At 35.6% G+C, this 288,358-nt stretch overlaps 1 protein-coding gene, 1 long non-coding RNA gene and 1 other non-coding gene across 7 annotated transcripts, besides 13 other annotated features; 1 reads left to right on the forward strand and 2 right to left on the reverse strand.

The window, feature by feature from the left end:
- Positions 7,389-8,588: an enhancer, noted in NCBI's record as "MED14-independent group 3 enhancer chr5:100112471-100113670 (GRCh37/hg19 assembly coordinates)". NCBI's record gives its function as "activates an origin of replication core promoter dependent on BRD2, BRD4, P300/CBP and CDK7 cofactors, and independent of MED14, by STARR-seq in HCT116 cells {active_cell/tissue: HCT116}" and the evidence as "EXISTENCE:reporter gene assay evidence [ECO:0000049][PMID:35650434]".
- Positions 8,360-8,429: an enhancer, noted in NCBI's record as "active region_22844". NCBI's record gives its function as "activates an Ori minimal core promoter by ATAC-STARR-seq in GM12878 lymphoblastoid cells {active_cell/tissue: GM12878}" and the evidence as "EXISTENCE:reporter gene assay evidence [ECO:0000049][PMID:35858748]".
- Positions 16,592-17,122: an enhancer, noted in NCBI's record as "NANOG hESC enhancer chr5:100121674-100122204 (GRCh37/hg19 assembly coordinates)". NCBI's record gives its function as "activates a minimal SCP1, AML or CMV promoter by ChIP-STARR-seq in naive H9 embryonic stem cells {active_cell/tissue: H9 hESC(naive)}" and the evidence as "EXISTENCE:reporter gene assay evidence [ECO:0000049][PMID:30033119]".
- On the reverse strand, positions 37,555-133,904 carry ST8SIA4 (ST8 alpha-N-acetyl-neuraminide alpha-2,8-sialyltransferase 4). Of its 4 annotated transcripts, none has more exons than NM_005668.6 (5): positions 133,465-133,904; positions 126,276-126,407; positions 116,965-117,222; positions 86,725-87,018; positions 37,555-42,751 (listed from the first exon to the last, which is right to left on the reverse strand). In NM_005668.6, exons 1-5 carry the CDS (start codon positions 133,575-133,577, stop codon positions 42,469-42,471), a joined length of 1,080 nt encoding a protein of 359 aa, NP_005659.1. In that variant the 5' UTR covers positions 133,578-133,904; the 3' UTR covers positions 37,555-42,468. The 4 variants fall into 4 exon arrangements, with proteins under 4 accessions (NP_005659.1, XP_011541932.1, XP_005272135.1 ...); XM_005272078.4 differs by lacking the exon at positions 37,555-42,751 and adding an exon at positions 79,682-80,079; XM_011543630.3 differs by lacking the exon at positions 86,725-87,018.
- On the reverse strand, positions 47,104-47,187 carry MIR548P (microRNA 548p). The gene has a single exon (NR_031686.1). It is a non-coding gene; the product is annotated as a microRNA 548p (primary transcript).
- Positions 58,196-58,245: an enhancer, noted in NCBI's record as "active region_22845". NCBI's record gives its function as "activates an Ori minimal core promoter by ATAC-STARR-seq in GM12878 lymphoblastoid cells {active_cell/tissue: GM12878}" and the evidence as "EXISTENCE:reporter gene assay evidence [ECO:0000049][PMID:35858748]".
- Positions 71,039-71,288: an enhancer, noted in NCBI's record as "active region_22846". NCBI's record gives its function as "activates an Ori minimal core promoter by ATAC-STARR-seq in GM12878 lymphoblastoid cells {active_cell/tissue: GM12878}" and the evidence as "EXISTENCE:reporter gene assay evidence [ECO:0000049][PMID:35858748]".
- Positions 72,203-72,422: an enhancer, noted in NCBI's record as "active region_22847". NCBI's record gives its function as "activates an Ori minimal core promoter by ATAC-STARR-seq in GM12878 lymphoblastoid cells {active_cell/tissue: GM12878}" and the evidence as "EXISTENCE:reporter gene assay evidence [ECO:0000049][PMID:35858748]".
- Positions 83,968-84,087: an enhancer, noted in NCBI's record as "active region_22848". NCBI's record gives its function as "activates an Ori minimal core promoter by ATAC-STARR-seq in GM12878 lymphoblastoid cells {active_cell/tissue: GM12878}" and the evidence as "EXISTENCE:reporter gene assay evidence [ECO:0000049][PMID:35858748]".
- Positions 103,076-103,305: an enhancer, noted in NCBI's record as "active region_22849". NCBI's record gives its function as "activates an Ori minimal core promoter by ATAC-STARR-seq in GM12878 lymphoblastoid cells {active_cell/tissue: GM12878}" and the evidence as "EXISTENCE:reporter gene assay evidence [ECO:0000049][PMID:35858748]".
- Positions 131,027-131,246: an enhancer, noted in NCBI's record as "active region_22850". NCBI's record gives its function as "activates an Ori minimal core promoter by ATAC-STARR-seq in GM12878 lymphoblastoid cells {active_cell/tissue: GM12878}" and the evidence as "EXISTENCE:reporter gene assay evidence [ECO:0000049][PMID:35858748]".
- Positions 131,353-131,854: an enhancer, noted in NCBI's record as "H3K4me1 hESC enhancer chr5:100236435-100236936 (GRCh37/hg19 assembly coordinates)". NCBI's record gives its function as "activates a minimal SCP1, AML or CMV promoter by ChIP-STARR-seq in primed H9 embryonic stem cells {active_cell/tissue: H9 hESC(primed)}" and the evidence as "EXISTENCE:reporter gene assay evidence [ECO:0000049][PMID:30033119]".
- Positions 132,992-133,561: an enhancer, noted in NCBI's record as "OCT4-NANOG hESC enhancer chr5:100238074-100238643 (GRCh37/hg19 assembly coordinates)". NCBI's record gives its function as "activates a minimal SCP1, AML or CMV promoter by ChIP-STARR-seq in primed H9 embryonic stem cells {active_cell/tissue: H9 hESC(primed)}" and the evidence as "EXISTENCE:reporter gene assay evidence [ECO:0000049][PMID:30033119]".
- On the forward strand, positions 134,030-175,155 carry LOC107986437 (uncharacterized). 2 transcript variants are annotated; one of them, XR_001742825.3, is made up of 2 exons: positions 134,030-136,291; positions 170,588-175,155. It is a non-coding gene; the product is annotated as an uncharacterized LOC107986437 (long non-coding RNA). The 2 variants fall into 2 exon arrangements; XR_001742826.3 differs by lacking the exon at positions 170,588-175,155 and adding an exon at positions 144,838-150,193.
- Positions 134,047-134,286: an enhancer, noted in NCBI's record as "active region_22851". NCBI's record gives its function as "activates an Ori minimal core promoter by ATAC-STARR-seq in GM12878 lymphoblastoid cells {active_cell/tissue: GM12878}" and the evidence as "EXISTENCE:reporter gene assay evidence [ECO:0000049][PMID:35858748]".
- Positions 135,067-135,306: an enhancer, noted in NCBI's record as "active region_22852". NCBI's record gives its function as "activates an Ori minimal core promoter by ATAC-STARR-seq in GM12878 lymphoblastoid cells {active_cell/tissue: GM12878}" and the evidence as "EXISTENCE:reporter gene assay evidence [ECO:0000049][PMID:35858748]".
- Positions 175,156-288,358: the final 113,203 nt, after the last annotated feature.

Consider the following 288,358-nt stretch of genomic DNA (forward strand, 5'->3'; position numbering starts at 1 on the left):
TTTGATTTGATTTGCTTGTGTGTTCCTTTTTAAGTTCCCCAAGTGATGTGAAAATGTAGCCAGGTTGGAAACGTCTAAAATAATCTATATCCTTTAATTTGAAGATTATCCTGAAATTCAGTGAGATTTTGATATCTTTGAGAGGTTTTCATTTCTTGACATGTTATGCTTCTAGTTCTTCTCCAATATTTCTGACTTCCTTTCCTCTTTCTCTAGCCGCTCTTTTCACACATTTGTCCAATGAGTCCAATCAGTGAAGTGACAGGTATGGCTAGCCATATGTAGAAAGCTGAAACTGGATCCCTTCCTTACACCTTATACAAAAATTAATTCAAGATGGATTAAAGACTTAAACGTTAGACCTAAAACCATAAAAACCCTAGAAGAAAACCTAGGCATTACCATTCAGGACATAGGCATGGGCAAGGACTTCATGTCTAAAACACCAAAAACAATGGCAACAAAAGCCAAAATTGACAAATGGGATCTAATTAAACTAAAGAGTTTCTGCACAGCAAAAGAAACTACCATCAGAGTGAACAGGCAACCTACAAAATGGGAGAAAATTTTCACAACCTACTCATCTGACAAAGGGCTAATATCCAGAATCTACAATGAACTCAAACAAATTTACAAGAAAAAAACAAACAACCCCATCAGAAAGTGGGCAAAGGACATGAACAGACACTTCTCAAAAGAAGACATTTATGCAGCCAAAAAACACATGAAAAAATGCTCACCATCACTGGCCATCAGAGAAATGCAAATCAAAACCACAATGTGATACCATCTCACGCCAGTTAGAATGGCGATCATTAAAAAGTCAGGAAACAACAGGTGCTGGAGAGGATGTGGAGAAATAGGAACACTTTTACACTGTTGGTGGGACTGTAAACTAGTTCAACCATTGTGGAAGTCAGTGTGGCGATTCCTCAGGGATCTAGAACTGGAAATACCATTTGACCCAGCCAGCCATCCCATTACTGGGTATATACCCAAAGGACTATAAATCATGCTGCTATAAAGACACATGCACACGTATGTTTATTGCAGCATTATTCACAATAGCAAAGACTTGGAATCAACCCAAATGTCCAACAATGATAGACTGGATTAAGAAAACGTGGCACATATACACCATGGAATACTATGCAGCCATAAAAAATGATGAGTTCATGTCCTTTGTAGGGACATGGATGAAATTGGAAATCATCATTCTCAGTAAACTATTGCAAGGACAAAAAAACAAACACCGCATGTTCTCACTCATAGGTGGGAATTGAACAATGAGAACACATGGACACAGGAAGGGGAACATCACACTCTGGGGACTGTTGTGGGGTGGGGGGAGGGGGGAGAGATAGCATTAGGAGATAGACCTAATGCTAAATGATGAGTTAATGGGTGCAGCACACCAGCATGGCACATGTATACATATGTAACTAACCTGCACATTGTGCACGTGTACCCTAAAACTTAAAGTGTAATAATAATAAAATAAAAATAAAAAATAAAAATTAAAAAAAATTTAAAAAAGAACATTACGGAAGGAATAAATGAAAGTAATTTTAAAAAAAGAAATTAGGAATACAATAGTAACTGGAACATGACTGCTGCTTATATTAAGTGCCTTTTCAGTTATCATTTTTCATGACTTTAACCATAATCTTTATGCTTAACTCTTAAAATGATGTCCCTAGTCTGGCTCTCTCTGCTAATTCCCAGTACCACATTTCAACTTGCTTCTTTGATATTTTATCCTGGAGGAGTTGCTGTCATACAAACTCAGTATTTCTAAATTAAAACTTACCTTTCTTCCAAAATTCATCACTAGTTCTACAAATACAAAAGGGACACCTAACATACATCTTCTTCATGCAAAATCATTCATCTTGTTATTCCCATTTAAATGAATTTGACTCATCTCTGCTTGTCACCTCTGATGTGAAACTCTCTCCTAGGCTATCTGTGGTCCCAAGCACAACACAAGTCTATTAGCAATTAATTATCGCTTTCATTTTTCTGAGGAAGCAATAGTCTCAACTCAGGACCACTTTCATCTTTTTTCCCCTTTAGCTTTATTTCTTACTCATCACGTAAGCACAGATATCTAAAGTGGGAGAATTTTCCTTTAGCCAGGGGTTGGGGTTAGAAGGTGGGAGATGGGAAGGCATTTTCCTTCTTTTAAATTTTGATATTTTTTCTCTCCCTAAAAGTCACTATTTCTATTGTAATATTTGCCTCAAACACTGTATTAATAAATTTAGGCATGGGGCATGCAAAAGCCAGAGACTGGCTATTTCTTTACTAAAATCTCATCCTAAAACAGTGATGAATATACTGCTTGGTTTGGAAAATTAAGGTGGAAATAACAGGAGAAAAAACGTCTGCTAATAATACAGTATTGTTTTCAGCTGTATTTTAACCTCTTTGTGCTTTACTTCTTCAATAATAAAATAAAGATAACTGTACCCATCTTTCATAGTTATAAAGATTAAATAATACAACACTCGTTAAGTATTCTCATTTTTATCTTATCTGAATGTCATAGACTTCACCTTTAACATCAAATCAACTAATTGCTGTTTGTCACAAAAAGAATCAAGCAGAGAATACGCATGTTTAGGAAGAAAAATATCAGTTATGAGTAGAGTTGCCACAGGATTATCGTCCAGATGCGTTTTCTGCAATATTAGTGAAACATTACTCTCTTAGGGGCTGTGGAAGGGTTGCAGGTGATGCTGGGAAGCTAGATGTTCTAAAGCAATCCTAGAGTACTTGTCAGATGTCTTGATTAATTGCTGTTTTTGAAGCAGAAGTAAGAGCATCATATAACCGTGAACAAACACCAGACATCCAAATAAGCTCCCATCCAGTACAGCTCCACACCAGCCAAGGTACTCAGCTGTAAACTAGAGGTACTTGCTTGCCTTCTAAAGTCATCAATGAGCTTAGCCAACCAGCAAATGATAACAATAAACAACTATCCATGCATGAAACAAGAAATCAGAATTTTATACTTGTGTGCATGCTTAAGCTAGGAGAGATGCCAGTCATTGAGCTTTTTTAAAAAAAGAAAGTCTGTGGAAAAAACAAGATGGCTATTTAGAATCCCCTTCAAGACCCTGGGAAATGTACCCAGTGTCTTCCTAGCTCCACCAGTTTCTGCATATAGTGGAAAGAAGCTGTGGCTCCTGGAAGCCCCAGGAAATAAGCTACCTGCAATATGCAGAACAATTAACCTAAAGCAGATTCTGGCTGGTAAATGTGGGAGATGTGCCTTTGTTTGGTCAGGCAGAGACTTCCCTGATGTGCTCCTGTTAAGATTTTTCACACACATTTGAATTGCCTGCATTCAGCTGCTCCCCTGGCAGAAGTATTCTAAAGGCCTCACTTCTGTCACCCTGAATGAGTAGCTGGGTTGAGAGGACTGAGAGGATTTGAGAGGATTTATGTGGAGTGGCAATGAAGAGATACCCCCACCTGGGGAGTGGGGATAGGGTGTGTCTCTTCGTAGCTCCTCCACATTCTGCAGTTTGCTCGCAGTTCAATTATTTACTGAAAGTGAGTAACAAAATCATGTGTTTAGGCCTTTGATTAAAGAGAGGATAATGTTTTGTTAGATAAGTCAGCTGCAGAAATTCAGTCTGAATGTGGCTGCTGCCGCAGCTGAAAGGTTTTGATTTGGCTAATCACAGAGGTCTTTCTCAAACACTAACTAAGGACTCCAAGCAGAACAAATTCATTCCTGATGAAGTCTTGAAACCGACAACATGGAATAATTTGAATCACAGACCTGTAAAATTTGATCAGGATGGAATTAAACAACTCTCCTGAAGTGATTTGGCAGCCTATTTTAACCAAGGCACTACAGTGACACTGGGTAGCCAATGGAGGGTCATTTTTATCTGTAATCTTGCTCGGATTTCTGCTTCCAAAAGGAATTCTGAGGCTCATACCATGGAGGTTGTATTTGCTTGCCTGAAATCAAACTTGAAGATATGGCACAATACTCACTCGCATGCTCTATTCACTACCATTTATGGCTTCATCATTTTCAAAAGTGTCCAGACCTCTCTGGGATCCACTTATGTTAGGACCATATCTTGGGGGGTGATGGTACATATATATGTATTACCATCTGTGTGCAAAATAATTTCTTTTTATTTCTCCTACACTTTACATCTCATACATTTTAAAGGATTTAAAGTACACATAGATGGAGAGAAAATAGGAAATTAGCATAAGATCATCAGCCCAACCTTGAACTACACTGGCCCCAAGGTAGAAATTCTCTTTGAGTGGAATCTTTTTTCTTTTTTTTTGAGACGGAGTCTTGCTCTGTCACCCAGGCTGGAGTGCAGTGGCGCGATCTCAGCTTACTGCAAGCTCTGCCTCCCAGGTTCACGCCTCAGCCTCCGGAGTAGCTGGGACTACAGGCGCCCGCCACCACACCCAGCTAATTTTTTGTATTTTTAGTAGAGATGGGTTTTCACCGTGTTAGCCAGAATAGTCTTGATCTCATGACCTCGTGATCTGCCCGCCTCGGCCTCCAAAAGTGCTGGGATTACAGGCGTGAGCCACCGCACCCAGCCCTTTGAGTGGAATCTTAATGAAATATATTGACTCATTCACTTTTGTTTTCATAGTTTACTGGTCAGGCAATATTAGCTGGGCCTTCCGGGGACAGGGTAGATGAGAGGATAGAGTCTAAGTGGGAAGAGAGATTCCTCGAGTCCTACTCTAGATGCTGTAAATTCTGTTCTTGAATATAAGCAATTTGTACATTGTGATAAAAGACTCTCCTTTATCTTTGCAAGAAAATGTTAAAAATCATTATTAAACCATTTTACCACAAAAAGGTGCAACATCGAAAAAACATATTTTTAAATATTATGATCTACTTTCTTAGATATAGGTGTAATGAAGGAAACTTTCTGAGGATGGTACATAGGACAGAGCTCATCAAATTTTAGAAGGTGTATGTGGTGGTGGGATGAAGGGTCAAAATGGCAGCCGATTACAAAAGAAAAGAAGATCTAAAAAAATCAATATCCAAAATGGACAATAAAAAATAAAATTACTGAATTTCAAAGAAGGAAAGTGAGTAGGAGGTTTAAGAGAATGATAAAATGAAGATGATCCAAAAATGTGGTATAAAAATTGTGCATTTTTGAAGCAAACATCATATTATATTTTATTGATAGACCTTACATGTTACTGATGCTTGGTGACAAGAGAAATGTTATTGCTAGAGCAAGGAGTCTGTGGGTGGCAAGCCACCCAGGCGCCGAGGCAAGAGACCAAGGACATGAGCTGTTCCAGTATAATAAAATATAAAACAAGAATAGTTATACCAGATATAGAGCTTAGATATGATTATATATGAATATCATTAATCATTAGTTGGTAGTAATTACTCTTTATCCCAATATTATAATAATCCTCGCTCTATAATCATAACCTAGGAAAAACCAGGCCACACAGAGATAGGAGCTGAGGGGACATAGTGAGGTGTGACCAGAAGACAAGAGTGAGAGCTTTCTGTTATGCCCGGACAGGGCCACCAGAGGGCTCCTTGGTCTGGCGGTGACGCCAGCATCTGGGAAGACCCCCATTGTCAGGCGGACCGTGGTCTAGCGGTAGCGAAAAGTGTCAAGGAAAACCATCCGCTACTTAGCAGACCGGGAAAGGGAGTCTCCTTTTCCCTGGGGGAGTTTAGAGAAGACTCTGTTCCTTCACCTTTTGTGGAGGGCCTGACATCAGTTAGGCTTGCCGGCAGTTATCCGGAAGCCTAACCGTCTCCCTGTGATGCTGTGCTTCAGTGGTCACACTCCTAGTCCACCTTCATGTTCCATCCTGTACACCTGGCTCTGTCTTCTAGATAGCAGTAGAAAATTAGTGAAAGTACTAAAAGTCTCTGATATGCAGAAATATGGCATAAGCTGTCTTTCTCTTTGTCTCCTCTCTCTCTCTGCCTTGGCTGCCAGGCAGGGAAGGGCCCCCTGTCCAGTGGACACGTGAACCACGTGACCTTACCTATCATTGGAGATGACTCACACTCTTTACCCTGCCCCTTTTGCTTTGTATCCAATAAATAACAGCGCAGCCAGACATTCGGGGCCACTACTGGTCTCCGCGCGTTGGTGGTAGTGGTCCCCCAGGCCCAGCTGTCTTTTCTTTTATCTCTTTGTCTTGTGTCTTTATTTCTACACTCTCTCATCGTCGCACACGGGGAGAGACCCATGGACCCTGTAGGGCTGGTCCCTGCAGGAGTCAAACAAATCGCTGGCTTCTCACAGCAATGAACAGGGTCTCTCACTTCAAGTTATTTATCCAGTGGCATTACTTCTTTGTGTTTTCTGAGGCATGCAGAGTGACATTGTGGGTAGAGGCCAGAGGGTGCTAAAGCCTGAAAGTGTGACATTTGCCTACAAATGCATATAAAAATGCACGTGCTCAATGTTTAAAACAGCTTTTAAATTCAAAGGAAATTCTTTTTAAACTAAGCTTTGCTCTTCAAAATGTTGTAAAAATTCCCAGGGTAGAAGGAGGTCCCCTTTTTAAAAATTTTCATTAAGCAATAATCCATTCCGATAATAAGCATCAAGAAAAGGAAATTAGGTCTACTAACGTGACACATTTCCTTTAATATATATAACTTAGTTCCTTTTTTTTTTTTTTTTGAAGATGCAGTGGCACAGGTAAAGAAATACAAACTTTTCCCTACCACAACTCTACCCTAAAGCTTAAAATATTTTTAAATGTCTCTGATGCATTTACTCAAAAATATATATTATTTATATTTTAAGCTACCCAGTCTATGGTATTCTGTAACGGCAGCCTAAACTAAGACATGATTATTCTTAACAAATCACAATGTTTCTTTGCCATAATTATATATATTATATACACTTCTTTCACAAACCATTGTTTGTGAAATATAAGGCTCATACAAGAGAGGCTGATTGAAGAAGTATGTATTGCTGAGTCACAACAGCAGAATACAAAAAAAATTTGGTCTCCTTTAGTGAATTCTAATGTCAACATTAATTTAAAGGAGAGAAGAATGCTCTTAATAAGTTTGGAAGCATTTATTTATTTGTGGTTTGTTGTGGCTTAAATGTTTGTATCACCGCCAAATTTATATGTTAAAATCCTAACCCACAATGTGATGTAATTAGGAGATGAAGCCTTTGGAAGGTGATTGGGCCATAAGGGTGGAGCCCTAATAAATGGGACTTGTGCCCTTATAGAAGAGACCTTGAGTGCTCACTCCCTCTCTCTTCACTATGTGAGGATACTGCAGGAAATCAGTCATCTGAAAATCAGGAAGAAGGCCTTCACTAGACACTGAATTTGCTAGCACCTTGATCTTGGACCTCCCAGCCTCTGGATGGTGAGAAATAAATGTTTGTTGTTTGGCAGGGTGCAGTGGCTCACGCCTGTAATCACAGCACTTTGGGAGGCCAAGGCAGGTGGATCACGAGGTCAGGAGTTCAAGACCAGCCTGGCCAACATAGTGAAACCCCGTCTCTACTCAAAATACAAAAATTAGCTGGGCATGGTGGCACGCACCTGTAATCAGCTACTCAGGAGGCTGAGGCAGGAGAATGGCTTGAATCTGGGAGGCGGAGGTTGTGGTGAGCTGAGATCACACCACTGCACTCCAACCTGGATAATAGAGGAAGACTCCATCTCAAAAACAAAACAAAACAAAACAAAACAAAAAAAAAACAGTTTGTTGTTTAAGCCACCCAGTCTTTGGTATTCTGTTATATTAGCCTGAATTAAGTCCTGATTATTCTTAATAAATCACAATTTTCCCTTGCTATAAATTATTTTAAAATAAATTATATAAAAATGCACAGAAAATGAAGACCTTAATTAAAATAAATTGGAAGGCATTCCAAGTGCTATTAACATTAAGTGATAGGCCCATTTTCTCTGATTTACCAGAACAAAAGGCAAGTCATTTGACATTTCCTTGGCCTTAAAATATCCACCTGGAAATGGAGATGCTAATTTTAATGTAATTCAGATAACTGGTAACATGTATAACTAATATAAATGCTTATAACGTATTGTCCTGCATATACATTATTATGACAAATGTTAAAAGAGAATATTTTGTTTTTCTGATATTCTCATGTTGATTCCAGAGATAAAGACATACTGTTTAAAAGGAAGAATTTGGATCCTTGGGAAAACAACCAGTAAAGATTTTGACAAATATCTATAGACTTCCCACATTACTTACAAGTTGACTATAGACTCCATCACTGCCTTCAAGTATGATAAAATTGCTAATTTCATGGGGTATGTCTAAGCTCTTTTCTTTGGTTTCTCTGAGGTACTTTTTAAATGTTTATTGGGGCTATCTTAAAACTATCTTCCTTTGATTCTTCTGAAGTTGCATTTTAAAGTTTTGCTTCCCAGTGACTCATGCTTTCTTCATTTCCTGTTTCAGCTTCTCTTCTGCCGTCTGCTCCATAAATGGGGCCCTCTGCCAAGTTTCTGTTCCCTTTCTATGTTTTCTCTCTTATACATTGTATATACCTCTATGGCTTTAAATGTTGCTACTAAGTTAAAGATTTCTCAATTCATTTATTTGGCAGCATATCTCTCTTGGTTCCAGTTAAAATTTCAGCTCCCCATCCGTAAGCTTTACATGTGCATCCTATGTAATATTTCTGGCTTCCAGCCTGTTCTGATCATGTTGCACTTGGAGAATACCTTTTCCTTGGTGAATTTGCTTCCTGATTCTCCCCGCTGAATAGCAACCACATCTCTAATTCAAACCTCTCGGCTCCAGATCAGTACATTCAATATTCAACTGGTTCTTTAATAATTACACATTAACACAAAAAAGTTACAGCAGTTCAACTTACCATACACAGGGTTCTTGATTTACCACTCTTCAATCTGATTCTTTTCTGGTGTCCTTTGCCTCAGTGAATTATATCACTCTCTATATTGTTTCACAAATTAGAAACATGGGCGTTATCTTTGACTTATCCACATGTGCAATACAATACAACCATCACCACTGATTTAATCAAAGCTACCTTAATGTTTCCCCCATATTATCAGAAAGCTTAACAATTCTCTTCATATAAGCACTTATTTTCTTCTCTCCTCTGCTTTCTTTACTGCAACTACACTCAGTTTCCATTTCCTTTCTCTTCATTTATCTGAAATTCTACTCATTCTTAAAATCTCAGTTTATGGTCCAATTCTTCAAAAGTTTCCATGATTTCTACTGGCCGTCAAATTTTATTTTAATTTATAAAGTAGCAATATCTTGGAAAGCTAATGTGCTTTCATTTAGACCCATTTCACAGATGAGAAATTTAAGGCTCAAAAGGAGATGTCATATGCCTGAAGTCCCCTAGCTACTCAGTAACAGAGCAGGGGTTTGAAAACAAGTTTATGTCACTTAAAATTCAGCCTGGTCTGCAATATTACCTCCCACAATGTTCAATCTTGTCTCTAATGTTTTAGTGTTATTACTATGGTACTGTTTTTGTGTTTCCATTGTTTCATATTCTCATCCGGAGTAGAAACTCCCAGAGAGAGGAACCATTGCTTCATTTGATCATTTAACAAATGCTTTTGTCTATTATATACCTGACATTACACTAGGACCTAGGAATACAGAGCTAACATGTCAAATTTAACAATAACTAATTGTCTCCATGATAAAAGATACTGTTTGGCAGGTCTAAATAATTACTAATAAACCCCTAATATTCTCTATTTTAATGTTGACTATTAAAAATCTGCATCAGATATAGCTTTTTATAAAGCCAGTTATAGAAATCTTGAAAAAGTGTTTTGGGATATAATTCTGATTTGGAAGATATAAATAAATTCTTTTTAAAAATATCCTGATGAAATACTCAGAGGTACAGTCAATTTTTATATACCATTTAAGGTATTATGTAAGGTTCAACATAGATGACATGTTTAACAGTACATATTATAGAAATTCACAGACTGAGTTCAGAAGTGATTAAATAGATATCAATATTTGTGACATAGGCATAGCTTTCTTGTGATTAATAGGTGGGTAGTGGGTTCAATGACTGAAATGTTCAATAAAAACCACTACTGTTAAATCTAGTAAAACCATGAAGGTGTAATATGGCCTGCTGGGAATTCTGAATGACCTAAGCGCCTCCTCCTTAACTCATTGCCCACAGGATACTGGGACAGAACAGATGGAGTCGATCTAAGTATTAGGATGCAGTAAGGGCTGTAAATGAGTCCAGACTAGTTGATATTTCTGGGACTGTGAATATGCCTGGGAATTTCAGTGTATTCTCAATGGCCAAATCATCCATATTTCGTGAATTTTCATTATGTTAAAAAAGTAGTCAGTACATTCAGAGGCGTTAGCGTTTCTATGCTGTTGCTCTGTCATTAGTGGGCAGCCTATCTAGGGGCGATCTGCCTGTCTAGGACACAACTGTTAATTGATTGTGCCATATGTGTTAGACCATAATGTATATATACCTAAATTAGTCAGGGTGTTTGGGAGATGTTTTGCCTGGAGTTATCAGTAAGTACTGGCTTGGCCTGGTGTTGTTTATGCCTTTGTATTTTGTTGTTGTTGGGAGAGGTAGCTCAAGAGAGGCCATTTCCTTATTGAAAGTGCATGTCAGGATGGAGGTGAGGGTGAGTGCACTTGCTGGTGTCTACTAGGGATCCACTTTTGCCACATAAGCAATGTCCCTTACATTGCGCCACTCTGGTCATGTTGAGAAATTGCTCAATTTCTGTGACGAAAAAGGGATCTGCACGCTTACAGCCAGTCTCTATCCCAGAATATCTGAAGGTAAAAATGAGAGGTGAGGGCCACCTCAGGGATTAGCTACCATGGAAGTTCTCTCAGGCTGAATTCACTCTGAGCTGTTGGTGATCTACTGAGTGGGGGGTTCATCTTCACTGTCTTCTTTGTTATTTTCACAGACTCCCAACTTCCTACAACTCCTCCTTTTTCTGAGTGACTCCTGACTTTTGCGATCACAACTATTCTCTCCTATCTTTGTGCTATTTTGTAGACAGACTGTGAGTGAGCACAGCTAACTTGTGAGCCTAGTGTAACCTTAGGAATCAAACTTCCTGCCTTTAAGTTCCTGTTTCACTTTTCACTAATGTAGCTTCAGATCTTTCAGAAGTAAAATGAGATGATACGTGCTGTAAGGACTAATTAAAGTGCATGCAAAGCACTTAGCATTACACATAGAAGAAAGTTAGCTTCCAGTCATTGAAAGAAATTATGGTTTCTTTTTTGTTATTTAGAAGAAATCTTTAAGGTGATTTGAAAGTATGATTTGGGTACGATTTTCACACAAAAAGGGGAATTCGTGATCATTTCCTGTCCATCATCTAGGTAAAAAACACCCTAGAGGTTTACAAAGTACTCTAGGAGGGAATGGAATGTATCACAATGAGAGTGATATTTAGACTGAGTCTTGGGTGATGAACAAGTGTATGTCAAATTAAAGAGATAGGGCAGGAACATAGAAAAATAATAAATAGTATTAAGAGATAAGGCAGAAACAAAGAAAAATAATAATTAGTATGTGGAGGTAAGAGTGAATTTTGTTCTGTCTAGGAACTAAATCTTAGAAATGTAGAAATAGATTTATGAATGAAAAAACAAACAGATAGGAAAGATATTGCCCCATCTCAGTTGGGAGTCAGATAATGGAGGATTTGTCAAGGCAAATCAAGTAGGGCTGAATTTTTCAGAAGGTTGATGGTTGTTAAAAGCAAAGCATAGGTATAATCAGCTTTGTCTTTGTATCTGCCTTTATGCGAGAATAGATTGTGGGGTCAGGAAGACCATCATAAAAAATCTTGTCATTATTCAGGTGAAAAATTATAGCATCATGAACTATAACAGTGGCAAAGTGACTAGAGAAAAATCTATATGTTTAGGAGGTATTAAAAGTTTTAGTGAATGGTATTTCATTATTTGTAAAGATTGAAGAAAATAGATGGCTCTCAATTTTGGATGGGTGGATGAGTATGCCATTTAAGATAGAAACATTAAAAGAAGGAAAGGGATAGAAATGGGGTAAAATATTTAGCTTTGAATATGTTGCATTTGCCAATAGGCAGTCATTTCTATGTGTCTTGAAGTGAGGAGACTGGTCTGCACTGAACGATCAGATTATAAAGATATAGGTATAAAGAGGCCACCACTAAAACCATACAAATGGAAGAGATTGCCCATAGAGAATATATAGCATGAGAAGAGGTGAAAGAGAGTAGCTTACCTGGATTTAGTGCCCAGCAGTGAACCCTGTATGTGGTTGATATTCATCAAGTCCAAAAATAAACTTTGATAAAAAATGAATAAATCTGTTCGATTTTAGGGGTCTTCTCAGAGCAAGATGGAGTTTTGTATATTAAAATGTTTAGTTTGGTGTCAGCGTCTGATCTGATTTGGTCTATCTCTGCAATGTAGAAATTGGCTCATGATGGCCTGTCTCCTTGCGATGGCTTTAAGGGAAGGGCACTGTGACACTTTCCTTGTAAATTGGGCCACAAGATTCCAACAACAGATACCACTAGAAGTTGTCATTCAGAGAAAAAAATGACCTGTTAAAAATATAGATTTACCTTGGAGATGTTGCAGGTTTGACTTCAAATCACCACAATAAAGTGAGTCACACAAATTTTCTGGTTTTCTAGTGCATATAAAAGTTATGTGTACACTACTTTTACTTAATAGACTATCCTGTGGTCTGGGGGTCCCCAACCCCTAGGCCTCGGACTGGTACCAGTCAGTGGCCTGTTAGGAACTGGGCTGCACATCAGGAGGTGAGCAGCAGACAAGCAAGCATTACCATCTGGGCTCTGCCTCCTGTCAGATCAGTAATGGCATTGGATTCTCATAGGAGCATAAACCTATTGTGAACTGTGCATTCGAGGGATCTAGGTTGTGCACTCCTTATGATAATCTAATGCCTCATATTCTGAGGTGAAACAGTTTCATCACCACCCTACCATCCACCACTCCCCACCCCTGTCCATGAAAAAAACTGTCTTCCCTGAAACTAGTCCCTGATGCCAAAAAGGTTAGAGACCACTGCTGTAGTCTATTACGTGTGAAATAGCATTATGTCTTTAAAAATGTGTATACCTTAATTTAAAAATACTGTGCTGAAAATGCTAATGATTATCTGAGCCTTCTGTGAGTCCTAATTTTTTACTTGGTGTGGGGGCCAGGGGAGGTCTTTACTCTGTGTTAATGACTTCTGATTCATCAGGGTGGTGGGTCCTGAAGGTTGGTTGTGGCTGTGGCAATTTCTTAAAATAAGGTAACAATAAATTTTGCCACATTTGACTCTTCCTTTCATGAACTATTTCTCATTAGCATGTGATGTAGCTTGGTAGCATTTTACCCAACAGTAGAACTTCTAAATTTAAAATTCAGAGTCAATCCTCTCTAAACCTGCCACTGCTTTATTGGCTAAATTTAAATAATAATCCAAATCCTTTGTTGTCATTTCAACAATGTTCCCAGTATCTTCACCGGGAGTAGACTGCATATTTGCTTTCTTTGCTCATCCATAAGAAGCAACTTCTCTTCTGTTAAAATATTATCAGGAGATTGTAGCAATTCAGTCACATCTTCAGGCCCCACTTTTAATTCTATTTCTTTTGCTATTTTCACCACATTTGCACTTACTTCCTCCATTCAAGTCTTGAACCCCTCAAAATCATTCATGAAAGTTTAAATCAACTTCTTTCAAACCCCTGTTAATGCTGATAATTTGACCTCCTATGAATCATGAATGTTCTTAATGACATCTAGAATGGTGAATCCTTTCCAGAAAGTTTTCAATTTGCTTTGCCCAAAGCCATCAGAGGAATCACTGTCTATGGAAGTTATAGGTTTACAAAATGTATTTCTTAACTAATAAAACTTGAAAGTCAAAATTACTGTTTGATTCACAGACTGTGGAATAGCTGTTGTGTTAGCAGCATAAAAACATTAATCTTGTACATCTCCATCAGAGCTCTTTGGTGACAAGACGAATTGTTAATGAGCAGTAATATGTATGACTTTTGAGACAAGGTCTTGTTCTGCTGCCCAGGTTGGAATACAATGACAAGATCACAACTCACTGCAGCCTCAAACTCCTGAGCTCAACCCATCGTCCTGTCTCATCCTGCCAAGTAGTTGGGACTACAGGCATGTGTCACTATGCCTGGCTAATTTTTAAAATTTTTCTTCTAGGGAAGGAGTCTCATTATGTTGCTCAGGCTGATCTTGAACTCCTTGGCTCAAATGATCCTCCCATGTCAGCCTCCTAAAATGCTATGATTATAGGTGTCAGCAGTAATATTTTGAAAGAATTTTTCACCCCTGAGCAGTAGTTCTCAATAGTGGGCTAAAAAATACTAGGAATCAAATCCAGCAGCATATCAAAAAGCTTATCCAACATGATCAAGTTGGCTTCATCCCAGGGATGCAAGGCTGGTTCCACATACACAAATCAATAAACGTAATCCATCACATAAACATAACCAATGACAAAAACCACATGATTATCTCCATAGTTGCAGAAAAGGCCTTCAACAAAATTCAACACCCCTTCATGCTAAAAACTCTCAATAAACTAGGTATTGATGGAAAATAATAAGAGCTATTTATGACAAACCCACAGCCAATATCATACTGAATGGGCAAAAACTGGAAACATTCCCTTTGAAAACTGGCACAAGACAAGGATGCCCTCTCTCACCACTCATATTCAACGTAGTATTGGAAGTTCTGGCCAGGGCAATCAAGCAAGAGAAAGAAATAAAAGGTATTCAAATAGGAAGAGAGGAAGTCCAATTGTTTCTGTTTGCAGATGACATGATTGTATATTTAGAAAACCCCATCGTCTCAGCCCAAAATCTCCTTAAGCTGATAAGAAACTTCAGCAAAGTCTCAGGATACAAAATCAATGTGCAAAAATCACAAGTATTCCTATACACCAATAATAGAGAGCCAAATCATGAGTGAACTCCCATTCACAATTACTACAAAGAGAATAAAATACCTAGGAATCCAACTTACAAGGGATGTGAAGGACCTCTTCGAGGAGAACTACAAAGCACTGCTCAAGGAAATAAGAGAGGGCACAAACAAATGGAAAAACATTCCAGGCTCATGGATAGGAAGAATCAATATCGTGAAAATGGCCATACTGCCCAAAGTAATTTATAGATTCAATGGTATCCCTATCAAGATACCATTGACTTTCTTCACAGAATTAGAAAAAACTTCTTTAAATTTCATATGGAACCAAAAAAGAGCCTGCATTGCCAAGACAATCCTAAGCCAAAAGAACAAAGCTGGATGCATCACACCACCTGACTTCAAACTATGCTACAAGGCTACAGTAACCAAAAGAGGATGGTACTGGTACCAAAACAGATATATAGACCAATGTAACGGAACAGAGGCTTCAGAAATAACACCACACGTCTGCAACCATCTGATCTTTGACAAACCTGGCAAAAACAAGAAATGGGGAAAGGATTCCCTGTTTAAAAAATGGAGTTGGGAAAACTGGCTAGCCATATGCAGAAAACTGAAACTGGACCCCTTCCTTACACCTTATGTAAAAATTAACTCAAGATGGATTACAGACTTAAACATAAGACCTAAAACCATAAAATCCCTAGAAGAAAACCTAGGCAACCAACCTACCTTCCTTCCTTCCTTCCCCTTCCTTCCTTCCTTCCTCTTCCTTCCTTCCTTCCTTCCTTCCTTCCTTCCTTCCTTCCTTCCTTCCTTCCGACGGTCTCCCTCTGTTGCTGAGGCTGGACAGTACTGCTGTGATCTTGGCTCGCTGCAACCTCCCTGCCTCGGGCTCCCATGATTCTCCTGCCTCTGCCTGCCGAGTGCCTGGGATTGCAGGCACGCGCCGCCATGCCTGACTGGTTTTTGTATTTTTGGTGGAGACGGGATTTCGCTGTGTTGGCCGGGCTGGTCTCCAGCTCCTGACCTGGAGTGATCTGCCTGCCTCGGCCTCCCAAGGTGCCAGGATTGCAGACAGAGTCTCGCTCACTTAGTGCTCAATGTTGCCCAGGCTGGAGTGCAGTGGCATGATCTCAGCTCGCTACAACCTCTACCTCCCAGCCGCCTGCCTTGGCCTCCCAAAGTGCTAAGATTATAGCCTCTGCCCGGCCGCCACCCTGTCTAGGAAGTGAGGAGCGTCTCTGCCTGGCTGCCCATCGTCTGGGATGTGAGGAGCCCCTCTGCCCGGCTGCCCCATCTGGGAAGTGAGGAGCACCTCTGCCCGGCCGCCACCCCATCTGGGAACTGAGGAGCGCCTCTGCCCGGCTGCCCCGTCTGAGAAGTGAGGAGCACCTCTGCCTGGCAGCCGCCCCATCTGGGAAGTGAGGAGCGCCTCTGCCCGGCCGCTCCGTCTGGGAGGTGAGGAGAGCCTCTGCCTGGCCGCTGTGCAATCTTCCAAGTGTGAAGTGACAGCCTTTCTGCAGGTGTACCCAACAGCTCCGAAGAGACAGCAACCATCGAGAACGGGCCATGATGACGATGGCGGTTTTGTCGAAAAGAAAAGAGGGAAGCGTGGGGAAAAGAAAGAGAGATCAGATTGTTACTGTGTCTGTGTAGAAAGAAGTAGACATAGGAGACTCCCTTTTGTTCTGTACTAAGAAAAATTCTTCTGCCTTGGGATGCTGTTAATCTATAACCTTACCCCCAACCCCATGCTCTCTGAAACATGTGCTGTGTCAACTCAGGGTTAAATGGATTAAGGGCAGTGCAAGATGTGCTTTGTTAAACAGATGCTTGAAGGCAGCATGCTCGTTAAGAGTCATCACCACTCCCTAATCTCAAGTACCCAGGGACACAAACACTGTGGAAGGCTGCAGGGACCTCTGCCTAGGAAAACCAGAGACCTTTGTTCATGTGTTTATCTGCTGACCTTCTCTCCACTATTATCCTATGAGCCTGCCACATCCCCCTCCTCTCCGAGAAACACCCAAGAATGATCAATAAATACTAAAAAAAAGAAAAAAAAGAAAAAAAAGAAAACCTAGGCAATACCATTCATGACATAGACATGGCCAAAGACATCATGATTAAAACACCATAAGCAATGGTAACAAAAGCCAAAATTGACAAATGGGATCTAATTAAACTAAAGAGCTTCTGCACAACAAAAGAAATTATCATCAGAGTGAACAGGCAACTTACAGAATGGGAGAAAATTTTTGCAATCTATCCATCTGACAAAGGGCTAATAACCAGAATCTACAAGGAACTTAAACAAATTTACAAGAAAAAAACAACCCCATCAAAAAGTGGGTGAAGGATATGAACAGACACTTCTCAAAAGAAGACGTTTATGTGGCCAACAAACATATGAAAAAGGCTCATCATCACTGGTCATTAGAGAAATGCAAATTAAAGCCACAATGAGATACCTTCTGATGCCAGTTAGAATGGCGATCATGAAAAAGTCAGGAAACAACAGATGCTGGAGAGGATGTGGAGAAATAGGAACACTTTTACACTGTTGGTGGGAGTGTAAATTAGTTCAACCATTGTGGAAGTCAGTGTGGTGATTCCTCAAGGATCTAGAACCAGAAATACCATTTGACCCAGCAATGCCATTACTGGGTATATACCCAAAGGATTATAAATCATTCTGCTATAAAGACACATGCACATGTATGTTTACTGTGGCACTGTTCACAATAGCAAAGACTTGGAACCAACTCAAATGCCCATTAATGATAGAGTGGATAAAGAAAATATGCCACATGTACACCATGGAGTACTATGCAGCCGTAAAAAAAGGATGTGTTCATGTCCTTTGCAGGGAGATGGATGAAGCTGGAAACCATCATTCTCAGGAAACACAAGAATAGAAAACCAAACACTCCATGTTCTCACTCATAAGTGGGAGTTTAACAATGAGAACCCATGGACACAGGGAGGTGAACATCACACACCAGGGCCACTTGGAGGGTTGGGGTCTCAGGGAGGGATAGCATTAGGAGAAATACCTAATGTAGATGACAGGTTGATGGGTGCAGCAAACCACCATGGCACGTGTATATCTATATAACAAACCTACACGTTCTGCACATGTATCCCAGAAGTTAAAGTATAATTTAAAAAAAATTAAAAAAAATATTTAGCAAACTGGCTGGGCACAGTGGCTCATACCTGTAATCCCAGCACTTTGGAAGAAGGTCGAGGCCAGCAGATTGCTGGAGCCCAGGAGTTCGAGCCTGGGCAAAACGGTAAAACCTCATCTCTACAAAAAAATACAAAAATTAGCTGAGTATGGTGATATGTGCCTGTAGTCTGAGCTACTCTGAAGGCTGAGGTAGGAGGATTACAGAGGTAGCAGTGAGCCAAGATCACACCACTACACTCTAGCCTGGGCAACAGAGCAAGACCTAGTTTCAAAAAAATAAAGAAAGAAAGAAATTAGTGAACCATGCTGTAAACAGATGTGCTGTAAGCAGATGTTCTGGCAACCAGACTTTGGTGCTCCATTTATAGAGCACAGGCAGAGTAGATGTAGCATCATTCTCAAGGGCCATAGGATTTTTAGAATGGTAAATGAGCACTGGCTTCAACTTTAAGTTACCAGCTGCATTTGATCCTAACAAGAAAGCCTGTTTTTTCAAACTTTGAAGCCAGGCATTGATTTCTCCTCTCTAACGATTAAAGTCCTGGATAGCACTTCTATCAATAGAATACTATTATATCTACACTGTAAAGCTGTTGTTTAGTATAGCTACCTTCATCAATTATTTTAGTAGGAGCTTCTGGATAACTTGCTGCAGCTTGTGTATCTGTACTTGTTACTTCATCTTGCACTTGTGTATTATAGAGATGGCTCTTTTCCTAAACCAACCTCTGCTATCTTCCATCTTTCCTTTGGCAGCTTCCTCACCTCTTTTATAGAGTTGAAAAGAGTTAGGGCCTTGTGTTGGATTAGGCTTTGACTTAAGGGAATGTTGTGGCTGGTTTGATCTTCTGTCCAGACCACACACACTTTCTCCCTATACTCAATAAAGCTGTTTTGCTTTCTTATCATTTATGTGTTCACTGAAGTAGCACTTTTAATTTCCTTCAGTAAATTTTCCTTTGCATTCATAACTTGGCTAATTGTTTGGTGCGTGAGACCTAGCTTTCAGCTTATCTTGGCTTTTGACATGCCTTCCTCATGCAGTTTAATCATTTGTAGCTTTTGATTTAGAGTGAAACACCTGAAACTCTTCTTTTCACTTCCACACTCAGAAGTCATTGTAGGGTTATTAACTGGCCTAATTTCAATATTGTTGTGGATCAGGGAATAGTGAAGCCAGAGTAGAGGAACAAAAGCTGGGGAACAACCGGTAAGTGGAGCAGTAAGAATATATACCACATCACAACATTTATCAACTAAGCTTGCTCTCTTACATGGTGCAGTTTTTGGTGCCTCAAAACAATTAGAATAGTTACATCAATGATCACTGATTACAAATCACCATAACAAATATAATGATAAGTTTGAAATATTGCAAGAATTGCCAAAATTTGATATAGAAACATGAAGTGAGTATATATTATTGGAAAAATGGTGCCCACAGGTTTATTCCATACAGGGTTGTCACCCACCTTCAGTTTGAAAAATAATTCAGTATCTCACAATGCAATAAAATGGAGTGGAACAAAATCAGATATACCTGTAATAAGCTTATAATTGACTTATTATAAACCTTTATAGGAGCTTAAGGAATACATGGATGCATGAGAAAATTTTTTTTTTTTTGAATACGGAATTGGTATGGAAAAAAAGTAGAGAGAAGAAATAATTCAAAAATTCATGAAAAGAGAAGAAAATTAAATGATGTGAGACAGAGACGAAAAGGTAAATAGGTCCCTTAGACCTGAAATAAATATTAATGATTGCATTTGAGGCTATTCGTCTTCTAGTTTTATTGATACCATTATCATAACAACAAATCTTTCTTTAGTTCAAATCCAGTGCTTTATTATACATTAATTTTAATCACAATTTGTATTTCCTACAGATTAAAGTATTTTAAAATATTAGAAATTAATTCATTTTAAAATGCTGTCAGGTTTTATATGTCATTCCAGGAAATATGTGGCCTCTTGGTTACCCCACCAGGGATAATCACACCCTTCCTATATGAGTGTTTGTTTTCTGACTTGACTCCATGCAGCAGAAGACCTTCTGCAAGGAACAGTCTAACCCTAAAGCATGGATAAGCAGTGTGTTCTAAGACATGTTGCCCACTGAAGGTAGGTTTTTCTCACTAAAATGACCTACTCAGGATCTCTCAGACTCTCAGGTGCTCTGAAGTATAGTTTTGAAATAGTAGGTGACATGCTGCTGCTCATTGTGTTTTCACACAATGCAGCCCTCGATCATGTTGTCACCTCACACTAACAGACTCAGATGGAGAGTACAATGACTTTTGCTGTGTTCTCAGAAATGAACAAAGACAATCACTCTGGGAGAGTCAGATCTTGAATTTTCTAACCTGATTGAGCAATATTTCACCCGGCTGCAAAGCTACCACATGCTACACACTTTCCAACTGCCTTTAGACTTGCTAAACGCATTTATAGAGTAGATCGAGCAGTAGAAAAAATATGGTAGATGAAACGAAGTCTTTTTTACACTGACCTTTTATTATTGTGTTATAAAAAACCCAGTCTCAAAATAGATTGAGGTAGATTTATCTTTTAATGAAAATCGCCAGGAGGTTTGAAGTCAAATATTCTTATCTTATTCTCATGCTCCAGTGCAGGACTCCTGTGCAGAGCTGACCTTGCAGTGCCATCCTAGAGGGAGCTATAATGATTACTGTGGACTGACTTACTTCATTTCAAAAGGGACACTTAAAAGAGACAATGAAGTCAGCATGCCTCCTTTAAGGTTCCATTGTCCAAGGTTGTGCCTGTCAGCTTTTCCGGAGAGGAAAGGACAGAAAAGTTCGGGGAGATTGGCTGCAGCAGAAAAGAGCAAGCTCTCAGGACATTATTAGAAAGGTGAACTTAACTGCTCCAGGGGCCACCTGTAGCACTGAGGTGGTGGCTTCAGTGGTTATGTTAACTGAAGGTGAGAGGTTGGGCTGGTCTGTCTGTATCTGAGACCTCAGACCACATTCCAGCTGCCAGGACACTGAACAGAACCCTGATGCCGCAGCTGCCAGGGCTCAGTACTACAGAGCACTGCAAATGCTTCTTCCTGCTGTCACTGCAGCCTCGCCACACCTGAAATGGGCTCTCAGAAACCTATTTAGTATGAGAATAATTTTACCAATTGCTTCTTGTCTTTGTTTTTCTTTTTACAGAAACCAGTGGGGAAATAATAATTTTGTGCTTCTTTTTGTTTTTGGTTCTTTCCTACAGAAATTTCAAAGGTCATAACAGAAAAGAGGGTGGAGTTAGTGTTGGGAGGAATGAACATCGAGATAAGAAAGAAAAGTAGACAAGGGAATAGTATTTAAGAAAAGATTGTTGTCAGTCAGCATTTCCACAAATATCTGTAAAAAGATCACACAAGGGAAATACAATAATGAGAATTTAATGTCAAAATAATTGTAATTTTATGCCTAAATGAGTCAACATGACAGAAGATTCTCTTAATCTTAATTAGAAATAGGTGGGGGCATTTCAGTTTTTTCCCACAAGCTGCATAGCTCCTGGCATAATCACTTTCCAAAACAATAGATAATAGAAAGACATGACTGCCGCATCATATGTTGTGGAGAACATAAACAGCATTGTGCTGATTTCTTAACTCCCTGAACTGGAGCAGCATCTCAATCTAGCTGGTAGTAATTAAAATTTCATCTATTGGAATGGAAGGTTTTACTTTTTACGTGTGTCATTGTATAATCACCTTACTGTGAATGAATTCCATGTGCAAATGGAAAAGTAAGCTTAAAGAACTGTTTTGTGTAAGTGCTTTTTATCCATACTCTTAAGTAAAAGTCTTAATGAAATTGTATGCTGCTTAGCTTTTTAAAGATTTTTGTAAATTGGTGAAACAAATATATCTGCAATATAGATATGCTTATCTAGGACTGACTTATTATGCTGAAATCTACCCCCTATCTCTTCTGCTGCCTTACTTCTTTTAATGATTTACATAACCACTTAGAATCCAGCCAGGGATGCCTGAATACGCTTGATTAAATTTTAACTGTTCTTCACTCACCAGAAACTTTGTCAGACTCTCCCTCAAAACCTACTGGAGCCTCCCTGAAAATGAATCCTGTCTGAACAAAAAGTTTCTCAGAAAACATTAAAAATAAATTTTCATTTGTCTTTCTTACCTTTTATTTTTCCTTACTCCACGACACCACTCTAACTTAAATTCAGTTGTGCCATGGAGATTATGTTCATAACTGGACCTGATTGAAAATGTTTACATGTATCCATGTTACTTGAAAACACAGGGAGAGCTTTCATAGTAAAAACTTAAGAACCATAATAATATAATTAAAGTTAGAAAAGAAACCAGCCAAAACCATCAGTGTGGACACTGGCTTGTATACATGTGTAAGCTGTGAAACGCAGCACACTTTCTGCCAATCTGAGAAGCATACTTCTCTTCTATCCTTTAGTAGAACACCTGGTAAAAAAGTTAGAAGATTTCTATGTCGAAAAGGTCTTTAGAGAAGCATATCTGACATTATGAAAAAAGAGAAAATAGGCTGCGCTAAGATAACCAAAATTTATTTTGCCTTATTTGTGTGGTAAAGTTCTGGAACCTAAGACCAGAAATTCTGTATTTGCTATTTATTGTTTTGTTTGATAAGGTGACTCATGATAAGTCAAACTGACTAGTTGGTACCATGAGGCCATTATAACCCTACATTAAAAGAATGAACAAGTGAATAAATTAATGATTCTTTGAATTTAATTTATGGTTGTGATCACAGTGTCAGAAATTTTTGAAAATACCAAGGGTGAGTCCAACATTTTTTAATTGAAAGCCTTAGATACATTTGGAATGAATGTTACCCTGAATTTCAATGTATAAAATTAGTAAGTTTAGTCATGGAGAATGGGCTTGTTGAATTAGATATGTTTTCCACTTTAATCCCTTTATCAACTTTCAAAATTATGGACTTGAATATCGTGGTTGTCCTGAGTCTTAAAATGTTTTGAAAATTTTTCTTTCTCTCAAAAACTAGTTTTTGAGCACCTATTATATATCAGATAATGCTTAAAATGCCAAGGATAATGCAGAGACTAAGATCAAGACTTCCTGCCTTCTCAAAACTAACATTCTAGTAAAGGAAAATAGCCAATGAATAAGAAGTAAGTAATGTATAGATATCCAATAGTGATGAGTGTTAGGGGAAAAAATAAAGCAAGAAAGGGAGGTGTGTTTAACTTTAATATAATGTAGCTAGGAAAGCCCACTGAGAATGTGAAGTATGAGGGAGGAAGATGAAGAAGAAGTGAGCCCTGAGATATCCACGAGTAGAAGGAATACTGAGGAGAGAGTGCATCAGGACAAAGGCTCTGAGGCAGAACCGTGACTGACATGTCAGAACAGCAGGGAAACCAGTGGACTGGAGGGGAAGGAGAAGAGCAGCATGTGAGTGAGTCAGAGTGCTGCAAATTCTGTTGGACCAATCTAGGACTGAATTTATGTCTGGGTGAGGTGAGAAAGGGGATAATTTACCTTAAAAATTTTCACTACTTTGATATATACATTTTCTGTTAATATTAAGATTCATTTGACAGCTACTCTTTCGAGCATTTCAAAACAAGACTAATCCCAGAAGCTTCAGCTTCTTCCCTGAGCCAAGAACGAGGGGTTTTATTTGTCACATAACAGTCCATACTGTCAAAATGCATTGAAGAGTATGAACATTTCGTGAAGAGCATGGGAATGAAAACAATGATGTATGTGAGGTCTAAATTGGACTCAGAAGACCTAGATGTGTTTCTCATCTTGACAATCATTCTGAAAATTTCAAGGTGGGCTCATTTGTGCAGTAGGCTGATGACAAGAGTAGGGTAAAGAAGAGTGTGAAGCCCAATATCTATGTGACCATCTAGGTATTTTTTTTCCCACAGTCAGAACTGGGGTTTGCCAACTGGAGTCTGACTCTTGAGGAAAATCTAGAGACCAAGGAGAGGGAGTACTAGCTTAGCAGCAATAGCTCAGACAAGAAGACCAGTACTTCCTGCCCACTGAGCCTTAGAAGTCTAGATTTTATAACTATGCACTGGTGGGGCCCCTGTGTTCTGATGCAGCTACAAGGTCAGTATAGACAAGTGATGGTGGCCACCCATTAGGAGCAGCCAGTTGCAGCGGGGGAGTCACAGCCAGGGCTGTTTGCTCCATGGAGTCAATGGGGCAGGAGCCCCACCCCCTACTGAGTTGGTGGGGTGGGATTTCTACATTCCCTAGTGCAGCTGCAGCCACCCAGAGGCAACTCTGGACCCGGGCATCCCTGCACTTTTGGGGTCCTGGGAAGCCCTACTTCCCCAATAGTCTTGGAAGTGCCTGCTCCCACTCTTCCCTGCTCCTGCTCCAATTTCAGAGCAAAGCGGAGGCTGAGCCCAGGTGCTGTCACAACCCAGCCAGATGTGTACACATTCAGGGTGCCCTGACACTCCATGGCCCTGCTGCTTCAGCCTGCTTTGGACTTTGGGTGCCAATGAGCATGGAAGAGAGGCCAAAGGGACACTGAGGGCAGCTTGGCAGGGCCTGTAGGCACCCCTTAGCATGAACAGCCTGGGCACCATGGATGGCATGTTTATGGCAGCAGGAGAAAGACAGTATCCTGGGTTGAAAGGAACAGGTCCCTGGTGAAGCCCCATGGTCAAGCCAGGGAAGACTCGAAGCCTGGGGCCCAGGCTGCCAGTAGTGGGTGGAGTCCATGGCCCAGAGTGAGAACTTGTGGTGTTTTTCCAGGCCCACACATGGCTGCCCATGGAACAATCAGCAGGCACTTCCTCACTTCTGAGCCCATAAAAACCCCAGACTCAGCCAGACTCCAACAAATGGGACTACCAGCTGTGGGAAAAAGCTACCCACTTCAGGTCTCCTGGACTCATCAGGATGACCTGCCCTTAGAAAGGAGCTACCCGGTGTGGGTCTTCTGAGAGCTGTTCTGTCGCTCAATAAAGCTCCTCTCTACCTTGCTCATCCTGCAGGTGTCCACATACTTCATTCTTCCTGGACACAGGATAAGGATTCGGGACCCACTGAATGGTGGGACTGAAAGAGCTGTAACACAAACAGGGCTGAAACATCCCCTCAACCCTGATTTTCTATGCTTCAGGCAATGAGAAGGAGAGAAGTGCTGAGGCTTCTCTGGGAACCCAGAATTCTGGGATCCCCAACCTAAGTCTGTGACACCCTCTTTGGGGCTCTGCATTTCCTGGCATCTCTGAGTTTTCAGGCACCATTGTGTTCCCCTTGACCAGATGCTGGTGCCCACAACAGAAGCCTCTTGTGGTATGTCTACTCTACCTTCAGTCTCGCACAGAACCAACAGCTGTGCCAGCACCTGGAGCTGCCTGCCCTGCCACAGCCAGTGTGCCTGGCTGTGCGCAGTGGCCAGACCTTGCATTCGTTCACCCATCCCTTGCCACTCTGCACCTGGCTAGCCCTTGGCAGGTGTGGGATCCAGGCTGATAGTGCAAGCTGAGTGCAGCCTGCAAGACCAAGTGGGTGGGATGAGCCCAGTGGGCCTGAGCAAAACTTGGGCATAGGTGCCACTGGACACAGAGGTTTCCACCTGGAAAAGTGACACCCTAAGGATCCCGAGACATAAGCAGTACTCTGATTTCAGAGGTGTTAAAATATATGTGCTTTGAAATCAATTGAAACACAGTAATTAAATAATTCATTCATCTAATAGTATCAAGGACCTACTGTGTGCTAGGTACTGTGAGAGGCCTCTAGTAATAACAGGTTGAACTGATAAAATAAAACATGTCTCTATCATTTTGATAGTTTTATGAAATCAATAGACAATTAAACAAGTAGTAATAATAAAATTTGGATGGTGCTGTGATGGGGGAATGTAGATTGATGATTGAACTAAGACCCAAGTGATATAGATACTAACCAGATAATATGTAGTGAAAATGGGGTAGCATATACTCTAATTGAAAGAAATAAACCAGAGATAATAGAAAGAGGACAATGTACATAGGAAACTAACAAAATATAGTATGGCTAGAATATACCGTTTGGCCCTGATGGGGCCCAGGAAGTGCTACCCCAAAATATGTTATATTGGTATTTGACAATATAGAAGCAGAAGGAAGGTCACTCTCACCTTCCCCTTGAACTTCTTCCCTGAAGCTGACCACAAAATCCAGGAAGGCCATTCTCTGACTTTCTCTTACCATTTCCCCTGTGGCAGGTTATAAAACCTTTATTTAAAAGGTACCCTCCTATACCTAGAAATAAGGAACATTCTTATCTCTGAAGACACAGAAAAACACAGATAAGAATCCAAACAGTCCTTTCTAAGATTCCCCCAGTTTAACACTATTGGTTCATGCCCCATTTGTCCAATCATACTTCCCCATCACTGCCCACTCTTTATTAAACCTAAGCATAAAAACACATAGGTTTCCCTGTTTCTTTCTGGCTTCATTTTCTTATGAAGCCTCCTGTGTCATGTGAAACATATATTAAAGAAATTAATATGCTTTTCTCTTATTTATCTGCTTTTTGTTAAAGGGGTCTCAGCCATGACCTAATAATGGGTGAGAAAAATAATTCTTTCTTTTCCCTACAGCCTTTGAAGTTTAAGCATCAAGAAATGTGATTAAAGAGACACACAAAAAAGAAGTTCTTGAAGGGTTGATGAGCAAAGATTAACAGAAAAGTACATTTAGATCCATAAAAGCTGTCATTTAATACACTAAGAGTCCAAATCACCCTGAGTGCATCTTCTCCTTGAGATACCCTGCTTCCTTTGGAGAAAATGGAATTACGTGTTTGTGGTGAGAGAAAATGTTTACCTAGAGAATCAACCTGTAATTAACAGAACTTTTTGACTTGAGACATACAGGTGTGCACATGGAATGCATCTTGACACATGCAGAGAAACTGGCTTTACATCTGGAAAGCTGAGGGCAGGATATTATTGAAAGATTCTTTCATTTGAGTATCCCAACCAAAATAATTTTAAAATTTATATTCATAAAATGCAATACAAAATAGTAGTGAAAATGTATCAAATAGTGCTACATGTATCAACATCAATATGGCCTACAAACATCCACTTTTATTGAGCTTAAAGCCATGCAAAATGAACTACATATCATTTAATAATGTAAACATGTGGTAAAATTATTACAGAAAACCAAGGATTCTGTGTTCTATTTTGTTATGAATAAATGTTAATGTACATGTTAAGTTTTCTGTATTCTAGTTGTTATGAGAAACTAGTTCTTTTACACTATTCCCAATATCTAGTACACTCAGCACGTCACACAATTCTTCTCACTGCTAAGATTATTTTCTATTAATCATGGCATCTTATCATACCTAAGTGTCAGACTCTATGAAGGTATTATTACTCTCTCCAGTTAACAGATGACGAAAATCAGAAATTTCTCAGCAAATGAGTAAAGGAGCTAGGACCAGACCAGGCCTGTAGCCCTGGGGCTCTTTCCTGTATAGATGTAACCTGATTGTTGACTGTGACGGTCCCTCCACAATTTATCAAAGAAGGAATGTTTTGGGCTGTCCTGTCCAAGTCAATAGTCATTAGTCCTATGTTGCTCTTGAACACATTAAATGTGGCTCAGGAGAATCCAGGAATTCAATAAGTTGAGAAGCATCAGCTCATGTGTCAGACTCATATTTTTTTCCCAACCAGGGTCCTGATTTTGACATAACAAGCTCCCTTGGTTAACAGTTTTACCTTCTTTGGAGGTGGGCTACTCTGTCATTCTTATAATTAGGTTTTGGTCCTGGTCCTCCGCCATCTATGCCTTCCCACTGCAGAAGAAGAATGTGTTTGTGTGAGCTCTCAAAGAATCCTTTTATCGTTCCTATGACTTTTAAAATGCCTATTAATTGGAAGTATCTTTTCCTAGAGCATCAATTATTGTGCTTAACAAGAGTCATTCAATCCTATTGTTCTTATAATCACTATTTTCCCGTACCTGTTATATGACACCACTATAACATCTAAATTAGAGTTGTAACAATTAAACATCAATGCATGCAAGTAGATACCTGTGATTTACCTACCAACAGTGATGAAATGAATTCCTAATTTTCAACTAGGTGGTATCTTATTGCTTGATTTCTCTGCCACCTCTAACACCAATTGTCACAGGTTGAATTCTCACGGAGCAGACATTGAGATGGAGTTTTATAAGTTGTGTATTTATCAGGTATGAATATCTGTGAACTAGGGAGACAGAAAGAATGTTTTGGCAAAGGAAAAAGTCAAACTCTACTGCAGACCCTCAGACAGCCCCATAAGCATCGGGGCAGGGACTCTAGAATGTATAGAGTTCCTCATTGATTGTGTTTATTTTCATTGTCTGTTTCCTCAGACATAGAAAGAGGCATATTACTCAGAGGCATATTACTCAGAGGGACACTGGATTTTGAAGGCAGCATACAATGGACTTGGAAAAATTACTCTGACTCATATGACAGAAGACAGAGGATTCTGTGGCAGGTCTAGGCTGCAGTAGAAGCTGAACCTACCACTTTTGTCTTATGATCAGATAAGATGATGCTTGACATTTTTGTAGTAACTAAGTTTTCTTTGTCGATTTTCTGGAATACTCCAGTTGGAATGTCACACCATAAATCCCTAGTGTTTTGGAGTCAGAGTCATGTCTTCTTGGGGAGACAACTACATGCAGTTTGAGAAGCAACTCTGGAAATACTAATGGACTCTGGTAAAGACTGAATGGCTGTGCTTGGGACTTCAAGGGATTATGCAGCTAACACTGCCCACCTTGAGCTGGGGACTATCAGATACTCTGAGCAATAAGATTATACAACTGCAACCATATGTAGGAATGAAAACCAGGATAGAACCCCTGTTAGTCCATTTGGGCTGTTGTAACAAAATGCCATAAACTTGGTGCCTTATGAAAAAGAGAAATTTATTTCTCACAGTTCTGAGGCTCAGAAGTCCAAGATTAAGGTGCTAGTAAAATTGGTGTGGTAAGCGCCCACTTATTGGTTCACGGACAGCCTCTTTTTGCTATGTGCTCATAAGATGTGAACAAACCCTCTTTGGCTTCTTTTTTAAGGGCACTGATCCCATTCATGGGCATTGCCCTCATAACCCAAATACTTCCAAAATAGCCCACCTCATAATAACATCACCTGAAAGGTTAGAATTTTAAACTATGATTTTTGAGGAACATGTATACTCAGACTATAGCAGGACCTTATTTCATCTAGGTATATACCTAAGTTACACAAATAGGTGGCCTAGAATCCCACGTAAACTACTTATAGTGAACCATTGTTTATCTCTTAGTTCACTTCTATGGTCTTCTAGGGAGCTCCCTATGACCAAGTGGTAGAGATGGAAAATTTGGGTCTAGTTCTCAGATGGGTCAGCTCAATAGATGTTGTGACCTAAATATGTACTGCTGCTGTACTTAAGCCCATCCCAGGTGTGTTCCTATAGGACAGCAGTGAGGGGATATCCTCCCAGGGAGCAGAATTAGGAGTAATATCTTTGATCATTCACTTTGGTATCAAAATGGCAAATGATTTCTACTAGTTGAATTGGGACCTAAACAGACAAAAATTGGGAATAAAAGAAAGTTGGGAATATTATAAGCAGTTGATTATGGGGAGAGAGTTCAAAGTTTGTGAATTACTGTGTGTTTCATTGATGTCTAAAAGAGAGCTTCTATCACAGAGGAGAATCTCAACCAGTATGCGAATAGGATGGCTTGTCCTGCTGATGTCACTTGGCTTGTTTCTCAGCTGCCGTGGTGTTTGTACAATGGGCCATTTATGGTGGCAGAAATGGAACTATGTAGGGGCCCAACAGTATGAGTTCCTTCTCACTAAGGCTGATTAGCTACTGCCATTGCTAATTGGACAAATTGTCAAAGAGAGTAACCAGTGTGGACCCCTAAAATGTTATCAACTCAAGTTGAATAATTTGGAGGCATGCTGAAATGAGACAGGTGCAATTCTATTGGACTCTTTAAACCCTGGAGAAGGCAGTAATTTAATCTTATCAAATTGATATAATTAAGTCTGGATATGGATTTGCTTTCTTATGTACAGTACTTCTGCCAATCTTGTCATCCAGGCTCTTACAAAATCACTAATTCATTGGAATGGGATGCTGAACAATGTTGTTGTTGTAGTTGTTGTTGTTTTCAGACTAACAATTTCCTAGCAAACAAGGTGAGGTATTAAGTGCATAGAATCCACTTCTCTCAGTACATAGCTTATTACCACAAAGCGCCAACATAATACAGTGGAATGACCTGTTAACTGTTTTGCAGAATGACACATCAGGGGCAAGACACCATGCAGGTTTGGGAGGCTGTCCTTTAAAATGCGTTATAGACATTAAACTAATGGCTAATATATGATGCTGTGTCCCCAATATCTAGAATCCCAGTTCCATAACCAAGAGGTAAAAGTACAATTACTCCTATTAATCCACTTTGGAACTTTGGATTTCCCATATTCATAATTCAGGATGTGGTACATCAGAAGTCCTGGTTTCTAATGGAGGAATGCTTCTTCCAAGAAATTCAACTTGAAGCTAAAACAATTACTTTATTAAATTGGGCTCTTCATCACAGTGAACCAGGAGGCAAGGAAAAGAGTTACTATGCTGGCAGGAGTGATTGACATTGATTATGACAAAGAGTTAGAGTTTATGCTGTATAACACAGGTAAAGGAGAGTAAGTTTGGGACCCAAAAGAGTCATCAAGTGTCTTTTGGTGCTTCAATGCCCAGAAATAAATCTGAATGGACAATTTCAGCAATCAAGTTCACCATATAAAAGTCAATTAAGTGCACAGACTCCTTGGAGTAAAAGTTTGGGTCACCTCTTAGTTAACAAACCCACACTAGGTGAAGTGAGGGGGCCCTAAAATGAGTAATGGGAAGAGTTGATAAATATCAATCATCCTGGAATGATTTACAGATAGAGGGGCTATAGTTTCCAAACTAACCCTCTTATATACAGTCTTCCATAAATTTGGCAGCCTTCTAACAATTTGGAGAGTTGGCTATGAACTGGAATTAACGGAGTGCAGGAGCCTATGCAAGTGACACACTAGAAAGACTGTGTTAAACATCTAATACACTATCTCACTTCCTCTCGGCTTCACCCACGATTCCAGTCACTAATTCAGCAAACAATATTTTGCATACAGTGCCTCATGTTAAGCACTACCTCGCTTGATACTGCAAGTGCTTTTCTGGCATACGCTATGAGTAATTTGTGGGAGCTAGCTTAGAATTCACAAGCACAGCCCATAATTTCAGGGACTTAATGAGTCATAGGGAATCTCTGCTTAGGGGATGGGGTCTGATGGACAATTACTTCTTTCTTTCATCTCTTGAATCCTGAGACCCTTATCTTAAGGCCTCTCAGATAGTCCAAGTGGGATTGAGCTCCCATTATTCACAGAAAAGGGCAATTTGAAACATATCTTTATATAGGCTTTCACTCCTTTTCTGTCATACTTTTCTCGATTCTTCACTTCTGCTTCCTAGGAACATTTGCCCAATAAACTATTTGCATTAAAATTCCCTTGAGCCATGTTTTAAGGGGACCTAGACTAAGACATGCATATGCACATTGTTCTAAGACTAGATTCCTTGTTTTTATTATCTCCAGGGTGTCCCTACATCTTTCAAAAGCATCAGAATAGATTAGACCTCTAGAGGTGTGGAGATTTAAAAACAAGACTAAAATACCTTCCCCAAAACACAGTATTTTAGAGGAGGACATAATAGAGGAGCCTATGGAGGAGAGAGGACAAGCCATTGAGTGAAAAGTAATATTAGAGTTTCAAATCATATATCATGAAAATTTTGGCAGGTAGATTTTCAGATCCTGGGATCACTCAAAAATCAAACTTTAAAATTAGGATAATTTGAAAACATATATTAAAGTGACTAAAATCATTTTAATTCATTATTTGGAATCAAGTCTGAGACATTTTCTTTTATGATGCATTCATTCAAGCTGCAAACACAGAAAAAATATTGAGAGTAATATTTGCAAGTGAAGGTTTCATAAAATAAATAATTTCAGAAAGTCTGCAGTTACTTGGTATTGGTAGTAAGTGCATTCTTTATGGTATGCTTCAGTTTTATTTAAACTTGTAGTTCAACAGTTAACCTGGAGAATTATGATCAGGATGTGGGGAGCTCAGAGAATTTTATAACTTCCATATGCAGGTATTGTTAGGTATTTCTATTTTCTAGAACAATAGTTAGCTTCTATCAAACTCTATTGTTTAGATTACTAAAAACAAGCAAACAAGAAAAACAGCTGCCTTTTGTTATTTTGGGGTTCTGTCTTAAACGAATATTGTTTATCTTATTAATTAAATATCCCTTGTCTTGATTTTACCACTGACTACAAACCATGTCCAACTTCTCCCATGTCCCCTGCTCAGGACATTTCAAGTGTGCAGAGGATGTGCAAGGGCAATTTATTTAAAAAGAGTGGTGTTCTTCCACCAGGCTCCGTTCTTTCCTGAAATTCTTCTGCTCCGTGTCCTGCCTAATCAACTGCTGCACTCGTAGATTATCAGAGTTCCTGTGTTGCTTGTTGTATTAGTGTGTTCTCATACTGCTACAAGGACATACCTGAGACTGGGTAATTTATAAGGAGAGAGATTTGATTCATGGTTCAGCAAGGCCAGGGATGGGGAGGCCTCAGGAAACTTATAGTCACTGGTGGAAGGGGAAACAGACATGTCCTTCTTCACATGGCAGCAGCAAGGAGAAACATGGGAGCAGAGCAAAGGGGGAAGTTTCTTATAAAAGCATCATAACTTGTGAGAACGTAATCACTTTCATGAGAAGGGCATGGGGAAAACCACCCCCATGATTCAATTATCTCCAACCACGTCCCTCCCATGACACATGGGGATTTTCAGAACTACAATTCAAGATGAGATTTGGGTGGGGACACAGCCAAACCATATGACTTGTCATTCAGATAACTGAAATAAAGCTGCACAGATGCAAAAATTTCTAGCTCTTCATAGGTGCACATTGTCAACACTGAGTAACGGTTGTCAAACTGAATTAAAGATGTTCTTTAACACTCAGTTTAATAGCCACTGGTCAGTAGATGCTTTCTTGATGATCCATTTCTATAGGCCAAGATCAATGTCCCTAATCCACAAACCTCCTTGAGGCGCCCCTAACTCTTTGGGCACACTATGAGTAGAGTACTTGACAACAAATGATATCATTTATTTTCTTCTATGCTGATTCTATTTAAATATTGATAACCACGGAGAAAGCTATTCCTCCATGTTTCACAGAGTGACAAGTAGTTACTATTACTTTATAAATGCGGAATAAATGTAACCATTTTATACGATGAAGTATTTTGAGATTTTTATATGCCATCAAGATTTACAAATGCATACATATTAAATGAGTTCATAAACTCATATAAAAATGTACTTTCAAGATCTACAGTATTAAATAAAATTTACCACAATTGAATGCTGAGTATTTCAATAAAAAAGCAGGACTAGAGCTATTAATATAAATAAGGATTAGAACATCACAAGAGAACACTAAATTAAATTATACCAATGATCATAGAAAAGCAGAAAGGATGCTTATTTTTCTTTCTCTAAACTTTATATTTTATGGTTGAAGAGCTCAGTAAATGAGATATTAAAGTAAAATAAGTCGCATTTATATAAGAAGAAAAATCTTGACCCATTAGGAAGACTTTAACAACATTTCTACATATATGAACATGGTAAATATAAAACAGTTGAGCCTTAATCTACTGTGTTATTGCTCTATACCTGGGAGACAAATGATCTATTTGAACAGAATAGCCTTATATCCATCCATAAAGATCAGCTAACAGAATCCAAAGCAGAACAACTCCAGTGGTAGTGATCTTTCCTGGAAAACATCTGCTGCCAGCTGAGTGTGTTTACATTTTGGCAGCATTGGCAGATGTGCTCATAGTCAGCCCATCTGTGTGGTTCCCAGAGGCTGGAGCCAAGGAAGCTGGGCTGGACAGACAGCAGAGAATGAGCTTACTATAATATCCTGACTTGTTCTAGAAAATGCAAATTAGTGCCTCATAGCACTTTGTTTCTTCCTATGCTAAAAAAAGGCCTGAAAGTTAACTGATTTGTACGTATGGCCTAGAATGAGCAACAGCTTTTACTTGTCCGACTGCTCTTAGGAATGTAATCATGTAGGTGTGTGATCAATATTTTAGAAAAGAGAGTAATAATTTCTGTGAAAAATAATTTAAGAAATGTTTAGAGAATAAATAAGTATATCAATTTAAACTTTTTCATATTTGAAAATATTAAAAATATGTAGTAGGTGGGAAAACACTGAATAAGTATGAGGTTTTACATGTGAAACTCTTGTTTGTTCTCTCTTCTTGTATTGTTTATTACATTTGTTACCATTTGTTACATTCAGAAGTGTTATCCAAAGTATGTTCTTCAGAAAATAATTTCATAGCCAATAGAAGTACTTATAAAAGGATATATGGCTTTTAAAACAATAGAATTTCTATATTGCACGTTCTCAGCACTTTTATGATGTTAATTTATTTTCTCAATCTCCAAGTAGGGAATCTATGGAGTTGTCTTTTACTGAACATATTTTTGTGGAACACATTCTGTACTAGAATTCTTTTGTGTTTACTTGAGTAATTCTACTTTGGTAATTGAATCTGAAATCAGCAATCTGGAAGCAAAAAGTAAATAAATAAAGAGGTATTTTCATATTGGCATTCATTTTTTACATATTTTCTTTATTGAAATAAACAACTAAGTGACTGAAATATTTCATCTGTTAAAAATGGGTTAAACTAGTTTTATTCTTTTTGTTTGTTTGTTTGTTTTTTGAGATGGAGTCTCACTCTGTTGCCCAGGCTGGAGTGCGGTGGCGCGATCTCGGCTCACTGCAAGCTCCACCTCCTGGGTTCACGCCATTCTCCTGCCTCAGCCTCCCGAGTAACTGGGACTACAGGCACCCGCCACCATGCCCGGCTATTTTTTTTTTTTTTTGTATTTTTTAGTAGAGACGGGGTTTCACCGTGTTAGCCAGGATGGTCTCAATCTCCTGACTTTGTGATTAGCCCTCCTCGGCCTCCCAAAGTGCTGGGATTACAGGCATGAGCCACCGTGCCCGGCTGCTAGTTTTATTCTTATATCTGATATTATTTTTTTTCTTCTCATGGGATCATGCACAATGAAGCTAGTTTATAAAGCAAGTAATTGAGCTGCCACCTTAATTTGGAGATTAAGTTACTCCTATCCCCAGGAGGAGAGATAAATTAGTAACCAAACAAAACAAAACAAAAACAATATCAAATAGGTGAGTTTAGCTATCTGCAGAAGTTCAACTTTAAGAGATTTCTGTAAACAGTTGCTAATGGAGATGAATAAAACATTTAAATTCAATCAAAATGTTTACATAGGAAGTTCATATTTAGACTTTAAAATAACTGTAATGTAATAAATTCTGGGATACATAAAGTCAGATTTGAACATAAAGGTAATCCAGCTTGCATGTAAAAAATAAAACAAGAGTCAGAAGCAAGAATTTGCAGTTTTTATCCAGCACCATCCAGGGAAAAGACACTGACCTGGAAATCAAGATATTCTTATTATTGGAAATGATTGTCCTATTTGGGGGCAGGAATCAGTAATTAGACCTTCCCCAAGTCTAAATTATATATTATTTCTATATACTTACCTATATTTTTGATCTGTACTCATTAAATGGTCATCTATTTTGCAAACTGTTTCCCAAAGAACTTCTTGGCAGCTAAGAAAAGGCAGCATCAAAATGTGATGGCTAGGGAGGTGGACATTGAAGTCAGTGGTTTCAAGTCCTTGTTCTCTCATTTTTGAGCTGTGTAATCTTGAGCACATCACACGACCTCTCCCTTAATCTTATCTATGAAATTATAATATTTGCAGAATCCATTTCATAGACTTGTTATTAGGATTAAATCAGTTAATACACATAAAGTATTGAAAACTATGTTTGGCCCACAGTAAGGACAATTTAAGTCTTGATAACATATGAAAGGGGAGATTCAAAAGGCTGATACATTTTTGGGTTACTATGAGTGCATATTCAATCCATTTCACACTAACATTATAGGCCCTGGTGAATTGGATTGATTTGATTCAGTAATCAATAGCTAATAAAGCTTGTTCAAAAACTTAGAGGAATGTACATTTTAATAAACCATATGGAAAGGCCGTATGTAATCAAAATGTTCATCTTGACACTTGTATTTTAAATTGTAGCATATAATATAAGGAAAGGTGTGAATAAGGCAATCTGTATATCATAAATTGTGTAGAACATTATAGATAATTAATTATAAGGCAAATAAAAATGTATGCCCAGTTTTTAATTCTGGGAAAATGTTTGTAAAAAATAGTGTATTTTGGAATTTCTTAAAATAAGTATTAAATATGCAAAAATTTGATACATTTTGACATTCTTGGTTAGGAAAATTTAATTCATTTTCTTTATTTGGAGACTTCTCGGTTTGTAATATGCTACCACCTCTTATTAATTCCTGAGACCATTGTGGAATTATGTTAGAACATATCATTCCTTTGCAGAGCATGTTGAACAGCAATGTTTCCCAGAATACATTTTGAAAAGGACTGGGCTGTAATATAAAATAATAAGAGTAAAGAGAAGGATTATAGCAAATCTATCCACCATTTCAGGCAAAACCATACCTAAACCTATTTTTAAATAATAAGCATTTAAAATAATATTTGACAGTAGGAATAAATTATTTGTAAATACTGCCTTTTAAAAAATTGCTTCAGGCATCAAAACTCGTATTACAATCCTGAAAGCTCTTCCATAACATCAAAAATGGAGTTCCACATGATGAGATCTGATTATACCCCCCAAAGTAGCTAAGAATAACCTGTTGTATATGAATCTTTGAAAAAAAGGTAATTATGCAAATATAAATAACATCTATATGTATTAGTTATTGTCAGTGCTTCATTGGTGGTCTCCAGTAAATGTTTCAAAATTGCAGAATGCTACAGTTAAACATTTCTGCAGAAATCAATACAGAGTCTGAAAACAGACTTGCAAGTTATAGAAAGCCATGGAAGAAGATTTAAGCGTGTAGTTTTTCAGAATCATCTCTGGAAGGCAAATCACAAACAGTATTAAGTGGATCAAATAGCAGTCAAAATACTAAATCAAAAATCTGCCATAGAATGTGCAGTGTGTATGAAGTCATTGTAGCTAAAACAACCCACTAACATTAGTCAGTGGGAGTATAAAATGGATATAAATGACTGTCACTTGTGAAATACTTTATTCCCTCAACCGCAAACAGAATGTGCTACACAAAATATCGTTAAGGATTTCCTAATATTCATGGGGTTTTTGACATTGTTCATATTCCCATGTATACACTTAAAAATAAATGGTTTGCCTAATTGCCAACCACTAGGGCTAAGGGGAGTGGAAAAGCAAAGCACAAGCCAAAGCTTGTTAAAAATGATCACCTAACATTGACATACAAAGTATAACCAAGGGCTTGGATATATGAGATAAGAGAAACAGTGAAAAAAAGGGATTAATTTATTTTACAATTTTACAAATGATAAAACAATAATACCCGGTTGCTATACACAAACAATAAGAAAACAGTGTTGAACAGAATGAACTTGAACTTGACAGAATAAACCTCATCTTTCAGTTCCACAAATTCTATAAGAAATACTCAGTAGCAATTATTCTGTGCAGCAATGCTATCTCTGTAAACTCTTTTTTTTTCCTGCTATTTACATTTGAAACACTTGTGCTTTTGCCTACACAAAGAAACGGTTTTTATTAAAAGGTGCTACTTAAATGAGAAACACAAGGCCTGGAGCCACAATCTGAAAACTGTAATTCGAATACATTGCTAGCTTGAAGCCTTTACTTTTCTTCTTTATTATTAAGATTTGGACATACTAGACCCTTACTGTAACTCTACGTATGAACGACATAGAATTCAGTTATAAAGTAGATACCTCTTAAAGCACGTTAGTAACTGAAGTCTCAAAAGAACTTCTTTATTCTAAAGTGGACTTACTTATCTCCAGGGGAGTTCACAGTGCAGACCCTGAAGATGTTAGCATAACACAAATTTAGTGTATACATATTACAGACTCAGTGTGTATACAGACATATACACATATATAACATTGTATATATGCATCACACATGTCTATTTGTACTATATAGGTATATCTATAGCACATATATAATAAAATATCTATTTCTAGGTGGGCTTTATTTGGATTTTCTTTCATCAAATACAAATAATAACCCTCACTCAATTTTTAAAACATTGGTATATTGATAATGTTTGATGGGAAAACTTTCAAACTTGTAGAGATAACAACTAACTATACACAACTCTTCCCATACCCCTTCCACAATTATATATACTCCCTACAATAACCACATGAAAACAACTCTTTCATGAACCAAATATCACGTTATATGCATTATGTCTAACTGGCTCAATTAGAAATAAATTAATTTGTTCATCCTTTTTCTGTATAGTAGCTGAATAACTAATTGGTATGTACACTACCCCTAGCATTACTTAAATAAATTGCTTTTGTAAGCATATATGTAGAAATTCCCATTAGTAATTGATATACAATTCATATGATATACAATACATGAACACATTTGAATGCCCAGCACCTTCTTTCAGATAGAAAAACTTCCGCAGTAGTTTCAACAGTCCTGTGGGCTGAATCATTAGATTTGCCAAGAAAATCTATTACTTGCTCACTTTTTATTTCAGCAACTTAACATTAACTACAGCACAGGCTGAATAATAATGATGAAAATGTTTCCATGGTCTATTCATGTCAACAGCACAATAACAACCATGTTCTGTAAAGGACAAGAATATTTCACAATCAGCTGCCTGAGCATTGCCAAGTACAGGGTTAAATAGTAAAAAATAAATTAAAATATTAAAATTGTGAATATATATTTTCAAAAGAAAAAGCTCCACCTATTTCAAGTATGCTTTTATAATTTGATTTTGTCATGATCCTTTATGCTCCGCTATTGGTTAAATCTCAACTCTTTTTCTTATTCTTGCCATTAGCCTTCATTGATCTTGCTCTGTTTCCATAAAAAGGCCACAGTAGATAGTTAAAATGGGAGGGCAGATGGAAAGGTATACAACAAGGAATGAAATGGGCTTGTACAGTTTGTCTTCTTTGAACCCTAAATACCTTTAACTGAATTCATTCTTGACTATTGAAATCCCTGAGATGAACAAAAGCAATCTCAATCGACACTGAAGCCCTTTTTTTCATGCTGAACATTTTTGGAAGTGGGCAATGTATTTAGAGAACACAAAGGATATGGTGACAAAGTAATGTGAAAAAGCTAAAAAGGCACTACTCAATGCATCTATGAGATAAACATCAATGCACAGAACAATGAATGGCTGAGATATGTGTGCTGTGGCCTTAACATTGTTTAAATGTATTTACTGAAAATATACTAAAAATGGTCCGGCTGCGGTGGCTCACACCTGTAATCCCAGCACTTTGGGAGGCTGAGGTGGGTGGATAACCTGAGGTCAGGAAGTTCAAGACCAGCCTGGCCAACATGGTGAAACTTTGTCTCTACTAAAAACACAAAATTAGCCGAGTGTGGTGGTGGGCGCCTGTAACCCCAGCTACTTGGGAGGCTGAGGCACGAGAATCACTTGAACCCAGGAGGTGGAGGTTGCAGTGAGCTGAGATGGCATCACTGCATTCCAGCCTGTGTGACAGAGTGAGACTCCATCTCAAAAAAAAAAAAAAAAGAAAAAAGAAAAAGGAAGAAAATATGCTAAAAATGGCAAGGTACCTTGCTGCTGCTTTTTTAAGATATACTTTAAATGAGTGCCCAGATGGATTTTACCTTTAAGATATTTGCTTGTGACTTCTAGATTTCTGTTGGATTTAAACTAAAGGCTACTAGAATAGCTTATCATTTGCAAGTAGTCCAAATTTAGATTTTATAAATCACTTTCAATTTATTAAGTAAACCAGACTTTTCAACTTTACATTCAAAACATGTATCTATTCTCTTACAATTTCTGATAGATAAGAGGTTTAATTATAAAAGTACATTAATGTTCCATTCATTTTTAGCTATCAGTCTCCTATACGCATTAGATTTTACTTACTTAGAGACACATACATTCTCAAAAGATGTAATATTCTATATCCCAAGGTTTTACTATATTAAAAAAATATGACATCTAATTAAAAATATTGAGAACTGTACTACTGTGAATATCCTTTTCCATGGTAACACACACACACACACACGTACTTCATGCTTTTTATTCATTTCTCAGACTGTTTTCCCTAAGAAACAAAACATATATATTCCCCATGCCATTTCTTCTTTCCTCAAATTGCCTGCCCAAGAAATAAGAAATCAAAGTACAAGTGAGAATGCAGAGCTTCTGCCCAGTTTCTAAAGAAACAATCTACTATCATAAGTTACCAGAAAACTGGCCTATTGGTCAATTCTGTTATACATTAAAAATTTTTTAATTACTTTATTAATAATTTCATGTGTTTCTTGAAGAACATATGTGATATTGTGACTAAATTTAACTACAGAAAATATCGGTCAATTAAATTCATTTTAAATGCAAAATATTGACACAATTTCACTGTTAAACCTCTTGAAATTAATCATCTCTGTTTTGAAAACAATACTCTATTAATAATGTTATTTCTGCACTAAGAAATTTAACAGTAATATATAAAGCATTTCCATATTTCTATTTGAATAACAAGGGGAATATCAAAGAACTGGAAGTCACATTTCAGCTATATCAATCTAATATTTATTCTAAAGGGCAAAATGCTTCCACAAAATTATTATGTAATGCAAAAGGTGTGAAAAACATTTCAAATGAAAATAAAGTATGAGTTTGAAAATTAAAAAATATTTAGAGACAACTTTCACATTAATAGCAAAATAATATATTCATGTTAATAATATATTATTTTCATGAAAGAAAAATGGTTTGCTGTGTAGAAACACAAGTGTAATCTTTGGTACCAAAGATTTTTTTTTCCCGGCCTATTTTACCATCTCTGATGACATGGAACATCTTTCCTTTAGAATGGCCTAATATTACATAGTGGTTCACTTTAGCTGGTACCTTCTACACCACTGGAAAATAACATGGAGGTTTAGAGCCGTGCAAAATAAAACTTTTTTAAAAATGTCGGCCAGGCACGGTGGCTCACGCCTGTAATCCCAGCACTTTGGGAGGCCAAGGCGGGTGGATCACGAGGTCAGGAGATTGAGACCATCCTGGCTAACACGGTGAAAATCCGTCTCCACTAAAAATACAAAAAATTAGCCAGGCGTGGTGGCAGGCGCCTGCAGTCCCAGCTACTCCGGAGGCTGAGGCAGGAGAATGGAGTGAACTTGGGAGGCGGAGCTTGCAGTGAGCTGAGATCGCGCCACTGTACTCCAGCCTGGGCAACAGAGCGAGACAAAAAAAAAAAAAAAAGTCTTTGTGTGATAGCTTTTAAAAAGTATAAGAACTTTAAAAATAATTACTTAAAGTTTATTTCCTCACTCATATGCATCTCAGAAAGGATTTCTAAGCATCCCAATATCCAAACCAAAAGAGATTCCAGAAGACAAAAAAAAAACATAAATTAAAACATAAAATTCATGATCAGACTCAGAGTCCTGACTGAAGCATTTACTTGAGTTGTTTAATCTTACGGATTTCATTGCTCAAACTGCTTCCATCTTGGCTTCTGCTGACAAGGATGGTTTAATTTCCCAAGGTCTGAGTTGCGTTCCTGGGGTTCCTCTTCTAATATGCTTGGTGTTGCTGTGGGCAGCCTGACAGTGATGAACATATTTGCTTTGTTAACTAATGATGAGTGCACTGTTGGATCTTGTAAACACTACTGATTATACATTCAAACTGTATTCTTAGTGGAAGTGGCACTTACTAGGACCCTTAAAGTCAAAATATTTAATTTTTAGAGCACTTTGCAGGTATTTCATCAGCTGGTAGTCGATTTCTCATGAACGTCCTTTATTCACCTTTCAGTTCATTGGTGGATGCTGAAACCCAGCCGTGTTTTGGATCCTATTTTCAAATCTTCGGAAGCATCTTCAGAAAAGAAGTGCATATTGTTTGTTTCAAAATGTGCTTTATTGCTTTACACACTTTCCTGTTGTCAGTTTTAGAGCTCCTCTATTATGTAGCACATTTAATGTTTTGAATTCTAATGGCATTCTGTGAGGGCTTGCATTGGAAAAGTACCTATATTTTAAGTCATCATAATAATGATATTTGACCGCTTTTCCATTTAAATCCTTAGGGAAGGGCCAGAATCCATACAGGTGAATTTCATCACAGAATCTTGTGGCAAGTGTATACATGAGAAGACCTGTGCTGGGTCTTTTGATAGGAACTTTGTTGGTCAGCCAGTAACTGGAAAAACAAAAAACAAAATCAAGAAGAGAAGAATTTAGACACACATAGAGCATATCCTATAGCAAGTATATAATGCAGAAAACTTAAAAGGTATCTTTATGAATAATATTTTAAAGAATTACTGAAGAAATATTTTTAAGCATTTAGAAAATTTGATGCTTTTATTTTATTTCTTCTTTATCCTTTATTTTCTTTCTTATTCTTGAGGTCATATAAATACCCAAGGGACCTGGAATGTAGGTGAATATTACTCTAGAATCTCACCTTTGAAATGAATAATAGCAAACATTTATATAACATGCAGAGTAAAATTTTCTCAAAAAGGATTAAATACAACTGCAGAAGTCATGGTAATTGGGTAGAGATTAAGTAATCCTCCCAGAAAAAAAAGTTTGAAACTATGCCTATAGATTTTCAAAATGTAAGATATTGCAATTAAAAATCCAAAGAAATAAATGCTTTATCTATGTTATATCAACTGATTTATTCAGCTCCAATTTTCCAAGTCACAATTTACTAAAGCAAATTAGAAGCCTCACTTCCACTCACATAAGAACAACAATAAAAAAAAGTTGTAGAATAATTGATAGTTTTCCAGTTATGCAATTTAACATTTTGTTAGATAGATAAAATATATTTCAATGCTGATAAGTACTTTATAGGCAATAAAGTCCTTCAAAATGTTTAAATCCATCACTGCTGTCAAACATTGGTGTGAAAAGCACGCAAACTCACATCTCTGGAAGGAAGGAGACTTCCAATATTTCTTGGCATATTCATTTCCTTAAGGACAATGACCTTTTTTGAAAACAGCTGAAAGAGTGTGGATTTTTCTCTTACTTTCAAAGTTGTCCAATGATAAACACAAAAACTTAATAAGTTTAAAAATTATTTTGTTTTTCTATCGTCTTCTATTTGGAGAGATATGTGCTCTGCCATCCAAACGTAAGGGGAATATTATGTTAGATCCTGTTTGTTGCTGTATTTAATAAGCTTGCTTTAGATTTCGCATATTATTTTCTTTTTCTCTAAAACTTTTATAAAACTTTCCAGGGGAGATAAAATACATCTAGAGTACTGAGTATGAAAAAAACTTAAAGTGATATGTTACTTCATTTCCTTAAATAAATTTATACTTTCAAACTTCACTGGAAACATCCAAAACAGGGAAAATATACCTGGCCATCATAATTCTATATTTTGTCTTTCATTTTCTCCCTTCTCTGAATCAGGATTGGCCTCACACATATTCTATTTTTTCTCATTTAGTGAAGGCCATGGGCTAAATATTTTGAGCTGTATGAAATGTGTTATGAACTCTTTATTATCACAATTGTTTTGAGAACATCTGTTCTCAGTAAAGACGATTTTATAAGAAATTTTCAGAGAAGAACATCTAGGAATTTTCTCATAACTCAAAGTAACTGAATGAGCAAAACCATAACTCATACACTATAAACACAATGAAGAAAACATAGACAGTGATTCTATGCAAGGAGCATAGTCAAACTTCTTTGAAGGCTTTGAAGAAACTATGATGTGGCCTGAAGCTCTCTGGGCTCTGAGAAAACAAGTGTTTTTTAACATGAAATAATGATTATAAGAAAGTATTGTGAATGTGATTTATGTGAAAGTATTGTGAATATGTATGGTTGCAGAGGTTAGGTGATAGAGTTGGTTAGTTAAAAAAAAACTATCTATTTATAAATTTTTAAAGTAAGCCAAGCAAATTCAAAATCAGTCAAAAAGAAAACAGTATTTCCATTAGGCAAAGTCAATGATTAGGAACAATTTGGCAGTATGAAGGTCATGCTGAATTATTTCTAAAGTGAGAAAAATGCTGCTATATTACTTGTATGAAACTCCAGACTTCTTACTATCAACAAATGCTTTCCATTTCCTAATTCTGGAGAGGTTTCCTCGAGGTTCATGTAACTATGGTTGCTCATTGACAAATACCAAAGCAATTTCTACATGCAATACAAATAAGTAACTACAACGTTAGAAATGCTGAAAGCAAAATTATTGGCTTTAAAATGGTGTCAGAGACGTGAAATCACTCCAAATTTTTTGATACAGGACATCTTATGAGACACCACAAATAGAATATCACTGAAGTGTCTTGAAAATGAAACTGTGATTGCAAAGCATCTTATTTGAAAATAATGAGTAGAGTGACTTTAAAAACTTTTTGTGGTCTTGTTCTAAATAAATTAATCTATGCAGTTAAAATACTGAATTAATTTAGCTTTAGAAATGCTAACAGAAAAATAAATTTTGTGATATTTGATTTGCAACAGTTTGAATAATTTCAAAGAAAAATATACCGTCAATATTTCAGGACATTTTTGAAGAAACAACACAAAATAAATGCCACTTATCCTATTGATTTCTAAAAAGTGTCACAGAAAGATACACCTTAATAAATGGCATCAATATGTAACAGATAAGTTGAAAAATACCTTAAATCAGGTCACTAAGTAGGCAATAAGTAATAACTTTCTAAAAATTTAAAAACACAGAACTGATCAAATACAGTCAATAAGACTGTATTTTGTGTTTATTATCAACCTAATGTTGTGTTTGAAATTGTATAGGCCAATCTAAATTATTGCAATTCGGTATTAAACCAGTAACAAATTCCACATGTGAAAAGGACAAGAATAGATCTTCTTTTTAATTCTGTCAGCATAATTGGTTAGATAATATTTATCAGCATCAAAAGCTAGAGCCCAGACTACAATTTTGAAATCCATACCTGAATGTATCTACCTATACACAATTTGATATTTGAAAACTGCAAATTTTTATGGAGTCTATCAAAAATAGAATATTAACTTGTGTTTCATCCTCATTAGGAAAAATATTAAATTGAAAATAATGCATTGATAAAATAATGGAATATTCACACTGTTTCAGTATAACATGTTCCAGCTTTTATCCCAACTGTACATGTTATGGTTTAAAATTTAGCAAAATTTTACATTCAAACAATAATTTAGTTTATATACATGTATTTCTTTCTATGTAAATTGATTTTTTTGAGTTACCAAATCCATGTAAGCTCCTTGTAGAAAATTTGAAGGAAAAAAAATCTAAGAAAAACATTACCTATAATCCATCCACATAAGGATAATTACTGCTATAACATGCAACATCCTTTTGCTTCTCTGGCTGATTTGGATCTTAATATATGTTACATTCACATATAGACATATACAAATTATTTTTCATCAGAGAGGTTATGTTTTATTTTTAATATTATTAATTTCCTTTCATCCTTCCTTTCTTCCTTCCTTCCTTCCTTCCTTCCCTCCTTTCTTCCTTCTTTCCTTCCCTTTTGTTTTATTATTATACTTTCTTCTGTTGTATGAAACATTCACTCTGGACTTTATGTGTTAATAGAACATTTATAACTTTTTAATAAATTTGATAGCCTCTGTAGATCTCACTACTCTCTCACATACAAAACAGAGCATGAAAGCTCTGTTTTGGCTAAGTGAGGTGTCTTATATACTCTTGCTCCAAAATATTAGTTCAATTTCTTACTTCAAACAAACTGAAAATTTGGAATGTCTCTACCCACCAAATCAGTGTGCTATAGAAGGCTATATTTATAGTCAGAAGACACAGCTTTGTATCTGTGATATGTTTATAAGTACTTGAGAAAGCTGCTTCACTTCTTTGGAGCCCAGTTAACAATATTTAACAAGAAAGGTTGTAATGCTGTAAAAGAGACAGTAAAGGTAAAAGAACATAAAGCTTGACATATAATAAGCAATACTACTTGGCTCTCAACATATCCCAAAACAATCATTCTTCAGTCCCACTCACAAACCCACTTCTCTCTTGGAACCTTCTGTGACTACTTATTGGCTGGACAATTGTGGTAACGTCGTTTAACCTCAATGGACATGTTTCCTTAATTCTGAAACAAACATTTAATTCTATGGCTTTGGGGTTTCCTCTATAAAATTCAATTGCAGTTTCAAATCTTCTCTCTCCGTGAAATTGTGTGAAACACTCTTATTCCTTGTCTCCTTCCTCCTCACCATTTTGTTCCCTTTCCTTCCTTCAGGTTGTAACACATTGCAAAGAAAAGAAGGTACCTAATAAATGCTTATTGATTTTAAATCCTGTAATATTTTAGATTTTATCTCATAATAAAAGCAGATAATAATCACCCGATGAGTCAAAATACCTGATTATTTCAAGCAACCACAGTTTTAGGAACAAAAATGTTATATTTAACAACGTTGATACTAAGGAGAGCTCACATTCAATATATTGACAAACAAGGAATATTGGTTTGTGTTTATATTTAAATAAAGAAGTCTAAAAGTTTAGAAGTATTACATTGGTGCAAAAGTAACTGCAGTTTTTGCTATTGAAAGTAATGACAAAAACTGCAATTAATTTTATACCAACCTAATAATGATAGTTTTTTCTCTTAAAATGTTATTCTTCTTCCAAAAATCAAATGTGACAATTTCTAGAAGAATTTGAATATCAAGGATGGAATCTCACTGTGCCAACAGTTGTAATTTAATGTTATATTATAAGCAAAGTTTCCATTAATGAGCCCAGAAATTCTTCTATCTGGAATGTGAGATGAAGTGTATAACAAAATATACCTTTGTATTCTTAATTAAGGAGTCTCCTCTATTTCTCCTCTCATATTTGTCTTCCAGTAACTGAGATTTGTGCTGCATTCCACTGGAAGTCTATGTCAAGGGTTAAAAAAATGTCTTTTGGTTCTTCCAGTCTGCAGTAATTTGAGATATTATAAAATAATTGGCTTTTTTTCTTTTTTTTTTTTTGAGACAGAGTCTCACTCTGTCGCTGTGTCACCCAGGCTGGAGTGCAATGGCGCAATCTTGGCTCACTGCAATCTCTGCCTCCCGGGTTGAAACTATTCTCCTGCTTAAGCCTCCCAAGTAGCTGGGATTACAGGCGCCCACTACAACACCCAGCTAATTTTTTTTTTTTTTTTTTTTTTTTTTTTTTTGTATTTTTGGTAGAGACTGGGTTTCACCATGTTGGCCAGGCTGGTCTCAAACTCCTGATCTCGTGATCCACCTGCCTCTGCATCCCAAAGTGCTAGGATTACAGGCATGAGCCACCGTGCCCAGCCAGATAATTGGCTTTCTATTAGTAATCTTTGCAGGACATATCTGCACATTCTCAACTCTAGAGTCACCCCAGAAACCTAATAGAGACCATTTATGATGACCTTATTTTTCCCATCAAAAATCACAGTATGGAGCAATAAATAAATGTATGTTTTTTGAGATTCCATCATTCACATTTGTCAATATGTCCATTCATTCTTATGAGGAGTATATGTGTGTCAGCTACATAACATGAAACTTAAAGCAGTCATCCGTGGACATATTGAAATAGAATATCTGCTGTTTTCTTCCCTACTGTTAAAATAGTCCTTTCATTGTATTCTAGTCTGCAGTATATTACATAAAGCACAAACAAGTTAATTCTGTTTTGAAATTATTTTGGTACAGTTCATGATACCTTTTAAGATTATGAGATGGCTTGTGTTTGTCAGATAAAGCAGGGATGATAGTAAATTTCTTAAATAAAAGTGGAACTTCCAGCACTGAACTTGCTGAGAATAATTCACTCTGCCATGAAGTAATCCTTATAGTATGCCAGACAGACAATAAGTGATAGATCTTAAATCTTCTTCTAATGTGTGTAAATAAAGGGACAGACAGACATATTTAACATGATTTGGCAAGCTAAGAGTAAACCTAGGGATAAAAAGATAAGCGATTACTAAGAGGTAGCAATAAGAATAATTTATTGAGAGTATATAATGGGCCAGAGACAGTGTAAAGAGCTCTATATGTGGTGCTTTTTCATTTAATCCTCACCAAAAACCTGTGAGTAGATGTTATGTCATAGCTGAGGACACTGAGGCTTGGTGGTGATGGGAAAGAAAGGATAAATAATCAGTTGAAGGTCACAGAAATTGTAGGTGACAGGACCAAGATTTAAGCTCACATATATCTGGCTATAACTATTTTAATTTTAACTTTAAAAAATTGTATTCTTTAGCTACTTAAGAACATTCAGCTTGGAATAGCAAGTCCTTAGGATCATTTCCAACATGGAGTTAATAGGTGGAAAAAATAAATAATGATCTGTATGGTGTTATGGTGATTAACAGGCCAGTATCAATAGTGGTTTTTTTTCTATGTGTGAAGCTTTTTGGGAATTTTTTTCAAAGGTAAATAAGAGAGGACTAGTATAAAGGACCCACTTTTCTCATGTACACTCTCAAAAGTGCTTGAAGTCAGAAGACAATTTTGTACTTTCACTATATATTTTACTTAACCACATTGCAAATGACAAAGGCAATGACATTGTACCAAAGGGTATGAATTTCCATGCAGAATTGCATGATGCCTCTGAAGGTATTTTGAAGTATCATTAAAATGAAAGCAGAAGTCTGTAACTTTAAGAGGTCAATTGTTAATTTTTTTTTCTATGTGCCCTTTGTATTCAGAGGTCTGTGTCAAGTAGCTGAGAAAAAGAAAGTAGAAAATCTTTTCTACAGAAGCTCTTCATAGTATACATACAGACAATACTTTATCAAACTTTATAAGCTTAATTCATCAGAGGCATAAAGGACTCATGGCATGAAGAAAGGAATGGAGATACTACTTTATGCTCAATGATCACTAAATTCTATTCAGTACCGATGTATGTTATCTGACGTCTATCAGAGAAATAAGGCTTTGCTGTTAGCTCTGAATTTCACCCCTCTTCTTTTTATCTGTCTATGCACATTGTCACATCAAGTATGGATACAATGTTAAGAAATTCTAGATCTACATATATTATGTTGATTTTGCCAACTGTCTCATATTTAGTGAATACGTAACTCTCATTATTGTGATATTAATAATTTTACTCCATATAGTTTCAAACCACTTTCACATGATCCTCATAAAATATTATAATATACACAATAGAATATATTATCATCCCTACTTCATAGAGGATGCAGTTGTGGCTCAAGAAGTAAAATAGCTTATCCAGTTTTACTCAGCCAACAAGCTGTACATTGGTACGTTGGTGAATGTTTAAAGCAGACACTGGGTGTCGGGAGACAGTTCAATGATATATTAGCATTTGTCAATTTCTGTGGAAATTCTAAGTGGTTCCTAAAAGCATTCCCAGCAAGTATCATACTAATAGCATTTGGGAAGGTTAGTCAAATATAAATCTTTATTCTCTATTTTTATTCCTGCCATAAAGGGCAGATACTGTAGGAACTACCCATTTAGACAATTGCCTTGTCCCTGGCATAAATTGAACACTCAAAAAAAGGTAAATATTACCATCATGGCTGATTTCAAGCTACCAACCTGACATCAGTGAACACTGAATTGGGAAGAGATGGTGCAATGAGATCTTGCCAGCCAGTACAAGCAAGCTCCAGTATTCTTCAGACGCAGAAGAGACAGAAAATATTCCTCCTGGCCTGTAGCTTCATGAGTTTTGATCAAGAAAATCAATTTAAAAAATTACTTAGAAACATTTCCAGGTATTAGTTGTTTATTCCATTTGTGAAGAGAGAAAATGGAGTAAACCATTTATAAAGAGAGAAAGTGGAGTAAGGAAGCTGTCTTTGTAAAGATAGCTTCATTACATATTAATATAAATGTTTAACATTATCTAATAAAAATAGAAACAGAAGAGATAAATGATGGTTTTATTTTTAACTCATATTCAACACAATGCTGGATACACAGTAGGTACTTAATGCATGCTTATTTAATTTATTCTTGCTGGTATTTTAGAGATTTGTAGTGTTAATAAAACAGAGCATTCTCATGACTTGCTAATCCCTGAGTTACAATATTCAATAGTGGGAAAGTATTGGAAAAACTGAAGCCCAGCCTTGATTTACCTTTGTTAATGATGTGATCTTGGTCAAACCATTTAAACATATTAGGACCCAGTTTACCCACCAACAAAATGAGGATCTTAATATGGTTTCACTATGTCTAAAACATTCACTTCTATATGGTCAAAAGCAGTATGAATTCACAATAAGGAACACGGGAGTTCATCCAACTATAGCAGTAGTCTAATCTTTACATCTTGCTGGCAGATACTAACTACCCCTACTTTATCTGACATAACATGCAGCATTTCTCTTCAATCGCATTATAGAGCTATTTGGTAAGATCATCCCTACTGAAAAACTTACAATATAATTTCCACTTTCCTGTAACACTTGTAACTAGGGGTCATATAATCTTTTCTCCTAACAAATTCATAATTAATGTATTTTTTCAAATTTACTTATTCATTTTAATTGACATATAAAATTGTATATATTTATTATATAAAACATGATGTTTTGATAATGCTTGATAATCTGAAAGTCATAAAATGACCCCTTACAATTTCAAAGCTAAAGCTAATGTAAGAGAATGAAGTCACAGGAAAATGGAATCTTGCTGAAAACTGAGAAAAATTAAACAAAAATAACCAGAGAGAATACTCTAGACTTTATTTACCATGTCAGATTGTTGAATGGAACTAAAATAGATGACTCCCAAACTACATGAGTGATTTAAATAATCGTATGTGGGCTAGATTTTGGTGAAGAAGAATTTTAAAAATAAGCATCATATAATAGATGGATTATAACTGCATTTAGTAAAATATCTTTTGGGAGTTGTCAAAGAGAATGCTTAAAATCTTGAGCTGGCAAATTGGAGGTAGAGTAAAATATGAAACAGATGTCAAACCACAGATGTTAATGGCCTTTTCTTTTAATCCATTACTATTTTAATGACCTTCACGTTTAATCCTTCTGAGAAAAAACTGAAACTCGTAATCTAAACTTGCAGAATGAAGAAGTGGTGACATACAAAAAGTGAAATACTAGAAAAATAGAAAGGGATGGTCTTCTGAAGCATGATGAAGGAGTTAAATTAGGTTAACATTTAAGTGCTCTTATGAGATCAGATTACTTTTTGAAAATCAAAAACCATGGAAACTACATTTTTCTTACTAAGATTGAAAGGAAACAGTGCAATCATTTATCAGAGGACATGGAGTCCTACAAAGAAAAAAAAAGCATTAAAATACAAGGGGTGGTAGTGGTGTAGGTAATCCTAACGCTCAGTAAAAATGGGTTAGATAGGGAAGACGATAATGATCTAGGTGTTTATCCATGCAAATTTTTTATTTACATTAACAAGGAGTCCAAGGAGGCACTTAGAGAATATACTTTCATACTCCCCAGCCTATATGAGGTTAGTTTCCCAATAAAAGTTAATTTTACTATGACAATAAAATATAAACAACTCTTCTAATGGTCTGATGATCTTATTTTAGCTTGATCTGGACTCTTTACAAATGGATATGCTCAGTTTACATCAATAAATCAGGTTACATTAACCTCCCAGATAGTTGTGCTAAAATCAATTTCAAGAAAAGTAAGGAACAACAAATGTGATCTATATTCCATTGAATAATGTAACATTCTTGCTATCAAAGTACACTAACTAAACATCAGTCAAGGATCAGAGTTCTCAAATCCCAGCAAATGAATAGAATTAAGATAGCCATAAGCAAATTCTAAGTGGTTCCTAAAAGCATTCCCAGCAAGTATCAAACTAATAGCATTTGGGGGTTAGTCAAATATAAATCTTTATTCTCTATTTTTATTCCTGCCATAAAGGGCAGATACTGTAGGAACTGCCCATTTAGACAATTGCCTTGTCCCTGGCATAAATTGAACACTCAGACAAGGGCTTTCCATGAGCATATAAGAAAGGGAACTTCCCAGCTGAGGAAAACCTCCATGAAGGATAATGTTAAGACAATGACAAGGTGGCAGGCTTTGGGTTTTGAATTATATTACAAAGCCACTGTTTTAATTCTGCTCCACAAAATTAGAGAAAAACTTTCAACTTTTAGCCCTGAAACTTTAAAGGGCTATAAGACGCTATGAAATATTTTTCATTAGTCAAATATTAATAAATACCTGGATTGTTTTTTCCCTCCACATGTCAATCTCTATTTGGTGAAATTTCAGTCTATTCAAACCATCGCTAATTTTCCTCCCTTTACTTTTTGTTTGAATCAACGGTGATACCTTCAACACATTTTAGGCAGAATCACTTAATTTATAAACTGCATTTATAAAATGGTTGCCGAATCAAGAACATTAATATAGAGAAAGTTTCTAAAATAATGTTAATGTTCCTATTGAACAACTTCGGTACAGTGAAAAATCCTAGGACTTAGAATGGAGTCAGCCCTCAGAGTGTAAGCTCTAAGCCTTGGCTAGTCCTTGCAATGTCTGTGTTTCAGATTCCTGATCTCTAAATTTGGGTAAAAACATTTTCCCTTTAGGAATGCTAAAAGAATTGAATGATAACGTACAAATAATAGTTCACTGTAAATTACGAATCAATATGTAAATGAAATTTAATATATTATGTCGAAGAAATCACATTAACAAAATCAGGTCACAATACCTATGTACATGTGTCAGAGGCATTTGAAACAGAGCAACTCCATCTTGAATAGGCGCTGGGTAAAATAAGACTGAGACCTGCTGGGCTACATTCCAGACGATTAGGCATTCTAAGTCACAGGATGAGACAGAATGTCAACACAAGACACAGATCATAAAGACCTTGCTGATAAAACCGTTTGCAATAAAGAAACCAGGCGAAACTCACCAAAACCTGTAATCCCAGCACTTTGGGAGACCGAGGCGGGCGGATCACGAGGTCAGGAGATTGAGATCATCCTGGCTAACACGGTGAAACCCCGTCTCTACTAAAAATACAAAAAAGTAGCCGGGCGTGGTGGCGGGCGCCTGTAGTCCCAGCTACTCGGGGGGCTGAGGGGGGAGAATGGTGTGAACCCGGGAGGCAGAGGTTGCACTGAGCTGAGATGGCGCCACTGCACTCCAGCCTGGGAGACAGAGTGAGACTCCGTCTCATAAACAAACAAACAAACAAACAAACAAACAAAAAAACCCCACCAAAACCAAGACGGTGATGAGAGTGACCTCTGGTCATTCTCACTGCTACACTCCCACAAGGGCCATGGCAGTTTACAAATGCCATGGTGATGTCAGGAAGTTACCCTGTATGGTCTAAAAAGGGAAGGTATGAATAATCCACCCCTTGTTTAACATATAATCAAGAAATAAACATAAAAAAGGGCAACCAGCAGCCCTTGGGGCTGCTCTGTCTATGAAGTAGCCATTCTTATATTCCTTTACTTTCTTAATAAACTTTCTTTCCCTTTACGGACTTGCCGTGAATTCTTTCTTACGTGAGATCCAAGAACCCACTCTTGGGGTCTAGATGGGGTCTCCTTTCCAGTAATACCTGCTCATATAACACTCAACTCAACCAACAAATTTAAGTTCAGTTTCATTTAACTCTTATCTTTGTTTATAATTTAACGAACTAGTGCCTGAATTATACAACCAGGAATTTAAAATTATCCGGTAAAACAAAACAAATGAAGAAACAAAAAACTCCAATAGTTACTTTTTTTGGACTTGATACATTTTAGAAAGCAGTGAAAACTGATCATGTGGTGTCAATCTGGAATGTGGACTATACAATTCAACTCAATATAGCAATCATGAAATTCACTTAAATTTAGAGGCACTGCCTAAGACAAACATTTATTCCATACAATTTGTTTTCTTTCTATCGAACTGGTGTAATAGAAATTCAAGAATGAGAGTCACAAACTTTTTTACTGACAGTTTGAATAAGAATATAAGTTGATAGAGATAATTAACTCAGACTTTATAACAATAAACTTAAAGAGGGTGAAATATAACTTTCTTTAAAATGGAAATGTGATTGAAATGGCTTTTTGTTGTTGTTATTGTTCAAGAGGAATATTTCCATAATAAAGCCTCTCTAATCACTTGTTTGATGATTGGTTCTACTTGGGCAAAAAATCTGAAGAAAGGCAATCTGTGGGAGTTGGTTTACGAAGAAATGTACAGTATTATTGACCATCTGTTTCTATTTTAGTACATTCATGTAATATTGTTTTGTATGATGACTCAAATTTCATGTATAAACTGCTAAAATGCATGTAATACCTGTAGAGTGCAGAAGGCAAGAGAAGAATCTAGGGTATATAGAGGTTCAAAAAGAAACTATAGAGTGCTAGAGTATAAACTGCATTAAAATATTGGGGAAATATTAAGTTTAAAATATTAAGAAACCTCACATTGTATCTCTAATGGGGTTACTTAACTAAAAGACAACTGAAATAGCTCAGTTGCTATCTTAATTCTTTCTTTGGAAGAAGGCTATGAATCCATAAAATTTATGGGAACTCTTTAAGGGATATCCAGAGGATCCTACATTTTGAACATTCATGAAAAAAAAAGGCTTTTTATTTTTGGTCTAACAATTGTGTATCAAAGCAAACTCAGGAACTAAGGAACTCTGTTATATATCTCTAAGGAATTTTAAATTATAGCATCTGAAAAAAAAGGTGGAGGGGGGCAAGGTAAGCCATCCCATTCAGTTCCTTAATCAAATAAGAAAATACACCTAATGAGTTCCTCCAATGGCTGCCTACACAAAAGATTTAGTTAATAAGATCCTTAGGTCAGGCACAGTGGCTCATGCCTGCAATCCCATCACTTTGGGAGGTTGAGGTGGGAGGGTCCTGGAGGCCAAAGGTGTGAGACCAGCCTGGGCAACATAGCAAGACCCTGTCTTGACAAAAAAAAAAAAAAAATAGCCAGCAGTAGTGGCATACACCTGTAGTCTTAGTTATTGGAGAGGCAGAGGTGGGAGGATAACTTGAGCCCAGGAGTTTGGGGTTACAGTGAGCTATTATCATGCCACTGCACTCCAGCCTGGGTGACAGTATGAGACTATCTCTAAAAAAGTAATAAAAATAAGAGATTTTACCAGATTGTTAGAACCAATGATTATTCACTGTCAGAGAAACATACAGATTCCTAGAGTGGGATATAAGTAGAAGAAGTATAATAAATACAGTTGTTTTGATTGGGTTCAAATCATATTATTTAATTTATTTTGCAATTCTAAATATTGCTAAAGATAGACATGAGATTTCATGTGTATTTATTTATTTATTTAATTATTTATTTTTTGGAAGCAAGGGTTAAAGAAACTTTGAGGATGGTCTATGATTCTACTGAATTATATTTTATATATTAACATTAAACTTCCTATATCAGTGATGTTGAAATTAAGTAATGAGCACAGAAATAAGAAGTGCATTAGTGTCTGCCTAGGATAGTTGACATTTTTGTTATCAAATTCTGTCTGTAGCATATGAAGTTTTCAAATTTGCAAGTGTTCAATAATTAAGATTTATTCCAGACCAACTGCCAATTAGATTGTTCTCATAGACTTTAAAGAAAGCGAAGGATACTCAGTTTGATTGCTCTTTCCACTGCAAGAATTATCAGGTCAGAAACAGGCTCTGAAAGTGCAGGACCATAACTGAACTCTGGACATTAAGTGGCGTTTTAGGTCTGGCCACTGGCTATTGTAAGGAAAATATATATTATTTATGAATAGGCTATCGATATATAAATAAATGTACCTTTTCTAGCCATATAATTAAGGTCTGTCTTAGGTAGATATTTTTGTCATTATTTACCTAACCTGTAGCTTGTAGAGAGATTATTCACCTAATTTGTAGCTTGTAGAGAGCTTATCCTAACACCAAATTGTCAGTAATGCTTAATTTGACTTGCCTATATTAGGGTCAAAAAATACAATTATAATTTATATAATTACATAAAATACAATTCAGCAGAGCAAACACATCCTTGTCAAGGGGATAGCTCATTTCTTTCTCTTTTAACATTTCACCAGCTCTTACTGTATTTCCAGAATTCTAGTTCTTTTGAAGAATGTTCTTACTGGATAGAAACACAGGCAACCTGATGAACTTTTGGTTGGTTTGGAGCAACTTAATTTTTTTTTATTATTATGTGGTTCTATAGAATAAAGAAATTGGAACTATATGGCAATGCTAAATAATGATCTTCCAGTATTTCTTGCCACACACCCTGGCCAGTTCCCCTATTCGTTGTTTCTTCTCTATATTTAAGAGCTGACTACATATGCCAATGTGGGAAAACATTGCTCCTTTTCAAACAGAAGTTCTACTTAAGTTTCAATTTCCAGTTGATTCATCAAAACAAAGCTGGTTCAGAAAGGGGAAAAATTACAAATTGCTTACATCTGTTCAATGTAAAACATTATTCATAATCTGCCAGTGATGATGGCTAAGCCATCTGGGGAATATGATAGGTACTTGGGGCCAAAAAAAAATACGAAAACAAAAATCACAGTGCAATGAAGAAGTGACAAGTGTGAAGGTCTGAAGGTTATCCTGTAGTTCAGTTATGGCTTTCAGGTATTTGGGGATATGCAAGTTCTAAATTTATACGTGAACAAACTGGAAACACTTATATACTTAACATTTTCACATAACAAGCCTGAATATACTTGTTAAATTAATGAATTATTAAAATCAAGAGTTTCTGAGAAAAACAAGTGAAACAAATTGTTACAGGGTATCATTAGGTAATATATCATTTCATTCTAATTAATAAAGTAAATATCTATATGAGTGTCCTATTCAGAATAGTTATATAACATGTATAGTTATATGTTGTATATTATATTTACATAAACAATTATATATAATACATTAATACATCGAATCCTATCTGTAAATGTATATAACACATATGTAAATATATATATTCAGTTTTCTATTCAGATATATGTGTGTGTATATACACACACACACACACACACACACATCCCATAGGAAGGAAATTTCCTCCCCAAGTTTTTGTTACCACTTATTTGGGCACACTTGTAGGGTGATACACGTTAATTCCTTATTAGAAAAACACTTATAAAATCACTAATTATATTCACTGGGCTTCTCCTGACACTAATGGTACAAGTCAGAAGTTTTGAAGTTCTATTATAAATATGTTGCTAGCACTATACATTTGTCAGAGTGTTGAAGAGAATAAGTTCAATATCAAGAAATAAATATAAAATAACTTAAATCTACGTTGTGAAAACATCTCTTTTTCAGATGTGTCATGGATAATCTATAACAATTTTGTCTTCATTAAGGAAAAAGGACAACTGGATATCTTAACTCTGTATGGCTTACAAATGTTCCCTGCCCCTCTCACATGAAAACTAAGAAAATTATGCCTTCAGAAAATGCTCAGCAATCAGAGATGAGAAGAGGTACTGGGGTCACTTGCACACATCTGCATATTTAATATGGACCATCCTGCTGAAAAAACTCACATTCAAATATGACTAGAGCTGCTGTGCATTTGTATTCATTCCACCATGGAAACAGTTTGAATGCTTTTCTCTGGAGACTTATGTATCTCAGTGACAGCTGCATTGCCACAATATGCTGAAGTGCTCATCTTGACAGGTCATATCCTGGATTTTACATTCTGAATGGCAGCTGGGATGCCAGAGTGTTTTCTCACAGTGGGTGGGTCCTGTATTTAATCAGGCACTCCCTGGCTTCAGAGACAAACTGCACGTGTGGTCATAGGCAACTCTAAGAAATCCAGGATGTATCTTTGTCACTCTAGTTCCTCCCTAAATAGCACTGACATTCACAGCAACAATCTACGGCTCTACAAGAACAGGGCAAAGTGCATTTTAAGATCACAGATTTCCTATGTTTTATTGTAGCACTTTGCCCTGATGCCATGTGCAACATCAGTACTGTACACTGTTGATAAACACTGGTTAAGTAATTCAAATTTCAAACTGAAATCTATTTCTATATCCACTTAGCTATGCATATACAGAATGTATATACTGAAGCAAAAATAAAACACTCTAATTTACAGTTCTGGGACATCTCACTAATCAGAGCAAACCTGCGATTGCAACTACAAAAACATGAGTCCACTACCATTCACTGGAAAGTAAATTACCTGTCCTGGGAGAGCCTGGGGTTCTGGGGGAGTTTTCACTTCTCGGGTTCATTACACACTGGGGCCTGCATAAACCAACTACCGTGTAAAACCCTAATGAGCTGATGAGTAATAAATTGATACGTGCTGAAATAAGGAACATTTTTGTCAGCCTTTCAGAGTTCCTCTTTTGTGCCAGGCAAGCAGCTTTCCAAAACATTCACTCATAGCTCCCTGAGAAAGCAACTTTCCGGTACTCCTTAGGGTCAGTGTGCTTTTTGCAGGCTCCAAGCTCCACTTTTCCTTCTCTGAGACCTCAAAAAGCAATACCTCTTTGAAAATCCCTCAAAGTGGCTCATTATGGATCAAAAGCTTTTCTGTTAGACAGAAACATAGGTTGGATTTAAGATTTCTAATCACGTCTTTGCTAAAAGGCTCCTCTCAGGCCAAAAGTTGATTTTGCCCTGGATTTCCTCACTCATGGGACCCCATAGACATCTCTAGGGCTATTTCCCTTGCCTAAACCTGCACTTTGCCTCTAGAAAATTTAGGTAGAAAGGGCTTAGAATTCTAGAAGAGGATCAGAAGACTGTGTGGGATGTGGAAGATCCTTAGTCTTGAACAAGCATTGGTTCAAGTCAAAAGAGGTAAACTACTATTTTTTAATACTATTTTTAAGTAAGCAAGGGAAGAGTTCCGTTTTTTTTCAAAGGCCCATATTCCTGGGAAATTTTCTCAGCAGGTCTGAGACTGAGAAGAATTTTCATTAGCTTAATTATTGCAGCCAGGAAAAGAACAAAGACTTGTCAAATGACTCACTATGAAATAACGACGAATTCTGATGCAGGCAATATTTGAGCTCAAAACACAGCCCAGTGACCTATAAAAACAGTGTGGGAATAGTCATTTGTAGGTGTAGGAATATTCGCAAGTCACATATCTTTACCTATAAACTGCGAATATTCTGCGCATAGGAGCATCAGTGTGTATTCACGCTTGCTCTCACCTCACTGCCATGCTCTGCTCTCTTGGGCTAATTGCCAAGAGAATCCCAGCGAACAGTACCCAGTGAGCCCCTACAAAGCGGTGTGAGCTATGCAGTCTTCCCCAGCACTGTCTCTCTCTCCCCTCCAAATAGTTATCTATCGGTTTGATCACAAAAGATTCTTTGTCTTTTGGTCTCTCATGGATTAGAAATTTAAACTCAAACCTTTTTCAAATACAAGCACCTATATATTATTTGATCTATTTTTTCCCTTCACTCCTCCCAACTATTACCTAAATGCTTTGATAAATCTTTTCATTTACTTGAACTTTTTTCCTTTGCCTGAATTCTATTTTAGAGTAATAAAGATTGAAACAATAGGATATTGACAGTGATATATCTATAATAGGGGAAAGGAAAGTCATAAGTTACAGTAGACATAATAAAGTACTTGTTGTGTATAACCTCTAAAATTCTCGAACACATTCAGATCCTTTAGAATTACTACATGTCGGCCGGGCGCGATGGCTCACACCTGTAATCCCAGCACTTTGGGAGGCCGAAGCGGGTGGATCACGAGGTCAGGAGATCGAGACCATCCTGGCTAACACGGTGAAACCCCGTCTCTACTAAAAATACAAAAATTAGCCGGACGTGGTGGTGGGCGCCTGCAGTCCCAGCTACTCGGGAGGCTGAGGCAGGAGAATGGCGTGAACCCGGGAGGCGGAGCTTGCAGTGAGCCGAGATCGCGCCACTGCACTCCAACCTGGGCGACAGAGCGAGACTCCGTCTCAAAAAAAAAAAAAAAAGAATTACTACAACACTTCTATCTAGCAACATATTCTTCTGTAAGGAAAAATGATCTTTCCAAAGCATAATTAAACAACATAAAGAGATAAGTCTTTATTTATTATTTATGTTTCATTTTTAAGAGTATACTCATGTTATTTTTGCAATCTTTGGTCATAAATGTGCCACACTGAAGATAAAATACTTATGTGGCTCGCTCTAAGACTTTAGCAATCGCTTGCAAAACTGTTGAAGACCTGTTACAAGGGGCAAGTAAGTGAAAGGGAATAGAGTTTACAAGACATTCTGTGCAATAATTATGGGTGTAGACTCTGGAGCCAGACCGATGAGTTTCAAAGCCTAGTGTTACCACTTACTATGTGAGCTGGTATAAGATATTTGATTTCATTGTGCTTTATTTCATCGTCAATAAAATGGGAATATTATTTACCTTATAGAGTTGTTATGGAGACCAAATAAAGTAAAATTTGTAAAGTGCTTTAAGTAATGCCTAGCACATAATTAGTACTGTAGTATTTATCGTTGAATAAAACAGCCAGTAGTTTCCTATCTGGATTTCAAATTTTTAAAGCCTAATCCATTTCTAAGTTAGAAACTGTCATATGCAGCAGATATCCGTATACATCAAATATTTTATTCTTCCGAATTCAAGTTACCTCTATAAACCGTCAACAGACTTATTTTATGTGTTATAATATTTCTGGATGGTAATATATTGTAATAACTTCATGAGTTCAGGCAAGCAGTCAAGGACACACCATCAAGAATGGTATGGCAACTGATTATTGTATAACTTAGACAAAGATATTATTTCAAATGGTTGCATTATATTTGTCTATGTGTGTGCATAAATGTACAAATATGCAAGAAATATATGTGTGTAAGTACAACTAAAATTAATTTTTAAAGGATACAAGCAAATAATTTCTACAGGAGATTCAGTAATCATATCTATTTATGTAACTATACTTGCATATGACTTCAAATATAAATATTATGTTTTATTATGTTTACTTAGAATTGGTAAAGCACAGTATAACCAATGCATTCTTAAAATTAGACCTATAGCTTCTCAAAATAAAACCTATTACACATACATATAGGACTTATAATAAATGTCCAGTGACAACTCTCTTCAATAGTATTAATTGAAATTGAAATAGCTAGCTTGCCAGAGGTAATTAGTTACATTATATAATTATATTTGTCTACCTAAATTAACTTTTTGAATTATTTCTTTTCTCATTATTGCTTCTGTTCTCCATTGACCACTTAATTTTGAAGGAACTACTGTTCTCCAGGTACTTGGCTGGTGAACAGGCCCAGATGAGAAAAGACATAGTCCTTACCCTGGGGTGACTGACAGTCTCTATCCCATAACTAAGGCCCAGGTAGCTGTTTACTGAACCACAAAAGGACTGTATAAAATGCCTTGCAGGTGCCACATCAAGACAATCTCCAAAATGTAACTATAAAAAATACTAAAATTATACCTTGAGACATAAAACATTTATCAATTCTAAAACTTCCCACCTGGATTCTTAACCAGATTTTTTTTAATTCTTTTTGAGGCACAATTCTTTTCATCTTAAAAAAAGACTTATAAAACCTACTTATGATGATTCAATGATAAAATAAATGTTCAATAAATGGAATTATTATTACTACCATTGTTTTTCCTTCATGCAGAGACACAACTCTTCTTCAGCATATTTTCTCATCTCCATTGTGTTTCATGAAATTCATTTTTCTTTCATTCTCCACTATCTCTGCTCCACTGAAATTATTGTCCATCAGGCCCAATGCATAGAGCTAAAATGCTCCTATATGAGTTGGGTCTGATTATCTCTGAGGGTCAGGGGGCTCAAAAAATATATATTTTTTAAAAATTTTCTTTATCTAACTCGAACTAACTTTTCTACAATTGGTTTGTGTTATGGGGAGAGGGGCTGGAAAGGTGACACAGGAATTGAGAAATGATGGGAATCTACATATTGTATGCAAGTCAAAAATACTTGAGTATACTCCCAGAATCTAGAACCATAACTTTATTTAAAATATTGGTTCTAGGAAATATTTAGAAGGAAGGAACTTACCTATGAATTCTAAAGAGAATCTAGTTTAGTTTAAATGCTATTTTAATCTTTCTCTACATAGATACTAAATATCAATAACAAACACTCCATATTTGGATGGATTAAGTGTGTTCTGCTCATTGACATTTAAAGCAGAAGCTTTGATACAAATCAGTTCACACTTTAGGTTTTATTTAATTAATTATTTATATTTATTTTAGTTAAATCCATATGGGTTAGTTTTTCTTTTGGAGGCTCTATTGGGGCACCACAGTGTTTTCAATTATAACTAAGATGTGATACTGTATATCTGGGACATATGCCTAAGGGAAGCCTTCTCAATTTCTAAAAAAAAATGAAGATATTTTCGTATCGCAGATGTTTTGTTATTGAAGATATTTCAGTATCACAGATGTTTCATTTTCAAACATGCTTTGGACCACAGAAACTGCAATGATAAGAAGAGAAATTTGCTATGCCCATAAATGAAATGAAGGAGATTGTTCTTATTTTCAAAGTATGACTCTCTCTTTTTCAGTTAATGTAGGTTACTGCACTAAAATGTATTGCAGCATTCTAAAAACATAATCTTAATACATCCCTAACTAACTTCCACATATATCTCTTTCCTTCTCTTCTTTTTTTCATTAGTCTGCCTTAGATCACCATTAATTTGCACAAAGGGTAACAAATTAACCTCTAAAATGTTCTTATAGGCTCCTGTTACATCATTCGAGGCCATCTAGAAACTTACACCAACCCAACTCTTCAGGACATTCTCTCATTGTTCTTATTCAGTTCTAACTTTTCTACTCTATTGCTTTTGCTCCTCTTTCCCTCTATGTGTCAAGTTTCATCTACCTTACTACTCTACCACCTTCCGTTAAGAAAATCCAATCCACTCTTACAGGCCCTAAATGCCTCCTTTTAATGAAGTATCTCATGATTTACCCTGAGGAAAGTAATTCTTCCCTTTATAGCATGTTGCTGTGTTGATTCATTCATTCTATCTTTAGTCAGGTAATATACATCGTGCTATGCATTCAAAGGTGAGTCAGGCAAACTCTGTACCCTTATATCACACGTAGGTGTCTGCTTGGTTGTATTTGGCATAAGTTTTATAAATTCTTATTGGTTAACATATTATTTTGCAGGAAAAATTGTGAACTCTTTCAGGGAAGAGATTAAACTAACTGATCTTTACATCCCTGGTACCTAGCACAGAGTCTTGCATGTAGAGGAAGACAATAAATCTTTGTTAAAGTGAAGTAAATTCCTAGCCTTCTTGCTGAGTTGAAATTCATGATTGATGACACACAGGGTTTTTGTATTATTTAAACGTTTGTAAGTTGGTTTCTCAAATTATTTTACTCAATTGATTGGGCTGCAAAATGAATACCTAGCATAATAAATTAAATCTTCTGTGCATTTTTATTGTAAAAGGCAGTATGGAATTGAGAGGAAGTAGGAAACTTACAGATGATGGAACCAAGCTACTTGGATCCCAGCCTTGAATTTTACTGGTTATGTTAACTTGGGAAAGTTACTTAACTAATTCATTCCTCAGTTTTCTCAAGAGAAAAATAGGAGTAATAACAAACCTATGTCAAAAGGGTTGTTTACATAGTGTGAAAATCACTTGTAATAATGATTGGCATATAGTGTTACATGGGTGTTAACTAATATTATACAACAAAAAGGCCTCTGGTTTTACACATGTAATTTTCTCTGCCTGAAACGTATTTCCCTGTTCTTGGCATTAACTAGAATGTCAATTTCATCAGCAGGCCTTTTTCTTTTAATCAGTCCCCTAACTCAGTTTTGCTAGAAGGGATTCTCCAAGAGCATCCACTCCTCACTCATCTTGCACTTATCGTACGGTACTATAATTTCCTAATAACAATATAATTATCCAAGTGAGGTAAGAACTGTATCTAATTCAAATGTGCATCCCAGATATAGCAAAATGCCTGGCACCTAGAATATGTTCAATAAATATTTGTTGAATAAGTGAATGAAAGAATTAAAGGATATTGAAGAGATTAGGATATCATCTTAATCAAATGAGTGCTAATATAATAATCAAAAGACATTATTTCTATAAAATTCCATCTAAATATACATGCATTTATATATACACACACATATAATGTATATGGATATGTACTACTGAGGTCCATTTTTAATAGAATTAGACAGGTAGAAGAATAAAAGAATAATAAAACATAGAACGCTCTAGTGACAAAAGGAGCAATTGTTAGTTGTAGGGCATAGAGAGCAGAATGCTTAGAAATTAGAAATTAGCATTTAGTAAAACTTTAAATATTAAGCACAGTTATCTCATAACTATTTAACTGACATTAAAAAGAAATATTTTTATCTATGAAAATGCCTATAATTTGGTATCGAATGGGGACATTAAAATGTAATTGCTAAAAAGGTATTATTATGGTATTTATTTTATGTTGACAGTTTTGAGTTTCTAAAGCTTTAATATTGTTTCTCTTATTGTTTATTACTTTTTCTCTTTCTTAAGTTGTCACTACTGATCAAATTGATTCAGTGATATAATCTGGATCTATGTCCCTGGGAAATACCATGTTGAGATGTCAGCCTCAACATTGGATGTGGGGCCTTGTGAGAGGTGATTGGATCATGTGGGTGGATCCCTTATGGCTTGGTGCTGTCCTTGCGATAGTGAGTGGGTTCTCACAGGATATGATTGTTTAAAAGTGTGTACCATCTCCCAGCTCTTTCTCTTGACCCTGCTCTCACCATGTGAGAGCCTGTCCCACTTTGCCTTTTGTCATGATTGTAAGCTTGCTGACGCCTCCCCAGAAGCCAAGCAGATGCTGGTGCCATGATTCTTATACAGCCTGCAGAACCATGAACCAATTAAATCCCTTTTATTTATAAATTACCCAGCCTCAGTTATCTCTTTATAGCAACATAAAAATGGCCTAACACATCCGGCCTTCTTGGATTATTGTTTTTTTCAAAATGTAAAACATGGGTGAAATGAAAAACAAACAAGGAACTAGGGCTGAGATGTCTTCCAATTTACATTCTTGTTATTATAGATGTAGCATTTTTATATTCCAGAAAATATATTAATTTGTTCTTTTTCTGTTTGTACACAAAATTTTCAATCACAAATGCTAAAGCTACCCGTAAGTTCAGATCTATTAGTAAATGGCACATGATTAGCTATACAGTGACACTTCTCCCTTGAATTATCATATGGAGAGTTAATCAATTTTCCATGGAATTGTGAGATATTTTGACAGCCAGGAATGATTCTCTACTTATTTTGAAAGAGGTTGTCATTTTTTCCATCATAAACAAATTAAGTTATACTCACATGAAAGTAGGTAAATGAGTAGGAAAATGCATGGGAAAAACTACTAAATTTTTAAAAATCTTTTTTTTCAACCAAAGTAAATGTGGCTACTTGAAATTTGAAAATGTGTAATGCTATTAAAGATAAATATTGGAAAGTTAACTTCTTACAGTATTGCTATTACTGGTGGTTAAAATAAGGTTCTCCACTAATTCGTATTCATTCATACCAAATTTTTCATCTGAGATTGTACTTGTCACTCCTGTGAAAAGCTTAAGATGAAGTTTAAAATATAAAAACGTCATTATAGATGCTGTGGTTGCCAATTATTGTTTCGGAAGTAACATAGTGAAGTCCATAGATATTCACCAACAATTAATGTACAGCTATTTCAACTGCCAAGTTTGGAATGGACCTATCCCCACTTTGGGGGATACATTGGACATATTCATTCATTATTAATATTCACCAGAATAGAAAGATAACCATCAGTTGACTTCAATCTAAATTGAGAGAGATATAGAAGTAAAAAGGAAGATAAACTCAGATATTTTTAGTAGATTACTTTCTGAAATCAAGGTAAGGCATAATAAGATGTGATCTCTAGGTCTCCTATTTGTTTTTCTAACCAAAATTCATTTATGTATTTCAAGACACTTTATTAGAACAACTGTGATTAATTTAAATAAACCTGCAGAAAGGGAAGAGTTGTCTGGAAAGAGAGAAATACCTTGAGAGAGAAATGAGCTTTGCTTAATTACCCAAAGGAAAATTTACTGAATCTATTTTTCAGTGATGTATTAATTAGAGATAAGCCTTATTTAGCACTTATAATGTGCCAGGCACTGTTCTAAACGCTTTGCATATAACTCAAATGATTTCTCAGAGCCCTATGAGTAGACACTCTTAATAATCTTATTTTACAGATAAGGGATGATAATAACTAACTGGCACAAAGTCATGGAGCTAGTAAAATGTGGAACTGGGAATTACAAAGTAATCTGGCTCCAGAATCTGTGCCCCTAAAGACCACGTTGAGCTGGATCTCTAGTATTACTATTAATTTGGCCATGGTTGAATGCTGCATTCATTTTTTTTTGCATTGTTCTGAGATTTGTCATTAGGTACGGTAGACTACTAATGGATAAAAATACATAGAAAAGAAACCTAAGATTGAATGTAGAAAGGAAGGTTCACATGCTTTCTCAACTAAATATATGGTACTCCTTACTAAGTATAACCTAGAAATAAATAACTTTCACTTTTCTACAGCAAATGTTAAATCTCACGTTGACTTCTCCAACTTGGCAAATTAAAGATATCATTTCATAACTCCCAGGTGGACAAATAATTTTTTTTAAAGAAAACGAAATTTAAACAATCAACTTGAATTATTCATAATTTTTAAATTCTAAAAGCATTATCTCCAGATTCAATTTTTTACTTAGATTTGGTAGAAAACACTGACTGAAACTTGGAAAAAAATAAAATCCATCAGAGAAAATTGCTACTGTTCCGTACTGACGTTAAAATGTAATACTTTGGAGACTTACTTTCCAATTTCCAGGTTAAAATACTCCCACGTCACTTATCGCTATTGACTTTACACATAGGAACTCTAAAGGAAGTCTAGGGAATTTTCTCATTAGTGCTAAAACACACACACACACACACACACACACACACACACACCGTAATACCTGAGGGAAATAAGATACCATTCTGATCATTAGCTCTACTTTCCACTTGCAAAACCTGAGTCATCAGTAAGTGTCACAAGTGCTTTAGGGAGCCAGTGTTGAACTAGTTTCAAAAGCATTTAGCCAGTCCAAACTCAATAGGAGGATGAAGAATTTAAATACTTTTTCTTTGTCCAAAATATTTAGAGACTCCACTTTAGGGATTATTATATAAAGTATCCATTACACATGTTGATATTTGATTGGTGTAATAAACCAGAAGTGATGAAGTCTGTAAAAGCTATTGACTTTGTGTTTACAGATATCACTGTTGCCAGTGCAATTGCATTGGCCAATCTAAACTATGATGACAGCTAAAATTTAAAGAAAATATTCTAATACATGAGATAGACATTTCTGATTGAGGTGCCAGTGTGATAGAAATGATTTCATTTATTAAGCCTGAATGTTAATAGCTGCAGTTTTCTTCACCCAATTTACACAAGAATCTCCTTGAACCATATGTTTATTCTGATGTGCTAGAGCTGGCCCTTACTGATCCACAGAGCCACAGTGAATTTTTTCTTTTTTTGGAATTTTGTGAGCTGCTTGTCATCTCCTCATTAGTTTGAAATTGGGCATGGTGGGAGTATTTACATTATGAAAATCAGCAAATGCTATAAATCCACTTTGTTTTCCCAGAGAGTTAGTTGTGAAACATTTACTAGCACACACTGCCTGAAAGGAATCTCTACTGGTGAAATGTGGCCTACTTTTTTGCAACTGTTTCAAATTTGGTTTCTTAAACTCATGCCGAAAGATGTATATTTGATACCTAGCTATTGTATATGTTGTCTTAGTAAGTCACTTAATCTGCCCAAGAATGTCTTAATGTCATTATTTTTAAATGAGATATTCATTGGAAACTATGCAGTATTCTCCATTTCTGAGAGTGTCTGAATCAATTACCATATATGTTTATACTTCATTCTACTCTCATAAGGCAGAATAGTAAAACAAATGGTTAGAGAGCTGGATAAAACCAGAAAGTAGGATGAATGAATCAGGCTTGTTATCAGGATGTATGAGACAAAGCGGTACATGGGACTGTGAAGGACAGGATGTCAGTGCCTAGAGTATAGAAGACAGCACGATTTAGGTCTGCCTCACCATAATCATGAAGAAATAGAGATCTAGGACTGCCAGATATTCTGATCTTTAAAAGAATCACCAGATATTGAAATGTCTGTTGAAAAATCTCATGATACTTAGATGTTGACAGTTAATTTCATTTTTAAATATCTGTGTTATTAAGCAGGTCAGTAGGCCAAGTCAAACTGTGAGTCATGAGTCTGCTACCTCTCTTCTACAACCAGAAGAAGGAACAGAAATTACAGTATGGTGTTTCTATAAGATAAATGAAAGAAATCAGAGATTTTAATGAAGACCAATGTTACATTACTTAGACTGCTAACGAATACACATCAAATAACATAACCAAAATACATCTTGGCCAGAAGTAATATGTAAATTATGTATTTTTTTCATTCCAGTCAAAACATTAGTAACTGATTAAATTTGGAGCACTAGAGAAAAAAAAACCTGTTAAATTAAATATCAAATTAAAAGTCACTATATTACAAGTATTTATTTATCTATAAGAATGTAATTAATTTAATCTGAATTTATAATGAAAATGTTTCTGTGAATTCCAGAGACTCACTGTAAGTCATCAACACTGTAGATGCTTAGAAGCTATTCTCTGGCAGTTTCTTTTGCTATAGCTTCATGAATATTTGCTTTGAATAGACTAGCAAATATGTACAATAGAAAATAAAATTGCTACTGGGTAATTTCAGCAAATCATAAAATGGTGGCATTCAGTTTCCAACACTATGACATCCACATTATAAACTTCCTAGCAAAATGATTTAAACCATAGTGACAAAACTTGCACTTAAAAGAGAACATTAATTTTTTTTTCTTTTTTGTAGAGATGAGGGCTTGCTATGTTGAAAAGCCTGATTTCAAACTCCTGGCCTCAAGCAATCCTCCTACCTTGGCCTCCCAAAAAGTTGGAATTACAGGCATGAGCCACCACACCCACCCATTTAAAAATTTTTCTATAACCTTTTGCCAACTTAGAATATGCAAAAAAATTATATTTAATTATGATATGAATTTCACTTGTTTTCTGGGTAAATACATATTGCAAGGTTTCATATCTTGTTTCAAATTTCATTTAAATGAAAATATTTCAAATGTACATAGTTTGAGCCTTATAAATAATATGGCACACCATCAATCAATTTGCCAGAAAAGATCTTGATTTTGCTCTGCAGATGTCAGCTGAAAGCCTGAGCAGATAAATGAACTTAAATTTAATGAAATGCTTCAGAACTCAGCTATAGAATTTATGTTCTCTTTGTTAAATTGAAAAAATAACCATTGAAATCCTATTTTAGAATTATTTAAAAACTTGGGTCCAAAGTTTGAACTATAAATCCCTAGCTACAAAGGCAATTAATTTAGTTGTTTCCTCTTCTTGTCTATGAAAAATAATCTTCTCTTTATCTCTGGCCAGGAAACACAAGACAGAAACAGCTCAAGATCTGTGATAACTTATATAAATAGAAAGCACTCACTTTCTGAATATTATTTTGGCAATACATACAAGGGTCTCTAAATCAATAGGTTTTATTATATTGAAAAATCATACATCAAAAAGAAATGATAAAATGGCACAAATATTGCCATGCTATTATAAAGATACACTGTTCTATAGTGAGATTGGTCTAAAGAGAGCTGCTCCTGGAATCAGCAACTCTAACTGTGCCACTAACTGAGTGTCTATTTTTGAGCAGATGAGACTCTGGGCTGCAACAGTTTCCTTTATAAAATAAGAAATTTAACTGGATTATGTCAAAAAATCATGAAAATATTTTCCATATGTAAGCATTAGCTACATATAATATATACATATATTTAAATAAAAATATATACTTTTAATATTTTCAATTCATACGGAGTCTTTTTTAAACTGTTCCTGATCCCAAACTTTTATATCATGTCATATCTTATTTGGTCTTATCAGTGAGACACAGCAACATTGTCTAATACCTGAAATGAGAATTTTCAAATGTGTTTAGATTTCTCCAAGTTCTTATAAATTTCCTTTCACCCTTTTATTTTAACATTTTAGAGTATTTTCTACTTATTTTAACAAGATTGTAGTGCTATTTTAAAGAAATCCAAAGCAGAGAATACATACAGTTGTTTGATGAAATATTTATGTGTGTGTATGTGTGTCTATTTATATATATGTGTGTGTATATACATACATATGCACATGGCAATTTTAGAGTTTTTTTTTAGGGTACAAGTTGGGGAATTTTCAAGGATACCATGAAACTAGTTTTCAATGTGTTGCTCTAATGGACTAAAGAACAAGCTATGAAAATGTTCCCTAATATCATCATCAGCTTGGTTAGAAAATCCCCAATCATACCTAAATATGAAAAGGGTCAGAACATTGAGCGAGTTGCAAAATTCCCCCAAGCGGTTCATTTCATCATGACTCACAGTGCTTGAATAAGGCAAAGTCATTTCTTAACACACAAGTTACTGTAGAGGAAGATGAATGCCTATATTATCTCCTGACTAGCCCATAACATTTTTGGAGCTTTCTGTCTTCCTTAGGGTCTCTTTTCCAGTCAGCCTACATTCTTTCTTATAACATTCTTGTCTCTAGGTTACTTAAGAATATAAGAAAAAAAAAAAGTCCCCAAAGTTTTCTTATTACATATATTCCAAACAATAAAAACAAATGAAGATAGTTTGTTTTTTCAAAAAAGATTGTTTCTGTGTGTTTTATTCTCTAGTAAGTACCCCTTTCCCTGGCCCCCACCTAATCCATTTGCAATCACAGTATGCCTCCTCATTATCACACTCAGTGTCACAGTAAGACATTCAAAAACTTATTTCCTGTGCACACCAAGTTAAATGAGAAAGCCAAAATAAGGGAAATGCAAAACCTACTGTACATCATGATAAAGAAAGAAGAGAGGTTCATAAATCTATTTGGAACGTATTTTTGTTGTCATGTTGGTAATTTCTACACAGGTTACTGATTTCCATAGTTGCATAGCTGTTTACTCTTATTGCCTTCCATGCCCTTCTAGAATAAAGTTGAGTATGTAAAATTATGGTTGGGAACCTGATGCTTTTTGTAAACTGGGACTTTTGTAAATTGGGATCAACACAAATTTTTATTCAAGCCATAGGTATTGGAGTCATTATGCTTATTTCTTTAAAAAGAGGTCAATTATGCAGTATATTGCTGAGGCAGGAGGATAGGGTCTGGAGGCAGGGAACATAAGGCCAATTCACGCTGACTTCTTAGAACTAAATCAAATGGAAACACTTCAGCTATGACAAGAAATATCCTCTCCATTTACATAGGGCATACACCAAGTAACCAATGGAAACCTCTAGAGGGTATTTAAACACTAGAAAATTCTGTAGCGCAGTTATTGAGCTCCTATGCTTGGGCCCCCTCCCATCCTGTGGAGTGCACTTTCATTTTCAATAATTCACTGCTTTTGTTGCTTCATTCCTTCCTTGCTTTGTTTGTGTGTTTTGTCCAATTATTTGTTCAAGACACCAAAAACCTAGACACCCTCCACTGGTAACATAGTTCTGACACAATTTGTGGATAGGCATTACTGTAAATTCTTAGCCTATACTTTTAGCTGATCTTTAATACTGTTTGGAATCTCTTCTGTGAATCTCTAATCAGTGACAAATTACATGTCCCATCCACCAGAGGTATTACATGCATTTGCCAAATCCCTTGATCTAGCATTCCAAAACTACCTTGTCACTTCCCTATGTAATCTTGTTGGCTACCAAGCTGGTTTTGTTGCTTGAGGAAGCCCCTGCTTTGTTTTCTTCTTTGGAGCTTCAGACCTAGCGCAGTATAGCAATCTATACATGTTTATAGAAGGAATGAACGTGATACAGCAGGAACACTTCTATTCATATTTCAAAATGTGGAATTATGTGATTTCAAATATTTTACTACTTCAATAGAATTTTTTAATGAAAAATATCTGTATTTCACTTTTATTCAGTCTGATAGGAATTTGCAATTTGTACATTACTAAAATATTTGTATTTATATATTCTGTGTTATTTCTCATAAAATAATTAGCTTATTAATTTTGAAACTGACAGCAATTCTGGTGTATGCATCTGTTCCAGAGAAAACAGAAAGAGGAAATAATTGTGAGCTGAGCAAAGAACAAAATTTTAGCAACATTGATTCTTCCTGGTAGCGACGTTTATTAATGGAGACTTGCTGATGGATTATTTGATTATAGCACAGATGGATTCCACAAAGTATCAAGTTCCTTTTTTTAAAACAAAAACAAAAACAAAAGTTGACTATTAAGAAGCAAAAACAAAGCTGAAAATTTTGATAAACTGCCCACATCCCACCTCAACACTATCCCCAGTTTTTATTATTCTCAGATAGGGGCTATTAACATTTATAATGACTGTACAATTCTTTCAAGCAGTATTGAGAAACATATATTTTGGTATAAGGTTAGCTTGCCATATTGTAGATTTTATATGTGCCTATAAAATGGTTTTTGCAAAAAGCTCACTGAATTCTGTTGAGAGGAATATGATCATAATTTGAATAAAATGCAGAATCAGAACTTTAGCTGCAAGTAATGATTTTACTTTAATTAAGATTCACCAGTGAAAAGAAAAAAAAGTTAGTTTCTATTAGATCAAATTATCAAATATATTAATAGTGTAAAGTAGAATCTGTGCCATGCTAGATTATGTTATGATACATTCAGTCACATGATTCTTTTAGCTATTTAATTTCATCCAAGTTTGTAACTGATGCAAATATTGTTGAGTATCCAAAACAAGGAAGCTTTAAAGTTGAACTCAGTTGCTTGATGCTATAGCTTAATGAACACTGGTAAAGTTTGCTGAAATTTGTATAAAGGCCAAGGAAGCTCCTATTATAAAGGCCAATAATTTATTAAGGGAAATCCATATAAGCTATTTACCTAAGAATTCCTAATTACTTTATTATATCATCACTTTATCATTTTGTTTATTTTTTAAAGAAAGACAGTTTTCCACTGATTTTACTATCTCTAGAGTGACATCAAAAGGCAATATTTTCTTTAGGAGTGTACTTTAAATGACTAATTAGAGAATGGGAAAAGCAATATAGACCATACTTTCATTATGAAAACAATTTGATGTTGACAATAAAAGTTTATATTGTCTGAAACAAAATCAGTTTATTCTTAGTTAGAAATAAGGTAGCAACTGCCAGCACAATCTCCCTCTGCAACATATTCCATTCAGCTATCAACATGGTCACTGGAAGATGGTTTGGAGGATAAAAGTGGAAGCAGGTAAGAACTGAGTGTTTGTAACTGAGTTCTTAAGATGCTAGCATTCGACTTGTATTCTCACCAGGAAAACTTAACCAGAGGATATAGCTAAACAATATCATTGCTGAAGAAATGAAGTCTGGTGTTGAAAACTCATGTAAAAATAAAAAAAGCAGCAGGCATTTACACAATACAGAGCAATGATTTGTCACTTACAATTTTTTGTTACTGAGCTTAACTATGATGCCTAACCATGATCCATCTGAATGAAGATGCAATGTATGCGTTATCATGAGGAATGGAAGTCAGCCATACTGTTGCTCCAACATATTTTCCACTTCTTGCTCTGCAAATTCCCAAAACATGTTCATAGGGCCCTTATAAATCCCTTCTTTTAATCTCAACAACTTATTTGCCCCTAAGAATGAATTAGCTATCAGTTATTTACACCTTACTTGGTATTTACGCATTTTATTATCTCTCTCCAATATTTGAAGTTTAGGTGGTGCTCATTGAGACGTAAAGCCTTTCCAGTTATATTGAAGCAAGGTCTTAAGAGGGACAGAAATTCTTCACGGAATGTACAAAAATGGTACCATCTGGATGGCTCCCTAATTTGCCAACAAATAGGCACAATGTTATACTAGAGGGCCAGAGTTCCTAAGATATGATGGCAAGTATCCTTCCTTAAGAACTGAGCAAATACTTTATAATTTTGCTTTCACTTATGCTCCACAGGTGACAGCCCCAGCATAAGATCATCTGGATGAAACAGTTGTGTAAGAATTTGCATCGTATATAATGTGATTTGATTGATCTCAAAAGAAACTATTGAACAATATTTCCCACATATATCAACCACCATGTATTATGTTTAAATATGATCTTCAGAAAACCATACTCAATCATAAATGTACTATCTTGAAGGGAGAGTACAAGCACCTACTAACACATAAACAAGAAATCTCATCCAGCAGAATAGTGGGGAACATAGAATAACCCTGGCTATTTGGGACACACATTGATGAGGGGAGGCTGCCAGAGGTATCAGAATCAGGGCACTGCATTTTGATTTTACTTCCTGCACTGGATACTGGTCTTCACCAGGGCTCTATTTTGTGATTCTTCTCTTGTAGGTCTGAATATTCTTTTTGATTTATTTTATCCATGGAATGTGAAAAAGTAAATGGCTTATTTCTAAGAAGTCAGTCATAGGTGTTAGGCTCAAACTGGAAACTGTAAGAAACAAAACTTCCAGCTTGCCTCTGGTGAATGTGGCTCCAATACTTGCCTTTATGTAATCAAATAACTGAAAAAGATTGTTAAAGCCACTTTAAAAATAAGTTTATAGCTAAAGGCTTTAAACTTATTCTGCTACAATGTATTTACTCATCCAGGTTTTTAAATGATTTGGGGGGTAAGGTTTTAGAGCAAAGAGAAAAAGAAACAGAAATGACTCTTTCTTTGATCTCTTACCAATAGGAATCTGATATGGCACACTAGTCTCTGAAAAAGTTGGCAGAATGTATCAGTATCTTGTTTCCTACATGGCAATTCTAGTGGTCAAGCCCCAAGTCTTTTGCCTTATTCTCTAACTTACTTCTTGTATGTTGAGCTGGCTTGACAAATGGCGATAGCCATAATTTGGAAGTTGTGGCCTGAGGCTGTGATTATATGATCAACCACATGAGACACTAGAGTTAGTTAACTGACCATGATCAATCACATAGAAACAAAAGACCTAATCTAAACTATTACACTCAAGCTAAAGTACACTTGTATCATTTGAAGAAGATAAGGACCTGTAATGTTTTCAAAGATTTATGGGAATATTGATTAAATAACTTTTCTCCACAAACTCAGGAAGTAGCTAGTCATGTTCACTGTCTAAAAATTTATATTTGCATTTAACTTTAAACTCCCAACTATTTAATATTTAATAATTAGTTAAAATATATTAATTATTTTACTATATATAAGAAATCTCTGAATGCGTAATCGACCAGTCATCTTGACTTAAATTAGAATAACTTAATGCAAATTAACTCAGTATATATTTTGCATATTGATCAATGTTCTTTTCTCCTGAAAAGTCAAATAAACAAGGGAATTTCCGAGGTTACCTGTGCACCTTCTATCACTCATTAAAAGATTGAGCCTTGAAAGTAAAAGGTAATAGAACAAATTATTGAGCTTTCCCTGTAGTTCGTTAATATAGCAGTATAGCGCTTTGTTCTGATTATGAAATTTTAGTCTTAGAATTTATAAAATAATGACAATTAATTTATTTCCCCAGCTAAAATATTTTTAGTAACGATTTTTCCTCTATTGAACACCATGATAAATTAATATTAAAAAATAATGGATTGATTTCTTTATGCAGATTTTGAAAGATAACACCCAAGAGAAAACTGTTACTAAATTATAGATCTAGGGTACTTTTCTCAGGTGGCCAGGATGAATTTATAGATGGTCAAACTGGATGCTCCCATGCGTCATGCCTCATTATTATGATTCATCTACTTTTCTTATCAGAACTTGCTCTTTTATTTTTACCCTAGCAACACCACAGGCAGGTAAAATTTAGTAAGCATTAATTTCATAATTTAGTAGATTCAGGGCACAAGTTGATACATAGTTTGATTAATAATAAATTGCAGGAAAACAAACTATCCAGATTACATCCTCACTATTTAGAATTCAAGCCTTCCTTCTTGAAAGTTTCCCTCTTCTTCACAATACTGCCTAGTGAAAATAATTTCTAGTGCTACCCAGATCGATGAAAAAAACCTCTTCCTCAATTCTGCTTGGTTCCCTGCTTGTTTGAATTGCTCTAGAGAACTAACTGAACCAAATTGCAATGTCTAACTTCAGCACAACTTTGCCCATTTTTATTCCCCACCCCTTTGCACATGTGCCTCAACCTCCACCGTAACATATACTGGGAATTTATGCTTCTTATTAGTTATAGAGATGAATAAGTCAATCTTTGCTATGAAAAAATTTAAAATAAACCTACAGAGTTGAAAATAAACAATAGTCATACATTATGAAGAATGTTCCAAAAGGGAAATACATCCCTTGAGAAGAGAATACAGAGAGCAGAAACCCAGGTCAATCTCACCAAAAGGAAAAAGAGTGAGAAATGATGCCCAATTGAAACTTAACCTTTAAATTGAGACTTGAAGGAATAAAAAATGATCTATGTGAAGAAGAGAGAAAAATCCATACCAAGAAGGAAAGCCCAAATTTGCCAATGTTACAGGGGTGCTATGAAAGCTTAACTACTCTTCCAAAGAAATTCTAGATATTTCGCAAAGCCTTTTAGTCTCAGTGAGAGATAACCAGAACTGGGAAGCATATTGGTCAGGGGCAGAATGAAAGCTGTTTTCCATAGGTTCCAGTTTGAGCCACACACTTGGGAATATCTTCTCAGACATAAACTATTTATACTTCCACATTACACAATGCAATATGAATAACGGGATCTGCTAGGAAATAACATTGTGACTGAAGGGTAACCAGATTAAAATATCAGGAAACACTGAAGTTCCGGAAGTGTGCATATCAGAGTCTGCCAGTAAGGAAAGAAATATCCTTTCATGGAAATCTCCTTTGGTTTAAAATACCTAATACGCGGCATCTAGCTACTCAAAAACATTAAACTAGGACACATGTTTTATAAAGAAATATTACAGCTGTGTTGCTCATAGGTCAAAATAGAAACCATATGGAAATATTTTTAGCATAAGACTAATTTTAAAACAAGTAAGCCATTTTCAGAAAGCACTTGGAGTGAATATTCTCTTTTCAAAGTTGTTTTTTTAAAATTGCTTTTCCTTATGTGACTTGAGTTGATTGAATACTCCAAAACAATCCATTAGAGTGACTAATAAACTTGATTTCCTGAGGTCTATTGATGATGTATTTTAGCCTATAGTTTTGCTAAAGACTATTGGGAGCCTGGTCTGATTCAAATCCTTCTGCAAACCCATGACATTCACATGAAGTTATCCTGCAGAAGGTCATCTTCATTTTATATAGACTTTAACCTTTACTTTCATTTAAAATGAATTTTTACATCTGAAAGATGAGTGCAGCAACTAACATTTGAGAAATGATATTTTTGTTAGTCTTAATGCTGAAAAAAAGTTGATGGATGATGTGTGAAAATATAATCTGTTTATTTGTTAGAAACCATAAAAAATATTCTACCAAAGCAACTAATGTGTGCTTTCATTCTTTTAATAACCATTAAATATTTTTCAACAGAGTGAATACTACCCAGATGAGAAGTTAGCTAGATATGTCACTTGATATCCGTAAGACGTAATTTTTCCCTCTTACATTTAGCTAGGAATTATGGAATTGATCATTGTGGTGTAAAGTACGGGCACAGGTAGTTTAGAAAGGTATGCCAAAATAAAATATCAATGTTCTAGCAAAACTCTGGGAATCCTGGGCGGGTACATTAAGTGATATCCTCTTGTTCACTGTAATTTTATTTAATAAAAATAATGAAGCAAAAAAGATACTGCATATAAAGTATGTAAATCAATTAGACTATTATCTTATATTCTGAATGAGGAAATTTTTCAAAAGTTATTTAGTCACTTAAAGTAATAATGTAAAACAATATCTACTTGAAAACAAAAGATGAAATTACTACAAATAAATTCAAGATGGCATGTCAAACACCAACAACAGAAATATAAAAGGGGGGATATTTACTATACATTAAGCATGGAAAAACTGATTTCTGAAAATCCTAAGTGACCACAGTTGAATAAGATTCAGTAATGTACCATTATTACAAGAAAATCAATATATATTGGCACTATGTTTGACATACAAAACGTCTAACAAAGTAACTTGTATAGAATAATAAACATATATACTATGAGTATACTATTACATATTATATAATTATATAAAATACATATTTGTATATTTTATACTTTGTTAGTATGTGTAAATTATTTACAGTATATCTATATATGTGCAGTGTGTGTATATATACAAAGAATATACACATATATACACACAGAGTATATATACTCTGTATAGTATATATAGAGACAGAGAAACAGCAAGAGAATACATAGAATTGTATATAATATATTAATATATATGTTTTGTGTGTGTTTACAAAGAAAGTATATCGCGAGTATAGACTATATAAAGTCTGTACAGTGTGTGTGTATATATAACAGTAAATATGTATGTATACTAATTTTATTTTTCATATATATAACAAATAAATACTACTTCAGATATAGGTTTTCCACAATTGACATTTATCAAAAAAGTTACGCATTTTTAAAAAAATTAATAATTGCAGAAATCAAAGAAAGGGCAAATTCAGCAACAAACATGTCTGTCTATTCTTTTTATATAATATTTACCTAGGTATATATACATGCTTATATATATGAATGTGTAACTATGTGTGTCTATGTGTGTATATATATTTCTTATATATTTCAAATATATATATTTCTTATATATATTTCTTCTGCTGTCAAGTAAACATTTAGATGATGTTGGGTTAACTTAACTGTGGTGTTGAAACATGTAAAGAATAAATATCAAGAGAAAATGACTTTAAAGAAGAAATACTTTAGAAAGCTATCTTTATTATCATAATTACCAAAAATTTAATGAACCTGTTTAGGAAGTTACAGAGAATACATTCCTGAGGATGTTTAATTAAGGACAAGAGTTTTTTTGTGACAGTTTGAATATTCCCATGTGTAAGGACAAAGTTCAGAACCAGTGATTCTTAGAGCCCAAAGGAATCTATACGATTATATACATTGGTACGTATATTTTAATGGTTATAAATCTGACACTCAAGGATTTAAACAGTCTTGTCTAAAGTCAGAATAGGAAAGGTTTGTTTTCGTCTTCCTTGGAAATCAAATTTCTGCGTAATTCTTCAAAATTCTCTACGTCAGTGTTCTTAGTTAGAATTGTTCAAATCCTCTTTAAAATCAAGAAAATTTTCGCAGAACCTGCAAAATACATATGTGAGCTTGAATTTAAGAAACACTGCTGGCTGAGCGCGGTGGCTCACGCCTGTAATCCCCGCACTTTGGGAGGCTAAGGCGGATGGATCACCTGAGGTTGCAGTTCGAGAGCAGCCTGGCCAACATGGTGAAACCCCATCCCTTCCAAAAATAGAGAAAAAAAAAAAAATTAGCCGGGCGTGGCGCCTCATTCCTGTAGTCGCAGCTACTGGGGAGGCTGAGGCAGAAGAATCAATCGCTCGAACTCAGAAGGCGGAGGTTGCAGTGAGCCGATATTGCACCACCGCACTCCAGCCTGTGCGTCAGAGCGAGACTCTGTCTCAAAAAAGAAACCCAAAAAACAAAAATAAACAAAAAACAAACAAAAAAACACTGTTGTAGGGCATGAGATGTTTACCAAGTATTTCTAATAAAAACAAAAATTCTTAATTCCAGGCAAATCTAAGGCAGTTTATGTAGCCCATTTATCTTACACATATTCGTCCTTTGCAATCACTACAAAAGACTATATTTTTTTAAGTATACAGGTATCTTATGTATTCTCCACTGAAAGATAAATAACAAAAACAAAAACTATTAGGCTGGTGCAAAAGGAATCATAGTTTTTGCCATTACTTTCAATGGCAAAACCCACAACTACTTTTGCACCATATTACTACACATGGAATCAAAATTTTAAAAATCTATATGAAATATCTTTAAAAATTTTTTGAGAAAGATGTAAGTTTAAAAATGGTAAATAACTTTAGAATTATTTACTATGATGGTGACATCACAGAATATTATATACATTTATCAATGTCATCTGTGAGTACTCATTCCAAGTGTTTATCTTGATTAATACAAAGTAGAAGCTTATTAATTTAATGAGAGCATAACCTCCATTATATTAAAACAAATTACTACTTATAATGTAGTGACAAAATGGTACATATATATTACTTTTGTTATAGTAGAATTTAAAAAAGTAAAAATTAAAAAAAAAACTAAGGGGCCATAAAAATTTATACGATAATTGAGTTAAATATCTCATTTTGGGTTTAAATCTTTTAATAATAGTTCATAATAATTAGCAGGGGCCAAAGAATTAAAACGTAAATATTTTAACATTTTTTCCCAGACTCAAATATCAACAGATCAAAAGCTTAATGTTTAAAATTAAAATATCTGAATACAGATAATATTTTCAGAAGGGAACATATTATACAGTATTCAGTAGGTTTAAACCCATCCATACCTCTGTGTTTATTAAAATTCCCTTTTCTGTGGGAAAAAAACACATTCTAAATGAATCCATATTGTGTAGATGTGTATATATATATATATAACATGTGTGTGTATATATATGTATAAACAGACAAAAAGGATAGATGAATAAGAGTAAATATTAACTGTTGTTACTTCAGGATATTGTATTTGAAAAGGTAATATAAGACTAGTTTATATATAATTATTTGTTCAGAATTATTATTGTAACCATACTTTTTTTTTTTTTTTTTTTTTTTGAGATGGAATCTCATGCTGTTGCCCAGGGTGGAGTGCAGTGGCATGATCTCAACTCATTGCAACCTCTGCCCCCTGGGCTTAAGCGATTCTTCTGCCTCAGCTTCCCTAGTAGCTGGGATTACAGGCATGCGCCACCATGCCTGGCTAATTTTTGTATTTTTTATTAGAGACGGGGTTTCCCCATGTTGGCCAGGCTGGTCTCAAACTCCTGATCTCAAGTGATCCACCCGCCTCGGCCTCCCAAAGTGATGGGATTACAGGCATAAGCCACCATGCCCGGCCTATTGTAAGCTTTACATTAATTTTATATTTTAAAATATACTATTAGTTTATAAAATCAGCTAACCAGAATTGTATATTTACTTTCCTTTCCCTACCTCTCATTTTTCCTATAATTTAAAATATTTTTAATAACAAAATAAAATTATATACAACAAGAACAAATGAGAAGTACTACAAATGTCCATCAAACAAGATTGGTTAAATACATTATAGAAAAGTATATAATGGAATATACTTTCCTATTAAAAAAAACAAGCTGTATTTATGTGTTGTTGAGAAAATGTCATGTTAATTTAAAAAATAAAGTGCAAAAGAGTACATATGATTCGAGTTGTAGAGCTACTACAATAAAAACATATTTAGGTTTGTGCATATAAAACATAATTTTAAAATATGCTTCTCTATCTATCTGTCTATCTATAGGTTTTTTGGAAGGATTCTTAAGAAATTCTCGTCATAGTTTGATATTGAAACTGAGGATACACTTTCTGTAATGTTTGTTTTTTTCCCATATTAAAAGTAAGAAAATTAAGTATAATCATCCCACCAAAGTAAAAACAACACTTGGTTATTACTAGTCAAATTAAAGTAACTGTAAAATAAGAATTTTTACCTAACTCTAAGTATTTTATAAAAATGTATTTGAGCTATGTCTTAGATAATAATTTAAAATATTATATAAAACTGTCATTAATTTAAACAGGTTATTAAGATATTAAGTTGTATATTAATAATTTTCTTAGAACTGTATAAATAAGAAGCTTTTATTTTACATTTTGTAGCCAAATTTTTAAATGACTTTGAAGTCCCCAAATCCCCTCTTCATGCTTACTATCTTATTTGCTCCACTCTTCTTTTTTTTTTTTTTTTTTTTTTTTGAGACGGAGTATCACTGTGTCATCCAGGCTGGAGTGCAGTAGCATGAGCTCGGCTCACTGCAACCTCTCCCTCCCTGGGTTCAAGTGATTCTCCTGCCTCAGCCTGCCAAGTAGCGGGGACTACAGGTGTGTGCCACCACATCTGGCTCTTTTTCGTATTTTTAGTAGAGGCGGGGTTTCGCCATGTTGGCCAGGCTCGTCTCAAACTCCTGACCTCAGGTAATCCACGCACCTTGGCCTCCCAAAGTGTTGGGATCACAGGCATGAGCCACTGCACTGGGCCCAAAATTGCTCCATTCTTTATTAAAAAAAAAAAATACAAAATGTTAATTTGAAAAATGCAGCCCATGTGTGGGGCTTCTGAAGAAATACCAGTAAAAAAGTGGCAATCCCACACCAATTTTATGCTTTCATACATTCTCTTAAACTTGCAATTTATATATCTGATTTGTCCCCATTAGATTACTCTCTTACTATTTTTCAAGATTCTTTTTAAATTATGAATCTACCTATATATCTTTTCCTTCTGTTTTACTGAATATGGTTTCAAAAGAATGACAATATATTACAACAATACCTAAGAGTATCTGAATTTTGTGACTGATGGTTTCATCTTTAGAGCTTTTAGAAAAATCTAAAATTAAATAGGTTTTTAAAGTTAGTAAGGAATCACAGTTTTTGGAGGGCAAAATGTTTAAGTAATGATGTCTGACCATATGAAAACTATCTAAATGATCCTCACTGTGTTCAGGAATCTTGTTTTACAAATCACTGAAACTTTTTATTTTAATTGCAGTACTTGGAAGAGCCTTCACATTTTAACATTATGATTATACACACCCTAAATTCTGTGTCTTGGGTGCTTTAATTGCTCATGAGAGGCAACCAACTCCAGTAATCAACAGAGGATATGAAACTTCTTATTTTGCTGAACTGTATTAACCACAGGGTTTCAGAGAGGTAAGTCAAAGGAGATGTAAAACAGTTACTTAAAGAATAGTTCTTTGGGGAGTTTGCCTTTGCTTTCATATCACAAAAATCATTTTTGTTTCATCAGCGCTCACACTTCCTTATTTTCATTTACAGTTCCAGCAGCAAGTACACACATTAGGTCAAAACGCTATCTTACATACATCAATGTATTAGTTTCAATAAAATCCATAAATGAAGTTGCCTTTCACACGTACACCATGTGTACAAATTTCCATTCTATTTGAAAAGTCACAAGCCTCTCTAGAGCTACTTTCATTATTCTTGGCCACAGTTTAGAACTCAATACCTTGACACTTTAAGAGGGTATATGTAGATTTGTGAACAGGAAGGTGGAGAGAGAAGTTATTTCTACAGAATTCAAAATCAGTTTAGAAAATATGCCTAATTCATAGTAACCAAAAAAAGCATACCATTCCTTTCACCAGTGGTCAGAAGTTTGGCCTTGTTGCTCTTTGGAATAAAATGGTTAGGAATTAGTGAAGTAGTTTATATTTATAATGGTTATAAAAGTGAATAGGACAAAAGATAGGAGTCTTGTTAAATTACTAAAAGAATCTGCAAAGTTTATGTTTAAAATATCTGTAAAAACCCATGTGTATTCACTGTTAATCATATATAACACTATCTGGATTCTAACTTACTGAAAATGCACTACTGCAGTCACTCCTCTTATTTCATGCTTTGGTTTTGGTATTGGATTGAGAAATATAAACCAAAATCTAGGAAACAAAGGTACTAATTCAGAGTAATCTTAAGTTTTCTCATTAGTTTTCCATAGTCAGGGAGGACTTACTTCAGATTATTTCTTTCTAAAACTTAATCTGCTATCACTGGAATGTGTTTGTGTGTGTGTATGTGTGTGTGTGTGTGTGTGTGTGTATGTTTAAGATGGAAACATTATCTTTTTAAGGTGTTTTTCAGAGTAACATGATACCCAAACAAAAACAGACATGTTCTTAACACAATGCACTGTAATGTTACAGTTTCTTAAGATGCACATTTTTTTAAGAGTCAAATTGTAATTACCAGGGATATTTGTAACTTAAAAAAAAAAGGCGGTGACTTACTCTCCAAATGCAGTATTTTTATCTTATTTTGTTGAAACTTCCTGTCAACCACCAAGAGAATGTGTGTTGAGTAAACATGATCTAATTATAAGAATGCAATTTAGGCCAGGCACGGTGGCTCATGCATGTAATTCCAGCACTTTGGGAGGCCGAGGTGGGTGGATCACGAAGTCAGGAGATCGAGACCATCCTGGCTAAGACGGTGAAACCCCATCTCTACTAAAAATACAAAAAATTAGCCAGGTGTGGTGGCGGGCACCTGTAGTCCCAGCTACTTGGGAGGCTGAGGCAGGAGAACGGCGTGAACCCAGGAGGCAGAGCTTGTAGTGAGCCGAGATCGCACCACTGCACTCCGGCCTGGGCAACAGAGTGAGACTCTGTCTCAAAAAACAAAACAAAACAAAACAAAACACAAAAAACAAAAAAAGAATGTAATTTAATTGTGTGCAAAATAATACAATACAAGAAACTATCTAGAGATTTAAACAGGAAATGGTAAATCCTTGCAGGAAATTATCTCAGGAACAAAACAAAAATACCTTAGCCCAGTTCCTATTACAGTATAAGAAACTATTTTTAAGTCTGGGCTTGGAAACCTGTTTTTTTCAGGACTTGTATCCATTGTATTTAATTGGCCCCCTGAACTTGCCCTTCCTTTCCAAGTCCACTGCTTCTGTCTTACATCCTTATTATCTTATGAGTAAATTAATCAAAAGCCTAATTGGTTTTTGTGCCTCTGGCATTTTTCTTGTCCCTGTCAAATAAATGTCTGCAGTTACAAGATTTCTTCTTAAATTCAGACATCTAACTGTGCTTCATAGAGCATAAACTCAATTCCCTTCTCAACCACATCCCAAGTTACTTTTCCAACTTTGTATTCCCATGTTCCACAACAGACTCCATTATTCCATACGTTTACTGTGCACTTCATCATTTGCTTGACCTGGTACCCTCTAATAATGCAACAGCATTTCCTTCTGTTTGGTTTTCTTATTCTCTTTATTTTATCCCTCTGGCAATTGCTATTCTGTTTTTAAAGTCCAGTTCAAATGTTTGGTCCACTTTCCAAGTGTCTTTGTGAACCTGAGGGACAAATTATACACCTCTGACAACATATTCCCCTATTAGGCCACTAGTGAATTGTATATGCCTCTGTCTGTACCATAAAGCCTATGCATTTTTTAAAGGTAGTGATCAGCTCTTCATTTTTGAAGCTACAGTATCTGACACTCAGTACACTTCCAGTAAAAATACATAATTTCTCATCTGTGGTTTATCTACTTTACATACTTATATGTGTGCATGAGTGAATTTGGCCTTTTGGTCATTTGCCACTTTTAAGCAAGAGTTTATATTTTAATGCTTTTTTCTGAACTTGTGTTAATAAAAGGGAAATGTTGGCTTAATTCATTAAAACAGCATCTGTGACTTTGGGGGGAAGCATTAAGGCATTTTATCGCAGCCAGCCTCCTTTCTCACTACTAGGCCTCTTGGCTACAGATGGGACTTAATTGCTCCTTAAATATATCTAACATTTATGCTTACACAATATTGCCCACTAGCCATTCAGCACTTCTGTTGTAGTTTCCCTACCCAAAGCTCATTAATTTTACTATGAATTCTTATTACTTTTTAGTGCAAAAATATAAAAATTAGTAGTTTGTTCATGAACACACATAAATAAGTGCCAGGTTCAACAATTTGCTTTTTCAAAAAAGAGGGTGAGTTAAAATCATATCGTACATAAACAAACTTCAAGTTTGTAAATAGAGTAACCATTATAAAATAACGGAAACATATATCCATTTGGAGATTTTACTGAAGCTTATTCTTGTCTAGTGAAAATGTTTAGTTATATGTGTTCCACTGTGCCAAGGACAAACTGGTCCTTTCCAGTCACTTACCCTCTGACAGCATGAATAAGTCTCAATGACGGATAGGCAGTTCGCACTTTCAGTTTATTCTTAAGGATTAATGCATTAACCCACTCCACGTGCTTCTCTCCTCCTTTGACCATGAAAGCAGGAATCCAAAGGACACTGTCATTCAGCATGGAAAGTCTATGCACAAATTTTTCTCTGTCACTCTCATTTCGAAAGCCTCCAAATGCTCTTTGTACAACTGATGGATTCATGGTAATAAAATCTGATTTAGTTCCCACATCTGCAGCAAACTCCACCACAGGAGCTAGATTACACCTGAAGAGGAAAAAATTAATGGGACAAATGAAAAAAAAAGAAATATTCACTGGTAAAATGGTGTTCATGAAAAGAAGAATGGGAAATAAGCATTTTTTTAACCATGTGAAAAGAAAACCAAAAGATCATCTACTTGGTAAGATTACATTTTCAATAAGTCTCCGCACGTGCAGGAATACTGCCTGCAATAAAAATATACAGTCCCAGTACAGGGCTCAAAATGCCTCTTGTATGAATTCAACCTGTTGTCTAAGAATATCCTTTGCTATTATCTCATAAAACCACACAATTTGAATTTGTAATCAGAGAATTTATGATGGTAAATTCACAAGGGTTCTTTGGCCATTCAGTAGTCAATTTAAACCACATGCTGCTCTACAAGTGAATAAAACACATTGGACTTGACATTCTAATCTGCACCACTTGTAAAGCTTAAGTCATTTCAACAACTTTGTAAGTGTAAGGAAATAAAGTTGGCTTTACTTACACACTGAGGTTAGGGGAAAAGTGCAATTCCTTATAGTGTTTTACACAAACATATTTACAATTGCTTTCTATAGGTCTAAATGGGGAAGAAAAATAAGAAAAGTGGAGATGTCATATTTAATATGACTTTCTGGGGTTTTAAGTAATATAGAAAAGCTCTTACTATAAGATCAAATATCAGCCTTCCTGTTATTTTAGGACATCCTCAAAATATCTGTTTTCCCTTTTCGGACGTATGCATCCCTGGGGAATGCATATGTAGGGAAAGAACAGAATATGCCGTACTGTTTTCTCCACTAGAGCCATAAGGTTTTGAAAAGAGCTTGGGCCTGATGTTGTTTATATAACCTGTTATTTATATTTATATAATCTAATATAACATTCTTATATTAGAAGAAAGCTTTGAAAAGCACCTTGAATTTGGCCTTTAACCAATTTCTGATGCTTCTTTGATCGGTCACATAGACCTTTTTATACCTGATTTTAAAAATAGCTTCATTTTTTTTTTTAAAAAAACTATTTTTAACTTGCTTTTAAAAAGGTAGGTTTTAGTTGATAAAAGAAAAGTTAGATTTTGATAAACAAGAGTTTACTGTATTGGGAAAAAGTTGTTTGAATCGATTCAATCAAACCCTTCATGAAAATATGAAACTATTTTTAATACTTTTATCAGCCTTTCAAGGGAAGGGATTTTCTTTTTCTGCATTTTTGCATGTTTGGCTACATTATGAAAGTTCCTTACATTTCTCTTCCTTGTGTATTTTGTCACATTAATTGAATTATTAAACATTTTAATTAAAAAGTAAAGTATGTGTTCTGATACTAAAAATACTGTCTTATATATCGTTCCTTATCTCTCTTAATTAATATATCTTGTTACTTCCTAGATCTCCGACAATATTTAGCTACAACAACAAATATATTTCATCTCAAATTCTCTGTTATTTAGGGTTAGCTACTGAGGGAAAAATATTAACACAATAATATTATTTAGAAAGTATAAAGATTATTATCTTTTCAATTTGGGTATCTTTAATTACATCCACTATATTATATGACAGAGTATGTATTTGTTTCTACTCATGATTCATACCACTAATTATTATTAGATATTATTCATTCTCATTATGGTAAGAATATTACAAACAGGACTACCCAGAAAAAGATTTGCTGCATGCGAATACTTGTCAAAGTGAACACCTTCTTGTGGAACTCAAGGAAGATCAAGGACTTGATCATTTTAAAGTCCTAAGATGTGCTCTACACAAATATTAAAAGTAATCTAAACTCCTAATGAAGCTAGTTATCACATGAATTTGGATACTATGGGGAAAAGTATATTCTGGACATCATTATTACTGACACTTCTTTAGGTAAAATAGGGAGAATACATGTAACATTACAGTTAACATGTTCCTGTTGGGGAAGTGGCTTTGGACATATTTTTCCACTAAAACAAACCCTCAGTAATTTCTTTTTAGAGGATTCCAATTGTAGAGAAAACAATATTTGTACTTTATTTTCACTATAATAGTAAAACTAGTAAAAACCAACCCAATTAAATAGAATAAAAATGATATATTCTGCTGAATTATCCCTTCAGGAAAAAAATCACTCAATTACTGTATACTTTTTCTTGCCACATCTTTAAACATCCCACCCCCTATCCGTATTTGCCAATACCCACTCTTGATTTTCTGGTCATGAATTTCTCAAAAGGTGGTAAGATGCTCATCAATTAAAGCTGAAGGCTGAAAGATAAATGCTTTCCACTTTGAAAGCAAAAAGAAGCTAATGGAATAAGAATATTTATGGAGAACAGATTAATTTAGGAAACAAACCAACATATTTGATTTAATTAATGAATGCTAAATGAGTATGGTGCTAACTAAAGGAGCAATTGGAGATCAAAGAGTAACAAATCCACATGCAGAGTCTTGAGGATCTGAGCAGAGCACAATCAGACTTTGTCAAGGATAGTAACTGAGGTACAGGAAATAACAAGACAGAAGACACTTCATAAAATACAACGCTTTGTGGTTTTAGGAGTCCAGCTTGTTCATTTTCCTGGGGAAGAATATATATACATTTTCCCTGGAAAATAGAGTAATACAATGTCCACATGTTGCTGGTAAATTAACAACTCTGTGGTTGAGTCAGATTTTTAGTCATATAATTAGCTGAATGCCACTTATTTAAAAGAAAGCATTAAAAAATCAAAAATAACCAACGAGCTGTGTTGCACTCCAGCAATTCAGTAGACTTGTTGTGAGCATCCAAACATTACTAGCAGCAAAACTGCTGATTGAGCAGGATTATGAATATATTTGCCATCACAATTTTCATTTTTCTTTATAAAAAATTCCTTAGAGGTTATAATATTCAAAATTAGCCAGAATGTGTCTCAAGCATTTATGAGTAATACATGATACTCATATTACTCTTAATCTCATAAAATAGAGGAGTAGCCAGTTTTAAAATGATGGACTTTGGTGAGTCAAAATTGTTGAGTGCATATAAACATTTAATAGAGTCAAACAACATTATCTTTAGCCAATTTAAATATTTGTGCCCATTTTATATTTGACATGTTGAAAACATATACACAGAATTAGCTGTATTAACAATACTCTTTATTTACTCTAAACTTCCCAGTTCTCAATTTATTTGTGTTTATTCTCCAATATTGATTAAACACCTACAGGAATGCAGCTAACTCCACTGTATTCTAAGCCTCTGAATTTTCTTCCATGATTTCACACTGCATATGATGGCTTCTCATCCCTACATGCAAAATTGAAGGTACTTTCATGTTAATTTAAAAGTTATATAAAATATTTATTTTAGAATTCATAGGGAATAAATGTTTATTTCATGTGTGAGCACCTCAAGATTACAGAATTCCCTAGCAAAAAATCTCTCTTGGATTGGCCATTATTCTCTGCAGTTAAATGATACTTCAACAATGTATGCAACTAGGAGATCCCACTTGCATTTATTAACAGGCATTTATTGAGAGTTTGTTTTGCAAACACTACTCTAGAAGCTCAGACTTTTTTTCTAGCTATTTAGTTATTTATGTTATTTAACAATGACATAATCTATCCAATTTTTTAATTCTACATTTTTTAATTCTACAACGTATTGTATGTATCTGTGCTAGGTATAGAACTCATCATCCAAAACTGGAGTAAATACGGTGTAAAACATGGTGTTCTGTAATAATTGGAGGTTGTCACTTACATCCTTTCACACACCCAACAGATTAAATAAGAAGAAAACAATTCTAGGTGTATTATAGACCAAATTTTCCCCACCTTTGTTAATATTCAGACAAATTCCAAATACATAATTATCATCCTTTTTCTTTTTTGGCCAATCCCACTGTGTTGCTTCCTGTGCTAACTGACATCTCTCAGCCAAAACATTATTACCTACGGAAACACCTTTGTCAATCCACTGTGAAATAGGAACCAATGTCTTCTCTTTTCTGCCCCTAAAGGAAGCTTATTGATCCCGTTTGCTCCCATCTTGTTTCTCAGCTTGAGGAGCAAATAGAACAAAAAAAATCTGTTAGCTGTCTTTTCTTAGACTTTCTGATTACTTTCTCAAAATTTCTGTGGAAAGTTGGCACATGCGACCTGCCAGTCTCTTTGACTTTCCTGTCATGAAGGTTGTGGGCTCCACATAGACCTGAAACCATTCATTTTGCTTTGAGGTAAAAAGTAGTATCAACTTCACTTTTAGATGAGAAACTAAGGTTAAAGTGGTTGAGAAACATGTCCAAGGGCATATAGGTTATAAATGAAAAGCACCATCTAGTTTGGAATCATTCCAGGACAGGAGTTTTAACTGACACTATTATACATATGAGTTCATTCAGAAATGTGATAAATGTCTATAAATTCATCCTGCACACAAACCTTCCTATAGAACAAAGAGTGTTCTATCATTTATCCCTAGCTTTTCATCTCAGATTCCTAAGACTCAGGTATGTTATTCAAGGCCATTCAGCCATGACCTTTCCCAAATTTTGAGCAGTTATTAAACAAAAGGTTTTAAACATCTAAAACATAAATATAATATCTATACCTCAGATCTCTTGATAGACAGGATTTCAAAATGATACTAGAAAGTATTAAATAACTAATTGATAAGACTTTTGAAATATTAACCATAGGATTAAAATGGACTTTCATGTGGTATACCATAATGTAGTAAACAAAATATAAGAAATAAAGTTGAAATATCACATTAAACATTTGCATGTTCAGTATGATGAATAGGCACACAAAATACACACATACACACACACACACACCACATTTTATGCTTTTAACAATACCAATTGTTGAAATTCTCAACTTGATAGAAATACAAACAACACACATCATGAAAATAATGAAATGACTAAACAGAAGAGGAAATTTTTCACAAACCCAGGTTCGTTAACATTACTGGCAAGGGTGGGAAGAACAGTGTCATAATTTCTAGAGAAATTCACAGAATGAAAATATAATCAAACTCCTTCTAGCAAACAAAGATCTGCATACCAAGAAATATGTTAGACTGTGTCATTCCGATACTTCTGTGAAAAGAAAAATGGAATCATCGGTCAAATTTGCTATAACTGCACAAATTCTAGAGAATAGCTTAGATTTGGGAGGGGAGAAAAAGGGGAAGCGTGCCAAGGAAAAATATATTGTTTAATTTAAATAAAAATGTTAAATATATACCTCATATTTATCCAAATTTGGCTTAAACTTTAAGAAATAAAAGATATTTAGCTTCATTTCTATTCTTAGCTATTTGATCATCAGTAACCATGTGGGCAATGGAGTTCACATCAATCAAGTTACTTAACTTGTCCAAGCTTATAACTCTTTTTTTACTTCTTCCTTTATTGAAGTATAAGTGACAAATAAAAATATTTCAGAGATTCAAATTTTTCTATAAATCAGGCTAACACTGATGGGAACTGTACTGGGAAAATTAAATGAAACAAAATATTTGGAATGCCTCTCAAAATTCCTTGCCCTGGGTGGATAAAACATATTAGATTATGCTAATTCCTTTTACATGCTCTTTCCTTTTACAATCTATTATGATAATAAATCTTTTGAAATGCATGCAGGTAAGTTAAAGGCATGTCAAATAAGATCTCTGAGCAACAGCGTAAGGAAGCCCAAACTTTATTTATAACACATTTAGTAAGCCATTGTGGCTGAAATTTACTTTTGATCCCCTAGGAATTGAGACTTGAATGACTGATGGGGCCAGATTGCAAATATTTTAAATATTAGATGAAACAAATTTGACTCCATAGGCAGTGTGGAAACTTTAAAACTCATAGACATGGTCAATTGTACTTAAAAAGAGGAATATGACTCAACTGTTCAGGAGAATAAGGCCTCCCAGTTACAATTTCATAATAACATAATTCACATAGAAGATAAGAAAAATATTTTATTGTTGCTCTAAGAAGAATACTTAAATTTTTAAAATATTTATTTCTTTATTTCTTTATTTATTTTGAGATGGAGTCTCACACTGTCGCCCTGGCTGGAGTGCAGTGGCGGGATATCGGCTCCCTCCTATCTCCGCCTCCTGGGTTCAACTGATTCTCCTGCCTCAGCCTCCTAAGTAGCTGGGATTACAGGCGCCCCCCACCACCCCAGCCATTTTTTTTTTGTATTTTTAGTAGAGACGGGGTTTCACTATGTTTGTCATGCTCGTCTTAAACTCCTGTCTTCAGGTGATCCACCCGCCTCTGCCTCCCAAGTAGCTGGGATTACAGGCATGAGCCACCGCACCTGGCCGAATACCTTTTATTGAACATTTGTTATGTGCCAGGGAGCATTCTCTGTGCTTTGCATGTAATATATGTGATTCTCACAATAAGCCAATGAGACAGTCACTATTGCTGTTTTCCAATGATAAGGAAACTGAGTTGCAAGAAATTTGTCCAAGAGTACATAGTTTTAAGTAATAGAGGCAGATTTTAAGCTCATGCTCTTAAATATTATGTACCACTTAATCCCTAAGAATGGAAAGGAAGCAAAAAATAAATACAAAGAACTTGGTCAAAAGTTCAGTTGCATATGTGCAAGTGATATGGCTGTGACTTCTATCACCTTGTTGAACCTCATGTTTGGTCTGAAAGTCTGATTGGCTAAAGTGAAGGTTTCATCTTTTCTCAGTCTTCTGTAAATCCTCCTCCCCAAAGGTAGGGTCTTGGGTGGATAATCCCAGCATGCAGAAAGTCACTCCCAGGTAGGAATATACAGAAGGTTGTGCTCCTCTGAAAAGCCACCAAAGAAAACAGACATAGGAAAGAATGTGAAGGAAAATAAAAGGTTGATTCTGAGATTTCCTATGATGGAAGTGTGGGAAAAAGTTAGGTAATTAATAGTAGATGCACACACACTAAAGGAGGGAGGGAAGAAGGAAGCAAGGAAGAAAGAAGAAAAATGACCCACTTCTGAGATGCCATTTAAAAGTACAGTACTAAAATTCAGAACACATGAATTCAAATCAAGACTCTTTACAATAAAACCAGTGGCCCATATTCTCTTCCCTAAAATAAAAAGTTGTTCTAGGTGAAAATGAGAAGTAAAATCCACTCATGGAGTTTAATTTTAAAATAAATATATTGAAATGTGTAAATTTTTATCTTCTTTCTCTTCAAAAGATTTATATCATATAAGAAATGTACCCAGTATGAACAACTACACATAAACAAATGTTATTGCTGAAATAAAAAAATCTTCTTTAGCATTGGAACTCAAGTCTTGAAATAAATAATAAGAGGATACTGAAAGCATTATCTCAAAATATTATGAGGTCGCTAAAATGCTATTAATATCTTTAATTTATTTAAATGTAATCTAAAATACAATTATCTTTTCTGATATAAAGCAATGGATTAAAATAAGACATAAAATTAGAGAGTTATCCCAGGACTTCAGCTACGGACAAGTGGTAAGGACGGCTCTGTCTTACACTGTCTTTATTCACTTCAGCATATCAACAGAAAAGAATCTGTAAAATCAGGAAAGGTGCTTTTAGTCAGAGTGCTTACTTGTGAATCCACATTTTAAATCAAACTAAAACTTCACATTTATCAGCTTTCTCCTTGGAGACTTGAATGGTATGACTAATTACAAGTTAGCACTTGTTTTTTCAAGAAAGGATAAAAAATAGAGCATATTGTAAAAGGAACCAAAAAATGAATAAATTAAAATGATAAGACATCATAAAGACAACAATTTGTAAATACTTTTATCAATTAAAAAGAAATTCTAACAGCATCTGGTTGTCAATGTATAGTTGCTTGTAATAAGTAATACGGAGGGTAAAGCGTTAACTGCTGTTCTTTATCTGGGACTTCACAATATATTTATAAAAGCGGGCCGGGTGCGGTGGCTCACGCCTGTAATCCCAGCACTTTGGGAGGCCGAGGTGGCTGGATCACGAGGTCAGGAGATCGAGACTATCCTGGCTAACATGGTGAAACCCCGCCTCTACTAAAAACACAAAAAAATTAGCTGGGCATGGTGGCGGGCGCCTGCAGTCCCAGCCACTTGGGAGGCTGAGGCAGGAGAATGGCGTGAACCTGGGAGTTGGAGCTTGCAGTGAGCCGAGATTACGCCACTGGACTCCAGCCTGGGTGACAGAGCAAGACTCCGGCTCAAAAAAAAAAAAAAAAAAAAAAAAAAAAAGCCAACAGCAAATTCTGAAATGGCAACAAACTTCAGGTTCTACTAATGCGGGGAGGTATCTTGTCTCGTTCATTACTTATTCCCACTGCCAAAGTATCTCATAGTAGGTGTCCGGTAATCATTTTGTAAAGTTCTCTCATTTATTAAATTCAGTACAAAGCACATAGCAATATCAGTGAGACATAACATACACATAACTGAATACTATATTTTCAAAATTGTATCCCACAAAACAACCAATTATTATAATGTTTATTATTTAATTTGACTACTTGTGACATTTGCATAGTGTTTCTTAAATTTCAGTGAAGTCTATTTCCTTTGTTTCTGTTCTTATCTTGTCCATACCTAACTCCCAGAAACCGACTCTGGCTTAACTTAGAAAAAGTGATTTATTGGAAAGCTGGCTGGACCACAGAAATCACTAAAAAAATCATAGTCCCCGAACAATGGTTATGTCCCTGTCAGGGATACCTCAGCATTTCTCACTATCAGGGAACTCTGAACTTCCAGTTTACCCAGTTTTCTTACCCCATATTTCACTAGCCAAAGTCATAATTAGGAAAATGTGGTTAAACTAGTTTTGACCACATTTCTGTCCCTTTGCTGCTAGGCAGAGAGAAATGAAAATATTGATCAATTTTTGCTTCTGTAGTGGACAACAGGGCCCCTTTCTACATTTTTAAAGATTAGCCTTAAATAACAAGAAATTGTCAGATACTGAATAGTTTTTTAAAAAGGCAAAAAAATAGTCCAATTGATCACTCCGTATTATTAATTTTTCCTTGTTGGCATTTTCTAGATTTTTGTTACTAGACATATTCTCTCTCAATTCACACCTCACTTCTTGCAGGAGATCAACTACTCTAACTCTTCAGTTAGCATGGTTAAGGAAATCTTTATCTTCAACTCTAACTCCTACCTGAGTTTCAATCAGTTACTGAACTCCTCAGTGACTATCCCAATGATATTTCAAATCAGCATGTTCAAATTGAAAACCATTACCTGTAGTGTTCTCTTTTCTCTTCCATAAACTTCTTGTTTTTTTCTTTATTTTCTAATACTATGTCACTATTACTTCTAGTGTCACCAAAATACAAGCATCTCAGAGACTTCTCACACTCCCTATTGTATTCCCCATATCTTCTTGGTCATCAAATTCTGCCTCATATATACTCCTTTTACCACCAAAATGTGACCCTTCCTATTTACTCTTCTTGCCACTGTCCAATTTTAGTTACGCCTTGCTTAGATTTTTTTTATAATTTAAATGGTCTTACAATCTTTAGTCTCATACTCCTCCAATCATCCATGCACATTTACTAATTATGAGAATTCTGTTTGATGAGACTTCCTGTGAATGAAATTTAAAATGTAGTGTTCTGGAATGTCAGTCTGCTTTAGAAAGCATAAGCTTGCCCCTTAAGCTTGAGGACACATGGGCCTGGCCAATAGTAATTCTCAGTGCCTTCAGAATTAAGAACCAAACCTTAGATTATGTCATTTTAACACTGGTTTTACTAAGTGCTGTCTTGTATTCATTGACACAATGTTAACATAGTGTCTGTCTCTCAATGAATTTATCACACTGTGGATTAATTACATAGTTATGTTAGTTTCTTCTACCAGACTATGGATTCCTTAAACATATCTATTTTCTCTTTATGTTTCCAGGGCCTATCAGTCAAAGCCCAAAATATAGGAGAAATAAGATATGTAAAATATTTGCCAAAATGAATGGAAATATTTGAAGTTAAAAGTGCTATATCTTGATTAATTGTTTAATTTAATGATCACATTTTTCCTTCACATATAACACACATATTTTCTTTCAAAGAGTAAACTAAAAGATGTTTGTATAAGTAAAAATAATGACTATGTGAAAAATTTACTTCAATGAAATGTTACAAAGACATCTTTGTTTATTTTAACACTTGTAAAGGACTTCAAGAATGCCAGGACCTCTTCTAAATTTCACACACACACACACACACACACACACACACACAAATACATATTATATATATGTTTACACACACATATACATAAACTTAACATTTAAGCCTCATAACAACACAATGAAGTAGTACTACAATCATATGTACTTTACAGATGAGTAAACTGAAGCACAAACACAGAGGATGGGTGACCAGCCCAAGGTCATTGATTTGTAAGTGCTAGAGCTGGGGTTCAAAACCAAGCAGTCTACATCTGATTCTACACTCAAACTTTTTTTTAATACCTGGGCTAAATAAACATACACATAGATGTGAAAAATACGTCATTAAACTTCATGAGCATTGTTAGGAACTTGCTGTTACACTACATGAATTGTCAAGATAATTTAAATATGACATATTAATTTCACCATTTATCACAGACCATTAAGAATTAGCATGTGATTGTTTTCCTTTTTTCACAAAAGTGAATGTGGATATATTTATGGTAGTCAACTAATAGATATTTGAATCATAAATATGTTTCTTAAAATTGCACATAGAATCGATACTAGGTATACCCTCAAAATTCTGCCTTTGTAATTAAAAAGAAGTGTAATTTTTATTTGCCTGAGGAATGCAGGGAAAAAATATGAGTTGTTGAAAAATGCCCTGTGTATTGCGAAATAAAACTTTGAGTACAAGTTTGTAATTGGGATATTTAAAATTAGAGATTGGAGAACCAAGTGAGAATTCTCAAGATGTATGTATCCTGACACATTCTTGCCAAAATCATCAGGGAAACTGACTACTCCATTGGTCTGTGGTTGCTGAGCAGTTACTACTGTTTAACAGAAGAAAGAACTGATTCAGCATAGTACTTAAGTCCTTAAAAATTATGTTGTGCACTAAAAAGAACGAAACAACATTTATTATGGCTGATACTGTAATCACCCATGATAGAAAACTAAGGTAGAAAAACTATAATTGTTCCCTTTGCAATTTATGCTGTTAATAAGGTATGTACAATGGGTACATTAGAGGGGTTGTAGGAAAAATATCTAACTCTTAGTGATTATACCATCAAATTGCCACAGAAATGTCGCTTTGACATTTAACTTTCTTGCTTAAATAAACAAAAAAACTTAATACCATATTCACTTGTCATTCTTAGAAATACCTTTTTGAAAGTATAACCCAAGGTTGAAAATGATTTTTAACTTAGTATATATTATTTATTCAATACTGAGTCCCAGAAAGACAGTTGGTTTGATGCTCAAAAGATGTAGGCATTCTAATACCAATCAAGCATTGGGAAAAATATCATGAGTGTACAAAAATGAGTTTCAATTTCTGATATCATAAGGTAGGCCAAGGCAATTTCACATTTATTACACCATACTTATTCTAAGGGGATCATTCTCAAGCTCTATTTTAACAGATTCATACTTTGACCTAGCTGTAATGCCTGATCCCCATAATGTTCTTATCCTCTGTATCTGATTCATTACAAAGCCCTAAAAATTCCTCTCAGAATTTCCCCTGAATATATTTCCTCTTGTATGTTCTTATTGATACATTCTCAGCTGAGGTACCACCATGTTTCTTTGAACTAGTATTGTAATAATGTCCTTATTATTTTTCAAACAATTAACTAGACTCATTGGTAGATCATGAATTAATTGTGTGCTCATTGATAACCAATTTTGAAAGAATAAAAAAGGATAGAGCGGATTATAACAGAAAATGACAGTGTTCCTTGAACATAATTTTAAGAAAATTTGTTGAAGACTTCCATATTTGTGTGCATGTGTAGTAGCCAGGGAAATAATACAAGGAGTAAACCATGATATAAAATCTATTCTATTACTAATCATCTTTGTGAAAAGATATTAAAAGACACTGCTCTAACCAGTTGCTTGCCACAGGGACTGTCAACTTTATCAATTCTCTGTTTCAGAGATGGTGTTTTGTTGTTTAAAATGTACGTTTAATCATGTTATGAACCTAACCAAACATCTTCAGTAGTTTCAGTCAAGATTCCTAATTGGGTCTTTCATAACTATTCCCTCCCCTACCCAGAATTTTTGTTTTATACATCCTATTGCATATCTTAGATTCAAATATTATCAGACTACCTATGTCTTTGTTTATCTGTATTCCTTTATTTATGCTGATGTCTCTACCTGAAACTGCCTCTTTTCCTCAGACACCCTAGCCCTAAACCTGAAAAAGTCATATTTGTTCTTAAAAATCAATGATTAATATCCATTTCAATGCTTTACATAATTTCCCAGGCAAAATTGTTTCCACTGCTCTGGTGTAAAAGTACTTACTCTTATCTGTATTCTACTATATATTAAACTCTGGCATATTTTGTTACTTGTATAGGGATTGACATCTTTAATAAGTTAGTAAAGCTACACATAATAATAATGAGAGCTTATGTCCTCCTTTTGCCTCATTATCAGTGCCTAGTTCTGTGAGTACCTTTAATAAAGCAATTTGGACACCGTTAGTGTATCAATTTATTTCCTTCATTAGAGTGTGATCACCTCAAAAGTCGAAACTTGCTCTTTATATTTGTATCTGAACTTTCTGATAAAGCACTGAATGAAGAAGTGAAGAACAATTATAAGAAAGATGAAAGTTATAATTACATATAACTTGAAACAATAGGCACTGACAAGTGTATTTGTGTTTGGCTTTGGAGTACATTTTTAACCTATGTCTTATTTACAGATAAGTATGATAGTTGAAAAATAACAAGTACTTTAAATCAAAAACTCTAGCCATATTTTGGAAATCTATAGAAGGATAGATCTACCGACCATTTGCTAATGTCCATTTCATGTCAAAGACAGATAACAATGATAACATTTCACATTAATATGAATCATACCATCGACACTAGGTGTTATCATCTTACTTTCTGCTATGATCTGAATGTCATCACTTTTTTCCTCCTCTAATATCTTCCTCACTTAGGGTGCCTTCTCTTTCATATATTTTATTTATCTGTTTATTATTATGGTCTTTCCAAGTGTGAATATGCTCATGTTTCTGTACTTCTCAGTATGTTTCTCTTCTGTTTATAACAATAACAACAAAACTCAAACAAACAAACAAAAAGCAGACCAACATGCTAACAAACTCCAAGGGTCCTTCTTGGACTATAAGATTCCATGCAAATTCTTAACATGATGTCATGATCCTTCATCATTTAAATTCAGCATATCTTGGCTTTTCCCCTTGAATGTTCTTTATTACGAACCTAACAATAGGGTGGTCTCAAATTCTGTCTTATCTTTTTTGTTATTATTATACTTTAAGTTCTAGGGTACATGTGCACAACGTGCAGGTTTGTTACATATGTATACATGTGCCATGTTGGTGTGCTGCACCCATTAACTCATCATTTACATTAGGTATATCTCCTAATGCTATCTCTCCCACCTCCCCCACCCCACGACAGGCCCTGGTGTGTGATGTTCCCCACCCTGTGTCCAAGTGATCTCATTGTTCAATTCCCACGTATGAGTGAGAACATGCGGAGTTTGGTTTTCTGTCCTTGCGATAGTTTACTCAGAATGATGGTTTCCAGCTTCATCCATGTCCCTACAAAGGACAGGAACTCATCCTTTTTTATGGCTGCATAGTATTGCGTGGTGTATATATGCCACATTTTCTTAATCCAGTCTATCATTGATGAACATTTGGGTTGGTTCCAAGTCTTTGCTATTGTGAATAGTCTTATCTTAAGATCATGGAAAGTATTTGTCTGTGTGCTTACTGGTCCCATTGCTTCAGATTCCTCTTCGTCACATGTTGAATAATCATTCAGATGTACAGTGATTTAATTTAATTTGTAAGGCTTTGGAAGACATCATTAACTTGATTTTTGGAAAAGCTGTTATCAGTTTACATTTCCAAATGCATTTTACGAGAGTGCCAACATCAATGTAACTTTTTACTGACTAGTAAACATTTTAAAAATCTTTGTTAGACTGATATATGAAAAATCGTTTACAATCTTTGTTTCAGAAAATGGGTGAAAACATTTAAAACATTTAAAATTTTAGATATTGTCATCATTTCCATTTTTTAAAATTTTTACTTGTAGATAAAATAATTTCTGTGTGAGGAGTGACATAATTAGAAATAAAGAGCTGTACCTCTCATCACAACTTATATTTCATATTTCATGTGTAGTTTTAAGTTAAATTTTAAACATCATAATTAGAACAACATATAAATCATATTTCTACATATAACATAAATTTTGCATTTAAAATCAATAAACAAAAATCACAATTTAATTAGTTTTATACAAATTATAAAATTTCATAGATCAAAATCATGAATAAGGTATTAAGCAAAATTACTGGAGAAAATGTGTGTAGCAAATATTAGATAAGCAATGTTACTATTCCTAAACTATAAGTGGTTATTCGTTTTAGTAGTAATTTTAAAAACATCATTCTAGTGCCCTAGACTTGGCTGTCTATCATGAACTTAGCTGTTTGCTATTTGCTGTTTGAGTTAAGGGAATACATATCCTCTGTGAGAGTAGAAGGATAAAGTCTTAAGGCCATTCATTGTGAACATGTAGAAAAATAAGATATTTTTTTTCTGTTCCAGAAAAGTCTATTTTGTCATAAAAGAGTTAGCATTCAAGGAGGTCAAGAAGGTGATTTAAAGCTTTCTGTAAATTATCTACCAGTGGAGAATAAAAAATCGATTGAATTATAAAATGCATTGTACCAGCCAGTCAATTCCTCCATCCTTTTTCTTTGGGAAAAATATCATCCCTACTTTTAGGAATATAGATTATCATTAAATAATATATCTTTACCATATTACCTTAGTTTTCTGAAGACATATATATCTTCACTACATTTATATCTAATTTTACATACTCAGATTTTGTAGACACTCCTATCTGAGTGATATTGCTTTGTTTTTTATATCACATTGTGTAACATATTATTCAGTGTCAGTTTTATCCAGTTATTTAGTGTCAACTTTACATATGTTTGATAAATTTGGGGAAAGTTCATCTTCTTATTCATATCAGACAATAATAATTTGTGTCTCTAGTCAACAGGCTTTCCTTTTAGCCATGGCTGTTAGAAAATGCAGTGCCAATTTTAAGTTTTACCTATGACGATGAACTCAAACAAGATGTCCTTTAGCATCACTCATTATGAGTTTTGTTTTACAGTTTGTGCTTTTCTTTACTATGTTCTCATCTGATAAATGAGAAAATCACTCTGCTGTTAATAGGCCTATTATTATTGACCTCACTGAACAGTGAAAATAGTGATGGTTGTCTAATATTACATTTATAGTAATTAATAGGAACCCAGATTTTCTGATCCCTAATCTTTAGAACATTTCACTGTATCACTCTTCTTAGTTCTGTATTTTCTTGTAAAGGTTTAAATTCTCTTTATATATGACTCCTCTTATGTACTAATTTTGAAATTCAGTGTTTTAAAAATTCTGACAGCAGATACGTGAATACAAACCAAAATTTTCTCAACTCCTACATTAATTTTCTCATTAATTTATCCATTCAATAAATAAATTATATATACCTCAATGTATCAGGTTTTTCTTGGAAGTTATATTCTTTTTAAAAAATCTTATTCACTCTTTATTATTTTGTGTTTATAATTGACACATAATAATCCTATATATTTATGGGGTACAGCACGTATAGATTATATAATGATCAAATCAAGGTAATTACCATATTCATCACTTTAACATTTTTTTCATTTCTTTCTGGTGATAACATTGAAAATTTTTTTCTTGTATGTATCTTGAAATATACAATACATTGTAACTTTCTATAGTCAGCCTATTGTGTCATAGACACCAGAATTTATCCTTTTTGTCTGATAGGATTTAGCTGTGTCCCAACCCAAATCTCATCTTGAATTGTAGTTCTCATAACCCTCAAGTATCATGAGAGGGACCAGATAGAGATAATTGATTCATGGAGGGAGTTTCCTCCGTCCTGTTCTTGTGATAGTGAGTGACTTCTCAAGAGAGCTGATGGTTTCATAAGGGGCTTCCCCTTTGCTGGGCACTCATTCTCTTTCCTGCCACCCTGTGAAGAGGTGCTTTCCACCATTATTGTAAGTTTCCTGAGGCCTACCCAGCCATATGGAATTGTGAGTCAAGCCTCTTTTCTTTATAAATTACCCAGTCTTGGATATTTATTTATTAGCAATGTGAGAATTGACTAAACTGTCTAACTGTAATTTTGTACCTATTGACCAACCTCAGTGTACCAATCTTGGTGCTAGGTCCTAAAGATATGGGCTAAAAAAAAAAAAAAAAAAAATCAAACATAGTGGGAGCTCCAGCGTGCCTAGGGCATATTGTCTAGGCCAGCACATCTCAAGCCTTAATGCACATAAGAATCACCTGGACACTGTAATCAAATGAACATTCTGACTCAGCAGACCAGGTGCAAGTTCTGACATTCTGTAGTTCTAACAAGCTTCCAGGTGATAATGCTGGTCATCCAAGACCACACTTTGAGTAGCAAGGATTTACTTACATAAATAAGTACACATTTAAGTGGCCCTCTTAATTGATATCTTATTGCTGTTTTTGATTTATAAGGAAAAACATATGCACCAAGAGGAAATTAGGAGGAAAGTAGTCAAGGAGAGAAAAAGCTGCAGGGCAGGGAATGAAGATGTTGGTTAAGAAATTAAAAAGGAGTAAATAGAAGATAGTGATTTAAGCTAGAGGGAAGATGAGGAGAAGATAGAATGGAGGAAAGGTAAGTAGAAAGAAATAAGTAAATAAACAAACTTAAGTTAGAAATTCCAACTAATTAGCCAAAAGTGACAAAAAAAAATGTTATGTAGCTCTTAGTTGATTTCTGACTCACTATCTCTAGAAGACTCACTATCTCTAGTAGCTTTGTTTAAACAAAGTAAGGAGTGGTATTTGATGGTTAAAGAATATTAGGTGCCAATTGTAATTGTTAATCATTGCCTCCCTCAGAGTCCACCATATAACACCAAAGACAGTGCAGGGCCAGATTTTCTTGTTACCAAGGGGAAACAAGGTTTCTTTTCTATGAGGAACCAGTACTTAAGTGCTGCTTGAGAGTTTCTACAATCTCCAGCCATCCCAGAGAAAGGAAAGAATTTACCACCACTTTTCCAACAAAGGTGGGGAAGAGGAGACTAGGAGCGATGGAATGAGACTTTGCTCTCTGCCATCACTCAAAATCACTATTAGGAAATATATGAATATTTTTTATTGAAAACCACTGTTGTGAAATTATTGAGTATAGCTAGTACAAATATTAGAATATGCTTTTATGTAGATACTTATGAGAGTAGATTATGTAAAAACTTGAAAGATAACTACAGAAAAAATGTAAAAGCACTTTAAGCATTGCTTTGCAAAATTCAAAACAATTTTCACAACCAACAAATTAAATTCCTTAATGTAATATATACACTATTACATTAATTTCAAAAGTACTCAAAGAGAAAGAACCTAAGAAAGGTTTTGAAAGACACTTTATACAGATTGTATGAGGGAATCTTTCTAAACCTGTTTTCCTTTACCTATGGTGATATATAAATGATATATGCAATCTTTCAAACTCTCAATTCTTGAAATTTTACAACACACTTTTTGACAAATAAGCATACATGGTGGGGGTACACTTGAGGCAAGGATTTTGTAGGAGCAATTCTATCACTCTGTGGTCTCTATAATAGGTAAGTTGTAAAACTCCAGGTAGACAGAAAGAGTACATATATTAATCTCAGTTTGTAAATTAGAAAACTAAATATAGAAAAGCTAAAAACTTCATCCAATATCACCTACAATAAACTCTGATTGGACTCTTGGACTATATCTGAAGTGATGCTTTTCAGTGCAGCACAGCATCAATTTGATTCATATTTTTATGTCCTCTCTCTGTGCCTTTTCCTCTCTCTCCCTCTCCTTTTCCCCTCTCCCCTCTCTATATTTCTCTGCCTGTCATCTCTTTTTTCTTCCTTTTTTTGAGACAGGGTCTTGCTCTTGTTCTTGCTCTTTTATGCAGGCTCGAGTCTAGTGATACCATCATGGCTCACTGCAGCCTCAACCTCCCGGGGTCAAGTGATCCTCTCACCTCAGTCTCCTGAGTAGCTGGGACTACAGGCACACATCACTAAACCTGTCTAATTTTTTAATTTTTTTAGAGAAGGAGTTTTATCATGTTGCCCAGGCTGGTCTCAAACTCCTGGAATCAAGCAATCTTCCCACCTAGGCCTGACAAAGTGCTGGGATAACAGGTATGAGCCACTGTGCTCAGCTTCTATCTGTCATCTCTGTTTATCATCTATCTATCTCTATGTTTACATGATATTTAGCACATCAAACAATCCAAGTGCAAAATTTAAAAAATAATATCAATTGGACAATTTTTCTAATGCTTACTAGCTTTTATTTAACTTAATAAAGATTCTATCATTATTCCATTTTATGTGGCATTAAAGAAGTGTTATGTAAGTTAAATTCAGCTCAGATATGTACTAGACAATCCCCTGAACTGTATGTAAAGTCTAAAAGTGGGTCAAAGTATTCTACAGTACAGGTAGGTAGAGACCACCAGGGTTTTAGTCAGTTGAATATTTTTCAGCCCCTTATGATGGTGACTGAATCTGTTAATAGTTAATTATATAAGGTGTGTAGATGTTGGCAGTGTTCTGGTTGGTGTAGAGTAGAATGCTGATAGCTTATGGCACTTAAATAAAACTTTAACGTGACCAATGATATCTTCTTAAAATTTATTATGTGTGATATCTAAAGATTAGTAACCTAATTAGTTATCCTGACATATCTCAAAGACTTCAGATAAAGTTCTGAGTGGGAACACCTCATTCAGCATTGGAAGCATACCTTAATTTCTCTTTCAAACATTCTATTAGTCCCTCTGCATTATTGGAAATAATAAACCTGGCCGTAGACAAATATTTTAAATGTGGTATGTGTCTTTGGAGACTCTGAATTGTAGTGATTATTCCTCACCCCACACAGCACAGGTTGTCCTTTAAGAATGAATGTAGATGTTCATTTCTGTAATTGGGCACTGTTCATGACTGGCTCTTGGTTGGTCCTCTTGAAAGTTTATTGTATAAATAAAATAATGTAACAAGTGTTAGTGTTTTTGATAAAATAAACTTGACGTTTATCTTTTAACAGCTAATTTTCTCTTTAAATGTTTACAAGAAAAATATAAAACCAATGTATTTCAGTTGATAGAATTTTCATTAATGTGGACTCTTGTTGAGACAAATTTTAGGGAACTAGTTCTAGAGGTTCCCAAATTTACTAATGTTAAAAGTAGTGGTATCAAGTAGTGTTTTAGTGTTTTACAATTTTAAAATCACATATATTATACCTTCTTCTGCACACAATATTACTATTGATGTTAGAAGTGTAGCATTAGTCAACTGAATATTTGGAATTTCTCTTTTATTAGTTAATAAAACAAAGACATAAAGCCTAAAACTATACTCCTCTGTATTTAATAATACCAGAAATACAGATGTTATCTGAAGGATAAAAGAAATTATCCCAGAGATGAAAAAGAGAATATGAGAGATCGAATTATATATGTAACTGAACATTCTTTCATACAGAATCTCATAGGGGAAAATCATCATTTTCTGCAGTTTTAAGGTAGTTCATCAAGAGTATTCAGAATTCCTATCAATCTTTGAAGAGATACGTCTAAGGAATAATACCAAAACAATATTTTCTTTTATGCTCCCATTTGCTTTTTTTCCTCAAGCAGGTGAGAAATGGTACATAAATGGCACATCAATGCCTAACCAAATTTGTCAAAATTTTGCTTGTCTGTAATCATATGACAAAATCTTAGTATTACAAGGACATTATCTTTTTTTATAAACCTTTCTTATCAGAGGGTACTGCCGGACAAGAAGTAAGATATCTTTAACCTAGCCAATGACTGGCTTCCTTTGTTTTTCTATCTTAGCCAATCTTCTTTCTTTGAAACATGGTATTTGCTATTTAAGGAATCTCGTAAAAATACTAGGCATTTTTAGAGTTCCACATATAAAAACATTGATCACAGTGTATTTAAAATTCTTACTTAAATTAGAGTTTTAGACATTTTTGTTAAGAAATAAGAATTTTACTCTTATGATTATTTTTCTGTTATTTAGGGATATATGTACATGAGACCTAAATTTTAGAAATCAGTTTGATATTGAGTCACTCGGTAGGAAATGAAAATTGAGCTTTAATTTATTTTCCTATTTTTTTCTGTTTCTTTTTTTAACTTTAAGCATCATGTAATGATATTGACCAGGACTCTCATTTTTTGAAATACCCCATTAAAAGCATTATTTAACGTAATTGATTAATGAATGATACAAACAGCCACTAAGAGAGTACCTTGGTTTATAAAGTTAGAGGTCAACTTGAGTATAATACTTGGGTAAATCTTATCCTTAAGGAGTTACTGTACTAATTAGTGCCCACTGCAAGTAAACCAGGTATAATTTATCTCTCCCTCTCTCTCTCAACAAATTTACTGTGTTAAATGAAAAGTGAGAAACAAAAAAGTGGAAACACAGACTGTAAAACCAACCATCCAACAAATCAATCATATCTACAGCTATGCAGATATATACACATCTCCAGGATAATAAAAAATTCTAGGGATTCTAAAAATTATTACTGAAATTTTGTAATAATTTTAACCAGTTCAATGTGGCTAGGAAACTATTTCAAGAAAGAATAATGAGGATTGATTAAATTTGAAGCAAAAATTCTCTGGACCTTCTAAAGTAGAGGAGACACATTGGCAATAACAAAGGGCTACGCATACACTTGAGGAAGGAAATGTGTTTGTTACACAAATAATGAGTCAGAAGGCAACAAGAAGAACAAGAGTTGTAAGGAAGAAAGAAAGTCTGGTATGACAATAGGTCATTGAAGATCTCGTGTCCACAATGAAGTGACTGGTTTATGTTCATAATTCAGATTAGAATTTTGTATTTTCAAGGGTTGTTACAAATCTAAGAATGTTAAGAGGTAGCACAATATGACCCTCAAAACAGAAAATAGATATCATCCTAAGGGAAAACGTAGTACCAGAAGAAATAATCCAAAGTCTATTGGTTGAACACTTACACGTGATTATGGAGAGCTTCTATTATTAAAATTATTATCAAAATTGTCTTTGATTTTTGTTTCATATACTCTATATTTAAATTATGGTCACACTCTCCACCTATCAATTACAAATTGGTATTTGTGAGCTGAAATTAACTTTTGTCTTTGGGAAAATGGGTTGGCATTGGATTCTGTTTTACTCCTCCGTCTTTACTACCCCTCAAATAATGATTTGATTTCAGAAATTCAAATGGCTATTAATTAACCTTTGAAAAGGATCTAACTTATAGGGAGTTTAGGCACTGGGAGAGTTTGGTTCATCATTAATATTGCCAGACATAGCACCTCATTTTTCGGCTTGATGGTTTGAAGGATATATTCTTAGGAGTGGCCTAATTAATCAAATGAGAAGAATGAGGTCACATGCCTCTTCACAAGAAGTGACAGTCTTTATTCAGAAGTGACAAAGATTTTTTTTTTTAATGGAGTTTCGTTCTTGTTGCCTAGGCTGGAGTGCAATGGAGCGATCTCTGATCACTGCAACCTCGGCCTCCCAGGTTCAAGAGATTCTCCTGCCTCAGCTTCCTGAGTAGCTAGGATTACAGGCATGCACCACCAGGCCTGGCTAATTTTGTATTTTCAGTAGAGATGGGGTTTCTCCATGTTGGTCAGGCTGGTCTCGAACTCCCGACCTCAGGTGATCCAACTGCCTCAGCCTATCAAAGTGCTGGGATTACAAGCATGAGCCACTGTGCTGGGCTGCAAAGTTTTTATTCCCAGGCATTACTTTTGCTCATTTTTTTGTTTGTAATGATGACTCTTAAGTGCTAATTGAACCTTGATACAACCATCAACTACTTAATAATAACCAACTATCAGTGTTTTGCTTATTGCTTCCTACAATAAAAGAGTATATTTTTCAGCTCATAGGTACTGAGAAAAGTTTTCAAGTATCTCCACAATTAAACACTGTAGAATACAGTAAGTGATCACGTACAATTTCATAATAAAATGATAAAATTAAACTCAAAGGAATGAATTTCTCAACTAGCTATTAAGTAACAAAAGATGGTTTTTCTGTAGATATTGTTTCTAAAATGTAGATACTTTCTAAAGTGTTCATTAGAAAATCTGATTTTTTGTGGTAAATCAGAAATTTTGTTGTAGAATGTTGTAGATTATATTATGTGGTAGGCAGTACCACATGTTTCGCTTGGTGAGAGGGTGAGACAAAATGCAAACAACAGATGCCAAATCTATAATCCCGTACCGCATGAAAGACAGTAGAGCCCTAGCAAATAATTTAATCTACAACATTCTAACTTCTATTTTTGGAAAGTAGTAAAAATATAGAACAAATCAAAAATGATCATGGTGATAATTTTTGTGCCTTCACTAAGATGCTTATCTTTACCTTTCTATACTTCTTGGTAAGTCCAGAATACATTATGAACTTCAATTGGTCACTATTTAGTTCTTATTAAGTAATCTTTTTAAACAATCACAGCTGCTAAAATATCAAGAGACTCCTAAACTCCTAGTCCTAAGTGTACTCTGCCATTTACAAATTTTCAAGCACAAATCAGTAAATTCTGTGGCTATTCAACTCATTTCTACATTGCAAATTTATAGAGAAAGGTTTAGAAATTGTTCTTGAAAGTTAAGCTCATAAAAATTTGAATTTGTAGAGCCCAATATATTTGCTTTTAATTTTATCATCTTTAAATATAATATAAAGGAATGTTTTACCTCTAAAGAAATAATAGAGATGTTGTGTCTTTAAAGGAATAATATAATAGAGATGACGATAGTTTAGAAAAAAAATCTAGTTATCAAAAGATTTCAGATGTGCACATGTAAAGTAGCCTCTACCTTACAACATTTCTCTAGGTTGTAAGACACTGAGTTTATGTAAATTCAACTTCATGCAAATTGTTTCATAAGATACATTCTATAAATTTGGAATTATAGACTATATACTGTAAGTTTAAAAATATGTTAATACGAGAAAACAAAGAGGCACGCAAAGCAGAGATCCTCATGTTTTGCTTGGTGAGATGGTGGGCTAAAAGGCAAACAACAGATGCCAAATATATGTTTCTCCATGAAAGACAGAGTAAGACAGCTTCTGCATTTACTGTAGGAAGAATTTGCATCCTGCTCTGAAACTTGGTCACCTAAGGTTTTAGAGGAGATGATGACTAGATGAGCTGTAGTTTTGGAGGAGATGATGTGACAGCCACTCATCCCAGACAACCAAGTACATTATTATGGTAATATTGAAGTTTGTATAAGGGATTATCATTCATGCAAGGTGGGATGGATGACGGAAGACCATGATAGAACACTTTTCTCCCTCCTCTCCCTCCCTCTCTCCTTTACTTCCTTCCTCTTTCCCTCCCTTTCTTCTTTTCTTTCTTACTACATGCCTTCTTGCTTACCTCTAGCAAATATTTATAGAATATATAAATATGTCAGACTCTTTACTAGGGTCTGAGATTAAAAAAGGGATAAATGCAGGCAAAGCTTGCCTTGCATATTCTAGTTGTAAAGATAAACAATAAATAAATAAACATACAATGCAAAAATAAATACATAAATGGAAGGGTAAAGAGATAGTGACAGATGGTGACAGTGGTAGGGGGTGTTTCTGATATTACAGTCAGAGAAGACTTGCAGAGGATATTCTGTACAAGCATAGACCCTCATCCTTTCCCCCAAATAAGGGGTAAAACCACCCATAGGTATGTGGGTAAGAGGGTTTCAGGGAAAATGACTGGCAGGCACATCGTCTGTCCCTGAAGCTTCAGATTACCTCATTTATTGTTACTGGCAAGATATTAGTATTTTATAGAGTGTGGTAAGAAGCTGCTTTATGATGAAGAGAGACTTTGGCTTTGGGAACAGGGAGCAAGAATGCAACCCGTCACATCAGTTAAGGAACTATTGTAGAGTTCTAATCAAGAGATGATGTTGGCTTTTACCAGGGTGACAGCAGTGGATGTCATGAGAAATCATTTGACTCCTGATATTTTTTGAAGGTAATATCTATAGAATTTGCTGATTAATTGGTGATATAATGCTAAGAAGAAAAAGGGGTCAAGGCACTTTTATGGCAATTTCAATTTTTCTCATTCATATTTACCATAAAATAATTAAATAAGATATTTGTATGTGCCTGTGGGTGTGTATATGAATCTGACACTCTAAGACATAGTTATCTGAGTTAGATATACATAAAACACATATATCTACATTCACTAAATTTCTACATTATAGTGAATTAAGTGTCAACTCCCCATATATGTGCTTTTCAAAGATGCAGATTCTTTCTCCACTCTAAAATTTCTGATTTTGTATGCAGGTAAGACTCATGTAGGAAATTCACCAACAGTGGGAGGTAGACTGAAGTAGGTTGTAGATTTACAGAAATGTGTTTGAAAAATCCACGGTGATGTTCCAAAGTCAAAAATATAAATTAAAACTCCAGCAAGCCTATCTTGTTTTTAAGTTTATAAACTCTGTTTGAATTGTCAAAGAACTCTTGTATTACAAAGTATAGAGATAAGTCTATTTTGAATTGAGAAAGTTAGTATTTTGTGTGGCATATATTCTTATATAATAACTCTCATTTTAGTTCATCTGAGGTCATCCGTTCTCTGAGAAGAGAAAGCGCCTGGGAAATACCAATGAGAGAAAATTCTAGTTTGTTAACTATGTCAACATTATTCTCAAAGTTTTAAAAGTATTTTTTTCACACTACTTAATATTACTAGTTATCTAGGCAAGGAATTTTATCTTTTAAAGTTTGGATGTAAATATATATATATTATAGAATACTCATGAAATCTAAAAGAAAGTAAAGCACACATTGCACACAGAAAAAGTATAAGGTCAAAATACAACTGTTGACTCAATGAGGTTCTCACTTGATATAGTTTAGCTGGGTCCCCACCCAAATCTCATCTTGCATTGTATTCCCATAATTCCCACATATTGTTGGAGGGCCCTGGTGGTAGAGAATTTGAATCATGGGGGTGGTTTCACCCATAGTGTTCTCAGGGTAGTGAATAAGTCTCATGAGATCTGATGGTTTTATCTAGGGTTTCCGCTTTTGCATCTTCCCCAGTTTCTCTTGCCACCGCCATGTAAGAAGGGCCTTTCGCCTCCCACCATAATTCTGAGGCCTCTCCAGCCATGTGGAATTGTAAGTCCAATTAAACCTCTTTTTCTTCCCAGTCTCAGGCATGTCTTTATCAGCAGCTGAATACAAACTAATACAGTAAATTAGTACCCGTAGAGTGGGGTGTTGCTGAAAAGATACTCAAAAATGTGAAAGCGACTTTGGAACCGTGTAACAGGCAGAGGTTGCAACAGTTTGGAGGGCTCAGAACAAGACAGGAAAATGTGGGAAAGTTTGGAACTTCCTAGAGACTTGTTGAATGGCATTGACCAAAAGCCTGATCGCAATATGGATAATAAGGTTCAGGCTGAGGTGGTCTCAGATGGAGATGAGGAACTTGTTGGGAACTGGAGCAAAGGTGACTCTTTTTATGTTTTAGCAAAAAGACTAGTGGCATTTTGCCCCTGCCCTAGAGATTGGTGGAACTTTGAACTTGAGAGAGATGATTTAGGGCATCTGGCAGAAGAAATTTCTAAGCAGTAAAGCATTCAAGAGGTGACTTGGGTGCTGTTAAAGGCACTCAGTTTTAGAAGAGAAACTGAATAAAATAAAAGTTTGGAAAATTTGCAGCCTGACAATGTGATAGAAAATAAAAACCTATTTTCTGGGGAGAAATTCAAGCTGGCTGCAGAATTTTTCATAAGTAACAAGGAGCAGAATGTTAATCCCTAAGACAATGGGGAAAATGTCTCCAAGGCATGTCAGAGGTCTTTATGGCAGCCTCTCCCATCACAGACCTGGAGACCTAGGAGAAAATGGTTTCACGGGCTGGGCCCAGGATCCCTGTGTGCAGCCTAGGGACTTGGTGCACTGCATCCCAGCTGCTCCAGCCATGGCTGAAAGGGGCCAATGTAGAACTCAGGCTGTGGCTTCAGAGGGTGTAAGCCCGAAGCCTTTGCAGCTCCCATAAGGTGTTGAGCCTGTGAGTGCACAGAACTCAAGAAATGGGGTTTGGGAACCTCTGCCTAGACTTCTGAAGATGTATGGAAATGCCTGGATGCCTAGGCAGAAGTTCGCTGCAGGGGCGGGGTGCTCACGGATAACCTCTGCAAGGGCAGTGTGGAAGGGAAATGTGAGGTTGGAGCCCCCCACCCCTCCCACAATCCCTACTAGGGCACCGCCTAGCGGAGCTGTGAGAAGAGGGCCACCATCCTTCAGACCCCAGAATGGTAGATGCACAGACAGCTTGCACCGTTTGCCTGGAAAAGCCGCACTCAATGCTAGTGCGTGAAAGAAACTGGATGGAAGACTGTATCCTGCAAAGCCACAGAGGCGGAGCTGCCCAAGACCATGGGAACCCACCTCTTGCATCAGCGTGACCTACACGTGAGACCTGGCATCAAAGGAGATCATTTTGGAGCTTTAAAATTTGACTGCCTCACTGGATTTTAGACTAGCACAGGCCCTGTAACCTTTTTGTTTTGGCCAATTTCTCCCATTTGGAACGGCTGTATTTACCCAATAACTGTACTCCCATTGTATCTAAGCAGTAACTAGCTTGCTTTTGATTTTACAGGCTCATAGGCGGAAGGGACTTGCCTTGTCTCAGACGGAACTTTGAACTGTGGACTTTTGGGTTAATTCTGAAATGAGTCAAGACTTTGGGGGACTGTTGGGAAGGCATGACTGGTTTTGAAATGTGAGGACATGATATTTGGAGGGGCCAGGGTGGAATGATATGGTTTGGCTGTGTCCTCACCTAAATCTCGTCTCAAATTGTACTCTTATAATTCCCATGTGTTGTGGGAGGGACCAGTGGGAGATAATTTGAATCATGGGAGCAGTTTCCCCTATACTGTTCTCGTGGTAGTGAATAAGTCTTACGAGATCTGATGGTTTTATCAGGGGTTTCTGCTTTTGCATCTCCCTCATTTTCTCTAGCTGCTGCCATGTAAGAAGGGCTTTTCACCTCCCGCCATAATTCTGAAACCTTCCAGCCATGTGGAACTGTAAGTCCAATTAAACCTCTTTTTCTTTCCAGTCTCAGGTACGCCCTTATCAGCAGCATGAAAATGGACTAATACACCACTTAAGGAAGTGCTAAGGCTATTCTGCTAAAAAATTAGATCTGTTGATTGACAATAGTGGACAAGAAACTAAGAATAGACATTCAAATCCATCTGATAGTTAGCAATAAGGTAGATAAAGAATCTAGGAGCCACAAAATATGGAGTAAAAACAGTTAAACCAGTTTACTGAACATCACTGGAGTTGGGTTACTACAGGAATGATCAATATTCCAAATTGAAATTGGAGTGCATTAATATACGGCAGATTATAGGGTTTTAAATCTAAAAAGTAGGCATGAAATTAGGTGCCTAAAACATAAAAGGAAGAGAAAATATATGTACAATATCAACTTCTAGGCATTTTGCTGGAGTAGCACCAGAGTAGCTTAGTAGTGGTCTAAATGCCCAGTAGTCCATAGTAGAGCTGTGAAGGCAATACCATCAAGTGGCCAGTTGCTGCTTGGCCAGTGAAAGAGAAAATAGGCTTCAATTTTAGAATAAGAGAGGTGGACAGAAAGATTTTTTGGGATCAGAATTTTATTCACAGGTTGACTACATCCCAGAAATCTGGAAACCTATAGGCTTGCCATAGCCAATTGCAGGGAAGTGAGATATATGCAGGCTATATAACTTCTAGAAATTGAAGGCAGGAAAAGTGAAAGTGAGAGGTGGTAATATGAAGCAAGGTTGGCCACCAGCCACTCTTAAGACAGAGAAAGAGTGTAGGAACCTACTTATTGGACACACAATTCCATGTGAGATAAGAACTCAGTAGTTTAGGAATTGAAATAATGCAAAATCCCAGTCAATAGAAACTGGAGTAACAAAGCCAGATCAGGAAGCAATAAGGAAATGATACAAACTTTGAGGACTACTGCCATCAGGCCTCTCTCATTACCCACATGTAAAAGCAGTCTTCATTTCAGAGTCACAGGTGGGGCTAAATCTAACAACTTGGCCCCCAGTGTCAAAGTTTAGAGGGACACAGAAATAAGAAGTCATTTAGACTCTATTTTCCTCCAGTATTATCACCTTTTAAAATTCCCTATTGCGATTGTTGAAATCCTTACATTGCAACAATTTTGATTATGCCTTGACATCGTTACTTCTTTGTTTTACCTGACTTATGATTTAGTCACATCAGAAATTCTAGAGGCCTTACATTTTTTCACAGCTATACTTCGCATAGACTTCGACATTTGAAGCTCCTGATTTCCACTTCCATTGCCATTCCCTCATCAAATTTTTTACATCTTCTTTCTATACAATTGTCTTTGTTTGTATCTACTTGTTCACAAGGTTTCTCTTATAGTCTAATTAGTTTAACAGTTCAAGTTTTAAAAAGCTAAATTGATTTCACATTAATCTCTGACCCTTCACCCAAGAGAGAAAAGGAAAGATAATAAGGTAAAATGTTTGCAGTTTTATTTGCTATTATGAATTTTCTTCACTTGATAATGCTTGAGTGTGATTTCTCATGACTTTTTTTTTAAAAGTAGTTACCTATTTATGCTTTTAAGACTTTATTTAAAAATATTCAAAAAATATTCAAAATATTCAAAAATAATGTATTCCAGTATATCTTCAAGAGACTGTGTTTTTCAACATGTCAACTCAGCATACTTTTCTATCTATCTTTATATTGTACTATTTCATATTTCAATATCCATGTTTCTGTCATTTAGCTAATTTTTCTAAGGAACTAAAACAATCCAAAAAAACTGTACAGATATAAAAATTGATCATTAAAAACTGCTTATATTTATGATGTGATTATAATTCCATTTCTACTGTTGAGTTTTTTTCAGTTAATAGGTTAATCAAACACACAATTCATCAAATATCTTTTAACCGTTAATGAAAAACAAACATGCACGCTTAATTATGTTAAAAAAACATAAAATTCAAATATACTAACATACACAAATACCACATATAAAGAGAAATTAAAGAAATATGGCTCAGGATATCAAATATAAACTTGCTAAACTATGTTCTTACTATCTCCTAGATAATTATTAATAAAAAGTAACATTAACATAAATCTATTACATCATTCCATAGTAATATTCATAATCTTTATACAACAAATAAAATCACACAAAACTAATGAGTATGAAGAAGAGATACTAAGAAAAAAGTTTGTGTGGAATATTAAATTTAATAAAATTGCCATTTGCCTCCCCCCTCACCTCACCAAAAAAAGCTGTGTGAATCTTGTTGCTATGACAGGATCACTTTTTCTTTCAACTACGCAATAATTATAATATTCTATTCCAGGGTAAATGTAATTTAAATGTTGCACAGAAAAGGATATCATAGACAAATATTTGTTTGAGGTTTTAGTAATACTTTAAAATTTTCTAACAGTTTTCCACCCCCAAGTAAAATATCTTTGAAAAACTTACAATCTCAAAAAGCAGAAGAAAGCTCACCTTATTACAAAATTGTGACTGTCAATCTCCTTTCCACATTCACTGTCTAACAGAATGCCAGAATTTCCAACAACTGCACAGGTCTTAAACCTGCGATTCTTCATTGGTGAAACTTCAGGTAGGAGGCTATGTAGATCATGAGAAATGTTTAGTGTCCGGCGCCTGTCAAGCACATAGTGTATGACATCACCAGGCTTAAAACTGCTCTTGACCACTGACACATCTCGTTCTGCATCTAAGAAACGAAGTATGTTCTTCCTGTATTTGAAATACAAGCAAAGTTTTACATTACCATCAGCATATCCAAGAACTGATGGTGTCATTTACAAAGTAACTTAAGACAAAATACAAATTGGCAAACTATTAATCTTAGATTACCAAATTGGTAAGCTATGAATCTTAGGTGGTGATTAAACCAATGAATTAAGTCGATTCTATAAGAAACAAAATTTTAAAAATCATTTGCACAGATTCTTAATGACTGTATACATAGATATAGTATAAACATCTATTTGTGGAGTTATAAAAAGCACTCCAATTATCAAAATATATAGAAAAATTGGTTTATTAAGTAAAACACAGTGGCCATGACTTGACTTTGAATAGTTATTCTGCTAGCTTCAGCGTATTTTGATAGTCATAAGTGTTGTTTAATATCATCTAGTTAAGGTGGAGAGAAATAATTTGAGATTGTTTTTGATTGTATCATAGTTAATGCTATTAAAAGGAATGAACTTCTCAAACTTATATACATTTATACATATGATATGTATATTATAATTATCTAAAGAAGAATTAAAACTATAGCAATAGATGTATATGCAACTTTTTCTCTAAGATCAAGAGTCCTGGAAGTAAGATGGATACATCAAAGACAAAATGAATAGATAGAACATTGGACTCTGTGTGGCAGAGGTAGCTAATTGTTCCTTAGTTTCCTTTTTTCTCTTCTTCCTTCTAATATTTGAACCTTCTAAGTTTTACTTGGGCACATGGATGCTCAGCTAGAATATTTGCAAGTCTCAAAACCCAAGTAGAGCTCAGTTGGGTCATGCAAGTTAGTTTTCTTAATTAAATAGTATATGAGTGGATCATGTGAGTTTAAGTGAGAAATAAAGAAATTTCCTACTTGTTTGGCCACTAAATTTTAAGGTTACTTTTTTGGTCAATACTTAGCCTAGCCCATACCTAATATATAAATTGATAACAGATTGAGAGGCTACATGAACGTAAATATATGCATATGCTAAGTAGGTAGATGATGGAAAATGATTATAATATATATATATAGCTGGCTGGAAAACTGATGATCCTTGGCATGATATAGAGAAGCACCTGATACAGTTGCTGTCTTCAATAATTTGGAAGTTGTGCCATGCATCTAATAAATATGTTGTTCTTGAATAATTGTTTAAAATGTGTCTGTATGTTCGTTTATGTTAGTTTCTCCTTTTAGTAAGGCACTAGAAGAGGTGAAGTCAGGCATAAAATAGCCAACTAACTTGCATGCTGAGATGAAAGGGAATACATATCTGGCAGTGCCTGTAATCTAAACTGTGTGAGAGTCTATTGATTGGGACCTTTTAAATGTTCCTGTAACCCCAATCAGCAAGAGATACCACTATAAATTGGAGCCATCCAGGCAGCAAAAGGGATATTGCCTTCCCATATAAGTCCATAGATTAAAATGACTTAAGGGTAGCTGCCATTAAATTGAGAGGAGGAAAGGATAGGTCAGAGTAATTAGAGGAGAGTTCCAAGGGTTAAGAACAGTGAGCAGAAGAAATCACTGGATGAGGTTATTTACACCTGGAACTAACAAGAAGGGAAGAGTCCGGGACCCTAGTAGATTTTAAGGAAAAAAAAAAAAACATATATATATATGGCTTTAATATCTGAGCTCTGGAGAAACACGAATCAACAAAATCTAATGCTTAATATGCATGCTTTACCAGTACAAGTTTTCCTAGTATGTGGTCAAGTTATTACCTGATATTCAAAGCAGGGGGTTGTGTTTGACTCAAACTATGAACCTGGCCTACAAAAGTCTGGAATTGTTTGATTCTAGGGGTATCCAACATAATAGGGGATATACAACATAATACCAGCAAAAAGCAATTTGAGAAAACGCTACACCTAGTTTGGAAATTGGATATTATTTACTAAAGTGCTCTTAGTGCAAGCTTGTATTTTCAAAGTAATAAAAACAATGTCATTATTATAACATTTAAGATATGATGGAAACATTTTTCCTCTAGTGCTCTTATTTTTTAAGCTCATCACAATTGGTAAATTTTATTAGTGAGAGCAGAATATAACCTCATCCCTTGACTCCATCAAAAGAGTAATTCTCTAACTCAGAAGGCATAAGCATGATTAGCAAAGAAGGGAGGAAAGTAACTCATATCTTTTCTTTTGTTGTCTTTATTTTGATTTGCTCTAAATATTTTCCAGTTTAATATTTGTTCTAATTAGAAAACCAAGTGATTGAAAAACTCTGCTCTAATTTTATAAACAAGAAATATGTCCACCAGCTAGTTGAAAAAATAATGTTATGATCTTTTTCCCCAAATATTCTGAATATCAGGTTCAAAACCAGTAGAATTTGTACAGAAAATCCTATACAAATGCTCTACAAATGAAATCACAAAAATTGATAGAAATACCACTGACACACCATAACAGTTTATCTTAACAAAGTCCAGGTTATATAAGAAGATAATTATATTTTAAATAAGCAACCCTAGGGCTTATGCATTATAGAAACTGGAAAAGTGTTTATGTCAAGCACTTAATGATTTTTCACAAAAGTTAACAACTAGCATCAAAAGTGGCAATATACAGAATTTTTTGTATATATTTATTGAGTACCACTTATTTGTCTGGTGAATAATTAATATCTGACACCTGTACTTCAACAGAAATTTCTCATTTCCTGTGAAAACGACAAGGCTGGCTCTAAAATAGAGACTACACGGATGTGGTTAAATCATCAGGCTAGATGGTGTTATCGTTTTTCTTTGAATATAATTTAAATGGGTTGCTGTAGATCTATTTGAAGATGTACACTCCCAAGAAGTGGCATGTTTGCAAGCTGCAGTGAGTAAACTAGTGGTCCTGATTTGAAAAAAGACTCTGTAGCTTGGAAATCCAAAAGGGAAAATCTATTTTATTTGGTCAAAAAAGTTAACACATGCTAGTCAACTAACGTCAAAATGGACTTTCCAATAACAGCACCTTTGCTGTGTTATAGACAGTTAGTTGCAAAAATAATGTAAAACATGTCTTTTAAGTTCCTGATTATAAGTAAACCTCTTTATTTTATTTACTCTTAGGGAAAAATGATTTAAAAAGGGAACTATAAGAGTTAAGCACAGTTTTAAAAGACATCATATTGTCTAACTCTTAGGAGAAACTAATGCTTAATAAGATAAATAATTACTAAATGCAGATTGTAATTATGTGTTTTTCCAATGTTGTTATAGGCTCAGCAGTATTTTTTCAACTGAAGCAGTGAAAATAGTAAAAGTGATTTCAAAACAGAAAAGACTACCAACTCACATAGACTAATCAAAATATAAAAACACAAAAAACTTAGGCAAAACTTGGAATTCGATATTTTACAAAGTAAAAAGAAAAAGAGGTAAACTTGAGTGACTCTGGGTTTGTTTGTTTGTTTGTTTTTTCTTATTCCTGAACCAAACTTTCAGTTTCTGTTTTAGGTCTTCTACGTATGGAAAATTATCTGAGTTAAGATTCCATTTATAGGATCCAAGAAAGACTGAAAGTAATTACTATGAGTGAATAATATTATGACTTAAGTGCTTCATAATTTTTGGAAACAGTAAGAAAAGGTTAGTTTTTTATCTCCTAGTGCAAACAGTTTTTAGATTGTAGATGTAATGGCGAATTAAAAGCTTTGTGAATTTGCTAAGTCTAGTTGTTGTTCAGACTATAAATATGAAAAAAAATTCAAGTATAATTAGCTAAATGTCATTGGAAGCATAGAAAACTCCTGTACTTAAACTGAACTGAAACAACAACATGTCACCAAGGAGAACATATATGCTTTTGCTAAGAAGACAATTGATAGAAATTTTTGTTTAACAGCAGGTCAAACAAAATTATTTCAGAAATGAGAGAGGTAGAAAGAAAACTGGCTTTAATATCTGCGCTCTATCTAGAGACACATGAATCAACAAAAGCTAATGCTTAATATGCATGCTTTACCAGTACAAGTTTTCCTAGTACGTGGTCAAGTTATTACCCAATATTCAAAGCAAGGGGTTGTGTTTTCTGTGCATGACTCAAAAGAACAAACAAAAAAAGACCCTTCACAGGTCTTTAACTGTCATTTTGTGATCCTAATTCAACTTTTGAATCCTCATTAGATAAGCAAACACCTAAATTGAGCAACTATTTTAACATTAAAGATAACTGAAGGAATCTGAAAATCTGTTTCATTTTCAGTGAAACTAAATATCTTAGTCATAAAAACTATTTTTTTTGTTAGGCAATATCAGCCTTAAACTGAAAGGTTGGTTTGGACTGTTGAACTGACAACAAGTAGAGTTCTACCCAGAAACTTTTAACTGAATTTTCAACTAGAACTTCCCTTTCAACGTCACCTATCACTTGAAATAGCAACTGCAGAATCCCAGAAAATTAATTTACTAAACATTGTTTAGTAACAAGTTTTCACTCGTGAAATGTTAAATATAACTAAGTTATCACCAAGTGCCACTCTTCTCTGTGGGTTTCTTGGCAATAATAAGCACACAGTTGCAACTAAAATTTAATCTAAATGACATTGTTAACTCCATCAGAAAATACTGTGTGACGAATCTTATAGGTGGAATGTATCACAAGTTGAGAAGCAAATTAGGCTATGATACATATGTTAGGAATCAGTTTTTGCAAACTTTAGACACTGACTACAAAAAAAAATCACTGTAAATTAAGTTAGTACTGACCCAGTTCACTAAAAGAAAATAAAAAGTAAAACTAAAAAATGCCCAGTGTTTCATTATGCCTACAAAAAAACAGAGAGAACACACATTTTTTATTTGTTTGTTTTGAAAGATTATTTTTGCAAGGCAACTTGTCTTAAAGCTCTGGAAGAATAAAACGTTTAACTGTACCTTATTTAGGATTTCTAAGTCCTAGCAGTTATGGGAAAGACATCTTAGTGTCAAAAAAAATCTTAAACACAACAAATGAAAAGGCAAAATTGTCCCACAATATTTGATGAAGAGCATTTTTAGTTTAATTTACACCCTAGAGTGCCATTTGATATTTGGTCCAGAATTTGGTAATGTTGAATGAAAAATGACTTTTGTTATTTTAGAGCAAAGAGAATCATTTATTCCATAATGATAAATTTTAATAATATACATTTGGGTACTAAAATATATTCTTAACAAAATTATTTTATAAGGTCCTGGTTCCTCAGTCAGGAGGTCTGGGTTTGAATCTTGACACTGCCACTAATAAGCTTTGTGACCCAAGATTAGCTCTATCGGTAACTTATTGATCAAAGCAAGTAGAAGATAGTATAAACATTGTATGTAGAAGTTTTTGTAAAGTAAATCTATGTATGCAATAGGAAATTTTTCTTGTCAGTTAAGCATATATAAATTTGCAATTATGTTTAGTTAACCTGCAGGTTTTATGTATTTCAGATTATTGATATATCATGACACTAAGAGCTGAAATATTTTTTCTAATTATGATGTGATAAAGCTATCCTGATGTGTACATTTGTACATTTCTATACATCTATAATTGATGTTTGCACTTTTCGGGGTTTCTAGTCAACATGTAAAAAACAATAACAAAAAAAGAAAATAAATAATCCAAATATGGAAAAAAAGTCAAGTTGCAAGTATTGGACATAACTACATAATCTCCCGTACGATGTTCACAGATTTATTCACAACATTTAATGCATCTTAAATGTGTTATTTCTTAGCTTATAATAATAAAGAACAAACTTTTATCAACAATATTAAGGCTTAAAACTAAGATAATTATTTTGAGTGCAAAGTTAGCTGTAGAATGCATAAACTCCATATATCGTGAATCCTCAAAGTACAGTGAAGTAACAGAACCATCTCTCATAGACAATTGCATAGAAGTACAGTTGTTTGATGAATACATATGAACCGATTCTTGGTGTGCTTATGAAAATAAAATAAGGCATATGGGAACAAAGGGATTAGTAATAGGGTTGAAAATCATATCCACAAATGTAAAAAAAAATTATCTCAGGAACTGTTTTCACATTTTATTATGCGGACAATTATTAGGAATATAATAAGAACATTATAAGTTTAATAAGATTTTTAAATTTCAAAGATTTATAATGATAGTTGAATCAGTAAGATAAAAAAATGGTTGGAAATAATGTCTTAATGTTCTCAATCACAAGTGAGAGTTGAACAATGAGAACACATGGACACAGGGAGGGGACCATCACACACCCGGGCCTGTCGGGAGGTGATGGACAAGGGGAGGAGAGCATTAGGACAAATACTTTATGCATGCAGGGCTTAAAACCTAGATGAGGGGTTGATAGGTGCAGCAAACCACCATGGCACATATGTACCTGTGTAACAAACCTGCATGCTCTGCACACATCCTGGAACTTAAAGTAAAATAAAAAATAAATAAAAATAAAAATAAACAAAAACTTAAAAGTAGAATTTTGAAAACACTTTTAAAATTTACCCACACCCAATCACTGACCCAAAGTGATATGGAAATTCTTAAATGCCAGAAAAGTGAGGAAGAAAGAAAATAATAACAATAATAATAAATGATCCATAATTAGTTTCTAATATCTTTTCAAAAATATTTGCAAAAGCTAAGCCAACAGTCAGATATTTTCATATTCTAAATTTTTTTATTACAGGTATCAAACTGATTAATACTCACTAGTCATTTCTGCTATAGCCAATTCTAATTTTTATGAACTCTTTGCACATTGTACAATAATGGTTTTACAAATTATCCTTTCCTTTCAAGGAAGTGACAACTTTGTATGTATTATTCAACATTTGTTCATTGTTTTATTGTTTATTTCTTTAATCTGTTAAGGAGAACCATACAAAAATAGTACTAACATTTCATTCATACTATCAGCTATTATAATTGAAAATAGATCACCCTCAAATACATGAATGTAATGCTCATTGATTTGTAAAATTGTAATACGAATCTTTTGGGTCAAGTTAGGTTTACTACCCTTCACTTGAATATGTTATTAATAGCAAAATGTATATAGCCTATTTATAGTATTTGATTTTTATATAGCTATTAGGAAAGGCATGACCAGATATAATACTTGAACTAGTGTCAATTACTTATTTAATTTACTTATTAGATTTTTTGCTATCTGACACATTATTTAGCATGGCTAGATATACTAGTTAAACTATTACAACATTTTATTTTACTTTCTTCCATCAGGTTTCTTTACCAGATCTCTATAGCCTTAATTGGCTCCTTTCTTGCTAAGCCATCCAATTTGAAAGTTATTTTTCTGCTTACAGATCAAATTTTTGCTATTTAATCACCTATCTCTCTCTCTTTCCAATATACCTTCAAGAAATATGAATCTTTACTCCATTCTAAACCAAAGTATATCTGTGTTTATAACCCCACATCAACTCACATCTTGTGACTTTTTCCTCATAATTATCTCATCTCTCACAGGGTTTCTAAATTCAAATATAAGGATGGGGATATGCGACAGAGAAGAATGCACTTGACAGGTATCATGAAAGATGTGAGCTCCAGGTATGAAAATGTCAAACTTGAGAGACCATGACTAGTGTCAGCTTTAACCAGCTAAACCTTAGGAAGAGTACAGATTCAGAGTTGTCAAATCATTCAATTTCTCAAGAGTTTATGGAAATCTGTACTTTTATTTTAAAGCCTCCTGGTTTTTAATATTGGCTTTAAGGTTTCTTTTTTATTTATCCAGTGGAAATAAATTTTTCTTGCTGGCCATATTCTACCCAGAAGTCATTGATTTATGAGCTCTGTCATCAGACTCTACTCATCTATTCATTCTTGTAGGAGGCACATGAATATAGAAAGCTCCCACCAAACTAAAAGCAAACAAACACACACCACTTGACATTGCCATGATTTGATTCCTGTTTCCCTTCCCAGTCAATTTCAAACCTTTAAACCAAAGTAGTAATACTATTCCTACATCGCCCTGATGCCCATATTTTTAAAATTTCCAGACATTCGTTCAAGTAAATTTCAACATGCTGTAATTATCTTTGCTCCAAAACATTGTGTGAAATTTCTGTGCATACTCTAAAGATGAGTGTAATAGACTAATAGACTCTTCCTTCAAATTTCTTATAATCTACATTAAAGGTAGGTATAATACAAGAAGTGAGTAGGTAGAAACCCAGGAAAATTAATTAGCCCCTTATATCTTAGTCACTAAGCTACACCTATAAAATCTGTGTGTTAATGCTAACTATTAATTGACTTTTGGATTATTTTATTATATAACGAATGTATTCTTTCACACTTTTAGTGAGTTCTTGTTTACTGAAATGCTGTGATTCAAATATACCAACCAATACAGTAATGCAATGTAACTATAAAGAAAAAACAATCTTCCTGTTTCCTCCATAATTAAGAAGGTATGACTCTAGCTTTCTTATTAGTAACAGGTTTATATCAGAAGAAAATTACATACTGGATAAACGTAGGCATGGAGTATGAGTTCAAGAGTGGGTTTCAGCTAAAATGACTAGTCTTACAAAGAAGAAGTCAGTAATCTAGAAAGCTTATTTTCTGATTTTTATCCAATTTTTAAAACATGAGCCCACACAGAAATACTCATTCACAGGATAAGACTAATTTATTTATAATCGTCAGCACAATAGAGTGTAATAGGCTCTAATTTTCAGCTAGTTGAGAAAACCCAAAAGCAGAATGAAGACTCAATAGGGAAGTTAAAGATAATTCTTAAAATATATGTCCATCCTGAGTAATTGAGTGAAGTATGTTAAATATCAGTACTCTGCTGAATATTTTATTCCATTAGTATAAAGACAATATATTCAAAACTCACATATTCATCCTTAAATCTCTGACTATATAATGATTTCAGTTTTATGGTTTCATATTCTTCAGTGAGCAACATTAAATAGAGCTGGTTCATTCTTTTATTTAAGTATTCATACTTAAACCATAAATCCAGTGTTGAATACAAGTTTGCCAAGCCCAACGTATTTGAGAACATGATGTGAAATTTATTATGCCTTAGTAAAGAAACTCACCTTATCTCTAGGACCAAAGAGGAATTGATTTTCCAACCTTCTACATTGTGCTGGAAGATTGAAGAGCCAGCCTTTCGAATGATTTTATCAGAGCTATTGACAAGTGACCGACTCAAAGACAATTCACCATCTCTGAAACAAAACAAAATTGCCAGCTTTGTGAAAGTAAGAAACATTTTGTGTATACAGCACAGTACATAATTTGAATTAATTACTGGTGATGAATTTTAGATACTTTTTCCCCTACAAGTTAGAAGGAAATACGCAAGCATGATGAAAGGTGTTATGAGGATTAAGTGAATATGACTATCAGGACAAGAATCTACACGTAATATTTTTGAAATTAAACAATTTCTGAATAAAAAAAGATCTCTATGGTACTTAAAGAAAAAAAATCACCAAATATAAAGACAGAATTACATAATTCAGCAATCTCTCCTCTGGGCATATACACAAAGGAATTGAAATCAGGATGTCAAAGAGATGCTTGCAGTCCCAAGTTCATTGTACCATTATTCACAATAGCTAAGATATAGAAATAATATAACTGTCCATTAACAGAGGAATAGATAACGAAAATGTGGTATATATACCAATGGAGTACTATTCAGCCCTTAAAAAGAGCAAAATCCTGCCATTTGTGCTAACATGAATGAACCTAGAGGACCTTAAGGTAAGTGAATAAGTGTAAAACATAGAGATAAATACCTTATAATCGCACTTATATATTGATTCTAAAACAGTGGAAATCATAGAAGTAGAGAACAGAATATTGGGAAGAAAGAGTGAATGGGGAATGGGGAGAAATTGGTCAATAGGTACAAAATTTCACACTTAGACGGGAGGAATAAGTTCTGTTGCACAACACAGTGACTATAGTTAATAATATTGTATATTTTTAAGTAGCTCCAAGAGATTTTAAATGTTCACACTACAAAGAAGTGACATGCTTTTGAGGTGATGGATATGCTAATTAGCCTGATCTTATCATTACAAAGTGTATACTTGTGTAGAAACTTCACATTGTATCCCGTAAATATATACAATTATTGTTTGGCAACTAAAATAAGATAAAACAAATAAGCTCTGTTTCCTCACTAGCTCTGTTTAGACAACAGAGACAGAATGTTTTGTAAGTGCTCCTCCATCTGTATAATTGTGATTCCTAAGATTGTAATTTCATTTTTACAGAAGGCATATATGCATAATAGAAGGGGATTCTGTTTTGAAGCAAGAATAACTTGGAATATCAGGTGATCTGGGCATGTTTGTGATTCTATGACTTGCTTGAGTTCCTAGACTCTATTCTCTTTCTAAGCCACAGTAGTCTTACCTTACCTTGAAAATTACAATAACTTTATGTAATATACAATGGCTTTGTGAGGATCAAGTAAGGCTCTGCATGTAAAAGTAATTTTTCAAAAATTGCATTGATTTCAAAACATCTCAACGAGTCACTTCCCTGACAGTTGGTGGAGAGACAGAGATTATAGTAGAGAGAAAACTCATTAAGTAGTCATTATTAGTAGTATTTTCTCTTACATTAAAAAAACTACCTCCCTGCAACCAATAGTGTCAAGCTAGTATATCATGTGGCATGGTACTAGCTGAGGTGCTGGTGGGAGTGATGATGCTGGCAGATACCTGTAATAGCATGCATGCCATTAAAACATTTATATCTGAATAAATTCATTATTCAATAGACCATTTTCTTGTACTTTATAAATGTAAACCCAGACTCAGAAAATCAAAAAGCTACTTCTTATGGTATACGAATAGTAACCATAGCCCTTTGAATATTTGTATTTATTTCTTTACATCGCCTTTTACTTCTTAGAAAGTCAAAAATATAGTTAAAAAATAACATGACTATTTGCTCCATAACAAAGTCTAAAACTGTGTTTTTTTAATGCAGGCAATCCTCTCCTAGTATCAATGGAAACATTGCCTGTGTAACAGCTATTCGATGAATTCTGTAATTGAAGCCTTATAGTTTGGTATTTTGGTTTGCATTCTTTTTTAAACATGTTAGCTTAAATCTGAAGCAGCTCAAAGCATCATCATAGGCTGCTACTCCCTGTGAAATTCATAATTCTATAAAAATTAATATCTTAAACTATCCTACTGATGAAAATGATACGTTTGCATGCCTATGCATGGCAAATAATGATTGCCTTACAGGGAGCATTTAGGATGCCAGAAAACACGGGGTGTGCTTTACTGACCATCGGCCCAGAAGTCAATTTTTATATTATATTCATAATGATAATAGCTACTTATGAATAAAAATGTGGTTATACACAGAAGCTAACGTTCACACTTTGGGAGATATGACTACATGATTTCAGGTGCAAACTATCACTATTTCTGTGGATAAGGTATATTTCTAATCATCACCTTATTAATTGATGTATCAGTGTCATCTTTTTCTAACCACAGATTGATATCATTATAATAATTATTTTCACCACCAATAAACTTTCATAGGAGAAATAAAAATATGCATGGGCTTGCACTCTTTAAGATGTGTGGAAGAGCTGGGTATGGTTGGCAGTGCCTACTCAGGAGGCTGAGGTGGGGGGATTACTTGATCCTAGGAGTTAGAGACCAGCCTGGGTAACATCACAAGTCCCTGTCTCTAAAAACTAAATAATTAACTACATAAATAATCTATAGATGATTGCTTCATTGACCTAGAAATACAGATACATTTTTACATGGCAGAATGTTTGATATGATGTTTTCAGTTGTGCCAAGCCTTTTCAGAATATCCAAGATTTAAAAAGTTTAAATCAGTGTTCTATGAATAAAATGCTACCATTTTACTCCGCTGTTTGAATTGCTTTCATTGAGCTGGTGATAAGCCAAATTTCAGACTTTCATCACTGGAAAGAATTTTGAATGAAAATATCTACAACTAGTCACACTTTTTATAGTCAGTGTGGGAGAAGGTCAAACTTAGTACAATCTGAAGCTCTAGAGTAAATTTCTCTGTATAAAGTTAAATGGGTCCCATGGGATGTTTCACTCATGACCTTGGTAGCATTCTGTCTCAGAAAAGGCTCTTCCTTCCCATGAATGCGAAGCTTGAAGGATGTTGCCACCCCCCTACTTGTCTCTCATTCCAGATCAGACATGACTTTTGAACAGCTGCACTGAAAACATTTATTGCATAGGATCATCTACAAGAAGATTCAATATGTACTTTTAAAAGGAAAATAGCGAAACACATCAACGAAATCACTCCACATAAATCAATATAATACAAAGGATCCCTGCTTATTTGGATCAAAGAAAAATTCACTAAGATGGTCATCTATGTGATACCAGTGGCAGGAATTAATCATTTTTTAGGTAACCTAGTGTCTACAAATATTTCCAGGCTTCACCACAATTTACTTCATTAGTTTTGCAGTACGTAAGACATATGATTAATTTCACTTCATGGTATTAGGTCTCAAAAGCCCCGTATTCCACCCTACTGAAACTCTTCATGACTTGGCTTTTGAATGTATTTGTTCCCTTTTAACTAGGTTAAACTTCCTCTTTAATATAAAAATTTAAATAAAGAACTTGCATGAAACTAAGCCTGAATACACACAGCAGGCCATTTTGTATTTTCATTACCTAAGTGTCAAACAACTAAAAATAAAGATGATAGTTTCTACCTTAATTTATGAGTTTTAGTAGAATTGTGAAATGTGAAATGTGAAGTAAAGTGCAAATTCTAGATTTCTGCACTCACGAGGTTGTGTTTCATCCTAGAACAAACTGGGACTAACTTTGCTGTCAATGGTAATACTCTAAGTAAAAATATTTATTTCCACTTTCAATTTTATCATAGGTTTTAGAACTAATATTGTTGATTATTTAGTAATACAACCTAAAGTACATAGTCAAATTATAAGAGAGATCTTTGGATAATAAGAAAAGTAAGTTAGTCTCATTTGTAGTCAACCAGAAAAATAGTGTGTAGCAAGATTTAAGGACTAACAAAACAAATATTTATATGACATTAAAGTTTATGTTACACTTTCAAATATATTATCTCATTAAATGAGGATGCTTACATATTTTACTTGTGGGAGCCTTACATTAACACATTTCCAGTTATACCCAAAAGTGCACAAAGAGCTAATTAAGTCATAAGCCAACTGTGAGGTCTACTAAGAAAGTAAAGTTAGTCAAGAACACACCACTTAATGCCTTCACTGCTCTTCAACTTAAACTTTATTAACTAATAGGCTTTTATGGAAGGAAATATGAATTTTAGATGTTCAATAATCATTACTTGACCTATGCTGGAACAATTCCTTATGTATTTAAAAAAACATGTCGCAGGTATTCCTTTGGAGATATGAGAATGTGGATGGTTGGTGAGAAGGTTGTGCTGGTTTTCTATTTTTCCATCTGCGTGGTATGACTGCTCAGTATTGTGGCATACTGTAAGAGTAACTATAGATGGGACCCCCATTTGCGGGGGGGAAGGGTCGAAGGGATAAAGGAACTGCCTTGTATTGCAAAATTGGTAGCAGAAAAGCTAAATATGAATCTGGGGTAGTGATGCAAGATTCAAGGACTATGGAAGGCCCTTCTTTGAAACTGCTGCCAAGCCACAAGGCTCGCAGTGCCCCCCAAAGGCCAGAGACTGCCTTGGTTACCTCACTTGAATACTGGACCGGGATCTGGAGCCGAACCTCCATTCCAGTTTACTCAAAACTCAAAACTGGCCTCTCCACGTGGCTTGGGTAGAAAGACAGTCAATGAGATGATTTGATGGTTTTATGAGTCAACTCCTCCACCAGAAGCGCTGTTTGGGAGTTGAAACGAAATAATGAGCTCGGGTCACAAGCTTTTCCACGAACCTTTCATCCTGGAGAAAAAGGAAAGTGCTCAGGGAGCCTAGCTGCCCTCGCATTGTTCCTGGCAGCTCCAACTCCTTGCACAGTCTTGGTCTCTCAGGAGACCAAGGCAGTCAGGACGCTACAGGGCACGGGTGTAAGCGCGACGTTCGCGGCCAGCCCTCTGCCTTGCCCCACTGTAATTGCGGGTTTTGATTAAGAAGGAGGAGCCAGTTGCCGACTGAGCTTTGAAAGTGACTTTGGGTGGGGGGTGGGGGTGGGGTGGGGGTGGAAGGAGGGGAGGGACCAAAAGAGCCTGAGTCCTGCAATAAAGGTTTCCCCCTATCTTCTCACTCATTCTTTCCCCCTCGCCGCCGGCGCTCTGGCAGCAGGGGATAACCCCGGTGCGCGCCTCTCTTCCTGTTTGGTTTACTCAAGCGCCTGCCCCAACGCCTTCTCAGTCAAGCTGGGAGGAAACTGCTTCAGCTTGAAAAGGATGCGGGCAAAAGCCCAGCCCGACTAGCTCAACCGCCGCGCCAGTGCCCGCCTCCTCTTCCTTAACGCCTAGGGCTGCGCCCACCAGCCGGCAACGTCCAGGAAAGGGCCACAGGAGAAATGACACCCGTGCAATGCGGAGTGTCCCGGCTCCGCTTCCCCGCAGGGACTCGAGGTGCGCTCCTTTTCCTGGCCACGGTTTAGGGAGGCTCGGAGATGGACACCTCGGCAGTATCTGGCGACCCTCTTCTCACTCGCTCCGCCCACTCCTGCTCTCCAGGGTCCCAGCCAAGGGCCCGAACCCTCGGAGTCCTAGTGAGCCTTGGCCGCTTTGTCTGGGATCAGGCTTATCCTCCTAGCCCACGGCCCGGGAGGGAACAAAGAGCCTCGACCCTCAAGCTCTAGCCTCTGCCTCTCATCGGAGCCCCATGCGCCCATTCATCACCTTTCTAAAGACCCCTTTGTCTGCCTGGCAAGCACAGGTCTGCAAGGGATGCCCACGCCCCTGCCCAAAGTCCTGCTTTTCTAACAACTGAGCTAGATTGGATTTTCAAGCCACCCAGTCTTGTGTAAACGACCTCATACCGGTCTTTTTTACCCCCTCAGAATAGACCATGTATAGATTCGTTGATGCATGACGACCATTCCAGCCCATTCCTTGCTAGCTTTTTCATTCTCTTCCAGTCCGCTTTGACTGTGCTACTGTTTTCCTGGTTTTCTACAGAATAGCAAGTCCTTCTGTAAGGATCAACCTGCATCTTGCTCGCTTAAATAAATGCTTATTACCTAGGGAGCAGGAATATTAAGAAATGGAGTGCAGGAAGTTTAAGAGCATGTGTGTGTGTTAGCAGTCCCATCTCTCTCTCTCTCACACACACATACACACACACGCAAGGGCTGTTTTCTTTGTTTTAATCAATGTCAGAGAAAAATATAAACTGGGCAGGCATCTCTGCTGGTGTGTAGTTTCTGATAGAGGACGCCTCCAAACCGGAACAGGGAGGATTTCCGAAACAGGACTTTGAATAGAGTTGACAATCAGGTTCACATCCTCAGAAAAAGCCTTCCAAGCTATGTCAGCAACACAAAGTTGCACCACCTCCTGGGTAAACTTCAAAGACACAGAGGCCAGCGGGTGGAAGGAAGTGTGATATTTAGAGAACTTAGTGGGGCGGGGGAGAGTCTGAACTCATCTAGACAAACTAAAAAAAATAGCAGAAATATAGTCTGTGTGAAGCTACAGTACCCAGTTTCTTTCTAAAACTGTAACCATGACGCCCATGCGTTTTAGCCGTAGAAGAACAAATAAGGAAGTATCCTTAGTGGTACTGGAGTTTCTAATTCAAATTATAACACATTAATCTATCCAACGTCAAATAGAAAAAAAAAAAGTAGAGAAACAGAGTATACCTATTTCCTGCTTTCTAAGCTTTAACTTCAGCCCTTCGAGAAACCATCTATCTCCAGTATCTCCTTAGGTGATAGGACATTGAAAACAGGCAACCGTTTGGTGAATAAAGACATTTCTCTTGAGTTCTGCCCACAGATTAAAAGGACAAGGACACACGTTCTTTGTTGACACTTCTGCAGTGACTTCTCCTTTGGCGAGAGAGCACCCAGGGCCAACACAACTGTCACCACAACCACACAGAGCAAGTTGAACTCATACTGGGAACAGCTTAGAGAAGCACGCACATCTCAACAACAGCCTTTGTTATTTAATTCATGACACTAACCACGCGCAAGCTCAAACAAACACACATGCTATCCTAACCATCACTCTACCCTCTATATTCACATTTCATTTATGGCTTGACTTTTTGTCATATCCTGAAATGAAGCTTTGCATTTACCCGATGAGTTGCGTCTCCTGGTGCTCCTCAGTTCTTGCTATTTCTTTTGTCTTATAAAAGATCAGGAGCAGACTTATTGTGCAGATCGTCCACCTCTTCCTAATGGAGCGCATCTTGGGTGCCCGAGAAAGTCCTGGTTGCCCCAGCTCCCGCACCTTCTCTTGATATAAAGGCTCCGTTTTGGGGAGATAGTCGCGGGGGTGAAATCTGTAAAATGCGAGGAGAGCTTGGAGCCGGGATCCCGGGATCAGATCACTGGGGTCTTCTGTGGCCGAGCTCCCTCTGGTCCTCGAACGCTGCCCAGCGACCTCTCGCCCTGTTTGCGCCAGCTCTGCCAGGGTCGCTCCGCGCCGCCTCCCTGGGGCTCAGGTTTCTTTTCAGATGAGACACCTTGTGCATTGGAGGTGGCGGCAGCTTCTGCAGCTGGGTTCGGGGGCGTCACTGGCCCTTCCCTCTTGCTAGGAGATAAACGCTGCGCAAAGCCAATCACCAGGCTGAGGGGGCGGAGGCTGCTTGGAGAGTAACGTCCCCGGCTCTGCCTGCTCTGTGCCGGGAGAGGAAGCTCACAGTGCTACGCGCCTGCGAGCTCGCGCACATACACATATACATACATACACACATACATACATATGCACACACACGTACACGCAGAATCACACACACTCTCCTGGGACATCAAAGCATCAGCTCTCTGGACCTGGGAGCTCCAAGATAGTCTATCCGCATCTAGGTGAGAGGGCACCTCGCCTGGGGACAGATTACAAAAGCGTCCCGCCAGAGGAATGCTTCAGGTAGAGCTAGGGGTGGATTGCAAGAAGAGTACCTTCTTTCAATCGCTTTTGCTAAACACACACCCTCACACGCAAAAACACGCCCTCCAAGGTGGAGTGAAACGGGGTGCGGGGGTGGGGACGGCGGTGGAAGGAAGAAGACTTTTATTACTCAATCTGGAAAGTGCAAATACACACATGAACCTGTTAGCCGATGGGCCCACTCTGCATGGGTGGTGGACGACGACCCTGGCTCAGGATTCTGCAGGAAACAAGTGATGATAGAGGTGTCATTAGGAACTTTATGGATATTTATGCGCCTCCCTTTCATTGCCATTTGGAAACTCCTCACGCAGAAGTCAAGGAAACTCCAATCCCACTTAAACTTCATTGCGGAGAAACAGAGTTCTGAAAAAAAAGCAGCTACCATGGACCTCTCTTTTAAACGCAAGTACACCCACACACATTCGGATACCAAGGAAGGAAGGAAAGAAAGAAAGGAAAGAAAAGGGAGGGGAGGAAGGAAGAGCAAAGTCCTCTCTAAAAGTCTCAATTATATATATAGCCTCTGATTGTCACCTCTCCTCCGTCCCACCATTTTTCGTACTTGTATTGGGTGGCAGGGACACTTTTCAAGAGTTCTGTGTTCGATTGTTCACTCTGAGTACCTCTCCACCATCCTCCAGTCGTTGCCCTCATTGGGAGAGATGCTTGCTACTCTGCTAGTACCACGCCTTGGTTCCGGTCTTTACTGTTGGCTGGTAGGTCGGGAGGCACCTCTAGCATGAGACAGTGTCTGGAAGCCAGGATTTCCCTCATCTATATGCGCCGGTCCCCAGCTCCCTGGTCGCCAGGGTTTCTCTCCAGTTGAATTCCGTGTTCCTTCAGGTTGAACAGTAGCTTCAGCGGTTTTTCACGCTCAGAAATGATGAGGCCCAATTCCAATCTTCCCTCCCGCCGGAAGTAAGAAGGGGAATTCTGAGTTGCTTGTCGCCTGACAGCTTAAAATAGCAACGAAAACAGCCAGCATCTTTGCTTAAAAACCCAAGGTTCCCGCCAGTGTTTACCATACTTCCTCTAGAGTTTAAGAAGTTAAGAACTTCCGAGATCTTGAATTTCCTCTTTGCAGCACAGCGAACGGGGTCGGGTATAAAAATGCTCCAAGGAGCAAGTAATTACGAACGTTTATTGACACTACAAGTGGCCCACAGGGAGCCTTTCGAGTTTATTGATGTCTAGGCAAATCCAGCCTGCATTAATGCATTTCTGTTAGATTGACTTCTGTTAGACTCACTTTTCTTCTGGCAAAAACTGCCAGAATAAAACAGCTTCTTATTTAAGTTAAAAGGGATCCGGGGCTGAGGGCAGGGGTCGGGTGGGAGAGGGATGCATGGTTAGGATGCTAAATTCTCAAGGATAAACTTTGATTTTTAAACAGTAGACAACTATATTTTAGATTATAGGTAAAACATCACTCTCTGTCAGGGATAGAGTAATATGCATCGTTTCATTAAACTCATTATTTCTTAAGCAATGGTTATGGGGCAGGCAATGTGTGCGGAGATGGGAACACAAAGATGAATAAAACTTAGCATCTAGTCAGACACAAATCCTACTCACTCAAAGGGGGCATCTTTTAAAAATAATAATTTACAGTATGGCAACATGAATCAGAAACATCATTTAAAATATATATGGTATCTGAGTAAGCTCCTGGGTTGAAGCAGATGGGGTGTTTAAGCCTTTTGAAGCCCGGAAGATGAGTTTCCGGGTGAAGGGGACACACAGACTCCTGTTTTCAAAGCTGACAAGGAAGTAAGCCAAGCAGAGGGAGGATAGAACATTGCAGGTGGAAAAAGGAGTATGCGCAACTCCAGAGAGTAATAAAACTCTGGTGCTTTGGGGCAACTTTGAAGTGGCTCAGTACTGTTAGAAGGGAAAGTGGTAAGGGAGAGTGCTGGTCCAAAAGTTTCGGTGTACTCATAATATTCTATGGCTCCAGAGTGTGGAACAGTCTTCTGTAATGAGAAAGCCACAAGAAAATCTTCAAGAGGAAAGTGAGTATAATCTATATTAAGCTTTAAATTACATTAGGGGAAACTACTTACCTAGCCCAAACAGGAAAAAACAAACAAACAAACAAAAAAAGAAAAGAAAAAAAAAAAAAAAAAGAGCGAAACGAAAGCAATCAAGAACTAGTTATAGGAACACATAAGACAAATTTAAATGTCCAGAAGAAAAATAAGTGAACTCTCCAATTGTATAATGCTGCTGTTTCTGAATTTTTTAAGTACAGAACTTTTTATATTAAGGCGAGCAATTCTGAATGACTGATAACTGTTCAGCGAGACTCCAGGAATTCTTCTTCCCAAATTAAAGCAATTTAGTGTTTGGAGTGTAATTGAATGCCATTTGTTTAATATTGTTAGATTCGTTAAATATATAGCCATTATAATTTGCCAATTAAAAAGAAGCCATACAGGCCAATACTTAGACAAAAGTGAGGACAGCATGGTTTTTTCTCAATATGTAAATAGGTGCAAGAACTATAAATATTGGATAAAAAGTCTTTTGGAATTAACTTCTATTAGAATGCTTAGTTTGATGTTCCTGAGCACCAAAAGACTATAAAGAAGTCTTTTGGAATTAACTTCTTCTATTAGAATGCTTAGTTTGATGCTCCTGAGCAAATAAGATTGTTTCTAAATTTTCATTTGATCTTTGGATTGTAAGTTCTTCAATAAAGAGAATATATTTGTCTTTATTCAGCACAATTCTACAATTATACAATAGCCTATAAATAAATAATGTGAGTAATGGCAGCTGGTTTTAAAATGATACTTTATCCTTTGACTTAATGTAAATTCATGTTTTCATTGCTGGCTGTACTCTCAAATCTAGCTGGCAAGAAATGAATAGATACTTGCAGTCTCATGGTGGAGTTTTTAATGACCCATGACATTTTTAATAGACTTTTTTTTTTTTAGAAAACATTTAGGTTTATGGCAAAATTGAACAGAAAATAGAGAGTTCCCATATAACTCTACCTTCTCCCCATACTCAGTCTCCCTATCAACATTCCTCATCAGAGCAGTACATTTCTTTTTTTACATTCAATGAAACTACATGTACATATCATTATCACCTACAGTACATAGGTCATATTAGGATTCATTCTTGGTGTTGCACATTTTATGGGTTTTGCCAAATATATACTGAACATATATTCACCATTATAGTATAATACAAATTAGTGTCACTGCCCTAAACATCCTCTGTAATCTGATTATTCATGCTTCTTTCTCACTCCCGGTCACCCCAGGCTCTGACTTCCCTAATGTTTTTACTGTCTCCACAGTGTTGCCTTTTCAAGTGTCATATAGTTGGAATCATAGAGTATGTAGCTTTTTCTGATTGGATTCTTTAACTTAATAATATGCTCCATTATTTTCATGGCTTGAAAAACAAATTTTTTTTCATGGCTTGAAAGTCCATTTTATTTTAGCACTAAATAAAATTCATTATATGGATATATCAAAGTTTATCCACTCACTTACTGAAGGACATCTTTATTGCTTTCAAGTTTGGGCAATTATGAATAAGGCTGCTGTAAACATCTGTGTACAGTTTTCTGTGTAGATGTAAAGCTTTCAACCCAGTTGGGTAAGTAGAAATAAATAAGATTGTTGGATTATATGGTAAGAATATGTCTAGTTTTGAAAGACACTGCCAAAGTGACTTCCAAGGTGGCTGTACCATTTTGCATTCCCATCAGCAATGAATGAGAGTCCTTGTTGTTTCATATCCTTGCCAACATTTGCTGTTGTATTGGTTTAGATTTTGACCATTATATCAGATGTGTAGTAGTTGTATCTTACTGTTGTTTTAATTTGCAATTCCCTGATATTATATGATGTTGAGCAATTTACACATGTTTATCTTCTATGGTAAGGTGTCTGTTCAGAACTTTTGCTCAGGTTTTTAATCAGGTTCATTTTCTTACTCTTGAGTTTTAAGAGTTCTTTCTATATTGTGGATAACAGTTCTTTATCACATCTCTTTTTGAAAATATTTTCTCTCAGTTTGTGGCTTGTCTTTTCATTCTCTTGACAGTTTCTTTCACAGAACAGAGGGTTTTAATTTTAATGAAGTCCAACATATTAATTATTTTATTGATGATTCCTTTGATGTTGTATTTAAAATCTAAACCTAAGATAAACTAGATTTTTAAGATATGTTACCTTTTAGGCATTTTATCATTTTCTGTTTAGGTCTATAATCTATTTTGAGTTAAGTTTTGTGAATCATGCAAAGTTTGTGTCTGGATTATTATTTTTTTATCATGTCAATGTCTAATTGTTTCAGCACCATTTGTTGAAAAAGCTGTCTTCTCTCCATTGTATTGACTTTGCTTCTTTGTCAAAGAAACAAAAGGTTAAATATATTTGGGTGGGCTATCCTGTGCTTTCTATTGTCTTCCATTGATCTATTTGTCTATTCTTTCACCAATACCACACTCTCTTGACTGCTGAAGCTTTATAGTAAGTCCTGAAATAGGGTAGCATCAGTCTTCCAACTTTATTCTTTTCCTTTAATATTGTGTTAGCTATTCTGGGTCTTTTGCCTCTCTGTGTAATCTTTGGAATGAGTTTCTTTTTTCTTTTTTATTTATTTATTTATTATACTTTAAGTTTTAGGGTACATGTGCACAACGTGCAGGTTTGTTACATATGCACACATGTGCCATGTTGGTGTGCTGCACCCATTAACTCCTCATTTAACATTAGGTATATCTCCTAATGCTATCCCTCCCCCCTCCCCCCCACCCCACAACAGGCCCCGGTATGTGATGTTCCCCTTCCTGTGTCCATGTGTTCTCATTGCTCAATTCCCACCTATGAGTGAGTGAGAACATGCGGTGTTTGTTTTTTTGTCCTTGCGATAGTTTGCTGAGAATGATGGTTTCCAGCTTCATCCATGCCCCTACAAAGGACATGAACTCATCATTTTTTATGGCTTTGAATGAGTTTCTTGATATCCAAAAAAATCTTATTGGGATTTTGATTGAGCTTGCACTGAATCTATGTATCACGTTGGGAAGGAATGTCATCTGGATAGTTTGAATATTTCTAGCCATGAATATGGACTATCTCTCCATTTATTTAGCTGTTCTTTAATTTATTTCATTACTTTTTTTTTACCTTTCCTCATGTGGATCTTATACATATTTAATTAGTTTTATACCTGAATATTTTATTGTTTGGGGAGTTAATGTAACTGACACTGTGTTTCATTTCAAATTCCAATTGCCCTTTGCAGGAACTCATGGCATTTTTTTTTAATAATGGAAATGTTAAATAGTATATACTTCAGAGTTTTTTCTTCAGAGAAAAAGAACCAATAACATTTGTATGGATAGTGAAAATGAGATTTATTTTAAGGTGTAGACCTCATGATGCGTGGGCTTGCAATTCCAAAACCTGCAGAGTAGTCTGACAGGCTGGAGACCTAGGGAAGAGCTATCTTCCATGTCTGAAGACAGTCTAGAGGCAGAATTCGCTCTTACTTAGGGAACATCCATCTGTTTTTAACTAAGACCATCAACTGATTGATTTAGGCCCACCCACATTATGGCGGTAAATCTACTTTACTGATAGTTTTAACTGATTTAAAAGTTAATTTTATTTAAAGAATACTTTCACAGCAACATCCGGCCTTGTGTTTGACCACATATCTGAGTACCATGGCCTAGCTAAGTTGACACAGAAAATTAAAAAGTTGAAATTTTTTTTGTGGTTATACAATATAGTGAGGAGTATTCATGCTTAGCTTTTTACCTATGAATGAGGAAAAGCATATAAATGAGAAAACTGCTGTTAACCACTGGGCAATTATTTCTCTTTCATTTCTTTCTGGACAAGACATCTAGTTTAAGTATTTTTTTCTAAATTAATTTTTACCCACATGAATTCCTATGAAATATTAATATTTTTCTGTATGTGTATTCACATACCTTCTTCTTCTGTTACATTTTTTCATCCATAATAACCAGATATAATAAGCTTATGATAGAAAGATGACCTTGACATTAGGGAAAAGACACAATCATGAATCTAGTATAATTTCTGAAAGAACAGAAAAATTCCATCATTGTCCTTATCAATTCCTCCTCATGTTTGACCTGTGTAACTTATAGCATTATCCTTTGCATTTAGTACTCTGATCTCTCTTTAAACATGAATGTCCTTGCAAGAGGCAATTCTTAGGTAACATTAGTCAAATAGTCTTCAATTTGTAATATCCATTTAGAATGTCCTTTGAAAGACATCTTTTAACTACTTTTGGTCAAATAGATCCAATTTGTAATAAGCTCTTCAATTGCTCACAGTCCACATTTTAATTGTTTATCTACATTTATCTCCTTTAGTTATATAGTCCAGGTTAGTATTGTTTTATTTTCTACTGTATAGACCCCTAAAATGTTGTAAACAAACAAATAGACTATCGCACACATGTTTTGGGAAATCACAGATGTCCTGTTTTAATACCTAGCAATATATTTCCTTTTCTTTGTTTTCTTTTTGCTGTTTTTCTGATCAAATGTGATAAGAGGAACTGTCTAGTAGGAACAGAGTAATCAGTAAACAAAATATCCCTCCAACCTGCTCTCCTATTGAAAAGTCATCATTTACTAGGCAATTTTCTATGTCACTATCTCTAGGAAGTTTATTATTTGGAGTTGTAATTTCTTCATATTTGTGGGCTTTTTAAATATTCTCACTTGTATGTGGTTTAGCCAACTTATTTCACCTGTCATAGGATCTTTTGTCTCTCATACTGTCCAATCCAATCACCCACTTAATTTCTTCATTTGAGTAACTCATCTTCCTTTTATTCTATTTTTAACCCTTCATATTAAAAGCAAAAGGAGAAATAATGTTACATATTGTGCAAGGCTAAAAATTTATTTGTATAAGTCCATGTCTTTTGAGATCTACACACCTACATAACTGCTTTTAGAGTTCTAATAAAAACAGTGAGTATCACTGAAAAATATTGCATCAAAATACATATTATTACATGGAGCAGTTCTATGTACATTGAATTTTGTGAAGGAAATGACATTTTAAATATTCTTTTAATATTTATTGTTTGAATGTTATAAAAATAAGAATACTGAAATCATTAATGACAGACTAAGTGATGGACATAGCCTGTAGAAGACTTTTGTTTCTTTGTAAATTGGGTTGAAATAGAACACCCCCCCACACACACACACAGTGCCAGTACTTCAAATTGCTTTTCAGAAATATCATGCGATTTGTTAATGCCAGACTTACCTACTCTAAGAGTAACAATTAGATGGAGTTGAGTAACAATTGTGTCATCTTACTTTATCTTAAATTTTTGTTTATTCCAAAAATTTTATTCAGTGATTTAATTTACTTGGACCCTACATGAATTTGAGTTTGCAATCCTTAAAGTGAATAATTCTATTACGACATACAAATTTCATAACTGACCTGCTTAATAGATTAAAGTTTCAATAATCTTAGCATTTGTAAAGTGAATAGTTGAGGAAATAACCAAATAAAACTCGTATGAACTAAAGTTTGATGCCAACTCTAGAGATGCCTAATCAGTCAGCAGGAGAAAGTTGCTCTGGGAGAATGAATCAATAGATATTTATTGGAGGGAGCCTGTGGGAATACAAGAAAAATAATGAATCTTATTCACATCTGACCTGGGCCTACCCAACATAATATAAATAATTGATCTCTCCTCTGTATTTCCACAATTATAATTGCCTACATTTCACCAGAAAACTTTATGTCAATACCTATGGATAGCATAGATATTGTGGTTAAGCACATGATGCTTACAAATATCAAAGTTTATGCAAATTGTGACAGCTTATGTTAGTTGCTGTCTGATTGTAATCCCATCAATAGAAAAAAACAAACAAATACATATTAAACTCTACCAAAAGATCCAAACTATCAGGATTTTTAATAACTTTTGTATGACCTACATGTAAAGAAAGTTATTTGCTTTGTGACTACATGTCTTACATGGGAACATGAAGAAGGTAGCAGAGTGGATTTTTCCACATGTTTTTGGCAGATTAATAAATTTAAAGTGAGTTCTCAGGAATGAATTGATTATTGTAACTTTTTTTAAAGTGTAAAATTCTTGTGAACACTAACCTAGAACCTATAGAGATTTTGAAAGTGTGTAGCTAATATTACAGACAGCTACTATATCTCTACTAAGGTGAGCAGAGAGGTTTGGACAATTGATGATTCTTGTTTATTTTTATTTTATTTATTTATTTATTTATTTTTGAGACGGAGTCTTGCTCTGTCGCCCAGGCTGGAGTGCAGTGGCGCGATCTTGGCTCACTGAAAGCTCCACCTCCCAGGTTCACGCCATTCTCCTGCCTCGGCCTCCCGAGTACCTAGGACTACAGGCACCCGCCACCAAGGCCGGCTAATTTTTTGTATTTTTAATAGAGACGGGGTTTCGCCGTATTAGCTAGGATGGTCTCTATCTCCTGACCTCGTGATCTGCCCACCTCGGCCTCCCAAAGTGCTGAGATTACAGGCTTGAGCCACCACGCCCAGCCGATGATTCTTGTTTATGGATGCTGAGATCTCTTTGAGGATGTAGTCACCTATAGGAAGCATCAAAAGTAGCCTCATATCAGGAAATCTCTATGACAAACTGTAGCACCAACCCAAATAGACACTTCAAACTAACAGTTGATTCAACTACCCACCTAATCAGTTGGCATAGTTATTCACAATCTGTATGTAGTCAAGGGGTTAAAGATGAGACTAAAACCCCAAAGAAGACTTTGGAAATGATGTATGTTTACCTGCTCTCTTTACATAGAAAAAACTGAATTAGTGTTAGCAAGTGATTTGCATGTGGTATTCATTCATTCATTAATCAAAACATATTTCCTGTGCACATGCTCTTTGCCAGGCATTAAACTAGACACTAAGGATATAGCAGAATACAAAACAGAAAAACATCCTCCTCTTGAGGGCTATCATTTTTAGATGTAGAAAGGTATAATAAAAGGAAAAAAATGGAGGTAATTATTGTGATTAGTGCTATGAAGGAACCAACAGGGCAATGTAACTGAGAGTAATAAAGGAGCTTTTCTTTGAATAGGATTTCCATCCAAGGGCTTTCTGAGGAGGTGACATTTGAATTGAAACCCGCAGAATAAGAACAGAATGGGGAAGAGCCTTATAGTATGAAAGAATAGAAAGTGCAAAGATTAGGAAGTGGAAATTGTAGGCAGAAACGTCAGGAAATAAAGAATACAATGGAAGCCATTATACTGAGCACAATAAATTAAGAAAGATAGAATAGTATATAGGGATGGATTTATTGAAAGCAAATTTCTGAAATAACTATACCAAATTCTAAAAAAGCAAACCGATTTAGGACATGTAATATTATTTTTAGGCAGTGATGAATTTAAATAGAGTCCTGTCAATACAGTTATATGACTATTTTCAGTTGAGTTCAGTTGTACAGAGTTTAGACATAGAAAATGTATGTACTTGAGTTCAAGCAGTGAAGAGAAAACAAGAGTTGTAAGTGCTTAAAAACTCATGATAATAAATATGAACCACCAAATATAAGAGGGTAACAAGGAGAGTGAAAACAGAAAGGGAATCATGCATAAAGATAAAATCTAAAGCTCCTTGGGATGAAATCTCAATTTTGAGGTACTACCTGAGAAGTTGAGCTGAAAAGATGAGAGATATTTAGTAATACTGAGAAAGTGAGATGGTTACAACTTGGATTTCTGGGGGAAAATAAGTCATTGATGTACAAGAGTGTTTCCATGGGAACAGAAAACTAAATCAAGGTGAAACCAGATTTTGCTAGATATGAGGGAGTAAAAGACAGAGAGAGACTAAGGTTTTGAAGAACTCATCAATACAATTATTTAACTCACTAAGAACGATAATGAGTATGGATTACATGAGCTGTGCGTGACTTTATTTTCTGGGGAATAACAGGTGATCTGTAGATGACAGCATGAGGAGTAGTAGAGAAAAATACAACCGGTGGTATAATCTCCAAAGGACATGAAGAGATGTTTTGTGTATGCAATGGAGAACCCAAAAAGATACCTTTCCTATTCCTGGCCATGACTTAGATGACATGTCAAAGAAAAGCAGCCTTCACTTTGTAAGGTCATGCTGAAGTAGGAGAGATGTCTCCTCAAATGCTCAGCAGTGATATCAAGTGATGAGACTACTAGTTTATTTAATCATACATTATTAAAACCAAAAGGCAAACAAATCATACTTTTTAGTAACTCGAGATTGCAGAGTATTCTTATTTTTTATTAATGTGAATTTTAATAAATTTAAAATTTTTATTTCTGTTCAAGCGGCAAACTTTTTTACTCGACGTCATTTAAGATGCATTCAAATTTGCAATTCAAATTTTTTGTTAAAATGTTTCATCTTGATTGTTTTCTAATCTAGTTATGAATTTTATTAGTTGGCTTTATTAATAACAAACAACCCCCCAAATGACAGTGGCTACAACTGACATTGATTTATTGTTCCAGACAGATATCCATGGCTGTGGATCAACTTCTGTGGCTCTGTTCCCCTTGTCTTCTCACACCAGATTCCAGCCTCTTCAAGAAGTGGTCCTTATTTGGGACATCTAGCAAGACAGACCTGTCAGAAACACTTGATGCCTTCTGAAGTTTTTCTTTTTCTTCTCAGATGTTTCTATACGCTATATTCCCTCACATTCCATTGGCTAAAGCTTGAAATGTGGCCAGGCCCTAAATCAATGGGACAATAATGTAGTACCTCTTTAAGGAGGTCTCTATAGGCCGCATGTCAATAAATGATTCAGGATAAAGCCCTTACTAGAAAGAGAACAGAGCAAAAATTGAGCGGCAAAAATAAGATCTACCGCTGGAAGGTGGTACTGATCCCTCACACAAGTTATGAAAATGTGGTGGATAAATCATTGAGAAACTAATATTCAGGAGATAAATCCACACTTTTTAAAGAGACATGTATCTGTCATGAATAAAATCCAAATGCTGACGATGTCTTCAGGGTCCAAGAGGATAGAGGATTTAAGAAAAGAATAAATGTCAGGAATACTTTTTTTCTGAAAAAGTCTAGAAAATAAAAACAAATGAAACAATGAGAATAATACTGTTGTAAAAAGAAGGTAGTTAATTAATATCTCTAAAATTCTCATAAGTGACAATTCTTTTATGGTAAAATTTCCGTGATCCGACGTCTGGCCACCAAATTTACTGACTAAGGTACATGATTCTATCATCACTCCACAAATGTTCCATATATCAAAGGGCAGACAGGTATTATTAAACCCATGAAGCAAAGAGCATGTTTTATTCATCTCAGGATGGAGATAGTTCTGCCAGATGTCTAAGTGTATTTGAAGGCTGATGGCCAAAGCTCTCTTTCCATAAAAAAGTGGTGAACTAGCAGCTGCCAAAACCTGTATCTTCAAGTTTCTTTTCTATAGGATTACTGGTTTAATCTTAATACTTTCTGATTGACCCATTTATTGTTTAGCTTTCTTAATCCATATAATCAGGTTGCATTTATGTGTTCACAGCATGAAGCTATCCTGTCTCATATAACATTGTATCTCTGATCTTTAATTTTAAAATTTCTCCCCCCAAAAGCAACCACTATTGCCTGGCACAGTGTGGTTCATGCCTATAATCCCAAGCCTGTAATCCCAGCAGTTTGGGAGGCCGAGGCAGGCAGATCACTAGGTCAGAAGATCGAGGCCATCCTGACCAATATGGTAAAACCCCATCTCTACTAAAATACAAAAACACAAAAAACAAAACAAAACAAGAATTAGCCAGGTGTGGTGGAACATGCCTGTAGTCCCAGCTGCTTGGGAGGCTGAGGCAGGGGAATCACTTGAACCTGGGAGGCAGAGGCTGCAGTGAGCTGAGATCGCGCCACTGCACTCCAGCCTGGTGACAGAGTGAGACTCCATATCAAAAAAAAAAAAAAAAAGCAACCAATATTCCCACTCCTTTCCTAAAATTTAGAGGGTTCACCTTCCAGAGAACTGATATCTTATTTACATATTCCCAAATCTTAAATTTAGAGAAAACTTCCCCTTAGTTATAACACCTCAATTAATTAATAATGTTTATATTTGAGAGATAGACTTCAAGAAATCTTGGATATCACATTAATAATCCAAAATGTCTCAATGATCAAGGCAGAAAGACTTAGAGAGCAATGAGCTATGAGCATAAAGGTGTTCACAAAGGTATGATAATGAGTTTGGTTATCCTTTCTCATTGTCCACTCTAGACTTTAGCCAGAATCATTTTTTTCTCTTTTTTTTAAATTATACTTTAAGTTCTAGGGTACATGTGCACAACGTGCAGGTTTGTTACATATGTATACATGTGCCATGTTGGTGTGCTGCACCCATTAACTCATCATTTAGCATTAGGTATATCTCCTAATGCTATCCCTCCCGGCTCCCCCCACCCCACAACAGGCCCTGGTGTGTGATGTCCCCCAACCTGTGTCCAAGTGTTCTCAATGTTCAACTCCCACTTATGAGTGAGAACATGCGGTGTTTGGTTTTCTGTCCTTGTGATAGTTTGCTAAGAATGATGGTTTACAGCTTCATCCACATCCCTGCAAAGGACATGAACGCATCCTTTTTTATGGTTGCATAGTATTCCATGGTGTACATGTGCCATATTTTCTTAATCCAGTCTATCACTGATGGACATTTGGGTTGGTTCCAAGTCTTTGCTATTGTGAATAGTGCTGCATTAAACATACGTGCATTAAACATACATGTGCATGTGTCTTTATAGTAGCATGATTTATAATCCTTTGGGTATATGCCCAGTAATGGGATGGCTGGGTCAAATGGTATTTCTAGTTCTAGATCCCTGAGGAATTGCAACACTGTCTTCCACAATGGTTGAACTAGTTTACAATCCCACCAACAGTGTAAAAGTGTTCCTATTTCTCCACATCCTCTTCAGCACCTGTTGTTTCCTGACTTTTTAATGATTGCCATTCTAACTGGTGTGAGATGGTATCTCATTGTGGTTTTGATTTGCATTTCTATGATAGCCAGTAATGATGAGCATTTTTTCGTGTGTCGGTTGGCTGCATAAATATCTTCTTTTGAAAAGCATCTGTTCATATCCTTCACCCACTTTTTGATGGGGTTGTTTGATTTTTTTCTTGTAAATTTGTTTAAGTTCTTTGTCAATTCTGGATATTAGCCCTTTGTCAGATGGGTAGATTACAAAAATTTTCTCCCATTCTGTAGGTTGACTGTTTCTGATGGTAGATTATTTTGCTGTGCAGAAGCTCTTTAGTTTAATTAGATTCCATTTGTCTATTTTGGCTTTTGTTGCCATTGCTTTTGGTGTTTTAGACATGAAGTCCTTGTCCATGCCTATGTCCTGAATGGTATTGCCTATGTTTTCTTCTAGGGTTTTTATGGTTTTAGGTCTGACATTTAAGACTTTAATCCATCTTGAATTAATTTCTGTATAAGGTGTTAGGAAGGGATCCAGTTTCAGCTTTCTACATATGGCTAGCCATTTTTTTCCCAGCACCATTTATTAAATAGGGAATCCTTTCCCCAATTCTTCTTTTTGCCAGGTTTGTCAAAGATCAGATGGTTGTAAATGTGTGGTATTATTTCTGAGGCCTCTGTTCTGTTCCATTGGTCTATATCTCTGTGTTGGTACCAGTACCATACTGTTTTGGTTACTGTAGCCTTGTAGTATAGTTTGAAGTCAGGTAGCGTGATGCCTCCAGCTTTGTTCTTTTGGCTTAGGATTGTCTTGGCAATGCAGGATCTTTTTCATCTCATATGAACTTTAAAGTAATCTTTTCCAATTCTGTGGAGAAAGTCATTGGTAGCTTGATAGGGATGGCATTGAATCTATAAATTACCTTGGGCAGTATGGCCATTTTCACCATATTGATTCTTCCTATCCATGAGCATGGGATGTTCTTCCATTTGCTTCTGTCCTCTTTTATTTTATTGAGCAGTGGTTTGTAGTTCTCCTTGAAGAGGTCCTTCACCTCCCTTGTAAGTTGGATTCCTAGGTATTTTATTCTCTTTGAAGCAATTGTGAATGGGAGTTCACTCATGATTTGGCTCTCTGTTTGTCTGTTATTGGTGTATAGGAATGCTTGTGATTTTTGCACATTGATTTTGTGTCCTGAGACTTTGCTGAAGTTGCTTATCAGCTTAAGGAGATTTTGGGCTGAGACGATGGGGTTTTCTAAATATACAATCATGTCATCTGCAAACAGGGACAATTTGGCTTCCTCTTTTCCTAATGGAATACCCCTTATTTCTTTCTCCTGCCTGATTGCCCTGGCCAGAACTTCCAACATTATGTTGAATAGGAGTGGTGAGAGAGGGCGTCCCTGTCTTGTGCCAGTTTTCAAAGGGAATGCTTCCAGTTTTGCCCATTCAGTATGATATCGGCTGTGGGTTTGTCATAAATAGCTCTTATTATTTTGAGATACATCATCAGGGATATTGGTCTAAAATTATCTTTTTTTGTTGTGTCTCTGCCATTGCCAGAATCATTTTTACTTTTGGGTAATAATTTGCAATCAGTGAAGTGTACCGTTCTTAAGTGTTCAATGTAATAATTTTGGTAAAATCTGTAAGCAATAAATAACACTTTGATCAAAGCATAGACTATTTTCATCATCCCAGAATATCCCTTTTTCCCTCTCCCTAGTAAACCCCATCTATCATAAACGATCATTCTCTATTATTTATCTCACCATAAATATTTACCTGTTCTTGAGCTCCATAAAAATTGATGTATGCAGTATCTGTTGTTTGAGATCTATGTTTTGAGTGTTCTCAATGTTGTGGTTTTTAGCAGTTCATTTGCCAAAAAAATATTGTTTGGTATTCTATTGAATAAATATACCTCAGCTTGATCATTTATTTTCTTGTTGATGGATAGTTGGGGTTATTTTCAGTTTGAGGCTTTTATAGATAAACTTAGAACTTTGCAAGTCTTTTGTGGAAAAAAGATATTCATTTCTCTTGGAAAATATTTTTATTTTCAGGGGTGATAATGTTTGGTCATTTAATACGTGTGTGTGTGTGTGTGTGTGTGTTTGTGTGTGTTTCACTCCCCCATCATTGTATTAAAGTTCTAGCTATTCCACATTATCACCGACATTTGATATTTTCAGTCTTTTTCCCAATTTTGTACCTTCTATTGAATGTGAAGTATTATCTCATTATGTTCTTGGCCATTTGTGTATATTCATCTTTGAAATTTCTGTAAAGAAATGCACCTATTTTTATTGTGTCTGTTTTCTTTTTATTATTGAGTTATAGGAGCTCTTTATACAATCCGGACAAAATATAAGGTTGTAAAAGCAATGTGATTTTAATGACATTACTTCTAATGGCAAAAACTGCAGTAAGTTGCACCAATTTAATACTTCATCACATATACCTATTCTAAGTATTTTTCCCTAATCTAAAGCTTCCCTTTTCATTTCCTTAGAGCGGCATAAGAATGAGCAGATGTTTTAAATTTGGTAAAGTTCAATTTATCAGCTTTTCTTCTATGGCTTGCGTTTTTTGTGTCCTGTCTAAAAACCCCTTTGCTCTCCACAGAGTTGTGTGTGTGTGTGTGTGTGTGTGTGTGTGTATATACATATACACATATACGCACACATATTCTACTTCAGAATTTTAGGTTCAATATCAAGGCCTGTTATCCTTTTCAAATTAATGTTTGTATGTTATATATTATTGGTTAAGATATATTTTGTCCATATAAACATTGAGTTGTTTCAGCACTATTTATGCAAAATACATTCTGTTCTCCCTTAATTGTTTTGACATTTTCATTAAAACCCACTTGGCCATGAGTAAAACTATTTCCAGAATTTGTATTTTATTTTATTGATATATCTGTTAATTGTTATACAAGCATAATACTATTTTGATTAATGTAGCTTAATAGTAAGTCTTAAAATCAGTAGAATGTATCCTCCATTTATTTTATTCTCCAAAAATTTTGTTTTCCTAGGTTCTTTGCATTTCCATACACATTTTAGAATCAGTTCATCAATTTCTTTAAAAAACAAACAAAAGCCTGTTATTATTTTGATTGGGATTGCAATGAATATATAAATCCATTTGTGGAGAAAAGACACCTTGACAACATCAAGTTTTCTAATCCATAATCATGGCGTATTTTTCCATTTATTTAGGTTTTAATTTATCTCAGCTATGTTTTAAACTTTTTAATGGAGATGTCTTCCACATTTTATGTTAAATTTATTTCTAAACATTTTTTAAATACTACTTTGAATGGTAATTTTAAGCTGTTATTTTTCAATTCTTTCTTGCTATTAAATAGAAATATAACTTTTTAAAAGGCATTAACCTTGCATTCAATAATAAATCTAAAATTATTTATTAGTTTCTTTGTCCACAGTTTCTTTATCCACTCGTTGATTGATGGGCATTTGGGTTGGTTCCACATTTTTACAATTGTGAATTGTGTTGCTATAAACATCTGTGTGCAAGTATCTCTTTTACATAATGATTTCTTTTCCTCTGGATAGATACCCAGTAGTGGGATTGCTGGATCAAATGGAAGTTCTACTTTTAGTTCTTTAGGGAATCTCCACACTGTTTTCCATAGTGGTTTTACTAGTTTACATTCCCACTAGCAGTGTAGAAGTGTCCCCTGTTCACTGCATCTATGCCAACATCTATTATTTTTTGTTTTTTTGAACATGGCCATTCTTACAGGAGTAAGGTGGTATAGCACTGTGGTTTTGATTTGCATTTCCCTAATCATTAGTGATATTGAGCATTTTTTCATGTTTTTTGGCCATTTGTATATCTTCTTTTGAGAATTGTCTATGCATGTCCTTTGCCCATGTTTTGATGAGATTGTTTGTTTCTTCTTCTTGCTAATTTGTTTGAGTTCATTGTAGATTCTGAATATTAATTAGTCTTTTGTCAGATGGATATATTGTGAAGATTTTCTCCCACTCTGAGGTTGTCTAAGTACTCTGCTGACTGTTCCTTTTGCCATGCAAAATTCTTTTGCTTAATTAAGTCCCAGGTCAAATGGATAGACTGTGAAGATTTTTTCCCACTCTGGGGGTTGTCCATTTACTCTGCTGACTATTCCTTTTGCCATGCAAAAGCTCTTCTGTTTAAAAGTCCTAGCTACTTATCTTTGTTTTTATTGCATTTGCTTTTGGGTGCTTGGTCATGAAACCCTTGCCTAAGCCAATGTCTAGAAGGGTTTTTCTGATGTTATCTTCTAGAATTTTTACAGTTCCAGGTCTTAGATTTAAGTGTTTGATCCACTTTGAGTTGATTTTTGTATAAGGTGAAAGATGAGGATCCAGTTTCACTCTCCTACACGTTGCTCGCCAATGATCCCAGCACCATTTGTTGAATAGGGTGTTCTTTTCTCACTTTATGCTTTGCTTTATGGTTTGCTTTGTCAAAGATCAACTGGCTGTAAGTATTTGGGTTTATTTCTGGGTTCTCTATTCTGTTCTATTTGTCTATGCCTATTTTTATACCAGTATCATGCTGTTTTGGTGACTATGGCCTTATGGTATAGTTTGAAATCAGGTAATGTGATGCCTTCAGATTTGTTCTTTTTGCTTAGTCTTACTTTGACTATGCAGGCTCTTTTTTGGTTTCATATGAATTTTAGGATTTTTTTTTCTATTTCTATGAAGAATGATGGTGGTATTTTGATGGGAATTGCATTAAATTTGTAGATTGCTTTTGGCAGTATGGTCATTTGCACAATAGGGTTTCTACCTATCCAGGAGCATAGGATGTGTTTCTATGTTTATGTTGTCTATGATTTCTTTCAGCAGTGTTTTGTAGTTTTCCTTGTAGGGATCTTTCACCTTCTTGGATAAGTATATTCCTAAGTATTTTTTTTTTTGCAGCTATTGTAAAAGAGATTGAATTTTTGATTTGATTCTCTGCTTGGTCATTGTCAGTGTACAGAAGATCTACAAATTTGTGTACATTAATTTTGTATCCTGAAACTTTGCTGAATTAATTTATGAGTTCTAGGAGCTTTTTGGATGAGTCTTTAGGATTTTCTAGGTATAAAATCATATCATTAGCCAATAGTGAGAATTTGATTTCCTCTTTACCCATTTGGATGCTCTTTATTTCTTTCTCTTGTCTGATTGCTCTGGCTGGGACTTCTAGTACTATGTTGAAAAGAAGTGGTGAGAGTGGGCATCCCTGTCTTATTCCAGTTCTCAGAGGGAATGTTTTCACATTTTTCCCATTCAGCATTGTGTTGGCTGTGGGTTTGTCATAGATGGCTTTTATTAGATTGAGGTATGTCCCTTCTATGGTAATTTTGCTGAGGATTTTAATCATAAAGGGATGCTTGATTTTTTCAAATGCTTTTCTGCATCTATTGAGATGATCAGGTGATTTTTAATTCTGTATATGTGGTGTATCGCATTTATTGACTTCCATATGTTAAACCATCCCTGGTATGAAACCCACTTGATCTCAGTGGATTATCTTTTTGATATGTTTTTGGAGTCGGTTAGCTAGTATTTTGTTAAGAACTTTTGCATCTATATTCATCAGGGATACTGGTCTGTAGTTTTTTTTGTTTTGTTTTGTTTTGTTTTTTGGTTATGTCATTTCTTGGTTTTGGTCTTAGGGTGATACTAGCTTCATAGAATGATTTAGGGAGGATTATTTCTTTCTCTATCTTGTGGAATAGTATCAATAGGATTGGTACCAAGTCATCTTTGAATGCCCAGTAGAATTCAGCTGTGAATCCATCTGGTCCCCAAATTTTTTTTTTTGGTAATTTTTTTATTACCTTTTCAATCTCACTGCTTGTTATTGGTATGTTCAGGGTATCTAATTCTTCCTGATATAAGTTAGGAGGGTTGTATCTTTCCAGGAATTTATTCATCTCTTGTAGGTTTTCTAGTTTATGTGTGCAAATATGTTCACAGTAGCCTTGAATTATCTTTTGTATTTCTATGGTGTTAGTTTTAATATCTCCTGTTTCATTTCTAATTGATCTTATTTGGATTTTCTCTCTTTTTTCTTGGTTAATCTTGCTAATAGTCCATCATTTTTATTTATCTTTTCAAAGAACCAGCTTTTTGTTTCATTTATCTTTTGTATTTTTTCTTTGTTTCAATTTCATTTAGTTCTGCTCTGATGTTAGTTATTTCCTTTCTTCTGCTGGGTTTGGGTTTGGTTTGTTCTTGTTTCTCTACTTCCTTGGGGCATGACCTTAGATTGTCTATTTGTGCTCTTTCAGACTTTCTGATATAGGCATTTAGGACTATGAACTTTTCTCTTAGCACTGCTTTTGATGTATCCCAGAGTTTTTAATAGGTTGTGTCACTATTATCATTCAGTTTGAAGAATTTTTTAATTTTCATCTTGATTTTATTGTTGACCCAATGATCATTCAGGAGCAGGTTATTTAATGTCCATGTATTTTCATGGTTTTGAAGGTTTCTTTTGGAGTTGATTTCCGGTTTTATTTCACTGTGGTCTGAGAGAGTACTTGATATAACTTCAATTTTCTTAACTTATTCAACTTGTTTTGTGGCTTATCATATGGTCTATCTTGGAGAAAATTTCATGCACCGATGAAAAGAATCTATTTTCTGTGGTTGTTAGGTAGAATGTTCTATAAATATCTGTTAAGTCTATTTGTTCCAGAGTATACTTGAAGTTCATTGTTTCTTTGTTGACTTTCTGTCTTGATGACATGTCTAGTGCTGTAGGTGGAGTATTGAAGCCCCCCACTATTATTGTGTTGCTGTCTATCTCATTTCTTAGGTCTAGTAGTAAGTGTATCATACATTTGAGAGCTCCAGTGTTAGGCATGTATATTTAGGATTGTTAAATCTTCCTTTTGTACAAGACCTTTTATCATTATATAATGTCCCTCTTGTCTTTTTTAACTGCTGTTGTTTTAAAGTTTATTTTGTTTGATATAAGAATAGGTAGTCCTGCTTGCTTTTGGTGTCCATTTGCATGGAATATCTTTTTCCACCACTTTACCTTAAGTTTATGTGAGTTCTTATGTGTTAGGTGAGTCTCTTGAAGGAAGCAGATAGTTGATTTATGAATTATTTTCATTCTGCAATTCTGTATTTTTTAAGCAGAGCATTTAGGCCATTTACATTCAACATTATTATTAAGATGTGAGGTACTATTCCATTAATTGTGCTATTTATTGCCTGTATACCTTGTGGGGTTTTTTTTTGTATTTTTATTTTATAAGTCCTGTGAGATTTATGGCTTGAAAGAGATTCTGTTTTGATATGTTTTCAGGATTTGTTTCAAGATTTAGAGCTGCTTTTAGCAGTTCTTATAATGCTGTCTTGGTAGTGGCATATTCTCTCAGCATTTGTTTGTCTAAAAGAGACTGTATCTTTCCTTCATTTATAAAGATTAGTTTTGCTGGATACAGAATTCTTGGCTGATAATTGTTTGAGGAGACTGCAGATGGAGCTCCAATCCCTTTTAGGTCGTAGGGTTTCTGCTGATAAATCTACTGTTAATCTAATATGTTTTCCTTTATAGATTACCTGGTGCTTTTGCCTCACATCTCTTAAGATTCTTTCCTTCATCTTGACTTTAGATAACCTGATGACAATGTTCCTAGCTGATGATCTTTTTGTGATAAATTTCCCAGGTGTTCTTTGAGCTTCTTGTATTGGGATGTCTAGGTCTCTTGCAAGGCTGGGGAAGCTTTCCTCAGCTATTCCCCCAAATATGTTTTCCAAACACTTGGATTTCTCTTCTTCCTCAGCAACACCAGTTATTCTTGTTTGGTCACTTAACATAATCCCAAACTTCCTGGAGGCTTTGTTCATTTTTTTCTTATTCTTTTTTCTTTGTCTTTGGATTGGGTTACTTCAAAAACCTTGCCTTCAAGCTCTGAAGTTCTTTCTCCTGCTTGTTCAATTCTAATGCTGAGACTTTCTAGAACATTTTGCATTTCTCTAAGTGTGTCCTTTATTTCCTGAAGTTGTGATTGTTTTCTGTTTATGCTATCTATTTCACTGAAGATTTCTCCCCTCATTTCTTCTATCATTTTTTTTTCAATTTCCTTACATTGAACTTCATCTTTCTCTGGTACCTCCTTGATTAGCTTAATAACTAACCTGAATTCTTTTTCAGGTAAATCAGGGATTTCTTCTTGGTTTGGATCCATTGCTGGTGAGCTAGTGTGATTTTTGGGGGTGTTAAATAACCCTATTTTGTCATATTACCAGAATTGTGTTTCTGTTTCCTTCTTATTTGGGTAGGCTATTTCAGAAGGAAGGCTACTGTTCAGTTTCTTTTGTCCCACAAGGTGTTCCCTTGATGTAGTATGCTCCCCCTGTCCTAGGGATGTGGCTTCCAGAGAGCTAAGCTGTAGTGATTGTTATCTCTCTTCTGGATCTAGCCACCCAGCAGGTCTACCCGTTTCCAGTCTGGTCCTGGGGGATATCTGCACAGTGTCTTGTGATGTGAATGATCTGCAGGTATCTTAGCCATGAATATCAGCATTTGCTCTGGTGGAAGTAACAGGCAGGTGAAATGGACTCTGTGAAGGTCTTTAGTTTTGGTTGTTTAGTGCACTATTTTTTGTGCTAGTTGGCCTCTTGCCAGGAGGTAGGCTTTCAAGAGAGCATCAGCTGTAGTAGTGTCCAATCTTAATGTCTTTTAGACAACATGAAATAATGCAAAAATAGTACCAAGATTAGTCCAATACAACAGTATAAAATTTATAGGCACCATGAACAATGTACTTTATACAAAACAAAAAGCCTCCTGAATTCTAGAGTGGCAAGTTCTTTGAGCTGGTGTTATGACTTGAACATGTGCATCCCGCAAACTCATATGCTAAAATCCTAATTCCCCAATATGATGATATTAGGAAGTGGGGCCTTTGGAAGATCATAAGGGTGGAGCCCACATGAGTGGTATTAGCACCCTTATAAAAGAGACCCGTAGAGCTCACTAGTTCTTTCTATCATGTTAGAACACAGCAAGAAGATAGCTGTATATGAACCAGAAAGTAGACCTTCACCAGACATGGAATCTACTGGTGCCTTGATATTGAAATCCTCAGCCTCCAGAACTGGAGAAATAAATGTTTGTTGTTTAAGCTACCCAACCTATGATCTATGTTCTTTTGCTATAGCAATACAAACAGATCAAGATAGCTGGAAATTATTTTCATCTTCTTAGAGAACTATGAATGCATGGCTGGGGTTGGGGAAAGACTAGAAATAGGTCACAATATCCTATATTGTGAGGGGAAATGGCATTATCCTGGAGAAATATAAGTGTCCAACAAATATTTTAGTGTGCCAGAAATCTCCCTTTATGCTTAATTATGATCACCATGCTCTGTCATAAATGAAGTACTCCAGATATCCAGGAGAGATTGCCAGGGACAATGGCTTTTCGCTCGATCAGAACTCCAGCTTCAATTCTGTATTACTAATACTGTACTAAAAATCTTCAGGTTTTTCTAGATTTAAACAAGTCTGAGTCATCCTGTTGACCAATTAAGGCCTAGGCATTGGAATGAATTAAAATTAATCATTATATTAATATGTTAGCTGATAAAGATACTCTGATTTTCTGTAAGGATTATGCCTTATATTTGGTACAGGAAACAGACTGTGAGATGAAGACTTGAATGAAGAAAGTTGATTTACCAGTGCCTTTGATATTAATATCTGTGTTGGGGTGAAGGAAGGAAGTTTGGGCAGAGAAAATGTAAACTGTGATTCAGTCTTAACAAAAGCCTTAGCATATCCACAAGGAACTCTGAATCTGAGAAAGCCTTTCAGTGTTATCCAGCCTCGAAGCACAGGGATCAGGTCTTGATATCATTTTATTGATCAGTCATAGATTGGGTTTCTTCAGGGTACAAATATTACCCTGAGCAGGCAGCTCTCTTTGACTTAAGGCAATTCATGGAGAGGGATTCAGCAGGGAACCATTATCTGTTGACAGTTCTGAAGGAGATCTCTGGATTGTGCACCACAGCATCCACTATGGTTCACCCCTTGTGCTATCTTAGTCCACTTCCACCCTATGATAAATTTCACACATATTTTATGTGACGCTTATTAGTCTATAATTCAAGATAAACTTACAAAAAGAAGGGAAGTGGGATAAATTATCATCCCTGCTTCTGCAAGTGGTCTTAAGACTGAGGCTTTACCATGTAGATTTTCTATCATTATTACCTTTCAGGACCACTACTGATTAGGGTTGTAGTACAGCAGCTGATTAAGCTCAACTTCCATTAGTTGGACAAGATAAATTCCTATATTGTTATAAATGTAGGCAGATATAGAGGGACTGGTACACCAATGGTGGGTGTTACAAGGGTCTGGACCACTGCATATTCCTGATTTTAGATGTATCATTTCTATGTTACAATGTGTTTCTACTAGGCCTGCCTTGCTTATGACATGAAGGGTCTGACAGAACTCAGCTCATGATTTGCAGGGCAAATGGCCACTTAATTTCTTATGGTTAAGTATTTCTTCTATACCAGGGCCAAATAACATGCTAGAAACAGAGTTTTTTTTTTTAATGTTGCATAATTCTCCACTATGCCATAAATAACAAAGAATCATTACCCATTACCCAAACCTCTGTATAAGAATATGCCAGGTTGGTACAGCTTTTACTTTTTCTAGCTTTTCTCTATTGCAGAATACTTTTCTGGTCTGGACCTACTCAAAGATGGCAGGTATGCATGTCACTTTGTTAATAGCTTGTGGCAATATTCTTAAGTGTGGGAGATGCTACTTCTCTTTTTCTTTTCCACCACCCCCTCCTCTCTCTTTCCTTATCTCAATAGGCCCCATATATGAAAACTGGCTCAAGTTCAGAAACTGTCAAGAACCATGGAATTTTATTGGAGATGCTGCCCTCAGTCTACTGACCATCCATGCTTAATTTCTTTTGATTGTGCATATGGAGAAACTTTCATCAGCTCCCCACCTGAGGATGCTGCTATCTATTAACTACCTCCATAGCTCTCTGAGAGTCATGGCCTACAGGTGGCCATTGTGATTTTTCCACTAGTTATGGCAACTGGTTCCATCCTGTTTCTGATGATTAAATACTGCTTTTGGCCTCCACCTTTTCAAGATTCCATTACCTTTTGTGTCATCGAGGAACCCAGTTCTGTAACAGTATTTATTACTCATAAGTCCTCCCAGTAGAGGGCAGGTGACATTGAGTTTCTCCAGGATGATATTTCTCTCACTAGTACATCACATATTGCTTTGGCAAATGCGGCTCTTCTTCAGAATATGGTTAAATGGCGAATTTTCTGGCCTTACATAGTATATTCAGTAGGTTGGCCACTTTTGTAAAATTTTAAACTCTTCTTTGCCACGTCTGGCAGTCTTGGCATTTATACTTTACCTACTATAAACTACCACTTTCTCAAAACTTCTAATAACTCAATCAGTATGTTAACACTGTTTTCTGAGGTTTTCATCAAAGTGTCAAATCCTTTTGGGATAGTTTTCCTTTATCAATAAACTGGCCAGCCATTATCCATTCTCATGTTCTACCTTCTTTGATACAAGAGCCTCTGGATACAGACCAAATCACACTCTCCTAACTCCTTCCAGTATACAGTCATCCCTGGTATCCACAGGGGATTGGTTCCAGGACCTCCCCTGGATACCCAAATCTGTAGATGCTCAAGTCCCTTATGTAAAATGGCATAGCATTGGCATATAATCTATGGACATAATCCTGTATACTTTATATCATTTCTATATTACTTACAATACCTAACACAATGTAAAAGCTGTGTAGTTGTTATACTTTTTAAAAAAATTTCTACATTATTATTTTTTATTGTATTTTTGTCATATTTTCAATCTGCAGTTAGTTGAATCTGTGGGTGGGGAACCTGTGAATACAAAGGACTAATTGTATATTGACTAGGTCTTGCTGAACCCATTAGAAGTTTGTTGAGAGATGTCCTCAGGTCTTTTTGGGATATAGTCGCTTATCTTTCTTAACATGCCTAGCACTTTCCCAGCATGTAAGCTAAAAATGGAGTTGAGTTTAGATGCTGAGGAGTGTTCAAGACACTGGGTGAGGTGGAAATTACTGCATCATTTTCAGACAATGGGGGCATTCTAGTCTTTATTAGGAAGCAATGTGCATCTTCTTCAAGCCCAGAGTATTCAGGGGATTTGGGTTTAGTGATTTTTAATCCATCAACAAAAATATTTCCAACTCAAGGCTCAGGGTCCCAAGCTTTTCCAACCAGGAATCTATCATTGGCATTAACATAGCCTTTGTTGGCTATGAATTCGACCTCCTCTGGAAGGCTCTCTGCTGCTATTATAATTATAATACTATAATTGATTCTTGGACCTGATTCTCAGGTTTTTTCCTGCCCTCTATCTTTAGGAAATAAGAGTCCCTTTTTAACCTGCCAAGGAGGCCCTCTGAATTTTACAGTTGACTTTCATGGGTGATTAATCACCCACAACATTTTATTGGTCTTCTCTGATGTATCAATGTCACTCAGCTAAAACATCTAATTCAATTTCCTTCTAACACTCCCCTTAGCCAGTCAAAAGCCGAGACACTGAAATTTTGAGTGCATTAACTTATACCAGCATACCATCCCAATTTATCAAAGGTTAGAGTTTTAACAATTGCACTGCTATAATTACAGTACTCCATCTCCTCCCAATAATGATGCCGCCCTTACCAGCTGGCTGATAGAGGAACAGGCTTCAATATCTCATATTAAGATATGTTTACTTAGACTTGATGATGCCAATGTCTTAAGTCAGGATTCCCTGAAAAGAAATGAAGATGGATTTTGCATGTGGGAACTGTGTTGGGCAGTATCCTCGAAATCAACATTTTAAACATGTAAAGTCACTAGAATTTGGCAAAGGAAGAAGTTAAGCTTCAATGCAGTTACAAGGATGGCCTCAAATAGTTTCAGGAGAAGCGCTTGAGCCAAAAAGACCCTTCAGAGTCATCTTGCCTTGAGACAAAGGAGCCATGACTTTACACTTTTATACTGACAATGAATAGGTTTAAATGTTGGGAAGGGTCCTGACACGAGCACACGTTTCCAGCTAAAAGAAAGTTCTAAAGAGAGACTTAGCTGCTCACATTTTCAGAAGGTGGTGGAATGAGTTTCTCAGTCCTGCAGGAGGAGTCTGGGTGGCACGTCATATTATCCATTACAGAAAGTGATTGCAAATTACATTGTGTTACTCACTTCTTCTTGATTTCATGTTCATAAGTACTTTAGGCGCTTTTTCCCTCCCGGCTTCTACTATAACTTCTGGGAGTAGTAAGGATATTGATTCAGGTTTCCTTATGTTTATTTTCCTTTTTTTTTTTTTATTATACCTTAAGGTCTAGGTTACATGTGCACAACATGCAGGTTTGTTATATATGTATACATGTGCCATGTTGGTGTGCTGCACCCATTAACTCATCATTTACATTAGGTATATCTCCTAATGCTATCCCTCCCCAGTCCCCTCAACCCATGACAGGCCCCGGTGTGTGATGTTCCCCACCCAGTGTCCATGTGTTCTCATTGTTCAACTCCCATCTATGAGTGAGAACATGCGGTGTTTGGTTTTCTGTCCTTGTGATAATTTGCTGAGAATGATGGTTTCCAGCTTCATCCATGTCCCTGCAAAGGACATGAACTCATCCTTTTTTATGGTTGCATAGTATTCCATGGTGTATATGTGCCATATTTTCTTAATCCAGTCTATCATTGACGGACATTTGGGATGGTTCCAAGTCTTTGCTATTGTGAATAGTGCCGCAGTAAACATACGTGTGCATGTGTCTCTACAGCAGCATGATTTATAATCCTTTCGGTATATACCCAGTAATGGGATGGCTGGGTCAAATGGTATTTCTAGTTTTAGATCCTTGAGGAATCGCCACACTGTCTTCCACAATGGTTGAACTAGTTTACAGTCCCACCAACAGTGTAAAAGTGTTCCTATTTCTCCACATCCTTTCCAGCACCTGTTGTTTCCTGACTTTATAATGATCACCATTCTAACTGGTGTGAGATGGTATCTCATTGTGGTTTTGATTTGCATTTCCCTGATGGCCAGTGATGATGAGCATTTTTTCATGTGTGTGTTGGCTGCATAAATGTCTTCTTTTGAGAAGTGTCTGTTCATATCCTTCACCCATTTTGATGGGGTTGTTTGACTATTGTTGTAAATTTGTTTAAGTTCTTTATAGATTCTGGATATTAGCCCTTTGTCAGATGGGTAGATTGCAAAAATTTTCTCCCATTCTGTAGCTTGCCTGTTCACTCTGACAGTAGTTTCTTTTGCCGTGCAGACTCTCTTTAGTTTCAATTAGATCCCATTTCTCAATTTTGGCTTTGGTTGCCATTGCTTTTGCTGTTTTAGACATGAAGTCCTTGCCCATGCCTATGTCCTGAATGGTATTACCTAGGTTTTCTTCTAGGGTTTTTATGGTTTTAGGTCTGACACTTAAGACTTTAATCCATCTTGAATTAATTTTTGTATAAGGTGTAAGGAAGGGATCCAGTTTCAGCTTTCTACATATGGATAGCCAGTTTTCCCAGTACCATTTATTAAATAGGGAATCCTTTCCCCATTGCTTGTTTTTGTCAAGTTTGTCAAAGATCAGATGGTTGTAGATGTGTGGTATTATTTCTGAGGCCTCTGTTCTGTTCCATTGGTCTATATCTCTGTTTTGGTACCAGTACCATGCTGTTTTGGTTACTGTAGCCTTGTAGTATAGTTTGAAGTCAGGTAGCGTGATGCCTCCAGCTTTGTTCTTTTGGATTAGGATTGACTTGGCAGTGTGGGCTCTTTTTTGGTTCCATATGAACTTTAAAGTAGTTTTTTCCAATTCTGTGGAGAAAGTCATTGGTAGCTTGATGGGGATGGTATTGAATCTACAAATTACCTTGAGCAGTGTGGCCATTTTCATGATATTGATTCTTCCTATCCATGAGCATGGAATGTTCTTCCATTTTTTTGTGTCCTCTTTTATTTCGTTGAGCAGTGGTTTGTAATTCTCATTGAAGAGGTCCTTCACAACCCTTGTAAGTTGTATTCCCAGGTATTTTATTCTCTTTGAAGCAATTGTGAATGGGAGTTCATGCATGATTTGGCTCTCTGTGTGTCTGTTATTGGTGTATAGGAATGCTTGTGATTTTTGCACATTGATTTTGTATTCTGAGACTTTGCTGAAGCTGCTTATCAGCTTAAGGAGATTTTGGGCTGAGACAATGGGGTTTTCTAAATATACAATCATGTCATCTGCAAACAGGGACAGTTTGACTTCCTCTTTTCCTAATTGAATACCCTTTATTTCTTTCTCCTGCCTGATTGCCTTGGCCAGAACTCCTAACACTATGTTCAACAGGAGTGGTTAGAGAGGGCATCTCTGTCTTGTGCCAGTTTTCAAAGGGAATGCTTCTAGTTTTTGCCCATTCAGTATGATATTGGCTGTGGGTTTGTCATAAATAGCTCTTATTATTTTCAGATACGTCCCATCAATACCTAATTTATTGAGAGTTTTTAGCATGAAGGGCTGTTGAAATTTGTCGAAGGCCTTTTCTGCATCTATTGAGATAATCATGTGGTTTTTGTCTTTTGTTCTGTTTATATGATGGATTAGTTTATTGATTTGCATATGTTGAACCAGCCTTACATCCCAGGGATGAAGCCCCCTTCATCATAGTGGATAAGCTTTTTGATATGCTGCTGGATTTGGTTTGCCAATATTTTATTGAGGATATTTGCATCAATATTCATCAGGGATATTGGTCTAAAATTCTCTTTTTTTGTTGTGTCTCTGCCAGGCTTTGGTATCAGGATGATGCTGGCCTCATAAAATGAGTTAGGGAGGATTCCCTCTTTTTCTATTAATTGGAATAGTTACAGAAGAAATGGTACCAGCTCCTCTTTGTACCTGTGGTAGAATTCGGCTGTGAATCCATCTGGTCCTGGACTTTTTTTGGTTGGTAGGCTATTAATTATTGCCTCAATTTTAGAGCCTGTTATTGGTCTATTCAGGGATTCAATTTCTTCCTGGCTTAGTCTTGGGAGGGTGCATGTGTCCAGGAATTTATCCATTTCTTCTAGATTTTCTAGTTTATTTGCATAGATGTGTTTATAGTATTCTCTGATGGTAGTTTGTATATCTATGGGAACAGTGGTGATATCCCCTTTATCATTTTTTATTGTGTCTATTTGATTCCTCTCTCTCTTCATCTTTATTAGTCTTCCTAGCGGTCTATCAATTCTGTTGATCTTTTCAAAAAACCTGCTCCCAGTTTCATTGATTTGTTGAAGGGTTTTTTGTGTTTCTATCTCCTTCAGTTCTGCTCTGATCTTAGTTATTTCTTGCCTTCTGCTAGCTTTTGACTGTGTTTGCTCTTGCTTCTCTAGTTCTTTTAATTGTGATGTTAGGGTGTCAACTTTAGATTTTTCCTGCTTTCTCTTGTGGGCATTTAGTCCTATAAATTTCCCTCTACACACTGCTTTAAATGCGTCCCAGAGATTCTGGTATGTTGTGTCTTTTTTTGTTCTCATTGGTTTCAAAGAACATCTGAATCTCTGACTTCATTTCTTTATGTACCCAGTAGTCATTCAGGAGCAGGTTGTTCAGTTTCCATGTAGTTGAGCAGTTTTGAGTGAGTTTCTTAATCCTGAGTTCTAGTTTGATTGCACTGTGGTCTGAGAGAGTTTCTTATAATTTCTGTTCTTTTACATTTGCTGAAGAGTACTTTCCTTTCAACTATATGGTCAATTTTGGAATAAGTGTGATGTGGTGCTGAGAAGAATGTATATTCTGTTGATTTGGGGTGGAGCGTTCTGTAGATGTCTATTAGGTCAGCTTGGTGCAGAGCTGAGTTCAATTCCTGGATATCCTTGTTAACTTTCTGTCTCGTTGATCTGTCTTATGTTGACAGTTGGGTGTTAAAGTCTCCCATTATTATTGTGTGGGAGTCTAAGTCTCTTTGTAGGTCTCTAAGGACTTGCTTTATGAATCTGGGTGCTCCTGTATTGGATGCATATATATTTAGGATACTTAGCTCTTCTTGTTGAATTGATCCCTTTACCATTATGTAATGGTCTTGTCTCTTTTGATCTTTGTTGGTTTAAAGTCCGTTTTATCAGAGACTAAGATCGCAACCCCTGCTTTTTTTTGTTTTCCATTTGCTTGGTAGATCTTCCTCCATCCCTTTATTTTGAGCCTATGTGTGTCTCTGCACGTGAGATGGGTCTCCTGAATACAGCACACTGATGGGTCTTGACTCTTTATCCAATTTGCCAGTCTGTGTCTTTTAATTGGAGCATTTAGCCCATTTACATTTAAGGTTAATATTGTGATGTATGAATTTGATCCTGTCATTATGATGTTAGCTGGTTATTTTGCTTGTTAGTTGATGCAGTTTCTTCCTAGCCTCGATGGTCTTTACAATTTGGCATGTTTTTGCAGTGGCTGGTACTGGTTGTTCCTTTCCATGTTTAGTGCTTCCTTCAGGAGCTCTACTGAGGCAGGCCTGATGGTGACAAAATCTCTCAGCATGTGCTTGTCTGTAAAGGATTTTATTTCTCCTTCACTTATGAAGCTTAGTTTGGCTGGATATGAAATTCTAGGTTGAAAATTATTTTCTTTAAGAATGTTGAATATTGGCCCCCACTCTCTTCTGGTTTGTAGAGTATCTGCTGAGAGATCAGCTGTTAGTCTGATGGATTTCCCTTTGTGGTAACCTGACCTTTATCTCTGGCTGCCCTTAACATTTTTTCCTTCATTTCAACTTCGGTGAATCTGACAATTATGTGTCTTAGAGTTGCTCTTCTCGAGGAGTATCTTTGTGGCGTTCTCTGTATTTCCTGAATTTGAATGTTGGTCTGCCTTGCTAGATTGGGGAAGTTCTCCTGGATAATATCCTGAAGAGTGTTTTCCAACTTGGTTACATTCTCCCCGTAACTTTCAGGTACACCAATCAGACGTAAATTTGGTCTTTTCACATAGTCTCATATTTCTTGGAGGCTTTGTTCATTTCTTTTTACTCTTTCTTCTCTGAACTTCACTTCTCCCTTCATTTCATTGGTTTGATCTTCAATCACTGATACCCTTTCTTCCAGAATTGGCTACTGAAGGTTGTGCATGCATCACATAGTTCTTGTGCCATAGTTTTCAGCTCCTTCAGGTCATTTAAGGTCTTCTCTATGCTGCTTATTCTAGTTAGCCATTTGTCCAATTTTTTTTCAAGGTTTTTAGCTTCTTTGCCATGGGTTCAAACATCCTCCTTTAGCTCGGAGAAATTTGTTATTACTGATCATCTGAAGACTTCTTCTTTCAACTCATCAGAGTCATTCTCTGTCCAGCTTTGCTCTGTTGCTGGCAAGGAGCTGTGTTCCTTTGGAGGAGAAGAGGCGCTCTGATTTTTAGAATTTTCAGCTTTTCTGCTCTGGTTTCTCCCAATCTTTGTGGTTTTATCTACCTTTGGTCTTTGATGATGGTGACGTACAGATGGGGTTTTGGTGTGGATGTCCTTTCTGTTTGTTAGTTTTCCTTCTAACTGTCAGGTCCCTCAGCTATAGGTCTTTTGGAGTTTGCTGGAGGTTCACTCCAGACCCTGTTTGCCTGGGTATTCCCAGTGGAGGCTGTAGAACTACAAATATTGCAGAACGGCAAATGTTGCTCCCTTATCTTTCCTTTGGAAGCTTAGTCTCAGAGGGACACCTGGCTGTATGAGGTGTCAGTTGGCCCCACTGGGAGGTGCCTCCCAGTTAGGCTACTCGGGGATCAGGGACCCACTTGAGGAGGCGGTCTGTCCTTTCTCAGATCTCAAACTCCATGCTGGGAGAACCACTACTTTCTTCAAAGCTGCCAGACGGGGACGTTTAAGTCTGCAGAAGTTTCTGCTGCCTTTTGTTCAGCTATGCCCTGCCCCCAGAGGTGGAGTCTACAGAGGCAGGCAGGCCTCTTTGAGCAGTGGTGGGCTCCACCCAGTTCGAGCTTCTTGGCTGCTTTGTTTACCTATTCAAGCCTCAGCAATGTTGGGTGCCCCTCCCCCAGCCTCGCTGCAGCCTTGCAGTTCGATCTCAGACTGCTGTGCTAGCAGTGAGGAAGGCTCCGTGGCCATGGGACCCTCTGAGCCAGGCTCAGGATATAATCTCCTGGTGTGCTGTTTGCTAAGACTGTTGGAAAAGTGCTGTATTAGGGTGGGAGTGACCCAATTTTCCAGGTGTCATCTGTCATGGCTTCCTTTGGCTAGGAAAGGGAATTCCCTGACCCCTTGCACTTCCTGGGTGAGGTGTTGCCTCGCCCTGCTTTGCTTATGGTCTGTGGGCTGCACCCACTGTCCTGCACCCACTGTCCGACAAGCCCCATTGAGATGAACCTGGTACCTCAGTTGGAAATGCAGAAATCACCAGTCTTCTGCCTCACTCATGCTGGGAGCTGTAAACTGTAGCTGTTCCTATTTGGCCATCTTGGAACTTCCCCTCCTTATGTTTATTTTCTACTGTTAATGTTGACACATATGATGGCTATTTTAAGTGATACATGTTATAGTTTTGCTATTTAATATATATTTGGGAATTAGAATACTTATTTTTTTCATGAAACCCAGGATTTTATAGCAAAAAGACAGCTCATTCCTGACACATTTTCCAAAAGCTAACTTCAGCAAAAGGAAGATGTCCATTCCTTCCTAATAAAGGCAAGAATGTCCCCAATATCTCTGTAGACTAGTAAAATAGAGCTGTTTAAGAAATTCTAGGAGGCCTAAAGGAAAATAAAAAGAAGTAAAGAAAACAATAAATGCCACCTTCAGTTTTAAGTAAATTTTGTTCATCTTGCTGTTTGAAGCAGCCATTGTTAATTTTGGAAATCTTTTACAATATTTACTTTTGGATCACTTTTAATGCCACTGAGATTTACTATCTAAATGAAACAATCAAAATAAGAAACAGTCATGTAAGTGGCAAACACCTCTGCTCTACTATCTCATTGCAGTGGGATAATAAAGCTTAGGTCCATTGATCCAGGAACGACTGTGTAAGAGCATCACATGGCTCATAGCACAGAATCCCAACTAAGATATGCAGAGAATTATACTCTAACATAATATTTAAAAGCCCTGTAGTAAGTTAATATATAACATTATGGTTTGAAGAAAGAGTATTTTTGTGAGAGATTTCACATTCAAACATATTGAATACTCAATGTGGCATGTATTTGGATGGGCAATGAAAAATTTATACAACTGTTCATGAATAATCACACGGTTGCACTTAATGTTCAGTAACACTTACCTGAATGTTTTCATATTGCTGAGATACATTCATATACAAAGCCTGAAAGCACACATTTGAATGTATGATTGATGAAAATAGATCTACTTAATATTGTTCTAGCCTCATCTACTCTCTCTAATGTTTATATAGTTCTTGGTATTGTTTTCAAATAAAATAACAAAATGCAATATGAGAGCTTGAAAAATATTTTACTAGTTATCCCAAAAGAATTAAGAAATAATACAAATGAATTAGAAGTCATTTTAGTATTTTTCATAGTTTAAAGAAATATAATGAGAGACATTTTCCAAAGAGGTGTTTTAGAAGCTTGTGAAAATGGATGTGGCTTAATTACCTTTCAGTACCTGGAGTGTGCTGGTTATGTGCCATGTTTGACACAAAAGAGCAGGATTCTACTTCTTTGTTCCCCCAGTTTTACTCAGTGTGGTTGCATAGCTGAACCAAAATATTCATCATCACCGAATAAAGCATTTAGCTTTGAGGGTGGTGGGTTAGAATCAAGGAAGCATAGGAATTTTACACGTTCTAAGTATCCTGAGGGAAGAGATAGAAATAAAACAAGGTGGCTGGGAAGAATTCCTTACAAATCACTCAAGAACATGCTAATTCATTTCTTTCAGCTTTATTCAGGTACAATTGACAAGTAGAAGTTGTATGTATTTAAGGAGTATAACTTGATGTTTTGATACATGTGTTATATTATAAAATAATCACCACAATCAAGCTAATTAACATATGTGTCACCTCACACATTTAAATTTATTTTTATTTTTGATGAAAACACTTAAGATCTATCATCTTAGCAAAGTTTAAGTATGTAAGTCATTATTGTTAATGGATGTACAGGAGATCTTCAGAACATATTATTTTGCATAACTAAAACTTTGTAAGCTTTAACATCTCTCCATTTTTTTCTCGCTCAGCTCTGACAACCACCATTCTAACTCTCTGCTTCTGAGTTTGACTATTTTAGATTCCACATATAAGTCAGATCACACAGTATTTGTCCTTTTGTGTCTGGCTTACTTTATTTAGTGTAATGTCCTCCAGTTCAATCATCTTGTCATAAATATCAGGACTATCTTATTTTTTAAAGCTGAATAATATTCCACTGTGTTTACATACCTACCAACCTACCCACCTATCTACATATCTTGGGTTTTCTTGTCCATTCATCTATCAGTGGACATTTAGATTGTTTCTATATCACGGCAATGGTGAATAATGCTGCAATATAAACATGAGAGTGCAAATATTTGTTTGACATAGTTATATCATTATCTTCAGATATACACCAGAAACGGGATTGCTGGATATTATATGATAGCTGTATCTTTAACTTTTTGATGAATTTCTAGACTGTTTTCTATAATGAGTGTATCAATTTACATTCCCACCAGCAGGGTACAAGTGTTACCTTTCCACCAGATTCTTGTCAGTATGTGTTGCCTTTTGTCTTTTTGATAATTGCCATTTTAACTGGGGTGAGGTGATATCTAATTGTGATTTTTACTTGGATTTTTCCAATCATTAGTGATATTGAACACCTTTTCCTACAGCTTTGGGTTCTTTGTATGACTTCTTTTGAAAAATGTCTATTCAGGTTCTTTGTCCTATCTTGACTTCAAAACACTACAAAACTATAGTAGCCAAAACAGCATGGTACTAGCATAAAAACAGATATATAAACCAAAGGAACAAAATAGAGGGCCCAGAAATTTATGCATGTATGGTCAACTGATCTTTGACAGGGTGCCAAGAACATATGATGGGGAAAGGATGGTATCTTCAATAAATTGTACTGGGAAAACTAGTATCTACACATAGAAGAATGATTTTGAACCCTTTCACCATATACAAAAATCAACTGAAAATCTATTCAAGTCTTAGACATAAGGCCTGAAACCATAAAACTACTTGAAGAAACTACAGGAAAAAGCTCCTTGATATTGGTTTGGGCAATAAGTTTTTTTGGATATGATACTAAACACACAACAACAAAAGCAAAAATAGACAAATTTAGAAAAAATAGTAGAACTTCATTAAACTGCAAAGCTTCTGCACAGCAAATAATCAATCGTGTGAAAAGAGAATCCACAGAATGAGAGGAAATATTTGTGAACCATATATCTGATAAGAGGTTAGTATGCAAAATATGTAAGAAATTTATGCAATTCAATAGCAAATAAGCAAGGAAAAAAGGAACCCACTTAAGAAAAGGAACACGCTCATTTTTTGACTCTTACTTTAAGACTGATAAAAGATCTGCAGAAAAAAAGCCACATATAAAAATATATATATATAAAAATACATAAATAAATCTGATTTCTGTATGTTGGTAGGTAAAAAAAGAACTCCCTTTAATAAAGTTTAATTATTTAATTATTACTGTGTATAATATTTCTTTCTCTTTGAGAATATTCACACCAGAGGGTATGGTTGAAAAAATTTATTTCTTGTGTTACTAAAACTGCTAACTAATTATCACATTAATTGTATGGGTTTCACGTATTATTCTTTGAAGTATCTGAAGTCATTAGTGCTCATGAGTCTTAACAGCTCTCTTTATGTAAGGCCTTTGGGGTAACAGTAGACACTCTAGAAATTTAATAATAGATTACAAAAAATATACTACTGTTTGCCATTATCTCAATTTCCTGAGTGTTCCCCATTCTAATGCATTTTCTTTAATCTCCTCTTTCCCCTCCTCATGAAACTACCTCTACATTATGTTCTATAAAATTGGCATTTCTTTGTTAGTTTATTGGTTGTATCAATTGCAAATTGTCTCTCTTCCTGTTGGCATTTTAATAAGGCCTAAGGAAAGAGCATAAATGCTATTGTGATGGTTAATTTTAAGTGTCAACCTGTAGGGTATTTTTGGATGAGATTAATGTTTAAATTGGTTAATTTTAGGTAAAGCAGATTATTATCCACAATGTTGGTGAGCCTCATCCAAATTGTTGAATACCTGAATGGAACAAAATTTCCAACCTCTGTGAGCATGAAGAAATTTTCTAGCAGACTGCCTTTCAACTTCACCTGCACCATCAGCTTTCCAGAGTCTCCATCCTGTCAGCATTTGGACTGGAACAATGCCATTGGCTGTCCTACGCCTCAAACCTCCTGGCCCGTGCTGCAAGATTCTAACTCACTAGCCTTTGTAATCATGTGAGCCAATTCCTTAAGAGATAAGAATCTCTTTCGAGATATTAAACAAGACATTCAATTGGTTCTTTTACTCTGGAGAACCTAATACAGCTGTCATGAAAAACTTGGATATTCAAATTAGATAAAAGTATATTTCAGAAATGTACCAGGATCACATTGTTAGCTTGTCTCTATGGCTTTATCCTAAGTCCTTAAGTATTCTCTGCTTAGACAGCAGGGTTTGCTTAGTGGAGAGATTGTATCTCTAACTGTATTGCCAGGACAGGTTTTTGACTACATACCACCTATCTTTCTCAAGAAAGTGATAATAAAAGCAATTTTTTTCATATTTGAAATCCTAGAGTACAACAATAGCAAATGGAAAATGAAGAAAGAGGGAATTAAAAATGAGTAAAAGTATTAACATTACTTGTTTTAGGAAAAAGTAACAATAAGTAGATAAACAATGGCTAGATAAGGAAAAATTTTTAAAGTCACTGTTAAAACTTGAATTTTCTTCTAAAATTCTCCTGCTGAACACCTTTCTAGATGGGTAAAAGAGTGAGAATATTAAATAAAATTCTAAACTTTTAAAAATATAACTGGTTTTAATTATCTGACAGGTAACATACAAAATTTATATGTAAGGACATTTTTAACTATAGCAGTTGTTCCCAACATATACTTCAAAAGTAGTGTTCGGCCGTCCTAAAACACTAGAAAACTTCTACAGGCCTTTGACCTCTTGTAGATTATGTGGAAAACAGTAATCTATCTATTCTGTATTTTTTTTCAGAAGTATCCAAATTTTTTCCTCAGGGAAAAAAAATACAGGTAATAAGTTTCTTGATAAAATGTTTCTCTTAAAAACTGCATAGATTACTTCTACTTTCAGGTAAGGTCTTACTTCTCTCCATAAATAATTGAAAACTTAGATAAAACATGTTTTTAGATACTAGACAACAGTAAATACTGTGAGCTAAAGAAATAAAATAGGTAACTACCTACAATCATTCTGACTTTCTGGCCTACAGGATATTTATAAATCTTGGGGCAGGGAGAGCCAACCCACTAGCTCCCAAGAGCTGTAGCTAACATTTTATTTATTATTTTTTGATTTGAGGAGATGGTGTTTGTAGCATAAATCTGAGATTGCTAGAATATTTTGGGACGGATCACCAATGAAGAAAGAGTTACTCAGAGAAACAGCTCCAGAAATCTACATAACGAATCAACGAAGTCTTTAGTTGAATGCCAATCTGCATGTTAAGGTGAAACTCCCTGAGGATAGGCAAAGAAAATTTCTGAGGAAAGAATAATTTCCAGGTACATATAAGTCAAAACAATTTCCACAGGACAAACAGTGTCATGACTCCTTCCAAGTGCTAGCAAACAAAGTGAAGTAACATCATTGAATACATGGGCAGTAGTAGAGACGCAAGATAGGCCCATGCTCTAGTAATTGGGCTAAACTAGTCCCATAAAATAGATTATTCTGTACCAGGGATCAGCAAATTAAGGACCAATCTGAACCACTACTTTCCAGTAACTAAAATTTTATTGCAAAATGGCTTTTCACTTATTTACATATTATCTATAGAGACTTCAGTGTTACAACAATAGAGTGATAGAAATCAAACGGTCTGCAAAGCTTTAGATAAATACTGTGTGGCTCTTGACAGAAAAAAAATCCCTTGCTGATTCCTCCTCTAGACTTGCCCTAATCAAAGGACTTTCATGCAACTCAACAGCCTATCAGAACAAAATTCAACACTGATAAAAGTCTGACAACAAAATTCAGTAATCAAATATTTAACATTTTCAATGTCTGTCATCCAATCCAGAATTACCACACATACAAAGAAGGAGGATAAAATACCTCTATACCCAGGTAAAACAAATCAAAAAATAACATAGATGATGACAAAAGTAGAAAACATTTTTTAAAATAGGTATAATTATCATGTGCAGCATGTGCAAATATTTTTTAAAATGAACATAATGAGGAGAGTCATAGGGATATAAAAAAAGAACCAAAGGGAAATTCTAAAGATAAAATTATGATACCAAAAATTAAAATTATTCTGATTGGTAGATTAGGCCCTGAAATAGAAAGTCAGTGAAATTGAAAACATGGCAACAAAAATTAAAATATAAAATAAATATAAATAAATGCACAAAGGTAAAAAACAAGATATTAATGGCCTCAATATTAATATCAGAGACAATATCAATTGCAACAAAATACATGGGGTGGAATACTAAAAAGAAAGAGAAAGAGAAAAACAATGTGAAGCAATTCTTTTTTTTTTTTTTGAGACAGTCTCACTCCATCGCCTAGGCTGGAGTGCAGTGGCGTAATCTTGGCTCACTGCAACCTCTGCCTCCCGGGTTCAAGCAATTCTCCTGCCTCAGTCTCCCAAGTAGCTGGGATTACAGGCTACTACTACCATGCTCAGCTAATATTTTTTTTTTGTATTTTTAGTAGAGACAGGGTTTCGCCATGTTGGCTAGGGTGGTTTTGAACTCCTAACCTCAGGTGATCCACCCGCCTCGGGATTACAGGCGTGAGCCACCGTGCCCGGCCCATATTTTAAAAATATCTATATTTTATACCAAGTCATCAGACATTTGAGAACATATCCTATTGAAGTAAAACACAGTAAGGATGTATTTAAAGAATGAGTATTGAAGAAATACTCACAGAATTGAAAAATCAGAGAATGTTAAATAATTATAATATATTCATATTAAAAAATAATATTCAGTCTTAAAGCAAATAGTTAAAGCAACTAAACCAGTTGTAATAGGCAGATTTCCAAAAAACGGTTATGTAAGAAAACAAGATACAAACATTGTAATATCATTTCATGTTTTCAATATAAATTATTTAAAAATTTCATATATGTATATGTATGTTTACCAAACTATGTGAGTACTGAGAAAAATATGAAAGAATGCATGCTTGATTGTCATATCCCATGGGTGTGTAATGGGAGTAGTGAAGAAGATAAATGGGGTAGTATAAAAAATATAAAACCATAATACACTAAAATGTAATATGAATGTTATACTTTACATTTGTTTAAAATTACATATGTGATTTGTACAACTAAAGTGGTATAAAAATTAGAAGCAAAGTTAAATGAGAAGGAATTGATTAAATGTACATACATATACCCACAGAACGGTATCAATACATGGGTACACATACACACACATATATATATAATGTTTATGTTCACTAAATAATTATGTGTCACTTAACGATGGATATACATTCTGAGAAATGTGTTGTCAGGCAATTTTGTCCTTGTGCAAATATCATAGAGTGTATTTACACAAACCTAGTTCACACTTTGGCTATCTGGTATAGACTATTGCTTCCAGGCTACAAACCTGTACAACATGCTACTGTTCCAAATATTGTAGGCAATTGTAACTGGATGTTAAGTATTTGTGGATCTTAATGTATCTAAACATAGAAAAGGCACATACAAAAATACAGTATTATAATCTTATGAGACCATGGTCATCCATGTGGTCCATCATTGACTGAAGAATCGTTAGCATGTCATGACTGTACATATACAGCATTCATATATTTAAATACATGCATATATATTATATATATATGGGGCATACACATAAGTAATATATATTTTCATACACCTTGCAATTTTACTGCTTGGATTTATTTTCTTAGAAAACAAAATAAATAAGATAGTATAGATTTAAAAATCTATGGATAAAATAATTCAAAGCAATAGTACTTTTGTAGTGAATAACATAATATAGTATAAATGTACAAATACAGTGATGCATTACAGATATTTTGCGTATTTTACAGCATGCAAGTTATCTCTTTAAAAGAGCTTTAGAAATGAATTCAGTAAGTGAAAGAACAAAATATTTTTATATCAAATTATTTTGCCAAATTTATACGTTACTACCGCTAGTAACGTATGAGATCATTCATCTCACCATTGCAAACATTGTCATTATAATTCAAAAAATTGTATTTACTATTTGGTTGACTTAATTTACATTTTTAAGAATAGTATAAAATGGCTAAAGTGATGGCATTTTAATTATTTGATTCATCTTTTTTGGCTCCACTTAACAATTGAGGTTCTATTAATTATTTTATGGATTTATGTGGGCTTTTCTATCAAGCTACGTTCTGAAATAGTTGCTCATAATTTAGTACTGCTTTCTTTTTCTCTTAATTTTAGTTAAAGCTTCTGACATACAGTAGTTGTAAATTATATATTAAATCTATTGGTTTTTTCCATTATGATTTTTTTCCTTATTGTAATAAAGCTTAAAATGAATATCCTTCCTCTTGAACAAGTTTCCTATCTAGCTTGTATTAAATTAATCTCAGTGGAACTTAAGGATCCATAGCAAATGGAGGATTCCTGAAATCCAACTGAATATCAAGTATTTTCTGAAGACATCATAAGTAATAGTTTGTGTACTTTTAATTGTGTGAAATATTTTAAGCTTAATAAGCCATATATGTATTTAAAACTAATAAATTTATAGATAGCATATGCAACATTGAATTGATCTAACAGATACCAAAAGAAGTACACCTATAATGCAGGCAGTTGAAATTTATTTTGACACAGGAACTTCTTTATTTTTATTTTTTATTTTTTTGAGATTGAGTCTCACCCTGTCGCCCAGGTTGGAGTGCAGTGGCACCATCTCTGCTCACTGCAACCTCTGCCTCTCCGGTTCAGGTGATTCTCGTGGCTCAGCCTCCCAAGTAGCTGGGATTACAGGCGTGCACCACCATGCCCGGCTAATTTTTGTATTTTTAGTAGTTTTGAACTCCTGACCTGAGGTGATCTGCCCACCTCGGCCTCCCAAAGTGTTGGGATTACGGGCATAAGCCACGGCTCCCAGCCAAGGAACTTATTATACTAAGTGTGGAGAACCCTGCTATAGAAGTCTGTCAAATATTTACTGCCCCCACCCTTTTCTTAGTATTTCTGTAATTCAAATAACTTTTCATATTTCATATTTAGTTTTTCATATTTATTATTGTAATCTATTGGGAAGTTATTTTTACATAGAAAGTTGGTTAGGAATACGATTTATCTTGTCAGGTTTTATAGTTTTTCTAAAAGTTTACCTACGTGTTTTCTTTTTTCTTTTTTCTTTTTTTTTACTTTTTTTTCTTATTTTGAGATGGAGTCTCACACTTGTTGCCCAGGCTGCAGTGCAGTGGCGCGATCGTGGCTCACTGTAACCTCCACCTCCCGGTTTCAAGCGATTCTTCTGCCTCAGTCTCCCGAGTAGTTGGGATTATAGGTGCCAGCCACCACACCTGAATTTTTTGTATTTTTAATAGATACTGGGTTTCATCATGTTGACCAGGCTGGTCTGGAACTCCTGACCTCAGGTGTTCTGCCCGCCTCGGCCTCCCAAAGTGCTGAGATTACAGGCGTGTTTTCATAAGTTTCTTTTCTCTATAAATATCATATTGTATTACTAAAGTGGAGTCATTTTTGTTTCATTATTACTTAATAGCTTTAACTGTGGTAATGAATTTCAGTGCTTTCCTTTCATACTTTATGATTTTTGCACCTTCAGCTTGAAATCAGGTACTATTAAACTCCAGTAATTTTTATTTTTATAACACATTGCAATTTTTGTTATTTTCTTTTCCAATAATTCTACATTTTTGTTCATTGTAGCAACATTAGAAATATACTTTTATTATTTATTTATTTAATTAATTATTATTATTATTTTTTGAGACAGAGCCTCTCTCTGTCACCCAGGCTGGAGTGCAATGGCACAGTCTCAGCTCACTGCAACCTCCACCTCCTAGGTTCAAGTGATTCTCCTGCCTTAGCCTCCTGAGTAGCTAGGAATACAGGTGCATGCCACCATACTCGGCTAATTTTTGTATTTTTAGTAGAGACGGGGTTTCACTATGTTGGCCATGCTGGTCTTGAACTCCTGAACTCGTGATCAGCCTGCTTTGGCCTCCCGAAATGCTGGGATTACAGGCGTGAGCCTCCACACTGGCCTCACATGCTTTTAGTTATAGTGTTTTGTTTTTGCTTTTTAGTAATTGAAGTAATTGTTGTTTTCAAATTCCTTCTTCTGGTTTATCAATTTCCTTATATTTTTCTTAATGTTTTTACTGAGAAATGCTAACAAATTTTATCATGCAATCATGTATATTTTTATTATATTCAGTAATATACTAATGCTTTATTATGTTAATTAGCTATAAAAATATATTTAAAAGTCCTGCTTTGTCATGTTGGCTACAGAATAACACTAATCACTAATATGTCATTTCAAATATATAAATATCAAAGTATATATGTGTGTGTTTTATACACCATATATTACATTATATTAAATACATATATGCCTTATTTATATATATATATAATGTATGCTGAATTTTCTTTCTCTTTCTTCCCTTCTTCTTTCTTTCTCTCTCACTTTATTTCTTGCTTGCTTTTCTGTTTTTGTTTAATCTGTTTTTTGGTGACCCAGACAGCATCCATTTTCTCTTCCTAAGAACATTCTATTTTTTGGGGGGAGGGATCTATCACTTCCCCTTATTGTTGATAAATTGATAGAATGATAAATCAAGTTACCTTGACCACTCTTATATAGCCAATGACTCACTCTAGGTCAATAATACTATCCCAGGACTTTGCATCTTGACTGAACATTTGTTCACTCTTCTTGAGTAAAAAAACTCCAAAACTCGGTGAAAACAAGCCAAAAATATATTAATTATTGCTCACATATCTATGAGTTGGTTTGGTTTCTGACCTTCCAGGCAGGACTGTCACGAATTATTCTTGTCATTATACATCTGAGATGACAAAAAGACTAGCTGAGATGATAAGTTCTGTGTTTCACTGATCATCGTTGGATGAGTGAGCTTAACAAGAGACGTTACTCTCATAGCAACACCAAAGATGATAAAGAGCATTTGGCTAACTGACACTTTTCTCCATGTACTATTTGCCAAAACAAGTCACATAACTAAGCCAAAAGAGATGGAGGAATTCATTTCCCTCATGGAGATGAGAAGACTTGCAAAGTTAAATAACAAGAGTAGATACAGAAGAAGGAGAAGTATTAGAGTCAGTAATGAAATCTACCAGGCATTGAGAGCCACAAAGGCAAAATGTATGTGTAAAATATTCACTTTATTAGCACCTAAGAAAGAGAGAGTTGAGCAAGCTATATCTGTTTCCTAAGAGCCCAGTAATTGCTGGTATACATGTTGTTTCTTATGCTAGTTCCTAGTCTCTGTGTAAATTTGAACTAAACAATATATAAAAGATTCCCCTCTTCTTAATTTTGTGGAAATTGGTATTGCTTACTTCCAAATAAAGAATCCTAAGTGGTTAAGAATAAAACAAAATTTGAAGAAGGTAGAATATATAAAGAGGCTGACAAATTCTTTGTGATCTTGGCTTAAAGAACAATACATCTCACTGTGGCCTTTGCTACTTTATTACTTTTCTTCCTAAGAGCCTTAGGAATTTCTAAATCCAGTTTTCCAGCTTAATCTTTACAGTGGACAGAAAACTTCTCTTTATACTAACTCCCATTTGAGAATCCTGTACTTTTCCTCAAATATAGAGAACTTCACTTCTCTCCTTGCCATGGCCAGCTTATTTTTCACTTATTGGCTTCCACAAAGTTGGCCGTGACCTGTGCTCTCCACAACAAAAATCACATAAACTGATGGCAATGCAGAATTCAAGTAAACATATTTAGCTAGTGATGATGCTTGATCCAGTAGTAGCTGCACTGTTAGTTCTCTCAACTTCTATTACTTTTGCTTGCTATTTCTCTTAGTTTCCTTTGTTTTCCCTTCATAGTACATTCTATTGTATTACACAATATAAATATGTCATTTTATTATTATCATCATATTACACAATACAAAGATTCTACAGCAATGCTGTCCAATTGAAATATACTGTGAATGATAAGTATAAGACATATATGTAGTTTTAAATTTTAATACCCATAGTGAAATAAAAAGATAAAATGAAATTTAGTAGTATATTTAATTCCAAATATTCAAAATATAACCATCTAAAAATACAATCAATATTAAATTGTTAATATGAGTTTTTTCTTTTTTTTGGTATAAAGTGTTCAATATCCAATGTGCATTTTATACTTACTGCAAGCATGTCTCCATTTGGACTCACTATATTTGAAGCGGTCAATAGCCACACATGGCTAGAGACTACAATATTCAACAATGTAAGTCCATAAAGTTTCTTAGGGCTGAGTTATGTATGTCTAATTTATTTGCAAATTTCATAAGGGCAGAGGTCTTTTCTATACTGTTTACCACAATACACATAGAACCAATCAGAAGGTTTAGTCTAAAATAATAGGCATTTAAGAATTTTGTATCAAAAACTCATTTAGTATAATGTTATCTATTTTTTCTAGAGTGAAATACATAGTTCCATCTTTTAAATTTCTACCTTATAAGCACTATTATCTACCATAAAATTATCTGTTCATTTGTCTTGAAATTCTTTATTAAACACTTAGATACAAGTTTTTCTTTATTTAAATTCTCTCAATAATTTTCCATTTTTCCCAATGCTACGTGAGTCAATCGTCAAGGAAAAATATCCTGTTCATTAAGAGTTTAAATGTTTTAGTATAAAATGATGACCTGTTTTATGATCAAACAATAGTTATTTACCAAAGGTTACACATTCCCAGCTGTGTATTATTATGAAACTTTAGGTTATGTCAATCATCAATAGAGTTTCTTCATTTGATACCCTTAACATAATTTTTTCCAGATATAGATACATTATGTTCATATGTTATCTTTAGATTTCTGGATTTTTGTGATATCTGTTCTCATTTATATGGTCATGAACGATTTTAATAGAAGGTGAAATAGAATAAGATACTCTTAGTAATCTGCCTCATAAGTGAGAAATTCACTATATTTTTTTGACATTTATTAGAATCATTATTTTTAAATTCCATGGCTATAGTGCTATACTTATCCTACTGAGAACTGCTCTCAATTTAATTAATAAGGACTTGTCTGTTGAATACATCATTCCTTTTAGTATTCCTCCCATCTTCTCAGGGTATACTGGAAGGAAAATTTGTGTGCTTTTGCTGAATATTATTATAGTTATACCTTTGGATAGTTTAATACACTGACATGATTAGTTGTACTGAGTTTATATTTTAATATAACACTCAAATTTTTTACTGGATTATGCGAGTCAGGTACTCTTACCTGAACATTTTAGCCACTTATATATAAACCTCTACCATAGTTTTACAATGCTAGGCTGTCTTTAAAAAGTCCATGGCATTTATCAGGAATAAGACATTTTAAAAATCAATTTCTAGCAGTTTGAGCTATGAGAATGCAAATTATAACATTGTACTACAGTTCTGGGATGTACTAAAAAATTAAGAAGAGGCATAACAATAATTACGCCAGGTGGTGTGTTTTATTTGTAATGACAAAGCTTATTTCTACACAAAATGCCTCTAGTATAAAAGAATGTCAAGAATTACTATCTAACGCATTGCTGATTTCTTTAATTACTCTCATTAATGTGCCTTTAATAGCTACCCAGAATTAAATATTTAAAATATATTGTGCATTTTTTATTAAAGGAGATATTTAAATAAAGCAAAATAAATTTCATATCTATAATCTTCAGTTATAGGAATGAAGATAGAAGCAGTGTATATTTATCTTAGGGAAGTTGTTAGTAATTACTAAATTTCTTTAACAAAGCAAAATTGGATTCACCAAAATATAAACAATATAAATAATCATATGTTTAAGTGGTTCAACATTTTAAAGTGTTAATTACCTTCTAAGATATATTCTGCCTCAAAGCCTCCATACATGCTGAGAAACATACTGAGGAATTATAAACATCTTGTGTAAAACATGTTGTCATATATTCTCCAACAACTGTGTTTCAGTAAAATCTGCCCAAGGCTTAACAAAAAAGTGTTTAAAGTATTATCTGTCTACATCAAGAGCAGCATTTTGTCAGTTAAATAAATTATGATAACTTTGTGAAATACAGTAATTAAGGTGCTTCTATGTAATAGAATAATGTGTAACTGGTAGAATATTACTTTACAAGAATGTTTAAGGTTATTAAAATGTTCAGATATGTTAAACAAAGTGCACTTGTTGAATAATATACAGCTTATGATGAAAATTTTGTGAGTGAATGATGAAAATTTTGTTGGGTATATATGTAAATATTTAATGTGTGTAGAAAATGAGAGAGAGACAAAGATGGTAAGAGCAGGTAAGTACTTTAAAAGAATTATAACCCAAAGAATTATAATAATCATCATCTGGGTAGTAGAATTAGGTGTTCTTAATTTTCTTCTTACACTTTCAAAAGCATTTTACAGTGTCATTATGAATATATATGACTATTTTAATAAAAATAATTGCACAAAGTATGTATTAATGATTATAAATAGAATATATTATTTAGTATATACTATACTTATAATTACTTCCTTCAACAGAACTACTTTGTTTTACTATGATCAGACACTAATATTAACCAAATTATATCTTCTAGATTCATCTGCTCCATTTATACCCTCTTTTAAATTTACCTCCAAGAAAGCAATTCTGTTCTTTCTTGCACCTCTAATTTCTTTCCACTGTATCCTTTCTTTTTAATTCCATAAATGAGTATGAAGTTTGTCATGGATGTTCTGTGTGGCCCTAGGACAAAATCTATCAGAAACTGTATTGCATGAAGATGGCTGGCAGCTGAGTCCTTTAGAAATGCCTTTTGCTGAAGGGAGTTGGGCCATCAAAGATGTAATGATACATCCCTGGGAGAGGTCAGGGTCCAATGACGGTTTAATGTGAGGTTTGAGATGCCCAGCCCCCTTGCATGATTCAGAACTTCTCTGTAGGGCCGTCTCCATTTCATAAGCCCTGTGTGATTGGCTGAAGTTTCTGTTCCTACTGTAACCAATTCCTCCCTTCTCCTTTTCCAATTCAGCTTCTTGTGTTTCCTCATAGATACTGCGACTGAAAACGACCCAATGCCTTTCCTGCATAAAAATGTCTGTCTCTTAGTCTACTTTGCAGGCAAAATGACAAAGGGATTATTCAAAGGTACATCCAGCTAGTGTTGCAAGGAAATGTTTATTGGGATTACACACAAAAATGTGAAGGTTCTGTATAAGAAGGGGAGCCCATTTTCAGTTCAAACCTTAAATAAACTAAATGAATTTTTTTTTTTTTTTTTTTTTTTGCTCTCACGCTTAACACGGCAAAATAATTAAAGAAGATAGGAAATATCAGTACAGAAAACCGTAGTCTAAGCAGACAGACATAGGCTTTTTTTGTGGAAAACAAGTGAAACTGTCAGTCAGCAGTTACAGAAAATATTGCAGAACATCTCAGAGGGAAGCAATGTCCCTCTGGACATCAATTGTGGTAGATTTACTTAAAGTAAATTGTATAATTTTTCATGACTTCAAAGGCTAAGTATTTAGTGGTAATGGCTCTTAAAACTGTCATCAGAAGGAAGAGGATCAGCAGAGTTGGGACAATCTAGTCAAATTCAATTAAATATTGAATACTAAATTCTTCCTATATTTTCTAGCTTTGTTCTAGATGTTACTTGGGAGGCTGAGGCAGGAGAATCGCTTGAATCTGGGAGGCTGAGGTTGCAGTGAGCCAAGATCCTGCCACTGAACTCCAGCCTGGGTCACAGAGTGAGACTCCATCTCAAAAAAAAAAAACCAGAAAGCAAAACAACAACAACAACAACAACAACAACAACAACAAAAAACTTAAGCTTTAGAAAATGTTGTAATAGAGATTTTATGGAGGGTAATATGGTTAACATTTCTCTACTTCCTTAGTGATGGAGAATCAAGAGTTTCTTACCTACCTATTCTCTATCTACCTCTCAGTTTTGAATCCTTCACTTGTTTACTCTGCATCATATCTAGCACTCTGCCAGTCTGTTTTATATCCCTACCCCTCTTGAACCTTGATAGCTAAACTTAAGCATCATGTAGTCTACAACTAATCCAGACTTATTCTCTCTGTGAAATAGGTTCTAGCATCTATCACCATTTCAGTAAAGGGCAAATGAAAGAATTGTAAACACACCCTCACATTCTAAGTCTTCCATCCACTGAGCAACAGGAATTTCTTAATTTATACTCCATATGGTGGCCAAGGACTGATTTATTATTATGTGAGTAATTCACACCAGGTATTCATGACCAGGTAAATCTACACTCCTCATAATTCTGTGGTTTCCCTGTTGTTTGAAATAGTCTGTAAAGTTGTTTATTCTTCCCTGTGTCCTTCGTTTTGTGCTTTTTTTTATTCAATTACTTATTACTTATCTATCCTATTTTTCTTTCCCCTCCCACCCCAAACTCTGACAACTACTGACCTGTTCATCATTCCTGCAGTTTCTCCTTTTCTAGAATGTCAAATAAATACAATCTTAAAATATGTAACCTTTGAGACTGGCTTCTGTTACAGCACAATGCATTTGCAATTCATCTATGTTGTTGTGTGTGTCAGTAGTTGATTACATTTTATTGTTCAGTAATACTCCCTTGTTTGTATAGGCTAAGTTTGTCTATTCCATCACCTATGCATTTGAATTAATGCCAGTTTGAGTTATCCTGGCATAAACATTCTTATATAGATTTTGGGGTGAAAGTAACTTTTCATTTCTCTAAAATAAACATGTAGAAATGGGATTGTTGAGTCAGATGGTAATTACATGTTTAACTTTTTAAGAAACAGACTGCCTTAGATTCTTTAGTGTTGCTGTAATAGCATATCATAGACTGGGTAATTTTAAAGAGGGTAAATTTATTTCTTATAGTACTGGAGACTGGAAAGTCCAAGATCAAATGGCACACATCTGGATAAGGCCTTCTTACTGCACCATTTCATGGATGGGAGCAGAAAGGCAAGAAAACATAGAAGTGGGGTCACTTTTTTGTCTGGTAGCTTTACTTTTAAATTTTTGAAGAACCTCCATCTGTTTGTATTAGTTCATTTTGTGTTGCTGTAAAGGAATACCTGAGGCTAGGAAATGTATAAAGAAAAGAATTTTATTTGGCTCATAGTTCTGCATGTGCTGTACAATCATGGCACCAGTATCTGCTTGGCTTCTGGTGAGGCCTCAGGAAGCTTTTACTCATAGCAGAAGGGAAGGGATCCAGCATGTCACATGGTGAAGAAGGGAGCAAGCAAGAGAGAGAAAGTGCCAAGCTCTTTTAAACAACCAGCTCTCGCACGAGCTAACAGAGTAAGGACTTACTTATTCCTGTGAAGACAACACCAAGTCATTCGTGAAGGATCCATGTCTATGACCCAAACATCTCGCATTAGGCCTACCTGCAACATTGGAGGTCACATTTCAACAGAATATCAGTGTTTTCACAATGCCTATATTACTGCTGAGTTTTAGGAGTTCTTTCTGTATATCTTTCTGGATACAAGTTTTTCATTGATGTTATGCTTGATAAAGCAAACAAGGTCTGAGGGCAAAGACTAGAGTAAATACCTAATGCCTTGATGCACAGACATTGATGAATGTTCACAAGCATCAAGAATATGAAAGGCATTATGACTTCATGAAACAAACTAAATAAGGTGCCAGTGACTAACTTTAAATAGAGGGATATGTGTGACCTCTCAGACAGATAATTCAAAATTACTGCTTTGAGGAACTCAACCGACTTTAGGAAAATACAGAGAAGGAATTCAAAATTTTATCAGAGAAACTTGACAAAGAGGTTGAAAAAAATCAAATGGAAGTCCTGGAGCTGAAGATGCATTTGAGGTTCTCAACAGCAAAATTGATCAAGCAGAAGAAAAAACATCAGTGAGCTCAAAGACAGCTATTTAGAAATATCAAAAAGTCAGAGAAAAAAAAAAGAATGAAATTCTATGGCCAGGTGCAGTGGCTCATGCCTGTAATCCCAGCACTTTGGGAGACTGAGAGCGGAGGATCACTTGAGCTCAGGAGTTCAAGAACAACTGGGGCAACGTGGCAAAAACCCATCTCTACAAAAAATACAAAAGGTAGCCAGACATGGAGATGCACACCTGTAGTCACAGCTACTCAGGAGGCTTAGGCAGGAGAATCACTTGGGCTTGGAAGATCAAGGCCACAGTGAGTTATGATCGAGCCACTGCACTCCAGCATGGGTAACTAAGCAAATATCCTGTCTCACAACAACAACAACAACAAAGGAATGGAATCCTGTCATTCACAATGTGGATGGAACTGGAGGACATTAAGTGAAATAAACTATGAACAGAAAGTTAAACACCACATGTGATATGGTTTGGCTCTGTGTCACCACCCAAATTTCATCTCGAACTGTAATCCCCACATGTTGAGGGAGGGACCTGGTGGGAAGTGATTGGATCATAGGGGTGGTTTCACTCATGCTGTTCTTGTGATAGTGAGTTCTCATGAGTTCTGATGATTTAAAAGTGTTTGGCAGTTCCTCTCCTCTCTCTTGCCTGCTGCCATGTAAGATGTGCCTTGCTTCCCTTTTGCCTCCTGCCATGATTGTAAGTTTCCTGAGGTCTCCCCAGCCATGTGGAACTGGCAGTCAATTAAACCTCTTTTCTTTATAAATTAAAAAAAAAAAAGTCAGGGAAGAAAACAGGAAAAGAACAAAAAATGAAAAACATAAAATCTAGAAAACAGCCTCAAAAGTACAAATCTAAGAGTCATTGACCTTCAAAAGGGAGTTGAGAAGGAATAAAGGGTAGAAAGATTATTGAAAGAAATAATAACAGAAAACTTTCCAAGCCTAGAATAAATACATAGATATCCAAGTGAAGGAGTGTCGGAGATCACCAAAGATTTAACTCAAATAAGACTACTTCAAGGCAAGTAACACGTTATAATTACAACAGCTTATTTTAAACTGATGACCCCTTAACTTTGATCACAGTATAAGAATGGAAATAAAGAAACTCTAAAGCAAGAAACTCTAAAATACAGAAACTCTCCATATTAACTTCATTTTCTGCATCTCTCCCCCAGGCATAAATATTTTGACTTCTAGATGTCTCAATTTACATCTTTTATATTGTTTACCTCAATATATTTTTATTTTTATTATTGTTAATAATTTTGTCTTTTACTTTTTATGTTAAATATATGACAGGTTTACAAACCACAATTTCATCATTGGAGTATTCTGAATTTGTCTGACATTTACTTTTATCATTGAGTTTTATGCCTTTAAATTTTGTTGTTAAATATTACTGTCCTTTCCATTTAAATTGCAGTACTTTATTTAGTACTTCTTCTAAGGTGGATCTGGTGGTCACACATTCCCTCAACTTTTGTTTGCCTGGCAAAATCTTTATTTCTGCTCCATGTTTGAGGATAGTTTTGCTGGATACATCATTCTGTGTTGGCAGGTTTTTGTTTCTGTTTTTGTTTTTGTATTTCAGCACTTTAAATATGTCACCCACTCCTTCCTGACTGCGTGATTTCTGCTGAGAAGTCTGCTTCAACACATTGAGGAGCTTCTTTATCTGCTATTTTCTTATTTTTTCTTGCTGCTTTTAGGGTCCTCTGTTCATCCTTCACCTTTTAGAGTTTGAATATTACTTGTGAGGCATTGAACTCAAGTGCAGTCCTGTTACAGCAGAAGGAAAAACGACCAAATTCAGCTGTGTCCACAGAGAGAGCATTTAAACCAGCCCTAGCCAGAAAAGAATTGCTCATTCCAGTGGTTGGAACTTGAGTTCCCATTAGTCTTGCCACTGCAGGCTACAGCATTCTGTGTCTCCAAGTAAACTTGAAAAGCAGTCTAAGCCAGGGGTGTCCAATTTTTTGGATTCCCTGAGCCACATTGGAAGAAGAAGAATTGCCTTGTGCCACACATAAAAACACTAAAACTAACGATAGCTGATGGACTGAAAAAAAAAAGTCACAACAAAATCTTACTTGTAAACTTTTAAGAAAGTTTACAAATTTGTGTTGGGCCACATTCAATTGGGTTGGACAAGCTTGGTCTAGGTCATAAGGACTACAACTATTAGGTGAGTCCTAGTGTTAAACTCAGCCCAGAGACAATGGACTTGGGGGGCACATGACATACTGAGGTCCAACTAGGGCAGCCAAGGAAGTGCTGCCATCACTCATTCCTCAAGGCCAGACCCCTTCCTTCTGCTTGAGGAAAGAAGAAGGAAAAGTGGGAAGAACTATGTCTTGCATCTAGGCTATCAGTTTAACCACAGCTCAACCACAGAAGGATAGGACACTGGTCAGAGTTATGAGGCCCCCGTTCCAGGTCCTAGCTCCTAGATGACATTACTAGACTCACCCTGAGCCAGAAGAGAATCCACTACCTTGAAGGAAAAGTCCTAGTCTTGGCAGCATTCAGCATCTGCTAACAGAAGAGCCCTTGGGCCTCAAATAACAAGCAGCAATACTCATGTACTACATCAAGGACCTTGATGAACCTCTTATAATTACTGGCTTCAGGTGAGACTCAGCAAATTGCCAGCAGTGGTGAATATGTGGTGAAACCCCTTCTGCTTGAGAAAAGCAGAGAGAAAAGTAGAGGAGACTTTGTCTTGCACCTTAGATACCAGCATGAGTACAGGGCGGTAGAGCACCAAGTGGGCTCCTGGGGTCAATGATCCAATAAATTCACTTTTGAACAGCATTTCTGAACATTCCCGGGGCCAGAACCCACTGCCCCTGAGGGATAAGTCCCAGGTCAAAAAACATTCACAACAAGCTAACTAAGAGACCTTAGGCCTTAAGGGAACATTGGTGGTAGTCTGGCAATAATCCTCGTGGACTGGGATAGAAGTGGCTAGGAGGTGAGGCTCCTCTGCTTTTGGAAAGGGGAGGGAAGAGTGGGAAGGACTTCATCTTGGGTTTGAGTGCCAGCCTAGCTGCAATACAATAGAATACCAGGTAAAATTCTAAGGTTTTTGACTGAAGTCCCTAACTCCTGAATGGCATTTCTGGACTCATCCAGGGCCTGGGGGATCTCACTGACTTGAAGGGAAGGACAAAGATCTGGCTGGCTTTGCCACCTGCTGATTGTAGAGCCCCAGGGCCTTGAGGGAACACAGGCAGTAGCCAGGGAGTGGATGAAACAGGCCTTGGGCAAGACCCAGAACTGTGCTGGCTTCAGATGTGAGCCAAGGCAGACACAGTAGTAGTGGCCATGGGAGTGTTTAGGCCATTCCAACCCCAGCTTTAGAAGATTCAGAAAGAGAGAGAGAGCGAGAGAAAGAAAGAGAAACTCTGTATGTTTGGAAGAAAGAAGAAAGTAAGGGAAGAGAACAAGAGTCTCTGCCTGGTAATCCAGAGAATTCTCCCGGATTTTATCCAAGACCTGCTAGGCAGTACCTCTATGAGTCTGCAAGAACTACAGCATTACTGTACTTGGGGTGCCCTGTACAGCAGATACAGCTTAGATCACAACACTGAAGGCCTTTCAAATATCTGAAAGGCCTTCCCAAAAAGGATGACTACAAATAAACCCAGACAGTGAAGACTACAATAAATACCTAACTCTTCAATGGCCAGACACCAACGAACATCTACTAGCATCAAAATCATCCAGAAAATCATGACTTCACCAAATGAACTAAATAAGAAACCAAGAATCAATCCTGGAGAAACAGAGATATGTGACTTTTCAGAAAGAGAACTCAAAATAGCTGTTGAGGAAACTCAAATAAATTCTAGATAAAGGCTGTCACGGTGGCTCATGCCTGTAATCCCAGCACTTTGGGAGGCCAAGGCAGGCAGATCACCTGCGGTCAGGAAATTGAGACCACCCTGGCCAACATGGTTAAACCCCATCTCTACTAAAAATACAAAAATTAGTCGGGCATGGTGGCAGGCACCTATAATCCCAGCTACTTGGGAGGCTGGGGTGGGAGAATCGCTTGAACTTGGGAGACGGAGGTTGCAATGAGCCGAGATCATGCTCCTGCACTCCAGCCTGGGTGACAGAATGAGTCTCCATCTCAAAAGAAAAAAAAAAGAAATTCTAGATAAACATAGAGAAGGAATCCAGAATTCTATCACATAAACTTAACAGATAAATCGAAATAATTAAATAGAATCAAACAGACATTCTGGAACTGAAAAATATAACTGGCATACTGAAGAATGCATCCAAGTCCTTTAACAGGAGAACTGATCAAGCAGAAAAAAGAATTAGTGAACTTAAAAACAGGATATTTGAAAATAAAAATTGGAAGAGACAAAATAAAAAAATAAAAAGCAATAAAGCACATCTACAAAATCTAGAAAATACCCACAAAGGGGCAAATGTAAGAGTTACTGGCCTTAAAGATGAGGTAGAGAAAGAGATAGAAATAGAATGTTTATTCAAAGGGATAATAAGAGAACTTGCCAACGTAGAGATGACTCAATCAAAAGTAATAACTACAACAATTTTAAAGACATAGTTAATACAATAAGATATAAATAGAAACAACAAAAAGTTAAAAAGCAGAAGGATGAAATTAAGGCATAGAGTTTCATTATTATCCTTTTTGCTTGTTTGTTTGTTTACAGAAATACTGTTACGTTGTTATCAGTTTAAAATAATGGTTATAAGATAGCATTTGCAAGCCCTATAGTAACCTAAAGCAAAAAAAAAAAAAAAAAAAAGAATAAATTGCACAAAAAACAAAAAGCAAGGAACTAAATCACATCACAAGAGAAAATCACCTTCAGTAGAGGAAAACAGGAAGGAAAGAAAGCAGGAAGAGAAAACCACAAAACAACTAGAAAACAAATAACAAATTGGCAGGAATAAATCCTTAATTATCAGCAATAACATTGAATGTAAATGGAGTAAACTCCTTAATAAAAATACATTGACTGGCTGAATGGATAAAAAAAAAACAAAACCCATGGATTTATTGCCTACAAGAAATACACTTCACCTATAAAGACATATATGGACTGAAAATAAAGGGATGGAAAAAGATATTTCATGCCTATAGAAACTGAAAAAGAGTAGGAGTCACTATACTTATATCAGACAAAATAGATACCAAGACAAAAATTGTAAGAAGTGATAAAGAAGGACATTATATAACAATAAAGGAGGCAATTCAGTAAGGGAATATAACAATTTTAAGTATATATGCACCCAATTCTGGAGCACCCAGATGTATATAAAAAAATATATTAGAGCTAAAGAAAGAGATAGGTCCCAATACAATAATAGCTGGTGACTTCAACACCTCACCTTCAGCATTGGACAGATCGTATGGACAGAAAATCAACAAACAAATATCAGACTTAATCTGTACTGTAGACCAAATGAATCTAATATATATTTAGAGAACATTTCATCCTTGAGCTGCAGAATACACATTCTTTTTCTCAGCACATAGATTATTCTCAAGGATAAACCATATGTTAGGCCACAAAACAAGCCTTGAAACATTCAAAAAATTGAAATACTATCAAGTATCTTGTCTGGCCAAAATGAAATAAAACTAGAAATTAATAACAAGAGTAATTTTGAAAATGGTACTAATACATGGAAATTAAACAATATACTCCTGAATGATCAATGGGTAAATAAAGAAATAAAGGAGGAAATCAAAAAAATTCTTGAAACAAATGATAATGGAAGCACAACATACCAAAATTGATGAGATACAAAAAAAGGAGTACTAAGAGGGAAGTTACAGCTATAGGTGCCTATATAATAATGAGGAAAAACAGCAAATGAATTATCTACATATGCGTCTTAAAGAACTAGAAAAGCTAGAGAAAACCAAACTCAAAATAAGTAGAAGAAAAAAAATAAGAAATCTCAGAGCAAAAATAAATGAAATTTAAATTTAAAGATACAAAAGATCAATAACCTCAAAGTTTGTTGTTTGAAAATTTAAACAAAATTGAGAAAACATTAGCCAGACTAAGAAAAAAATGAATCCAAATAAATAAAATCAGAAATGTAAAAGAAGACAACTGACACTGCAGAAATTTAAAGGTTTATTAATGACTACTATGAGCAACTATATGCCAACAAGTGGGAAAATCTAGTGGAAATGGACAAATTTCTAGATACATACAACCTACCAAGATTGAACCATGAATAAATCCAAAACTTGATCAGACCAATAAGTAATGAGATCAAAATTGTAATAAGTGTCACCTAATAAAAGTTTAAGATTTGATGGTTTTACCACTGAATTCTACCAAACATCTAAAGAAGAAATAATACCAGTACTATTCAAACTATTCTGAAAAATAGAGGAGGGAATACTTCCAAACAGTTGCAGCACTGTTTAAAATAGCTAAGAGTTGGAAGCAACCTAAGTGTCCATCAACAGATAATGTATAAAAAAATGTGGTACATATATACAATGGAGTACTCTTCAGCCATAAAAAAAAAAAGAATACAGATCCAGTAATTTGCAGCAATGTGGATGGAACTGGAGATTATTATGTTAAGTGAAATAAGCCAGGAGCAGAAAGATAATCATCACATATTTCATTTACCTGTGGGATCTAAAAATCTAAACATTTGAACTCATGGACATAGAGACTAGAAGGATGGTTATCAGAGGTTAGGAAGGGTAGTGAGGAGCTTCGGGGGAAGATGGTGATGGTTAATGGTTATTAAAAAAATTAAAAAAAACAGAGAGAATAAGACCTACTATTTGATAACACAATAGGGTGAATATAGACAATAATAACTTAATTGTACATTTTAAGATAACTTAAAGAGTATAACTGGATTGTTGGTAATTCAAACGATAAATGCTTGAGGGGATGGATACCCCATTTTCCATGATTTGCTTATTTCACATTGCATGCCTGTAGCAAAACATCGCATGCACCTTATAACGATATATGATGGACCTACAAAAAAATTTTTAAGAAAAAAACAAAAAAGGAGAGATGACCTAAATAAAATCAGAAACAAAAAAGAAGACAATATAACTGATGACAAAGAAAAAGAAAGGATAAAAAATGCTACTAAGAAGAACCATAAGCCAGCAAATTGGAAAATCTAGAAGAAATGGATAAATTCCTGCACACACACAACTTGACAAGATTGAATCATGAAGAAATAGAAAACCTAAACAGATCAATAACAAGTAACAAGACTGAAGCAGTAATAAAAATCTCCCATAAAAGAAAAGCCCAAAACCTGACAGCTTCACTGCTAAGTCTACCAAACAATTGAAGAACTAATATCCATTCTACTCTAACTATTCCAAAAAGTTTAATGGGGGGAATACTTCCAAACTCATTTTATAAGGTCAGCATTACTTCCAGGCCAAAATCACTAATGAATATAAAAGCAAAAATCCTCAACAAAATACTAGTAAACCAAATTCAACAATACATTAAGAAGATCATTCACCATGATCAAGTAGGATGCATCTCAGGTAATCAAGAATGATTCAAAATATACAAATCAATATATGTGATACATGAAAGTAACAGAATAACAAAACCCACTTGAACATTTCAATAGATGCAGAAAAATATTTGATAAAATTAAACATCTCTTCATGATAAAAACTTTCAACAAATTGGTTACAGAAAGAAGGTACCACAACATGCTAAGTGTGACATACGACAAACCCTTAAGCTAAGATTGTACTGAATGAAGGAAAGCTGAAAGCTTTTCTCTAAGATCAGCAATAAGACAAAGATGCCCAGTTTCATGCTTCTATTCAACATAGTATTGGAAGTCCTAGCCACAGCAATCTGGCAAGAGAAAGAAATAAAAGCTATCAAACTGGAAAGGAAGATGTTAAATTGTCCCTGTTTGCAGGCAACATAATCTTATATAGAGAAAAATCTGAAGTATTGATTTTATACATTGAAACATCCTTGAACCTCAGGGATGAATCCAACTGGATCATGTTGAATGGTCTTTTTAGTGTGCTTTTGAATTCTGTTTGCTAGTATTTTGTTGAGAATTTTTACATTTATGTTCATCAGGCATATTGGTCTGTAGTTTTCTTTTCTCATAGTGCCTCTGCATGGTTTTGGTGTAAGGATAATGTTGGTCTTTCAAAATAAGTTTGGACATATTTTCTCCTATAATTATTTGGAAGAATTCGAGAAACATTGGTATTACTTCCTTTTCAAATATTTAGTAGAAGTCATAGTAAACTTACCAGTTCTTGGGCTTTTCTTTGATGAGTATCTTTTTATTTCTGATTCAATCTCCTTACCTTTTATTGGTCTGTTTAGATATCTCTTTCTTCATAACTCAATCTTGGTAGGCTGTATGAGTCTAGGAATTTATTCATTTTTTTAGGTTATCAAATTTGATGGCATACAATTCTTCATAGTAGTCTCATACAATTCTTTTTATTGATGTGGTATCAATTGTAATGGCTTCTTCTTAATCTCTGAATTTATTTATTTGAGTCCATAAAAAACTTTTAGAACTGATGAATGAATTCAGTAAAGGTACAGGACGCAAAACCAACATACAAAAACCAGTAGCATTTTTATACTAACATTAAACTATCGGCAACAAAATCAAGAAAATAATTGCATTTACAAAAACTTTACAATAACTACGAAAAATAAGTACTTTAGAATAATTTTAACCAAGGAGATAAAAAAATCTGTATACTGAAAACTGTAACATATTTACTAAAGGAATTGGAGAATACACAAAAAAAGTGAAAAGATACCCTCTGTTTAAGGATTGGAAGACAATATTGTTAAAATATCCATATTACCCAAAGTGACATACAGTTTCAATGCAATCAAAATTCTAATATTATTTTTCACAGAAACAGAAAAAAAATCTAAAATTTGTATGGAGCTACAAAAGCCTTGAATAGCCAAAACAATCTTATGCAAAAAGAACAAAGCTGGAGGAGACATACTACCTGACTTTAAAATATATTACAAAGCTATAGTAACCCAATCATCATGGTTGCATAAAAATAGATATGCAGACCAATAGAATACAATAAAAGTCCCATAAATAAATCCGTATATTTATAGCCACCTGATTTTTTGATAAAGGTGCCGGGAACACACATTAGGGAAAGGACAGAATCTTCAATAAATGATGTTGGTAAAACTGGATATCCATATGCAGAAGAATGAAATTAGGCCCACATCTCTTACAATGTATTAAATCAACTCAAAATCGATTAAAGACTTAAGCCTAAGATAACAAAACTTTGAAACTACTAGAAGAAATCATAGGGGGAATGTTCCATGACATTGGCTTGAGCAACAACTTTTTGGATAGGACAAAATCACAGACAACAAAAGCAAAAATAGACAAATTGGATTACATCAAATTAAAAAGCTTCTCTATAGCAAAGGAGGAAATCAACAAAATGAAGAGAGAATCTATAGAATAGGAGAAAACATTTGCAAACTATTCATCTGATAAACGGTGAATATCTAGATTATATAAGAAACTTAAACAACTCAATAGCAAGAAAACAAATAACCTGATTTTAAAATGGGCAAAATACCTAAATAGATTTTTTTAAAACACTGTAAAAAATATCTATCAGGTATATGAAAATGTGGTCAAATCACTATCAAGGAAATGTGAATCAAATCCACAGAGAGATATCACCTCACTTCTATTAGAATGGCTTTTATCAAAAAGACCAGAGTAAGCAAAGATGTGGGGAAAAGGAGCCTGACACACTGTTAATGGAAATGTAATGCTGTTATGTACAGCCATTATGGAAAATAGTATGTAGTTTTCTCAAAACATTAAAAATAGAACTCCCATGTTATCCAGAAATTTCACTACTGGGTATATATCCAAAGGAAATAAAATCAGTATGTGGAAGAAATGTCTATAATTCCATGGTCATTGCAGCATTATTCTCAATAGTCAAGATAGGGAACCAACCATGTGACCCTCTAAGGATGAATGGATAAAGAAAATATGGTGTATGTACAATATTTACCCTTAAAAAGAAGAAAGTCTTATAATTTCTGACAACATGAATGACCCAAGAGGACATTATGTTAAGTGGAAGAAGACCCCCCTACCCCCCAAAAAAGCTGTATAATCTCACTCATATATAAATCTGAAAAAGTTGATCTTAGAAGTAGAGAGCAGAATTGTGTTCAATTCTACATGGATGGGGTTGAATTGGAAAAGGGGATTTGGTGAGATGTTGGTCATAAAATACATAATAACAGTTAGACAGGAGGAATATGGTCAAGTAATTTATTGCACAGCATGACGTCTATTGTGAATGACAATATATTGTATTTTTCAAACATGCTGAGTGGATACTGTGTTCTCACCACAAGGCAATGGAATACATATACATTTCATTTATATTATATTATATTATATTATATTATATTATATTATATTATATTATAGTGAAGTCAATGTATTTGTTAATTAGCCAGATAACCATTCCACAATGTTTATATACTTTCAACCCCATATTGCACATGATAAATACATAGAGTTTTATATGTTTTTTAAAAATTTCTTTATTTTTTAAAATAAATTTGAAAAAAAAAGAAACACACAGAAACTCTTTGACTAGAAATAGTGACTCTCCTATGTCTAAATCTACAAACCAATTGCATCTGTAGTCAATCTTCCTTCTGAGCTCCAGAATTCCCTGTCCTGCTTTCCCTGGAGGAAGCTAGAATTATTAATTAGTCATCATTTTCTTGTATGCCAATTTCTATCTACTGGTTCTTTACTGAAGTCCTTTAAAAATCCTCTTTTCTCTCTGCTTCACAGACAGGAAAGTTCTGCTTGATCATTCTTCCCTGTTTTGCCAGATCTATAACTTATTTTTTTTTCCAGAAATAAGCTCCCATAAGGCATTATCAAGACTCTTTGTCTCATTTTTTTCACTACTTACACATATCTCAACCCACTGACATCTGGCTTTCATCGTCCTCATTCCTTTCAACTGCTCTCATAAAGGGTACTGATATCTCACCTATTGTTAATCCAATGTATTTTTACTTCCTATTTTACATATGTCTCAGAAGGATGTGACACACTTGAGACTATTACACCTTTAAAAATTCTTTCCACTGATTTGATGACATAATTTTGGTTCTTTCTTTCTTTCTCCTTGAGATATATTCACTTTTATTTTCCCTTGCTGTATCTTTCTCACTGCCATTCTTTAAATGCTCTCCCATGATGATGACTAAACTCCCTTCTCTTCTCACACAAGCTCTCTCTGTTATATAACCATACTTATATGAATTCCATTGCCTTGTACATGCCAATGACTCCCTAATCCAAGTTAATCTGTATTCCCTTCCTGAGTGCCAAACACAACTCTCTTCTAGACATTTCTTCTGAAATATTTTTTAAATACCTCATGCACATGTTAAACACTAAACTAATCATGCTGGCTCAGTTTTCCCCTTTAAACACATCTTTTTCAGTGTTCAGTTTAGTAAAAGTATCCCCATATCTACTCACTTATCAGACTGGACAAATCTTTCTTCATTTTCCCCTACATGCAATCAATATTGAATTCCTGCCTAATGTACTTCTCAGCTCTTGATCCTACCCTTTCTTTCCATCTCCACTGACACACTTTTAATTCCAAGCTGAAATTTAACAAATTTCTCTCATCTACAATCTCCAGAAAGATATGTATATCACTCTAATCATTTGGTACTCTTAATAGCTTTTGAGTAATCTAAAAAAATGCAAATCTGTTCATGTTGCGAGCTATATTAGACCTTTTTAGCTTCCTGTTACCTTTATGTCAAAGTCTATATGTTGAAGTCTAAGTTCCTTCACATAACTTACAATTCTCTTCATAATTCTAGGTTTCTCTACCTACTCAGTCTTGCCTTGTCATAATCGCTATCATTTTATAAGGCATAGATACTCTGGACTGCTCTTGTCTCCAAGAATGTGTTGTGTCACTTTTCCCCATGTGTCTTTGAGGATGCTTTTGCCAGGTCTGAAATCTTCCTCCCCTTTTACCTGGCTGATGCCCACTCACTTTCAGGTCCCAACACATATGCCTTGAGACATTTTCTTGACCTAAGAATAAGTTAGTTTCCAGTGACAAGTGTGTCTAAGCATCTAAAATCAATAATTCCCTTTAATTTAATTACACTATTAACAGTTAGGGTTTAGAAAAAAAAAGGCTCACACAACATAGTTTTTTAAATATAGATTTTAGAAGAGTTGAAAAGCCAAACTAGATGAGAGGGCTACCCAAATTTAAGCAACAATTGGAATCTATAGGAACAAAGGGAAAAGGTGGTGCCATAAGTGCCCCAAATCCAGGGTGGCCAGATGTGAGTTGAAACCATGGAAAAGACTGTCCAGTGAGATGTGGGACCATGGGCTGAGTGGCCACCTGGAGGAACCGGGAAATGCTGAAGAGATGTAGCCACTGTTAGAAATAGTGGCAGGAAGTACAGTAAAAGAAAGGAATACCTTAGATTTGCTTGTCTCTCTGGCTCTACCTCTGACCTCCCACTAGTGTGTTTTTGTGGCAGAACCCAAACTGAAGCCTAGTAACATGGGAAGGAGATGCTGTCCAGAAACATCAGCCCCACTAGAATACAGAGAGTCAGGGGAAGATAGGTAGGGGACACATGACCAGCACTCACAGTATGTTTTGAACAATTGTTTATTTTAAGAGGAAAAAGACTGTGCTTTTCCTGTTTACTATTTTCAGAATATGGCCTTTGCCTAGTTCATAGTAGGTTTTCATAAGTATTTATTTGATGGATTAATGATGTCAGTGTCCCCAAATATGTATTCCTATTATATCTTATACATATATAAATAAAAACAAATATATACACACACATATACACACACACTTTGTTTCCAGAATTTCAAATATTCTTAGTTAAGCTTTTGTCTTGATTACATTGTGATTACACAAATTCCTTAAGACACAGTTCTTTAGTTTCCTGTGCTGTACCTGAAACATACTTGCCTAATAAATTAAAAAATCAGGTATCTGAAATAGATAAAACTAGATAAGCACTATTCTTCATATATGCCATCCTAATTCAGGTTCTTTCTGCTTGAGCATCTTACAACTCTACTGTTTACTTCCCCTCATAATGTATCCTTCCCTATCTTACTCCTTCTTTTTTCCATTTCTTTGGATGAATTTTGCTTCCTTAGTAAACTCCATTCTTGACAATTTCCTTCATAAGTGTCAATTTGGCTTGTGGCTCAGGAGACAGATAGTTATACTGCATTTTCTAACATACATTAAAAGCTCTGAATTATATTCTGATATCAAATAACCGTAGAATTATACAATGACAGCTCTGGATTGTACTTTGATAAATCATCTAGTTTAATTCCGTTCTCTGTAAAAGGTTAATAATGGCAGTGTAGATAGCGGCTACCTCACACATTTTTTTTTTCACCTTTCCTTTTACTTAAGCTTGCATGGATGGTATATCCACCATCATGCAAATTACTCTATTCCAATATTTAAAAGAAGATTTACAGAGAAGTTCTTCCTTATCTCCTTCTCCTCTTCCTCCTTTTACTCCTGCTTCTTCTCTTTGTGGGCATTTTTTTCTTGGTATCTTTCCTTGCTCAAACATTCTGAAACATGAGGAAGAACTTGTTGGTACATATAATGGCATTAACTTTATGTTAGAAGATGGTTATTACTATACTGAGATGGTCTTCACTGGTGGAGCAGGTACAAAGTTTATAGTCTGCAAACATAGAACTTTATCTTTTGTACACAGACTTAGGTCCTGAGTCCCATTTCTGCTGTTATTAGAAAATTGATGCCAAACAATTTTCTCTGTCTCTCTTATCCCAGTAGTTAGATAATTAGTCAATTCAGTATTTTATCTCATCCTTCACTATTTTTTCTCTTTCTCTCCTTGGTTTAGAAGATGAGTGAAGTGGGCAGGGACTTATATGGCAACAATTGAATTACTCTCATTTTGTTTTCTAGTCACCATGTCAGTGCAGTTACCTTTACCCAACAGAGAATTATTTCCGCATGTACTTTTCTATTCTCAACCACATCTCCTGGGGATGTAGAATACTTGGGGATATTCTTTCATGCTACTTCAGATTCAAAGAAAAATGGTGGTGGTGGTCGTGGTGGTGGTATTGAGAGTGAATTTTGTTGTTGCTGTATTTGTTTTAGCTTTGTTTCCTCAACTTTCACACAGTATACAAGACACAGATTTTCTTTTCCAGGAAATTCTTAAAAATCCTCTGGGATTTCCTCCTGACACATACTTCCCCAATAATTTTAATAGATAGAGGAGATGCAAGGTTTATTTTGTATACACATCTGCTTTGGTCCTCAATATTTTATCACATATCAAACTATTTTCTCTTTCGGGATTGGAAAAATGACCTTACATCATTATAATTCTATGTCAGTCTATGGTTTCTACTAAGGAATTTTATTGCTGAGCCATTCAGATTTGGGGGGGATGTGGCACTGGCTAAGGTTGTGTTCTCATGGGCTCCACATGGGTCCAGTCTCTGGTTCAGAGAGATCCAAGCCACACTTAATGTCGTCTATGTGACTATGAGTTCTTCCCCAAGCCTTGCGATGGAGTCCAGTTTCTTTCCTCAAAGTAAGTACTTTCTCTCCAAATTTACCTAAAGTCACCAAACTTACAGTCTGAAGTGGTTATTTTAGAATTAGTGTTTCTTCTCTAATAAGAAGTTCCATTAGCTATTCAGACTTTTCAGATAGAACATTGCTAAGATACAATATAACTCATCTCTCTGTATCAAAACTATACAGACTTTGGTGACATTTTGCAGAATGATTCTTTTGAAACCTAAATGTTTCCTTTATATGCCGCCTTTATATGTCATAATGAATTACACTAGAACAAATTCAGGAATGAAAAAATGTTGTAGTCTGTATATCTATATAACTAAAGTAGCTCTGAACTCCTTGTTTTCCTTAGAAAGAAGACACTTTATTGAGTTATTTCCAAGCAAGCATTGCCATTTGAAAATTAAACTAAATTTCAAAATTTCAGAAACTTCTTTTTAAAAATTTTGCTCTCCTTGTTTTACTATTTAAAAACTATCTTGTATTGTTACATCCCTTTATTTTTCAGTATTGAATACATTTGTATATTAAGTCCATAAGTAATATGGACTTCATATATGCTATACTATACTTCCTTTATCTCTGTCTCTGTCTTTCTGCCTTGAGTAGGTATGAATGCATGTATCTGTGCCAGACTTATAAAGATGCAACCACTTTGATTAAATCTACAGTAGTGTTGGTATCAAAAGAATGCAGTCCTGTAATTCAAAGTCATTTCAAAAAACATACTTTCTTGAATTACGTTTCTCAAACATCTTAAATTAGAAATACTGTTCATATTATATCTATTGTTCTCACTCCAAAGCTGTTCTTGTTCCTCATCCTTCACTCTCTTTTCCTTTCCAAAAGGAAGAAATTCCTCAGCAACCCCAACCCCAGCCTTCATGGGCTCAAATTGAGGCAGTTTAGCTCTTTAATTTGTGATCTTAGTATAACATTATATTGTTGTGCATATTTCAACCTATAATATATTGATACTCAGAGTAGCGTATTTTAATGAAAAAGTTCAACCAGTGTAATACATTTTCTCTTCTAACAAATTGCGAATAAGGCTATTGTAGGAATAGTCTCCCAAGTAAAACTTTCCTTTTGAAATAATAGAGCATATTTTTATAAGCAGATTACTGAATAATGACAGTCAAAAAGCATCTAGTTCAGATTTTTTTTAAATTGGAAAATTATTCTGGATTGTTTATACTATTTTTCATATATGAGAAGCAGACATGATTATTGGTGGTATATCATCTCAGTAATGCCTTACAGTGAAGTTTTAAATTTTAGTCAAAATTTTATATAGCCTTTTTATCTTGCAGAGAACTAAGAGAGAGAGAGTATATGTTTAAATTTTGGCATAGAAAATAAAAAATAATTTTTCTTAGATAATTTAAGTTACTCTCTTCAATTAGATTGACATCATCAGCTTGTCTATGATGCAACAAGACACTGTGAAGATTCTCTCTGGTTTTTACCTATAAATTTCTTGTGAACATTGCCTAAAAGAAGTGTGTGTGTGTGTATGCATGTGTGTGTGTGTGTGTGTTTGTGTGTGGTGTGTGTGTGTGTTCCCCTTGCACTGGTATTGATAACAACCGTTTTTGTTTTTTTTTTAATTTTCTAGTTCACTATGAAACTGCTCTTTTTAATCCTTCAATATGGCTTCAAATATATTTTCAAGACTGGGAACTTTGCCAGTTTATTTTAATTTTTATCTCTGATAGAGCATCACAGACTGTATTGAAAGAATACTTTTATATATTATTAACTATCCTTATAATTTAGTTTAATATTAATTTGTATTCAAAAATATTGCTGGATACCTCTTGCAGCTCTAGGTGCTCCTGAGAAATAGTTTTAGTTACCTTTTAGATTTTTACTTTTTTAAAAAAAATGTATCCCTATATAAAAACAGCTTTGCTGCATCCCACAGATTTTGACTCCTCTTACCCTCCTCCTCTATCAACTTTACAGCTCTAAATGGATTGCCTGTTTGTGTGATTCAGATATCTTATCCCGCAGCTGTCTGAGACACTCACATTCTTAGGCCAAGTCTGTCACCCTTATCCACTTACAGTCAAAATTGGGTAAGGAGGTAGAAGAATGTATTGTGAAAGGTATTCTTTCCTTCCTTCCTGTGTAGTAGCAGTCCTGCTTCCTGACCATGAAGAACAATCTCCTGCCAAGATGGTGGCTCCTTTTCTTGCCTGCTGATCTGTTCACACAGGACCCTGAAGTATTCAACACAGCTTAAGCTTTACGAGAATCTTGCTGTGTCCTTTGTATAAAATGTTTTCCCTCTGGGAAATGACACGTCTAAGCATAGTGGCCAGAGATTCAGCAGTAGGAAGCACAATGAGCCGCTGGTAGTGACGGTAGTCAGGGCATGGTAGGATTTTTGTCCCCAGGATTTTCACCTTCTTATGTTATGCCTGTGAATATGTTACCTTCAAGGCAAAATGAATTAAAGTTTCAGACAGAAATGAGTTTCCTAATATAATAATCATGAAATAAGAAGATTATCCTGGGTGATTCTGGTGGGTTTAATGTAATCATAAAGCCTTTACAAGCAAAAGAAGGAGGTGGAATATTTGATCCAGTACACTCCCAGTTGTGGCCACAGGGATGCTTGTGTCACTCCACACCCAGTTCATGGGGGCTAAGAAAACAGAGAGAGAGAGAGAGACTCAATTTGTACAGGAGAACTTAAGGGAAGAAAACAAAGTATCTGCTTGGTAATCCAGAAAATTCTTCTGGATCTTACCCAAGATGATCAAAGTGATACCAGTGCAAATCTGCAAGAACAAAGCTGTAGTAGGCTTTGGGTACCCCCTAATTCAGATACAGCTTACGTAAAAACACACAAGTTTTTTCAAATACCTAAAAATTGTTCCCAAGAAAGATGGGTACAAACAATCCCAAACTGAGAAGAATACAATAAATAACTACTCTTCAATGCCCAGACAGAGACAAACATCTATAAGCATCAAGGCCATACAGGAAAACATGACCACACCAAATGAACTAAATAAGGCACTAGGGACCAGTCCTTGAGAAACAGAGATACGTGATCTTTCAGACAGATAATTCAAAATAACTGTGTTGAGGAAACCCAAAGAATTTCTAGATAAACACACAGAAGGATTTCAGAATTCTATCAGATACATTTAACAAAGAGATAGAAATAATTAAATAGAAGCAAGCAGACATTCTGAAGCTGAATAATGCAACTGGCATGAAGAATGCATCAGAGTCCTTTAATAGCAGAACTGGTCAAACAGAAAAAAGAATTAATGAGCTTGAAGACAGGCTATTTAAAAATACACAACTGGATGAGACAAAATTAAAAAGAATAAAAAATAATTAAGCACATTTACAGAATCTAGAAAATAGCCTCAAAGGGACAAATGTTAAGAGTTATTGGCCTTAAAGAGGAGGTAGAGAAAGAGATAGTAATAGAAAGTTTATTCAAAGAGATAATAACAGAGAATTTCCCAAACCTAGAGAAAGACATCAATATCCAAATACAAGAAGGTTATAGAACACCAAGCAGATTTAAAACAAAGAAGACTACTTCAAGGCATTTAATATTCAAACTCCCAAAGATCAGGGTTAAAAAAAAAGGATTCTAAAACCATCAAGAGAAAAGAAACAAAAAACATACAATGGAGCTCCAAAAGGGCTAGCAGTAGACTTTTCATTGGAAATATTACAGGCCAGGAGAGAGTGGCATGACATATTTTAAGTAATGAAGAAAAAACCTTTTCCCCTAGAATAGTATATCTGGCAAAAATATCCTTCAAACAGGAAGAAAAAATAAAAACTCCTATGAAAACAAAAGCTGGGGTTTTTCATCAACACTAGATGTTTCCTACAAGAAATACTAAACGGTGTAGTTCAATCAGAAAGAAAAACATGTTAATGAGCAATAAGAAATCAGCTGAAGGTACAAAACTCACTGGTAATTGTAAGTACACAGAAAAAGCAGAATATTATAACATTGTAACTGTGATGTGTAAACTACTCTTATCTTAACTAGAAAGACTCAGTAATGAACCAATAAAAAATAATAGCAACAAAAACCTTTCAAGACATAGACAGTATAATAAAATATTAACAGAAACAATAAAAACTTAAAAAGCAGGGGTATGAAGTTAAGGTATATAGTTTTTATTAGTTTTTTTTTTTTTTTGCTTTTGGTTTGTTTACTTAACAGTGTTAAGTTGTTATAAGTTTAAAATCATATAATTTGCCAGTCTCATGATAAACTCATGTCAAGAAACACAATGAATATACAAAAAATAAAAAAGCAAGAAATTAAAACATATTATCAGAGAATATCACCTTTACTAAAAGGAAGACTAAAAGGAAACAAAAAAATAAGAAAGAAAATATCATAAAACAACCATAAAACAAATAACAAAATGGTTATTATTGATTATAACATTAAATGCAAATGGACTAAACTCTCTAATGAAGAGAGTTTCAGCCTGGCTGAATGGAAGAAAAAACAAGACCCACAAATCTCTTGCCAACGAGAAAACACTTCACCTATAAAAAACACAAAGTAAAAATAAAGGGATGGGAAAGGATATTCTATGCAATTGAAAACTAAGAAAGACCAGGAGTAGCTATACTTATATCAGAAAAAAGAGACTTCAAGGCAAAAATGATAAGAACAGACAAAGAAGTCCATTTTATAATGATAAAATTGTAAATTCATGAAGGGAATATAACAATAGTAAATTCAGTGAGAGGATATATATTTACAAACACACATATATGTATATAACAATTCTCTTTCTCTTTATATATATGTGTGCATGTATATATGTGTGTGTATATATATGCACATATATAAATATCTATATATACACACATATATATAATTGTTATATCTTCTTTCTCAATTTACAACTTTATCATATATATGATGGTTAATATTGAGTGTCAACTTGATTGGATTGAAGCATGCAAAGTATTGTTGCTTGGTGTGTCTGTGGGGGTGTTGACAAAGGAGATTAACATTTGAGTCAGTGGACTGGAAAAGGAAGACCCATCCTTAATTAGGGTGGGCACAATCTAATCATTTGCCAGCATGGTCAGAATAAAAGTAGGCAAAAGAACGCAGACAGATTAGACAATCTTAGCCTCCAAGCCTACATCTTTCTCCCATGCTGGATGCTTCCTGCCCTTGAACATCAGACTCCAAGTTCTTCAGCTTTGAGACTCATATTGGCTTCCTTGCCCCTCAGCTTGCAGATAGCCTACTGTGGGACTTCACCTTGTGATTGTGTGAGTTAATACTCCTTAATAATCTCCCCTTTATATATACATCTATCCTATTAATTCTATCCCTGTAAAAAACCCTGGCTAATACAACACCCAACACAGGAGCACCCAGATATGTAAAGCAAATAATTCTAGAGATAAATAGAAAGATAGGCCTCAATACAATAAGAGCTGGAAACTTCACCATCACATTTTCAGCACCGGACAGATCTTCCAGACATAAAATCAACAAAGACACATCAGGCTTAATATGCACTACTGACCAAATTGACCCATAAATATTTACAGAATATTTCCTCCAAAAGCTACAGAATACACATTCTTTTCCTCAGCACACGGATCTTTCTCGAAGATAGACCATATGTTGGGTCACAGAACAATTCTTAAAGTGCTCAAAATAATTGAAATAATATTAAGCATCTTCTCTGACTTCAGTGGAATAAAACTACTCATAAATCAAACAGGTAATTTGGAAACTTTATAAACAAATGGAAATTAAACAATATGTACCTGAATGATGAGTGCATCAATGAAGAAATTAAGAAAATTGAAAAATATTTTGAAGCAAATGATAATGAAAACACAACATACCAAAACCTATGGGATACAGCAAAAACAGTACTAAGAGGGAACTTTATAGCTATATATACTTACATCATAAAAGAAGAAAAACTTCAAATAAACTACCTAAAATGCATCTTGAAGAATTAGAAAAGCGGGATCAAACCAAACCCAAAGTTAGTAGAAGAAAATACATAATAAAGATCAGAGCACAAATAAATAAATTTAAAATGAAGAAAACAATACAAAAGATCAACAAAACAAAAAGTTTGTTTTTTGAAAAGATAAACAAAATTGAAAACTTTTAGCCAGGCTAACTAAGAAAAAAAAGGAGAATATCCAAATAAATATAATCAGAAATGAAAAAGAAGACATTACCATTATGATTGTTGCTGCAGGAATTCAAAGGATCATTAGAGGCTACTATAAGCAAATGTATGCCAATAAATTGGAAAATAGAGAAGAAATTAATAAATTCCTAGATACATACAACCTGCCAATATTGAATCAGGAAGACATCCAAAACCTGCACAGACCAATAACAAGTAACAAGATTGAAGCAATCATAAAATTCTCCCAAAAAGAAAAGCCTCAGACTTGATGGTTTCCTCACTGAGTTCTACCAAACATTTAAGAAAATACTAACACAAATCCTACTCAAACCATCCTAAAAAGCAGAGGAAGAGTGAATATCTCTAGATTCATTGTATGAAGCCAGTATTACCCTGATACCAAAACCAGACAAAGAGACCTCAAATAAAGATGACTATAAGCAATATCACTGATGAATATAAATATGCTCATCAAAACACTAGTGTATCAAATTAAACAATAAGTTAAAGAAATCATTCATCATGGTGAAGTGGGATTTATCCCTGGGATGCAAGGGAGGTTCAACATATGTAAATCAATCAATGTGATTCATCATATCAACAGAATAAGAGACAAAAACCATATGATAATTTCAATTGATGCTGAGAAAGCATTTGATAAAATTCAACATCGCTTCCTCATAAAAACCTCAAAAACCGGGGTATATTAAGAACGTACCTGGACATAATAAAAGCCATATACAACAGACCCATAGCTACTATCACACTGAGTAGGGAAAAACAGAACACCTTTCCTCTAAGACTGGGAACACAACAAGGATGTGTACTTTCACCACTGTTTTTCAACATATTACTAGCTAGAGAAATCAGACAAATGAAAGAAATAAAGGTCATCCAAACTGGAAAGAAAGAATGCAAATTATCCTTCTTTGCAGATTAGTATACAGCAAAAGTACAAAATTTAAAAAATATACAGTCATACCAGATATTGTATAGGAACTGGGGTTGGCAAATATGTAGAAAATGTTATTTAATGTATTTTTAAAATGCCACAAAAAGCCCTTTAGATGTCATTGTGTATGTGTCTTTTTTTGTGTGTATGTATGTGTGTTGTGTGTGCATGTGTGTATGAAAAAGAGAGAGATTAATTTTCCTTTATAATTAAAGAGCTTTATTGGAACTTTAGTAAAACTGTTAAAATGGGCTCTAATATTTTAAGTAAGAATAATTTGATTTTAAAATAAACTATATTTATCAGTTACTCTCTTTTATCCTAAAGTTAAAACTCACACCTGCATATAAGAGTTACATAGTTAAAGACAAAATAATTACTGAAGAAAATAGAAGATAAAGAGGTAGCATTGCTGATAACTTGGTATTTGATAATACCTTTACTTGCTATATAGGAGTTCTCTGGACATATTTTTCTTTTCACTACGTCATATCATTCTCAAGTATTACAAGCTTATAATGGGCAAGACTAATAGGAGCTTCTGCAAAACATGCCTTCTTTAAACTTAGGTCTAAAAATGTGATTTTGTCAGTTAGACTTTCAGAACAGGCAGATTGTCTCATGTTTTACAGAAGACTGAACAGAGAATAGACAATTATGGTAACAGACTGCCCTTATTTTTACTTTTTATTTTGCAGTAATTGTAGACAAACAAGAAGTTGCAAAAAATATCACAAAAAGGTATTACACATCTTCACCCAGCTTCCCCCAGTGTCACACCTGCATAATTGTAGAACATAATCAACATTAGGCGATTAACACTGTCACACTACTACTAATTAAGCATATATGGTTAAACTCAGCTTGCCTGCTACAACTTTGCGCAACCTCTGAGTGACCTGGAGTCACAGTGCTAACAATTGATCAAACCTGAAAGAAATGTACTATCAAGACATTAATATATTCCTATATCAAAGACAACTTGCACTATCTTCTCAGCGTATTTTCTGGTGAAAAATAAATGAATCAGTATTTTGCACCTAGTTTATGTTTTCATAATTCTTGCTATTTAGCCTTGTCATACCTGGTTTTACTTACATGATCAGAAGAGTAATTAAAAAAAATTCTTGGTATGAAACTGTAGCTTCCCTGAAACTAAAGTGTTTCATATGTATCTGCTATTTCAAAATCCGAAGAAGCTGCCTTGTGTGACCAAGAAAGGAACATGAGAGCTGCAATCTGTATTTTAAAGAAATTTTCTAATATATCTAGATAGTCGAAATTGTTACATGAAATTGTTCATGGCAGTGGCTCAGTCTAACCCCATCACTTTGGGAGGCGAAGGCGGGTGGATCATCTGAGGTCAGGAGTTCAAGACCAGCCTGGCCAGTATGGTGAAACCCGGTCTATACTAAAAATACAAAAAATTAGCTAGGCATGGTGTCGAGCATCTGTAATCCCAGCTACTTGGGAGGCTGAGGCGGAAGAATTGCTTGAACCCCGAGGCGGAGGTTGCAGTGAGCCAAGATCGTGCCATTGCACTCCAGCCTGGGCTACAAGAGTGAAACTCCGACCCAAAAAAAAAAAAAAAAGTTCGTAATATTTTCTTATAATTTCAATGTTTGCAGAATGTATAGTAATGTCTCCTCATTCATGTATTATTATTATTTTTTCTTTTTTTGTTTTTTTATTTTTATTTTTATTATACTTTAAGTTTTAGGGTATATGTGCACAACGTGCAGGTTAGTTACATATGTATACATGTGCCATGTTGGTGTGCTGCACCCATTAACTTGTCATTTAGCATTAGGTATATGTCCTAATGCTATCCCTTCCCCCTCCCCCTCCCCCACAACAGGCACTGGTGTGTGATGTTCCCCTTCCTGTGTCCATGTGTTCTCATTGTTCAATTCCCACCTATGAGTGAGAACATGCGGTGTTTGGTTTTTTGTCCTTGTGATAGTTTGCTCAGAATGATGGTTTCCAGCTTCATCCATGTCCCTACAAAGGACATGAACTCATCATTTTTTATGGCTGCACAGTATTCCATGGTGTATATGTGCCACATTTTCTTAATCCAGTTTATCCTTGTTGGACATTTGGGTTGGTTCCAAGTCTTTGCTATTGTGTTTAGTGCCGCAATAAACGCACATGTACACGTGTGATTATAGCAGCATGATTTATAATCTTCTGGGTATATACCCAGTAATGGGATGGCTGGGTCAAATGGTATTTCTAGTTCTAGATCCCTGAGGAATCGCCACACTGACTTCCACAATGGTTGAACTAGTTTACAGTCCCACCAACAGTGTAAAGTGTTCCTATTTCTCCACATCCTCTCCAGCACCTGTTGTTTCCTGACTTTTTAATGATCGCCATTCTAACTGATGTGAGATGGTATCTCACTGTGGTTTTGATTTGCATTTCTCTGATGGCCAGTGATGATGAGCATTTTTTCATGTGTGTGTTGGCTGCATAAATGTCTTCTTTTGAAAAGTGTCTGTTCATATTCTTCACCCATTTTGATGGAGTTGTTTTTTTTTCTTGTAAATTTGTTTGAGTTCATTGTAGATTCTGAATATTAGCCCTTTGTCAGATGAGTAGATTGCAAAAATATTCTCCCATTCTGTGGGTTGCCTGTTCACTCTGATGGTAGTTTCTTTTGCTGTGCAGAAGCTCTTTAGTTTAATTATTTATAAATTTATCTTTCTTTGATCAATCTTGCAAGAAGTTTATCAACTTCATAACTATTGTTAACTAATCAGAATTGATCTTATGGAATGTTGTTTTTGTCCATATTTTTACATTTTTTTCTACTCAGCTCTTTATTATTTTCTTTCTTTAACTTATTTTCATTTGAATTTTGCTTTTCTTTTTTTATTAAATTCTTAGAGTGGGTGATTAAATCAACAGTTTAAAAATTTTTATTTTAATCCAATATAAGCACTTAGAGCTATTAATTTCCTTTCTAGCTTTATAAGCATCCCATAAACTTGTGTATGTTGTAGTTACATGTTCATTAATGTCCAAGAAACTACTTTTCTTTGTGATTTGTTTTTTGGGTCATGGGTTATTTAGAATTGTGCATCTACTTTTCAAATATTTTGGAGTTCTCTAGGGATAGCTCTGTTATTTATTTCAAATGTAATTATTTTGTGGTCAGACAGCTGGATTTTTTTTTTCTTTTTTTTTGAGGTGGAGTCTTGCTCTGTCGCCCAGGCTGGAGTGCAGTGGTGCGATCTCAGCTCACTGCAAGCTCTGCCTACTGGGTTCACGCCATTTTCCTGCCTCAGCCTCCAGAGTAGCTGGGACTATAGGCGCCCACAACCACGCCTGGCTAATTTTTTGTATTTTTAGTAGAGACGGGGTTTCACCGTGTGAGCCAGGATGGTCTCGATTTCCTGACCTCGTGATCCACCCGCCTCGGCCTCCCAAAGTGCTGGGATCACAGGCGTGAGCCACCACGCCGGGCCCTGGAATTTTTAAAAACATATTGAGATTTCCTTTATGGCCAACAATACGCATGATATTGGTAAATAATTTGTGAATATTTGGAAAGAATTGCCAGCTATTTTAAGGTTATTTTATAAATGTCAATTTGGTCATGTTGGTTGTTGGTAGTGTTCAAATCTTCTATATTTCTACTGACTAACTGTCTTCTGGCTCTATCAGTTATTCAAAATTCCTACTGTATTTGTGAATTTATCTTTCTTTGTGGTTGTCAGCACTATGCATTAGGTAATTTGAAATTTCTGTTATTTGATGAATATGAGTTTAAGGTTATTACATCGCTTTTGCCATTATGAAATGACTATTTATAACTGGTAATATTCTTTGTTCTGAAAAATACTTAGATATTGAAATAGCCATTTCAACTGTTTTTTGATTATTTAAAAAATTTTTACAATTTTTAAAATAATGTGTGTTAAGAGTTTATTTTATTTTAAGGCAGGATGTAGTGTAGTCTTTTTAAATTTTGAATTCAGTTGTATTATGTTGAATATTTAGAACATTGACTTTTAATGTGATTATTGATATTATTGAATTTTTTTCTTTTTCTTCTTTCTTCCTTTTATTTTTTTTTTCTTTTTGGACTCAGGGTCTTGCTCTGTCACCCAGGGAAAGCAATGGCACAATCAGGCTCACTACAGCCTTGACTTTCTGGGATCAAATGACCCTCCCACCTCAGCCTCCCAAATATTCTGCCTTTTGAGTAGCTAGGACCAGAGGTGTGCATCACCATGCCCAGCTAATGTTTAAAATTGTTGGAGAAGAGGTCTCACCCTATTGCCCAGGCCATTCTTGAACTTCAGGTCTCAAGTGGTCCTCTGCCTCCCAAATGCTGGGATCACAGGCATGAGCCACCACGCCCAGCAATTAGATTTCAATTAAATCATTTTTTCTATTAGTCCTTTTTTGTCCCTTCTTCCATTCTTCCTTTTTTTTTCTTTTTAGCCAACATTCTAGCTAAACTATTATTTTTATTGTATTATTTTACCTCTCGGCTTATTAACTATAATTTTGGTTTCATGTTTTAATAGCTGCTTAGAGTTAATAGCATATGTTTTTAATTCATCATATTGTAACTTCTAATTATATCATACTACTTTACATATACTGTAAGAAACTTATACTAGTATATTTTCATTTCTCACTTTTTAACTTTTGTGTTATTGTTATACATTTTTATTTTATATATGTTATACATTCATTATATTGTTATCATTTTTTTTGCAACCAGGTAAGTATATTTCAGAAGAATTTATACCTTAAAAAACTCCTATGTTTACCTGTATAGTTTCTTTTCCAATGTTTCTTATTCTTTTGTGTAGTTCCACATATCCCTCTGGTACCATTTTCACTTTGATTGAAGGACTTCCTTAAACATTTCTTGTAATGTGTGTCTGTTGGTGAATTTGTTTAGGTTTTATACGTTTGAGAGAAGTCTTCACCCTCTCTTTTAAGAGGTTATTGCATGTAATGTTCCACTATTTTCTTGTTTGCATTGTCCCATACTAAAATAAATATTCTGACAAGTTTATCTTTGCTTCCATGCACATAACATGGGTTTTTCTTTGGGAAGATTGTAATACTTTCTGCTACTTCCTTTGTATGAGCAATTTAATTAAATTGTCTCGGTGTAATTTTCTTTATGTTTCTTTTACTTGGAGATTGTTGAGTTTCTTAGATATGCGAGTTTATAATTTTTATCAAAATTTGAACATTTTCATAATTCTCAATATTACTCAAACTTTATTTTATGTTCCCATTTCTTCCCTTGGGGACTTTGCACACAAGCTAAGCTTAGTAGTCATCTGAATATTTGAGCAGATCCTCTGCATATCTCTTAAGTTCTCTCTCTGCTCTCCAGTTCTCTGTGATGCAAATTCTTGCCACCTTAATTTTTCTGAATTCTCAGCTACACCTGCTAACTCAGGGAGTCCAACATGCTATGACAGAATCCTCCCTTTCTGTGCAATAGCCTAAAAATACTCTTTTTGTACCTGTTCCAAGGCAGACTATTAGGATGGGACACACACACAAATACACACACACACACACCATCTCACAGCTATCGCTAACTTGCACTACCCAGTATCCAGTATCTTGCAAACATTTTGTCTGTGGTATGATTGTTCCAAAGTAGACAGTAAATTTGGTCTCTGTTATTGATACTGGAGGGGAGCAGGGAAGTACTAGTTAGAGAAGGGTGGGGTACCTGGTGAGGGCTACACCTTGGACCTGTGCCAGGAACCTAAGTGAGGAAAAACATTTCTGTTTTCACACCCAAAAAATTGTCTTTTGGCCCACTACACCCCCCGCCATTCTGTATCCATAAAAACCTGAGACCTAGTGGGCACAGACACAAGTAGTTGGACATTGGGAGGAGTAAAAGAACACACTGACACACACCAGCAGACACTGGTAGGCCATTGATGGTGGAAAGATGTGGATGCCAAGGGGAATTTGGCCTGGGGCGGTCAGAGGAGAGTCTGGCCACTGGTGGCCTGACTCCAGGGGAAGACCACGTTCCCAATGCATTCCTCTTCTGGCTCCCCATTCACCTCGCTGAGAGCTACCTCCATCACTCAATAAAAACTTACACTCATCCTCCAAACCCATGTGTGATCCAATTTTTCCTGTACACTAGGGCAAGTACTCAGGATATGGAAAGCTCTCTGTTCTTGCGAAGAGGCAGAGGGTCTAATTTAGCTGATTAACACAAGCTTCCTGCAGTTGGCAAACCTGAAAGAGCACACTGTAACATGTGCCCACTGGGGCTTCAATAGCTATAAACACTCATCCCTAGATGGTGTCGTGGGATCGAAGCCCAAAAATGCTCCCCACGACTTCTGCAGCTGCCTGTCTGCATGCTCCTCCTAGGGGTTTGAGTAGTGGGTGGGCACTGAAGAAGAGAGCCACACCACTGTTGCATGTCCTGTGAGGGGGATAAGGGAACTTCTCCCACTTCGTTATGCCCATCTTGGCTGAAAAATAAAATCTATATCTAACTTGCTGTTTTCTCTTTGTCACCTATGTACTTTGTTCTTTTCTAAATTTTCTTGTTTTGCTGCGTCTTTTTGGAGTAATGGTGATTTGATGTTCTATTTTATTGTTTATTTTGGCTTATAACCTTTATCTTTTATTTCTATGTTTTTTGTTATTATTTAGCAATATGTTACGGTTACTGGAAAGGGGTCCTGATCCAGACCCCAAGAGAGTGTTCTTGGATCTTGCACAAGAAAGATTTCAGGGTGAGCCCTTAGAGTAAAGGAAACTAAATTTATTAAGAAAGTAAAGGAATCAACAATGGCTACATCAGACAGAGAAGCCCTGAGGGTTGCTGGTTGCCCATTTTTATCGTTATTTCTTGATTATGTGCTAAACAAAGAGTGGATTCTTCATGCCTCCCTTCTTTAGACCATATAGGGTAACTTCCTGATGTTGCTATGGTATTTGTAAACTGTCATAGCACTAGTGGGAGTATAGCAATGAGGACGACCAGAGGTCATTCTTGTAGCCGTCTAGTTTTGGTCAGCTTCTTTACTGCAACCTGTTTTAGCAGCAAGGTCTTTATGACCTGTATCTTGTGCTGACCCCCTATCTCATTCTATTGAAGGGGTGGGTTGCCCCTCCACACCTGTGGGTGTTTCTCGTTAGGTGGAACGAGAGACTTGGAAAAGAAAGAGACACAGAGACAAAGTATAGAGAAAGAAAAAGGGGCCCAGGGGACTGGCGTTCAGCATAAGGAGGATCCACGCCGGCACCGTCCTCTGAGTTCCCTTAGTATTTATTGATCATTATCGGGTGTGGCAGGATAATAGGATAATAGTGGAGAGAAGGTCAGAAGGTAAAGACGTGAACAAATGTCTCTGCATCATAAACAAGGTAAAGAAAAAAGTGCTGTGCTTTTGATGTGCATATACATAAACATCTCAATGCCTTAAGGAGCAGTATTGCTGCCAGCATGTCCCACCTCCAGCCCTAAGGTGGTTTTCCCCTATCTCAGTAGATGGAATATACAATTGGCTTTACACCGAGACATTCCATTGCCCAGAGACGAGCAGGAGACAGAAGCCTTCCTCTTATCTCAGCTGCAAAGAGGCGCTCCTTCCTCTGTTACTAATCCTCCTCAGCACAGACCCTTTACGGGTGTCGGGCTGGGGGACGGTCAGGTCTTTCCCTTTCCACGAGGCCATATTTCAGACTATCACATGGGGAGAAACCTTGGACAATACCTGGCTTTCCTAGGCAGAGGTCCCTGCGGCCTTCCGCAGTATTTTATATCTCTGGGTACTTGAGATTAGGGAGTGGTTTGAGATTAGGGCGTGGTGATGACTTTTAACAAACATGCTGCCTTCAAGCATTTGTTTAACAAAGCACACCCTGCACAGCCCTTAATGTATTTAACCCTGAGTTGACAGGGCACATGTTTCAGGGAGCACACGGTTGGGGGTAGGGTTACAGATCAACAGCATCTCAAGGCAGAAGAATTTTTCTTAGTACAGAACAAAATGGAGTCTCCTATGTCTACTTCTTTCTACACAGACACAGTAACAATCTGATTTCTCTTTCTTTTCCCCACATCTGTGACTTAGAATACCTAATCTGAGAATGCAGCCCAGTAGGTTTCAGCTTTATTTTAACCCAGCTCCTATTCAAGATGGAGTTGCTCTGGTTCAAACATCTCTGACATTTCCACTTACTTTCTTTCTTATTCTTTGCCACTGATTTCATATAATTTACTTCTATATGTGGTGACACCCTACAATATATGTTCATAACTTTGTACTGACAATTTTCATTCAACATATGTAACTATGAGAATCACTTAAATACTTAACCACATAGTTACTTTCATGCGCATCCGTGTGAAGAGACCACCAAACAGGCTTTGTGTGAGCAATAAAGCTGTTTATTTCACCTGGGTGCAGGTGGGCTGAGTCCGAAAAGAGAGTCAGCCAAGGGAGATAGCGGTGGGGCCATTTTATAGGATTTGGAAAGGTAATGGAAAATTACAGTCAAAGGGGGTTGTTCTCTGGTGGGCAGGGGCGGGGGTCACAAGGTGCTCAGTGGGGGAGCTTCTGAGCCAGGAGAAGGAAATTCACAGGGTTAATCACTCAGTTAAGGTGGGGCAGGAACAAATCACAATGGTGGAATGTCATCAGTTAAGGCGGGGCAGGGCCTTTTCACTTCTTTTGTGATTCTTCAGTTACTTCAGGCCATCTGGGCATATATGTGCAAGTCACAGGGGATGCAATGACCTGGCTTGGGCTCAGAGGCCTGACATTCCTGCCTTCTTATATTAATAAGAAAAATAAAACAAAATAGTGTTGAAGCGTTGGGTCGGCGACAATTTTTGGGGGGCGGTATGGAGAGAGAATGGGCGATGTTTCTCAGGGCTCCTTCAAGCGGGATTAGGGGTGGTGTGGGAACCTAGAGTGGGAGAGATTAAGCTGAAGGAAGATTTTGTGGTAAGGGGTGATATTGTGGGGTTGTTAGAAGAAACATTTGTCGTATAGAATGATTGGTGATGGCCTGGATACGGTTTTGTATGAATTGAAAAACTAAATGGAATAAGAGAAGGAGAAAAACAGGTATAAAAGGACTAAGAATTGGGAGGACCTAGGACATCTAATTAGAGAGTGCCTACAGAGCTTCGTCATAGTCCTGCCAGCAAAGATTATTTATTTACTTCAAGAGTTAAGAGTGGCAGTTTGGGGATAGCACAAGGAGATATCAGCTGTGATGGCTTGGAGAAACAGTGTAAACCAGCAGTGTAAACAAGAGCAGGGCATGTATGAGTAGTTGAGAACGGTGAATAGGAGTATGACTAGAGAGAAGATAGTAGGGATGACAAGTTATTTGGGGGCACAGTCTAAGTTGGTCTGGTGTCTGGAATGAGACTGGGGCCTAATAAAAAGGAGCATCTATACAGGAGCTTAAATGGGCTGTACCTTGTAGCATTCTGAGGACAGGTCTGACTTCTGAGAAGGGAAAGTGGTAAAAGTATTGTCCAGTCCTTTTTAAGTTGGTGGCTGAGCTTGGTGAGGTGTGTTTTTAATAGACCATTAGTCTGTCACTGAATACTAAGAGCCTGAAAAAATGCTTGGCTGATTTGACTAATAAAGGTTGGTCTGTTATCAGACTGTATAGAGGTGGGAAGGCTAAACTGAGGAATTATGTCTGACAGAAGGGAAGAAATGACTGCGGTAGCCTTCTCAGACCCTGTAGGAAAGGCCTCTACCTATCTAGTGAAAGTGTCTACTTAGACTAAGAGGTATTTTAGTTATCTGACTCAGGGCATGTTGAGTAAAGCTAATTTGCCAGTCCTGGGCAGGGACAAATCCTCGAGCTTGATGTGTAGGGAAGGGAGGGGGCCTGAATAATCCTTGAGGAGTAGTAGAATAGCAGATAGAATAGCAGATGGAACACTGAGAAGTTATTTCCTTGAGGATAGATTTCTATGATGGAAAGGAAATGAAAGGTTCTAAGAGGCAGGCTAGTGGCTTGTACTATAGCATAGCCTGCCTTTGCTGGTGTATGGTGATTAGGCCTGGTGGAACTGCCATCAGTAAATCAAGCGTGATCAGGGTGAGAAGCAGGGAAGAAGGAAATGTGGGGAAATGGGATGAACATCAGGTGGATCAGACAGATGCAGTCATGAAGATCAGGTGTGGTATCTGGAATAATGTGGGAGGCTGGATTGAAGTCCTGGCCATGAACAATGGTAATTGTGGGACTTAACAAAGAGTGAGTACAGCTGAAGGAGCCGGGGAGCAGAAAGTATATGCGTCAGGTATGAGGAAGAAAATAGATTTTGGAAGTTATGAGAAATGTAGAGAGTGAGTTGAGCATAGTTTGTGATTTTGAGGGCCTCTAAAAGTATTAAAGCAGTGGCAGCCGCTGCATGCAGACATGAGGGCTAGGCTAAAACAGTAAGGTCAAGTTGTTTGGACAGAAAGGCTGCAGGGTGCGGTGCTGGCTCTTGTGTAAGAATTCTGACCGCACTAACCATGCCTAGGAAGGAAAGGAGTTGTTGTTTTGTAAGGGATTGAGGTTTGGGAGATTAATCGGACACGATCAGCAGGGAGAGCATGTGTGTTTTTATGAGAATTATGCCGAGATAGGTAACAGATGAGGATGAAATTTGGGCTTGACTGAAGTAATGGGGGCTGTCTGTGAAGCCTTGCGGCAGTACAGCCTTGGTAATTTGCTGAGCCTAATGGGTGTCAGGGTCAGTCTAAGTGAAAGCAAGGAGAGGCTGGGATGAAGGGTGCAAAGGAATAGTAAAGAAAGCATGTTTGAGATCTAGAACAGAATAATGGGTAGTAGAGGGAGGTATTGAGGATAGGAGAGTATATGGGTTTGGCACCACGGGGTGGATAGGCAAAACAATTTGGTTGATAAGGCGCAGATTCTGAACTAACTTGTAAGTCTTGTCTGGTTTTAGGACAGGTAAAATGGGGGAATGGTAAGAAGCGTTTATAGGCTTTAAAAGGCCATGCTATAGCAGGCGAGTGATAACAGGCTTTAATCCTTTTAAAGTGTGCTGTGGGATGGGATCTTGACATTGAGCGGGGTAAGGGTGATTAGGTTTTAATGAGATGGTAAGGGGTGCATGATCGGTTGCCAAGGAGGGAGTAGAGGTATCTTATACTTCTGTGTTAAGGTGGGGGGATACAAGAGGAGGACGCAAAGTAGGCTTTGGATTGGGAAGAAGGGTGGCAATGAGATATAGCTGTAGTCCAGGAATAGTCAGGGAAGCAGATAATTTAGTTAAAGTGTCTCAGCCTAATAAGGGAACTGGGCAAGTGGGGATAACTAAAAAGGAGTGCTTAAAAGAGTATTGTCTAAGTTGGCACCAGAGTTGGGGAGTTTTAAGAGGTTTAGAAGCCTGGCCGTCAATACCCACAACAGTTATGGAGGCAAGGGAAACAGGCCCTTAAAAAGAAGGTAATGTGGAATGGGTAGCCTCTGTATTAAGAAGGGGACGGGCTTACCTTCCACCGTGAGAGTTACCCAAATCTCAGCGTCTGTGATGGGTTAGGGGGCTTCCGAGGTGATCGGGCAGTGTCAGTCTTCAGCCGCTAAGCCGAGAAGATCTGGGAAGGAGTCAGTCAGAGAGCCTTGGGCCAGAGTTCCAGGGGCTCTGGGAGTGGCTGCCAGGTGAGATGAACAGTCCGATTTTCGGTGGGGTCCCACACAGATGGGACGTGGCTTAGGAGGAATACCGTGCTGTGGGCATTCCTTGGCCCAGTGGCAGATTTCCAGCATGTGTAGCAAGCTCCTGGGGGAGGAGGTTCTGGAGGAATGCCTGGCTGCTGCAGTTCAGGTGTTTGGAAGTTCTTGTGTGCTGGAGATGTGGCTGAGGTTTGTCTCACAGTGTAGGCAAGGAATTGCAACTTTTTTCTGTTATTGCACACCTTGAAGGTGAGGTTAATTAAGTCCTGTTGTGGGGTTTGAGGGCCAGATTCCAATTTTTGGAGTTTTATTTAATGTCGGGAGCAGATTGGGCAATAAAATGTATATTGAGAATAAGATGGCCTTTTGACCTTTTAGGGTCTAGGGCTGTAAAGCGTCTCAGGGTTGCTGCCAAACGAGTCATGAACTGGGCTGGATTTTTATATTTGATGAAAAAGAGCCTAGACGCTATCTGATTTGGGATAAAGAAAAAGGAGCATTAACCTTGACTATGCCTTTAGCTCCAGCCACCTTTTTAAGAATAAATTGCTGGGCAGGTGGGGAAGGGCTAGTCACTGAACGAAACTGTAAGCCAGACCAGGTGTGAGGAGGGGAGGCGATAAAAAGATTACAGGGTGGAGGAGCGGAGGCTGAGGAAGAATTGGGACCTAGCTTGGCCTGGCGAGGAGGGGAGAGGTCAGATGGGTCTGTAGAAAAGGAAGATTAGAAAGACTCAGCGATGCTTGGGGTTGGGACTGAGGGGACAGGTGGGAGGGAAAGAAGGAAGATTTGGGATGAGTTGCACTGGGCACAGAGACTAGGAAGGGACTGATGTGTAAAAGAATGCCTGGACATCAGGCACCTCAGACCATTTGCCCATTTTACGACAAGAATTATTTAGATCTTGCAGGATGGAAAAACTGAAAGTGCCATTTTCCAGCTATTTGGAACTACTGTCCAGTTTGTATTGGGGTCAAGCGGCATTGCAGAAGAAAAAAAGACGCTTAGATTTCAGGTCAGGTGAGAGCTGAAGAGGTCTGAAGTTCTTAAGAATACAGGCTAAGGGAGAAGAAGGAGGAATGGAAGGTGGAAGCTTGCCCATAGTGAAGGAGGCAAGCCCAGAGAAAAGAGTAGAGACACGGAGAAGGAGTGAGGGTTTGTTGCCTCCCAGAAAAGCAGAGAAAGGGTTGGGGCACAGAAATAAGGGATTGGGGCACAGAGATAAGAGGTCGGGGTGTGGGAATAACGGATTGGGGGTTCTTGCCCCCTAGAAAAGCGGGACTTGCTGCTAACGGTGAAGGAGAAGGAGTTGAGGGGTACTTGCCCCTCCCCCAGAAAAGCGGGACTTGCCGCAAAGGGTGAAGGAGAAGGGGTTGAGGGGTACTTGCCCCTCCCCAAGAAAAGCAGAGAAGGGGTAAAGACACGGAGAGAAGGTGTTGGGGTACTTGCCCCTCCCCCAGAAAAGCAGAGAAGGGGTAGAGACACAGAGAGAAAGGGTTGGGGTACTTGCCCCTCCCCCAGAAAAGCAGAGAAGGGATAGAGACACCAAGAGAAGGGGTTGGGGTACTTGCCCCTCCCCCAGAAAAGCGGGACTTGCCGCTAAGGGTGAAGGAGAAGGGGTTGAGGGGTACTTGCCCCTCCCCCAGAAAAGCAGAGAAGGGGTAGAGACATGGAGAGAAGGGGTTGGGGTACTTGCCCCTCCCCCAGAAAAGTGGGACTTGCCACTAAGGGTGAAGGACCAAGGCAGGCGTCCCTGCGTGGTCTGACACCTTTGAAACGTGGATGAATAATCAGAAAGGCGTCCCTGCAATGATTAAACACCAAGGGAAGGCTGCCTTCCCAGTCCATGACTGGCGCCAGAGTTTTGGGTCCACGGATAAAACATGTCTCCTTTATCTCTACCAGAAAATGAAAGGAATTGAAATTAAGAGAAGGGAGAGATTGAAGTGTGGCGCCAAGATTGAAAGGAGAAAGAAGTTGAGGGATAGTGAGGGAAGTTGGAGAAGAGAGTAAAAAGAGGCCGCTTACCAGATTTGAAATTGGTGAGATGTTTCTTGGGCTGGTCAGTCTGAGGACCTGAGGTCATAGGTGGATCTTTCTCATGGAGCAAAGAGCAGGAGGAGGGGACTGATCTCCCAAGGGAGGTCCCCTGATCCAAGTCACGGCACCAAATTTCATGCGCGTCCATGTGAAGAGACCACCAAACAGGCTTTGTGTGAGCAATAAAGCTGTTTATTTCACCTGGGTGCAGGTGGGCTGAGTCTGAAAAGAGAGTCAGCCAAGGGAGATAGGGGTGGGGCCATTTTATAGGATTTGGGAAGGTAATGGAAAATTACAGTCAAAGGGGGTTGTTCTCTGGTGGGCAGGGGCGGGGGTCACAAGGTGCTCAGTGGGGGAGCTTCTGAGCCAGGAGAAGGAAATTCACAGGGTTAATCACTCAGTTAAGGTGGGGCAGGAACAAATCACAATGGTGGAATGTCATCAATTAAGGCAGGGCAGGGCCTTTTCACTTCTTTTGTGATTCTTCAGTTACTTCAGGCCATCTGGGCGTATACATGCAAGTCACAGGGGATGCGATGGCTTGGCTTGGGCTCAGAGCCCTGACAGTTACCATTCTTTGGGCTTTTTATTCCTTTGTGCTGATCCAAGTTTTCATCTTTTATTATTTTCCTTCAGCCCCCATTTTTTTTTTTTTACATTTTTATAGTTCAGGTTTGCTCACAGTATATTAATTTTCTCAGGCTTTGCATTGTGCGATAAAGTCTTCATTTACTTCATCTGGAAAACAACTATCACTCTATCTAGAATCTATCATTAATAGGTTTATTTTTAACCTTACAGATGCTTTTTCATTGCTGGCAAGGATAATTAATGATAAGTAGTCTAGCGAAATTCTTATCTTTCTTTCTTTGTAATGTATCATTTTCTCTCAAGGTTATAACAAATTATCTTTATCACAGGGTTTTAACAACTTATGTGTGATGTCTTGTCTCTTGAGGTGATATTCTCTGTGTTTATTGGTCTTGAATTCATTGAGATTTTGAATCTGTGACACTGTAATTTTCCTTTGGATTTTGAAAGCTTTATTCTTTATTTCTTCAAATAGTTTTCTGTTTTGTTGATTTTCTTGGCACTCCTGTTACATGCCTGTTAGTCCACTTAACATTTTTCCAGAGATCACTGAGGTTGTTTTTGCTGCAATTTTTTTTTTTTTTTTGAGATGGAGTCTTGCTCTGCTGCCCAGGCTGGAGTGCAGTGGTGCCATCTCAGCTCACTGCAAGCTCTGCCTCCCAGGTTCACGCCATTCTCCTGCCTCAACCTCCCCAGTAGCTGGGACTACAGGCACCCACCACCACGCCAGGCTATTTTTGTGTTTTTTAGTAGAGACGGGGTTTCACCGTGTTAGCCAGGATGTTCTCAATCTCCTGACCTCGTGATCTGCCCTCCTCAGTCTCCCAAAGTGCTGGGATTACAGGCGTGAGCCATCATGTCCGGCCTTTGCTGTAATTTTTATCTCTTCATTCTATATGTGTAAATTCACTGTTCTTTTTTCTCTAGTGTATATAGTATGTTCTAAATCTCATCCAATGAATATTGAATTTCATATATGTTTTTATCTTGGGAAGTTCTACTTGGCTTTTTTGATGTGGTCTATTTTATCTCCTTGTGTTAATGTTATATTCAACATTGTTGAGTGAATAAAGTATATTTATAATAGCTTTTTAAGGTTTGTTTCTATAATATGGACTCTGTTTCTATTTACTGATTTTCTCTTGCTTTAGGGTCATACTTTCCTTCTTTTATTACTATTGATTTTTTATTGAATATTGAGCATTTTGTTTTTTCTATTTTTGGTGTGTGTAACAGATTTTATTATCCTCCCTATCCCAAAGAATGTCCCTATTTTTTCTGGCAATCAGCTAACCTACAGTTTACCCAGCTTGATCCTTTTGTGACTTATTTTCAACTTTGGTAGAGGAGTTTTAGAGTGGTTTTTAGTTTTTAAGTCTACTTTAATATTACTAAAGTCTCACCTGAATGACAATCTAGGTCTCTTCTTAATGACTGAGGAGTTTGATAAAGATTCTTCACTCTGCTTTGTTTGAATGTGAAGGTCACCCAGCTCTGTATACATTTCCAAAACTTTGGCTCATTTATTCTCAGTTGTTCTTTTCCTGACATTGTAAAATTTCTGTAATGCCTTCAAACATAGTTTTCTGTATCACCTAATTATGTCCATATGAAGATTCCTGAAGTTTTGTGTATGAAAAACCACCTCATTCTCAGCTATTCAATTTCTAGCTATTTCATCCTCTTCAAATTCTGATATCTATTTAATTCAATAAAACTCACTCGCTTTACTTGGGATCATTCTCCTTGTATGATGGTCTTGAAGTGCCTCCAAGCAGAAAGCTGGGGTTAAATGAGCTTTTGTCCATGATTTCCCTTGTCCCAGGAACTACAGCATTGTGACATCTCATGTACAATGTCTGTAACATGGATTTTTATCTTCTGTTCATTTTGTTTTCTTTTTCCTATGGGAGGGTAAATTAGTCACAGTGAATCTATCACTTCCATAAGTCATTCCAAATGGTATCTGAGATATCATGAAGTTTAAGAACTGACAAAAGATAGATGAGAAAAATCTCTTTACTTTTATGTATCAGTTTTAGGTATGTTTCAGAAACTACACACTCATTAGCTTTACTTTAATTCATAAGCAAACAATTTAGTATATGGTATTAAACTGATATTAATGTAGATAGAATGGTAATCACTAGGATTATTTCACTAGGAATAAATAAGGAGAAGCAACTCATTTAGCCATTGCACTAGTGTTACTGAAATGGGAGAGTTCCCTAAACCCCTTGTGGGACTTTTAACAGGGGTGTGGCTTGCTTGCTGGGCTGTAACATGTTCAAACCCCTTACAGGAGAGGGACATGCAGATGGGCAGATGCAGGAGCTGGGGTGAGCGTTTGAGCTCTGGCCCCACAATAGCATCTAGGAGTGTGTTACTATTAATGCTTTTTTAGCTGACAGCTAAGTGTTAAACCAGATCAGTGGATGGCTAATTTTTAAACCAGTTCACTGGACAGCTAAGTGTTAAACCAGCTCAGTGGAGAGCCAAGGTGACAGCCTTTAACACCCTGCCCTCTTGGTACCCGGGTCCTTGTCCAGCATCCAGGAAGAATCAGGTCACTTGGACTTGAAGGTTGGTGAATAAGGGGATTTTATTGAGTGATGGAGGTGACTTTCAGCAGGATGGATGGGGAGCTGGAAAGGGAATGGAGTGGGAAGATGATCTTTACCTGAAGTACGGTCATCCAACAGCCAATCTTCTCTATTTCTGTCCCCAGCCAAACTCCTTGTTCAGATGCTCCTTCTTTTCTCTCCTTCTCAGCCATGCCACTCTGCTGCTCTGCCACTCTTCTGCTCTTTGTTCCTCTGTTTTTGGAGCTTGGGATTTACATGGGCCCAAGATAGGGGCGTGGAGGGCCATAGTGTTCTTGGAAAAGACAACATTTGGGTGCGAAAACAGAAATGCCTGTTCTCATTTAGGGCTGTGGGTTTCCAGACTTGAGAGTGGGCCTTTGCCAGGTAACCACCCTCTTCTACCCAGTATTTCCCTGCCTCTTGTCTGTATCATTATTAGATCAGATTTGTGTGTGTGTGTGTGTGTGTGTGTGTGTGTTTGTATGTTCTGTATTTGTATCAAGGTTTGAGAAATAATTTCATGTTTTGGTTGAGGGTATGATGAAACAGTATGAGAGAGATGGTGATTTATGCTAAGTTATCCAACTGAAAATGAAAACAACCTAAGGGAGAAGTTGTTCATTTTTAAATGTTTAGTTTTAAACCATCAGAACTCAGCCATTTTGTACAGGCAAGTTAAATGGTCTCCTGGATTTAGGGTAATTTTGAGAGGTTCAGGTTTTGTCAGTGTAGAGACAATCTCCTTTTTTATCAACAGATTTTTTTCTCATTAGAATCTTATGTCTTTTGGGCAAGTTGAAAACGCAATGAGAAATTTAACTGTATCCTTTTGTACATAAAATATATCTTTATATGTAAAATATTCATAATTCTTCTGCAAATATCTTTGGTTAAGTGCTTCAGTGGTAATAGAATACAGGATAGAGGACATCTTAAATTGAAGAATTATTCACAGTGGCCATTTTCTAAGCAGGTACTCGGTTAAACAACTCTTGTACATTTTAGAACTATTCACAAACACACACACACACAACTGATCTAATAATAATACAGACAAGAGGCAGGAAAATACAGGGTAGAAGAGGGTGGTTCCCTGGCAAAGGCCCACCCTCAAGCCTGGAAAATCCCAGCCCTAACTGGGAAGAGGCATTCCTGTTTTGCGCCCAACTGTTGTCTTTTCCAAGACCACCTTGGCCCTCCACAACTCTATCTTGTACCCATATAAACCCCAAGCTCCATAAAGAGAGGAACAGAAGAGCAGAAGAGTGGCAGAGAAGTAGAGTGGCATGGCTGAGATGGAGAGAAAAGAAGGAGCAACTGAATGAGAGGAGTTTGGGGACATAAAGGAGATTGTCAGCAACTTAAAATTAATTATGTATAATTTAAGACTCATTATTCACCTTTTTTACTTCTAGTTTCATTTCTTCTGTTATAGTCTTCACTCTGAATTATTTAAAGTTTGAATACACTGCTTTTTTCCAATTATATTTAATCAAGACTGTGGGTGACTGTCTAAATCTGCTGGCTGTGGTAGATGAACAATACTTTGACTGATATACTATTGATTGCAGTTCTACTTGTGATTGATTTTCCCATTTAAAACTATCTTTGACTAATTGAACCTCAACTTTTTTCTCAAAAATAAACAAGTTATAGTATTTAAATACCTGAAGCGCACTGAAGAATTGGATGTCTTTCTAATTCTTTGTTGGCATATGCTAAGACTATCTTCTTCCATATTTTAGCATGCAATATTAAAAAAATTGGAAAGCAACACAGTGTGTCAGTCTCAAACTCTCTATGTCACATAGTACAAATGTTAAATTTTAATGTATTTTTTTCAAGAAAATAAATTGAACACCCAATAGGTACCAGAATTCATGCTATACCTGTGTTCACTTTCCTCTTGGACTGTGAAAGTCACATAAGCAGACATGTAATGTGTTGTGCTTAATAAGGACCATTATCATTCCGCATCCTCATCTACTTCTGTCTTCTCCTAGACATCAGCTAGCATACAAGGCTAAATATTGTATTTCCCAAATTATTTTGTATGTTCTGGTTGTCACTTAGTTTCTGCCAGTGAGATTTATTCTTTTAGAGCTGGAAGTGTAAGCTGACAAGCAAAGTCAGATATGACCATTGACAGTCGCTAGTTTCCATTTCCAGAGTCTAGTCACCAGCTCCATGACTGTGTGGTGGTTGTGATGGTTGTAGTAATAATGATGAAAGCAGCAGCAATTTTCTCATGCTAGTTTGCAAGAGCATTGACATTAAATCTAAATGTCATTTATTTCTCCAGCATGTCCAGTGATTTTGTAAGACTTAATTATTCTTACTAAATTATCTCTTGTTGAAACACCTGAAGTAATTTCTGTTTCTTGAGCTGAATGCTAATTGACATAGATTGTATATATGATACAAATAATGCTTGCGCTGGTATGTGTGTATATGTATATGGGCCTGTGTATGTGTACAGAGTCAGAAAAACCTAGAATTACCTTCTTGATTTACTACACACTTCCCGTTTGAACTTGTTGAACCTCAATTTCCTTAACTTACAATCTTTAGAAAATGCTTATTATGCCATATTATTATAAGGATAAAATTGTGGAATATATATAAAATATCTCCAACAAGTAACAGCAGTAAATAAATTGTGACCAGCAGAAGGGGAGTAGTTATTATAATGACATGAGAATTAAAATTATGCCTTATTTTGATATCTTGGTTTCTATAAAAATTAATTATTTTTGTTTGTTCTACATATTTTACTCAATCTTCTAACATTTAGGAGATGCAGTAAATAACAATAAAAATACAAAACAGATGTGTGATTTTCGTGAGTTCCAAGATATCATTATGACAGGTAATAAATAAACTAAACATGCAAGCAGAAAAATGTACTTTAGTAAGTAAACAGAGTTTTGTAAATGTGTCCACAAATGGCTTGTGTTGCTAGAAAGTAAAATCACATTCATCTTGGATATAACAATTGAAATGAATATGCACTGAATTTCATAGAAATCAGAGTAGTTTTAGAAAAATAATTTCATTTTAGTTAGAAACTAATCAAGGCATAGGTGCTATTCTGACTAAATTAAATTTGTTTAAATATTCAGTTTATATGTAAATGTGTTGTTTGATAAATGTCAAGATTTTTCTTAATTTTAACAAATCTTTTCATTAGAAACAATATTTTTCTCGATTTATATAATCTACATTTTCCTTTACTTTCTCTGATGAGTTTGAAAGAACACCTGCATGACTAAATTCCTTTGAATTGATTTTAATACAAATATAATTTATAGAAAGCTTTACTTGTTCTTTTAATCATTTTGTCTTTCTTTGACAAACCAAATAAATGAAAATAAGATGACAACTTAAAAATTAATTCAACATCATTTAAAGTAAATATGAATATACTTACCTATAATGCAAAGATATTTTTGTATGGTGATTTTTGAACAAAGCAATTTGAAAACATTGAGTTCTTAAGTGATGAATAAAATTTACAAGTATACCAGGAAGAAAATATAATAAAGTGGGTACAATTTTAATAAAAACAAGTTTAATTTAAACTTATTTCCCTAATACTTTTAATATTGGAATTTTTGACAATGTATTCAAATTATGGCAGGATTTAGAGAATGTAGGCTCTTCTGTCATCTACTTTATCAAATACTAGTTTCTCAAAAATGTATCATTCATTTACTGTGATTATATTGCTTTTCTTCTTTCTTTCTTTCTTTCGTTCTTTTTTTGTTTGATTTTTGAGACAGTCTTGGACTGGAATGCAGTGGCATGATCTTGGCTCAAAGGAACCTCTCCCGGTTCAAGCGATTCTTGTGCCTCAGCCTCCAGAGTAGCTGGGATTACAGGCGCCCGCCATTATGCCCAGCTAATTTTTTGTTATTTTTAGTAGGTACAGGTTTTTGCCATGTTGGCCAGGCTGATGTCGAAATCCTGGGCTCAATTGATCCACCTGTCTGGGCCTCCCAAAGTGTTGCGATTACAGGCATGAACCACTGCACCCAACCACTGTGATTGTATTTTTAGTGCCTTTCTTTATCCCTTTCATTCTATTCCTCAAAGAAAGCGAGGGAGAAAAAAATGTATGCTATTTTTCCAAAGAGATTATTGTGAAAAGTTAAACAGAAACTTCTTTAGAGTAGGAAGATTGATTCCTCAAAATTTATTTCATGAGGTGGTGGGAGTAGCTCCCCTGAACTGCTGCCTCCAAAGTTGTGACCCACATAACATGTCTAGAGTGGTCTGTACACCCATGGCTTATGGTGACCAGGTTTTCATCTGGGGGTTTCTAGGAAGATGAGGAATAACTAAGGAAAAATAAAGATGAAGAAGACAAATATTACCAATGATCAAAAAGAACAACATACACTGAGCTGATCAAATTTTATTAACACATAGGGCTTAATAAACATCTCAATGTATATTTTAACTCACACTTCCAGAAATTTATTTTTGTGGTTTTTGTTTTGTTATTTTACAGGCAAACAAAGTGAAATTTTATTTTGTATATTGTATTTCTGTTATAATTAATTTTGGTCAAGAAAAGAGAGAGGCAGTGATAGAAATGAGAGAGAGAGAATATAAACAGAGAAGGTGGATAAGAAAATCTTTATGTAAATAAATGCATTATGAGAAAAATGTATAGGTACCATATATCTCAGATTATGAAAAAACTAGTGTCTTGTTTATCATAGTAAAGAGACAACTTGTACCAAAGGTAAGCAATACATTTCAAGACATTTATAGCTAGTTTTGTTAAACTTTGTAGTATGTATAATTTTCTCTTTATTATTTTATAGAAAATCTTGTTCTTTTGATGAAAATGTTAAAATTAGAAATATTACAGAGCTCAGGAGTTGAGTATCCTCTGAATTTTAGTATTATTATATTCATTTAAAACTCAATCCAACATTTTATAACACTGTGTTGCATTATTGGACACAAATTCATGTTAATTTGAGCTAACATCTGCATTTATTCACTGCGTTTCCATTCTCTGAATAGGGCTATCATTTGGGTCATAGCTTAGTCTGAGTTACTTTCCAGTAGTTTCATATGTAAACTCATTTCAGATATACATAGTCACAATTAGAAATGTAAAAATGGGCTCGCATTTTTATCAAAATGCCATAAGCTTATAGGTACAGATATTTTAGCTCATGCCCTTGTAAAGTTTTCAAGAAATAACATATATATTGCCTGATTGCTCTTTTGTTTCAACAGTGATTTTTATTTTGGGTAAATAATGTAAGCATATATACAAAAACCTATACAATGGAGAAAAGATAAGAAAAACATGATTCAAAATCTAAATGTAAACACAAATATGTATGTGTGTATATCACAGGATAGAAATTATTTTATAAACCTGAGACCATGACATCAATTCAGTTTTTAGTTAAACTGATTTCATTTATCTTTTTTGAGGTTGATAGAAAAAAGAAAGTAACTGATTCGTTTAAGTGAATAATGAGTAATTAAGCCATAAATAGACACTAGGGAAATATAAATGCATATTGCTAAATCAAAGAAATCAATCTGAAAAGGCTGCCAACTCTATGTTTCCAACTATCTGATATGCCAGGAAAAGAAAAATAATGAAGACAGAAAAAAAAACATTACTTGTCAGATGTTAGGACAAAGGCAGAAAAGGATGAACAGGTAAAGGACAACAGACACAGAGTTTTTAGAGCAGTGAATCTTTTATTCTTTATGATATTGTAAAGGCGTATATATGTCATTATATTTTTGTGAAACATAGTTTGAACAGCACAAGTTTGTATAACACAAAGAGTGAACCCTAATGTAAAATACAGACTTCAGTTAATAATGATAGGTCAATATTGGCTCCTCAGTTAAAACAAATGTACCACATTAATATAAAATCGGGGTATATGAAAACTCTTATACTTGCCATTAATTTTGTTTTTCGTAAAGCCCCAACTACTCAAAGTCTGTTAATTAAAAACTACTGAAGCAACAATAAACTTCAGGTAAATGTGTGCTCACAACAAGATTGATTATTAGATGGCTATCATTTTAAAGGTTTTGCAAAATTCATGGGCTGTCAAGGAGAAAAAAAGTTGCTTTTTTTCCTTCTCAAATGTCTTGAATAGAAAAAAATATATAGAGTTTTAATAGAAAACAAATAGACATGCCAAAAATTCATTGCATTTCCTGGATCAATAGCATCATATTACTTTGGGAAGGACAAAAAATAAAACATTAAATGAAAAAATTATCTTAATTATTATTTGTCCTAAAGATGTAATTAATAGTATGGAAATATCCTAAAGGGATGTATCAGTCAGCTTTCAATTACAAAAACTGACTGATACATTCCTTGAGCCCAGGAGATTGATACAGAAATAAGCCATGGTTATGCCACTGCACCTGGGCAATAAAGCAGACCCCATCTCTTAAAAAAAAAAAAAAAGAAAAGAAAAGAAAACACAAACCCCTCTAGGTATTTTAATCAGAGGGTATTTAATACAAAAATTTGATTACATAGGTGACTGAATAGATCACTTATTTGGGAAGTGGAACAAGATGGCCAAATAGAACCTTCCAGCTCATACTTCATTCTCTTCACTAAGGAATGCCAAATTAAACAGCTATCCCTCCAAGAAAACGCCTTCATAAGAATAAATAAATCAGGTGAGAAACCACATACCTGGTTTAAATATAATATCAAGGGAATTCGCATTAAAGATGATAGGAAAGACACTTACATTTTCTACACCACCCCTCCACCAACCCGAGGCAGAGCAGCATGGAAAGAGAATCAGTATGCTCAGGAAGGGAGAGTGAAGTGAGTGTGGGTCTTTGCACTGGAACTCAGTGTTTCCCTGTAACAGCAAAGCACAACACACGACAGATTTCTACTGGTGTTCGTGGAAGGAACATTTAGACCAGATCTTGCCAGAAGAGGATTCTCCACTCCAGTGGGAGGAAATTGATTCCTGGCCAGCTTTACCACCAGCTGATTAAGGTGCCCACTGGTCCAGAACAAATTTGAGTGATAGGCCACAATAACTGGAGTTTTTGGACAAACACTCATGCTGCACTGATCTTGGAGCCAGTGGACTTGGGATGTGCATGACCCAGTGCGATACCAGTTGTGGCAAGAAAAGGGAGTACCCATGTCAACCCTCACCCAACTCCAGGCATTGCAACTCCAGGAGAGATTCCTTCAACTTGAAGGAAGGAAAGGGAAGAGTAGAGATAATTTTGTCTTGCCACTTGGGTACCATCTTAGCAGCATAAAGCATCAGGCAGATTCCCGAAACACCAGGCAGATTCCTGGAGCCCTTGATTCTAGGTCTTTGCTCCTAGACAGCATTCCTAGACCCACACTGGGCCAGAAGGAAATCTGCTGTCTTGAAGAGATAGACCTGGTTCTTGCAGGATTTACTAGCTTCTGACTGAAATAACCTTGGGCCTTGAATAAACATCAGTGTTAGCCAGGCAGTAGTGGCCATGGGCCTTGGTCAAGCCCCAGTACTGTGCTGGTCTACAAGGCTTCAGGTATGATCCTATACAGTGTCAGCTATGGTAGCTATGGGTAAGCCCATGTCACCATTCCCCTAACTCCAGGCAGCCCAGTATGGATAGAGACTCCTGATTAGGGATAAAAGAAGAAAGGGAGAGACTTTTACTGGTAACTCAGGAAGTTCTTATCTTACTCAAGTTCACCAAGCCTGTATTTCGAAGAGTCTGCAAGAAATGCAGCATTCCTGGGCTTAGGGTGACCCTAGTGCTGAATTAGTTGCAGGGACCACAGGATTTGGTAACAACACTCAATCCCCTTTAAATTTGTGAAAAGCCTTTTCAAAAAATAGGTACAAACAAGTCTAGACTGCAAAAATATGAATCAACACCCAACTCTTCAATGTTCAGACATAGACAAATACCAAAGCACCATGAATATCGAAAAAAAAATGACCTCACCAAAGTGACAAATCTTAGAGTGACAGAGACATCTGATCTTTCAGACAGGAAATTCAAAATAGCTGTCTTGAAGAAGCTTAACAAAGTTCAAGATAACACAGAGAAATAATTCAGATTTCTATCAGAGAAAGTTCACAAGGAGATTGAAATAATAGAAAAAAGAAAAAATTCTGGAGCTTAAAAAATAATTTGACAAACTGAAAAATGCTTCAGAGTCTCTCAACTGCAGAATTGATCAAGCAAAAGGAATAATTAGTGAATTCGAAGACAGGCTATACAAAATACGTGGTCAGAGTAGAAGAAAGAAAAAAGGATTAAAAAATGAAGCACACACACAAGATATAGAAAACAGTATCTAAAGGAAAAATCTAGGAGTTATTGGCATTAAAGGGATGTACAGAGAGAGATTAGAGTAGAAAGTTTATTCAGAGAAATAATTACAGAGAACTTTGCAAACTTAGAGAAAGATAACAACATCCAGGTACAATAAAGTAAAAGAAAAGAAAGCAGATTCAACACAAATAAGACTGCATGAAGGCATACAATAATCACTCAAAGGTCAATGATAAAGAAATGACCCTAAAAGCAGCAGGAGCAAAGAAACAAACAAAAAACATATAAAGGAGTTATGATGTCTGGCAGTAGACTTTTCAGCAGAAACTCTACAGGTTTGAAGAAAATAGGATGACGTATTTGAAACGCTGTAGGGAAATAATTTCCAATGCAGAATATTACATCAAGCAAAATTATACTTCAAACATAAAGGAGAAATAAAAACGCCCCTAGAAAAATAAAAATAAAAGCTGAGAAAAGACCTATCTTACAAAAAAATAATAAAGGGAGTTCTTCAATCTGAATGAAAAGGATGTTAATGAGCAACAGGAAATCACCTGAAAGCATAAAACTCAGTAGTAACAGTAAGAACACAGACAAATATAAAGTACTCTAACACTGTAATTGCAGTATTTAAGACTTTCATATTGTTAGTGGGAAGTTAAAAAGCAAACCTATCAAAATAATAACTAAAACATATTTTTAAAAGAAAGACAGCATAAAAAGATGTAAATACAGACAACACAATGTCAAAAGGCAGGGTTGAAGGGGATGGGGTTAAAGAGTAGAGGTTTTTATCTTTGCTTGTTTTTTTTTTTTCTTTTCTTTGTAATCAGAGTTAAGTTGCCATTAGTTTGAAATAATAGGTTTTATTATTTGTAACCCTTATGGCAAACACAAAACAAAAAACAAGAAATTAAACGTATCAACAGAGAAAATTACTCTTACTCAAAGAACATAAGAAACAAGGAGAAAAGAAAGAACCAATAAAATAACCAGAAAAAAATACTAAAATGGTAGAAGTAAGTCCTTACCTATCAATGACATTGAATGAAAATGGTCTAAATTATCCACTCAAAAGAGATAGAATGGCTGAATGGATTAAAAAACAGAATTCAACAACATGATACCTACAAGAAACTCACTTCACCAATAAAAACACATGGACTGAAAATAAAGTGATGGAAAAAGTTATTCTATGCAAACAAAAACCAGAAATTCACAGGAGTAACTCTACTTAGATAAAATAGATGTCAAATCAAAAATTGTAAAACGAGCAAGAAGGTCATTATTAAAAGGGTCAATTCAGCCAGATGATATAATGATTGAAAATATATGCACTCAATGCTGGAGCATGCAGATAAATAAAGCAAATATCGTTAGAGCTAAAGAGACATAGACCCTCATACAGTAATAGCTGGGGACTTTAACATCATATTTTCAGCATTGCACAGATCATCTAGACAGAAAGTCAACAAAGAAACATGAAACTCTGTAGTATAGATTACATGGATTTAATGAATAGTGGTAACATTGTATGCAACATATTCTTTTACTGCAGAATATATTACATTCTTCTCCTAAGCACATAGAAATTTATCAGCACTTCCAAGGATAGACTATGTGTTAGGCCTACAAAATAAGTCTCAAAAATAAAAATAAAAATATTATATCAAGTATCTTTTCTGACCAAGATGGAATAAAACTAAAATTAAACAACAAGAGGAACTTTGGAAGCTATACAAACTCATATAAATTAAACAATATGTTCCTGAATGACCACTGGGGTCAATGACAAAATTAAAAGAAAATTTTAATAATATCTGAAGCAAATAGAAAACAACACACCAAAACCTAGGGGACACTGCAAAGGCAGTACTAAAAGGGAAGTTTACATTAATAAAGGCCTACATCAAAAAAGTAGAAAAACTTTAAATAAAATACCTACTAATGCATCTTAAAGAACTAGCAAAGCAAGAACAAACAAAACTCAAAATTATTAGAAGAAACTAAATAATAAAGACCAGACAAGAAATAAATGAAATTCAGACTAAAAAGTAATACAAAAGATCAACAAAATGAAAAGTTGTTTTAAAAAAGAGCAACAAAATTGATAAACCATTAACCAAACAGAAATGAACAAGACTCAAATAAAATCATAGATCAAAAAGGAGACATTACAAATGGTACTACAGAAATTCAAAGGATTATTAGTAGTTTCTCTAGGCAATTATATGCCAATAAGTTGAAAAACCTAGAAGAAATGACTTTGGAGTCTCTCAACTGCAGAATTGATCAAGCAAAAGGAATAATTGCTGAATTCGAAGACAGGCTATACAAAATACATGGTCAGAGTAGAAGAAAGAAAAAAGGATTAAAAAAATGAAACACACATACAAGATATAGAAAATAGTATCTAAAGGAAACTAAAGGTTTTCTTTAGTTTCTTTAGGAAAATAAAGATTTTCTAAAGGTTTTCATCATTTTATGTGACTAGAAATGACTAGATACATAAACCTTCTAAAATTCAACCATGAAGATATCTAAAACCTGAATAGCCCAATAACAAATAATGAGATAGAAGCAGTAATAAAAAATCTCATCAAAAAAAGCATCTTATCTCACCACATTCCTTCACTGACGACTTCTATCAAATATTTAAAGAAGAACTGACACCAATTCTACTCTTCAAATTATTCCAAATAGTCGAGGAGAAGAGAGTACTTCTATATTAATTCTATAAAACAAGTATTACCTTGATAGCAAAACCAGACAAGGACACAACCAAGAAAGAAAACTACAGGCAAATATCTCTGATAAACATAGATGCAAAAATCCTCAACAAAATCCTAGCAAATTGAATTCAACAATAAATTAAAACATCATTTATCATGATCAAGTGGGATTTAGTCCAGGGTTGCAAGGATGGCTCAATGTATGCAAATCAATAACATTAAAGGATCATTCATCAAAATTAAGTAGGCTTTATTTCAGGGATGCAAAAATGGCTCAATATACATAAAACAATAAATGTGATACATTATACTATCAGAATGAAGGATAAAAGCCATATGATCATCTCAATAGGTGCCAAAAAAGCATTTGATTAAATTCAACATCCCTTTATGATAAAAACCTCTCAAAAATTGGTTTTGGAAGGTGAAAACCTCAACACCATAAAAGCCACGTAAGATAAACCCACAGACAGTATCATACGGAATGGAGAAAAAATGAAAGCCTTTCTCTGAGATCTGGAATAAGATAAAGATGCCCATTTTTACTGCTTATATTCAACATGTTACTAGAAGACCTAGCAATTAAACAATTGAAGGAAATAAAGGGCATCCATTCATGAGAAACCACCCCCATGATCCAATTACCTATCACCAGGCCCCACCTCCAACACTGGGGATTATAGTTCTACATGAAATTTCAGCAGGGACACAGATCCAAACCATACCAAAACCAAAAATCAATGATTTCAAAACAAAACAAAACAAAAATCAAAATTAATTTTAAAAATCAATGGTTTTTTGAAAGATCAATAGAATCGAAAATCACCTAGTAAGACTGATAAAGAATAAAAAGGGAAAATATAAATTACCAATATCAGAAATGAAACAGGACATTTCTACAAACAATGCAAACATTGAATGGAGAATAAGGAAATGATACAGAAAATCCTACATACATAAAGTTGACAATATATATAAAATGAACCAATTCTTTTAAAAAATACAAACTACCACAGTTTATCAAATATCAAATAGATAATTATATCCCTGGAACTATTAAGAAAATTGAATTCACAATTTAAAGTTCTCATAAAGTAAATCTCCATGTTCAAATTATTTGAGTTGAGAATTCTACGAACTCTTTAAAGAAGTAAGCAATTCAACACAGGCTATTTCAGAAAAAGAAAAAGAGGAAACATTTCTAAATTTATTTTATGACCCTAGTCTTACCATGATTCCAAAACCATACAAGGACAATACAAACATAAGGCAATGCCAGGCCAATATCTCTCATGAATATAAACATAAAAATCCTCGACACAATGGTGGAGCAAAAATAATTCAGCAGTATAGGAAAGAATTTTGTACTACGATTGAGTGAAGTTTTTTCCCAGAGATGCAAGCCTAGTATGACGTTTGAAACTTAATCAAAGTAATCCACCATATTATCAAGCTCAAGAAGAAAAAAAACCACAAGATCACATTAATCGATATAGGAAAAGCATCTCACAATATCCAACATTCCATTATAATAACAACTTTCAGAAAAATAGAAATAGAGGGAACTGTCCCCATTTACATCAAGTATATTTACAAAAATCCTAAAGCTAACATCCTCTTCTTATTTGACAAAGGTTGTCCAGAATATACAAAAAATAAACTCTCAGAACTAAACAGTAAGGAAATAAAAATCCTATTAGAAAACGTGCAAAAGACATAGACCTACATTTCACTGAAGAGGATATAGTTTCATAAGCAAATGAAAATATTTTTACTTTCATTATCCATTGGAGCAATCAGATTTAAGCCTCAATGAGATATTGCTACACGCTTATCAGAATCGCTAATTGTTTTTTATGTGATAACACCAAATGTGGACAAGGATTTGGAGGAACTGGATTATTTACAAAATGTTGGTGGGAATTTGAATGTAAAATGCTACAATCATTCTGAAAAACAGTTTGACATTTTCTAAGACAAACTAAACATTCAACTACCATATAACTCACCAATTGCTGTCTTGAGCATTTATCCAGAAGAAACAAAGACACGTGTTTCACACAAAAACCTATAGAGGAATGCACATAGCAACCTTGTTTATGGTAGCTAAGAACAGGAAACAATACAGATGTATTTCAATGCATGAATTGTTAAACTTTTGTGCATTTATACCACTAAATACTACTACAACAACCTACCTGAATCTCCAGAAAATTGTTCTTAGTGAAAAAACTAATTCCCAAAAGTTGCATACTGTATGATTCCATTAATGTAACATTATTCATATGACAAACTTACAGAAAAGGCAAAGGGAGCCAGCCCCTCCACACCTGTGGGTATTTCTTGTCAGGTGGGACAAGAGACTGAGAAAAGAAATAAGACACAGAGACAAAGTATAGAGAAAGAACAGTGGGCCCAGGGGACTAGTGCTCAGCATAGGGAGGACCCACACTGGCACCGGTCTCTGATTTCCCTCAGTATTTATTGATTACTATTTTTACTATCTCAGCAAGGGGAATGCGGCAGGAGAGCAGGGTGATAGTGGGGAGAAGGTAAGCAAGAAAACATGTGAGCAAAGGAATCTGTGTCACAAATAAGTTCAAGGGAAGGTACTATGCCTAGATGTGCACATAGGCCAGATTTTTGCTTTTCTTCACCCAAACATCTCAGTGGAGTAAAGAGTAACAAAGCAGTATTGCTGCCAACATGTCTCGCCTCCCGCCACATGGTGGTTTTTGAGGATACAAACAAATGGAAGAACATTCCATACTCATGGGTAGGAAGAATCAATATCGTGGAAATGGTCATGCTGCCCGAGGTAATTTATAGATTCAATGCCATCCCCATCAAGCTACCAATGACTTTCTTCACAGAATTGGAAAAACTAAAGTTCATATGGAACCAAAAAAGAGCCCGCATTGCCAAGTCAATCCTAAGCCAAAAGAACAAAGCCGGAGGCATCACACTACCTGACTTCAAACTATACTACAAGGCTACAGTAACCAAAACAGCATGGTACTGGTACCAAAACAGAGATATAGACCAATGGAACAGGACAGAGCCCTCAGAAATGATGCCGCATATCTACAACCATCTGATCTTTGACAAACTTGACAAAAACAAGAAACGGGGAAAGGATTCCCTATTTAATAAATGGTGCTGGGAAAACTGGCTAGCCATAAGTAGAAAGCTGAAACTGGATCACTTCTTTACACCTTATACAAAAATTAATTCAAGATGGATTAAAGACTTAAATATTAGATCTAAAACCATAAAAACCCTAGAAGAAAACCTAGGCAACACCATTCAGGACACAGGCATGGGCAAGGACTTCATGTCTAAAACCAAAAGCAATGGCAACAAAAGCCAGAATTGACAAATGGGATCTAATTAAACTAAAGAGCTACTGCACAGCAAAAGAAACTGCCATCAGAGTGAACAGGCAGCCTACAGAGTGGAGAAAATTTTTGCAATCTACTCATCTGACAAAGGGCTAATATCCAGAATCTACAATGAACTCCAACAAATTTACAAGAAAAAAACAAACAACCCCATCAAAAAGTGGGCAAAGGATATGAACAGACACTTCTCAAAAGAAGATATTTATGCAGCCAACACACACATGAAAAAATGCTCATCAACACTGGCCATCAGAGAAATGCAAATCAAAACCACAGTGAGATACCATCTCACACCAGTTAGAATGGTGATCATTCAAAAGTCAGGAAACAACAGGTGCTGGAGAGGATGTGGAGAAATAGGAACACTTTTACACTGTTGGTGGGACTGTAAACTAGTTCAACCATTGTGGAAGTCAGTGTGGCGATTCCTCAGGGATCTAGAACTAGAAATACCATTTGACCCAGCCATCCCATTACTGGGTATATACCCAGAGGACTATAAATCATGCTGCTATAAAGACACATGCACATGTATGTTTATTGTGGCACTATTCACAATAGCAAAGACTTGGAACCAACCCAAATGTCCAACAATGATAGACTGGATTAAGAAAATGTGGCACATATACACCATGGAATACTATGCAGCCATAAAAAATGATGAGTTCATGTCCTTTGTAGGGACATGGATGAAGCTGGAAACCATCATTCTCAGCAAACTATCGCAGGGACAAAGAACCAAACACCGCATGTTCTCACTCATAGGTGGGAATTGAACAATGAGAACACATGGACACAGGAAGGGGAACATCACACGCCGGGGCCTGTTGTGGGGTGAGGGGAGGGGGGGGATAGCATTTGGAGATATACCTAATGTTAAATGACGAGTTACTGGGTGCAGCACACAAACATGGCACATGTATACATATGTAACTAACCTGCACATTGTGCACATGTACTCTAAAACTTAAAGTATTAAAAAAAAAAAAAGAACAAATGTACAATCAGGTTTTATACCGAGACATTCCGTACCCAGGGGCAGGCAGGAGACAGAGGCCTTCCTCTTATCTCAGCTGCAAGAGGCCTTCCTCTGTTACTAATCCTCCTCAGCCGAGACTCTCCAGGGGTGTCGGGCTGGGGGAATGGTCAGGTCTTTCCCATCCCATGAGGCCATATTTCAGACTACCACGTGGGGAGAAACCTTAGACAATACCTGGCTTTCCAGGGCAAAGGTCCCTGCAGCTTTCCACAGTGCATTGTGCCCCAAGGTACTTGAGAATGGAGAATGATGACGACTTTTATCAAGCATATGCCTGTAAACATTTTGTTAGCAAAGCACATCTTGCACAGCCCTAGATCCCTTAAACCTTGATTCCACGCAACACATGTTTCTGTGAGCTCAAGGTTGGGGCTAAAGTTACAGATTAACAGCATCTCAGGGCAAAGCAATTGTTTAGCATACAGGTCAAAATGAAGTTCCTTAAGTCCTCCTTTTCTATATAGACACAGTAACAGTCTGATCTCTCTTTTCCCTACAAAAGGGGAACAGATAATGGTTACCAAGGACTAAGGAGGGGGTAAGGGTAAAGGGAAGTAGGTGTGGCAATAATAGATCAATATGAGGAATCCTTTTGGTGACATAAATGTTTTGTGTTTTAATTGTATCAATGTGAGTAATCTGGTTGTGATATTGTACTATAGTTTTGAATAACTTAGCATTTGTGGCAAATGGTTAAATATTCATAGGTTCTGTCTGTGTAATATCTTACAACTTCATGTGACCATATTTATCTCAAAATTTGAAATTTAATTAAAAAATATATTGAATAATATTTAAAAATAAATGATTGTTTTGGAATTTCAAACATATTTTAATGAGTTGCTTCTGCCATTGAGACCAGGAACTTGTTCCCAATCTCAATTTTAGAAAAATATGATGTTGTCAGAGGTGAATACAATCCTTTCTCTTTTATTTCTTTCTATCTGTTGTTTTGTTTGCTTTTGTGCTTGTACCAGAACATGGAAATCAGTGGTGATGTTGAGTATTAATAGAATCATAGCTAGGCTTGTCTAAACTACATAAAGTATAGATTGAACATTAATCAATAAAAAGCTCATTTAAAAAATATATTATGTTGCAATAGTTATAATGAATTTGTTAAATTTCAAAACTACAGCGTCAGCTTTGGAATATGTCAGCTTGGCTAGGCTGAACTACATTTCACAGGATCTATTTCTTATGTGGTTCCATTTCAGGGGTGGACACGAGAGATTCTAGATTTGGTGGGCAGAAGAGAGCAGTAGTCATTTTACAGTGCATATGTGCACATGGATGCACACACACACATCTCATGTTTGCTGTTTCACTTTGTTGACATAAAGCATCAGCTGGGCTTGGAATTACTTTACCTTGGGCTGGATCTTCCTTCAGCATTTCTTACTACTGGGCAAGACTTTAACGTGACTTTAGTTCCTTGGTGAGGATCTCTGGCAGAGGATACTGGTTTCTGCAGCTTAACCTGTCACCAAATGCAGCAATAGTGGATGTGCATTTCATTCCATCCTTTTAAGTCCCAGCAAGTGCTTGTAAGTTCCAGCCTACTAATTGATCTTCGTTTCCTGATTGCCTCCCCTGCGGATTTCAATCTTCAGCATTAGATGCCAAGACAATAGCCTTACAAAGACTACTTAACCAGCCCCCACGATAGTGCAAACCAATTCCTTGTACTGAATCTCTACTATATCTCCTACTATTCTCTGGTTGAACACTGACTGATATAATGGTGGTGTGTATTATCAGAGATAAACAGAGCCAGACATGAGCTAAAGTGGTAAGGAAAGATTTTAATCAGGATAATTGGGAACAGAGTCCAGTGTGAACTGAACCGAACTTTGATTTATGCAGAGGTGCCTGGGTGTTTAAAAGGGAAAATGATGGGTGAGCAGGGGCTCAGTAGACGCGAGGAAGTGACAAATTACAAAAAACGGGAAACGAAAATTTGTCCATGTGAAACCATCTGGGTTTGCTAACTGGTGCTTATGAAAGTCAGGCTCCTATCTTCTCACGTAGACTAGACAGGAGCTTTCTTCAGGTGTTGGCTAAAACAAACAGTAAATTCATTTGGCAGTCTTGACTTTTTTTTTTCAAGCAAGCACTTTAAGAAGCTTAAGGTCATGCTAGGAATGTTGCTTTGTGCTATTAGAAACTGTTAGTGTTTTGTCCAAGTCTTTATAGAACAAGATTGAAGCCTAGTTGGGAAAAAAGCTTAGAGAAGTCTGGCTAGTGTTTGGTCAAGGAGAGAATCTTTGTCAGTGTAAAAGAATTTAAAATAGTTATTACTTTTTCTTATTTACTTTAGAAATATGAGAAATATGCAAGCTTATACTTGATACGTCAACATGCACTGAGATATATGGCATTACTTTACTAATATATAATGCTTCATTGTGATATAATTTAAATATATTGAGAAACTATAAAATAAACACTTAAGGAGCTGGAAATATCTTTAGTACAAATTTAAGTTGGAAATAATTCTGTAGTTTTATTATTCATATATTCAATGTCTTCATTTTAAGATATTAGCTATCTTTAATGAAAAGAATAATTTAGAATGTGCAGACTATAACAAGATGTTCATTGTGTTTTGAATATACAAGCCATTACAATATTAAAAAGATGCCAACTCTACATTTATAAAATGCATTGACAGCCAAACTCAATAATATTAATTTTGGAAACCTTCCAGTAGGACTTCAAAGGAAGACTTTTTTTTGTTTCATAGGAATGCTAAAATTCCAAAATTAACATTAATCATCCCTAGCTTCCTTTATCTGTGCCCTGGGCCATCATCTAAAAGTTTGAATAATAAATTACCTGAATATTACAAACAATGCATAATTTGAATATGTAAAAAGTAAACTAGACTTTTGCAAGGTCCTGCATATTTGGTGCATCAATAATTCTGATTGCTAACATCAAAACTGTATAACTTTTATCTTCACACAGTGTGTGCGTGTGTGAGGTTTTGTTATTTTGTAATCTTCATGTGAAATTTGGACAATTCTAAATGAGCAATTATAAATTATATGTAGCTAAATATTAAATTTCACTTACAGTTATAGACTTCTACTATAGGCTCTGCTTCCTTGTGTGATCGAAAAAAGGTTCACATTTCTATCACATTTTTAGTAATATCCAATTGAACAAAAGAATGAACAATGTTTTGCTTCAAGCTTCCTAGAAGTACATACACATTAATTTATCCAAATTATGCCAAACTGCTCAAAATACAGGCCAGAATACATAGGAACATTTAAAGTGCTCTTGTAATGGTATGTTTTTCTTTTTTCTTCTTTACCTCTAGAATATCATAATTACCTATTTCTCCACTCCCTACAAATACATTTTTATATCACATCTGTTTTAAAGGTGGTGCACTCCCTTATAAGATAGCAGCACCTTTGATGGCAGGGACGTAAACTTGTCTCTTTGAATCTTTAGTAACCAGCAAGATGGTTGACACTGTGGATTTAGAAGTAGTTGTTCATGGAAAGAATAATGTAAATGAACAAATAGATGAGGTATTTTCCTCTGATTAACTAGAAATTATCCCACAACTCTTTGCAGTCTCTGCTATGGTAATTTTTGTGTGAACAACCTTAACAGTTTTAGGAGATCACATTCACCTACTGCTGAAGCTACAGACGTCATTTAAATGGATGTGCATTTATGTAACAAGAGTTTCAGAATTCTTTTCAAGATCAATCTCCTAAATTATCTTATTAACATTTTGTTCTGGTTGACTACATTATTAGGACTGATAAAGCCTGCCTTCAGTAAGCTTATATTCTAGTAGAATAAATTAGAAAAATGTGGTAAAATTACACAAAGCTAGTAGTAAATTGGACTAAAACAGTACAAAAATACTAGAAATAATATAACTAGAACAGTAGCATAAATAATTTTTAGACAGAAAAGTCATATTGAACAAAAGGGAAAAAACTTTATATATTAAAAAAACTTGACAGACTGAACTTTGGTAAATTTTGTTGTTCATATGTAAGATTTCAAACAAAAGTTGAGGAAAAGTATTTAAATTGTATATGAGGCACCTGGTAATTGTTCAGTTGTAGATTCTGATCCAGTAGATCTGAGGTCGGCATTCTGCACTTCCAAAAATCATCCAGGTAATTACAACGCTACTATTGTTTTGTCTATTCAGAGATTACGAACGTCATTATACAATAATTTATTTTTATGTTGTCAAAAAAATCTAATTTTTTAATTTTAATATTTTTAGTTTACCTCTACATGTACAAACATCTAATACAATATTACATATATATGTGTATTATTATATAGCTACTAAAATGCTTACATATCCATTTAACGTTAATAGAAATAACATGCCCAATCCAATATTCAATATTAGATTCAATGTTCATTTTGTTTATTTATTCGTTTTCTGCCTATAACATATTTAGCTTTTAGAATGTTATGTTTTTCAGAATAGATTTTCCACTAGAGTAGCAGAGTATAAAAATACTAATAAGATATTCTTATCACCAACCTCTCTGAGAAAGTTCTTGTAGAAAAACACAGGAGAAAAATATATTAGAGATGCATTTGTAATAATCAGCTGAATGTAGCAGTGATATAACTATAAGAAAATGCTAATACTTTAGAGTTTAGACTACCTTCTCTTCATGCCTTCCTTCACCCTGGTGATTTTTCCTCCTTCTTTGTGTCCCCCGCAAATCAGATAGTAATAGGTGATTCCTGGCTCAGCAAGAAACCGGAGCTCCACCTAGGGATAGAGTGTCAGGCTGAGATCTAGAAAGTGAATTTTGCAGCCTATGTATTTCATGTAATTTACAAATAAAAATTATTTAGGAAATATTAAATTGCATATGAGAAATATTTTACTATTTTTTTCTATACTTTTGTATCAAAATATACAACCACTCTTGTAATATATCTTTATTTTTAAAATCTTAATGATCTTAAATCTTTTCAAGAAACGAAGTACTTTCAAGATAATAAAATAATGCACTGAACTCACTAAACTCATACAAATACTAGTGAATATTAAGTTGTATCATAAAAGTTAAATTTGGGGATCAGAGGCTATCATTTCAAATTGAAGTAATGTTGTTTACAATTTCTTTAAGTTTAAAATCATTTGGGGGGTTCCAAATATTAAATGGTTCCTATCTGGGCATAGAATAGGAGATCCATTGGGTTGGCCTTAGTCTTACATTACTGTTGCCAATGTTTGGCCTTCTCTGAGGCTATTTCTCAGAGAAATGGCTAGTGTTTCCTCCCACAGAGTAGGCTTTACCATCCATATGTTTTATTTTTTTACTGAAACATCTAAGTAACGATTGATATTTATTTTACTTTATATGGCCAGAAGTTAAATCTGTAATTGCGATAAACAGGTATTTGGATTTGCTTGGGGTAATCTCAGCTTACACTGTTTTCCCTGTGTTCATATTAACATGCCTCTGTTTTATCATAGAAGGGTCCTGTTGGGTAATATACTATACCACCTATGGTGTAGTGGTTAAGAAAACAGGCCCAAAGCAGACTGCCTTCAATTAAAATCCAGCTACACTATTTATTAACTGTGGTGATGTGAAAAGGAACATAAAATATACTTTATATTTGAGAAACAGTATCATCAGTATTTGATGCTTGATTTTAAAACAAGAGACAGGGAAACAGTGGAACAGTAGAACAGGAGACAGGGAAACTGTTGTTAGTTTGAGGAACTTACCTCTATTTTGCTATATACTAAGAAAATATACAAAAATACAAGTGGGGAGTGGGATGAGGAAATGGAACCAGAAGATGAGTTATATTTTGAACATGTTAAAATCTTTTGTGTTTTTATAGAAACAGACATTTAGAAGAGAGTTGGATGTTTAGGTCTGGGGTCACACTCTACTGATTGACTTGGATAATTGTTATAGGCAAAGAGGGCTATGAGACAATCTCTCTCTCTTTTTCTCTCATCTTCTTCCCTCAGAATTCAAATATATTTTTTTTCTATCTGAAACTAACAACCAACCAGTCTTTGACCCTTCATTTTTCTCACATGTATCTACCTTTTATTTATTTATTTATGTTGCCAGATAAATTGTATATATTTACCATTCACAACATGATATTTAGAAGTATATATACAGTCAGCATCACTTAGCAATGAGAAAAATTTTGAGAAATGTTTCCTTGGGTGATTTTGTCCTTGTGAAAACATCATAGATGTATAATACTTACACAAACCTAGATGATACGGCCTACCACATGCCTAGGCTATATGGGATAGACTATTGATTGTAGGCTAAAAATCTACACCGCATGTTATGGTACTAAATACTGTAGGCAATTAAGTATTTGTGTACCTAAACATAGAAAAGACACAGTAAAAATATGGTATTATAAATTGATGGAACCACTATTGAATATGCAGTGCACTGTTGACCAAAGTGTTGTTACTTGGCACATGATTGTACATTAGAGAATGACTAAATATAGCTAATTAATATATGCATTATTTCACACAGTTATAATTTTCCTGGTGAAAAATGTTATCTTCTTTGCATCCACTCTTAGCATTTTTCAAGAATATCAAGGATTATTAATTATAGTCATCATCTTGTACAAAAGATCTATTGAACTTTTTACTATTATCTAAATGAAATTTTTTATCCTTTGGGCAACATATTCTCAATCCCTCCACTCCAACAATCCCAGCTCCTGATAACCATCATTTGGTCTCTACTTCTATGAGTTAAACTATTTTAAATTCAGTCTATGAGATTACATGATATTCATCTTTCTGTGCTTGACTTATTTCACTTAACATAATGTCCTCCAAGTTCATTTATGTTGTCATCAGTGATAGAATTTCCTTTTTTTCATGGCTTAATAGTATTCTATTTGATATATATATAACACTTTTTAAGTGAGTTCCTCTATTGATTGCTACATAGTTTGATTCCATATATTGGCTATTGTGAATAATACCGCAATAAACATGGAAGTGCAGACATCTCTTCCACATACTGATTTCATTTCCTTTGGATATATTCCCAGTAGTGAAATTACTATATTATATAATATTTCTACTTTTAATTTTTTGAGGAAACTCCATACTGTTTTCTCTAATGACTGTACTGATTTACATTCCCACCAACACTGTGAAGGCGTTCCTTCTTCTCATCCTCTCATACACTTATGGTCTTTTATCCTATTGGTAATAGCCATTCTAATTTGTGTGAGGTGATAGCTCACTACGATTTCAATTTGCATTTCTCTGATAATTGGTGATGCTGAGCACTTTTCCGTATACCTTTTGGCCAATTGTATGTTTTCTTTTGAGAAATATATATTCTGTTCCTCTGCTCATTTTTAAATCATGCTGTTTTGTTATTAGGTTTGAGTTCCTTATATATTTTGGAAAGTCACCACTAATTAGATATCTAGTTTACAAATATTTTCTCCCATTCTGTAAGCTGTCTTTTCATTAAATTGATTATTTCCTTTGATGTGCAGAAGCTTTTTAGTTTGATGTAATCCCATTTGTCTATTTTTGCTTTGGTTGCCTGTACTTTTGAGATCATATCCAAATGTTATTACCCAGAAAAATATCATGGGTTTTTTTCCCTTATGTTTTTTCCCCAGGAGTTTCATAGTATCAAGTGTAAATTTTAAGTCTCTAATCCACTTTGAGTTGTTTATTGTATATCGTCTGAAATAAGGGCCTAATTTTATTCTTCTACATGGGAATATCCAGTTTTCTCAACACAGTTTATTGAAGAAAATGTCCTTTTCCCATTGTGTATTCTTTTTGCCTTTGTTGAATGTAGTTTTCTATAAATGTATGAATTTATTTATGGGCTTTTAAATCTGTTTCATTGGTCTATGTATCTGCTTTTTATATCAGTATCATGTTGTTTTGACTATTAGAGCTTTGCAGTATGTTTTTCAGTCAGGTAGTGTGATTCCTTTGTTTATTTTGCTCAAGACTGCTTTAGTTATTCAAGGTATTTTATGCCTTTTGTATGAATTTTAGAACTACTTTTTCTATTTCTGTGAAGAATGTCACTGAAATTTTGATAGAAGTTGCATTCAAATGGTAGACCATTTTGGGCTTTATGGATATTTTAACAATATTAATTATTCCAATCCATGAACACAGAATATCTTTCATTTTCAGGACTCAGTTCTAAAGCCTTTTTAAAAAATCATTTCTATATATTGTCCACCTAGTAAGACGTAACTACTCCCACGGATTTAAATTCAATTTTTATAAGAACATCTATATATTGATGTTTTCAAATTTACCTCTCTAGTCCTAATCTTTTGGATGGTCTTCCTATTTATAAAAGTCAATGTTTTTGATAGGTTCAAAATGTGCAAACGTAAATTCTTGATCATCCTATGTAAACCTGAATTACCTTTATAATTTGCCACTAATTATTTTAAACACAAACAGCCTTCATCAATAATTATGTCTTTATAACTTCCCACATTTTATCATTTGTTCTATAGAACAAATCTTCAAAACATAAACTTTTCTCCATCTTTACTGCTATCACTCCTGCTCCACCCACCATCTGTTAAACAATTTGCCATGATTATTTATATTCTCTTGAAGAAGTTAAAGTTCTCTCAAGAAAATAAAGAGAAATTGCTAAGCTTTATTAAAATCTGTTCTAGCTGCTATAAAGTTCCCTGTGGAATTAAAAAAATTCAGCATCTTGGTTAACTTCAATTAATGACTGTATTTTTCTATAATAAAACCTATTTTGTTTTATATATATTTTTTCTTTTGAGCAAAAAATAATCAGAGAGGAAAGTGATATGATTCTATTAGCTAAGTGTGAGGTATAACAATAACAACAAATAGCTTGCCCGAAAATCTTATGACCAGTCTTCTCAATCCTGGGTTGAACTACATGAAAAATTCCAGTGAATAATTTACATACTAGCATGCTACATCTTTTCTTGGAGAACATCTTGCTCACACTATAAATTCTAAGATATCTGGAATCAGGAAATCTGTTCAACTTTTTAAAATGCATATTTATAAACTCATTTCACAAAGGAATTCATAATTTGTCACATCTATCAATGTCCTTAAGAAATAGTGTATTTTATATACAATTTGAAAACCCTGAAGGAAAAAAAAGCCCATAAAAGCCATTATATAATAAAGTAAGAGATAGATTATCGTAAATGTATAGGAAATAAAGTAGTTTTGGGAATGCTCTCTAACAGTGTCACATAGCTTTATATCCCCAGAGAAGAAGAGCAAAGTACAGAACAGATAATAAAATAGTTTTCAATAATACAAGAAAGAGGGGCTTATTTTTAAATGCTTTGTTTCATCACTAATTCTCAAGTTAGAGTTCTAAAAATTTCCAGGCTCTACCACTAAAGGCTGAAACTATAAAGCTAATTGTAAGCTACTGTATCTGTGATGAAGAGAAGGAAAACTGAGAAAAAAAGTTTAAAGCCCTTCTAATTTCTTGGGACAGACTCAGAATTGGATAATGTAATATTATTTAATACTATTAACTTTGAGTATGCGACATGAGTGGCAGTGTAGTTCAAATGTTTATTGGAAATGCCCTATTTTAGGGTATAAGTGTAATTTGTAGTTTTCAATATATTACAAAGATCAAACTTTGATCATGTGTTACCATTGAGAAATAATATTTCATTAAGAATATATTGTACTATATTTCTAAGAAAGGTAACGATTTAGAAAAGGGCACTGTCACCAAAGTTCTAAATCTTCACAGGTGCAATTTTTCACATATAACTACATATTTTCTCAATGTACGACTGCGTGCATTTTTGAATATATAAACTCATATTTTACTTAACCCAAATATAATTTTTTTTTAGTTTTTTAAAAAATATTTTATAGCATGTAGCTCTTTTCATGCAAATACTATCTATCAACTTATGCTAGTGAAGCAAATTCTTTTAAGATATGAAACATCTGGGAAAATTCATGAAAAAAATCATTAAGAATATTTAATGAGAATGATTATTTGGGTTGTCCTCTGAAGAATGCTAAAAAAGAAACTTCCCTTTTTACTGCCTCATGATTCATTGCTAAGTAACTAATCAGACCTCCTCTTACTTGCCTCCAGTTCCCATGCTTGACTTTGTTTTAGACTTTGACCTGGTGAGGGGTTGCCAAGAGGAAAACCACCTTCGTCAACCACCTTTGTACTATTTAAAAGTATTAGATTCTCCAACATTCACAAAAAAACTTAAAAGCCTAGGAAACTCAAGGGGCTCTCACAATTTTTCCCACATTTCCACTCCTGCCAAAACCACAAATATTTATAGGCAATGTGTGTGTACAGTTTTCTGTGTTGAATATAGTTATTATTTCGATTTAGATTTAAGTGACCCTGATAAATGAAACAAATGAAAGAAAGGGGCGTGTGAGCTTAGTGACCTTAAAATGGCTAATGTTCAAATTGTTGTTTTCTCTTAGTTCTTTGTTTGTATCCTGGAACAGTTAACTGACTTTGAATGCCCAAAATAGCTGTTTTCCTTAGACAAATGTCAAAGGAACTCTTCAAATCACAATAGTTAATGACAAAACAGCATGAAGTTACACCGGCTAATTGTCCTATTTATTATTTCTTTATTTTTCAGCTTCAATTGCCCAGTTCATTTTCATTTATCTTGTCTTTCTAGTTCTTGTTTCTTTTTTCTCTACTATATACTGAATTTGAGCACTTAAATGGTGTATCACTCTAGTTACACTGTTCTTCCCAAATATTCTTCTTCCATTTACTTAGGTAAAGATGGAAAAGTAATAACATAATTTGAATATATTAATAAAATGAATGCTTTGAATAGGTCATAATACCAAAAAAATCTACGCTGAACTAAGCTTTACATGGGCAGTTAAATATTTCTGTGTTAACAGTGACAAAATTATATTAAATATAATTTTTTGGTTCTTACTCTCACTAAAATTAGTGCAAAACCATAGAAAGTAAAACCTCTGTGATCAATTGAAATACTTCTATTTTAAACCTTAGTGAATGTTGTTTTTTATGTACCATCAAGTACAAGAAAAACACATATATTTGTAGGAAAACTAATAGAAGGATGATAAAATTGAGAAACATTTGTCTTTTAGTTCTTCTGCTTACTTGCTGTCTAATTTCATTGAAGATATTTAATCTTCCTGAACATGGATTTTGCTCAGCTATAAAAAGGAACTAATAATACTTTCCTTACCCATATTCACAAAGTTCATTTAAATTAATACATGCATATGCAATAAGTAAACTCTGAAATAGTATACAACTAATCTTTATCAAAATGTGAAACCTTATAGGAGTGAAGTGGGTGATCTAGATGGAAACAGAGACAATTTCGAAACCACAGAGAAGAACACAGACAGATAGAATAGAACTGTTATTTATATCTTACTTATATAGGAAAGTTTAGTTTGGCAGATGGTTAAGAGACTTAGCCCTAGGTCTTCAATCATGACTGAGCCTAGATAACACTACCCTGTGTGGTAGCATAATAAGGAATGTATGTACCCATCTTTCTGATAATCTGAATTTGTATTGGGAATTAACTTTTTATCTTACAATTATATCTTTTTATCTCTTCCAGCTTTTTAAAATTTGCTTTAACAAATGCTAGGCAGAGACACAACAAAAAAAGAGAATTTTAGACCAATATCCTTGATGAACATTGATGCAAAAATCCTCAATAAAATACTGGCAAAACAAATCCAGCAGCACATCAAAAAGCTTATCCACCATGATCAAGTGGGCTTCATCCCTGGGATGCAAGGCTGGTTCAATATATGCAAATCAATAAATGTAATCCAGCATATAAACAGAGCCAAAGACAAAAACCACATGATTATCTCAATAGATGCAGAAAAAGCCTTTGACAAAATTCAACAACCCTTCATGCTAAAAACTCTCAATAAATTAGGTATTGATGGGACGTATTTCAAAATAATAAGAGCTATCTATGACAAACCCACAGCCAATATCATACTGAATGGGCAAAAACTGGAAGCATTCCCTTTGAAAACTAGCACAAGATAGGGATGCCCTCTCTCACCACTCCTATTCAACATAGTGTTGGAAGTTCTGGCCAGGGCAATTAGGCAGGAGAAGGAAATAAAGGATATTCAATTAGGAAAAGAGGAAGTCAAATTGTCCCTGTTTGCAGACGACATGATTGTATATTTAGAAAACCCCATTGTCTCAGCCCAAAATCTCCTTAAGCTGATAAGCAACTTCAGCAAAGTCTCAGGATACAAAATCAATGTACAAAAATCACAAGCATTCGTATACACCAACAACAGACAAACAGAGAGCCAAATCATGAGTGAACTCCCATTCACAATTGCTTCAAAGAGAATAAAATACCTAGGAATCCAACTTACAAGGGATGTGAAGGGCCTCTTCAAGGAGAACTACAAACCACTGCTCAAAGAAATAAAGGAGGATACAAACAAATGGAAGAACATTCCATGCTCATGAGTAGGAAGAATCAATATCGTGAAAATGGCCATACTGCCCAAGGTAATTTACAGATTCAATGCCATCCCCATCAAGCTACCAATGCCTTTCTTCACAGAATTGGAAAAAACTACTTTAAAGTTCATATGGAACCAAAAAAGAGCCCGCATCGCCAAGTCAATCCTAAGCCAAAAGAACAAAGCTGGAGGCATCACACTACCTGACTTCAAACTATACTACAAGGCTACAGTAACCAAAACAGCACAGTACTGGTACCAAAACAGAGATATAGATCAATGGAACAGAACAGGGCCCTCAGAAATAACGCCGCATATCTACAACTATCTGATCTTTGACAAACCTGAGAAAAACAAGCAATGGGGAAAGGATTCCCTATTTAATAAATGGTGCTGGGAAAACTGGCTAGCCATATGTAGAAAGCTGAAACTGGATCCCTTCCTTACACCTTATACCAAAATCAATTCAAGATGGATTAAAGACTTAAACGTTAGACCTAAAACCATAAAAACCCTAGAAGAAAACCTAGGCATTACCATTCAGGACATAGGCATGGGCAAGGACTTCATGTCTAAAACACCAAAAGCAATGGCAACAAAAGACAAAATTGACAAATGGGATCTAATGAAACTAAAGAGCTTCTGCACAGCAAAAGAAACTACCATCAGAGTGAACAGGCAACCTACAAAATGGGAGAAAATTTTCACAACCTACTTATCTGACAAAGGGCTAATATCCAGAATCTACAATGAACTCCAACAAATTTACAGGAAAACAACAAACAACCCCATCAAAAAGTGGGCAAAGGATATGAACAGACACTTCTCAAAAGAAGACATTTATGCAGCCAAAAAACACATGAAAAAATGCTCATCATCACTGGCCATCAGAGAAATGCAAATCAAAACCACAATGAGATACCATCTCACACCAGTTAGAACGGCAATCATTCAAAAGTCAGGAAACAACAGGTGCTGGAGAGGATGTGGAGAAATAGGAACACTTTTACACTGTTGGTGGGACTGTAAACTAGTTCAACCATTGTGGAAGTCAGTGTGGTGATTCCTCAGGGATCTAAAACTGGAAATACCATTTGACCCAGCCATCCCATTACTGGGTATATACCCCAAGGACTATAAATCATGCTGCTATAAAGACACATGCACATGTATGTTTATTGTGGCATTATTCACAATAGCAAAGACTTGGAACCAACCCAAATGTCCAACAATGATAGACTGGATTAAGAAAATGTGGCACATATACACCATGGAATACTATGCAGCCACAAAAAATGATGAGTTCATGTCCTTTGTAGGGACATGGATGAAATTGGAAATCATCATTCTCAGTAAACTATCACAAGAACAAAAAACCAAACACAGCATATTCTCACTCATAGGTGGGAACTGAACAATGAGAACACATGGACACAGGAAGGGGAACATCACACTCTGGGGACTGTTGCGGGGTTGGGGGAGGCAGGAGGGATAGCATTGGGAGATATACCTAATGCTAGATGACGAGTTAGTGGGTGCAGCGCACCAGCATGGCACATGTATACATATATAACTAACCTGCACAATGTGCACATGTACCCTAAAACTTAAAGTATAATAATAATTAAAAAAAAAAACAAAAAACAAAAAAAAGAAATGCTTAGGTTTGTTTATTAAATTTACTGGTAAAGAAAATAGCAATGTTGACCCATTAGTCAAAGAAGATGAAATAGGAACACAGTATTGCCAGCAAATCCAAACTTTTATTAACCAGCAAATCCAAACTTGCATTAAATTTTAACATTTTTGCTCTATAAAATGGCTGGCTAGAGAAGGCCTACACTGCTGTCAGGATTACTGGCTTAATTTTAGAGAGACAAAAAAAAATTATAAGAATGTTCATTCAAAACAAGTTAAGTCATAAATTAATGTAATGTTGTCTTTTATTGCTTACCTCAGATTTTTCAAAGTTTCTTGGCCTAGAAGCAGAATAGGTCTGAGGTTTCCACATTTACCCACCTCTTAGTCAGTAACAACACAATATCAATAATCAAGAGATATAATATTACGGATCAGATTCACAAATATAGTCACCTCATTTGCAAATAACTAATTAAATATGGCATCACTTTTTAAATCTTTCTACAGAGGTATCTTCTCCTTATACATTCTTTAAAGTTTGTCTACTTCATGAACTGAAAATGGACCACTGGCTAAGCTTCCAAGGTATAGTAGATTTAAATGTTCCCTATCCAATATATATAAACCAAAAGGAGTGATTTTGATCATACATGACAAATTACAAAAGGAAAAACCATGTATAAATCCATGCACTTGAGTAAGGTTATGATTGCATTGTATATTGGTGTATTTTGATAGGTTATCAAAAACATATTACCTATCATCAATCTTTAAAAAACTAATTATAAAAACATGTAAATTCAATTTTATTTATACTGTCTAATGGACTTATAATAATTATAACTTTCCTTTCAAATATACAAAGAAGAAGGGATCCATGCTGTCCACCCTTCTATTATTCTAAACTTTTGCAAAGGTAATAAATTGCTACTTTCTCATATCTGTAGGATGCTAAACATAGCCTAATGTCTAAGATCCAAGTAGAGTTGTAAAACTATGCGTTGGATTCCAATATAGTGTGCCCCACAGATGTTGACAATCGTAGGAAAGCAGACCCAAATTATACAAACTTTCCCATCAAGTACCAACAACACAATGATTGTTTAAAACTAAACATCCAGGACTCCACATATGAGAAAGGGAATGTACAGAGCCTGATGACTGTCCACTTAGTGTTTACAGTTTTTTTCCCTGCCTCCTGGGGAAAAAAAGAGGAAAGGAGATGACCAGAGTGGGGAAATGTGAGAAATCAAGAGAAAACAATAAATAATGTAAATAATCTTAACAATTTTCAGCATATTTTTCTCATTTTGTAATTATACAATCTTGAGGTTGGAAGCAATCTTGACATGCATGTAATTTAAATACATCAAAGTCTTTGAAGACTTATGTATTTTTTTAAAGTTCTCAAATTTGATTGGATGGGAAGCACACTGCAGGTTGAATAACAACATATATGAGGCCACGGAAATGTTACTAATCTTCATGGGTTTGCTAATGACATTGGTAAAACAATAGGACAAAGGTTATAAATATACTTATCCAAATTTTTGTAAAAGGTTCCTGTGAAAATATTTTGAAAATTGCAAAGTGCCATCCAAATATGACATGGAATTATTATTTTCCTTTGTTTGTAGCAGAACACAGAATAAAAATATCAAGACATAAAATAAACATCAGTTTAGTTGGAAAAAACAGGAAGCTATATATTCAAAAATGACCTAGAAGAAAAAGTACATTATAAAAAAAATTGATAACAGCAAAATTGCTTATGCATGCAGTCACAAAAAGAAAAAAGTTTATATTAGTTCATTCTCGCACTGCTATAAAGATACTCCTGGAGACTAGGTAGTTTATAAATATAGGAGGTTTAATTGACTCACAGTTCTACATGGCTATGGAGGCCTAAGCAAAAGTACAATCATGGCAGAAGGGGAAGCAGGCATCTTCTTTACAAAGTGCAGGTAAGAATGTGATTGCACAAGAAAAACTACCATTGAGAAAACCACCAGGTCTCCTGAGAATTCACTCACTATCATGAGAAATGCATGGGAAACCACCCCCATAATCTAATCACTTCCCTTCTATGACAGATGGCGATTACAGTTTCCTCCCTTGACACATGTGGATTGCAATTTGAGATGAGATTTGAATGGGGACACAGAGCCAAACCATATCATTCCACCCTGGCCCCTCCTAAATCTCATGCCCTTTATACATTTCAAAACCAATCATACCTTCCCAAGAGTCCTTCAAAGTCTTAACTAATTTCAGCATTAACTCAAAAGTCAACAGTCCAAAGTCTCATCCAAGACAAGGCAAGTTCCTTCAGCCTATGAGCCTGTCACATCAAAAGCAAGTTAGTTATTTCCTAGATACAATGGGAGTACAGGTATTGGGCAAATACACTCATTCTCAATGGGAGAAGTTGGCAAAAACAAAGGGGCTACAAGTGCCATGCAAGTCTGAAATCCAGTGGGTCAGTCAAATCTTAAAGCTCTGAAATGATATCCTTTAACTCCATGTCTCACATTCAAGTCAAGCTGATGCAAGAGTTGGGTTAGCACGGTCTTGGGCAGCTCTGTCCCTGTGGCCTTGCAGGGTACAGACCCCTCCAGGCTGCTTTCATGGGTTGGCATTGAGTGTCTGTGGCTTTTCCAGGTGCCTGGTGCAAGCTGTCGGTGGACCTAACATTTTGGGGCCTGGAGAACCGTGGCTCTCTTCTCGCAGCTTCACTAGGCAATGCCCCAGTGGGAACTCTGTGGGGGCTCCAACCCCACATTTTCTTTCCTCATTGCCCTAGCAGTGGCCCTCCACGAGTGCTCCACCCCTGCAGCAGACTTCTGCATGGACATCCAGGCATTTTCATACATCCTCTGAAATCTAGGTGGAGTGTCCCAAACCTGAGTTCTTGACTTCTGTGCACCCACAAGCCCAATATCACCTCAAGACTTGGGGCTTGCACCCTCTGAAGCAATAGCCTGAGCTGTATGTTGGCCATTTTTAGTCACAGCTGGGATGCAGGGCACCGAGTCCCAATATTGCACAAAGCAGCAAGGCCCTGGGCCTGTCCCAGGAAACCATTTTTTTCTTCTTCTAGGCCTTCCTGCCTGTGATGGGATGGCCTGCTGCAAAGACCTCTCACATGCCCTGGAGACATTTATCCTATTGTCTTGGTGATTAACATTTTGCTCCTTGTTACTTATGCAAATTTCTGCAGCTGGCTTGAATTTCTCCCCAGAAAATGGGTTTTTTCTTTTTTATTGCATTGTCAGCCTGCAACTTTTCCAAAATTTTTTTGCTCTGCTTACATTTTAAACATAAGTTCCCATTTCAGATCATCTCACTCAAGTTCAAAGTTCCACAGATCTCTAGGGCAGGGGCAAAATGCTGCCAGTCTCTTTGCTAAAGCCTAGCAACAATGACCTCTGCACAATTTCCCAATAAACTCTTCATCTCCATCTGTGAGCATCTCAACTTGGACTTCATTGTCCATATTGTTACAGGTAGTTAGGCATGAGGGAGGCGGGAGAGGGATCCTATACTACCCACTAGAAATCTTGGGTGATGGTTTTGCTATTACCACATAGCCTCTCTAAAAATGATAATTTGGCAGGGCCAGGGAGAGGCCATTTCTTGATGGTCCACACCTGTTAAAAAATGTTAGCTGACTGCCGACCCCAGGGAGAAGCCACTTCCTGGGCATGCGTGTTAAGAGACAAAGGTGGTAAAGTATGATCTTCTGGGCACATGCTACCCAAAATAGGAAGCCTCAGATGGGCATGCACATAACTCCCTAAGCACATTGTGCGTGCTTAATTCTAAAGGGTAAGAAAAGCACTGGGCATGCAGAAAGCCCACCCTAGTAGAAGAGTCATGGGAAAGAGGAGAGCTTATAAAATCCTAGACTCATGGTTAAACAGGACACTTAACCCTGTCTTTAACCTTCATGTGCCTGCTTGGTTCTCTTCCAAGTACATCCTCCTTTCTTTCCTGTCCTATGGCCTTTCTAACTTCCATTCCTGCTCTGGAACTTGCCTCCTTCTCTTTTTCTGCCTTATTGCCCTCAGTCGAATATTTTCTTCTGAGGAGGCAAGTACTGAAGTTGTTACAGACCTGTACAGATAGGTCGCAGGTAACTTGGGGTAACAGATCCCTTCCATCAGTAGCAATAGAACTATCAGATTTTGGTCAAAACCATTCAACAAGTCTCTAGGAAGTCCAAACTTTTTTCACCTCTTTCTATCTTTTTCTAAGCCCTCCAAACTGTTCCAGCCTCTGCCTGTTACCCAGTTACAAATTCGTGTCCACATTTTCAGGAATCTTTATAGCAGTAACCCATTCTCTGCAGTACCAACTTACTGTAGTAGTCTGTTCTCACACTGGTATAAAGATACTACCTGAGACTAGGTAATTTACAAACAAAGGAGGTTTCATTAACTCACAGTTCTGTATGGCTGGGGAGGTCTCAAACGTACAATTGTGGCAGAAGGAGAAACAGGCATTTACTTCACCAGGCGGCAGGAGAGAGTGTGAGTGTGCAGGAAAAACTAACACTTATAAAATCATCATATCTTGTGAGAATTCACTCACTATTACAAGAATAGCATAGGGGAAACCACCTACATAATCCAATCATTTCCTTTCCTCGACTCCTGGGGATCATAGGTTCCTCCCTTGACACATGGGGATTACAGTTTGAGATAAGATTTGGGTGGGGATACACAGCCAAACCATATCACAGGTAAAATAATGATAATAAGATATTCTGGAGCTCTGGGGCCAGGATGGCTGATTAGAAGCCGCTGGTGTGTGCTGTTCTAATATGGTTTGGCTCTGTGTCCCCACCAAAATCTCACCTTGAATTGTAATAATCCCCACATGTCAAGGGTGGGACCAGGTGGACATAATTGAATTCTGGGGGTAGTTTCCACCATACAGTTCTCATCATAGTGAGTGAGTTCTCATGGAGATTTAATAGTTATCCCCAAGACATATAGATATCAGATTCTCCAAAGCTGATACAAAAGAAAACCTAGTTAGAGGCAGCTAGAGAGAAGGGGCAGATCATTACAAAGGACACAAGCCAGACAAGATTGGGGGCCTAGATTCAGTATTAATAAAGAAAATAAATTCCAATCAAGAATCTTATATCATGCCAAACTAAGCTTTATAAGTGAAGGAGACATAAGATTTCTCCCTATTTCTTGTGCTTATATGACAGGCAAATGCTAAGGGAATTCATTACCACCCAACTTGCCTTACAAGATGTCCTGAAGAAAGTGCTAAATATGGAAAGGAAAGACTGTTACTGGTCACTATAAAAACAAACATCAGTACATAGACCATTGCAACCACATAGACATAGACCAAAGCAACCACAAACAAGTCTGCATAATAACCAGCTAATGAAATGATGACAGTGTCAAATCCACACATATCAACTGCAACCTTTAATGTTCATGGGCTAGATGCTCCAATCAGAAGGCACCAAGTGGCAAGTTGGATAACGAAGCATGACCCAATGTTACGCTATCTTCAAAAGATCCATCTCACATGCAATGACACCAACAGGCTCAAAGTAAAGGTGATGGAGAAAAATCTTCCAAGCAAATGAAAAACATAAAAAAGTAGGGGTTGCCTTTTGAACTTCAGACAAAGCCAATTTTAAACCAATAACAATCAAAGAAGACAAATAAAGGCATTACATAATGGTAAAGAGTTTAATTCAACAAGAAGACCTAACTATCCCAAATATGCATGCACCCAACACAGGAGCACCTAGACTCATAAAGCAAATTCTTAGAGACCTGTGAAGAGACTTAGATAACCACACAATAAGATTGGGAGACTTCAACACCCCACTGATACTATCTGACAGATTATCAAGGCAGAAAATTATCAGATATTCTGGGAACTGAACTCAACATTTGACCAAATAGAACTAATAGATATCTACAGAACTCTCCACACCAAGCAATAAAATATACATTTTTTTCATCTTCACATGGTACATATTCTAAACTCAACTGCACATTCATCCATAAGACAATCCTCAGCAAATTAAAAAAAAAACCTGAATTCATACCAACCATAAAATTACATGGAAATTAAGCAAACTTCTCCTGAATAACCTTTCTGTAAACAATGAAATTAAGGCAGAAATCAACAAATTCTTTGAAACTAATGAGAACAAAGATACAACATACCAGAATCTCTGGGACACAGCTAAAGCAGTGTTAAGAGAGAAGTTTATAGCATTAAAACCCACATCAAAATGATAGAAACATCCCAAATTAACAACCTAACATCACACCTACAGAAACTGGAGAAACAAGAATAAACCAATTCCAAAGCTAGCAAAAGACAAAAAATAAACAAAATCAGAGCTGAACTGAATGAAATTGATACACGAAATACCATAAGAATGATAATTGAATCCAGCAGTTCTTTGAAATAATACCTAAGACAGATAGGCCGCTAGCTACACTAATGAAAATGAGTAAGAAGATCCAAGTAAATACAATCAGAAATGACAAAGGGAACATTACCGCCGACCTCAATGAAATACCAAAAACCCTCAGAGACTATTATGAACACCTCTATGCACACAAATTAACAAGCAACAAACAAACAACCTTATTAAAATGTGGGCAAAGGACATGAACACTTATCAAAAGAAGACACACATGTGGCCAAGAGGCATATGAAAAAATGCTCAATATCACCAATCATTAGAGAAATGCAAATCAAAACCACGATGAGATACCAGCTCACACCGCTCAGAATGGCTATTGTAAAAAGTCAAAAAATAGCCAATTCTGACAAGGTTGTAGAGAAAAGGGAATGCTAATACATTCTTAGTGGGAATGTAAACTATTACAGCCATTGTGGAAAGCAGTTTGGAGATTACTTTGTTAAAGAGCTTAAAACAGAAAAACCATTTGACCTAGCAATCCTATTACTGGGTGTATACCAAAAGGAATATAAATTGTTCTACCATAAAGACACATACCCATATATGATCATCATAGCACTATTTACAGTTGCTAAGACATGAAATCAACCTAAATTCTCATAAACAGTAGACTGGATAAAGAAAATGTGATATATATACACCATGGGATACTAACCAGCCATAAAAAGAGTGAGATCATGTCTTTTTCCACAACATGGATGGAACTTGAGGCCATTATCACAAGCGAATTAACTCAGGAAAAGAAAACCAAATTCCACATGTCCTCACTTATATAAGGGTGAGCTAAACTTTGAGAAAACATAGACATGAAGAAAACAAAAAACACTTGGACCTACTTGAGAGGGGAGGGTGGGAGGGAGGAGAGCATCAAAAAGCTACCTATTAGGTATTATGCTTATTACCTGGGTGATGAAATAATCTGTACACCAAACCCCCATGACACATGATTTACCTATATAAGAAACCTGCACATGTATCCATAAACTTAAAATAAAAGTTACAAAAAAGATATTCTATTAAATTTAAAAAGTTATGTGAGAGCTGGGGCTTAGCACTTTTGTGATAAAAAAAATGTATACATAAAAGAAAAACCAATGAAATTGGAGGTATAAATTATAAATGCTCTAATTACTGGAAATAAAGAACCAAGACTGTGCTCAACATTGACCGCTTAAATTAGAACATTTCAAATTTTTCAGAAACATAATGTCCTTGGAAAGAATTATAGTTATGATGCGTCAAACTACATTCAGGTAAAAAAGTTATTTTTTATTGTGGGAAAATAAGCCCAAAGTTGAAATTTATTGGAGAAACAAGGGGTTTTGCGGTGGACTTGAGCATACATTTTGTAACTTGTCTGGAGGAGGCAAGATATAATACAGCCTTGGCAAGGCTAAGCATAGTTGAATGAAGACTGCTGATAAAAGGGTAGATGAAATTAAGTATGAGACTTATTAGAATCAAATACTTTATTACTGTGGTAAATGTGGTACAAACATAAGTAGGAATTTTATTTCAAAAACATTATATAAAGCAATATTTTTTGGGTAATTATCATGGAAAGTGAACTGTGTCAAGCATTATAGCCTTTAATTATTTCTTCTTTATGGAGTCCTGTGTTAAGAAGACATCTTTGGGTTGGGCGCAGTTGCTCATGCCTGAAATCCCAGGACCATGGGAGGCCGAGTCAGGCGAATCACCTGAGGTCAGGAGTTCGAGACCTGCCTGGTCAACATGGTGAAACCCCATCTCCACTATAAATACAAAACTTAGCTGAGCATGGTGGCAGGCACCTGTAATACCAGCTACTTGGGAGGCTGAGACAGGAGAATTGCTTGAACCCAGGAAGCGGAGGTTGCAGTGAGCCAAGATCATGCCACTGCAATCCAGCCTGGGTGTCAGAGCAAGACTCTGTCTCTAAATAAATAAATAAATAAAGACATAAAGAAAGACGTCTGTTCCTCTTCCTTTGGCTGAAGACCCCATAGGGTGCTTTGTTATTAGTGGTGTCTACTGAATGAGAATAGGTGGGATTTTCAATCCTGTGACCTACCACCACAAATTTCCCAGAATATTGAAAGAAGAGAATGGGCTACCAAATGCAAACTCCATTCCAAATTTGGTTTTTGATACAAAATCATTATCTATTCTATTATTTTGTGAAGCCTATCCAAATCATATGTGAGGCTTGGACAATATGAGAGTGGCTTACCTTTGAGATAACATGAAATTTTATAAATATGTGGAATCCTGTCTGTGATGTTCTTATTAATAATGAGAGATGGTCAGCTGGTCACGGTGGCTCATGCACGTAATCCAAGCACTTTGGGAGGCCGAGGCGGGCGGATTACCTGAGGTCAGGAGTTCGAGACCAGCCCAGCCAACATGGTGAAACCCCGTCTCCACTAAAAATACAAAAAAAAAAAAAACAAAATTAGCCAGGCATGGTGGCACACGCCTGTAATCCTAGCTACTAGGGAGGCTGAGGCAGGAGAATTCCTTGAGCCCAGGTGATGGAGGTTGCAGTGAGCAAAGATCATGCCACTGCACTCCAGCCTGGCTGACAGAGCGAGACTCTGTCTCAAAAATAATAACAATAATAATAATAATAATAAGAGATGATCAATATACGATAATATTTCTAAAGAAAAAAGCAGAAAGTACAATGTCAGTATGCTAGTTAAATAATTTAAAAAATGTAGATAAAACTTCAAAAGAAGTCCACTTCTCCAATGGAGACATTATTACATTATAGAGTTTAGGAGATAGTTTGGGTTTATAAGCTCTAATCATTTTTCAAAACTGGCAAGGTATAATTATGTTTAAGTTGAATTCTTTAGGATTGAAATATGTATCCACACAATGCTCATGAGGTACTATGTGCTTACTTATTAATTTCCTAAGAGGTTTAGAAGGTTTAAAGATGGGGTGGAAAAATTGTACACAGATATATATATTTCTAGATAAACATATCATTCTAGGTTTTCTATTTCTCCCACACAGGTGAGTTTTCTTCCTCTCATATTCAGTATTTAGAATTTAATGTTACAGTTTCAATCAGTAAAGGAACTATTAGAACTGAATGCAAATTAAAAAGTCTCTTCAAAGTTGTTTCCAACTTGTACTGAGAAGCAATTAGAGGAAGCTTAAAGCAAGTACTTTCTTCCATATGCTTCTTTTCTAAAGCATTGCTTTTTTTTTCCATTGTGTATTTTGTTTTAGTATTTGAAAGGGTATTTTTGAAACAATTTCTCTGATATATGGTAGAGAATGAACTACAGGCAATCATAATTGAGTAATATTTGTTTTATGTTTAATACTACAATCTGGGATATAAAATGTATATAAGATGGAATGTTCTTTTCAAAGACTTTACAGTCTAACAGAGATCATAATATACGAACACATTATTTAGCTAAATAGCATCATATAAATATTAATAGATGCAAAATAAATTCAATGTAGCATTACTTTGCTAGGCTATAATATTAAAAGACATTGGTCATCTTTTGAAAAATAATTTAGAAAAGAATGTTTAAGGAAAAGTAAATTAAAAATGAATTTTCATTTAACTCAAAATGGACCATAAACCTAAATATAAAACTTCTAGAGGAAAATGTGGGAGAAAAAGCCAAGAAACCTTGAATTTGGCAACGAATTTTTAGATACCACATAAAAAAGCACAATCCATGAAAGAAAAAGTTAATAAGTGGAACTTCATTAAAATTAAGAATATAGACAGATAAAAAGAAACAAAATATCTACTCTGTGAAAGATACTATTAAGAGAATCAAAAGCAAGCTATTGCCTGGGAGAAAATATTTGCAAAATATATATAAGGCAAAGGACTTGTATCTAGAGTATGCAAAGAAAACTTAAAACTCAACAGGAAAGCAGAAAAAAAAAAAAACCTGATTAAAAATTGACCAAAAGATCCAAAAGACAATTCAACAAGGAGGATATACAGATAGCAAATTAGCATATGAAAAACTGCTCAACATTATGTGTCATTAGAGGATTACAAACTAAAACAATGAGCTACTACTATAAACCAATTAGAATAGCTAAAATCAGCTCCCTTTCACCCACCTCCAAAAATAAAAAGAAATCAAAATAAAAACCGTATGGTGCCAATTGCTTGCAAAGATGCAGAGCAATAGAAACTCTCATTCATTGTTTGTTGGAGTAAAAAATTAATACAGCCATTTTGAAGACATTCGGTAATTTTCTTACAAAGCTAAACATAGTCTTTTCATATGAACTCTCCATCATGCTCCTAGGTATTTACCAAAGTGACTTGAAAATTTATGTCTTACCAAAATCTGCCCATGTATGAAATTAGCATTATTTAAAATTTTCCCAAACTGGAAGCAAACAAAATGTTCTTCAATATTCGAATGGAGACATAAGCTGTGATACAACCATATAATGGATTTTTAGTCAATGATAAAAGGAAATGAACTGTGAAGCCACAAAAAGGCATGAATTAATCTCACAAGCATATTTAACTGAAAAAAAAACCTGGTTTTCATACTGTATAATTTCAATTCTGAAAAAGCCAAAACTATGGTAACTGAACAGTAATTTCTAGGGGTTTGAGGAATGGAGAAAGTATTGATTAGGTGAAACACAGGGTTTATTTTAGGATGTAAAACTAATCTGTATGATACTGTAATGGTGATACAGGATAACATTTATTTGGTAGAATTCTTAGAATTTTACAGCACAAGGTATAAACCTCAATATATGCAAATTAAAGAAAAATTATTTAGGAGTTCAGGAGTTCCTAGGATGGAATGCAGAATGTGACAACTAACTCTATTACCAATGTATAAAAGAAGTTTATTGAAGCGGGAAGGGGAAAGGTGCTGACCAAAGTACCTTTGGAAATGAATAGAGTCTGTAGGACTAAAGGCAAAAGCAATTGCCCGTATGCACTGTATTTCATTTGATAAACTGCTCCTTCTCCCCACCGTGAGGATACAGGCTAACAATTCTGACATATCCATACATGTATATCAGAATTGAACTATTAAGTACATGGATAGCAGATGATAGAAGACATGTTTCTCATTATTGGAGTGAGAAGTTACAAATAAGCAAGAAGAGGAAGATGGAATGACACTGTGGTAATGAATTAAAGCCTGAGACATCAATATGAATTTAATTTTAGCTTACTAGGAATTCAAATGATTACATAGAGAAATATTTACAGATATATGCATATCTACACATTATTATATTTTCTTCCTCTGTCAGCTGAGAGTCTAGATGAAACACACCCAATACTCACAACAGTCACAGCAATGAGCATGCCTAATGTCCACATCTTTGCTTCTAATATCATTTGATATGGTTTGGCTGTGTCCCCACCCAAGTCATATTTTGAATTGTAGCTCCCACAATTCCAACGTGTTGTGGGAGGGAACTGATGGGAGGTAATTTAATTATGGAGGTGGGTCTTTCCCGTGCCATTCTCGGGATAGTGAATAAATCTCATGAGATCTGATGGTTTTATAAAGGCGAGTTTCCCTGCACAAGCTCTCTTTCTCTTGTCTGCCACCATGAGAGATGTGCCTTTCACTTTCTGCCATGATTGTGATGCCTCCTCAGCCACATGCAACTGTGAGTCCATTAAACCTCTTTCTTTTGTAAATTTCCCAGTCTTGGGAATGTCTTTATCAGCAGTGTGAATATGGACTAATACATCATTCTCTAACAAAAAGAATTATGACCCCTCAGAGAAATGGCTGATTCTCATACTAGGGCAAATTTATCCAAAATGCATCTGGAGTATCTTGCGGTATCAGAAAGTTAGAAAGTCCCATATCCCCATAACTCCAGGGTAATCTTAAGAAAAACATTAGACAAAACTTAATTTTGAGACATTCTACAAAATTACTAATAATTCTCATAGGTGTCAAGATTATCAAAAACAAGGAAACTATGAGAAACTATCACAGCCAATACAAACCCAAGGAGACACGAGGACTATAGTTAATATGGTATCTTAGATGATATATTGGAACAAAAAATAATGTCAGGTTAAAAACTAAGGACATATGAATAAATATGCATTTTTACTTAATAAAAATGTATCAATATTGGTTTATTAAATATAACAACTGTACCATACTAAGGAAAATATTAATAGAGAAAATTGGTTTGGATTATATGGTAACTTTTTATACTATTTTTGTAATTTTTCTCAAAATCTAAAAGTGTTCTAAAAATAATTTAAAAATAGATATAGAAATAAAAGCAGAATGTAATATAATGAAGACAGACTAGAGAAAAAAAGGATAATAAAAATTAACAGAGCTATAGTTGGAGTTTGACAACTGGTTCCTAATTAATGATTATATTTGGCAGAAAATGAAAAGGATATAATAAAATTAAGTGAGAAAATAAACCTTAGAATGCTTGATTTTCATTAATACACTTTAATTGTGCAAGAAGATATTTTGGCAGGTCTACCTTCCTTTCCAAAAGCTCTATTATCTAGTCCCCAAAATTTCTGCTGTAACAAATCATATATAAACCTTGATGTTGCTTTTCTCAACTTCCTCATAATATATTGCTATAATCTAGGAGGGTTATTTTATCACAATATCCATGGAGATGAATTATAAGTAATGCTTTTGGTAAATTTACTGACACAGCAAAATCAATAATTTTAAGTTAGGTAACAAATAAACAAGGCAATTAGCATCGTCTTTATGCTCCGACTAATATAAAGTGATGACGTAGAGTAGCAAGGTTACCAGACAGGGTATTCATTTTGTATGTTTAAAGAAAATCTAACCAAAAACAAGATGTTGATTGACAGATGAGAAGTAGCCACTCCCATGAAGAAATCTATTTATTTTATTTCTTCAACAGGTTAATATCGATGATATATGTATGTGCCACAACAATTGAAAGGCAAAATATTTTCTTGCTAAGAAACAGAAAAGGTACTGGGTAGTTGTCAATGGCGATGAACAAGGAAATAGCATGGTATGGGATGAGGTTTGAGAGTGTGGCACGGATCTGCATGTATAGAGCTAGTAGGCCATGGTTAGAAACAGGGATTCAATCTTACTTTTAAAGAGGAGCCAAAAGAGGATTGCCTGGTAAATTATTTCATATTTTCCCTGTACTTCTTTAACATGATAAAGATTTTCTAATTTAAGCAAACATTTATCATTTTATATTCCAAAATTTGGGAGTAAGCAAGGATGTTCACTTGAAACACTATCATTAAAAACTATTCTGAACTTGTTCTATAATTATACACAGAAATTAGAGGAATAACTCAGAAAAATAAAATCAACATTTTATATGTTGTTTGAAACTGTATTTAGAATTAACTAAAGCTTAATAAAGTGACTGATTTAACATAGCTGATTAATAACCATTATAAAAAGGATTAGTTTTTCCAAGTATTAGCAAAATATAAAATTTATACTAGTTAAAATTTGAGTGGCAAATAATATTATAATAACTAGAATGACTAATATAAAATTCTGAAAACTCTATATGAGAAAATGATATTTCAGTATATATAAACAATTTCAATAATCACAGAAAAGTAACATGCCTCTGGATGTGAAGAGTTTCAGTGGATTTAAAATGTTTAAATTGTTTAATTTATAGATTAACAAAATGTCAGTCAAGGTATAGCATTTTACCTCTAATAAAATAATGCTGCCTTTTATTAGAAAGAACATAACTATGAAGATAACTTTTTGTGTTTGTTAAAGAAGCCAGGCTTTAGCTTTATCAGTAAAATCTGTACTTCAGTTCTCATGGGATTATAAGAGTAGCTTTATTGAAATCATTTTACTTTCTTTACTGGAAACTACACAAACACGAAGGATAGGACAATCTAAAAACAGTATTTCCAGCATTATAAAGAAAGAGAAATCCCAAACCACCTTGAGAGTGAGCGCTGGCAAGGCAACAAAGTCCAGGAGAACCAGACTGGAAATCCAGGCACGAGGTCCTGACAGTGCAATAGGAACGAATGGAGAGTGCAGAAGGTCCTTGCATGGGTACAGCAGATCTTAGAAATCACCCTATAAAATTCACTTTCAGAAACAGAGCTTCATTTGAAAAAGACCTACTAGGAGCAGAGATGAGAAGCAGCATTCAACCACTGATGAACAAGAGAGAAGGCTTGCAAAATTCTCAAGATGTCAGTGGTGGAAGATCTCAAAATACACCAGCAAATTGTATTTTCTAAATGTGAGTACATAATCTTAAAATATTGTAACTATTGTTAACTGATTCCAGTGAAAGGACTAGGAAATATATAGTGAGCCATATAAAGCCTCTTGAGTGTCCTCATTGCAAGGGATCCAAAAGAGGGAACAAAAAGATAGCCACAATGTCATTTATAACCTAGTCCTGGAAGTCACACACCCTCATTTTCACCACATTATGTTCATTATAAATGAGGAGTAGAACTAGGCTACATGTTTTGGAGAGAGGAGTGTCAGAGAACTGGTAGAGATGTTTTAAAACCACTGTATAACTTCTATCTATATCAGCTGTTTTTCCTACATTTACAATTTGGCTATTCAGATATTTAGTTTGTTAAGGAAAGGCAGGAAAACTTTTTTTTTCCTCCACTTTCTTAATACCTTTCAGGATAATGAATGGTTCCCCAAGTATCCTCAAAGGTAATCAATTAGTTTTTTTACTATCATTATAAATGCATAGATTTTTGTATATTTCACATGTTTTAACAAACTAGAGTAATTTTTCTTTTTGATGTTCAATTGTCTCAATTTTTTTTTCAGCAGAAACTTTTAAAAGTTGGTGCTGAGTCCTTTTCCAAAATAGCCTTTAGCATAACTCCTTGGCTTTATAGTGTCTTGAAATATTATTCATTTACCTGAAAGTTTGCCCCAAATAGGATAATTGACTATTTCTCTAAGGATTCCTGATTGTTTTCAGAGAGAACTGGCAAATATGGCTATTTGATTTCTAGGAGTACTTATTATTACTGAGCTAGGTAAACTTTTAGATATTTTCAGTAGACAAATCTAAGGAAAAATATATATGAGAAAATACATCATGAATTTTTTCTGACATTTTGTACATAACTTTTTCAATTTTATATTTGCATTTCTGTTCACCTGCATTGACAATCATTCTTTATATGTATACATGTTTATATTTTCAAAATACATGTTTCTATATTATTACTAACAACACTGTTATTAAAAAACAGTTTAAGATTTTTGTGGCAGTTCTTTTGCCCTATTATTTTTAATGGCAAAAACTGCAATCGGTCTTGCCCCAACATAATACTATATTTTAAAATTAGTTCGGAGTATTTCCTTTGCACTTTAAACACTGAATTGATAGGCGGTGATCTTCTTCAGATAAATTTGGTTTTAAATTGCTAGTGGTTCTTCTTTATTTAATTTAATCTTGTTTTATAATTATGTAAACTAATTATACAATACACAAGTCAAGTGATATATAAAAACAACTATTTCTTCTTCCCATTTCTATTTCCACTGAGCCATAAACACTTTCCCCCAAAAGTACCTAATTTATTTTCCAGTTTGTGATTTTGTTTCATCTTATAATATATGCAAATATGCATACACATGTATGCTATACTCCTTAGAAAATGATATTAAACTATATATTCTTGTCTTCACTTTTTATCATTTAACATATGCTTCATGTTGTATACCTTAAACATATACAATAAAATTTACTTTAAAAACTTATGTTGGAGTACACTGTGCATAGGAAGATAGACACAGTTTTTACTTTTTTCCTGTAGTTACAGAGTGCTTCATTGAATCTTTGTATGGAATATGGAGCCAACCTCTGGGTGCTAGAAATACCCCTAGCTTTGGGATTGGTATTTGATTTTGGATATTTTCAGTAGAAAAAAATGGGGCAAAATAATTAAGAGAAATATTCTTAATATTCTTTTTTTTTTTTTTTGAGACGGAGTCTTACTCTATCACCCAGGCTAGAGTGCAGTGGCATGATCTCGGCTCACTGCAACTTCCCGCCTCCCAGATTCAAGCAGTTCTCCTGCCTCAGCCTCCTGAGTAGCTGGGATTACATGCTCATGCCACCACCCCCGGCTAATTTTTGTAATTTCAGTAGAGACGGGGTTTCACCATGTTAGTCAGGCTAGTCTCGAACTCCTGACATCGTGATCCACCCGCCTCGGCCTCCCAAAGTGCTGGGATTATAGGCATGAGCCACCGTGCCTGGCTAAGAGAAATATTCTAATTCTGCCATATTGATGGAACTCTGGCTATACATTGTCTTTTATTATTATACATAGGGTTACAACGTCCACGTAATTTTAATAGTTTGCCAGGACTTCCTTGGGAACTATCTTAAATGTGAGTTTTAGGATTAATAAGTATACTAAATATAATTTTTCTGAATAGTGTCTCTCTTCGTTTGTGTTGCTATAAAGGGATAACTGAGGCTGGATAATTTAGAAAGAAAAGAGGTATATTTTGCTCATAATTCTGCAGGCTGTGCAAAAAGCATGGGGCCAGCATCTGCTTCTGGTGGAAGCCTCAGATTGCTTCTATTTATGCAGAGGCTGAGACAGGGAGCCTGTGTAGTGAACAGGCAACCTACAGAATGGGAGAAAATTTTTGCAATCTATCCATCTGACAAAGAGCTAATATCCGTAATTGACAAAGAACTTAAACAGATTTACAAGAAAAAAAAACAACACCATCAAAAAGTGAGCAAAGGATATGAACAGACACTTCTCAAAAGAAGACATTTATGCAGCCAACAAACATATGCAAAAAAGCTCATCATCACTGGTCATTAGAGAAATGCAAATCAAAATCACAATGAGATACCATCTCACACCAGTTAGAATGGCGATAATTAAAAAGTCAGGAAACAACAGATGCTGGAGAGAATGTGGAGAAATTGGAACGCTTTTACACTGCTGGTGGGAGTGTAAATTAGTTCAACCATTGTGGAAGACAGTGTGGCGATTCCTCAAGGATCTAGAACTAGAAATACCATTTGACCCAGCAATCATATTACTGGGTATATACCCAAAGGATTATAAATCATTCTATTATAAAGACCCATGGACATATATGTTTATCAAGGCATTATTCACAATAGCAAAGATCTGGAACCAATCCAAATGTCCATCAATGATAGACTGGATAAAGAAAATGTGACACATATACACCATGGAATACTATGCAGCCATTAAAAAGGATGAGTTCATGTCCTTTGCAGGGACATGGATGACACTGGAAAACATCATTCTCAGCAAACTAACACAAGAACAGAAAACCAAACACTGCATGTTCTCACTCATAAGTGGGAGTTGAACAATGAGAACACATGGGCACAGGGAGGAGAGCATCACACACTGGGGCCTGTCAGGGGGGTGGGGGGCTAGAAGAGGGATAGCATTCAGAGAAATACCTAATGTAGATGATGGGTTGATGTGTGCAACAAATCACCATGGCACGTGTATACCTACGTAACAAACCTGCATGTTCTGCACATGTACCCCAGAACTTAAAGTATAAATAATAATGATAATAATAATGAAAGGGAGCCTGTGTTTGCAGAGATCACACAGCCAGAAAGGAAGTAACTGGGGCTGTGCCAGGCTCTTTTAAACAGCCAGCTCTCTTAAGAACTAATAGAATGAGTGCTCATTCAAACCCCACCCCACAGAGCGAAAACATTAATCTACTCAAGAGGGATCCACCCCCATGATCAAACTATAGCAGTGCCAAATTCCCATCCACAGGTATGATTACAATTTGCAACTTTACCAGAAATTATGAATCTGTATTTAGACAAGTATACCAAGAAAACATGTTATCCAATTTCTGATATTTGCCAACGTAGCAAGAAACATATCTTAATGCTGTCTCACGTGCACATCTCTTACTATGAATATCTGTGCATCTTTTCATATATTAAGGGGTATTTATATGTGTTTAATCACTAGTTATTCAAATCTCTTTTCCACCTTGTTTTCTGTGGATTTGTTGGATTTTTCTCCCTTATTAATAATCATTATTAAGCTATATAACTTCTCAATATTTTCCCATTTTTAAATTGTTTTATTTCCCTGTTCATCATGTATGTTATTTTTATTTTTGTATTGTCAAATGTGTCCTTTTTCCTTTTTATTTATAAATTTTAAGTTTATTAGAAAAGTTTCTCTCACTCTATGTTATAAAATATCGCTTATTTTATTCTGGTATATCTATGATTTCATATTTTATAACTAAACATATTATCCATATGGGTCTGATATAGTAAGATTCTTGGAAAATTCATTTTATTTTAAAAGACCATTAAAGATATGGAGTCACATTAAATCTCCATACACATTTTAATATATTTCTAAATTCTCTTTTCTATTTCATTGTTCTCTGCAATCATGGACTAATACTGCAATCTTTTTATTTGTAGAGAACTTTAAAATGTTTATTATTTGTTTGGGCTAGATAATACTTTTTGTTCTATTTTTTTCATAATTTTCATAACTATTCTTTTTTCACATTCCTCCAAATAAACTTTATATTCAACTTCTGTAGTTTAAGGAAAATATTAGAGAGAATTTTATTAGGATACTGCTAACAGTTTAATAACCCTAGGTAAAATTGGTAGCTGTTATGTTAACTAGTGTTATTCTAGGACATAATTAATACAGCTTCTATTTGTTCATTTTTTTGTGTGTATTTTAGTAGCTTTCTGTTTGTTTTAGGTTTTCCTTCATATCCAGCAAGAATGTTCTATTTTTGTTTATTTTCTAATATTTCTTTACTCATTCATTTACTTGCAATTACATATAGGTTTTTCACTTCTATTATAACTTCAAATTTTTATTGTTATGTACTATCTTTGCTTTTTGTGTCACATAATATGTCTCTTTACTACATTTTCTAATTATATTGGCTTCTAATGCTTATTTGTAAATAATCCTGTATTTTAAATTTAGAGACGATTTTACCTTCTGAATTATAATTAATCTACCTTTGCTTTTATCCCTTATCTGAGTACATTGTCTAACACTTTCAAAACAATCTTAAATAGCAGTAAAAACATGGTGCATTCTTGTTTTGTTCCTCTCTTCAACAGGAAAGTCTCAAGCTTACTTACATTAAGAAAAAAGCTGACTTCTGGCCGGGCGCGGTGGCTCACGCCTGTAATCCCAGCACTTTGGGAGGCCGAGGCGGGCGGATCACGAGGTGAGGAGATGGAGACCACGGTGAAACGCCATCTCTACTAAAAAAATACAAAAAAAAATTAGCCAGGCGCGGTGGCGGGCGCCTGTAGTCCCAGCTACTCCGGAGGCTGAGGTAGGAGAATGGCGGGAACCCGGAAGGCGGAGCTTGCAGTGAGCCGAGACCGCGCCACTGCACTCCAGCCTGGGCGAACTGACATAAAACATCACATATTGTTGAAAAGTATTTTTAACTGAGTAAAAATATGTATATTGAACTAGCAAAGTGGGTTTTCTACATAAATATATTTATATTATTTTCTCCTGAATTTTGATACCATAATGAATTTTTTCTTAGATTTCCTAATACCTAACTACGCTTCTTTTGTTGGAATAGATTTCACTTGGCCTTCTTTTTAATATTGAGAAGGTAAGGTTCAAGTGGTTAAATCACGATCTTCTGTCTTCAGTTACTCCAGGGGAAGGAGGGCAGCAGGCAGATTCTACTGTGGAAGAAATAAGGTAGTTTATTTTATCTAATCTCTTTTGAGTATATTAATAATGCATCTCTCCACATTCAAACTAATTTGTTTTTGGTAGCAGAAAAGTCCTTATCTATTAAATGCTTTCACAGAATGTACCTGTCTAGCATGCTATGGCAAGTAAGCCTGGAATAAATGGATTATTGTGATTTAGTTCACTGAAGAATATCACATAAATTTTGCAACTATCTGATTCAAAGATGATATTTGATGGCTAATACACCTCACAACTTGAAATCTTATTTATCCATCTAACCCAGACCATGTTTGATCTAGAAAGAAAAGACATTATATAACATCGTGCTAAATGCCCCAAATCTCTCCCAGCTCTGTCTGTGCCTCTTGAATGATTGTGTCTTTGAAACTATTAATGAAACTTGGTATTGAGTTACAGCTTTAATCATTTTATTCTGATTTGCTAACAATCTGATCGTGTGTGTTTTTACAGATTGATACTATGAGGATTGTTTTTCAGACCTATTATTCATAATATTAGGGTAAGGCACTATTGGGAAGAGAAAAAAAGGAGGGTTGGAAAAAACCCCAAGACGATAACCTCATACTTGGATCTTGTTGAATCATCTTTAATATGAAGTGGTGAAAATTTTGAGCCAGATTATAGTATATCAGTTTGACCAATGGAAATGGAAGGAAATGGACTTTGGATGGGAGGCACCTGGTTCATGAATTAACAGGGAGCACAGGCCAAAGGGAATTTAACAAAATTTTCTATTGACTTGCAGTTGCTTTCAGTGTAGTAAGATTCTTTCCTTTAGCATAAGAATTCAGAATTTTGTCAGAAGCTAAAAAACCATCCTTGAATCCATTGGGATCTTTTGACTTTTCATATTTATATAAGGATTTTATATAGAAATATTTTCTCAAAATATTTTAAAATTGTTGTGCCTTCTCAATTTTTCTCTTTCTTCATCTTATTTTTCTCACCAGTTCTTGATTTATCCTCCATCTCTGTTATCTCCTAATTTTCATAATTTTATACATGTGCTACACTATTGTTAAAATTAATTTTATGTGATATTTCAAGCCAATAAATAAACTCTAAATGTTGAGAACTGCCTCCTTCAGCTTATCCACTGACTTTTTAAATTGGAAAAATATCTGTTTTAGCTTTAGAAAATGTGTGTGTGTGTGTGTGTGTGTGTGTGTGTGTTTGTGTGTGTTTGTGTGTGTGTTTGACATTGTATGGGTGTGGATGTTTCTTGGTTGTACCTAAACACCTAAATTCCTTAAGAATGTTATTATTACTTATATAGATTTCATCAGTCTTTTGAGAATTTTAATTTTGCTAGTATACCTTCTTCTTATTAAAACTAAGTGGCTACTGGGTCTCTCTGACAATTAACTTTTTTGATTGGCTCATTGTGACTCAGTTCATGTGGTGGGACAATTCTAAAGTTAAGGACTTGCCTCTTGGTTCAGTCCTGGACTTGACTACTTACTAACTCAGTAACCTTGCTTATATGGCTTAATCTCTATGTCAGATTTCTTATCCGTATAAAACAAAAAATAATGATGTACATTATGTAAATTTGTTGTTTTACATATACATATTAAATTTATATAACAGCATATGGCACCTAGAATTTTTTTTTCATTTCATTGAAAGTACAGATTAGTAGAAATGTTGGCAAAATAAAATGAAAAAATACTATATTATTAAAAGTAAGTTATGTCTCTGACAAGGTTGCAATTAATTCTAATTACTTTTTCCTCCTGCAATGAATTTGCCCATTTCCTATGAAGATATTTTACTTTTACAATCACATAAAAGGAAAAAGAAAATAGTTGGTATCAAAACACAAATTCACCACTGTCCTATAAATAGCCTATTGTTACAAATACTATAATTGTATGCATATGAGAATTATTTCCTTATAAACATAAACCAATGTTGTTTATGTTTTTTTCTTTCAAACTTTTAGAAAGATTTAGGCATTACTAGTTATTTTGTATTCATATCTTTGAAATAACCTTGCCTGTCACGTTAGGTAAGGGAAGATATGCAGTCTCTGGGAGGTGACAAATTCTTCAACTTTGTTGCACTTTTTTTTAGCCTCAAAACAAAATTATGGAGTCAGTTCAGCTTAAATCATATATTTAGATTATGGTTTAACAATGTTAAACTTTGGCAATAAGAAGAATAATTATGATTGAATATTTGTAAAATGAGTGAATGAAATTAGACAATGAAGAAATCACATGCTGAGGCAAAGATTAGGCATTATTTCCTCTAAGACTTGCAGAATGCTCATCACCTCAGATATTTAGAGCTATTTCACATTATAAAACAGAAGTGGGGCTTTGTTATTTGGTTATATTGTTGTTTTTTTCTATTCTTTTTAGCTTAGACTATAATATCTTTAAAAAATAGTAATTTATGGAAGGTTTGGCCATTTTGGCCATTTAATATGGAAATATTTCGGTTTTAAGCATACATGAAGAAAAGTGAGGTTTCTGTCTTTCAAAACAGTGGCTAATGACCACTGTTGGCAGGGCCTTATGACTCTTAATGAAAACTGAATTAATTTTAAATTAATGGAAACACTATGTAGACTAACATTCCTGTATTTACTTTAGCTTGAATAATGTAATTAATTAGAAGGACTATCAGTTCCCAATAGCCTTCATTAAAATTATTTTATACCATCTATTTATCTACTATAAAACTACAAACATTTCTTTAATTATACTAAAATATAAGGCAAGTATCAATGAAACAAGGAATATTTTCATTTTAAACTTATTTTTATATTTTTATGCTGGAAAGAAATTAAACTTCTTGCTGCTTCAAATGAATACAGAAAGTAATATAAAAGATGTCATTTTGCCAAAGTTCATAAAATAAACCTTAAGGAGTATATAAGGGGAAATTCTGTAGGTAGTGTGTTATTCTAACAGAAATATGAAGCCATCTCTGGCAAATATTTTAGTAGAAAATAGTAGGAACGTAAATATTTTTGGTTTCCAGTAGCTTAAAACTTGGAAAATGTATATCTGACAATTATAAAACAAAATGTCGCTATACAGACATAATCAAATGTGATTAAAATGTCACTTTAATATCTGCAGTACTGAGTATAACAATCTGATCTTTTTTGTATATATTATGTAAAAAATATCTAAGGACAGTGCATTCATTCATTAACAGAAACACATTTCCAAGAGAACCCTGCCACCTTCTGTTCTTAATGTTTCCTACTATTTTCTTGCTTCAAAATCAAATCAGTAGAATACAATTGCTAATTTAAATACATCGTAGGAGTAATAGTTTAATCAAACACAAACAACAGCTTTATTCCTAGAGCACCATTAACCTTTATTTCCCCATATTTATTAATTTAGACACGCAGAATAATGTTTATTAGCACATTTTTGTTTTTTTCAAGAAGTTCATATGTAGATTTTACAGGATACTTCTTAAGAGTGTGCATAAATATATCTTCCTCTTGTACTAAACTATTTCATATTTGATTTTCATCTAATGCTTTGCTTTTATTGTACATGTAAGTTATGGCTGGAAGTAGAATTCTTAACACATAAAACAAAAATTTCAGAAAACTCTATTAGTACAAACTTAGAATCCAAAATAAAAATTAGATAAGATAGCAAATGATTAAAGTTAGGATTAGGATTGTTTAAAACAGAAACCTCCACCTACTCTTTTTTAAGTGCTAGGTGGCATGTTTATTAACTTACTAAAACGTACGTCAAAAAAATACCTCGGGTCTATACTTATGGGCACATTATTAAGGAAGAAATACTATAACATGAAGTGATATGAAATTACTCCTATAAAGTAAAACAAGACCCAAACCCATTCCTGCAAAGATATTCATACTCTTGTAATTTTTTGACATTGTGATTTTGATATTTGAAAAGAAATCATTAAAATTGATGTTGACAGTGTTAGATACTCAGCTTCCATCCTCACATTATTGCCAAGACCATACAACATAAAGTTAGCTGCAGAACAAAAATGGCTTAATATACCAACTGTTTATTCCAGGATAAAGGTAGTAAGGCCATTAACCCTTGATACACCCTGGAAATGTAATCCATATTTTTCTCAGAAAGTATTTTATGTTATATAGTTTTTTCCTAAATATTTTGAAAATGACATCATTTGGAAGGCTGTTTTGTCATAGGGACCAAATACTGTATATTTGGCTATCTGACAATCTCTTTTTCTGAATATGTAATAAAAATAGGCATATATTGACACCAATTGTATTTTTTATAGTATCCACACCATAATTGTGAATGTGCATGCTGAAATAATCTCTATGAATCAATTTCTTTACATGGTACTTTCTAGTTCCCACTCATTTGAAATGAAATGTTCTAAAGGACTCCTGAGAAAATGGTGTTGATGGAGACAAAAGAAGCCTGAAAGGGCTGTTGCATGGGTTAAACTTCATAATCATTGCTACTTAAGACTTTTAATAAAACTCTTAATAGGCATCTAATATGGTTTGGATGTGGTTTTGAGGCAGAACAATAGGGAATTAGAGTAACTAAGGGTTAAGGCAGTATCAAAAAAAACCACAGGTGCAGCTAGTTCTAAGCAAGATTAGGCAGTATACAGGCCACATCCTTTCCTGTAGTAACAAGACAGAAGTTTCCACTTTAGCCTCTGATTGACTGTGGGCCAGGCCTCTACTTTAGCATCTGATTGGTCACAGGCCAATCCTTCATAGGCTGTTACCAATTGGAGGCCTCTAAAGGGCACGTGGGGGGTGCTGCCAAGTTATTTTGGCTTTATAAAAACCCTGGGGAGCATTGCATTAGAGAGGCTCTGGAGGTGCTTGCTCAAGTCTGTTCCCACTCTGTGAATTGTACTTTCGCTTCTTCCATAAATCTGTGCCTTTATTACCCTGTTCTTCTGTTGCTTGTCTTTCATTGCTTCTTCTTTTTGTGCGGTTTTTTCAATTCTTTGTTCAACCCGCCCAGAATCTGAACAATTCTCAGTCAAGACCTTCTATCCGGTACTGCATTTTGGCAAGACAGCCAGGAGGTAAGCCCAAATTTTGGGACTGCTTTATATTCCTTTTCTCATAGTGGGGCAAAGGACTCCTGTTTTAAGTATGAATTATTTTTTCATGAGAACCCAGAATTTTTGTTTGTTGACACATACCTCTGATTTCATTAATAGTTTAAGGTATATTGCGAGGTCCCTTGTTTAACGAGGGTTACAGGCTGAAGAAGCTTATCTCACTTGGTCTGACGCAAAAAGCTGAGCGTTATATCCCAGCACTGAGGGAATCATAGTAGACCATTCGATTGCCTATGGTGGGAAAACATTCAAAACAGCACTGATACCCACTCTAAGGTCAGAGATGCATGACACTTTAAGGTCAGAGACACTCTAAGTTCAGAGACGTCTGAAACAAATAGGCCCTCCTTGGGGCAGACCACTATAGGTAACACCTTTCATAATCCTTTCATCTGTACAGCTTCTAAGACTGTCCCTCAAAAAGAAAATCCTAAGACTGAGCTGAACATTGTGGATGACCCCTCCTATAAAGGCCATTTGTCTCTCAGGAGGAACTACAGCTGCCCCGTATAACCTTTTGCCAAATGCTCCAACCATGTAAGGCCAGGCAGAAGAGGAAAAAATTACCCTAAGCCCATAACACACCCAAAATGTAACACTCTACTCAGCAGCTCCCCCAGTACAATTGCCTCTCAGGGAAATAGCAGGAGTAGAAGGGCCAGTTCAAGTGCAAGACCCATTTTCCATAACTGATAACCAACAATGTAAGGAAAAATTGGGAAGGTACTCTGAGGACCCTGGCAGGTTTGCAGACAGTTTCCAAACTTTGTCTCTGGCTTTTGATTTATCATGGAGATATGTCCAATTCATTTTGGCAACCTGTTTCACCTCTATGGAAAAGAAAAAGATTTTTGAGGCTGCCCCCCATGAGGTGGACCATATGTTTGTCCAAAACCCCAGGGCAATCACCTGGACCCAGACATGGTGCCCACCACCAACCCAAATTGGGTTTATAATACCCCTGTCTGAATGAACAAGTGAGCAGTTTCTTGAGGGACTCCTTGGAAGAATGAAAAAAGGGATAACCAAGGCCATAAATTATAACAATGTCAGGGAAGTCACACAAGGAAAGGAAGAAAATCCAGCTGTGTTTCATGGCAGGTGTATTTCATGGGAGGTTAGAAGAGGCCTTCAGGAAATATGTAAATTTATACCCTTCATCTCCCTAGGGTATGATGCTAATGACACAGCATTTTATCAGCCAGTCTTCCTAAGCATCAGGTGCAAACCCCCCAAATTGCAAATGGGACCACAAAGTAATCAAAATCAGCTTATTGATACAGCCTTTATAGTATATAAAAATTGTGACAAGGAGAAGGAAAAATGAGAACAGAGTTAAGAAAAATGGCAAGCCAATATTATGGCAGCTGTCATTTGCAATGCCCTGAATGCTCAAAGAATGTCCAAGGGAAACCCAAAGGGCCATAAAGACAATGCCAGCAAAGGCTCTTGCTCCAAGTGCAAGAAAAATGAACACTGGGCAAAGGATTGCACTAAGTCCCTGCCAGCCTCCTTCCATCATTGTGAAGGGACCAGTCATGACCCCTGGCACTGGAGAATTGGCTTCCCCTACTCAGTCAGTCAAGACTCTAGCACTGCAAAAGGAGGAACTAGATGAAGACTGAAGGATCCTGGGGCCTTTCTCACTGCCGCTGTCCTGGAACATCACCATTACTACTGAGGACCCCTGGGTTACTGGTTGTAATGGGTACACAAATTGTTTCTTTTTGACACAGGAGTAAGTTACTTTGTCCTTACTGCTTATGCAGGAAAACCCTCCATTAGGACCATGATTGTTATAGGAATGGAAGGGAAAGATAAAGTCAGGCATTTTGCCCCTCCTTTAACTGGCTAATTTGAAAAACAAATTTTCCAGTAGGAATTTCTAATAGTACCAAGCTGCCTGGTCCCCCTGTTTGGATGGGATACTATGATTAAAATAGGGGCACTGGAGTGATTTAAGAACAGCCCACCAAGATTGCTAATGGTCAGTGATGCAGACAATGTTCCAGGACATGTCAAGAAACAAGTCAACGCCCTAGCATGGTATACTGGGATGCCTGGAAAGGCTAGAATGGCAGTGCCAGTCAAAATACAGCTTAAAGACCCCAGTCATTTTCCCAACTGAAACCAATACCCAATTAAGCTGGAAGCAAAAAAGAGCCTAGTATTCATAGTTAAGGAGTAGCTTGTCCATGGACTTCTAAAACCCTGTAATTCTCCTTGTAATACCCCATTTTACCTGTTTTAAAGCCTTCAGGGGAATACCACATGGTACAGGATCTCAGGGCAATTAATGAAGCAGTGATCCTTGTCCACCCATTAGTAGTAGATCCATATACTCTTCTGACTCAGGTTCGTTCTGGGGAATGCAAAATGTTTATATGCTTTTTTCCTCCATTCCCCTGGCCCTGGAGTCTCAATACCATGTTGTATTTGAATGGGAAGATTCTAATGGGAAAGAAAAAAAATGCATCTGGACAGTACTCCCTCAAGGTATACTCCAGTATGTAGAGGACCTTCTTGAGTGTAGTCCAACCTGGGAGCCATCTGACCAAAATAATGTAAGGACTTTGAATTTTCTGAGAGACGGGGATACAAAGTGTCCAGAAAGAAGGTTCATATCACATTCCAACAGGTCCAATATTTGGGTTCTATCTAAACTGCCAGTGCCCAACAGATGTCTCCAGAATAAGTGCAAGCTATGTGCTTAACTTATCTTAAATAGAACCTAGATTCCCTTACACAGAAGACATATTGTAGCATTGGCTCTGAAAGAAAGTGATGAGGATGTTTCAAAGCTATTTTAAATGAAAAATAAGGCAATTTGCTTGCAGATAAAGGATGGATTTCAGGTAAAATAAAATGACAACAGCAGCAAGAGCATCAATTAAAACAGGATTGAGATCACCAGAAAATGATATCTAAACTAACTTGCAAACACTGGCTCAAGGACTGATCCTATCCAATTTTGCTTGAACTTTGGGATCTATTTCAGGATTTTAAAAAAACATTGGTGTGTTTTAGAATTACCTGAGCAGTTATTACAGATTAATTTACCTGAAACCTTTAATGATCATGCCCAGTCACCTGTATTTTTAATAATTTGCCCAGATAATTTGGATGCACTTGCTTTATTTAATGTATTTGAGGGCCCTCACTTTAATGTGCTAAGATAACAACTTGTAATTATAACCAATAGTCATCCAGACACTTACATGGAAATTTTCACTCTGAGGGTGCTGATGTGACTATTTCAAGATTGTTATACCAGAAAGAGCAATCTCTTAATGGGAAGTGTACTGAGATACTCACATATTGATTTGTGATGAGTACTTCAGTAGATACTATGAAAGCCAAGACAAGGAGTGATACAAAATTTATCAATCTAACAAAAGAAATACATAATCAACAGAATGTTTGGACACAAACTGTTTTTTAAGCCAATGTAGTAGGGCTTTTAGATTAATAACAATAATAAAAAATAAAAGTAACTTAATGTTGCTGTCAAAATGTACTGGAGAAATGGTGGATAAAGATGATATTATTGAGACGAGGTTATACAATAAAGCAGAAGTGATAAAAAAGTATAGATTAATAAATATGAATAATGAAATAAATTTAAGTGATGCAAGATGATGTTACGGCTGATTTGAGGTAGTTTAGGAAAAGAGAGACACAATATAAAATGTATCTGGATTTTGAACCTCTGTGATTCAGAGAATGGTAGATATGTTAGCTTGAGTATCCTACAGACAGAGTATGAGTCAGGGATTCAGGAGCATGTGGTTTACCAAAGCAATGCTCTTCAGGAAAATGTGGAACAGAATGAGGTAGACAGGATACAGAAGAAGGAGACCCACAATGATATAATGTCAAATAAAATATGTCCCTGGCCTGATTGGCAGTGGGGTTTGGGTGCTCAGGAACACAATTCTTGGTGTAGAGTTACTCCACAAGAGCAAGTTTCTAGAGAAGGCATGCATCTGTGATCTAGCAGCAAAGACTCACATTGACAGAGGGATGGGTAGATAAGCCAGGCAAAGAAGACCTAGGTGGTGCATCAACAGCATCTTACTACAGTAGAGCATTCGTTCACAAGAAATTTTCAGTTTAATGTACTAGTTGTTAATCTAAGTTAGAAACATCTAGTGTGTTCACAAAAATTTGAAAGTAGAAACATCTAGTGTATTCATAAAAATTTGGGAAATGCATTTGGATTATTTTAGATACTCACTATAAATAGAATCATTCAGTATTTGTCTTTCTGTAATTGGCTTATGTCACTGGAGGCACAATGTCCTCCAGGTTTATAATTTTCTTATTTTTTTAAAGTCTAAATAATATGCCATTATATGTATATACTGCATTTCTTTCTTATTTGTCAATGGCAAGTTGTTTTTATGTATTGGCCATTTTGAAAATATCTGCAATGAACATGGGTGTAGAGATACTTACTTGACATATTGATTTCATTTCCTTTGTATATATACCCAGAAGTGTGATTGCGGGATCATCTGACAGTTCAATTTTTAATTTTTGGAGTAACCTCTGTGCTGTTTTCCATCTTGACTGCACCAATTTTTGTTCCCCAAAACAGTGTATAAAGGATCCCAATTTCTCCACATCCTTGCCAACACTTGTTAAATTTTGTTTATTTGTTATAATAGCTATATTAATAGGTATGAATTAATATCACATTGTGATTTTGTTATGTAATTCTGTAATGGTTAGTAATTTTGAATACCCTTTAACCTCTGGTGATCATTTATTTGTATATCTTCTTTGGATGGTAGTTTCCAGGGGCTAATGGGAAGAGGAAAAGGGGAGTTGTTACTCAATGGTTATAAAATTGTGTTAATGCAAGATGACTAAATTTTACAGATCTTCTGTCCAACATAGTACCTAATGTTACCAATACAGTATGTTGCACCTTAAAATATGTGAAGCAGGTAGGCCTCACATTGTGTTCTGACTACACACACACACACACACACATCCCTCAAAATACAAAAAAAATCAAAATTTTTGAAGATGACAGATATGTTTAGAACTTTATTATGTTATTACAGGTGTGTACATATGTTCAAACTCATCAAAATGTATACATTAAACATATGTAAAATTTTTATATCAGTTGTACCTCAATAAAGCTTAAAAAGTTTACAATTACAAAATAGAGAAAGGAAAGGAGGGATGAGGAAAGGAAGGAGAAAAGAAAAAGACAAACATTGAGAATATAATAAAAAGATTTGATATTAATCCATTTATTTTTTAATTCAAAACAGTATCATGAAAGTACTAGGCGGAAGCTTTCAGAGAAGACTAATAATAGCAAGATCATTTAAAAACATTGATTGGCTGTAGACCCTATTTTACAGGCTCTATCCTAATTATATTAACTTTACATTTTAAAAGGTTTTTTTGTAAAAAAAGAAAGCAAATTACTTTTGATTTTTTTTTGTTTAAAATATATGCTGTGTTTAGGGGAGACAACAGTCATGTAAACATAACTGAAAATTTTGAAGTACTTTAACATAAGCAAAAAAATTAAAGTCAACCAAGCTCTCTGACAATTCTTTGAATATTTTCTACAATACTGAGATCTCCATTGGTCCCTTGCTAAGTTATATAAGTCCACAACTAAAGAGACCTTATAAATTATTAATAAAACCATGAGAGTAAAGTAAGGAGCTGCAGATAATTACAGTGAAACAAGATGTGTAAATTGGGACTCTCCTGGGCAAGCCAGATTTTAGGAAAAACTGAATTACTACCTTAGTTCTCAAAAGTGACTATCAAGTCTCTACTGCCTTTACAACTGGGCAAATATTTAAAATGATGTGGAATATTGTTGATTCTCATTATAATGTAACTTAGCATAGTAAGTATAGAAAAAAATGCTTGATCACGCCTGTAATCCCAGCACTTTGGGAGGCCGAGGCGGGCGGATCACGAGGTCAGGAGATCGAGACCATCCCGGCTAAAACGGTGAAACCCCGTCTCTACTAAAAATACAAAAAATTAGCCGGGCGTGGTGGCGGGCGCCTGTAGTCCCAGCTACTTGGGAGGCTGAGGCAGGAGAATGGCGTGAACCCGGGAGGCGGAGCTTGCAGTGAGCCGAGATCCCGCCACTGCACTCCAGCCTGGGCGACAGAGCGAGACTCCGTCTCAAAAAAAAAAAAAAAAAAAAAAAGAAAAAAATGCTTGAAATTTACCAATCAACAGAAAAGCTTTCTTAATTCTTCTTTGATTCTTACAAATTCATTTTTTCTATTTATTATGTTTAATAGCATTTTGGCATATAAATGTTTTCTGCCTGAGAAGAGTGATTATATCTATGTAAATTTCTACATGTGCATATTTGTTAGTAGGCCAGCTCCACTCACTGTGGCATCCTGTTATAAAACAAGTTATTGCCTTTAAAAAAAGAGTCATGAGTGGAAAACTTTGAATTCTGAATATATTTTGCATAAACCAATGTTGTTTAATCTGAAAATGTTAAATAATGAAGTTGACTGGAAATGTCTTTCAAAATTATGTCTCCTTGAACCCTTTCAAAACCTATTATCTAAATTTGTCCTTGATTATAGAGTCAAAAATCAGTTGCTAATGAATTGTATATATATGGTACTGCTGGTTTCTGATTTACGATGTTTTACAAAAAGGGACTTTTTGACCTTAAAGTTGTGCAAATGTAATATGTATTAAGTAGAAGCCATACTCAAAATTTTGAATTTTGACCTTTTCCTGAGATCTTATGTGGTACAGTACTGTCTTGTGGTGCTGGGCAGTGGCAGCAAACCACAGCTCACAGTTAGCCACACAATCACAAAGGTAAACAATCAGTACTGTACTGTACAGTATATTGTATTCAACAAATTTTTGAGATATTCACCATTTTATTGTAAAATAGGCTGTGAGTTATTTTTTCCAACTCTAGGCTAATATTTAAGTGTTCTTCATATGTTTAAGGTAGGCTAAGCTAAGCTATAATCTTAGGTTAGGTGTATTAAATATATTTTTGATTTATGTATTTTCAACTTAGGATGGGTTTTTGGGGACATGGCCTCATCATAAGTCAAGGAGAATCTGTAGTTAAATATATATTTTTTTGAATTTAGATAATTACAGAATAGTTACAGAATTTTTAAACTACAGTTTTCATCTAATGTAAAAGACAATTTCTTGGAAGGAAATATACACCAGCAACAGATGAAAATTTACATGTGATAAAAATACAGAATATTACGTAAGCTCATACAGCTAATCACTTATTTCACGTATCCTTATTATTATACTTATTATTTCTAAATACTCCAATTCAAAACTGGAACAAGTCCTTCAACTCCCATTATCTATATCCATGGAGACCATTAACTATATACTATAATTCATTTTCTCCTGCTGCATAGCTAACGACAGAGACTTTAGGTTGTGTCAACATCATTTCCAAAGTAGAAATTGTGGTAGCATCCTTTGTTCTGAGAAATCATTAGAACTTCCAGTTCAATTTTGAATAAGAACAGTGAGAAAGGACATCCTAAATTGTTCCAAACTTAGGAGAAAAATGCTTAGTCTTTCATAAAGTTTAATATATGTTTAATGAATAATTTTATTGATGTCTTTTAATAGGTTAAGGAAGTTGTATTTTGTCCTTATTTTACTGAAAGTTATTCTTAAATTATGAAATATCTTTTCTATAGCTATAGGGATGATGCTATATTTCTTTAGTCTGTTGTTATGGTGAATTATGTTGATTGATACAAATGTTGAACCAGTTTTGCATTCCCACGCTAAACTCTACTTGGTAGTGACATGCTGTTGTTTTTATATGTTGCTGGATTCAATTTCCCAAACACTTTTTGATGACTTTTCTATCTATGCTCATGAAGAACATTGGTCTATAGTTTACTTTTCTTTAAATGCTTGCTTCTGGTTAATGTAACAGGGTTATATTCATCTCTTTTTTTATTATTTTTTATTTTATTATTATTATACTTTAAGTTTTAGGGTACATGTGCACAACGTGCAGGTTTGTTACATATGTATACATGTGCCATGTTGGTGTGCTGCACCCATTAACTCGTCATTTAGCATTAGGTATATCTCCAAATGCTATCCCTCCCCCCTCCCACCACCAGACAACAATCCCCAGAGTGTGATGTTGCCCTTCCTGTGTCCATGTGTTCTCATTGTTCAACTCCCACCTATGAGTGAGAACATGCGGTGTTTGGATTTTTGTCCTTGCGATAGTTTGCTGAGAATGATGGTTTCCAGTTTGATCCACGTTCCTACAAAGGACATGAACTCATCCTTTTTTATGGCTGCATAGTATTCCATGGTGTATATGTACCACATTTTCTTAATCCAGTCTGTCGTTCTTGGACATTTGGGTTGGTTCCAAGTCTTTGCTATTGTGAATAGTGCCGCAATAAACATACATGTGCATGTGTCTTTATAGTAGCATGATTTATAATCCTTTGGATATATACCCAGTAATGGGATGGCTGGGTCAAATAGTATTTCTAGTTCTAGATCCCTGAGGAATTGCCACACTGACTTCCACAATGGTTGAACTAGTTTACAGTCCCACCAACAGTGTAAAAGTGTTCCTATTTCTCCACATCCTCTCCAGCACCTGTTGTTTCCTGACTTGTTAATGATTGCCATTCTAACTGGTGTGAGATGGTATCTCATTGTGGTTTTGATTTGCATTTCTCTGATGGCCAGTGATGATGAGCATTTTTTCATGTGTTTTTTGGCTGCATAAATGTCTTCTTTTGAGAAGTGTCTGTTCATATCCTTCACCCACTTTTTGATGGGGTTCTTTGTTTCTTTTTTTGTAAATTTGTTTGAGTTCATTGTAGATTCTGGATATTAGCCCTTTGTCAGATGAGTAGGTTGCAAAAATTTTCTCCCATTCTGTAGGTTGCCTGTTTACTCTGATGGTAGTTTTTTTTGCTGTGAAGAAACTCTTTAGTTTAATTAGATCCCATTTGTCAATTTTGTCTTTTGTTGCCATTGCTTTTGGTGTTTTAGACATGAAGTCCTTGCCCATGCGTATGTCCTGAATGGTATTGCCTAGGTTTTCTTCTAGGGTTTTTATGGTTTTAGGTCTAACATGTAAGTCTTTAATCCATCTTGAATTAATTTTTGTATAAGGTGTAAGGAAGGGATCCAGTTTCAGCTTTCTACATATAGCTAGCCACTTTTCCCAGCACCATTTATTAAATAGGGAATCCTTTCCCCATTGCTTGTTTTTGTCAGGTTTGTCAAAGATCAGATGGTTGTAGATATGCAGCATTATTTCTGAGGGTTCTGTTCTGTTCCATTGATCTATATCTCTGTTTTGGTACCAGTACCATGTTGTTTTGGTTACCGTAGCCTTGTAGTATAGTTTGAAGTCAGGTAGCGTGATGCCTCCAGCTTTGTTCTTTTGGTTTAGGATTGACTTGGCGATGCGGGCTCTTTTTTGGTTCCATATGAATTTTAAAGTAGTTTCTTCCAATTATGTGAAGGAAGTCCTTGGTAGCTTGATGGGGATGGCATTGAATCTCTAAATTACCTTGGGCAGTATGGCCATTTTCATGATATTGATTCTTCCTACCCATGTGCATAGAATGTTCTTCCATTTGTTTGTATCCTCTTTTATTTCATCGAGCAGTGGTTTGTAGTTCTCCTTGAAGAGGTCCTTCACATCCCTTGTAAGTTGGATTCCTGGGTATTTTATTCTCTTTGAAGCAATTGTGAATGAGAGTTCACTCATGATTTGGCTCTCTGTGTGTCTGTTATTGGTGTATAAGAATGCTTGTGATTTTTGCACATTGATTTTGTATCCTGAGACTTTGCTGAAGTTGCTTATCAGCTTAAGGAGATTTTGGGCTGAGAAGATTGGGTTTTCCAGATACACAATCATGTCATCTGCAAACAGGGACAATTTGACTTCCTCTTTTCCTAA

This window comes from Homo sapiens, chromosome 5 (assembly GCF_000001405.40).
Source record: "Homo sapiens chromosome 5, GRCh38.p14 Primary Assembly".
Classification (NCBI taxonomy): Eukaryota; Metazoa; Chordata; class Mammalia; order Primates; family Hominidae; genus Homo; species Homo sapiens.

Coding starts and splice junctions, on each gene's coding strand:
- ST8SIA4 (NM_005668.6), bottom strand. CDS start 133,577: ATGCGCTCCATTAGGAAGAGGTGGACGATCTGCACAATAAGTCTGCTC. Junction 117,223..126,275: donor TCTTTGGTCCTAGAGATAAG/GTGAGTTTCTTT, acceptor TTTCAAATACAG/GAAGAACATACTTCGTTTCT. Junction 87,019..116,964: donor AGTCACAATTTTGTAATAAG/GTGAGCTTTCTT, acceptor TTTCCTCTTCAG/GTGTAATCTAGCTCCTGTGG.